At 50.1% G+C, this 232,873-nt stretch overlaps 18 protein-coding genes and 1 pseudogene across 33 annotated transcripts; 10 read left to right on the forward strand and 9 right to left on the reverse strand.

Moving 5' to 3' along the window:
* Positions 1-869: 869 nt before the first annotated feature.
* On the forward strand, positions 870-9,495 carry Get3 (guided entry of tail-anchored proteins factor 3, ATPase). Its single transcript, XM_057753683.1, has 7 exons — positions 870-1,034; positions 1,783-1,930; positions 6,877-7,025; positions 7,107-7,257; positions 7,984-8,091; positions 8,327-8,524; positions 8,946-9,495. Exons 1-7 carry the CDS (start codon positions 874-876, stop codon positions 9,075-9,077), a joined length of 1,047 nt encoding a protein of 348 aa, XP_057609666.1. The 5' UTR covers positions 870-873; the 3' UTR covers positions 9,078-9,495.
* A 5,450-nt stretch (positions 9,496-14,945) lies between these two features.
* On the forward strand, positions 14,946-19,831 carry Best2 (bestrophin 2). The gene is made up of 9 exons (XM_057754093.1): positions 14,946-15,097; positions 15,195-15,289; positions 16,168-16,401; positions 16,476-16,630; positions 16,936-17,013; positions 17,484-17,636; positions 17,715-17,795; positions 17,931-18,085; positions 19,408-19,831. Exons 1-9 carry the CDS (start codon positions 14,946-14,948, stop codon positions 19,829-19,831), a joined length of 1,527 nt encoding a protein of 508 aa, XP_057610076.1.
* A 2,928-nt stretch (positions 19,832-22,759) lies between these two features.
* Positions 22,760-38,538, reverse strand: Hook2 (hook microtubule tethering protein 2). 7 transcript variants are annotated; one of them, XM_057753512.1, is made up of 22 exons: positions 38,518-38,538; positions 37,361-37,446; positions 37,218-37,290; positions 35,270-35,320; positions 35,053-35,185; positions 34,867-34,934; positions 34,486-34,548; positions 34,086-34,166; positions 33,832-33,992; positions 33,615-33,755; positions 32,498-32,699; positions 31,554-31,664; positions 31,367-31,454; positions 27,694-27,763; positions 27,042-27,179; positions 26,879-26,966; positions 26,648-26,682; positions 24,519-24,601; positions 24,328-24,431; positions 23,400-23,510; positions 23,260-23,331; positions 22,760-23,171 (listed from the first exon to the last, which is right to left on the reverse strand). In XM_057753512.1, the coding sequence occupies exons 4-22, from the start codon at positions 35,285-35,287 to the stop codon at positions 23,022-23,024; spliced, it is 1,917 nt and encodes a 638-aa protein (XP_057609495.1). In that variant the 5' UTR covers positions 35,288-35,320; positions 37,218-37,290; positions 37,361-37,446; positions 38,518-38,538; the 3' UTR covers positions 22,760-23,021. The 7 variants fall into 7 exon arrangements, 5 of the variants coding, with proteins under 5 accessions (XP_057609495.1, XP_057609494.1, XP_057609493.1 ...); XM_057753511.1 differs by lacking the exon at positions 38,518-38,538 and adding an exon at positions 37,916-38,097 and having other exon boundaries at positions 24,328-24,428; XM_057753510.1 differs by lacking the exon at positions 38,518-38,538 and adding an exon at positions 37,916-38,096.
* Positions 38,539-49,806: 11,268 nt separating this feature from the next.
* On the forward strand, positions 49,807-51,634 carry Junb (JunB proto-oncogene, AP-1 transcription factor subunit). Its single transcript, XM_057753756.1, has one exon. The coding sequence runs from the start codon at positions 50,101-50,103 to the stop codon at positions 51,133-51,135; it is 1,035 nt and encodes a 344-aa protein (XP_057609739.1). The 5' UTR covers positions 49,807-50,100; the 3' UTR covers positions 51,136-51,634.
* Positions 51,635-54,634: 3,000 nt separating this feature from the next.
* Prdx2 (peroxiredoxin 2) lies at positions 54,635-58,854 on the reverse strand. Its single transcript, XM_057754049.1, has 6 exons — positions 58,712-58,854; positions 58,117-58,221; positions 57,875-58,028; positions 57,047-57,169; positions 56,770-56,900; positions 54,635-54,950 (listed from the first exon to the last, which is right to left on the reverse strand). The coding sequence occupies exons 2-6, from the start codon at positions 58,217-58,219 to the stop codon at positions 54,865-54,867; spliced, it is 597 nt and encodes a 198-aa protein (XP_057610032.1). The 5' UTR covers positions 58,220-58,221; positions 58,712-58,854; the 3' UTR covers positions 54,635-54,864.
* A 141-nt stretch (positions 58,855-58,995) lies between these two features.
* On the forward strand, positions 58,996-62,389 carry Thsd8 (thrombospondin type 1 domain containing 8). The gene is made up of 3 exons (XM_057754051.1): positions 58,996-59,188; positions 60,671-60,876; positions 62,262-62,389. Exons 1-2 carry the CDS (start codon positions 59,035-59,037, stop codon positions 60,868-60,870), a joined length of 354 nt encoding a protein of 117 aa, XP_057610034.1. The 5' UTR covers positions 58,996-59,034; the 3' UTR covers positions 60,871-60,876; positions 62,262-62,389.
* Positions 62,390-62,504: 115 nt separating this feature from the next.
* Rnaseh2a (ribonuclease H2 subunit A) lies at positions 62,505-70,935 on the forward strand. 3 transcript variants are annotated; one of them, XM_057754047.1, is made up of 8 exons: positions 62,505-62,642; positions 62,894-62,965; positions 63,103-63,229; positions 63,329-63,416; positions 67,969-68,106; positions 68,215-68,302; positions 70,212-70,335; positions 70,434-70,927. In XM_057754047.1, exons 2-8 carry the CDS (start codon positions 62,899-62,901, stop codon positions 70,573-70,575), a joined length of 774 nt encoding a protein of 257 aa, XP_057610030.1. In that variant the 5' UTR covers positions 62,505-62,642; positions 62,894-62,898; the 3' UTR covers positions 70,576-70,927. The 3 variants fall into 3 exon arrangements, with proteins under 3 accessions (XP_057610030.1, XP_057610029.1, XP_057610031.1); XM_057754046.1 differs by having other exon boundaries at positions 62,507-62,686; positions 70,434-70,926; XM_057754048.1 differs by lacking the exon at positions 67,969-68,106 and having other exon boundaries at positions 62,507-62,686; positions 70,434-70,935.
* A 1,296-nt stretch (positions 70,936-72,231) lies between these two features.
* Positions 72,232-76,784, reverse strand: Rtbdn (retbindin). The gene is made up of 5 exons (XM_057754204.1): positions 76,418-76,784; positions 74,950-75,109; positions 74,724-74,834; positions 73,551-73,647; positions 72,232-72,417 (listed from the first exon to the last, which is right to left on the reverse strand). The coding sequence occupies exons 1-5, from the start codon at positions 76,584-76,586 to the stop codon at positions 72,232-72,234; spliced, it is 723 nt and encodes a 240-aa protein (XP_057610187.1). The 5' UTR covers positions 76,587-76,784.
* Positions 76,785-81,411: 4,627 nt separating this feature from the next.
* Mast1 (microtubule associated serine/threonine kinase 1) lies at positions 81,412-117,818 on the forward strand. 5 transcript variants are annotated; one of them, XM_057753205.1, is made up of 27 exons: positions 81,412-81,487; positions 89,598-89,629; positions 91,332-91,420; positions 91,810-91,885; positions 95,846-95,924; positions 97,365-97,525; positions 97,668-97,743; positions 97,890-98,099; positions 100,418-100,519; positions 100,602-100,734; positions 100,801-100,868; positions 103,714-103,799; positions 103,888-104,096; positions 108,507-108,645; positions 108,748-108,880; positions 109,017-109,182; positions 109,262-109,363; positions 109,497-109,619; positions 110,818-110,927; positions 111,405-111,583; positions 111,661-111,908; positions 112,818-113,024; positions 113,229-113,458; positions 113,682-113,804; positions 113,892-114,028; positions 116,217-116,404; positions 116,482-117,818. In XM_057753205.1, the coding sequence occupies exons 1-27, from the start codon at positions 81,449-81,451 to the stop codon at positions 117,735-117,737; spliced, it is 4,701 nt and encodes a 1,566-aa protein (XP_057609188.1). In that variant the 5' UTR covers positions 81,412-81,448; the 3' UTR covers positions 117,738-117,818. The 5 variants fall into 5 exon arrangements, with proteins under 5 accessions (XP_057609188.1, XP_057609190.1, XP_057609186.1 ...); XM_057753207.1 differs by having other exon boundaries at positions 81,467-81,487; positions 89,598-89,670; XM_057753203.1 differs by lacking the exon at positions 81,412-81,487 and adding an exon at positions 89,240-89,327 and having other exon boundaries at positions 89,598-89,670.
* Positions 117,819-118,009: 191 nt separating this feature from the next.
* On the reverse strand, positions 118,010-120,958 carry Dnase2 (deoxyribonuclease 2, lysosomal). The gene is made up of 6 exons (XM_057753208.1): positions 120,699-120,958; positions 120,387-120,567; positions 120,213-120,291; positions 119,811-119,975; positions 119,528-119,725; positions 118,010-118,814 (listed from the first exon to the last, which is right to left on the reverse strand). Exons 1-6 carry the CDS (start codon positions 120,791-120,793, stop codon positions 118,468-118,470), a joined length of 1,065 nt encoding a protein of 354 aa, XP_057609191.1. The 5' UTR covers positions 120,794-120,958; the 3' UTR covers positions 118,010-118,467.
* Positions 120,959-123,425: 2,467 nt separating this feature from the next.
* Klf1 (KLF transcription factor 1) lies at positions 123,426-126,617 on the reverse strand. Its single transcript, XM_057754090.1, has 3 exons — positions 126,491-126,617; positions 125,074-125,893; positions 123,426-124,028 (listed from the first exon to the last, which is right to left on the reverse strand). Exons 1-3 carry the CDS (start codon positions 126,575-126,577, stop codon positions 123,853-123,855), a joined length of 1,083 nt encoding a protein of 360 aa, XP_057610073.1. The 5' UTR covers positions 126,578-126,617; the 3' UTR covers positions 123,426-123,852.
* A 6,871-nt stretch (positions 126,618-133,488) lies between these two features.
* On the forward strand, positions 133,489-139,756 carry Gcdh (glutaryl-CoA dehydrogenase). 2 transcript variants are annotated; one of them, XM_057754319.1, is made up of 12 exons: positions 133,489-133,535; positions 133,620-133,751; positions 133,836-133,862; positions 134,496-134,639; positions 134,785-134,847; positions 134,972-135,142; positions 136,187-136,316; positions 136,394-136,610; positions 137,062-137,165; positions 137,377-137,502; positions 137,700-137,860; positions 139,269-139,756. In XM_057754319.1, the coding sequence occupies exons 2-12, from the start codon at positions 133,649-133,651 to the stop codon at positions 139,340-139,342; spliced, it is 1,320 nt and encodes a 439-aa protein (XP_057610302.1). In that variant the 5' UTR covers positions 133,489-133,535; positions 133,620-133,648; the 3' UTR covers positions 139,343-139,756. The 2 variants fall into 2 exon arrangements, with proteins under 2 accessions (XP_057610302.1, XP_057610301.1); XM_057754318.1 differs by having other exon boundaries at positions 133,518-133,751.
* On the reverse strand, positions 139,087-157,457 carry Syce2 (synaptonemal complex central element protein 2). Its single transcript, XM_057754320.1, has 5 exons — positions 157,398-157,457; positions 156,928-157,040; positions 142,979-143,132; positions 140,247-140,435; positions 139,087-139,187 (listed from the first exon to the last, which is right to left on the reverse strand). The coding sequence occupies exons 1-5, from the start codon at positions 157,419-157,421 to the stop codon at positions 139,128-139,130; spliced, it is 540 nt and encodes a 179-aa protein (XP_057610303.1). The 5' UTR covers positions 157,422-157,457; the 3' UTR covers positions 139,087-139,127.
* Positions 157,458-162,566: 5,109 nt separating this feature from the next.
* On the reverse strand, positions 162,567-175,130 carry Farsa (phenylalanyl-tRNA synthetase subunit alpha). Its single transcript, XM_057754368.1, has 13 exons — positions 174,955-175,130; positions 171,121-171,258; positions 170,938-171,036; positions 170,726-170,844; positions 167,982-168,074; positions 167,599-167,727; positions 167,410-167,525; positions 164,392-164,476; positions 164,204-164,303; positions 163,935-164,103; positions 163,765-163,842; positions 163,503-163,617; positions 162,567-162,969 (listed from the first exon to the last, which is right to left on the reverse strand). The coding sequence occupies exons 1-13, from the start codon at positions 175,099-175,101 to the stop codon at positions 162,831-162,833; spliced, it is 1,527 nt and encodes a 508-aa protein (XP_057610351.1). The 5' UTR covers positions 175,102-175,130; the 3' UTR covers positions 162,567-162,830.
* Positions 175,131-180,107: 4,977 nt separating this feature from the next.
* On the reverse strand, positions 180,108-182,115 carry LOC130863374 (forkhead box protein H1-like; annotated as a pseudogene).
* A 3,021-nt stretch (positions 182,116-185,136) lies between these two features.
* On the forward strand, positions 185,137-189,883 carry Calr (calreticulin). The gene is made up of 9 exons (XM_057754267.1): positions 185,137-185,314; positions 185,674-185,775; positions 185,967-186,170; positions 187,111-187,205; positions 187,295-187,504; positions 187,587-187,700; positions 187,867-188,010; positions 188,948-189,040; positions 189,134-189,883. Exons 1-9 carry the CDS (start codon positions 185,224-185,226, stop codon positions 189,326-189,328), a joined length of 1,248 nt encoding a protein of 415 aa, XP_057610250.1. The 5' UTR covers positions 185,137-185,223; the 3' UTR covers positions 189,329-189,883.
* Positions 189,884-192,342: 2,459 nt separating this feature from the next.
* On the forward strand, positions 192,343-198,275 carry Rad23a (RAD23 homolog A, nucleotide excision repair protein). Of its 3 annotated transcripts, none has more exons than XM_057753610.1 (9): positions 192,343-192,512; positions 194,006-194,167; positions 194,310-194,491; positions 194,617-194,672; positions 194,812-194,939; positions 195,161-195,239; positions 195,332-195,462; positions 197,306-197,470; positions 197,905-198,275. In XM_057753610.1, the coding sequence occupies exons 1-9, from the start codon at positions 192,441-192,443 to the stop codon at positions 198,079-198,081; spliced, it is 1,152 nt and encodes a 383-aa protein (XP_057609593.1). In that variant the 5' UTR covers positions 192,343-192,440; the 3' UTR covers positions 198,082-198,275. The 3 variants fall into 3 exon arrangements, with proteins under 3 accessions (XP_057609593.1, XP_057609592.1, XP_057609594.1); XM_057753609.1 differs by having other exon boundaries at positions 197,552-198,063; XM_057753611.1 differs by having other exon boundaries at positions 197,306-197,403; positions 197,550-198,063.
* A 93-nt stretch (positions 198,276-198,368) lies between these two features.
* On the reverse strand, positions 198,369-201,891 carry Gadd45gip1 (GADD45G interacting protein 1). Its single transcript, XM_057753612.1, has 2 exons — positions 201,511-201,891; positions 198,369-199,111 (listed from the first exon to the last, which is right to left on the reverse strand). The coding sequence occupies exons 1-2, from the start codon at positions 201,858-201,860 to the stop codon at positions 198,793-198,795; spliced, it is 669 nt and encodes a 222-aa protein (XP_057609595.1). The 5' UTR covers positions 201,861-201,891; the 3' UTR covers positions 198,369-198,792.
* Positions 201,892-213,043: 11,152 nt separating this feature from the next.
* On the forward strand, positions 213,044-218,671 carry Dand5 (DAN domain BMP antagonist family member 5). Its single transcript, XM_057753613.1, has 2 exons — positions 213,044-213,352; positions 217,610-218,671. Exons 1-2 carry the CDS (start codon positions 213,044-213,046, stop codon positions 217,853-217,855), a joined length of 555 nt encoding a protein of 184 aa, XP_057609596.1. The 3' UTR covers positions 217,856-218,671.
* The last annotated feature ends 14,202 nt before the right edge of the window (positions 218,672-232,873 follow it).

Below are 232,873 nucleotides of genomic sequence, written 5' to 3' on the forward strand. Positions count from 1 at the left end.
TTCTAGTCTGAGCTGGGTTCTGCACTAAAGGATTAACAACCCTAGTATTCCTTCCCTAGAACAGGGATTGAATTCAAACAGCATTTGTTGAACTTGAAGCATGCACACACGTATACACGGAGGAGGTGGGGGAAGTAGAGCGCCAAGGGCAACAAGACTTTCAGAAAATTAAAGTTTTCTTTACAGGGACGACTGTTACAGATATCATTCCTACCCAGCTTGGGTATTCCAGGCATATAGGACAAAAGGCTGCATGCCCTGCCACAAATGCAGTCTTTTTGCCTTTTATCGACCCTCAGTCAACTAACCAGTCCGTTCGTGATTGGTTGCGACAGGAGCTGGGTGGCTCACACCAACTGAGTAACTGGCGGACAAGAAGAAGATGCTAAGGTCCTAAATAGAAAGTAATTGGGAAATGATCATCAGGAAACTGAGCCTGTAGAATCGAGCCAAGAGACACCCTTGCTCTAACTTCATTCAAAGAGCATAGACAGGATGTTTGGCTGGTTGCTAAGGAAAGAGAGAGGGGTTGACGCCTACAGGGACTTGAGCGTGACTAGTGGAAGACAAGATACAGCCAATAAAAAGAGTGCCGCAAGACTTAAGATCCAATCAGTGAAGGGCAATGCTGTGGGTCATACCAATATGTTCACAAGACAGGGGAATTCTTAGAAAACTACAGACAAAAGTTCACCAAGGTGAGCCCTCGAGGCATAAAACGGTGAAAACATAGCGTCTGTTGTCAATGTAAATGTCAATGCAGGAGGAAAATAAGTCAGGCTTCCAGCCTCCACAGGGATGTTGCAGACTTATTTCCCCTGTAGGTGTTTGGGACGTGGCGCGTCCCGCTTGGTCACGTGAGCCGGCTCCAAGATGGCGGCGGGGGTGGCCGGGTGGGGGGTTGAGGCGGAGGAGTTCGAGGATGCTCCTGATGTGGAGCCGCTGGAGCCCACGCTTAGCAATATCATCGAGCAGCGCAGCCTTAAGTGGATCTTCGTCGGGGGCAAGGGTGGCGTGGGTAAGACCACCTGCAGGTAAGGAGGCTCTAGTGGGGCCAAGAAGACGGGTGGGATGTACCACCGGACGAAGGGGAGAACGGGGACCGGCTTTTTCATCCCGAGTGGGGCAGAGCGAGCTCAGCGGGGCTCTCCGGGGATGTACTCAGCGGAAGGTACTGCAGCCTGTTGAAGATACCTCCTGAATGCAAGTCTGGTGTCCTAGTTGAATTAGCCCTCCTTGGGTCTTGTGAATTAGCGCGTGGTGTGTGCAAGAGGAGCTTTTAAATACCGCAGTCGGCTGGACAGTACCCCCCAGGAAGTTCAGAGTAGAGGGAGGGACACTAATGCAAGCTGTTATAGTATGACGAACCTTCCATTTGATGCCCAGCGCGGGAAGGAATAGAAGGGTGTGTAAAAAGCACATGATTACAGTGCCTCAGTCCATTGAGAGGTGAAGTACTTGTCCCTGAGCAAATGGAGTGAGGGAGGAAAAGCAGTCTGTGCAGGCTGGACATCTGGACTGTGCCACTGCATGCCAAAAAAGCAGAAGCAGATGCTTGAACAGGCCGAACCAGTCAACTGAACATTGCACACCAGTCCGATCCAAATAGAAAGGTCAGGTGGTGATCTCTGCAAGTATTAAGGCATGATCCCACTGGGACCCATACTTGCTCTTAAGGTCCCGCTGATCCAGGGCTCTGTGGCCCGACCTCGCATCTCCTGCTTTACCCCACTACCAAAAGCTGGCTGCTCACTCCTGTCTTCCCACCTTTCTTTCGCGCAGTTGCAGCCTGGCAGTCCAACTGTCTAAAGGACGTGAGAGTGTTCTCATCATTTCCACAGACCCAGCCCACAATATCTCAGATGCTTTTGATCAGAAGTTCTCCAAGGTGCCTACCAAGGTCAAAGGCTATGACAATCTCTTTGCTATGGTAAGTAAAGCTGGGGTCGCTCTGGCTGAACTTCCTTTTTTTTTTTTTTTTTTTTTAATTTTGTTTTAAAGACAGGTATTTTGCCCAGAGTGCATGGATGATACCCAGGCAGGCCAGAAGAGAGTATCAGATCCTCCAGGACTGGAGTTACAGTTATGAGCCAATACCTGGGTGCTGGGAATCGAGCCCAGATCCTCAGGGAGAACAGCCAGTACTCTTAACCACTGAGCTCCAACCATAAAGTCTTCTGGGAACATATACCTACCAGCAGCCACCAGACCACTCACAGTTGGCATACTCATCCCTTTGGTGTCGCTCTTTGCCTTGCGTACCCCCAGAGGGACATGTGGGAGCAGGAAGAAAGGCGGCCAAATGAAACTAAGCAAGCAAAGGGAAGGAAAAGGAGGAAGACCAACCGGCAGTGCGCAGTGTGCAGTGTTGCTGGCTGAGCAAGCAGTTTGGCTTTGAAGTTTTTTGTTTTCCGTTTTTTATAAGAAAGCTATTCTTTTAAAGATTAACTTTATTTTCCATTATATGTGCGGGGGCCAGAGGTATCAGGTCTCCGTTGAGCTGAAGTTAGAGGCCAGTATGAATTCTCACTCCTATGGGGGTACTGGAAATTGAATGAGGGTCCCCTGGAAGAGCAGTACACACTCTAAACTGCTGAGCCATCTCTCTAGCCCCATGCTCACGTTGTTGTTGTTATTATTGTGTTGTTGGGAGTGATGATGATGGTGGTGGTGCTGCTGCTGCTGCTGTTTAAGATGGAACCCAGGAGGCTGAAGAGATGGCTCAGCAGTTAGGAGCACTGGGTCTTCTTCCAGAGGTCCTGAGTTCAATTCCCAGCAACCACATGGTGGCTCACAGCTATCTGTAGTGAGGTCTGGCACCCTCTTCTGGCCTGATGGCATACATGCAGACCTAGAACACTGCATACATAATAAATGAATAAATCTTAACAACAACAACAAAAAAAAAGCCAAAATGGAGCCTAGGGCATCCAGCATGCTAGGCCAGTGCTCAGCTGCATCCCCTGCTCTCAGTTCTGAACCGGGCTGTGCCTGGTAACACGTACCTTTAATCCCAGCACTAGAGAGAGAGAGGCAAGTGGATCGCTGTGAATTTGAGACCAGCAGGGCTACATAGTAAGACCCTATCTAAAAATATAATAGTGCCTGGCCATGGTGGTGCAATCCTTTAATCCCAGCACTCGGGAGACAGAGATAGGTGGATCTTTGAGTTTGAGGCCAGCCCAGTCTACAGAGTGAGTTCAAAGACAGCCAGGGATACATAGAGAAACCCTGCCTGGGGGAAAAAAAGAAAGAAAGAAATCCATTTGGAAATTGGATTACAAAAAGGCTAGGGATTTACCCAGGTCATGTCTGTTTCTCTCTCTCTCTCTCGTTTTCTGTGTCTGTGTGTGTATGCATGCACCCATACCCATGTGCCACTATGGAAGTCAGAGGACATTTTCAGATACTGATGTTTTCTCTTCCACTTTGTTGAGACAGGGTCTCTCTTGTTTACTGCTGTATACAGTAGGCTTGGTGGCCTGAGAGTAGCTAAGGGTTCTCCATCTCTTTTTGTTTGCTTACTTGTTTGTTTGTTTGTTGTAGTTTTTCGAGACAGGGTTTCTCTGTCGCTTTGGAGCCTGTCCTGGAACTAGCCCTTGTAGACCAGGCTGGCCTCGAACTCACAAAGATCCGCTTGCCTCTGCCTCTGGAGTGCTGGGGTTAAAGGCGTGCGCCACCACCGCCCGGCGGGTTCTCCATCTCTTATCTCAACATAGCAGCCCTGGGATTATAGAATCGTGTTACCATGTCATCTTTACACGAGTTCTGGAGATCCACATTTCAGTCCCCACACTTGCACAAGTGCTTTGTCCACTGAGCCATCTTTTGTTCGTCTGTTTGTTTTACTTTTATGTGTGTGTGTGTGTGTGTGTGTTACTGTGTATGACGTGTGCATGTGTTACTGTGTATGGCCTGTGCTATTTGCGTGCAGTGCTTGGAGAGGCCTGAAGAAGACTTCTGACCCCCTGGAACTAAGGGTAGAAGTAGTTGTGAGATGCCTGGTGTGAGTGCTTCCCTGCAAGAGCAGCAGACGTTCTTAACCACTAAGACTTCTCTCCAATCCTCATTATTCTGGTTTCTTGAGATAGAGTCTCATGTGTGGCCTCAAACTTGATATGTGGCCAAGGATGACCTTAAACTTCTGATCCTGTGTCATGGTGTCATGGCACCTGCCAAAAATTGATTGGGTTTGCTTCATTTTCATTTATTTTTTTTAAAGCAATCTTTTCTCATTTTACATACCAATCCCAGTTCCCACTCCCTCCCTTCCCACTTCTCCCACCTTCCCCCACCCTACCTCCCATCCACTCCTCAGAGAGGTAAGGGTTCCCATGGGGAGTCAAAGTCTTGCACATCACTTTGAGGCAGGACGCAGGCCCTCCTCCTTTGCTTCATTTTTGCATTGCTGTTTTGTCTGCATGTATGTCTGTGCACCAACTGAATGTAGTGCCCTCGGGTCCAGACGAGGGTGTTGGATCCCCTGGAACTGGATTTACAGATGGTGGTGGACGTTCATATAGTTTTTGGGAATTGATCCTGGGTCCTCTGGAACAGCAACCAGTACTCTTTGTTTTGTTTTGTTTTGTTTTTTGAAACAGGGTTTCTCTGTAACTTTGGAGCCTGTCCTGGAACTAGCTCTTGTAAACCAGACAACCAGGCTGGCCACAAACTCACAGAGATCCACCTGCCTCTGCCTCCTGAGGGCTGGGATTAAAGGCGTGCGCCAGCCTGTACTCTTAACCTCTGAGCCATCTCTCCCGTTCCTGAGATTGCTTGTTTTTGATTTAATGAGGAAAATAGTAACTGTCTTGATGGGAACTGAGAAATGGGAACCTTACAGGAGAGAAACAGGGAGTCTTTGAGACAGAATTTCGACTATGCTGCCCAGACTAGCCTTGAACTCCTGGGCTCAGCTGGTTCTCCTGCTTCAGCCTCTAAAGCAGCTGATTCTGCAGGACCACAGTATCATGCCTGGCTTTGGAAGGGTTCGTCTGCGGAAGATGGTGGTAGAGTAGAGCATATTAGATTGTTTCTGGAACTTTCCAGAGTAGAGAAAGATATAGCATGGCAAGGATAATTCTTTTTTTTTTTTTTAAAGATTTGTTTATTTATTATGTATACATATGTATACAGTGTTCTGTCTGCATATATGCTTGCTGCTAGAAGAGGGCACCAGATCTCATTACAGATGGTTGTGAGCCACCATGTGGTTGCTGGGAATTGAACTCAGGACCTCTGGAAGAACAGTCAGTGCTCTTAACCTCTGAGCCATCTCTCGAGCCCTGCAAGGATAATTCTTAAAGGCTGAGCTCTGTCCGGCACACACAGCTGGGGCTTAGGCTCTGCCAGGGGTGGGGAATCAGAAGGCAGTGTGTGGAACTGGGATGTTCCTGGGGCAGAGCAGGTGTTAAAACAGTGGCATTTTAACTTTCCTTTTTACTTTTCTTCCCAGAAATAGAGATTGAACTCAGGACCTGATGCATACTAGGGTAGATTCACCACTAAACTCCCCAGCCCTTTTTACTTTTCCTTTGTTATTGTCATGTATGTGACTGATCGCTTCTTCTCTCTTCAGTGGATTCCAGGATAGAACTCGGGTCTTCAAGCTCGTGAAGAGAGTTTCTTTACTTGTTGAGCCGTCTCGGTTTTGTTTGTGGTTTTGATGTTGCTGGTTTCAGACCAGGTCTCACTAAGTTTACAGCCAGAATTAGCTCACTCAGTAGCATTGGCGGACCTTGCTGCTTTTCTGCCTCATTCTGCTGTGTACTGGAGATTACAAGCCTATTCCACCGGGCCCAGCCAGGGTCGTCTTTCTCTTGCAAAGGCCGGGACTTCCACAGTGAATGAGACAGGAGACATTTGAGGAGGGAATAGGGGTAGTGGGCAGAATTGTATGACTTTTCAAACATCTGTTGGAGATCTGTCATTGCAAATGGGGACAGGTACGACTGATGAGGTGTCTTTTTGTCCCCAAAGCAACAATACCAAAGAGGAGGGAAAAGTAGAGTGGGGAGCTTGTCAACAGCAAGACAGGAGAGTTGGCAGAAGCTTCTCATGTAGCCTAGGCTGGGTAAGAGAGCAGGCCAAGACTGGGGCCATATCTCAGCAATAGAGCTCCTATCTAGAGGCTGGGGCCGTGGGGTCAAATGCCCAGCTAGAAGCCACCTTTTTTTTTTTTTTTTTTTTTTTTTTTTGGTTTTTCGAGACAGGGTTTCTCTGTGGTTTTGGAGCCTGTCCTGGAACTAGCTCTTGTAGACCAGGCTGGTCTCGAACTCACAGAGATCTGCCTGCCTCTGCCTCCCGAGTGCTGGGATTAAAGGCGTGCGCCACCACCGCCCGGCCAGTGATTTGTTTCTTTAAAAAAATAAAAGAATTAGCCAGGCTTTGGTGACACACACCTTTAATCTCAGCACTCAGGAGGCAGAGGCAGGTAGATTTCTGTGAGTTTGAGGCCAGCCCAGTCTACAGAGTTAGTTCCAGGAGCCAAGGCTATATACAAAGAAACTCTATCTTGTAAAACCAAATAAATAATTAATAGAAGAATTATATTCAATGATGGCCCACATTAGAGGCATGATCTGCAAATAGTTGGAACTAGCTGTGGTTATATATTGGGAAGGCAAATTTTGGGTGGCAGACAGCTATGCAAATTTCTGCAATGGGCTTGGGTCTCAGCTTATCTTTGGGGCCTCCCCTAGTCCCAGTTTGCAATTTCTTACTTGATTGTGAAGGTTAAACCATTGATGGGACAGACCCGGGATCCTTTGTGGTTGGAGCCCTACATGGGCTTCCTCTGGCCTACACCTAGGAGTTGAGGTCCCCTCTGGGAGTCCGTCCTCGCAGCAGCCTGAGTCTGGTCCCCTCGGCCCCCAGGAGATAGACCCCAGCCTGGGTGTGGCAGAGCTCCCTGATGAGTTCTTCGAGGAAGACAACATGCTGAGCATGGGCAAGAAGATGATGCAGGAGGCCATGAGTGCCTTCCCTGGCATTGATGAGGCCATGAGCTATGCGGAGGTCATGAGGTAAGCCTGGGAGGAGTTGGTGTATTGTCTGCCTCCTCTGGGAGGGCCTTCGGTGTGAACCTGAGCCTCATCTCCCCTCAGGCTGGTGAAAGGCATGAATTTCTCAGTGGTAGTGTTCGACACAGCACCCACCGGCCACACACTCAGACTCCTGAACTTTCCCACCATCGTGGAGCGGGGCCTGGGCCGCCTCATGCAGATCAAGAACCAGATCAGCCCCTTTATCTCACAGGTCGGTGCCACACACTCCTTCTGTCAGTGTCTTCCAGGGGCCATGATCCATGTGGCAGAGCAAGAAGCATGCTTCCCCGTCTCTCCCTGTTTAGTGCACTGCCTCCCTCCACACATGGCCGCAGTGTGACCTCAAGTGAATCTTCTCGCTTGTCTGGGTCTTCCTTTCCTTCTCCATCAACTGTAATGCTCTTTCAACAGCACATCCACTAAAAAAACAAAAGGGGGGGGGCTGGAGAGATGGCTCAGTGGTTAAGAGCATTGCCTGCTCTTCCAAAGGTCCTGAGTTCAATTCCCAGCAACCACGTGGTGGCCTACAACCATCTGTAATGAGATCTGGTGCCCTCTTCTAACTATACATAATAAATAAATAATTTGGAAAAAACAAAAACAAAAACAAAACTGGAGGGTCCAAGAATGGTCCCCCAGCCTCAGATAGTGATGTTGGCTAGGTATCTACTTAGTGCCTAGCACCAATCTGTACTAAAAACCTGACAGCTCCCGTAGCTAGCACAGCAGCTCTTGGAGGTAAGGTGTGGAGATGGAAAAACCGAGAAGACAGGACGTAGGATATCTTGGCCATATTTGCTCATAAAGTAGAAGAACTAAAAATTAGACCAACCCCGTGAGTCGGCCCCAGGGCACACCTTTATTGGAGATGCTGCAGTATTCAGCAAGCCCCTCATGGGCCCAGGAAGGTGGCAAACCTGTCCCCTCATTCCCACAGATGTGCAACATGCTGGGCCTTGGGGACATGAATGCTGACCAGCTGGCCTCCAAGCTAGAAGAGACATTGCCTGTCATCCGATCCGTTAGCGAACAGTTCAAGGACCCTGTGAGTTGTGATCCAGCAGGTGGTGAGAGGTTCCTGAGGATGGGGATAGCTAGGCCCTTCCCTTGCTCTTGTCCTGTGCCCACAGAGCAGATGACCTTCATCCACGTGTCCCTTGCTCTTGTCCTGTGCCCACAGAACAGACGACCTTCATCCGCGTGTCCCTTGCTCTTGTCATGTGCCCACAGAACAGACGACCTTCATCCACGTGTCCCTTGCTCTTGTCCTGTGCCCACAGGAGCAGACGACCTTCATCTGTGTGTGTATCGCTGAGTTCTTGTCCTTGTATGAGACGGAGCGGCTGATCCAGGAGCTAGCTAAGTGCAAGATCGACACCCACAACATCATCGTCAACCAGCTTGTCTTCCCTGACCCTGAAAAACCCTGCAAGATGTGTGAGGCTCGCCACAAGATCCAGGCCAAATACCTGGACCAGGTGTGCCCACCTGCCCGGCTCCAGCCCAGCCAAGACTCCTGTATCTTTTACTCCTGTTATCTCTGAGGACTGGGCCTGCAGCTCAGTGTGTGGGGGGGGGTGAGAAGCACATGCGTGTGCACTTTGGTCTTACTGAGGATAATACATACTTGAGGCTTTTTACGTGCTTAGCAGTACTCTTCTGCAGAGCCTTGCCCCCAGTCCTGTCTGAACTCTGTGCCTCCTGATGACCCTCTTCCACTCCCGGACCTTCTGTATCCAGAGGACTAAAGCTGCTCTGGGAAGCATGACATCTAGTCCAGTCCTGGACTTGCTAGCCCCACTCACACTTAACCATATCAAGAGGCCTCTGCCTAACCTGTCTCCTCTTATAGACCTCTTCTGCCCTTAATCTCTGCTTTCTCCTCTAACCTGGTTACAGATGGAAGACCTGTATGAAGACTTTCACATTGTGAAGCTGCCACTGTTACCCCACGAGGTTCGGGGAGCCGACAAAGTCAACACTTTCTCTGCCCTGCTCCTGGAGCCCTACAAGCCCCCCAGCACCCAGTAGCACCACACCACTCGTCCCAGCTGCTGCTGTTTTCCACCCTGCTCTTTCCCCATGGGGCAGAGTTTGCACAAAGTCCCCCACAGTACGGGGGAGCCACTTAGGAGGTGGGAAGTTGGGAGGGGGTCTGTTCCCCCTGGTGGGGCCTGGGGGGGCTGCAATGCCCCCCACCTCTCCCTGCCTCACGCTCCTCAATAAAATAATCTTAAATAACTCCTTGTTAATGGAGGCATGGGTAGGTAAGCGCCTGTGTACAGCCACAGATCATACGCTGTACAAAAGTTGTCTCCCTCTCACACACGCAGGGATCCGTCTGCAGCAAACCTATGGTGATACATGTTTATGTTAGCGGTGGAAAGAGGCTGTCTTGGGAGGCCAGCCTGGTCTACAGAGCTAGTTCCAGGACAGGCTCCAAAGCCACAGAGAAACCCTGTCTCGAAAAACCAAAAAAAAACCAAAAAAAAAAAAAAAAAAAAAGGCTGTCTTGGGTAAAGAGAAGCCTGGTCTTAAAGATATCCTTTCTAGGGCTGCAAAGCCTATGGTCAAGCATCTGCACCCTTCCCTAAAAACTCAGAGTGTCCCAGGTGTGTTTGTACATAACTAACCTCAGAAGGCAGAGGCAGGCAGGGTTGCTATGAGTTCAAGGCCAGCCTGGTCTTCAAAATGAATCCCAGGTCAGCCCAGGCTATTACACAGGTAAAACCCTATCTCAACAAAAAAAGAAAAAAAAAAAAAGCAGAGGCTCGGAGTGTGGGAATCTTTAGGCCCCATGGCCAGCCCCGGGCTGGTAGGGAGCAGATTAAGCAGGCAGTGAGCCCAACACCGCCTGCTGTTTAGTTTGGGAATTAGTGGGTGCCCTGGGCAGAGGCTAGGCCTGCCAGACTGGGGATTAAAGATCTGCATACACGCCCCAAGTTCCTGCCTTCCTGGGATGCTTTCAGCCCCTCCTGGGGTGGGACTAATGAGGACTGGCAGGAGCCAGAAGATGTTAGGAGTTCCCTTAGGCTGAACCTGCTTTCAGAGGTTTCCTGAGGTTCCCCAGTACAGGCCTCCAGCTGTTTGGGCTTTAGTCTTACAGCCCTTAAATTGGTGACCTGAATTGTGGCACAAATTCTCAGACAACACACCTTTGAGGAAGTTACTTAGCAGACCGACATCCCCTGCCCTTCCCTGTACCCTCTGAACAACCAATATATTGGACACCTTGAGAAACTGGGAATAAAACATGACTTTGGGTGTTTTCAAGTTCCACAAGTGCTTGGTTTGAGGGGACAAGAAGGGGTGCTGGAAGACATTCATGACTCAGAAGTGTTCCAGGTCCACCCCAGGGTCTAGGCGTGCTGGGGAATGCATGTAAGGGGAACCCATTTATGCGTCTAGACTTGTCCTCCTACTGGACTCTGGGTGTGTGCAAGCTGGTATGGGCACGTCGTACTGGCAGATGTAAACAAACAGAGGCAGCCATAGCACAGAAGGACCACAGACTCCAAGCCCACATTGCCTGGGTCCAGATCCTGGAGATGTGGTCTGCCCTCGAGGCTAGTGGGATAACAGGAACCATCTCCCCTGCTAGCACAGGTTTTTCTCCAGTACCCTCTCAGCCCTCATTAAGAGTCACTTGCTGTTGCACTAAGAGGGCATGTGAACCAGGCAACCTGCCCTCCTGGGGGGCGGGAACTGTGTGGGAACGTGTGTGCTGGGGGAGAAGAGATGCAAGGCAGGGAGCTCAAGGACACATGCTAGGGAGTCGGGACAGTCTGTCAAAGAACAGCCTGTCCAATCTCCAGGTTCTACAGCTGGCTGTGTCACCCCGGTCCGCTGTCGTTGCTGGAGTTTATAGGCTGTGGGGCAGCTGGACAGCGGAGATATAGGTCTAAGGGTGGCCAGCCCAAGCTGGTTCCTAATTTACCCAGGTGGGGCAGACATCTGCCAGCCTGGGAACACTGTGTCCTGGCCAGATGGGCCTCCCAGTGATGCTGCACTGGACCTTCCCACTTCCGCTGCTAAGCAGGGTGATACCAAGGAACTCATGGGGGAACCTCAGAGTGCCCCCTCCCAGGTCAGACCCCTGAGCCTCTGCCCCTCTCATACCCATGTATCTGTGGACATGCTTGAAGTTGGGGGTGGCAGTGGGCGTGTTCTTTGTGCCCAGGCTGGGAGTGGCCCTCCTGTTGGTGTGTCTCTGAAGAGGGAACATCTGTCTCGAATCAGTGCCAAATGTAGGGACAAGGATTTATGTCCCTAGTTGTGTGTTCAGGGCATTGTTGAGTATGAAACCTAAGTATGTGTCTGAGTGTTTCTGTACACAGCACATAACAGCACATAAAGGAGAAAGCATTGAGACGAGACTTTTTAAATTTTAGACAGGGCCTGACTATATTACTTAGATTGTCCTTGAATGCATAGCCTCCAAAATGCTAGGATTATGGGTATATGCCACCAAGACTGCCTAAACACATTATGTTCAAACGCATTAATGTTTTAGTTGGTGAAAATATTAAGGAGAGATCCCTGTTGTCATCCCCCTGCCGTGCTAGGGTTGGAACCCAGGGCTTCACAAATGCGTGGCAAGTCTTCCATCATTAAGCCACACACACACAGTCCTTGCAAACTGGCAAACATCACCAAGGCCCTGCTCTGACCCTAGGGTTGTATCCAACTGTGTTGAGGAAGGTCCCCCACACTTCTCAGGTGACTTTGGATGTGTCTTTTACAGAGGAAAGGGAGACTTCAAACTGAATATGAAGTCTGTGGCCGTAGATGGGAAGCCGTGGGTGACTGTTCTCTCCTGAGTCCTTGTCATATGGTGAGAGCTTACAGGAAGGCCCACTTCTTCTGCCCTCCTGTAAGGCTGTTTGGAGCACCTAGTGTGGGCCCATGAGCTGAGAACTGACTGCTCCCAGGTGTCACTTGCCTTCTACCCACTTGCTCCAGTGGAAGGAAGAGTGTGGGGCTACATGTTCCTTGTGTGACGTCAGACTGGTATGTGTGTGTGTAGGTCAGAGGGCAGTTCTGTGGAACTGGTTCTCTTTATATGAGGGATTAAACTCATGTCATGCTTTTTGTTTTGTTTAGCTTGATTTGGTTTGTTTGCTTGTTTTTTGGAGGCAGGGTTTTATTGTATTGCCCAGCTGACCTAGAACTCACTCTGTAGACCAGACCGGCCTCAAACTCACAGAGATCCGCCTGCCTCTGCCTCCTGAGTGCTGAGATTAAAGGCATGCAACACCATCACCTGGCCAGGTGATGAGGTTTGTATAGCAGGTGCCTTTACCACTGAGCCATCTCTATGCACACACACACACACATACGCATATGCACTTTTTTGATAATACACACACACACACATATGATTTTTAGAGACAGGTTCTCTCTGTTTAGCCCCAGCTGTCCTGGAACTCACTCTCTAGACCACGCTGGCCCCGAACTCACAAAGATCGCCTACCCCTGTCCCCCAAGTGCTGGGATTAAAGGCGTGCACCACCACTGAGCATTATTTTTTAGACAGAATCTACCATGTAGCAAACTGAGGCTTACCCCAAGTTCACTATGTAGCCCAGGTTGGTGTCTATCTCCTCTATATGATCTTGCCTCTGCCTCCCAAAGAATGCTAAGATCATAGATATGCTCCTTTACACTTTGAGGGGAGGGGTCTGGAACTCTCTGTGTAGACCTGTATAACAGGCTGGTCTCAAACTCACATATTCTGCCTGCTTTTGCCTCTCTGGTTGCTGGGATTAAAAAGGTGAATTCTTCCTCTTTTTTTATTGCCCCTGAAGACAGGATTTCTCTGTGTAGACCAGGCTGTCCTGGAATTCACTCTGTAACCAAACTCTAGACCAGGCTGGCCTTGAACTCAAAGATCTGCCTGTCTCTGCCTCCCAAGTGCTGGGATTAAGGCATGTGCCAATACCACCAGGCTATTTAGGTTTTATTGTAAGGATGTTTTACCTGCATGTATGTACATACACTCCATGAGAAAATGCCCAAGGAGGCAAAGAGAGCATAAGAATCCCTGGAACTGGGCTGGAGAGATGGCTCAGAGGTTAAGAGCACTGTGTTCTTCCAGAGGACCCGGGTTCAATTCCCAGCACCCACATGGTAGCTCACAACTGTCTGTAACTCCAAGATCAGACAAACATGCAAGCAACACACCAATGCACATAAAATAAATTTGGAAAAAAAAAAGAATCCCTGGAACTGGTGTTACAGACAGCTGTAAACAGCAATGTGGGTGCTAGGTACCACATTCTGCAAGAGCAGTAAGTTCTTAACCCCTGAGCCGTATCTCCAGCCCTACCTTTTCAATTATGTGCTTATGCTTTTATGCCCGTGTGGGGACATGTGCATCTGAGTACAAGGTGCCCTTGGATCCCCTGGGGCTGGAGTCACTGGTGCTTGCAAGCTACCAGAGTAGGTACTGAGAACAAACTCAACAACAGCAGTATATGGTAAGCACTGAGCCATCTCTTCAGTCCCTCTTTTGGCCTTTTAAGACTCAGTCTCACTCTCTAGTTCAGGCTAGCCTAGAACTCATGACAGTCCTCCTGCTGCCATCATACCTGTCTGACCTTCAAAGTCTCTGTGTGACCCTGTGAAGGGCCACGCGGGTTAAGTAAAACTGTGTTAGGGGAAGCTGACTGTGTGCCTGGGTCTACGGTGTGGTGTGTATCTCTATGGCAGCTGGTAATCACAGGTAACCGAAGGTGACCCAATCTTGTTAGCCATTCTGTGTGTGTGTGTGTGTGTGTGTGTGTGTGAGAGAGAGAGAGAGAGAGAGAGAGAGAGAGAGAGAGAGAGAGAGAGAGAGATTCTTCTTCCCTCTCTTCCAGCTGTAGCTTCCTTCTCCCTACTAGGGAAGGAGACAAAAAGGAGCAAGAAAGTACAGGCAGACCACACACACACACACACACCACCACCACCCTACCCACTCCCGCCTCCCCTCCCTGCCCAGGAGACAAACTGACAGACCTTCTCCAAACAAAGCTCTGAGACTGCAGCTCAACTAGAGAGGATGGACCTGGGAGGGGCTGCCCATTCCCCAGTCCCTTCCTGCACAGAGTCTGGCTTCAGCCCCACCCAACACTGAAGCCACCCTCCCATTCAGTCTCCTTCCCTGTCTGTCCCTGTACTGCCACCCTCGACACAGGTGAGAAGAACCAGGCCTGGGAGAATAAAGGGCCTTGGGAAGTGGCAGGTTTTGGACAGGACTCCTGGGGGACACTGGGGAAGGCTAGGAGGACAGCAAGAAAGGAGGAGGGTCTGGGGCAGAACCGGAGGAGTCCTATCGGGAGATAGGGAGGCTGTGGAACAGACTGAGGACCTGGAGCCTTAAAGGCTCCATTCAGAGCAGTTCTGAATATGAGGGGGATATAGTAACCCCAGTCTGCAAAGGCAGATTGTAGGCTCAAGGGAATGGAGAGAGGGAACCAAGGTTAGGAGAGTGAGCAATGAGTTATGGGGGGAAGGTGTTGAAGCTCTGAAAATTTAAAAACTGAGGACTCGGGAAGTCAAGAAGGTTGAGCGCTATACAGGTGAAAGGGATGGAGGGGGCGGCGTGGGAGGCATTTCAAAAATTAACTAGATTCATCCAAGGGTTTAAGAGGTGGAAGATCTAACTAAAAATCCAAGAGGCTTGGACCAGTAGACTAGGGGAGGAGAGAGCAAGACTGACAGAAGGGAATTCGGGAGAGAGTCAGGAACCGGAGGGGGGTGGGAACTGTCCTAGCGCAGTGAGGACAGTGGGCTATGTCCGCCGGCACCTGCAACTGAAATTCCCAGGATCATCCCTTCCCAGCCTTTTCCCCTTGGCTCACAGGCTGGGGCCCAGGCTAACCCCTTCTCCACTGGCCACACTGGCCCGGCGCAGCGATGACCGTCACCTACACAGCCCGAGTGGCGAATGCCCGCTTCGGTGGCTTCTCGCAGCTGCTGCTGCTGTGGCGCGGAAGCATCTACAAGCTCCTGTGGCGAGAGCTGCTGTGTTTCCTGGGGCTCTACATGGCGCTGAGCGCCGCCTATCGGTGAGAAGACCTGGGGTGGGGTCAGGGGAGCTGTGTCCCGTGGAGGGGATTGGGAGTGGAGGAGAGACCTGTAGCCACTGCATTCCCTGTCCCGCAGCTTCTTACTGGCAGAAGAGCAGAAGCGCTACTTCGAGAAACTTGTCATGTACTGCGACCAGTACGCCAGCCTCATCCCCGTCTCCTTCGTGCTTGGTGAGGTTGCGCCCCCTGAGGGTCCTATTCGCAGGGGAAATCTGTTTTCCATCCATGCTTCTTGGAGACCCCCATTCCTACCCTTCTAAGGCGCCTCACCCAAATCGAACCCCCAGGGCTTCCCACTTCTGAATCCACACCTTGAAAATGCCCACATGGCCCCACATCCTGAGACACTGGATATCACCTAGTTAAGGGTATACTCCGAGATAACCTCACCCACAGATATCGCTAGTTGCTAGTTATGTTTGCATCAGATTAATATCCTCTAGGGACCAAATACGACTCCATTCAAATTCAGCCTGGCCCCACAGAAACCTCACGTGACCCTCTCGTCACAAGGATGGGATGACCACTCACATAAGGCCAAAACTCTTTTTATGTGTGTGTTGTTTGAGACAGGGTCATTCGCTGTGTAACCTTGACTGGCCTGACACTCATGTAACTCAGGCTCAGGACTAAACTCCTTCCTAATCAGGGTTCAGGGACTACAGGTGGCTGCTGTGGTAAATCTATCTAGATGCCCCTGGCGTACATTCCACCTCCACACACCAGTGCCCTCATCTTATTTTCAATCCAGTGATTCCCTGGGGTCAGAGGAACATGGACATGTTCCTTCATGCCCCTAACATGGACCCTAGGCTTCCACTACCATATTGGGATACAATCCCCCATCTCAGGATACCCTAGCCTGCTCCAACCTCTTGGACGTCAAGGCCGGATACCTTCTTAGACCGAATGACTCGTGTGGCCAGGGTGACCAGCCTTTTCCACATGTCTGTGATGCAAGCTCCAGATCATCCCAGTTCCATGGCTTGGGCTCCCAGATTCTTGGCCCTTGAATCCCTGCTAAGCTTCTGTCTCTGGCTTGCCCTCAGGCTTCTACGTGACGCTGGTGGTGCATCGCTGGTGGAACCAGTACTTGTGCATGCCACTGCCGGACGCACTTATGTGCGTGGTGGTCGGTACGGTGCACGGGCGCGACGATCGAGGCCGCCTCTACCGGCGCACGCTCATGCGCTACGCAGGCCTCTCCGCGGTGCTGATCCTTCGGTCCGTCAGCACAGCCGTCTTCAAGCGGTTCCCCACCATAGACCACGTGGTGGAGGCTGGTAAGTCTCTGGCCAGAGGATGGCAGGGCAAGACAGGAGAGCGGTGCGAGTAACCCCGGATCACACCCCTCCAGGATTTATGACCCGCGAGGAACGCAAGAAGTTCGAGAACTTAAACTCATCCTACAACAAGTACTGGGTGCCCTGCGTGTGGTTCTCTAACCTGGCGGCGCAGGCGCGGCGAGAGGGGCGCATCCGCGACAACAGTGCCCTTAAGCTGCTGCTGGAGGTGGGCCTGCAAGGAAGTCATTCTTTTGGAATAACAGGGAAACTATGCACTTTGGGGTGGGTCGAGGGCGGCTTGACCCCACACCTGCCACGCGTCCATACTCCAAACACCCTTATTTCCATGGGGGCAGCCCTATAGTCCATGGTACCTCCACCCAGTTGTATGTACATCACCACCAAATACCCTGTAGCTCCTGGAAACACTCGCCTAATATGTGACCCTCTCCATTCGCGTACGCATATTGCATACGTAATCTCCACATGAGTTCCATATTCAACCCCTTCATGATTCGCATCTGCCCATAGGAGCTGAATGCGTTTCGGAGCAAATGTGGGATGCTGTTTCACTACGACTGGATTAGCATACCCCTCGTCTACACCCAGGTAACTTCTCCGTGCCTCCGTTTATACTTAGCATAGGAGACGCTATTCCTCTTAAGGGAAAATGGAGATCGCTCATAATGGCACACATCTCTTCCCAGCATTCGGGAAGCTGAGGCAAGAGGACCCAGAGAACCCAGAGTTTGAAACCAGGCTAGGGGGTTGGAGAGATGGCTCAGAGGTTAAGAGCACTGACTGCCCTTCCAGAGGTCCCGAGTTCAATTCCCAGCAACCACACAACCATCTATAATGAGATCTGGTGCCCTCTTCTGGCATGCAAGCATGCATGGAAGGAATGTATTAATAAAAACAAAAAAACATAATAAAAAAAAAACAGGCTAGGTTACATAGCGAGTGTAGGGACTCAGCCATCCTGTTGTTCATTGTTGGTCCTGATATTTCCAAGACTCCCTGAGTCACATGGGTGGGGGGGGGGTCAGACGTGATCACGTTTTCATTTGCTTGGCCCCCAGGTAGTGACCATCGCTGTGTACAGCTACTTCCTTGCTTGCCTCATCGGCCGTCAATTCCTAGACCCTGCACAGGGCTACAAAGACCACACCTTGGACCTGTGCATTCCCATCTTCACCTTACTGCAGTTCTTCTTCTACGCTGGCTGGCTTAAGGTGGGTGGGGCTGGGGACCCGGAACGGAAGTGTGGGGTGTGAAAAGGTTCTCCAAGGTGCCTCTTTCTCTGTACTCAGGTAGCAGAGCAGCTCATCAACCCTTTTGGAGAGGACGACGACGACTTTGAGACCAACTTTCTTATTGACCGCAACTTCCAGGTCAGAGTCTCCTCTTGGTGGCTGGTTTCCTAAGTGGTCCCAGACTCGCCTAGGCCTCACCCTAAGCACTCTTCTTTCTTTGATCACGCACCACGAGGGCTCCACCTACCCCTCCCTGCGTGTCCACATCCTCAGGTGTCGATGCTAGCCGTGGACGAGATGTATGACGACTTGGCTATGCTGGAAAAAGATCTATACTGGGATGCGGCCGAGGCTCGCGCGCCCTACACCGCCGCCACCGCTTTCCTGCGGCAGCAGCCCTCCTTCCAGGGCTCCACCTTTGATATAGCGTGAGTTAGAGCGGTGGGCGTGGCTTAGGGCTCTGCTGGCATCGGAGGGTCTGTGGTATGAGGGGTTAATCCGGGTACTCTAGTAACCAAGCTAGGTTCTTTGACCCAGAAAGATGGCGTGAACAAAGAATCCTAGCACTCGAGAGGTGGAGCCGAGGAAATCAGGAGTTTGGCTATGTAGAAAGATCAAGTTCGGGGCTGTGACTGGGGTGCGAACTGGTAATCAGTTGGAGACTGGGGACAGATCTAAAGACTTTTAGAGACAAGGTAGAGCCAAGTATGGCTAGGTCTTTCAGAAGGACACAAAGGAGTGGGAGGAGATAGGTAAATCTCAGGTGTTTCAGACCCCCACCCCCTTTGCAGATCAAGAAAGGAAAGACCAGGAAGAGGGTAGGGTCTAGTCTACCAAGCAAGAAGTTCTTCCATCTCAAACACCGCTAAACAGACAGAGATAGGTAGGTAGGTAGGTAGGTAGGTAGGTAGGTAGGTAGGTAGGTAGGCAGGCAGATAGATGGATGGATGGATGAATGGATAGATAGATAGATAGATAGATAGATAGATAGATAGATAGATAGATAGATAGATAGATAGATAGATAGATAGATTAGATAGCCCCGGATTTGATAAAACGTATCTGTAGCCAGTCCCAGGACAGGGGAGACAGAGGCAGAGGTTCCTTTACCAAGTTTGAGGCCAGCCTGGACTGCATAGTGAATTTCAGGCCAGTGAGAGCTACACAGTGAGACTGTCAAAACAAACAGCAAACACACACATACAGAGAGAGAGAGAGAGAGAAACCACATTCCTCCTTTGGAAACTCTTCAAGAATTCCTCTCTTTTTCTTTTTTTTTTTTTTTTTTTTTTTTTTTTTGGTTTTTCGAGACAGGGTTTCTCTGTGGTTTTGGAGCCTGTCCTAGAACTAGCTCTGTAGACCAGGCTGGTCTCGAACTCACAGAGATCCGCCTGCCTCTGCCTCCCAAGTGCTGGGATTAAAGGCGTGCGCCACCACCGCCCGGCTCCTCTCTTTTTCTTAATCTACCTTCCCCCTAGTTCAAAAATAAAACAACAACAACTAAACAGAAAACTAGACGGGCGGTGGTGGCGCACGCCTTTAATCCCAGCACTCAGGAGGCAGAGACTGGTGGGTCTCTGTGAGTTTGATGCCAGCCTGGTCTACGGAGTTAGTACTAAGACAGCCAAGGCTACACAAACAAACCCTGTCCCGAAAAACAAAACAAAAACACCAAAAATCTAAAAGGAAGTAATAAATAAACCAACGCAAAGGAGCGAGGCTTCAGTACTGACCCCTGTCCATCCTGCAGGCTGGCTAAGGAGGACATGCAGTTCCAGCGGCTGGACGGCGTGGACGGCCCCCTGGGAGAGGCTCACGGGGACTTTCTGCAGCGCCTCCTGCCGCTGGGTGCGGGCTCTATGGGTCCGCTGGGGCGGCGCCTGTCGCTGTTAAGGCGTAAGAACAGCTGCGTGTCAGAGGCGTCCACGGCGGCCAGCTGCGGGTGTGCAGGCGCAGCGGATAGCACAGGGGTTGAGTGTGGTTGTGGAGAGCCATTGCTTGACCCCAGCCAGCGGGAGCCCGAGCTCGAGCCCCCCGCATGTCCTGAACCACCTGCCCCCATCCCGGGGCCGACGGCTGAACCTTTCACCACCGTACCCATTCCAGGGCCCCGGGCTCCAGCGCCGCCTTGGCTGCCCAGCCCTATTGGAGAGGAGGAAGAGAGTCCAGCTTGAGACCGTAGAACCTGGACCCCTATGGACACCCAATCCTGTACAGGGCATACTGACGACCACCAAGGTCTGCAGAAAGGCGACCTGTCCATTTTGACCAGCTATGTCTCCCAGTGGGGCTGGTGGTGTTAGGGGTCCATATTTTCACAGCTACTGTTGCTTTTTTTTTTTTTTTTTTTTTTTTTTAATCTACTCCCAGCTTCTTTTAAGTGGCTTTGCTTCCCAAACACCAGCACCTGACCAGTAACCTAGGTTGTTCCCTTCCAGGGGAACTCTGAGTGCCTACCTCGTGAATTTATGAGGATTAAAACAAAAACGAAGTGGTGTATTTAAAGCAGTTGGTTTATACTACGTGTTCAATAAATGGTTAACACTGAAGTGGTGTCTCTAACCAAATCATTTGATCATTTATAAATTTATAAGATTTGGAAATTCCTCTGGGCTTTTTTTTGGATACAGGGTATCACTGTGCACTGGCCTGTACCCCTGATAAAGACTAGGTTCTCTTGGAGCTCACACTCACCTCCCTTGCCTACCTAGTGCTGGGCTTAAAGACAACTCACACCACACCTCGCCTTCCAGACTTTTTTTTTTAAACATTTATTTTTATTTATTATGTATACAATATTCTGTGTGTACACCTGCAGGCCAGAAGAGGGCACCAGACCCCATTACAGATGGTTGTCAGCCACCATGTGGTTGCTGGGAATTGAACTCAGGACCTTTGGAAGAGCAAGCAGCGCTCTTAACCACTGAGCCATCTCTCCAGCCCCCTTCCAGACTTTCTTGACGTAGGTTTTATTCACTAGTGAGAGAGAAATGCTACCTGGTGATCAGAGCTCTCGGCAGGAAAGACAAGTCGTGGGAACAGAGCTATATATACCCCAGGCCCACTCATCACAAAGTTAGCCACTGTCAACCGTTTTCCCCTTGCTCCAAGCAAGTACCAGCAACCTCAAATTCTCTCAGCACTGCAGCCCTCTGAGTACTGTGCTGGGGGATGCAACCCAGGTCCTTTTGCATACTAGCTAAGACAGGCAAGGGCTCTGCCACTGTGCTACCCTGCCCCCAGCCCAGGCATGCCTGCTTTGTTAATTTTTTTCTTGGTTAGGCAATTATTATTATTATTATTATTTTTTTTTTTTTTGGTTTTTCGAGACAGGGTTTCTCTGTGACTTTGGAGCCTGTCCGGCAATTACTATTTTATGTGTATGAGCATTTGCTGACATGTAAGTCTGTGTACCACTTGCTTGCCTGGTTCCTCTGAGTCCAGAAGAGAATGATGGATCTGGAACTGGAGATACTGGAGATACAAACAGTTATGAAAACCTGAAACGCTCTGACCTAGTCTCCACACATGGGCGCCCCTCTTCAGCCTGGCCAGAGCCCACAGCACATCACCTAGGTAGTGACCTCGGGGCTTGTCCCTTCAGCTCACCTCCTGCATGAGCCACCAGAGGGCGCCTACAAACACCCACGTTTGTCAGAGGCTTCCTCTGAGTCTTCTAGGGCTCTTCCCTCACTGCCACGAGATCCCAAGGGCCTCCCTTTCCTCGTCGGCACTCACTTCTTCCTCACTCCGTTCCAGCCACACCAGTCTCTGCCCACCAAGCAAGCTCTCAGCTCAGGGCCTTGCACACGCCACGTTTGTGCCCCTGTCTGGCCTGGCCTTCCCTAGGTGTTTAGATGGCCACACCCTAGCCTCTGACTGGTTACATTGGTTACATGCTTGCCTAAATGATATTGCCTCCTCTAGCCAGGCCCACCGCCTTCCTGAACCTCTCTCTCTCTCTTTTTTTTTTTTTTTTTTTTTTTTTTTTTAAGAGACAGAGTCTATTATGTGGCTCTGGTTGTCCTGGAACTCAGAGATCTACCTGCCTCTGCCTCTCAAGTGCTGAGATTAAAGGTATTTACCACCGTGTCTGGCTAGAAACTCACTGTTTTTGACTAGGCTGACTGGCCAGTGTGCTCTCAAGTTTGATCTGTCCCCCAACCCCTCAAAGTGGGGATACAGGCACATGCAGCCACCATCAGAGGCTTTTGTGGTTGGTGGAGATTAAACTCAGCTCATGTATGATTAGACAGAGCAGTCTCTCCAGCTTCTTAAAACCAATAATAACAACAAAAACCCTAGCATTCTCATCTGCCATTGTGTTACTGGTCACACACACTTTATTACGATTGAAAAGCTGGAGCTGGGCAGTGGTGGCACACATTGTTAATCTTCACACAAGGGAGGCAGAGGTAGGCGGATCTCTGTGAGTTAGGCCAACCTGGTCTACAGACTGAGTTTCAGGACAGCCAGGGGGAGAAATCCTGTCTCAAAACAAAACAAAACAAACAAGCAAAAACCCCCATAAGAATGCAAGACAAGCCGGGTGGTGGTGGCACACGCCTTTAATCCCAGCACTTGGGAGGCAGGCGGATCTCTGTGAGTTCGAGACCAGCCTGGTCTACAAGAGCTAGTTCCAGGACAGGCTCCAAAACCACAGAGAAACCCTGTCTCGAAAAACCAAAAAAAAAAAAAAAGAATGCAAGACAAGAACCTGGAGAGATGGCTCAGTGGTTAAGAGCACTGGCTCCTCTTCCAGGGGACCAGGGTTCAACTCCCAGAACACATATGGTGGCTCACAACCATCCTTAACTCTAATTCCAGGGATCTGATGCCTTCTTTTGGCCTCTGTAAACAGCAAACACATACATAGTACATAAACAATAAACATACACAAGGGCAAAACACTCATACATGTAAAAAAAATGTAGGAAGGGAGGGAGGGAGGGAGGGAGGGAGGGAGGGAGGGAGGGAGGGAGGGAGGGAGGGAGGGAGGGAAGGAGGGAGGGAAAAATGCAAGACAAGACAAGGCTTTCTTAGAAACAACAGTCTGTGTCCCCAGCCCACTTTCTATTCCTTACCATGGTGCTCAGAGTCCATTCACGATAGATTTAAAATCTTTATTCTTTTCAAATATAAAATCAGGCTCTTCCCAGGTAGAACGAGAAGAAGAATCGAGGATAAGAATCACATTGCTAAAAAGGATTGGCCTGCACCCCTGCACCACCTGCTACCTGCTTCTCCCCTTCTCTCCCAGCTAAGGAGGCAAAGGTCAGAAGTCACAACCTCAGTCAAGGTCGAGGCCCCAAGCCCTCCACTTGAGCTGGAGGACTCCAGCAGGCAGCAGGAAGTTGAAGTCTGTCAGTGCTTGTCAGTGGGGCGAAGGCTCAGAGAAGCCAGGCGTCCCAGGGGTCCTCGGCGTGCATTGGTGGCAAGTCTTTGCTGTGCCAGGAAGGACTGGGCGTGGGCAGGAGCCTGTTCTTCCCCAGCCCGTTGCTCCAAGGCCATACCCTAGAGAGATGGTATGATTGACAGGGAGTAAGTGGGCCTACCTAAGCCGTGTGAGCCTGACACACCAGCCTGGAGGCAGCCCACTTACCATGCTGTACCAGGCACTGATGAGCAGCTTTTCCTCCTGCTCCCGCTGACTCCGGCTCTTCTCATAGTCCATCTGCCAGGAGAGCAAGAGTCAGGGGCATGGGTGTGCGGATGGCCGCATGGAGGCACGAGGATACCTACCTCCAGGTGCCGTATTCGCATGTTCCGCTCCCACAGCTGTTTCCTCAGGGTTTGGAGTTCCGGGGACACCCCAGTGGGTGGCCGCTGCTTGGGTTCCAGGGTCTGAATGACCTAAGGATTAGAAAAAAAATTACAGAAGAATGAGCTTGATTATAATGACAGTGACTTTTTGAAGTCCTGGGGACTGATTAGATTTAAGGCCTCACACAGACTAGGCAACATAGTTCTACCACCAGCACTATTTTGTTCTGTTTGAGACAGTGTCTCATTCAGATCAGACCTCAGCTTATGATTCTCTTGCCTCTGAGTCACAAGGTGCCACCACATCTGGATCTATTTCCTTCTGTCTGTCTGTCTGTCTATCTTATCTAGTCTGGCTGACCTCAAACTCATGGAGAGCTACCTGTCTTTGCCTCCTTAGTGCTAGGATTAAAGGAGTGTATCACTATGCCTGGCTCTTTATTTTTCATTCCACCTAATCCTGCAGAATGGTTGGGAACACAGACTTGAACCACCCAGGCCTCCTCTTTGGCTTTATGTGATATATTTACTTATTCTTTGGAATGCTAGTGACTGAACCCAGGGTCTCCTGCCTGCTAAGCAAGTGTCGTTAGTGAGCCCCTGGCTGGCAGATCACAGACAAGCACTCTATCACTTAGCAACGTTTCCAGCACCTCACTGGTAGATCTGAGACAGAAGTTCTACCACTGAACTACGGCCCACAGCTTCTTTGCAGACCCCCTTGACACACTGGAGTGCAAGGAATATGACAGTTCAGCACCATGCAGAAGCCTGGGATACGACATGGTGTGGTATAATGGGTTTGAGTGCAGAGGGCAGGGATGTATAAACTGCCAGGAGATGTGAACTGGTGGGAAGCACAAGGAGCAGGACCTGAGGCAGATAGTGGTACACCTAGCATCCTTACTGTGCGTGCCTTGTCCACATAGCGGCGGTATCGCTCCTCCATAGCCTGCAAGTCTGCATCCTTCTTCTGCAGGTTGTCCTGCAGCTCTTCAATCCGACGAGCTGCTGCAGAACAAACAAGGTCTCTAAGTTCTGTGTTGCACTCTGAGCTCCCTCTAGCCCTGGCTACTGCTGAACCCCAACTCCACTTACTATTGTTGTCAGTAGGAGGCTCCAACTTCTCAATGTATTCTCGTTTCCTCTGCAGCTCCAGATCAGCCTCATGCAGCTTCTGCCTGCGGGCATGGAAGAAGTGGATGGTCTTGGGCTGGCATCTCTGTCTGCCCATCCATCCATCCGTCTGTTCATTCGTCCATCAATTCATCCATCTGTGATGTGGGGATATAACCCAGGGCCTTGGCCATGCTAGACAAGTGCTCTGCCATTGGGCTACACCCCAGTATCTCACTGAACTCTAGACTGATACAGCAGAGACACTCCTGGCCCACTAGCTTCTCTTCCTAGTGGTATCCCAGCAAATCAGAAGCTTCATTATAACCAAGACCTCCTTGCTCTAACTATCTCCCCATCCCAAGTTGGTCTGGTCCTTGTCATCATTCATCCCTGGCCATTCTCTTCCACTTTCAACACCTCCATTTCATTCTCCACCCAGCAGCCAAGGTTGGTGGTTTTTGTTTGTTTTTTGTTTTGTTTTTGAGAATTTATTATTTGTTATGGAGGGTCTGAGTGTAAGCCACATGTGTCTGTGTACCTGAGGAACTGGAGTTACGAGTGATCGTGAGCCACATGACATGGGGACTGAATTCAAACTTGACTACTCTGGAAAACTAGCAAGTGAGCTTAACTGCTGAGCCATCTCTCCAGCCCCAGGGTGATCTCTATTTGATACTTCTGTGGCACTAACGATGGACCCCAAAAGTCTTGTGCATACTAGACCAGTGATCAGAGGCACGCTTGGCTGGGGCTTTGCTTGCAGAGCCCCACTAGGGCAAAGTGGTCTGTGCCCGTGTGCGTGTGCGCGCGACTTGCCCTTAGCTTGAGACACTAACCAGGATGGCCTTGAACTCCTGCTCTCCTCCTTCTCTCTTCTGAGTGCCTTCTGAGTGCTGGAATCACACACCACCATCTCCTACTTTTTCTTTTCTTTTTTATTTATTTATTTTGGTTTTCCGAGACAGGGTTTCTCTGTGGTTTTGGAGCCTGTCCTGGAACTAGCTCTTGTAGACCAGGCTGATCTCAAACTCACAGAGATCCGCCTGCCTCTGCCTCCCGAGTGCTGGGATTAAAGGCGTGCACCACCACCGCCCAGCTTTCTTTTCTTTTTTAAAGATTTATTTTATTTATTATGTATATGGTGTTCTGCCTGCAGGTATCCCTGCAGGCCAGAAGAGGACACCAGATCTCATTACAGATGGTTGTGAACTCAGGACCTCTGGAAGAACAGGCAATGCTCTTAACCACTGAGCCATCTCTCCAGCCCCTCCTACTTTTTCTTTTTTTTTTTTTATACTTATTTATTGAAGCCGGGCAGTGGTGGCGCACGCCTTTAATCCCAGCACTCGGGAGGCAGAGGTAGGTGGATCTCTGTGAGTTCGAGGCCATCCTGGTCTACAAGAGCTAGTTCCAGGACAGGAACCAAAAACTACGGAGAAACCCTGTCTCGAAAAATCAAAAATCAAACAAACAAACAAAAACTTATTTATTATGTTCTGTCTGCATATATGCCTGCCTGCAGGCCAGAAGAGGGCGCCAGATCTTATTACAGGTGGTGAATAACCATGTGGTTGCTGGGAATTGAACTCAGGACCTCTAGGAAGAGAGGTCAGTGCTCTTAACCGCTGAGCCATCTTTCCAGCCCCCCCCCCCTTTTTCTAAAAGAGATTCTGAGTCAGGCCTAATGGTGATGCTAGGAGGGAGGTTGAGGCAGGAGGACTACAAAGCCTTGGCCTGTCTGGGCTAAGATCACTCGCTGTTCCTGTAGGGGACCCAAGTATGGTTCCCAGCACCCAGATGGTGCCTCACAGCTGTCCTGTAACTCAAGTTCCAGGGGATGGGAGCCCTTCCGCTGAATACCATGGGCACGTGTGGTACAGACATACAGACAAAACACTCATACACATAAAATAAATACATTAAGGCAAACATAAATACATTAAGGTTCATATTTGAGAGCAAGGCCGGCTTCGGTACACGACAGCCCGACAGCCCGTCTCAAAGCAAAGACTGCACTTGACCTGAGCTGACGGGACCTCCTCACCCACAATTCTCCACACCTTAGCCCACCGGTTCCCACCCCAGGAGTGACGGCTCTCCTCACTTACAGGTGGTCTTCCAGCTTCCTCTTCAGCAGGGTGGGCTGGGGGAGAGAAGCAGCAGGGAGTAAGGGGCAGAGAACAAGATCTGAAAACCTGTGTGTTAACGATGGGGTGCCTCCCTGGGCCGGGGTACTCACAGTGGCCTTCACCAGGCATCAGGCAGCAAGGGGGTGGGGAGAGAGGAAGATTACTGGGGAGCTCTAGGGAGGGCCAGGCAGGGAGGAGGTGGGCACTCACATCCTCAGCCTTGCCCCCCTGTTCCTGCAAGGCCTTCTGTAGATCCTCCACCTGGGCTCTCAGCTCAGACAGCTGCTGCTGGTTCAGCCTAACGAGAAAGGGTGCTTAGTACTGGCACGCAGTCGCCTGTAGATCTCCCAAACAAGCTGACAAGGGCTCTTACCGGTGCTGCGTCTCCAGCCCATGGCGTGCACGGTTAGCCTCCTCCAGGTGGCGCTGCAGCTCCTCCTGTCGCTCCCGGTCCGCGGCCTCCTGCTGGCGTAGCCGCTTGTTCTCCAGCTGGAGCCTCAGGAGCGTCTCTCTGAGAACAGTGAGGAATAGGGCTGTCCTCCTAGAGGGCCCATCAGGTGAAACTCTGGGCCGATTGCTGTCTTGGAAAGAGCTCAGCCTGATTTGGGGTGGAAGTACTGAGGACCAGGCTCCAGTGACTCAGGCTCTGGGGCTGACCTGGGCACGATGGAAGGGGCTCCAAAGAGGCACTCTGGTTGGGCTGGGAAAGATTAGAACACTTGAACCCAGAAGTGGAAACAGTAAGCGCTAGGTGGGAGTGCTCAGAGCAGGGTAAAAGGAACTGAACCTAGCAAGGACTCGAGTGATACCAGGGCAGGAACCTGAGTCTCAGATCAAAGTAAGCCTAGCCAAGATGTAGGAATTTTGCAACCGGAGCAAAGTCACGTGGGCTGGACTTCATTTGTGCACTGAAAAGCCTCTGAAGGGCCTTTGAACCAGTAGAGCAGAGCAGGAACACCCAGAGAGCGGGGCTGAGGAAGAGCCTGCCCTGGATGGGTCCAGAGCCTCACGAGGCCCCAGTATACCTGAGCTCTGCCGGCAGGATCTCGGCTGCTAAGTTTTCCAGGCCAGAAGGAATGGGATCCAGCGAGAAGTCTGAAGAAAACAAAAAATCTTCAGGTTTCAGGTGCACACACGGTCTCTATTCCTGGGTTCTCTTTTCTTTTTTTGTTTTTTTTTGTTTTTCGAGACAGGGTTTCTCTGTGGTTTTGGAGCCTGTCCTGGAACTAGCTCTTGTAGACCAGGCTGGTCTCGAACTCACAGAGATCCGCCTACCTCTGCCTCCCAAGTGCTGGGATTAAAGGCGTGCGCCACCACCGCCCGGCCTGGGTTCTCTTTTCAAGGGTCATCTCTGAGGACTAAAGTACAGCCCCAGACAATCTTACCAAAAACAATCTACAGATTCAATGCAATGCCCATCAAAATCCCAGCAAAATTCTTCAAAGACCTCAAAAGAACGGTACTCAACTTCATATGGAAAAGCAAAAAACCCAGGATAGCCAAAACAATCCTGTACAATAAAAGAACTTCTGGAGGCGTCACAATCCCTGAATTCAAACTCTACTACAGAGCTACAGTACTGAAAACAGCCTGGTATTGGCATAAGAACAGACAGGAAGACCAATGGAACCGAACAGAAGACCCGGATATCAATCCACACATCTTCGAACACCTAATCTTTGACAAGGAAGCAAAAAATATCAAATGGAAAAAAAGAAAGCATATTTAATAAGTGGTGCTGGCATAACTGGATATCAACATGTAGAAGAATGAAAATAGATTGCACAAAACTCAAGTCCAGATGGATCAAAGACCTCAACATAAAGCCAGCCACACTGAACCGTATAGAAGAGAAAGTGGGACATACACTTGAATGCATTGGCACAGGGAACCACTTCCTAAATAGAACCCCAGCAACACAGACACTGAGAGAAACAATTAATAAATGGGACCTCCTGAAACTGAAAAGCTTCTGTAAAGCAAAGGACACTGATATAGATATGGATAATTTACATTGGTATAAGTTTTGCTTTGTTGATATAAATTTAAGGCTATTTTGTTATGTATATATATGTGTATATATATTTCTGATATTGATTAGGGTATTGTGATTGTGTAGTTCATGTAAAAATGTAATGTATATAGGTTGTTAATGGATAATCATCAATAATCAAGCTTGTAGTCATGTTAGTTAGATTTTCTAGATGTACATAGATATATTTTAGATAGGCATTCTTCATATCTTTCAAAGATTATAGAAGATGGCATTTTAAATGTTTTAATAACTTAGGGCTTTTCATGACAATGAGACACGTCCGCTCCTGGCAGCACCAATCTACTTCAAAAAGAAGATGGGCATTGAAGAGGATCTTTATGGAGTTTGATAGCCATTTGGGCAAGAAACTGTTCTTGCCTGGACTATTGCATAAACTGGACACAGAGAACCCACAGAGAGAGGACTGCTGAACCTGTATAAAGGTGAGATGATCTTTCGGGGTTCCTGATTCATGAAAGAGTCTGCGAGACATTCTGCAGGACACAGCAGATAGTGACTGAACTGCCTTTGAAATTTCCTGCTTCATAGAAATGTCTGCTGGAAACTATGGGCCTGTAGGCCGAAGATGGATGCCCCAACGGTACAGAGGAACTTTGGGTGACTATCCAGGCAGCGAGATGTCTCTGTGATTTCTAGAGTTTTGTAAGATGCTCACTTCTCATTTACTTAGGTAATATTATATCCTTCTGGAGTCTTTGATGGAGTTGAAGAATGGTTAGATAGTTATAGTTTTCCATTGTTATGATAAAAGATAAAATAGATGTAAATATTGTAACTGTAATTTTTACTTGATAACTTTTGTTATATGTAATTTTGCTGTTAAAGTTAAAGCCTTCCTTTTTTTGTTTAAACAGAAAAAGGGGAAATGATGGAGGAAGGTCATTGACTAATAAAGAAACTGCCTTAGCCCATTTGATTGGCCAGCCTTTAGGTGGGTAGAGTAAACAGAACAGAATGCTGGGAGGAAGAGGAAGTGAGCTCAGATGCAGGGCAGCTCCTCTCAGAGGCAGACACGATGAAGCAAGCCGCCATGTCAGACATGCTGAATCTTTCCCGGTAAGACTGGTGCTACACAGATTATTAGAGATGGGTTGATCGGGATATGAGAATTAGCCAGTAAGGGCTAGAGCTAATGGGCCAAGCAGTGTTTAAAAGAATACAGTTTGTGTGTTGTTATTTCGGGGCATAAGCTAGCCAGGCGACCAGGAGCTGGGGCAGCAGGAACACAGCCCGCAGCTCCCACTACAGGACATGGTCAACAAGACAAAACGACAGCCTACAGAATGGGAAAAGATCTTCACTAACCCCACATCAGACAGAAGTCTGATCTCCAAAATATACAAAAAACTCAAGAAATTGGACACCAAAAGATCACACAATCCAATAAAAAGAAATGGAGTACAGACCTAAACAGAGAACTCTCAACAGAGGAATCTAAAATGGCTGAAAGACACTTAAGGAAATGTTCAACATCCTTAGTCATCAGAGAAATGCAAATCAAAACTACTCTGAGATTCCATCTTACACCTGTAAGAGTGGCCAAGATCAAAAACACTGATGACAACTTATGCTGGAGAGGTTGTGGGGAAAAGGGAACACTTCTGCATTGCTGGTGGGAATGCAAGCTAGTACAACCCCTTTGGACATCAGTGTGGTGGTTTCTCAGAAAATTGGGAAACAACCTTCCTGAAGACCCAGTAATACCACTTTGGGGTATATATCCAAAGGATGCTCAATCATGCCACAAGGACATGTGCTCAACTATGTTCATAGCAGTTTTGTTTGTCATAGCCAGAACCTGGAAACAACCTAAATGTCCCTCGATCGAAGAATGGATAAGAAAAATGTGGTACATTTACACAATGGAGTACTACACAGCAGAAAAAAATAACAGCTTGAATTTTGCAGGAAAATGGATGGAGCTATAAAACATTATTTTGAGTGAGGTAACCCAGACACAGAAAGACAATTATCACATGTACTCACTCATAGGTGGTTTTTAAACATAAAGCAAAGAAAACCAGCCTACAAACCACAATCCCAGAGAACTTAGACAACAATGCAGACACTAAGAGAGATTTACATAGATATAATCTACATGGGAAGTAGAAAATAGAAAAAGACAAGATCTCCTGAGTAAATTGGGAGCATGGAGACCTTGGGGGAGAATTGGAGGGGAGGAGGGGAGAGGCAGGGAGGGGAGCAGAGAAAAATGTAGAGCTCAGGGGCTGGAGAGATGGCTCAGAGGTTAAGAGCACTGGCTGCTCTTCCAGAGGTCCTGAGTTCAATTCCCAGCAACCACATGGTGGCTCACAACCATCTGTAATTTGATCTGGTTCCCTCTTCTGGCATGCAGACAGAACACTGTATAAATAATAAATAAAATTTAAAAAAAAATGTAGAGCTCAATAAACATCAATAAAAAAAAAGAAAGTAGAAAAAGACAAGATCTTCTGAGTAAATTGGGAGCATGGGGACCTTGTGGGAGGGTTGAAGTGGGAGGGGAGAGGCAGGGAGGGGAGCAGAGAAAAATGTAGAGCTCAATAAATATCAATAAAAAATGTATAAGATTAAAAACAAAACAACAACAAGAACAAAAAAGTACAGCCCCAGACCACCACCAACCCGGATCTGAACCTCACCAGCCTGAGCCAATCCCCTAGGCTGCAGCTGTGCACAGCGGAGCTCCTCATTGGCCTCCCTCAGAGAGTCTCTCTCCGTCAACAGCCGCTACAGGGACAGAATGCACGATGCCAGTTGGATCTTGTGGGAAATGGGCTATCCCAGGACACACAGGGTAGAGGCTGGCCTGCAGGGCTGAGGCCTTACCTCCTTCTCCTTTGTCACCAGGTCACACTTTTCCTCTAGGTTTCGGCATTCAAACAGCCACTTCTCAGCCTTCATGGCCTCTTCCTGCCACTGGCCTTGCAGCTCCTGCACCTGCAGGAGTGGGCCTGAGACTCAGCGGATAAGAACACTTTCCTCTGAGCCTGACGGCCTGAGCTCAATTTCTGGAACCCACAGGGCAGAAACAGAAAACCAGCTTCTGCAAGTTGTCTTCTGAACCCTACTCACACATACATAAACTCTCACACAAAATCAGTAAAACATAGCCGGGCGGTGGTGGCACACGCCTTTAATCCCAGCACTCGGGAGGCAGAGGCAGGCGGATCTCTGTGAGTTCGGCAGAGGCAGGCGGATCTCTGTGAGTTCGAGGCCAGCCTGGTCTACAAGAGCTAGTTCCAGGATAGGCTCCAAAGCTACAGAGAAACACCGTTTCAAACAACCAAGAGAGAGAGAGAGAAAGAGAGAGAGAGAGAGAGAGAGAGAGAGAGAGAGAGAGAGAGAGAGAGAGAGAGAGAGAGAGAGAACTGGGAGTGGTGGAAGGCAGAGGCAGGTGGATCTCTGAGTTTGAGCCAGCCTGGTCTACAGAACGAGTTCCAGGAAAGCCAGGGCTACACAGAAAAACCAGGGGGAAGAGAGAGGAGTGAGGACAGCAGAGATAGGAGGGGCAGCAAAGGAGCGGCAGAAGAGGGGGTAGAATCCTTTGAGGGGGTGGAACCATAAGAGGGGGTGGGTCTAGGAGGGACCTAGTGGTGCCTAGGAGTTGGGAGGAAGAGTGTTGAGAAGAAGTGGGGCTTATAAACCCAGTCCGAGTAAGGGTGCATCTAGAGGGCGTGGCCTTGGAATACATGAGGGAGGCTGCAGAGCTGTGCTGGGAGTGGACTTTAGCGATGGGCCCAGCCGTTAAGGGATGGTGCTACCTGCCTTACCTGCCTGCGCTGAGTCTCGAGCTGCGCACGCAGGGATCCCGCACGGCGCAGCTCCTCTTCCAGCTGGCGCGTGCGTTCCGCATGGCCCGCATTCCGCTCCTCCAGCTGCCGCACCTGCCGCCTGAGCTCCTGCAGCTCACCCAGGCGGCTCCGGCAGCTGTTCAGAGTGGCCTCCAGCTGTCTTGCACGTTCGGAGGACTGTCTGAGAGAGGCATAGGAAGTGGAAATTTCAGAAGGCAGCTGGAGTGTTGGGCAGGGAAGGGTTTCAGCCTGAGGGATTGGGGTTCGAGGTGAAGGTAGTCAGGTTTGTGGTTCCGGTAGGGGTCATTACGGTAACAGGTTATAATGGAGAGGTTCTCGGGAGCGGAAGTGCACAGACATGGAAGAGCTATGGGGCAACAAGGGAGTAATAAGGACACTCTGGGGTCATGGGGGAGCTGTGAGGAGTCGTCAGAAGCAAGGTGGGATGTTCTCTGGGTGTGTTAGCATTCTAAGAGTATATAGGGTTAGAGGAGAGGTCTTTGGGGATACAGAAAGCACAGCAGGTTCACAGGGAGCTGCGATGATACATTCTTTGAGGACATCCTAGAATCCAGCGGCATGATGGGATCCAAATGGTGGGGTCTGGAAAGTATTCATAGAGGGGCTGCATTTGCCCCGGGGCTGTATTTTGCTGTCAGGTGTTGGCTAATAACACTGTAAAAACCAAGGGGGCTTCATGGATTCAGGAGGTCTCTCTAAACATAATTTTTTTAAAATATTTATTTATTTATTATATATACAATATTCTGTCTGTGTGTCTGCCTACAGGCCAGAAGAGGGCACCAGACCCCATTACAGATGGCTGTGAGCCACCATGTGGTTGCTGGGAATTGAACTCAGGACCTTTGGAAGAGCAGACAATGCTCTTAACCTCTGAGCCATCTCTCCAGCCCCCAGGAGGTCTCTCTAAAGTGGGCCCTAGTGGGTACTGTGTGGTTCAGGATGGTACATTGAGCCTAGGAGGTACGATGTATAAGTCTACTTAGCATTTGGGGGTTGGGAGTACCACAGCACTAGAGAGAAGTCTGTGCTGATGCTGCAGGTATGTGGTGGGCATTCAGGACCTGCCACCTACCGAAGCTCATCCATCTCATCCTTTAGTGCTTGTGCTTCCTGGGAGAGGCTGGTCAGCGCTTGGTTCCGTTGCTGCAGCTCAGTGACCTCCCGCTCCAGCTCCATGCAGCGCAGCCGCTCATCTTCTCGGCTGCTCTCCAGCCTGGGGTGTCAGAGGAAAGACATCAGAAGGATGCCCGGGGCCCCAGTGCCCCGGCCCCAATCCCAGCTGACCACACCTGAAGTTCTCCTCCTGCAGCTGCTCTAGCTGTGACTGCAGGAGCAACAGCTTCTTAGCAGTGAGGCCGGGGGCACTCTCTACTTCCGAGCGGCCCACCCGCTCTCGCAGGGCAGCATTCTCTTGCACCAGATTCTGTTTCTCCTCTGAAAGGAGTACAAGCTGTGGGTGGGGGAGACGGGTGAACTGGAGCATGAACCAGGTTTTATGTCGGTAGGTTTATGCAACTGGCCCTGTTCCCTCAGCCTCACCCACCTGGCGCTCCAGATCTAGGCAGTGTTGTTGAAGTTCATCACCCTCCTCCACCTCCTCACTCAGGAAATAGTATCTTCGGGACTGAGGAGACGGACAATGGGTGGGAGATGAAGGACTTGGGGATCCAGTCAGAGGGAGGGGGGAGAAAAGCTGTGATTTCCAGGGGCCCTGGGGAAGGATCAAGGAACCCCAGGATCTAAGAGTGGGCTGGGGTCCTAAGAGAATGGGAGAAGATTTTCTAATCCTTGAGATAGGGCAAGGGAAGAGGCTAAGACCAGAGAAACAGGGATGGTTGATTAAGTTTAAGGATAACAAGCCCTTTATCAGATGCTCCTGAACCAGGAGAATCTAAAGTTCAGCATTGCTGTCGGGACTACATAAGGACAAGCCTTTCCATTACCTGTGTATCAAAGTTCCCATAAGTCTCCGTTGACAGGGAATCGGGAGTGTCTTTTGTCATGAGCTGCGGAAGGGGGCACTGTGATGAGCTAGGCTGGCTGAGAGAGCCTTCAGAACACATCGGCCTAGGGACCTCTCTCCTGCCCCTCTCTGATGCTAGTTTACCCAGATAACTCCTGCTCAGAGGCTCCCTCCAGTGCAGAAAAAGGCCAATGCTTCTGAGGCTACAGGGTTCTGACTTACAGCCAACATATACTGGTCTGGAACCGCTGACTTCCGGGCAGAAGCCAGACCTTACCAAGCAGAGCAAGGGCTGTGCCCAGTTGCCCAATGTCCCCTCCCCTGACACTTCTGGACTGCCACAGGGGATGCCCTCACCCACCTCCTGAATGGCTTCCATCACTACATGTTGAACAGATTCCTCCAGTGTCATAATTCTCTGGATATACTCTGAGGACGAAGGTGGAGGTGAGAGGCTGAGTGTAGGGATGGATGGGAGAGGAAAGAGCATCCCCCCCAGGGTCCTCTGGGAGCTCTCTGGCTTCCTCCTCTCTAGCCCTCCTCATACCCTGTTTTTTCTCACAACTGATAGCACAGCCCAGTACCAACTGAAGCAGCTTGCCGAGCTCTGCGGGATCTGAGAACTCGCCAATGAGGCTCACATCTGGAAGGAGCTGTTCAGATACGGGATGTCCCAGAACCTGAGAACACAGAGGGGAGACATCAGGGCTCACAGACCAAACTGTCTCCCAGCCCAGCCCCCTAAGCCCTTGGCAGTTACTCACATCCTTCGAGTATTCCATCAAGCTCTGTAAGATCTTCTCCAGTTTCCTGACCTGGTGAGGCCAAGGAGTTATCTACACATGGAGCCTAAAGCAATGCTCCCAAATCCGTCCTCACTTCCTCCCCACACCCCGCCTCAATTTTCTTTCACTGCTTATCCCCTCGTTGCTTGGTCTTATTCTAAGTATCCTTCCCTAGGGATGACCTGCATTGCCCGTACTCAGTGTCTACCTGACCATCTTTATTCACAAGTCCCAGAACCCAATGGCTTCTTGATACCTGGCGCTACTAACGTCACCTCTCACTTGGATGCCTGTACCCATGCTTCTCATCTCCCACCTGTGTGTGTGGTGGGTAGGAGTACTGGAGATCAAACCCAGGGTCTTAGGTATGGTGGACAAGGGCTCTTCCACGGAGCCATGCTTCCTGCCCTCACTGCTGGATTCTAGGCTAGCTGTGGCCCTCTGAGCTGCATTCCCAGTCCTCATCAGTTCTTGCTGTTCACACTGCATTCATTCCTCCACAAGCAGCTAGGGGGAGCTTCTAAATGGCGGGTCCAGGCTGTGTCTTTCTTTTGCTGAAACCATTCCCTGCTTTCCATAGTACTTAAAGTAGAATACTTGCAAGTCATGGTGGCCTTTAAACACAGCACTTGGAAGGCAGAGCCAGGAGGATTTCTGAATTTGAGGCCAGCCTGGTCTAAAGAGCAAGTTCCAAGACAGCCAGGGCTACACAAAGAAACCCTGTTTCAAAAAACCAAACCAAACCAAACAAACAAACAAACGATTATGCCTCCCTGACCTGCTGGTCCCTTGGTGATCTAAGTCCTTCAGTTCTTGATCTATTCCTCTTTCTTCTGACCTCTTGGCGCTTCCTCGCGCAGCTCCCTCCCACTTTAGGCATTCTGCAATCACTGTTCCCTGTGCGCAGAAAACCTTCTCCAAGTATAACCCGGAGATAAGACCATCTCAAGAAAGCACCTACCCACCTCCTGTTGCCTTTTGTTTGTTTTTTGAATCAGGTTTCTCTCTTTGTATCTCTAGCTACCCTGGAACTCACTTTGTAGACCATACTGGCCTTGAACTCACAGAGATCGGCCTGCCTCAAGCTCCCAAGTGCTGGGATCAAAGGGATGCACTATAGCACCCACTGTTTTTTTTTTTTTTTTTTTTAAGATTTATGTTTTAAATTACTCTGTGTGTGTGTGTGTGCCCATGCCCGAAAAGGTCAGAAGTGTGAGATCCCCTGGGGCTAGAGTTACAGGGGGTTCAGAGCTGCCTGATAGCTGTACTGGGAATTGAACTCAGGTCCTCTGGAAGAGCAGTATTCATAATGGCATAAGCCATTCCTCCAGCCCAACTTTGTTTTTTGAAATGACATCTCTCGTGGCTCAGGATGGCTTCTGACTTGCTGTATAGCCACCAAGGTTGACCTTGAGTTCCTGATCCACTTGCCTTCTAAGTCCAGGGATCCCACGTGTGTCACATGTCCTGGCTACCACCTCCACTACAGCCCCCGCTACTAGAGATGGAACCCAGGACCTTGGGTAGGGTGAGAAAATTCTCTATTGTTGAGCTATCTTCCTGGCGCCCCTTTTAAAGTTTTGACACAGGAGCTCAGTAAGTTGCCCAGGCTGGAGAACTTGCCATCCTCCTGACTCAGCATACCAAAATAGCTGGGATTACAGGCATTTGCCACCATACCTCTTGGAAGTTAACATCTGTTTGTGTATGTGCTTTTTGTCCACATCACAAGAATGATGGCAAGCTTTTGTCTTACTGTGGGTGCTAGGTATAAAGAACAAAAATAGCTTGCTGATCATCCGACATCTGGCCCTTTTCCTGGAAGGTCTGCCTGTCCATTATGCAGGACATGTGTCTAACTGTCCCTTTACGATCACCTCTTAAATCCATCCTCTAGTTATTCCCTAGTCATGGGTCCACCTGTCACCTTCAGCCTCCAGCTGGGACTTGGGTCCTCTGAGATGCCCTGGAGCCATGCGTCGTTGAACCAGGAAGGGTCTCTAGGGGCGAGAAAAGTGTGATGAGCTGACTGGGGAGTCCCTCGGGATCCTCCCACTCAGCCCCACTCACATCTGATTCAGCACATGGGCTATGGCGAGTCCGCTGCTCAGGTCCTGGGGGCTGGCACAGGGGGGTGGAACTTGGAACGTCTGCAACTAAAGGGGGCCGGAAGGGGCAACAGGAAATTTCAAGATATGAAACTCTTCTTTTTGCAGACTTTGCCCCAGCCACTCAGACACCTCCAAGGGTTGGGAAGACACTAGTCTGTAGCTCCACCACGGCAACTCTGCGGGGGCGTGGCTTCTACATACCTGGGCAGGAGGGGGCGTGGCCTCATTTCACCTAGCCTGACAAACCCTGCAAGCCTAAGTCAGGGAGTTACCATGAGTCACCTGGTCCCCACTGCTGACATGTGACCAGCTCTGTGTCCCAGAGGGGCGGGGTCTCACCTGTTCTTGCCTCTCAGGCCTGCCCACGTGACAGGGGCAGGTGGTCAGGTCAGAGTCCAACGGCCCAGCAAGCCTACGACTTATTCCTCCTTCCAGCCCCAAGACAGAAGAGAAGACCAAGACAGGGCGAGAAGAGAGGACACACACCTGACCCAGCCCCGCCCCCCAGACCTACCCAGGTGAGCAGAGACCCGCATAGCTCGGCCTTGTCCACACTCATGGCTCCGGATCGAATTCGATCCGGGCCAAGGAGCCCCGGCGCGCAGCAGCAGCCTCCGGGTCCGCCACCAGCGAGAGCCCGAAGCCCAGACCTCCCGCTCGGCCTAGAGCGCCGCCCCGCTCCACCCCGCCCCCTAGGCACAGGCTCCGCCCCAAACACGTGATCGCTCCCCAAAGCGAGCTCTTGCCTCCCCGCCCCCTCGCCATCTTGGCTGCGGGACGCAGGCTGCCACTCGTCCTGCCGCTAGGTGGCAGTTTGGCCCAGCCGTGCCGACGGCAGAGGGGTGGCCTCGGCTCCTCGTGGCCTCTCCTGAGGCGGAGTGGTCCTCATGATCCTTCTAAGGCGGGTCTACCGCACCCAGTTTCAGAGGCGCACCCATGCTCTTTCCCCGAAGCTGAGAGAAAGCCTCCTGTTTGTCCGCGCTGTGATCAGAGCCTTTCTATATGAACGGAGAGAGATTAATAAAAGAGTCCTCCCCGGAGAAGTGACTCTGGAGTCCTTCAAGAAGAGACGGATGTGGTCGGGAGCAGGAAGGGTCGAGTGAAGGACGCACGCACTTGCCTAGCCTAGAGTCGCCTTCCACTGGGCTCCCTGCTCCTTCCCCGCCGCCCGCGCTTCCAGCCCTTAGAATACTTGGTGCGGCCAAAACTGCGGGTCGCCTGACAGCCACCAGGGGGCGCGCAAACCGCAGGTAAACCTTCAGGGAAAAGGGTGCGTCCACCGGTTGAGCCAGCTTAGACGATCGCAGAGGGCTCTAAAGAAAGAAATCAATTGCTAACAATAGTCTTCAGACGTCGTTTGTGGAGTGCTTACTATTTGCAATCTCTACATTAAGCTATATATTCACAGACATTTGAATGTCCTCCACGACCCTAGGAGTCAAGAGCTACTTTAATTCCCCATTTTGTTTTTTAATTTTAGACACTTTATTATTTAAAAAAATTGCAAATCACGTTTTGCAGATGAGCAAAAAAAAAAAACAAAAACAAAACGGCTACAAAGTACACCGGCTTTGACGCCTGGGGTAAAGCCCCAGACCGCGTCCTTTGACCCCTGGGTCCAATGAAAGCCCCTCCCCCGCAGGCGGGTGGGGTAATATGCTGTAATTAGAGGCTATTAGATGTACCCAGAGGGAGGTGCTGGGCCGACTCTGCTTTGGGGCGGGTTCAGGTTGGGGTGGGGGGGCGGGGCCCGATATTGAGCCGGAATCCAGCGCACTGAGCCCCGATCCAGCGACCCTGTCCCAATGGAGTGAGCCTAGTGACATCAGCCTCCCGCCCTCAATCCTACAAGAGGATTGACAGCCTACCACAGACACTCGATTACAACCCACTCAAACTCTCAGCTGCGCACACCAGAGAGCTTGGAGGCTGATTCACACTTCCACAACCCCTTCACGCCTTGTTTTCCAGACGCCAGTCTCTGGGAACCTGTGGAGAGGGATGGAGGGAACGTGCTTGGGAATGGACTGGCTTCTAATGGGCATGAGAGCTGCTGCTGGCTCCCCTAGCCCGCATCCACCATGAAGTTGATATCCCAAAGCGGAAACAAAGCTATACGATCCCCACACACACACACGCACGTGCACACGCACCATAGCCAGGAACCATGACTATGAGAACAATGTGAGGCTGACATCTGGGACACAACAATTTGGGATAAGGAGTTACAGGGACTTTGAAGTTTAGAAGAACTCTGAGAATCCAGTTATGTGTATGGCAGGGTGACTTATTGATTTATTTATTTGGCTTTCCTATTTTCTTTCTTTTTTAATTTTTTTTTTTCGAGACAGGGTTTCTCTGCTGTGTAGCTTTAGAGTCTGTCCTGGAACTCACTGTGCAGACCAGGCTGACCTCGAACTCACAGAGATCCCCACTGCCTCTGCCTCCTGAGTGCTGGGATTAAAGGTATGCGCCACCACTGTCCAGCTGGAAGGATGACTTAAATTGTTCAGTGTTGATGTGATATAGGCATCCTAGATGTTCAGGGAGTCTTAACTTAATAAAGCTGGGGAGCAAAGACCAGTGGATCTCTGAGTTCAAGGCCAGCCCGGACTCCAGAGAGAGTTCCAGGGTAGCCAGGGCTAAGCAGAGAAACCTTGTCTGGAAGAACCAGAAACAAACCAGAAAAAAAAAGAAAAGATTTTAATGTAGGTTACGGACTGAGTGAGATGGTGCCTGCCTGTAATCCCAGCACTCTGGAGGCTGAGACAAATAATTACTGTGTTAAGATCCATGACAGCAAGGGTCACATAGAGAGACCCTATCTCAAAGTAAATAAGTAAATGTGTTAACAGATAGATAAATGAAGGTACTTTGCCCTCCCCTTGGGTTAGCAAGGAGTCCCATCTTTTAGGGAGAAAAAGGAGGCTGTGATTTGGCAGCAGGGAAGACTTGCAATCTGTTTTTACAACCAAGGAGCAATGCTGTGGGTCTAAGTGCCTTTAATTCTGCAAAAAGAGCCACAAACCTTTCCTTTGGGACTGACCACATATTTAGAAGGATGCCAAGGCATTTTAGATGTAGGGAACCTCAAAGTTTGCAGAGATCTGAAGACCTCCATTTGTAGGAACCAAGAGGCCCCACTCTGCAAATTTGGATTAGTAATCTCTAGCTGGTTTGGGGATCCCATCTCCTCCTACTTGTTTCCAGGGACAGCTGGGCCCTGCCTGGGTTGTACTGCTGGGAAATGAGTGACTCAACCCCTCCCTAAGGCCACAGCTGGACCCCAGCCTATCCCCTTCAGCTTGCACATCTGGACATGGATCCAGTCATCACAGATGGCATGGAGACCCTGGGTTCTACAACCAGAGGACATCACTTCCTTCCCCTCCCCATTGGATGTGTAAAACCCTCTGAGTGCATTCTCTGTGCCATTACCATGGAAACACAGTCTTCCTGCACTCGGTCACTCCAGTTCTACAGGAGCTCCTATCCTGCTCCCATCACACCATTTTGGGTTCCTGAGTCAAGGGAGGTGTGCTCATATCTGTATAGGTGTGAGGTGGTGGGTTTATGATTGGCTTAGCCTCCACCTTTGTCTTGGGATCCTGGAGTTTGTACAACTGCATATGTGTGTATGATCTGATGACTGTCAAGAAGTTTAGGACATCAATCTCTGCATAATACACAGGTTTAAAAGATGAGTGTAGGGGCTGGAGAGATGGCTCAGCAGATAACACTTGCTCCTGCTGAGGACCCAGTTTGTTTTTTGTGGCTTCCAACCATCCATAACTCAGTACCAGAAGATTTTACATACAGGCACATACCCGGTGCACATACATGCATGTAGGCCAACACTCAAAAATATATAAAAGAAGAAACTTTAAAAAAAAAAGCTAAGAGTGGTGGGTGGAGCATACCTGTAATATCTGCACCTGGGAAGGGCAGACAAATGATCCGGAGTTCAAGGCAAGTTGGAGGTGAGTCTGGACTCTGTAAGATACTGTCTAAAAAAACACAGTAAGCTTGATGTACACCTTTAATCCAGCACTCAGAAGGAACCAAGTGGATCTCTATAAGTTCAAACTCAGCCTGGCCTACATAGTAAGACCCCCGTCTCAAAAATACAAACCAAAAATTTGGTCAACCAGCCTTGGTGGCACACACTTTTGATCCCAGCACAGGATGGCAAAGGCAGGTGGATCTCTGAGTTCAAGGGTAGGCTGACCTACTTAACAAGTTTCAGGCTACCAAGTCTCAAAACAAACAAAATTTCAGGTTTAGGGTTACGCGGGAGCCTCATTAACACCCCCTCATTTTTCTCTGCATAGTCCAAGCAGAGTCTATAAGACTGTTCTGTTCTGATTTTGTCTTCCTGTGTCTGCCAACTACAGGCTTCTCAATATGATCCTCTTTTTGGGTCAGTCTGTGATATTCTTTGTGTGAGAAATGTGTGACAATTGACGCCTCAGGTTGGCACTTGAATCTGTGTCTGTAACTGTACCCTACTGGTTGTTGTTCTTGTTCTACAACCTAGCAGAATCCATGTTTCTGAGAAACGGATTATTTTATTGGACACATTATTTGTTTCCAGCTTTTGTTTTCCTGTGATACTGTGCCCTTATCATTCTGGTTTATCATGCCCCTTTAACAGTCAAAGTATGTGCGTGCTGCCTGTGATAACTCGATGATGACATGGCTGTCTCTACCATGTGTCTCAGCCATAATTTCCATGTGAGGGGCGCTTGTAGGACAGCCCAAATCCCAGGGGCCAGAGAATGGTATACTTTGCCTCGATGGTGTGGCATATGTAAACTTCTGTGTGTGCATATGGTTATGTTCGTGTATCTGTCGCACACCTTATATGGCCGATGTGCTGAGAAACTGTGCTTCTAGATTCAAGTCCTTTTGTGACTATGTCCATGTTCGCAGGGCGGCCTGAACAGGGGTTTCTCTAGAACGCAGCAGGTGTATCCTGTGTCCCTGTGACATTGTGGGTCAGGGTTGTTTGTGACCTTGTGTGTGGATGAGGGTGTCAAAGTCACACCAGACAGCCAACTCAGCGGAGGCAGCTACATGCGCACCACTGTCGCTATCCGCAACTCTCCCTCTGGGAGGACTCCACCCCGCACTGCGGGGGCGCGTGCGTCTTTCGTGACGTTAGACACGACGGAGTTCGCTGCGTGCGTGGAGCCCGACGCGGGTCGTGCGTGCGTGCTAGTGTAAGCCGGGGGTGGGGTGGCTGTACGTGTGCGTGAGCGCGCGGGGGCAGCCGCGGGAGCGCGCGGGGCCCAGTACTGCGGAACCAGAGACTTTGGAGCAGGTGAAACTCCGAGGGGGGACTGCCGTTAACCCCTTCCTGCCCGACCTGAAACTCCGGGCCCCAGAGCCGCATAAACGGGGGCTTCCCCATCTCGCTGGGCGGGGCAGTCCCTGCTGGGAAGACCTTCCTTCAGAGAGCTGAGACCCCCCCCATTGCCATGGAAACAGCTTCCTGGATCAGCCGGGTGCTTGCTTCCTCCCGCTCTGCCCTTCCTCCCTCCGACCATGTGCTTCCCGCTCCTGATCTCAGCACCGCAGGGCTGGGGGTCAGTAGGGCCAGGGCGTGCGTGACTCAAACCAGCCCTGGGGTCCCCAGGCCGCACTCGGCCTCACTCCCCTTGCTCTGCATCGGTGACTCATGCCTCGTGGCTTTCCCTATGCATGACTCAGGCCCCTGGGGAGGGGACTTTGGGACCCCCCCCCAGACATCCAGGACTAGGAATAAAATTCTGAAGACCTCCAGTGAGGGGTTACCCCTCAGGAGACAGGAGACCGCGTCCCTTTTCATTGGCCATTGCTAAAGTCATTGGGGGCACTTCCCCCATCCCTCAATTAACAGAGCTTCCCCCGGCCTGTCTCCGGGAACCCAGTGCCCCCGCCCACCAGCCCACAGGAAGTTTTGGCAGAACCTATCGTGGCAATGAAACGGTTAAAATCGTTTTCTTATTCATTTCATCCAGGGGCTTTTTTGACTCAGAGCAAGCGGGTACCCCCTTGAAAGCTTGGTCTCACGGGGACTGGGGCTCCTTCTACACCCCACAGACACCCTGCTTAGAGCGGGAAGGTGGCTGCTTAGCTGACTGTGGGTCTTGTGAAGCAGCAGCTGCGTACAGAGTTCGATTCGGTTCAAATCCTGTCTCTTCCCTCGCTCGTTTCCCATCTGAAAATGATGCCCAACTCGTTGAGGACTTGTCTTGATTAGATGAATAATAGATGGGACGCTTCGAATTCAGAGTTGGACACAAGAGGTAGGGAGGGGTGTCTCAGACCTGGGTGTCCAGGTGCCCAGCAGAAAACACCTACTTCATGCTCCACCCACGCACTCTGAGGCCACGGGGTTCATTTTGTCCACCCCTGCCCCGGGCTGGCACCCAGGAAGTGAGAGGCGGGGCAGGAATGAGGCGGAACCTGTTGGGTTAGTCCCTTCCCCGCCCCCCACCCTCATTCTCATGCCCTGACAAGGACCCCCCTCCACGATAAAGCCCCACCCCCGCCACCCTGGACGCCTGGGTCCTGACCTGCGGGTGGCCGGAAACAACGTCTCGGGAACATCCTGTGGACAGCTAGCTGGACAGACAAGAGGGTCAGCCCCTCCCAGGGCAGGGCAGACATAGACAGGGGCAAAATAAACATGGCCCAGGGTGGCTAGACTGCGGGGGAGGGGTGAAGTGGGGGTGCTCTGCAAGAATGTACACAAATACACGGTCACCCTGAGAGAGCCAGTCCAGAGGAACAAACCTCTGTGCCCAGGCCACTAAGACATCTAGTCAGAGACACACAGACGGGGAAAGCAGACATCCATCTGGTTAAGACACCCAGCAGTGGTCCATACAGTGACAGCCAAGTCAAGAACAAGGACTCTGGAGATGTACTTAGTCGTAGAGGGGAGAGACAGAACTCACAAAGGCAACCACAGATCAAAAGCAGACAGAGCGGCTGGGATGTAGCTCAGTGGTCTAGTAAGCATGAGGCAGTGGATTCAATTTCCAGAATTTCAAACAAAGCTCATAGTCAGGATAGGTGTGACCCAGATAAACCAGCTCTGCACGCAGGCTGGATATCAGCACACAAAAGTGCACATTTGTGGTTTGACATTCCCAGAAAGGACAGAAGCGAATCAAGAGCCTCTAGGCCACATGCACAAGCAGTATTATTACTATACAGAAACAGGAGCGACAAACATTTCTATAGACAGATGTGCAGAGGCGGCGTCACGGTCACCTACATACCATGTCAAAGTGCCCCAGGCACCTACCAACATAATTGTGGCACATACATTTGAAGATGAAGACTTACAATCATTTTGAGGTTTTTTTTTTGTTTGTTTTGTTTTTTGAGACAGGGTCTCACTGTGCCCAGGTTAGCCTGGAATTTTAATTCATTTTGTAGACCTAGAAATCACAGAGATCCACCTCTGACATCTGAGTGCTGGGATTGAGGTCTGTGCTACCATGTCTAGCTACAGTCAGTCACCTCTTAATGGCCCTAACCAACAGAAAACAGAAGGGTACAGATGGTCACATTCTCAGATGCAGTCTGGACAGACAATACCTAGTGAGAGGGGCAGAAGCAGACCACAGCCCAGCATTCATGAACACACGAGCATGGAGACACCCTGACAGAGCTGTGGCTGGTGACACAGACTGCTCATGAACCACACAGGGCTCATGCTGTCTCACATACACATACAAGCAGCCACAGACCACATAACACACACACAAAACATACAGACCAACTAGGCTTCTCTCTTTCCTCTTTCTCTCTCATAGACACACATAGACCACAAAAACCAGACACAAAATGTGTCCCCCTTTCCCCCCTGCCCATTTGGAATATATGTTTGGCCATGGCTGGTCTACATGTATGGGGGAGGGGCCAGCAGTTCCGGGCTATCCACGTAAATACAGAGACATATATACATAAAGACACTTCACACACATAAGGCAAGACATGTACCTTGCACATACAAGCCAGATACAAATATGTTAGCCACATGTATGCCCAGAATTGAGTCACATATTGTCCACCCAATGGAATGTGCTCACACACACACACACACACACACACACACGAGCGCGTGCACACCTCACCCTCTCCACATAAAGCAGAACTGAGTTCTCACAAACAAGCCCACACCCCCTGCAGGGTTGGACCAGCACACAGGCAGAAGCCCTGAGCAGGCCTCATGCACTCTCACAGGCCCTAACAGGCCAACCACACTTGCACCCCCCTCACACACCCTTTGCTGAGGTTCTGTGGGGCCCAGAGATCCTGGAACTTCCTCTCCCAACATCACCCCTACTTCCCTGCTGTTCTCCCGCTTCCCCTGTCAGGCAGGATTGGCTTTCTACTGATACCTCTCTTGAAGTGGACACCTTGGAGCTCAGGCCCCCAAGTCTTTGGCAGCCGTGTGGGAAACTCCCTCTGGGCCCAGTTGAATCAGTGTGAGGATAGAGCCTGTTTCCAAGAAAACCCAGCAACTTCCTCTCCAGATGAGGGGCAATGGACCCCTAAAACCGCAGAATAGGGGAGGGAGGTGGCTGGCAGCCTTCCAAGATGAAGACCTCTGGGATTGATTCTTAGCTTCTTCTGGCCCAGCCACCAGTCCACACCCAGGGGCAGGGACAGGAGACGGGGAGCTGTGACTTGTGGGCTCCCGCCCCAGCCTGCCCACTGGCTGACTCACAGGCAGCCCCCAGCCCAGTTTCCTGGTGGCAGTGCTGGCACTGGTCAGTGGGGCCAGGGAGGAGAACGGTCACCAAACTATTTATAAGAAGGAGAAGTCCCTGGTGCCAAGGCCAAAAGCCCCAGAGAGACCGTGGGTGGGTGGGGGTGAACTTCCTCCTTATCCTGAGAGGTAGCCCCTGGTCCCAGGTCCTGGGATAGGGGCAAACCTGGCAAGGAAAAGCCAGTCTGGTGCTGACCTGTAGCCCAGGCAGTGTGGGGGAGGGGCCGTCTTCACACCCTCCACACTGGACAGGCCTGGCGCCAGCAGGGCGACTTGAGGAGGTGGTGCCCAGGCCACAAGAGTGAGAATGGTAGGGGCCTGGAACCGGCTGTACCAGCTTGGCCAGCCCTGCCCTCCCTGGTTGGCCTCTTCCCCAGCCCCTGCTCAAACACCCAGACAGAAAGTGTGAAGGAAGACCCCACGCTGGCAGAGTGGCCACTATCACCTTTCTGTAACAAACTCTACTTCTCCCACTGAGGAAAAAAGATAGGCCCTTTGCAAAACGCACACTAGAATGCTGTATGTTGCTGGTTCTCCATAAATGCCTATCTACAACATAGTAGTGTTCAGGAGGTAGCCAGCTGATTCCATAGACTGTATACCAATTCTAGTCCTTCTAGCTCTGAGACAATTATTAAAGGTCCTTCATTTCCTTTGCTTCAATTTCTCATATGTTAAATGGAAACTCATACAGCATGCAATTGCCTGGATCATTGGAAGTAGCCAATGACCAACTTTATGTAAGCCACTTTAGAACTGTGTCTGGTCCATGGTAAGAACCATATAAGTGTTAGCTATTAAAATAATAATTACTATTTCTCAGACAGTCTGTCTGCCTGTCTCAAGTATCTCCCAGTCTCCATGTCTGCAGAAGACTAACCTGGCCCCATCTGTCTCTCTGGGTGTCTCTCCTTGTTCTGCCTCCTTGCCCCCAGCCACCCACTCTTGTCTTCCCTTTGGACCCTCTTTGGGCAGGCCTGGCCTCTCTCCAGGACTTCCCTTTGGCCTAGCCAGCTTCAGCTGTGGCATGGGTGAGTCAGTGTGGCCTCCTGGCCAGTGGGACAGGCAGGTTGGCTTCCCAACATGTTGCCCTCCGTCTTGCCCTGCCCCCAAAGGCTGCGGCCAGCACCCCCTCGGGCCAGGCCACATGTCAGCTGCAGTTATTAGCATGGGCAGGAGACACAGGCCTGGCAGCATGCCCGCAGACTCAGCGGCTTCTGGAATCTCCCTTGAGACTGTGGTGGGGGGAGGGGAGCTGTTCAAGCGAGGGCAAGATGGGAGGGAGCACTTAAGGGTCACAAGGATCTTTCAAAGACTGGGATGTCCCCAGCTCCTTCCTCTCCAATGTCCCTGCTCTGCTGGACTTCCCCCCTTCCCCCCTCACAGCTGTTTCTCTTTTGCCTCTTTCAATTTCCTTCTCTGTCCCACACTAGGTGATCTCTGAGTCTATTAGCCCCTGTCCCTAAGCTTCTCTCTAAAGAAGCCTCCTCTGTCTTCCCAGAGAGACCTGAGTCTGGGAAAGAGGAAGCGATGGAACTCTCACCCATTCTTCTGGTGACTCCCATACTACTTGGAAGTTCCACCTGTCTAACTGGAAACCTTGTTATTTAAACCTCCACCTTGCCCTTCCTGGAGAAGGGGCTATGAGTTCTCCCATTTTCTCCCTGCGACTTGAGTGGAAAGGTCCCTAGATGAGGGAGCCGGCTTAGTAAGGCAGGGCCCTTCTTTTAGGTACCTCACTCACTCCCAACTGAAATGGACGTAGGTAAGAGGAGTATTCAGACTTCAAAGACATAGGGTGGGGAGAGGGGACCCTAGACCTTCTGGCAGAAGGGAAGGGCACATACCCAGGGGAGGAGGCAGCCCTGTACCAGCCTGCCCAGGCGCCGGGGATGCCTAAAGGCTTCATCCCGCCCCCTCCGCGCCCTGGCGGGCCGGGGGCAAAGTCCGACCCAGGACCACGGGCAGGCGGGGACCTGCCAGGCTGCGTCCGACCCAATCGGGCGGGACAGGACTCAGCCCCAGAGCTGCTCCGCGGGGCTGGGTCAGGCCGCCGGGGGGCCCCCGGGGGTGGCGGTCGAGGCTGGTCCGGACTAGCCGTCCGGGGGCCCGGGCGCGCCCTGGGACCTGGCAGCTACCCTGGGTTCCTGGCTCCTAGCTCCCCGCCCCAAGACTGCACTGGTTCCACCTCTTCCTGTGCCCTAATATGGATCTTGGGGAGAAATTCAGGGGGGTTACCCCGCCCCCAATCCAATTTGCGGACTCCGGCCTGTTGCCTTGGTGATGGAGGCCCCGCTCCCAGGCTGCATCCCCCCTCCAGAGGGTCAATGGAACAGTCCTCGGGCTGCCAGGCTTAGTAGTCGCCGGAGACTGCAGGCTGAACCATTACTAGATGGGGGAGAACAGACAGTGACTGGAGGCGTTTGTAGCTGGGCTGTGACTTCTCGGGGTCGCTTGCCCGGGTTCCTCTTCTCAGGAGCAGAATTGGCAGGGCCCAGGGCAGGGCGCACCGTCCTGTAGGCTCAGAATGACGAGACAGGGCCGGGCTCTTTCCCCCTCGGGGCTGTTGCCACACTTCCTGCCTCGGCTCTCTTTCCTTAGCCTGTTTCTAAGGAAGGGAGTGGGGTTGGGCGACCGCGCCCCAGCTATCCCGCCCCGTCGGCTCTCCAAAAGCTGACAGGGTATCGGGCGAGCCCGGGGTGACTAAGGGAGGGCTTTGGGCTTAGGGTCCAGGCTATACAGGTGCCCAGGGACCACCCACGAGGTACTGCCCTATTCGTACAAGTCCCTTGTCTCTGGGATCCCCCGAGTCATCTTCTCGGGGCAGATCTTAGATACCCTACTGTCATCGACTTTAGAGCTCGGAAGTCGTGCCCTGACCCATCTAACTCTCCATCAGAATTGTGCAAGTGGCCACAATAGCCCCAATCTTTGGTGGCCACGTTCCCATCCTCCACCTCTTCTATTACCTCAGTGTATGCAGGACCCTTGCTCACTTTCTGCATTTCTACAATGCCTTCCCATTTCCTCTTATAGGAGAATCTTCAGACTCATCTATGGCCTCTAGAACCCCTCCCTACTCATTTCTTGCACAATAGGTACCCGAGCCCCGCTTCCTTACCCCTTCCTCCCACCTGTGACAATTCCAGTCCTTCAAGCCTTTTGTACCTGGGACCTCCAGTTAATCCCTGGGCTAAATGTTAACAAATTCCTTCCGATCTGTGCCTTCCCTGCTTGCTGGGGTCTTCTAGAGTATTGTCAGTTCTCAAGCTACGGGTACCCTGGGTCCCTCGAGACTTTACCGGGTGTCTCCGAGGTCCCCCTTCCTCACTTGCTGCGCACCAAGCTCTCATATTCACCTAGGTTTACTCCCGCAGTCCTAACCGCTGTGTGCCTCAGCCCCTCAACATCCCCTGGCTGGAGTGTCTCCATCCCTACAGCCCCTCCCCCTGCAGCCGCGCAGAGCCACCCGGCTCGTGGCCGCTGTTTACAAGGACACGCGCTTCCTGACAGTGACGCGAGCCGCCTCCTCCCCTTCCCCACGCTCTAGGAGGGGGCCGCGGGGGCCCGGCTCCCGCGTCGGCCAATCAGAGCGCACTTCCGTGGCTGACAAACTCAGTATAAAAGCTTGGGGCTGGGGCAGCGCGGTGGGGACCTTGAGGGTGGCCGGGCCAGTTTTGGATCCTGCGGGGAGCGGGGAACCGAAGGAAGCGACGCCGAGGGAGCGGGCACACCACGGAAGGAGAGACGAGGTCCGAAAACCCGGCAGCGCTTTTACGCACGGCTGCCAACTGGCTGCTGCCGACCGTCTCCAGTTCCCGAGGACGCGCGACCGGACACCGGGTCCCGCCGCAGCCGAGGACAGCTCGCCGCTCGCCGCAGCGAGGCCCGGGGCGGCCCTTCAGGGGGACCTTTCCCAGACCGCCCGGATGTGCACGAAAATGGAACAGCCTTTCTATCACGACGACTCATACGCAGCGGCGGGATACGGTCGAACCCCTGGCAGTCTGTCTCTACACGACTACAAACTCCTGAAACCAACCTTGGCGCTCAACCTGGCGGATCCCTATCGGGGTCTCAAGGGCCCTGGAGCGCGCGGCCCGGGCCCAGAGGGCAGTGGGGCAGGCAGCTACTTTTCGGGTCAGGGATCAGACACAGGCGCGTCTCTGAAGCTCGCCTCCACGGAACTGGAGCGTTTGATCGTCCCCAACAGCAACGGCGTGATCACGACGACGCCCACGCCTCCGGGACAGTACTTTTACCCCCGTGGGGGTGGCAGCGGTGGAGGTACAGGGGGCGGCGTCACCGAGGAGCAGGAGGGCTTCGCGGACGGCTTTGTCAAAGCCCTGGACGACCTGCACAAGATGAACCACGTGACGCCCCCCAACGTGTCCCTGGGCGCCAGCGGGGGTCCCCAGGCCGGGCCAGGGGGCGTCTACGCTGGTCCGGAGCCGCCTCCCGTCTACACCAACCTCAGCAGTTACTCCCCAGCCTCTGCATCCTCTGGAGGCGCCGGGGCCGCTGTCGGGACTGGGAGCTCGTACCCGACGGCCACCATCAGCTACCTCCCACATGCACCACCCTTTGCGGGCGGCCACCCGGCGCAGCTGGGCTTGGGTCGCGGCACCTCCGCCTTTAAAGAGGAACCGCAGACCGTCCCAGAGGCACGCAGCCGCGACGCCACGCCACCGGTGTCCCCCATCAACATGGAAGACCAGGAGCGCATCAAAGTGGAGCGAAAGCGGCTGCGGAACAGGCTGGCGGCCACCAAGTGCCGGAAGCGGAAGCTGGAGCGCATCGCGCGCCTGGAGGACAAGGTGAAGACGCTGAAGGCTGAGAACGCGGGGCTGTCGAGTACTGCGGGCCTCCTACGGGAGCAAGTGGCCCAGCTCAAGCAGAAGGTCATGACCCACGTCAGCAACGGCTGCCAGCTGCTGCTGGGGGTCAAAGGACACGCCTTCTGAGCGCCTCCCTCGCTCCTCACGGACACCCCCAGCCCAGAAGGCTGGGCGCCCGCCCCCCACTGGGGTGAGGGGGGCAGGCGATGGGCATCCGCCCGGAGGCCTGGGGCGCCGCACACACACTGGACTCTGGCTCGCCCGCCTGCGCCCAGTCCCTTCCACCTCGACGTTTACATGCCTTCCCCCCCTCCCCGCTGTCAACGTATTTTGTATGTCTTTTTTTTTTCTGGGAAGAGACCGAATTCATATTGAATATAATATATTTGTGTATTTAATAGGGAGGGAGAAGGGGGCTATCGCGGCGGAGCTGGCCCCGCCGCCTGGTACTCAGCCTGCCGGGACACTAGGGAGGGACCTCCGCCCCCTGCCCTCCCCCTCTGCACAGTACTGTGGAGAAGAAACACGCACTTCGTGTCTAAGAGTCTATTTTAAGATGTGTTTGTGTGTGTGTTTGACTTTTTATTGAATCTATTTAAGTAAAAAAAAAATTTGTCTTTATTAATTCCTGTGGTCTTCTTTTTTCCAAGCCGGGCGGGTGGAGGGAGAACGGGCTGCCCCCAGCCGTTGGCTTTTGGAGCTCGCTCCTCTCGGGTATCCCAGGGCCCAGTCCAAGCATCCAGACCTCCCATCCACTGAGCGCTGGCACCCGACGCGGGGCAGGCAGGCAGTGGCAGGGAAGAAGCCGCCCTGGACAAAACGCGGAATGTGTACGCGCGCCCCGCCCAGCGCCGGGGCTTTCCCCGCTGACGCTCCGGAAGCGCTGCCCATATATGGGCCTATTCTGCTCAGTGACGCCAGCGCGGTCTCCGGGCAGATTCCGGGAATCCCCTCCCCCAGCTCTGCCGGGCAGGGCCGCGGCGCCGGGAAGGGGGCCGGGATTTTCCCGGGCAGGCGGCTCTCTGGGTGCGGAAAGCCCCAGGCCCGGGTCCAGGGCGCCCGCGGCGGGAGGGCTACGCTCTCCTGGGCACAGGGAGCCACCCGAGCGGCTCTCAACAGGCTGGCGCCGGAGTACCGCCGCGCCCACGCCCCCTCCGTCGGATCTGACCCTGGCGGAGCCCAGCTGCAGCCTCGGTGTTGCAGACGCCGTCAGGGCAACTCCCGCCAGGAAGGGCGGCGCCCGCCTGCCAGTGTCCCCTCCCGTGTGCCAGGCCAGAAGCTGGCGACTGCCAGGTCTGGTCCTGTCGGGGCAGTTGTTTGGGCCGCTGGGCCCTGAAGTCAAAGCTGCTGGTTGCTAGTGGGATCTCGCTGGCCTTGAAGCTGGAAGACCCCAGGGCAAAAAAGAAAACCATAGTACTCGGGTGGAGCCGAGGAATAATTAAGTAGTAGAGTGGATGGGCTTTAAGTCAGTCTAGGCTACATAGTAAGGCGGACCTCTGAGTTCGAGGCAAGCTTGGTCTAAGGAGTGTACTCCATGACAGCCAGGGCTACACAGAGAAACCCGGCCTCACCTCCCACCCCCAACAAAACAGCACAACAACAAAACTGCGACCCCAACCAAACAAAACCCTCAGAGACAGCTTGGACCACACTATAGATAGGAAAAAGAAGAGAGAGACAGAGAGAGAGAGGAGATACGGAGTAGATGGGAAGAAATGGCTCAGCGGGTAAAGATGCTTGCCCCCAAGCCTGAGTACTTGAGTGTGATCCCTGGGTCCTGGAGGAAGAAGCACTCACCTTCACATACTTTCAGCACAAATGAGCACACACGCGCGCACACACACACACTTTTTATTTTTATTTTTTTATTTTTTTTTTGGAGACAGGGTTTCTCTGTGGTTTTGGAGCCTGTCCTGGAACTAGCTCTTGTAGACCAGGCTGGTCTCGAACTCACAGAGATCCGCTTGCCTCTGCCTCCCGAGTGCTGGGATTAAAGGCGTGCGCCACCACCGCCCGGCTACACACACACTTTTTAAAGGAAGAAAAAAGAAGGGCTAAAGAGATGGCTCAGCAGTTAAAGGCATGAACCACTGCTATTCCAGAGCATACACTGCACTCCCCTTAGGCGTCTCACGAACCCCTATAAGGAGCTCCAGGGGATGCAATGCCCTCTTCCGGCCTCCACAGGCACTGCACTCTTCTAAGCAAAAAACCCACATGTACAGAGCTAGTTCCAAGACAGCCAAAAAATCCCTGTCTCGAAAAACCAATAAAATAAAATAAAAGTGAGGACAGACATGATTTGAAAAATGGTGATGAGAGTTAGGAAGAGGAACATCAGCTCAACGTGTACCTGCTGGGGCAGGGGAGGCAGGCTGACCTATGAATGTAATGCATTGTTATCTCTGCAACAGATTTGGCAGTGTAGGGCCCGAGCAAAGCCTGGGACACAGGGATGGCATGCGAATACTGTGGCCCAAACAAGACTACCTGAAGAAGGCACACGAAATGGGAAATCACAGTGTGGTGGATGAACTCAAAGGAGACCCAAGCAGGAGCTTTGAGGGGACATTAGATTCCAGGGAATAGCTGAGTGTGGGGCTCTGTGGTAGAGTGTGTACACGTCCTTTAAGAGGCCTTGGACACCATCCCTAGCATGGGTGGAGAAAGGGAAAAACAGTTCCAAAGGGGGGAGGTTATGAATGACTTCCAAAGTGAGATGAAGGCACTTCAGCTCAGGCTGAAGGAATCATAATTTGATGACTCTCGTGTCAAAACATAAATAAAAACAACCAGATTGTCTGTGGAATGAAAGTGGAACTCAGAATGGCAAAGCTGTTTCAGTGCACACAGCTGAATGGAACCTCTGAAACACCATCTCCCATCTAACCCTCCTCAGCCTTTGACCTCAGGAAGCAAATGCTCTTTCCTGCGACTCCCACCGTTGGCTTTCTCAGGACCTTGGTCTCACTCGCTTGCCCAAAATATTACATGGAAATGGGACTGAGCCTGGACTTCACCTACTGGAACTCACGTGGTGATCTGATTCTATTCCCATCCAATGAGGAGACCCAGTGACGATCGCAGTTGTTAAATAGCACTTTCCGGCTAATGGCAAGATGCCGGCACCAGTCTACAGAGACAGGATCCAGAAGTAAGATGCCCACGTCTGTTTTGGTTGTTTAGAGCAAGAAGTGCTCTTAACGGCTTAAACCATCTCCTCTCCAGCCCTATTATTGGTTTTTTCCTTTTTTTTTTTTTTTTTTTTGAGGCAGGGTTTTTCTGTAGCTTTGGAGCCTGTCCTGTAACTACCTCTTGTAGAACAAGCTGGTCTCGAACGCACAGAGATCCGGCTGCCTCTGCCTCCTGAGTGCTAGAATTAAAGGTGGTGCGCCACCACCGCCCGATCCGGTTTTTTTTTGTTTGTTTTGTTTTGTTTTTTTTCTTTTAAGACAGATCTCACTAGTCTCTCCACTCTCAGGTCACGGGGTAATGGAGTACCGAGCAGTGAATGTGGTAATGCCTCCACCTTGTGGTGAAGAGGAGTAATTGCAGAGCCACTTGTACAGGCCAGAGTGTAAAGATGGGGTTGGAGTCAAATGCTAGAGAATACAGCAACACAGTCTTCCACCATCCCTAATACTTTATTGGTTTTCTATAGACCTGTGCCCAGTTGGGTGGGTTCAGGGCAGGGGGTCGCTATTCACCAGATTCCAGGTGGGGAATGAGAAAGCCTTGGCCCAGCCTCCAGCCCCTACACAGACCGTGGAGGAGGATCTAGTCTTTTCTGGGCCAGCACAGGACATCCAGGTGGGGCGAGATCCAAGAACTCAGGATCACTGATGTTTGGCCATCTTAGTTGTGTTTGGAGAAGTATTCCTTGCTGTCATCCACATTGGGCTTGATGGTGTCACTGCCGGGCTTCCAGCCAGCAGGACAGACTAGAAAAACACACAAGGATGAGGCTCAGCACTACCCCCAAGGTCAGGAACAAGTAGGCCATGCAAGAGCCTAGGCCGCACCGCACGGAAGAGGCTGGGAGCTAAGGGCCAGGGTTCCAAACTGCAAGAGAGACGGTTTCCTGGGAGAAACTTTTCTGTTCTATTGTTTTGTTTGTCCGGTTTTTTTTTTTTTTTTTTTTTTGGCCTCGACCCCAGCCTGACTGCTGGGATCACAGATGTGTATCACCACACTAAGCTGCAAATTCTTTTTATTTTATCTGCTGATGTATCGGCATTTGAGCCCTGGGCTTTTTGTAAACCAGGGCACTACATCTAGGTGTAACTGTCTTTTTTCTTAAAAAGGGGGCCTCTGTCTGGTCTTCAACTCTCTCCATAGATCAGGCTGGCCTCAGGCATGCAGGGATCCTCCTCCTCTGCCGCCCCAGGGTTTGGGCTGTATCACCACACTGAGCCTTTTGATTTTAAAACTGTCTCAGTCTGTAGCCCAAGCTGGCCCCCTGCTTAACCTGCCAAGTGCTGAGATTATAGGCCTGTCTCCACACTCCTCCCCTTCAACTCAATCAGCCTTAACCTCCCCAAACTTTGTACCTGTGGTCAGCTGCCCCTTCCATATGACAGGGTGCTGATTGGACTGCGGGTATAGCTCGGCGGAAGAGCACTGTCTAGTATGTTTGAAGCTTTGATCACTAGCAAGAGATCATGTGTGCTGGTCTACACAGCTAGCTCCAGGCCAACAGCAATGCATACTGAGACCTTTTCATGTGTGTGTGTGTGTGTGTGTGTGTACTCTAACACGACTAAGATTAACTTGGGACACTTTTAAAATACTTTTTTTTTTTTGACTTTTTGAGGTAGGTTCTCATGGAGTTTGGGCTGGCCTTGAATTAACTCGGTAACTGAAGATGACCCTCAATCTGACCTTTCTCCCTTGGCTTCGAGTGCTGGGATTACGGGCATACACCACACACCCAGCTTTATCGTGACACAGGGACTGAACTCAGGGCTTTGTGAATGCCAGGCAAGAACTCAACCAAGTCCAATTCCCAGCTTGAAAGCCTGTCAATGCTCTATTTTTTTACCTTTTCGTTTTGGTTGTTTAAGAAAAGGCCTCGAGCCGGGCGGTGGTGGCGCACGCCTTTAATCCCAGCACTCGGGAGGCAGAGGCAGGCGGATCTCTGTGAGTTCGAGACCAGCCTGGTCTACAAGAGCTAGTTCCAGGACAGGCTCCAAAACCACAGAGAAACCCTGTCTCGAAAAACCAAAAAAAAAAAAAAAAGAAAAAAAAAAGAAAAGGCCTCATTCTATATCATGGGCTAGCTTTAATCCTGCCTCGGACTTCCTGCCAAGTGTGGGGATGGCAGGCTCGACCCAGCACACCCAGCTCAAATACCTCCAGCCAGCTCCCAGCTCTTCAGCTTTGTCTACTATGTATACGAATCGCCACCCCATCCTAGACACCCCCCCGCAGGCAGAGAACTGAATTTTGTGTGGGGCTTTAAAAAAAATAATCTAGAGTTTGTTTTGCCTGTGTACATGTTTGTGCCTGCTATAGGAGAGGGACAGGAGAGAGGGTCAGATCCCGAGACCGGAATTACAGATGTTTATGAGCTACCACGTGGGTGCTGGGAATCCAACCCTGGTCCTCTGGGAAAGCAGCCAGTGTTCCAGCCATCTCTCCAGCCCTTGTGTGGGGCTATGACATCCACCCCATAAAGCTGCTAGGGCAGACAGCTCGTGTCTCCAAGCTGGGCAGAGCTGAGGACCGAGGAGGGCCTCCCCATTGCGGACACTCACTCACCTTCCCCGTGCTCATCTGTATACTGAAAGGCCTGGACTAGGCGAAGAGCCTCATCCACAGAGCGTCCCACCGGTAGGTCATTGACTGTGATTTGACGCAGGACACCCTTGGCATCGATGATAAAGAGGCCCCTGAAGACATGAGGGCCTACAGTGAGGAGACTGGAGCACCCCACTGCCAGGGCCAGGGAACGAAACACACACACCCCATTAGCCACAGTGGTCCCTTTAGCATTGAGATGGGGACTCCTGGAGCTGGGCTGAGGTCCCCGCTGTACCTGTAGGCAATGCCCTCATCAGTTTTTAACACGCCATAGTTCTGGGACAAGCTTCTAGTCACATCAGCAAGCAGGGGGATGTTCAGGGGGCCCAAGCCTCCCTCCTTCCGTGGAGTGTTGATCCTGCGGGTGAGAGAGTCAGGGTTGGAGCCTTAAGATGTCCAGCACAGCAGAATTCTCCCCCGTGGGCCTCTAGTGTGATAAGGGCTGAGTGGGGGTACTGGAAGCAGGAGATAAAGGATTTAAAAATGGCTGGGGCGCTCCACCCACCCCACCCTGGTGGAGGCAGCACAGCTGGGAAGAGATGGCCCCAGATAAAGCTTCATCTTCAAGTAGCTTCACTGTGGGCTCCCGTAACTTGCAGTGGAGACACCACATCAGAATTCCCATTGCCCAACAGCAGGGAAAGAGCTCAATAGGAGGGTACTTGCTTTGCAGCAATGAGACCTTGAACTGACTCCTAGTTTTGAAAAAGGGAGGGAGGGAGGGAGGGAGGGAGGGAGGGAGGGAGGGAGGGAGGGAGGGAGGGAGGGAGGGGAGTTCCCACCATCATCCAGCTCTGGTCTTTCTATCAACCCATCCTCTTGAGAACTAGAGTTTCCCATTTCATGAAATAGGGCAAAGCAGTTTGTCTCCTGAGAACTAAGCCACAAGGCCTCTGCATCCTCCACCTCCCAACTAGGTGCCAAACGCTAATTACCGTCATCATTGTAAGGGCTTGGGTGTAATTGTTTCCATTCTTTAGAAGATGAAGGTGGAAGGCAGTTTATCCCCATAGTTTGGGCTTTCCTACATCTCTGCACCCGCTCCCCCGCGCAGTTCCCATACCACGCCAGGTGGGTGAACTGAGAGTCCACAGACACTCCGAGCACCTCGCAACCCAGCTTTCGAAAGTCCTCAGCGTGGTTGCTAAAAGCGATGATCTCCGTGGGGCACACGAAAGTGAAGTCCAGCGGGTAGAAAAAGAGGACCACGTACTTCCCTAGGGAAGAGGAGACCGGAAGAAAAGTTAGTTCAAGTCCCTTTCATATTACCCTATCCTCACCTGGTTCCCCTCCGGGCAGCTTCACCTCTGTAGTCCGAAAGCTTGACTTCCTTGAAGGCGCCATCCACCACCGCGGTGGCAGTGAAATCAGGGGCCGGCTTTCCGATGCAGGCGTTGCCGGATGCCATGACTGAAAGAAGAGACCCACAACGCAAGGCTGGTCAGCGCCGCAAAAGACCCTTTGTCTGGCTTTCCCAAGGTCACTCTTGGGGCTGAGCCCAGACACTGAGTCCGAGATGTGGAAACAGCAGTACTCATATTCACCCTCCCAGAACAAGGTCTGCAAGGACTCAGGAGACCCGCCCCCCCACCCCCCAAACAGGGCCCAAGTGATGGGGTCACCGCTGCCACCTGAGTCAGCCCAAGCACGGGAGAAGGGCCGTGAGCTCTTAGTTTCAGAACGGGATGGCGAGCCCGTGAGCTCGGCGCTACGGCCTGCAAGCCAGGGCTCCAGCCTTGAGTCTGCCTCCACCCCCCATCCCACCACCCCCACCCCTGCAAAGACAAAGGCGGCCACCATAGAGCAAGAAAAACAAAGACCGTCAGCAAGAAGGTAGTAATAGACCCAGAACCGCACCAATGGGGCGCCTCCTATTCGTGTGCACTCTGGGTTTCCATACCTGCGTGGGCAAGATCCGGACACGCGGAAGACCAGACACGACAGGACACAGAAAATAGATCTCAGAGCCAAATGAGTCCTACTAGGCCCTAGAGCTTTTTATGCGCGGCCCAAACCACATGAAGCAGGACAGGGGGAGGTGGGCGGGACAGCTCCGCAGTCGGATCCACTGCGCCTGCAGAGGGGGAGCGTGAGGACCGGTTCACGCGCTTGCACAAGGGAGATGGGTGGGGTGTGCCCTTGCGGACGCCGGGATGGTCTGTGCTGTGGGCTCCGCGCGGTCCCGAGCCGCCGGGGCGCGTTGGGGTCGGTTGGAGTCCGGGCATGGCCCGGAGCCGGAGCCGACTGGCTCTACTACTCCCTCATCTAATGCTTCTGGGACTGGTGTCCTCTACTCAGATCGACCCGGACTACCAGTATTTTGGCCAGCAGGGCACAAGTGATACCTGGGAGCTGCTGAGGTTGCAGCGAAAAAAGGGTAAACTTGAAGATGGTGGGAGTGACAGTTTCGAAAGGTGCCCCCAAAAGCCTCACTTAGCCAACTGGCTACACACAGCCCCTCCTGTGCCAACTCTGCCCAGCTCAGCACAGGCCTGCCCTCTGGGACTGGCCGCTTTTCTCTGAGTGTGTTGGTTTCTCATTTGTGGGTTGTTTTTTATTTGTTTCGTTTCACTATACTGAAAATTTTACCCAGTAGCTTCCTTGGTGGTCTGATAAATGTAATAGACACTGCCTGTCGGGAGCAGGGCACCAGGAGACAATAAACAACCTATAAACACGGTGCTAGGAAGGGTGGAGACGGAGATGGAAACTGGCCCAGTCAGCCTGAGATGTCAGCGAAGGTGTGGTGAGGATGGTAGCAACCCATTCAGCCAGAATGACTGGCAGGGTCAAAATTACAGAGATTGGGCGACAGTGTCCCAGGAAGAGGGAACAAAAGCAAAGGCCAAAGGCCTCAGGGGGGGTGGGAAAAGCTGGGAGTCAGTTGGCAAAGATCTGTTGAGGAAGGGTATGAGGCACCAGGCTGAGTTCATCTCCACACGCGGAAGTATCAGTAAGGAGTGGTGATAAGGCTTGGTATTGTGCTGGTAGCTCAGATGGAGCAGCCCTTGGCCCAGCCAGCAAGTCCCGTTCCTTCCCCAACACTTCAGAATCCACTACCCTATAGCACTACACACCTGCAATCCTAACTTTCGGAACTGGAGTCAGGGGATCTGACGTTCAGAGTCATCTTTGGCTACCAAGGGAATTGGAGGCCAACTTGGAGTACATGAGAACTCTGGCAAGAAAGGAAGGAAAGGAGGGAGGAAAGGAGGAAGGAAGGAAGGGAGAGAGGGAGGGAGGGAGGGATAAAAAAAGAGTCCTGTAAAAGTGTAGGTTGGGGGAGGAGGTAGAACACTTGACCAGAGTGTGTGAGTCCTGGATTAAATCTTACCCTTATCTTTAGCACAACACTGAAAAAAAAAGAAAAAGAAAAAGAAAAAGAAAAAAAAAAACTGTAGCTGCTCCTGAGCATAAAAACTACTTTGTTGCTACAAGTTAGCCAGGCAGGCAGGCAGGCAGGCAGCAGCAGGGGATTTAAATACGCTCACTGAGTCATTTATTTCATCTTCTGTTAGCCCTGCCTGTCAGGAGGCTGGGCGCCTGCTGGGTTGGCCCAGTGAAATCCCTTAGGACAAGAGTCAACTTTGTTTGTCAGGTGTGAAGGAGAACAGAGTGTCCGTACTCCCGGCTGAGCAGGCTGGCACAGATTGGGGGTATCATTTGCAGCTGTGGGCAGTTCACGTGTGTCAGCCTGACAGGTGGCTTGCTCTCCTAGCTCTCACCACCACACAGAGGCAGTAAAGTCTCCGAACGCCAGCTGCCATTAGGTTCCTTATCTCTGTCCCTCCCTGGACAAGTCAACTGTGTGGAGGCTAATTTCCCCAACTGGGTTTTCATGTCCACCTTCCTTCTCCAGTAGTGGAAGATTCCGTCCTAGGCCCGTGGGGAGAGTGGCGTTGTTTCTGCGATCTGGGCAAACAGGAGCGCAGCCGTCAGGTGCAGGGCACAGCGCCGGTCCCTGTGTTCATGGACCGGGAGAACCTGGTACAGTTGAGGCCCTGCCGGCAACGGGATTGTTCGTCTTGCAAACCGGTGGACTGCGACTGGAGGATCTGAGCAGAGGTGAGCAGTTGGGGAGGCACAGAGAAGCCAGAGACCCAGAGGACCCAGGAGTAGGCGGGGAGAGAAGTGAGGTAGGGCTGGTGTGAGATGAGCACTTGGGCCCAAAGTCTGAGGCTTTAGGCTGGTGGGGGAGCAGGCAGCTGACTTTGAACACAGGAGTCTTTCTGATAGCCAGGGGGAAGGTGGAAAATGTGGGTGGGGGCAAACCTTGGTGGTGCACAACTGTGATTCAGGTGCCCAAGACCGAAGCAGCAGGATAAAGAGTTCAAGATCAACCTGGGCTACATAGATAGCAAGGGCAGGCCATTTATAGATACAGGAAACCTTGTCTTCAAAACAAAATGAGAAAAGGAAAGGGCTGAAGAGAGGAAGGTGGCACCAGAGAGGCACGTGATAGAGGAACCGGAACTCAGAGGATGGACCATGACTTTGGTGAGAAACAAGATTCCATACAAAAGGACACGGGTCCCACTGAGGAAGGGAACAATAGAGGAGTGTGATTGAATTAGCAGAGAGGTCTGGGAGATGTGGGCTTCTTTAAATTAGGGAAGAGCAGGAGAAGGGGGGAGGGGTGGGGGCAGGGAAGGGAGAAAGAAGCCTGCATGGTGTGTGCAAACCTTAAATGGGAATCTGCCCGGGCCTGGAATCTATAATAGTGGTAGAGAAGGCTTTGCTTCGGTGAGTTGTATTATGGGACAGGTCCTGGAGGCAGCAGGGTCCTTGAGAACTATTAACACAGGGGTTTTGGGAAATCAGAGTCGGAAGGCCTGAGCCCTGTTGAATCTGGGACACCTGTACTAGGAGCATAGATGATGTGGAGAACGTGGAGTGTGTTGGCTCTGAGGAGGCAGAGGCAGGTGTATCTCTGTGAGTTCAAGGCCAGCCAGGGAGACAAGTGAGTTGCTGGGGAAAAAAAAAAAAAAAAAAAAAAAAAAACTAGGACCCAGTGAGGCCAAGACTCCAAGACTGCAATGATATTTGATCTTTTGTCATTCTGTTAGGTTTATTCTTCTTTCAGACAAGGTTTCTCTGTGTAGCCATGGCTGTTCTGGAACTCGCTCTGCAGACCAGGCTGGCCTCAAACCCAAAGATCCACCTGCCTCTACCTTCGAGTGCTGGAATTAAAGGCGTGCACCATCACCGCCCGGCTGATATTAGATCTATTACGTCTCAAAAAAAGTCCGCTGAATGTGGGGTGGTAACCTCATCATCCTGAAGGTAGAGAGGAGGCATTATGAGTAGAAGGTGATCCCAGGCCACGTAGTGACTCCAGGGGAGGCAACCTGGGCTTCATAAGAAACTGTCTCAAACAAACAAGAAACCGCAAAAAAAAAACAGTCAAGTGAACTGCATCTTAATTTCCTCTTTATTTCTCTTTACATCAGTCACTGAGGGCCTGGTTCCAACAGCAACGGGGCGGAGCTTGCAAAGTGACCCCGCCCACCCCCGACTACAAACCGCGCCCTTAGTGGTAGCTCTCGCGGACTACAATTCTCAGAAGAGAGCACAGCAGCGGCGACAGCGACGCGCGCGTCGACGACCACGCCGACGGGTGCGTCGGAGGCGGGTCCTGCACGTCGATTGGTCGGAATCGAGAGCGGCAGCTGGACTTGCGGAAAACGCGCGCTGGGACCTGCGCCTGCAATATTGTTTTCTGCAGCTTTTGGCTGTGGCTGAGGCGGCATGGATCTCAGCGAGCTGGAAAGAGACAATACGGGCCGCTGTCGCCTGAGCTCTCCTGTACCCGCCGTGTGCCGCAAGGAGCCGTGCGTCCTGGGCGTGGATGAAGCGGGCCGGGGCCCGGTGCTTGGTGCGCCCCCAGGGCCGCAGGCCGGGAGGCGCGTTGTGAAAGGGGTGTGGATTGCAGGGACGTGGGAGTGGGGATCGAGCACGGCCTTGAGACCCAGGAGTGATAGTGGGATGTCCTTGGGTCGTGGTGGTGATGGAACAAGGCAGGCGGCTTTTAGGTGTTCACTGGTTGGTACCCCGCTCTCAGAAATCTGACTTTCCTCCCAAGGCCCCATGGTCTACGCCATCTGTTACTGCCCGCTGTCCCGCCTGACAGATCTTGAAGGCCTCAAAGTGGCAGGTGAGCCTGTGCTGAATGTCTGCATTTGGGGTTCCGGGGTATGTGCAGGGGCGCAGGTGAGATGGAGGGGGGAAGCAGGAACTGAAAGACCCAGCGAGCCGCTCCCCCCCCCCCTTTTTTTTCCTTTAACTTCTCAGATTCAAAGACCTTGACAGAGAACGAGCGGGAGAGGCTCTTTGCGAAAATGGAGGAGGATGGAGACTTTGTGGGATGGGCTTTGGACATTCTGTCTCCAAACCTGATCTCTACCAGCATGCTTGGGCGGTAAGGGGCCCCTGCGTGGGTAGGGGAAGAGCAACCAACACAGGTTGGCTGGGTTCTGCATCTGGGATGGTGTCGGCTAAGCTCTGTCCCTTACCACAGGGTCAAGTACAACCTCAACTCCCTGTCCCATGATACAGCTGCCGGGCTGATACAGTATGCGCTGGATCAGGGTGTGAATGTCACCCAGGTGAGCTGTTGGGTCACAGCCCTTTGGTGACCTTCTGGTGAAAGGGGCTTTAAAAAAATTGAAGCCGAGCCGGGCGATGGTGGCGCACGCCTTTAATCCCAGCACTTGGGAGGCAGAGGCAGGAGGATCTCTGTGAGTTCGAGACCAGCCTGGTCTACAAGAGCTAGTTCCAGGACAGGCTCCAAAACCACAGAGAAACCCTGTCTCGAAAAACCAAAAAAAAAAAAAAAAAAAAAAAAAAAAAAATTGAAGCCGGGGATGTAGTTGCTAGACTGTTTGCCTAGCGTGCATGAAGTCCCAGCTTCCATCCCAGCATCGCTTAAAATCAGAGTTGTAGCACTGAGGAAGTGGAGGTAGGAGTATCAAGATTTTAAGACCAGCCACCCTTAGCTCCAGAGTGAGTTGGTGTCAGCTTGTACCACCTGGAACCCTGTTTTGTTTTTTGTTTGTTTGTTGTTTGTTTTAAATCATAAGGCTGGACATAGCGGAGGAGAATTGTGACTTCAGGGCATACATGGAGACCCTCCTTGGCTTGAGTTGGTACATGCCTGTTGCAGAGGCGTGAGTGTGAAAAGTCATGGTGGCACTCAGGAGGCAGAGGCAGGCCGATCTCTGAGTTCCAGGACAGCCATCCATAGTGAGACCCTGTCTAAAACCTTCCTTTGGCTCCATAGCCCCCAGTGTAAAGCCAGGCATGGTGACACAAACCTGTCACCCGATGCCAGGATGAAGGAAGATGTTGGGGTCTTGCTGGCTAGCCAGTCTAGGTGAATTGGGGAGCTCCAGGTCTAGTGAGAGACCTTGCCTCAAAATAAATAAGTATATAATAAATAGGCAAACAAACAAATAAATAAAAATGTACACGTTCATTCAGGTGGAAGCCAGAGGTCACAGTCAGGGATTTTCCTCAGTTCTTCAAAAGTCACCCTAGAGCCAGGCTATAGTAAACAGTTGGAGTGCTGCTGTGCACCTTTAGTCCCAGCACTCGAGAGGCAGAGTCAAGTGGATGTCTGTGAGTTTGAGACCAGCTTGGTCTACAGACTGAGTTCCAAGATATCCAAGGCTACACAGAGAAGCCCTGTCTCAAAAAAAAAAAGAGAGAGAGAGAGAGAGAAAAGTTTCTGGGGCTCTTCCAGAGGACCTGGGTTGGAGTCCCAGCAAGCACAGGGTGGCTACGATACAAACATTCTAACTCCAGTTCCAGGCAGCCTATGCCCTCGTCTGGCCTCCTCAAGCAACACACCCATACACATGAACTTTTTTACTTTATGTGCATTGGCTCCCCTGGAACTGGAGTTACAGACAGTTGGGAGCCACCATGTGGGTGCTGGGAATTGAACCCAGGTCCTCCAGGAGAGCAGTCAGTGCTCCTAACCACACTGAGCCATCTCTCCAGCCCCAACATATAACATTTTAAAAAAGAAATTAAAGTACATATTAGTTATTTAAACAGAAAGGAATTAGGGGCTGTTGAGATGGCTTAGTAGGGAGGCTTGCGTCCCAGCCTGACCTGAGTTTGATTTTCCGTATGGTAGAAGAGCTGATTCCCAGCGTTATTCTGTGATCTCGATGCAGTGGGAGTTCATTCCCTCCAACATAATAAATGTCGAAAAATTTATTTTAAATATTTATTCATATATGGGTGTTTTGCCTGCATGTATGTCTGTATACTACATAAGGGCCTGATGCCCACAGAGGTCAGAAGAAGATGTGGGATCCCCTGGAATTAGAAACAGTTGTGAGCCACTATCTGAGCGCTGGCAGCTGAGCCTGGGTCATCTAGAGAAGTGTTCTTAACTTCTGAGCCATTTCTCTAGTCCTATTAAAATAAGAAAAAAAGTAATTTTTAAAAATCAGTTGGATACAACCTGGCTTAGTAGTTCTATCTTTAATTCCCAGGTTCTTTTTTTGTTTGTTTGTTTGTTTGTTTGTTTTTTCAGAATTCGTGTTTGTTGGTTTTTTATTTTTTTTATGGTTTATTTAACTTTATTTTATGTGCATTGGTGTGAAGATGTCAGATCCCCTGGAACTGGATTTTCAGACAGTTATGAGCTGCCATGTGGGTGCTGGGAATTCAACTGGGTCCTCTTAACCACTGAGCCATCTCTCCAGCCTGGTTTTTTGTTTTCTCGAGACAGGGTTTCTGTAGCTTTGGAGCCTGTCCTGGAACTAGCTCTTGTAGACCAGGCTGGTCTCGAACTCACACAGATGGGTTTTCTTCTTTTTGTTTATTTTTGTTGTTGTTGTTGGTTTAGTTTTTGCTTCTGAGAAAGGGCCTGGCTGGCCTTGAACTCACAGAGATTTACCTGCCTCTGCCTCTCCAAGGGCTGGGACTAAAGGGGCACACCACCACCCTGTAGCCTGGCTATACAGGGCTTTTGAAGAATTGAGGAAAAGTGCTGACTGTGACTTCCAGCTTTCTCCTGAATGTTCACGCACCCATCACCTGGCACGCTGAGGTACACATGCACCGTTGTACATGCATACACACGATGGATGGAAGGGAAATGAGGGTCAGCATTGCAGGTGAGCAGTAGCGCTGTGCCGAGCATGCTCAAGCACCTGGGCCTACCCTCCAGCATCAGGGTGGTTCAGTGCATAAGAACCCCTGGCAATCTGAGTTCAATCCTCATGAGGGAGAACTGACTTCTTCAATGTCTTCTGACTTCCACAGGCTGGCATGTGTGTGTGCACACACATACTACAAAAAGTGAATAAGATTTCCTTCAGGAAAAGTTTAGTTGGCAAATTCAGCATTAGAACCAGATTTTATTTTGATTATTCCTGCCCTAAATATATGCCCCAACCTCCCTATCCTAAGTCCCCAATGGTCCAGAGTGAATCCACAGTTCCACTTGTACCAGCTTCTGTCCTGTGTCAGGGTCCACCCTATACCTGAGAATCCATCTCATCCAGTTTTCTCAGTGAGCCCACTTTTAGATGGCCCCCTCTGCCCTGCTTTTTGCAAAGCAGACAGTCTCAGTGAAATGTAGGTGTTTTGTTTTTTTTTTAATTTAATGAACTTAAAAGATTATGTGTATGGCTGTTTGCATGTATGTATGTATGTATGTATGCATGTCACATGCATGTTTGGTCCCCATTGGATGTCAGAAGAAGGTATCAGATCTCCTGCAATTAGAGTTACAAATAGTTTTGAGCCACCATGTGGCTGTTGGAACTGAAGCCAGGTCCCCTGAGAATAGCAAGTGCTCTTGACTACTGAGCCATCTTTCTAACCCCTTTTTGTTTTTGAGGGATATGTAGCTCAGCATGTCCTCCAACTCTATATGCAGTTATCCCTTCAGCTTCTGATCTCTACCTCCGTCTTCCAAGTGCTGGGAGGACAGGCCTATGCCACCAAAGCTAGGAATGTGGTTCTGGGGATGGAACGGAGGCTTTGAGCGTTTTAGGCAAACACTCTACCTACTGAGCCATATCCCCAGCCCAAACGCAAGGATTCTAATGTAGGGTATTTGCAGCCTTGTCCTCAGCCTCTAGAGTAACGGTGCGCACTAAGTGCTCAAGCCTGTCGCATGCTTAGGGAAAGTATATCTTGTTTTAAGTCAGTGGTTCTCAACCTGTGGGTTGCAATCCCTTTGAGGGGTCGTTTATCAGATGTCCTACGTATCAGACATTTACATTACAATTCATAACAGCAAAAGTACAGTTAGAAAGTAGCAACAAAATAACTTTATGGTTGGGGTCCCCACATGAGGAACTGTGTTTTTGTTTTTTGTTTTTTTTTTTTAAATATTTGTTTATTTTGTATACAATGTTCTGTCTGTGTAATATGCCTGCAGGCCAGAAGAGGGCACCAGACCCCATTACAGATGGTTGTGAGCCACCATGTGGTTGCTGGGAATTGAACTCAGGACCTTTGGAAGAGCAGGCAATGCTCTCAACCTCTGAGCCATCTCTGCAGCCCCCGGAACTGTGTTAAAGGAAGATTGAGACCAGTGTTTTAGACAGTGCTGTGGGTGGGGCGGAAAGAGCTGCTCATGTAGTGAGACGCAGTCCTATGATTGAGCTGTCCTTAACCCTGATAAATAATTTTTTTAAAAAATTGTGTGGCTGGCCGGGTGGTGGTGGCGCACACCTTTAATCCCAACATTTGGGAGCCAGAGGCAGGCAGATCTCTATGAGTTCAAAGTCAACCTAGTCTACAGAGTGAGTTCCAGGACAGGCTCCAAAGCTACAGCGAAACCCTCCCTTGAAAAAGAAAAAAAATTGTGGGGCTGGAAAGATGGCTCAACAGTTGAGAGAACTTGTTGCTCTTACAGTTCTCAGTTCAGTTCTTTAGCTCTCAGTGACTAAAACTGTAACTACAGCTCCGAGGGATCTGACACCCTCTTCTGGCCTCTGCAGGCACCAGGCGAACCCACGCACAGACGCACATGCAGACAGAACACCCGTACACCATACGATGAACAACGCTGGGCTGGCAGCTTAGTGCTAGGAAGTGGGTTTGGTCCTCACAGAGCAGGAGACTACATGGTTTACAGTTGTCTTTCCTGCTATCGGCTAGATGACTGCGTTTCTGTCACTGTGGCAGGTATTTGTGGACACCGTGGGAATGCCAGAGACATACCAGGCTCGACTGCAACAACGCTTTCCAGGGATAGAGGTGACAGTCAAGGCCAAGGCAGACTCCCTGTTCCCTGTGGTCAGTGCTGCCAGCATCTTTGCCAAGGTTAGCATCCTGCTGGCCAAGGCCCATTCCCAGCATCTCCCCTGTGTAGGGACAGGCACGACTCCCGTGAGGAAGGAGACACTAAACTACTTCCTGTCTTGCCTGCAGGTGGCTCGAGACCAGGCCGTGAAGAACTGGCAGTTTGTGGAGAGTTTGCAGGATCTGGACTCTGACTATGGCTCAGGGTATCCCAATGGTGAGCTGAGGGTCTCTTTTCATTACGTTTTAAAAACTCTTTTATAATACTCTGGAGGCAGAGGCAGGAGGATCTCTGAGTTTGAGGCCATCCTGGTCTACATAGTAAGCTTCACAACAGCTAGGGCTATATAAAGACCCTGTCTCAAAAGGCAAAACAAAATTCTGTTTTATATGTATGGGTGGTTTGCCAGCATAGATATCTGTGTGCCATGTGCATGTCTGATGCCTGCAAAACACATGGTGCACATATGTAAAATAAAAGGAAATATTTTCAAAAAATCAAAATGAGGTCTGGAGAGATGGTTCAGTAGCTAAGAGTACTTGGCTGCTCTTGCTGAGGATGAGAATTCAGTTCCCAGTACCCACAATGGGCAACTCATAACTGTAACTTCAGCTCTAGGGAAGCCAATGGCCTCCAAGGGCACATGCATTCATATACACAGAGACACACATACATACACTTTAAAATAAACATTAAGCCTGGCGGTGGTGGCACAAGCCTTTTATATCAGCACTCAGGAAGCAGAGACAGGCTGATCTCTGTGAGTTTGAGGTCACCCTGGTCTATAGAGTGAGTTCCAGAACAGCCAGGACTACAAAGAGAAACCCTGTCTGAAAAACCAGAAAGATGGGGCTGGAGAGATGGCTCAGCGGTTAAGAGCATTGCCTGCTCTTCCAAAGGTCCTGAGTTCAATTCCCAGCAACCACATGGTGGCTCACAACCATCTGTAATGGGGTCTGGTGCCCTCTTCTGGCCTGCAGGCATACATGTAGACAGAATATTGTATACATAATAAATAAATTTAAAAAAAAAAAAAAAAAAAGAAAAACCAGAAAGATTAAAAAAATAAATAAATAAAAGAAAATTGGGCGGTGGTACACACCTTTGATCCCAGCACTCAGGAGGCAGAGGCAGGTGGATCTGTGTGAGTTTGCAGTCATCCTGGGCTACATAGAGAAACCCTGTCTTGAAGAACCAAAGCAAGCAAACAAAAGCAAATGGAAGGAGTTGAGCACGGACTCATTTCATACTCTTTCCATTATGAGACTCCAGTCTCCTCCACTATGGACAGGAATACTTGCACACCCGCTCCCCAAACACGAGCGCAGACGTGGGCTGCTGCGAGGATTCGGCAACTTGAGGCTGGTTTATACCTCAGTGGCGGAATATGTGCTCATCGTGGACAAGGCCTTGAGTTCCACCCCACAACAAAATTTTAAGAAAGGAAAGGTTAAGCTAGACACAGTAGTACTTTCTTTTTTTTTTTTTTTTTAAGATTTATTTATTTATTATGTATATAACATTCCTTCCATGTATGCCTGCAGGCCAGAAGAGGGCACCAGACCTCATTACAGATGGTTGTGAGCCACCATGTGGTTGCTGGGAATTGAACTCAGGACCTTTGGAAGAGCAGGCAGTGCTCTTAACCGCTGAGCCATCTCTCCAGCCCCACAGTAGTACTTTCTTATCCTTGAAACAGGAGCAGGAGAATCACAAATTTGGGGCTAACCTGGGCAGCATAGCAAGACCTTGTCCCAACCAAAAAAAAAAAAGCAATGCAATTTGCAATTTGATGACTGTTACCCTTGTGTTTTAGAGAGTTGTCTCAGAAATACTCCCAAAACTTCTTAAGCACTGATAAGACGCAGAATGGAGTTTGTAGACAGCCCACACCTGCATGGGACAGAAAGGAACTTAAGATAGAGGGGTGTCTTGGTACTCAAAAAAGCCAAAGACATACGCCCTTAATCCCAGCATTCTGGAGACAGAGGCAGGCGGGTGACCAGCCAGTGGTCTACAGAGTGAAATTCTGTCTTAACAACAAAGTAAAAAAGCTGAGGATGAAGGTGGCACATGACTGTCACCTGCCACTCAGGTGCAGTCACCATTGCTTCTTTCTCCCTAGATCCCAAGACGAAAGCCTGGTTGAGGAAACACGTGGACCCGGTGTTTGGCTTCCCCCAGTTTGTCCGGTTCAGCTGGAGCACAGCCCAGGCCATCCTGGAAAAGGAGGCAGAAAGTGTCACGTGGTTCGTGTCCTGAGTGTGCTGGGGGGGCAGGAGAGGGAGGGAGGCCATGTTTGTTCTGCTCCTTGGGAAGTGGCCAGTGTCATTCCTTTTCCCCACAGGGAGGACTCGGCCGCTGAGGAAGATCCTGAGCAACCAGGAAAGATCACATCCTACTTCAGCCAGGGACCTCAGACCTGCCGCCCGCAGCTCCCCCACAGATACTTCCAGGAGCGAGGCCTGGAGGCAGCCAGCAGCCTCTAGGAGTAAATGTGTGTACCTACCCCTAGGAATGAAAGCTCTTCACAAAGTAAACGCTGTGCTTTGTGGCTAAGGGTTGGCAGCTGACTCTTTAAACAGAATAGGTGTTTATAGATTGGTACAGTTTGATGATTTTTTAAAAGCAAAGTGTCACTGTCTAGCCCTAGTTTGCTGGAACTCACTCTGTAGACCAGGCTGGCCTTGAGCTCACTGAGATCCACCTGCCCCTGCCTCCCAAGTGTTGGGATTAAAGGTGTGCGCCACCACCCAGCAATAAGGCTGTCCTTGAACTCAACAGTCATTCATCAGCTTCTGCCTCTGGAGTGCTTGGGAGTACAGGTGTGTGCTACCGTGCTTGGCCCCATTTTAAATTTTTGTCTTGTTTTTCAAGACAGGATTTCTCTATGTAGCCCAGACTGTCCTGGAACTCAATTTGTAAACTAGGCTGGCCTTAAACTCACAGAAGTCTGCCTTTCTATTTTCTCCTGAGTGATGGAAATAAAGGTGTTGCTAGGCAGTGGCAACGCGTGCCTTTAATCCCAGCACTCGGGAGACAGAGACAGGTGAATCTCTGTGAGTTCGAGGCCAGCCTGGTCTACAGAGCAAGATCCAGGACAGCCAGATCTCTCCAGGGGGTGGGGTGGGGGAAATATACATATCTGTGTGTGTGTGTGTGTGTGTGAGAGAGAGAGAGAGAGAGAGAGAGAGAGAGAGAGAGAGAGAGAGAGAGAGAGAGAGAGAGAGAGAGAGAGAGTTGCATGTAGATATGTCTCTGCACCACATCCGTGCAATACTCAATGAAGTCAGAAGAGGGCACCAAATCACCTGCAGCTGGAGTTAGAGACAGTTTTGAGCCACCTTGTGGGTATTGGGAATGAGGTCCTCTGCAGGAGAGCCGGTGCTGTTACTGGCAGGCTGTCTCTGAGTTCTCTATTACCTTTCTTGCTGTTGTGGTGGCGCACGCCTTTAATCCCAGCATTTGGGAGTCAGAGGTAGGCACACCTCCGACTAAGTCCAGGTCAGGCAAGGCTACGTGAAACCCTGACTTGAAGCAGAAATTGTTTATTTATTTGGGGGAAAGGCACATGAGTGCCCCCACAGATGTGGAGGTCAGAGGACAGCTTGCAAGAATTGGTTCTTTTTGTTGTTGTTTTTGTTTTTTTGTTTTGAGACAGGGTTTCTCTGTAGCTTTTGGTGCCTGTCCTGGAACTAGCTCTTGCAGACCAGGCTGGCCTCGAACTCACAGAATTCTGCCTACCTCTGCCTCCCAAGTGCTGGGATTAAAGGCGTGCGCCACCACTGCCTGGCAAGAATTGGTTCTTTTACTACTGTGTGAGTTCTGGGGATAGAATGTAGGTCATCAGTTGGCCTGCTGGGCCATTTTCCTGGTCTCTCTCTCTTTCCTCTCCTCCCCCCCTTCCTCCTCCCCTATGAGATTATCTTTTTTCTTTCTTTTTTCTTTTTGCAGTTCTTCCCAACTACTTCTCCAAGTAGCAATCACATCGTATAACGTGGTCTAGGCAGTAACTTTATTCTGGGAAAGAGAGCAAAATAAGTGAGCGGTGAGCCATTTCTAGGCTAATGGGTAGAAAAAGTCTGTCTAGGCAACCCCAGGGCGTGGTTTGGGGGGAGAGGGAGGGGTGTGACTCTAGGTGGCTCCTACTCAGGGCTGTCACCGCTGCCGCTACCACTGCCACTGCCTGCAGCATTCAAGATCCAGGTGCGAGAGCGGCGGGCCCGTGGAGAGGGGGTGGAGACATTGAGACAGTGGCGTGAACCAGGAGCTGCCACCTGTAGTATGTGGCCCAGAACTGTGCGACACAGGTCTTCAGCATTGGCGAAGGTCTAGGAGAAAAGGTGGGGTCAGGGTTAAAGAAGGTGGAACCTGCGTTGCTGGGACAGGTCTTCTGGTCCAGGGTGTGATCTGGGCAATGGTCTTCCTCTGAGGGACTGGTCAGTCTCTGGCAGGGCCAGAACCAGGGGAGGGGTCACAGGTTTCTTGGGCCTGCTGAGAACCCAGAGCAAAGACTAACGTGGAAGGAGAGTCTGGAGTCAGTGGGCTCCTGGGCACTGTGCACACGTCCCACGCGGAGGCTGGGACGGTGGAAGAGTGGAGCATGAACCTATGGGCTAGGTATGTAAGGTGGGTAAGCTAGGGCGAAGCACTTTAGAGAGATGGCTCAGCCAGTAAGAGAATTGGCTGCTCTTGCAGAGATCCCAGGTTAGTTTTCCAGCACCTACGTGGTAGTTTACAACCATAATTCCAATTCTAGGGACTCCGCACTGTGTGAGGACGTCCTCCTGGCACATAGGTATACACATGCATGCAGGCAAAACACTCATACACAGAATAAAAGTTAAGTCTTTAAAGCCGGACGGTGGTGGCGCACGCCTTTAATCCCAGCACTCGGGAGGCAGAGGCAGGCGGATCTCTGTGAGTTCGAGGCCAGCCTGGTCTACAAGAGCTAGTTCCAGGACAGGAACCAAAAGCTACGGAGAAACCCTGTCTCGAAAAATCAAAAAAAAAAAAAAAGTTAAGTCTTTAAAGATTATCCGGCTGTGCTAGCCCACACTTTTAAAGGGATTGAGAGTACTGGAGCAACAGGCAGGTGCATCTTGTCAGCCTGGTCTAAGTCGTGAGTTTCAGGATAACAAGAGCTATGTAGAAAGTCCCTATCAAGGGCTGGAGAGATGGCTCAGTGGTTAAGAGCATTGCCTGCTCTTCCAAAGGTCCTGAGTTCAATTCCCAGCAACCACATGGTGGCTCACAACCATCTGTAATGGAGTCTGGTGCCCTCTTCTGGCCGGCAGGCATACACACAGACAGAACACTGTATACATAATAAATAAGTAAAATATTTTTTTAAAAAAAAGTCCCTATCAAGTACCTAATTAGTTAAAAGACCTCAGGTGTTGGAGCACGTCAGCACTCCAGACCACAGTCTGAATCCCATCCCTCCCTTCACTCTGGTCCTCACCTGCCCATAGGTGCGGCAACTGGCCTCACAGCCCCTCTTCCCAGAGGGCTGCAGCCAAGTCGGGCCACAGGTAAAATCTGCCTTGCAGGTAGTGAGCCTGGGTATGTGAGAAGAGAAGATGGGTTAGGGTTTTGGAGCCAATTGGTTTGCCCTGCTCTCTGACCAACGGCCTCACCTCTCAGGCTCCATTCCTTCAAAAGACCAACCCAGCCTTTGCAGGGTCCATACCCCAGGCTTATTTATTCATAGACAGGGCCTGAAGCTGATCTAGAAGCAATTGTCGTCTCAGGATGACCTTGAATTCCTGACCCTCTTTCCCAAGCACTGGTATTAGAGGCCACCAGTACCATCACAGTATCCATTCCCTTTTAAAAAGTATTTAACTGGGCTGGAGAGATGGTTCAGTGGTTAAGAGCATTGCCTGCTCTTCCAGAGGTCCTGAGTTCAATTCCTGGCAACCACATGGTGGCTCACAACCATCTGTAATGAGTTCTGGTGCCCTCTTCTGGCCTACATACAGACAGAATATTGTATACATAATAAATATTTTTTAAAAAAAGTATTTAACTTAATATAGGGTTTCTCAGTGTAGCCCTGGCTGCCCTGGAACTAACTCTGAAGACCAGGCTGGCCTGGAACTCAGAAATCCTCCTGCCTCTGCTTCGTGAGTGCTGGAGCTAAAGGCATGTGCCACCATCACCCAACTTAAAATTACTTTTAAATATTATGTGTGTACACGCTAGTGCCGGTGCCAGGGGGGGTTCCAAAGAGGACGTCAGATACCCTGGAGCTGGAATTACAAGCAACTGTGAGCCTGACATAGGTATTGGGACCTGAACCTGGGTCCTCTGAAAAAGCAGTAAGCGCTCTTAACGGCTGAGCCATCTCATCTCTCCAGCCCAGAGAACCTGTTTGTGAGCCGCTCCTTGCATTCCTCTTTTAGCTCCTCTAAGGGTCAAAAACTTGAATCTTTTGACACTTCCTGGTACTCCAGAGCCACGGCTTCATGCTGTCTTAAATGCTAGGTCATTCTTTTACCTTGGCATCTACCTAGATCTACCCTTTCTACCTCCGGTACACACTAGGTCTCTAGACCGACCCTGACTCTGTAGGGGCTAAGGCCCTCCGCCTTGATCATACTGTTGGGCACGCCCCTGTCCCCGCCTCCCTTACCAAATCTGGCAGAGCTCTGGGCAGAGAGGCTGCTCTCGGTGTCCTCCAAGCAGCAGCGGATGGAAGCGATTGCGGAGGGTACGTTGAAGGCGTCCCAAGAAGAATTCACATCTGGACGTGGGAGAGAACAGGCAGGGCACAATCCTCAGGGGAAATTAAGTTTGAGCCCAGGTGCGGGCAAATAGGGCGAAGAACAGAGGGACAGGCTAGTGGGTGCAGTACTCACTCTGGGCTTGGCACACCGCAGCTCTCTAGAGGGACCCCTGGGCTTGATGCCTCTGGCCCGTCTATCTCTGAGGTACAGCAAGGTTCTGGAACTGATGATGTCTGTGAACCAGGATCTTGGATCCTCGGGTAAGACTGTGGGGCCGAGGACTGAGGGTGCCCTGACAACAGGAATTTTATCAGCCACCCCAAAGAGAAGAACCTTAAGATTTCTCTTGAGTTGAACGAAATGGCATGGATCTACAATCCCAGACACTTGGAGACTGAAGCAGAGGGAATCTCAAGTTTAAGAGCAGTCTAGGCAACTTAGATCCTGGGTGAGAAGAAGAATAAATGGGACTAGGCTATGGTCTGGTGGCATAAAGCTTGCCTAGCGTGTGAAAGGCACCAGGTTCTGAGAAATGTGGCTTCAAGCAGTTAGAACCGCGTGTCGCTCATAATCAGGTTATATCTGTAGCATAGTGTGTATGTGCTTCATTTCCACAACACATGTATGTTAGTTCTATGATTTATCCATGTTCTTATTTACTGGGGGTTGGTGCAGTGCAGAAAATCCTTGCCTTAAGCAATTCCTTCTCTCTCTCTTTTAACCCCCACTTTAGACCTGGTCCTCTAAACCTTTCCTTTGGATTCCACAGCCAATCTGTGGTCTGCTACTTATTTGAGGCAGTTTGTCTTCCATTTCTCCATGAAAATGTTGTTACATTTATTGAAAAACAAGTGTTTGATTTTGGTCATCCCATGCTTAAGCTCTCTGTGGTCTAACAGGGTCATGAGAAGACCTTTGTCTTTTGAACACCATCACACTCAGGGCTGCTTCTGGGATGTCAGTAGGCGTTGTGGAGAATGAGAAAGGTAGTCCTTCTGAGACAAATTCTGAAAACAGTCGTCTCCCTCGAGGCGGATCTAGGACACTCCCATGTTAGGCATACATGCTATCATTGAGCTATATCTTCAGCATTATTGATACTAATTTCTAGAATTGTATTTGTTGTGTGTGGAGGTCAGGGCAAGTTGCAGGCATTGATTCTCTCTTCACCGGATGGGTTCCAGGGACCTAACAGGTTGTTGAGCTTGGTGGCAGTCATTTCTACCCACTGAGCCCTCTCGTCAGCCCTATGCATTTATTTTGAGATAGAGTTTCATGTGGTTCAGCCTGGCCTTCCAACTCCCTATGTAGCTGGCCTTGAAATCCTAATCCTCCTACATCCACCTTCTGTGGGCTGGGATTACAGGTGGGCATCACAGTGCCTAACTCTCTACCCAGGTCAACTGACTGGCTCAAGGTCACAGCACCGAGGTGTGGATTTGAAATTGAACTAAGCAGCCCGATACCCAGAGACTGGAGTGTTAACCAGTGTTCTTCATCACTAACCCTGGCTGCCCACCCTCATCGCTACCCTAAACCCCTCTTACAAGGAAGCTCAGAGTGGGGTTTCTCTGGGTTAGGGCTTACATAAGATGCTCACCTGCTAGGTGCAGCTGGTTTGTGCCCACACTGGCTGGCAGCCCAGGGTGTCCCCAGAACATAACTTGCAGTGGGTGGCTCCCTCCACAGGCCACCAAGAAGATCCATGCCAGCATCAGTCGCAGGGCCCAGTCCAGGCTGCTGGGTTGAAGGTGGCCTTTGTGGGCCATGTCCACTGAGACAAGTCAGCTGGTATGGAGGGGTGAGGTGTCACTGTCCTGGAGGTTCAGCTCGGCGCTGGTGAGCGGACACCAGAAATGGGTGCCAGGAAGCACAGAGAATGGGCAATACTAGAGGAGTCAGGCAAAGGCCAGGCTCTCAGAACCCTAGGGGAGTTTCACGGAGGAGCCGCTCCCAGCAGACACATTCCTTCCACTCATTCTTTCTGACCCATGTACCACCCCCAGCTTAAACCACACATGCAAGCAATCTCTCATCCTCTTTGCCCTCTGCTACTAACTTCCTTCAGAGGAGCAGGATCACCCCAGTTCTTCCAAGCCCCTCTTCCATTCAAGACTTCCTCTCTCTCTCCAGCCCTGCCCTCCTCACTACTCTCACGGTCACCTTCTCTGGATCCACAATCGGCTTAGGAGCTTCCACCCTGGGCTGAACCTTTAGTATCAGCCCGACTCTGGCGGGGCTGGGGTTCTGCCACTAGGCACTACAAGCTTCTGGACAGAGGAAGGCAAGAGTATGGGAGACAAGATTCCCACCTCCCTACCCACTCCCTGGCACTCACCTTTAGCTGGCTGGCGTATAGGGACTGTTGAGACACCTCAGAACCACTGAACAAGGCCGGCGAACAGTGGCAACTGTAAGGGGTGCGGTTTGGTTCAGGGGCGGGGCTTTCCAAAGTCCCACCCCCACAGCCACAAAACACGTGCTCTTGGGACTGGTGCATTTATATCTACAAGCTTGCCCTGTGTTAAACTCGGGATTTAAGATCCTGTCTGTCTGTCTGTCTGACTCTGAGTGTATGTGTGTGTAGTGTGTAGGTAATCCTGTCTCTGTCTCTTTGTTGTGAGAGGATGTCTCTTGAGTTTGTGATTTCATGTGCGTGCTGGCTGGTACAGGCTGCTGTACCTTTCTCCAGTTATTGCAATGTGTGTCCTTTAGCATTCTGTCCATTAATTCAAGATATTTGTTTATTTATTTTGCTTTTTTGAGACAAGGTTCTGTGTAACTTTGGCTATTCTGGAACTTGCTCTGTAGACCTTAAGTTCACAGAAATCTGCCCACCTCTGCCTCCCAAGTGTTAGGGTTAAAGGTGTGCACCACCACACCTGCCCAATAGATGTTTATTAAACACACACTCTGAAAAGCTGGGCAGGGTGGCCCACCTTTAATCCCAACACTGGGGAGGCAGAGGCAGGAGGATTGGTCTACAGAACGAGTTCTAGGACAGCCATGGCAGAATTCCTGCCTCAAAAACAAACACACAAAGCAACTCGGTACTGATTTCTGGGGTGCACTTATACAAGATATGACAATCTGTCTTCACAGAATTGACTTGACTCAAGATGAAGAACCAGGTGGGGGAAACAGCGCTGGAGAAGGGGGTGTGCTTGGCTCTCATGCACCTGTGTGCGAGCTGCTGGGAGAAGTGTGTATCTGTGTTAGGTGGGAACTGAGCTGCTGGGAGGAGTGTGTATCTGTGTTAGGTGGGAACTGAGCTGCTGGGAGGAGTGTGTATCTGTGTTAGGTGGGAGCTGCTGAGAGGAGTGTGTATCTGTGTTAGGTGGGAACTGAGCTGCTGGGAGGAGTGTGTATCTGTGTTAGGTGGGAGCTGCTGGGAGGAGTGTGTATCTGTGTGTTAGGTGGGAACTGGGAGCTGCTGGGAGGAGTGTGTATCTGTGTGTTAGGTGGGAACTGTGCACCATAGAGCATCCTTGGGTTTTGGAGTTGTGCGTGTTGGGTTTGTAATTCTTTTTTTTTTTTTGAGTGTGCTTGCATTTGATAATTGTCTGTATGTCTGTTTTTCCTAAATATATGCTTGTATGATTGCAGTGTGAGTTTTTAAAAGTTATCTTTTTAAAAAGATTTATTTTATGTACATGAGTGTTTTATCTGCATGTATGCCTTTATACAAGAAGAAGGCATCAAATCCCACCATAGATGATTGTGATCCACCATGTTGTTGCTGGGAGATGAACTCCAGACCTCTGGAAGAGCAATCAGTGTTCTTAGCTGCTGAGCCATCTCGCCAGCCTGAGTGAGTGTGTGTGTGCTTGTTTATGCACATTATGTGTGTCTATCGGATATTTGCAAATATTTACATATGTTGTGTGTGATTCTCTTTGCTAGTTATGTGTGTGTAGTTTTCTTTTTTATATTTTACTACTTTAAATCAGGTGTGTGTGTGTCTGTCTGTCTGTCTGTCTCTGTGGATATGAGTGCAGTTGCCCTGTGAGATCATAGTCTCCTGGAGCTAGAGTTACAGGCAGCAGTGAGCTGCCTGACATGGGTGCTGGGAACTGAACTTGGGTCCTCTGCATGGGTGTTATGTTCTCTAAACCACTGAGTAATCTCCCCAATCCATTATGCACACTTTTGGAGACTAGGTGGGTCTCTATTTGAGGAGTAGGTACACATTATGTGTGAATACTTGTTCGTGTCTGTGTTAGAAGAGTGTGTATGTGTAAGGATATGCAGTGTTTGTGAATGTATTTGTAGAATATGTGTGTACACAACAGTGTGTGTGTGCAGAGCGCTGTTTCTGCTTTTACTCATATGTCATATGCATGCTTTTAGAGATATCCATCCATCCTTATAGAATATGTACAGCACCATCAGAAATGTGTCTTCCTGGGGCTGGAGAGATGGCTCAGCGGTTAAGAGCATTGCCTGCTCTTCCAAAGGTCCTGAGTTCAATTCCCAGCAACCACATGGTGGCTCACAACCATCTGTAGTGAGGTCTGGTGGCCTCTTCTGGGCTTCAGGCATACACATAGGAAGAATACTGTATACATAATAAATAAATAAATATAAAAAAAGAGAAATGTGTCTTCCTCCTATCTCACAGTGGGGCAGGCATTTTAAAGACTTACTTTAATTATTTAATAAAGGTAATTATTTAATTATTTTAGTGTGCATTGGGTTCGGGGTATGTGTGCACTTTACTGAAGCTGCCTGGGGAGGTCAGATGTCTCTGATCCCCTAGAGCTGAGGGTACATGCTGTTGTCAACTACCCAGTGTGGGTCTGGGAGCCAAGCTCTGTTTCTCTGCCAGAGCACCAATCACTCTTCTTTTAGTGTAGATTATTTCATGCATATAGGTATTTTTTTTGACTGCATGTGTATGTGCATCATGCTTGTGCCTGGTACCTACAGAGGCCAAACGAAGATATCAGATCCCCTGGAATAGGAGTTATGAACAGTTGTGAGCCCAAAGGCAGGGATGTAGTTTGGTCTCTTTTCATTGCTGAACTCCCATATTGCCAAATTTTGTACTTTCTCACCGAACATGCTCAGTGGATGTTGAGTAAGGAAATTAGTGAATTAATGCCTCCCTAGGGAAGGATATCCCTATGTAGCCCAGGCTAGACTGGAACTTCTACTTCTCTATCTTTCTATGGGCAACAGTGACATCACAGAGGTCCCAGGAACCAACTGTTACAAGAAACAGCTTTTGTCTGGGATGGACCAACGTGGTTGGGAGTCATTTCTATCGTGTTTGTGGGGTTTGCCTCCCTCAAGATCCTGTGCACACGCATGCCCTCATCGCCTTCACGGAGCTCATATTTCAGCACCGTGGACAGGAGCACGAAGCCAGCACCAGGGACAGCTTTCTAGACCGGGAACAAGAGAAAAATTACAAGTCGTGGATAGACAAATATAAGCAACAGACTCATTGAGGTGGTTACGCTGACAAACTGAGACAGAAAGACGCAGGCAACAATAACACGGGCAAAGGTGCAGAAACGAGGGCCAACCACCAAGAACACACTGACCCAGCCCTCGTCTCCCCTCCGTTGTCCGGCGGAGGTCACTCTAGTTCAGAGGACCTCCCCTCCAAGACCTTGGGTCAGCTACGGGATGCCACCCTAGGAAAGCCCTTCCCGCTCTGTCTAGGGTTCAGGTGATGTCCTCTCCAACGCTGGGAAGCATAGTCAACTGGAGCGGAGTAAGGATCACTCCATCTTCCCCCTCCCCAGCTACCAGCTAATCGCTCTTATAAATATATCCTGACCTGGCCTAACTCCTTAATCCTGACCATGAGGCAAAGACTCTGGAGGGGCTGCAGGACTTAAGGGGCTCTGTCCTGTGTCAGGCAAAGGAAGGCGGTCTGAGTTGAGTGTATATACACATTTTTCTGAGGGGGGAAACTCCCATGAGAACCAGCCTCTTGACTGAACACGTGACTCTGGAAGAATGCATCTGTGGAGATCTGAGGATGTCCTGGGGTGGAGACAATTTCACACAGAGAAGAGAATATGCCTTCGAGTGGTCCCATTGTGTGTGTGTGGGGGGGATATTCGCTCCAGGGTCCCCAAATATACCACCAATGGGATCTTTGAAGAAATGCCTCTTCAGGAAGGGGGAAATTGAGATGAAGCGTCACCTCTCAAACACTATCTCTAATAGGAGTGATTTTCAGAGTGAAGGGATAGCTCTTCATGGCAGATCACATCCTTGTGGGAATGTGTCACCTGTGGGGGGCCGCTAGTCGCACCGGGAATTCGTCTGTTGAGAATAGCTCCCTTGGGGATCTTTCTTGGGTTGGAGGGTCTGTGCAAGAGAATGTCTTGATAGGGTCTCTCGCCAGCATGCCTCCCTTAGGGACATCTGGAGGCTCCACCCACCCAACCCTGCTCGCCCCACCACCACCAGCGCGGGCAGCGGTGGCCGAAACCGGGCTCCAGCTCCCAGACGCAGTGACGGCGCCGGGCCCGCCCCGCTTCGCTCCGCCCTCCGCCCCCCCTCCCTCACCGGCCGCCGCCGCGGTCCCCGAGGCTTCTCTCTTCCTCCCTCCTCCCTCCTCCTGCTGCCGCCACCTCCCTCCTCCCTCCCCCGGACCGAAGTCGCCGCCGCCATGGACGATTCGGGCCTGATCCGCCGCCGGAGGCTGCAGGTACGCTGCAGCCCGGGCTCCAAGGAGGGGATGGGGTCGGTGCCCTGGGGCGGGGCCGAGCAGAACGCAGGAGAACTTGCGCCCGGGTCGGCCCTGGCGACCCTTCGTACTGCTAGAGGATGCTCTGGGCTAGGAGTGCCGTGGCCGCGCGTCCTGGCAGCGCGGACCCCGCCCCTCAGGCGTTGCCCGTGTATCCCGGAGGCTACTGGAGGGGCTGCATCCTAGCGCGCCCCCTCGTGGATGGCCTGGGCTGCATCTGGCCCCACCGGAGTCGGAGGCAGCGGGGTTGCCCAAATTGGACAGTCTGGGGGTGAAGGTGCGGCAAGTAAAGTTATTGCCCCAGGGTTCGAGCCCCTCGGGGTTACCAGCGCTTCAGCAGCTGTAAACATGTTTGTTCGTCAGCCTCCCACCTCACCACCCCAGAGCCCTTCCTAGGCTTGCAAATCTGAGTCCTCCATTCACCTGTCTGGCCACTAGGACTCTTCCTACTGCCCTAATTGGACAGGCACCTAGACAGCCTTCCCACTTTTCATTCCACCCCCTCCACTACAATACTCCCACCACACACACACATACACACACCCGCCCGCGATCCTTAAGTCCAGCCCAGCTTGTGGGTGGGCGGGAGCGATTTTTAGCTCCTTGCAGTCAGTCTTCGAAGATGCTGATCGGTAGGCTGCGCAGGCGCAGGAGGCGTGAGTCCAGTGCACAGAGTGGGATATTGAGGGTTTTTGGAGTGAGGGAAAGCTGAAACAAATCCTCAGGCAGGTAGGGAGTTTGAGGCTGAAACTGTCCTCTGAGATTTGGCTTGTCCTTCTGAGTTTATAAACTAACCTCATAGGGAAAAAGATCAAGGCTCAACGCCTAGGACTACCTAGAAGCTGGTCCTTCTGAGCCTCCTTGGAGGTCAGTCCCTGATTGTGCTCCAGAATTTGGACTGAATCAGTTGTGAGCCCAGGCTCTTGTCCAATTGTAGGCTCCCTTAATGCATCATTTCCAAGATCAAGACCACGGAGAGGTGAGCAATCAGTAAGGGCAGGGGGGAAAATGAGACTCGGTAGGAAAGACATCCCAGGAGGCTGGAACAGCCTGATTGGAAAGCTAATTTGCTTTCAGAGTCTCAAAGCCTGGGCTTCTCGACGTCTTCCTCACTTTCCCTCCTGCTCCCAGGGTAGATCAGGAGTGTGAGCCTTGAGTACGACAGGGTGTTGCGGCAAAGCCAGAGGAAGTACTACAGCGGCTAAGCCGGTCCAAGGCACCCGCTCCTCGCAGAAGGATGGAAGTGGGCGGGCCCTGAATGGGGTGTGTCCCGGTCCTTCGAACCGGCGCCGAATCCCATTGGCTCAACGCCACGCGGGACTTTGTCTCTGACGCAAGCCTCCGCCCCCAACCCCTATATTACCGCTGCTCATCCACTCAGTTCAGGACATGCAAGGAATTCCTGCTCTCTCGAATGCGGCCACTGAAATGCCTGGGTCCACTCACTCGCATCGGTTCCACCGCTAAGCAAATATCCCGCCATCCCTCAGCTCCAGAGTCGCCTGTGTGCAGTTAGGATACTAAACACGAGGAGCACAGCACCCTGCCGGGAGAAGCAGAACTGCTCTGCAGTTGGAGTAGGGGAGTGGGAGGTGGCGTTTGTCTAACATGACTCCAAGGCTCTACATTTCTCTTCTTTCTTTATTTTTATCTAATTTTAAAAAACTGTGTTGAGATAGCATCTCACTGTGTAGCCTGGAACTTGTTATACAGACCAGGCTGACCTCGAACTCACAAAGATTCCCCTGCCTCTGCCTCCCGAATACAGAGAGGATCTAAATTTCTGTGGCTCTGGTTGGTCCCTTTTCTTCACTCTGGGACGTTTATGGGGAGCTTGCAGATGAGGTCCATTCTGAGGACTTTTTTCTGTGGTATTTAAAGATTCTTTAAGGCTTATCACCTATGCTTCATTACAAAGGTCTGGAGACCTTGGCTCCATGACTAAAAAATCGGGGTATTACTTTTGCTAGGTCCATTAAAGCTGCTTAGCTTGTGAACCGGGAGACCAATTCACCCCAAACCTGCCATTACAAGAGAGAAAATCTAGCCTGGCTTTCTGGTCACTGTGGCTCCCCAGGGCAGTGTTCTTTGACCCTGCTCTGTCTGAATGCCCTTTGCACATGGAAGTGGTAGGATCCTCTGGGGCATTCTCTGCTGTGTGCCATGTCTATCAATAACTCTTATTCTGACTTATTGCTTTAACATTTTTATTTTTAATTAAAAATTTGTATTACTAGCCGGGCGATGGTGGCGCACGCCTTTAATCCCAGCACTCGGGAGGCAGAGGCAGGCGGATCTCTGTGAGTTCGAGACCAGCCTGGTCTACAGAGCTAGTTCCAGGACAGGCTCCAAAGCCACAGAGAAACCCTGTCTCGAAAAACCAAAAAAAAAAAAAAAAAAAATTTGTATTACTAATTTTGAAATTCATGTGTAAGGACATTTTGCCTGCATGTATGTCTGTGTACTACCAGTAGCCAGGGATCATAGAGGCCAGAAGAAGGCATTAGATCCCCTGTAACTGGAATTTCAGATAGCTGTGAACTGCCATGTAGGTACTGGGAATCAAATATGGGTCCTCTGCAAGAACAAGTGCTCTAACTGCTGAGCTTTTTCTCCAACCTGTATCTATCTATCTATCTATCTATCTATCTATCTATCTATCTATCTATCTATCTATCTACCTCTCTCTCTCTCTCTCTCTGTGTGTGTGTGTGTGTGTGTGTGTGAATGTATGTATGTAGGTGAGCATGTGTCACAGTTTGTAGGAGGAGTTCTTTCCACTCACTACATGGGTCCTGTGGCTGGAACTCAGGGAACTAGGCTCATGAGAAAACACACTTAAGAGCTGAGCATCTCTTCTGCCCTGCACTTACTGCTTGCTGAGCATACACCAAGTGCCAGGTACCACCCTAAAATGCTAAAACCTGCATCACCAAACAGACTCTACTAGGAGACAGGGGTACTTTGGGAAGGTCATTTGCCAAGGTCACAAAAGGCAAGTTTGGGATTTTGAAGCCAGGTTTTTATCTCTGAGAGACCATAGAGAGGGTTATGATGTACTTGTTTTTGTTGTTTTTGCACATGTATGTATGTGGTGTGCATGTATGTGTGTGTGAGTACACACGTGTGTGCACATGTGTGTGGAGGCTGGAGGTTAATACCTGCTGTCTTTCTCCAGTCCTCTCTTTATTTACTGATGCAGGTTCTCTAGATGACCTCAGAGCTTGCTAACATGGGCTGGTCTCGCTAGTCAGTCTGCCCTGGGGGTCCCTTATCTCCACCCCATCCCAGCACTGGGATTGCTGGGGAGCCCTCATGCCCATCTAGCATTTGGGTAGGTGTTGAGGACTAGAATTTGGTTCTTGTTTTATTTTGTTTTGTTTTTAAGACTTTATTTATTTTTATCTATTGAGTAGGGTGTTCCTATGTAGACCAGGCTGGCCTTGAATCTGCCTGTCTACTCTCTTCCTCTCAAGTGCTGAGATCAAAGTTGCACGCCACCGTGCCCTGCAAGAAGTATTTTATTCTTAAAGATCTGTCTTAATCATGTGTATGTGTGTGGGTAGTTGCACATGAATACAAGTGCCCACAGAGGTCAGATGTACTAAATACCCCAGAGCCTGGGTTACAGGCTGTGAGCCACCTGATGTGGTTGCCGGGAACTGAATCCAGGTCCTCAGGGAGAGCAGTATGTGCTCTCAACCACTGAGCCATCTCTCCAACCCTGGAATTCTGGTTCTTAAACTTGTTTATTACAGTCTTTATCCACTGGAATGTCACCTTTTTTCTCCTTCAAAAGATCCACTGAAGCAAGGCATGCTAGCTTGCATCTACAACCTCAGCACCCGGGAAGTGGAGACAGAAGTTCAAGGACAGCATAGGCTACAGGAGACCTTGTTTCAAAACAAAACAACTCTCCTCACCTGTATTGCTAGCCAACCTACTTGACCTCAGCCTGTGAAACACTGTGTGAGATGATGGTTACAATGTAACGACTTTTCCTCCTTTTCGTTTGTGTTTTGTTTTGGTTTTTGTTTTTTAACAGGATTTCTCTGTGTACCCCTGGCTGTGCTGGAACTTGTTCTGTAGAGTAGGCTAGCCTCAAAGTCAGAGATTCCCTTGCCTCCGCCTCTCAAGTGCTAGGACTAAAGTGTGTGCCATCACCACCTGGCCCTCCTTTTCAATTTCTAAAGATTTATTTTTATAATAAATTTTTAAAAAATTTTAAAATTATTTATATTTTATGTCTGAGTGCTCTGCGAATACACTTACATGCCAGAAGAGGGCATCAGTTCCTATTCTAGATGGTTGTGAGCCATGTTGTAGGCAGACTTTTCATGTAAGTATTCATGCTTAATCATTAGCTTAGGCTTGTTACTAACTAGCTCTTACAATTTAAATTAACCTATATTTTTTTTTTATCTAAGTTCTACCATGTGGTCCATGGCTTGTTATCTCATTTTATTTCGTTTTTGTTTGTTTTGTTTAGTTTTTGCTTTTGTTTTGTTTTGTTTGGTTTGGTTTGGTTTTCAAGACAGGGTTTCTCTGTGTAACAGTCCTGGCTGTACTAGAACTCACTTGGTAGACCAGACTGGCCTCAAACTCACAGAGAATCACCCATCTCTGCCTCCCAGGTGCTGGGATTAAAGGTGTAGACTACTAAGTCCCGGCTTGTCGCCTCATTTTCTAAAAGTCCAGCTTCCTCTGTGTCTGGCTCCCAACTCTGGAGACTCCCAGTGTCCTCCTAGTCTGCCTTTCTCACCCAGTCCCTTTCTGCCTAGTTATAAGTCAGTCAGCTCTTTTTTGACCAATGAGGATTATACATATTTACCGTATACAAAGATTGTTCTGTACCAACCACATACATACCATGTGGTTGCTAGGAATTGAACTCAGGACCTCTGAAAGAGCAGCCAGTGCTCTTAGCTCCTGAGCCATCTCTCCAGCCTTATTCCCTCATTTCTTTTCTTTTCTTTTTTTTTTCTTTTTCTTTTCTTTTTTTTTTTTTTTTGAGACAGGGTTTCTCTGTGTAGCCCTGGCTGTCCTGAAACTCTATAGATCAGTGTGGCCTAGCCTGGAACTCAGAGATCCACCTGATTCTGCCTACTGATTGCTGGGATTAAAATATATATATATTGGGGCTGGAGAGAAGGCTCAGTGGTTAAGAGCATTGCCTGCTCTTCCAAAGGTCCTGAGTTCAATTCCCGCCAACCACATGGTGGCTCACAACCATCTGTAATGAGGTCTGGTGCCCTCTTCTGGCCTGCAGACATACATACAGACAGAATAAAGTATACATAATAAATAAATAAATATTTAAAAAATATATATATTTGTGTGTGCATGTATATATATAATTTTTAAATTAAAGAGCTTTTGGCTCCTCTCAAAGTCCCATTTACTATGCTACCCCAACTCTGCGAGCAGGCCTTGAGTGGGGCAGAGCTGTCGGGTCGTAAGAATCATTCATTTCTTCATTTATGCTGAGACACCTAAGTTCTATATTATGTCCAGGCCTTCATCCTTGCAGTCCCCTAGACGCTCTCTCCACAGTTCCTCTATGGCGGCCCCTTCCTTCCTTTTTAAATTTCAATGTGTGTGTGTGTATGTGTGTGTGTGTGTACGCGTGTGTGTGTGTGTGCGCGCGCATGTGTATGTGTGGTGGGTACCTGTCCTGAATGAACATGTGGTACATGTGGAGATCAGAGAATAACTTCTGTAAGTCATTTCTCTTCTTCTACCATGTGGGTCCCAGGGACCAAACTCATGCTCATGTTCTCAGGTTTGGTAGCCTGACCCACTTTTCTTTTTATTTTATTTATTTATTTATTTATTTATTTATTTATTTATTTATTTATTTTTGAGTCAGGATCTCTGTATGTAGTCTTGAACTCACTATGTAGCCAAGGGTAATGATAAACTCTGTTTTTATTTATGTGCATGTGTGTCTTGTCCATGTGTATGCCTGTACACGATGTGTGTGCAGCACCCACCGAGACCAGAAAATAGTAGCACCATTTCCCCTGGGACTGCAATTACAGACATTTGTATGCGCCATGTGAGTCCTTTGCAAGAGCAACAAAGTTTTTGTTTTTAAGATTTATTTATTTATTATGTATACAACATTCCTTCCATGTATGCTTGCATGCCAGAAGAGGGCACCAGATCTCATTACGGATGGCTGTGAGCCACCATGTGGTTGCTGGGAATTGAACTCAGGACCTCTGGAAGAGTAGTCAGTGCTCTTTTTTTAAAAAATATTTATTTATTTATTATGTATACAATATTCTGTCTGTGTGTATCCCTGCAGGCCAGAAGAGGGCACCAGACCCCATTACAAATGATTGTGAGCCACCATGTTGTTGCTAAGAATTGAACTCAGGACATTTGGAAGAGCAGGCAATGCTCTTAACCTCTGAGCCATCTCTCCAGCCCAGTAGTCAGTGCTCTTAACCTATGAGCCATCTCTCCAGCTCCCAACAAAGTGTTTTTAAGCACTGAGCCATCTCTACTATATTATTACTTCCATATTACTCTTATGAAGGTGTAAGTCACAAACAATCCCACACCAGTTTGGAATTATGATTAATAGGGTGGTATTTATTTAAAGGGGAAAAAACTTACAGATCACCGTCCCAGACAACAGCCCTCTGCGCAATCGGGAAGGAGTGTAGTCGCCCAAAGAGGAGCTGGAAGCAAAAGAGAGAGCTAGGAGGGAAGTGGCCGCTTTTTTAAAGAGAGAGACCACGCCCCAATGGGCTGGTATCTCAGCGGCTATTGGCTGAAGGAGTGGAAGGACCTCCAGGACCTCCCACAACACTCTTTTTTTTTTTTTTTTGGTTTTTCGAGACAGGGTTTCTCTGTGGTTTTGGAGCCTGTCCTGGAACTAACTCTTATAGACCAGGCTGGTCTCGAACTCACAGAGATCCGCCTGCCTCTGCCTCCCGAGTGCTGGGATTAAAGGCGTGCGCCACCATCGCCAGGCTAACACTCTTATTTAATATCTGTGGGTTATTATTTTAAACGACATCTATTATCTTGTTATGGAGTTCAGGACAGTCTCGACTGCAAGAACTTCCTGCCTCAGCCTTCTGTGTAGCTAGAATAACCAGCAATTGCTTCTAAAGGCCTTTTCCCAAAGGCCAGACATTCATTTCTCTTATTAACTGCCATGTTCCCAGTGTCCAGCATTAAGACCTGATGTTCAAGAAATGTGTGTATTTATTTACCGAGACAGGGTCTCACTGTATAGCTCTGGTTGGCCTGGAACAAGATGTGTAGACCAGTCAAATTCAGAGAGATTCTCTTGCTTCTACTCCCCGGGTGCTGAATTAAAGGTGTGTATCTCCACCAGCAGGAGGAAATATTCCTGGGGAGAGAAACTTTGCAATTATTTGTGGATGTCAGTGTCAGCTTTCTTTTGGAGTGGGTTCTCTCCTTCCACAGTCTGGGTCTTAGGATTCCATGTCAAGTGATCAAGCTTATTAGCCTCTGGGTCTTCAAAAAATATTTTTCATGACTGAGGGTATAGCTCACGTGGGAAAGTGCACCAAGGCCTGGGTTTGATACTCAGTACCATATACAGGGTGTGGTGGAGCATGCCTGTATTCCGGTGCTGAGGAGGTGTAGCCGCAGGATCAGAAGATCAGCTACACAGCAAGTTCAAGACCAGCTTGGACTACATGAGACCCTATCCAGAACAAAGAACAATGTTTTACAAATATTGTCATGGTGGCTCACAACTGTGATCTGAGCACTTTGGACGTGAGGCAGTGGGATCTCTGGTTGGAGGACAGCCTGGGTGAGTTCCGAGCCATCCTGAGCTACAGTGAGATCCTGTCTTGTCAGAAAGCAAGCAAAACTTTATTCGCATGAACATGCTTTCAGATGTCCAATTGGGTCTATTTCTTGTGCACTTGACCCTGTTTTGGCCACCGGGAATCAGGAGAAAGGCAAGGGTGACATGGCCGTGCTGATGACGCTCTTGCTCCTTAGGTGAACGGAGCTGCAATTTGGGCAGTGGCCATATGTCCACGCTGACCTCCATCCTTTTTACCCCTTTTTCTTCCAGAAGGATTTGCCCCTGCCCCGGAAAAGCAGCAGGTGAGCCTTGGGGGAAAGATGCACCGGCATGCTACCCCCAGGTAGGGGCACCAGGCGTGCACGCGGGCGGGGCCTCGCGCCGCGACACCCCGCAGCGCCCCCTCGCGACTGGCCGCAGCAGCAGGGCCCTCCCCTCCCCCGCCCTCCCCTGGCCGCCGCTGCGGCTCCAGCCTCCGCCCAGGCACTCGCTCGCCGCGCTGCCGCTGCCGCTGCCGCACCTGCCACCATGTCGCCGCCGCCGGGTCATGTCTGACTCTCTCTGGACCGCGCTTTCCAATTTCTCGATGCCCTCCTTCCCCGGCGGCAGCATGTTCCGCCGCACCAAGAGGTAGACCCTCCACCCCGAGACCCTATCCAGGTCTTCCCGGTGAAGCCGCCCCGCCGGCTGCTGCAGCAGGGCGGGGCCGGGATGCTGCTCGCTGTCCAGCTGCGCCAGAGGTGTCCGCTGTGCCCTCCCGCAGGGGATGGGGTTGAACGCGGGCGGTGCGGGCCGTGCTGCTGTAGAGACTAGAAAGGCCTGGGCTGGGGACAGGGGTCGTGCCGGCGGGGGGTTGCAGCGCCTTTGTTTGCAGACGTGGTGGGCTCAGGCGGCCCGGTGGGGTAGGGTACCGCGGGGAGGGGGGGCTTGGCACCCTCAGAACAATAGCCGCAGCCTGGCCTCCCCCCGCCCCCATCCGCGTGCTCTTGGACAAGCTAATATGCTCAGTCACTGCGGCTGAGAGGGAAGGGGCTAGAGCGACTGGGGGCTTCTCTTCTGCAGCTGCTGGGAGGAAGGGGGGGTCGCTATCACTGCATGGACCCTCCCAAGTCGAACACAGCCTCACACTGAAAATAGTAACACGGCGTCACACAGAGCATGACCACACACACACACAACCCTAGTGGCTCCCATACACTCACTGGGAGGCACCACATGTACCCAGCCACAGGTCAAAGCTATGGAAAATAGGGTCACCTCCGGTGTCACACACAGACACACACACACTGTGCTCGCCTAGTAAAATGCTACATGCGAGACCACCCACCAAAAACGACCCGTTTTCAAAATGACACATCCACGCACCTAACCCTGTCACAACAGCTGTGTCAGATTGACACCAGGATAAACACAGGGACTTCTGCAGAGGCAAGGACACACACAGTCACATAGCACGTATCCATGTGGTACACCGTTGCATGCTTGGAGGTGCCCAGTGTCACAGGGTGTTAAATTCACACACAGGGATGGGAACACACCGTGGTGGACACACACAGCCAGTGTACCTCGTGCTGATTGCCCTGGTGACAATTGCACACCTGCAGCGGAAGTCATGCACCATGCAGGAATCACACAGTCGTGTACACGCTGTGTTTCTCACTGCACCACACACAGAGAAAGATGTGTTGTCACCGAGATAGCATACATGACACACCAGTGTGGGTCTCAGACCGTGGATGCCACATGTGTCTATAGACTGGGAATGTTATGGGCATCTCAAGGACACGGACATTCAGGATGGACCAGTAGGTGTCACCATGGCTGTCAGGCCATAATTGACACAGACCTCACAGAGCTGCACACGAGTCGCACTCTACTCTGGAAGTGTCGCACACTGGCTGCGGCATGGAAGAGAAGTGAGGATCTGAACCGGAAGAGTGACTTCGTGGGCTCACACTCAAGGGTCTGGGGCCTCTCTTGATCCCTGCTCTCCCTCCCTGGCAGTTGCCGCACCAGTAACCGGAAAAGCCTCATCCTGACAAGCACTTCGCCGACCCTGCCGCGACCCCACTCCCCGCTGCCAGGCCACTTAGGTGAGACAAAGATGCAGCCTGGGTACGTGAGGATTTAGACCATAGGAGGCGGGGCCAAAGATGGGGCGTGGCCATTCCTTATGGGCGGGGCCATTCTGGATTGATGGAGTGGGTTGCACCCAGTTTAGAGGAAGCTGGGTTGGACATTGTAGAAGCAGAAAGGAGGAGCCAGAGCTGAAGGGCGGAGCCGTCTTAGAGGAGACCGAATAAACAGACACCTGGGTGAGTTCAGTGAATCGAGACCCCCCCCCAAAATGTTGAGAGAGGCGGGGCCACTGCAAAAGGGGTGTGGTTGACCATACATGCACGGGCCTACATAGAAGGGTGAGTTGTCCCTAGCAACTTATTTTGGTGATCAAAAGACCCTAAAGCCCTCCTTTCTCCTGCAGGTAGCAGTCCCCTGGACAGTCCCCGCAACTTCTCTCCCAATACCCCTGCCCACTTCTCGTTCGCTTCCTCCCGAAGGTGAGTCCCTCCCCTGAGGGCCCCAGAACTCCGTACTATCCTCCCCATCCACCGTCTGGGCCACCATCTGTTCTTGTCCTAATTGCACCCGAGTAGCCTCTGGGGACCAGTGGAAGGGCCTCAATGTTCTACTAGAATTCAAGGTGGAGCTTATAAAAAGGTGGAACCAATCAGTGATCCAGAATGGAGAGGAGGGGTCCTCCTTTGTAGTGGAGGGAAACTGCTGTACTCTGGGGCCCCAGAATCGGCCTCCTCCAAGCCTTGTGCGCTTGGCCGAGCGTTTCCATAGCAACAGAACAGGGCTGTCAAGATGAGGTGCGCAAGCGCACATTACACAGAGCCCATCTATGGCCTCAGTGCCTCCAGCGGGAGGGGAGGGTGGTTAAGGCATTTTCTCAACCTTCCAAAACGTAAGATATTACATTTGCCTCCAAGGTTCTCGGTGGATTTAAATGAATCTTCTTGGGGACCATAATGAAAAGTGGGGAGGGCCAAAGACTTCCTGCTTGTTGCGGAGAGACTTAGAGTCATTGGAATCTTTGGGCCAGGAGTGGAAGTTGGGGCGCCTTTTCTTTAGCTATATTCATGGTTATGAACCTGAAAGGACATATGGGATGAAGGACACTTCATTTCTGACCTTGGCGTGATGAGGGGAGGGTGAGGCGGGGAAGATAAGGATAGGGATCATTGCAAAGACTGATGGAGGCTGTAGGAGAGATATGGGGACAGAGAATGGCTTCCTGGACAGGGCGGGGAGCCCCTTTCAACAGTAGTAGAACTTAGCTGAAGGAACTGGGAACCAAGCACGACTCTGGGTTTGTTCTGTGTAGAAAGAGGCCAGAGCCCACCCTATTAGAGTGTGTGTCTATAGTACTGGCCATCCGAGTGCCAGTGTGGGCTTATGCAAGCGTGAATGCATTCGAATGTAAATCTATGTGTACTGTAGGTTTGTAAACGCATTCTAAAGGAGGACACCCCCACCTCTGTATCTCTGCGGCAGCGGTGTGGGATGTGTGTGTGAGTGTCTGAGGGAGCTTGTGCCCGTGTGCATCAGTGCATGGGTGCCAGTGTGCCTGGGTGAGCTTGTGGTCCTGCTGAGTGGGAATGGATGCGAGTGTGTCTGTGACAGAGTGTATATGTGACACAGGAGTTCTGGCCCGTGTGCATCAATGGGTGTGGGCATCAGTGTGACTAGTTGAGAGTGTAGCTGTGTGGGTGTCTGACTGTCTGACAGTGAATGAAAGTCTCGACTGTGTAGCTGCATGGAGACGAAACCACGGAATGTGTGAGTCAGTATGCAACTCTACGTGTGTCAGTGTGAGCCCGGCTCCCTTGTGTATATCGCTATGTCAGTGTGTGTCTGCTTTGGCATGTGATTGTGCATTAGTGTGTGAGTACGGTGTTTGGGTTCATGGACGGGGCTATGCACGCTCACAACTGCCTTTAACAAGGAGATGGGTGTGGGACTGAGAGCTGGAATTTACTCTTTTCTTTTTAGTGTTTCGAGACAGGGTCTCCCCATGTAGCCCTGGCTGTCCTGGAACTCACTCTGTAGACCAGGCTGGCCTCAAACTCACAAAGATCCACCTGTCTCTGCCTCCTGAGTGCCAGGGCATGTGCCACTATCACCTGGCTGAAAGTTGAAATTTTCTTTCTGTTTTTCTTTCTTTTTGAAGGCAGGGTTTCTCTGTGTAGCCCTGGCTGTCCTGGAAATTGCTAGAAGACAGGCTGGCCTTGAGAGTTGAAATTTTTAAAAATATTTTAAAATTTTATTTATTGTTTATGTGTGTGTACCACTTGAGTGCCTGATGCCCTCTGAGGTCCAAAGAGGGCACCAGGTCTCCTGGAACTGGAGTTGTAGGACCATGGAGTCACTTTTTGGATGCTGGGAACTGAACCCAGGTCCTCTGCAGGAGCAACCAGTACAGTACTCTTTTTTTTTTTTTAGATTTATTTATTTATTATGTATACAACATTCCTTCCATGTATGCCAGCGGGCCAGAAGAGGGCACCAGATCCCATTACAGATGGCTGTGAGCCACCATGTGACTGCTGGGAATTGAACTCAGGACCTCTGGAGGAGCAGTCAGTGCTCTTAACCTTTGAGCCATCTCTCCAGCCCCCCAGTACAGTACTCTTAACTGCTGCCCCACCCAGTCTCAACAGTCTGAATTTTTGTATGGGTTTTGTTTGGGAAAGGGTCTCATATAGCTTAAGGTGGCTACAACTTGTCCCTGTACCCAAGGATGATACTGACCTCTGCTGCTAAGACTCTCCTATGTCTTGAGCAGCTGTTTTTGCACGTTTGCCAGCAAATCCACTCCCTCTTTTGAGATGGGATCTTACTGCCGTAGCCCTGTTTGACCTAAGTGGTTTTGTAGACCAAACTGGCCTTGAACTCACAGAGACCCACTTGCCTCTGTCACCCAAGTGCTGGGACTAAAAGTGAGCACAGTCATTACCAGCCTTGACTTTTTTCTTTACATATATTCCTTTCTGTACATGTGTCATACACTCTCGTGTGTGTGAATGTGTGGTGGTGCTCATGGGGAGGACAGACAACGGTCAGGACTCGGTCTGCTGTAACTACCATGGGTTCCAAAAACCAAACTCAGGTCACCAGGCTTTCAAAACAAGCCCATTTCCCTACTGAACCATCTCACTGGCCCTTATTTTGTTTTATTTAATTTTTAAGACATATATTTTGTTTATATAATTGCCTGTATGTATATGCATCACGCCTGCAAGCTTCAGAAGAAGGATTCAGGGGCTGAAGAGATGGCCCAGCCGTTAAGAGCATTGCCTGCTCTTCCAAAGGTCCTGAGTTCAATTCCCGGCAACCACATGGTGGCTCACAACCATCTGTAATGAGGTCCGGTGCCCTCTTCTGGCCTGCAGGCATACATGCAGACAGAATATTGTATACATAATAAATAAATAAATAAATAAATAAATAAATAAATAAATAAGTTCCTTCCCGAGTCCCTGGAACTGTGAGCCAACAATGTATGTGCTGAGCACTGGACCTGGGTCCTTTGCAAGATCAAGTGCTGTTTTGTTTTGTTTTGAGACAGGGTTTCTCTGTAATCCTGGCTGTCCTTAAGCTCACTCGGTAGTCCAGGCTGACCTCAAATGCTTTGATCCTCCAGCCTCCACCTTCTGAGTGTTAGGATTGTCATCACGTACCAGTCTACTGGTCTTAGTCTGTGAACTCGACCAAAGTAGACACAAGAACATGAGAGGTTGTAGTTATACTATGAGAGTGACTGTGTGAACAAGCGTGTATAGACCCAAGTTACTGTATCACTGGGTCTGTTAGAGGGTGGGTGCTCTTTGTCTGAGAAGATGCCCAGGGGTCTTCTCTGAGAGATTTCTTGTGGGAGTTCCCTGAAGTTAGATAGTGGGGTTCCAGGGTGTGATTTATTCATCGTAGCTTCTTTTTATTGTACTGTTATCATTTTTTGGGTGCAGGAGATTAAACCCAAGATCTTGCACATTCTAAGAAAGCTCTCTACTGCTGAGCCACATTCTTAGCTTCCTTTGGATGGGCTTTTCCAATCCTTCTGTGCCCAATCTGGGGGGCCTTTTGTTTTGTTTTGTTGTTTTTTGAGACAGGGTTTCTCCGTGTAACAGCTTTAGCTGTCCTGGAACTAGACCAGGCTGGCCTCGAACTCACAGAGATCCGCTTACTTGTGCCTGGGATTAAAGTCTTGTGCCACCACACCCTGCTGGGGGGTTGGGTATTTTGGTATGGTGATAGTACCTAACAAGGAAGGATTCTAGGAAAGTCCCAAAGATAGGGGTTCTTCCTCCACGACCATGGCGCCTGGCTTAAATATGCCATCTTTCCATGAAAGCCTCAGGTATCTGAGGCTCCCCATCCCCCATCCCCATGCTGGTTCTCACTCCAGGAGTGAGAGGACCCCTGGCAGGACTCAGAGCAGCTTGTTTGGGTTCCAGGGCGGATGGACGCCGCTGGTCACTTGCCTCGCTCCCTTCCTCTGGCTATGGCACCAACACACCCAGCTCAACTGTTTCAGTGAGTATATGGGGGGAGACGGATGGGAGGGTGGGGACCCAGCTCAACTGTTTCAGTGAGTATATGGGGGGAGACGGATGGGAGGGTGGGGACTGAAGTGACCACATGAAGACCAGCAGTCCCGGACGGACTGAGAGGCTGGGCTCCACTGCCCTTCGTGAGTGTCCATTTGTCCATCCACTAGAGGTGACGTCTTTCCCCCAGAGCCTCATCTCTGCTCTCACTGCATTTTCCCAGGAACCTACTCATTTCTTGTTATCCATGATGTGCCCAAGTGTCTTTACCTGGCCAAAGTCAGGCCACCATGGCTTCTACCTAGAGTCCATTTGCTTGCACATTGAACACTCAAATCTCTCTCCTTCAATGCCCTTCGGAGACACAGCTCTGATTCTCTTACTCCCCCACTGCTGTGAGGTTTAACAAACGTTGATACGTGATCACATGACTTGGCTAGGGATATAAAGCGAGGCTTCCTGGAAGAAGTGATTGACACCAGGACAAAGGATCAGCTTGAATGGGAAGGGGTTGGGGTGAGATGCTCAGGAGGCCAGCAGTATAGATCAACCCCTGAAGGCCTCAGGAAACAAGGCACAGCAACAAGTTGAGGGTCCCTGTGTCATGTAGCTGGCTATGGTGGCATGGGCCTGCGATCCCAGCTGGAGAGTCTGAGACAGGAACATCAGGAGCTCAAGGCCAGCCTGAGCTAAATAAGACGGGGGGGGGGGGGGGGGGGGGGAGGGGAGAGAGAGAGAAGAAAGAAACAAATTGCAGAGGAACTTAGCTGTATTGGTAGAGTGTTTGCCTTTCATGCCTGGGTGCTGGGGCTTGATCCCCAGTACCACAAAAGGAAGGAAGGAAGGAAGGAAGGAAGGAAGGAAGGAAGGAAGGAAGGAAGGAAGGAAGGAAGGAAGGAAGGAAGGAGAGATGGAGGGAGAGAGAGGGAGGGCGAGAAGGAGGGAGGGAGAGAAAGGGAAGAAAGGAAGGAGAAAGAAAGCTAACCATGCAGCCAAGACTTGGAGCAGACAGAGCAAGTGCTTCACAGAGAAATGGCCCAAGCTTGGAAAACTGCTAACGCCAAGGCCCTGGGGCAGAAGCATGTGCAAGGATCACCAGGACCAGCAGGGGTGGAACAGAGCAGGCAAGGGGGAGGGTAGGAAGAGATGATGGCAAGGAGACAAGGCCTGGAGGGCAGGATCTTGTGGTCTAGTGGGAGGCCTTGAGAGTACACTGTGATATGCTAGGCGCCGTGGATGGTTCCGCATTCCCCCCACCCCCCGCGCCCATCCACTTGGTGTTTTGGGATAGGGTCTCACTCAGTGAAACCGAGGCTGGCCTCAAACTCTGAAGCGCTGGGATCACAGAAGGGAGCCCCAGACCAGGGTCGAATGCTGGGTTGCTCCAGTGCCGGCTCTGACTCCCCACTCTCTCCTACTACTCTAGTCCTCCTGCTCCTCCCAGGAGCGCCTTCATCAACTCCCCTACCAGCCCACGGTGGACGAGTTGCACTTTCTGTCCAAACATTTCGGCAGCACCGAGAGCATCACGGACGAGGATGGTGGCCGCCGCTCCCCCGCCGTGCGGCCCCGCTCTCGGAGTCTCAGGTGCGCTGGCACCTGAGAGGGATGGGGTTTTGGTGCACGACCAAGAATCTTCGGCCCTGGGAAAATAGAGCGAAGCGCGCGGGGGTTTGGGGAGTCAGCACAAAGACAGGGTGCTGGACAGACGGGACTTCTTTTCCTGCAGTCCCGGCCGCTCCCCCTCCTCCTACGACAACGAAATCGTGATGATGAACCACGTGTACAAGGAGCGGTTCCCAAAGGTGAGACCCCCACCCCCACCCCACGACCATCACTAGCTCGCGGGCGCACCTGGGATCCGCGCGCCCCCTAGCGGTCGGAGCGCGCGGCGCAGGCTCCGGTGACCACAGCCTCCAAACTCTCCCTGCATCCTTGTACCGCTGCTCAGGCCACCGCGCAAATGGAAGAGAAGCTGCGGGACTTCGCCCGCGCCTACGAACCTGACAGCGTGCTGCCGCTGGCCGACGGCGTGCTCAGCTTCATCCACCACCAGATCATTGAACTGGCTCGAGACTGCCTTACCAAGTCCCGCGATGGGCTCATCACCACGGTCTACTTCTACGAACTGCAGGAAAATCTGGAGAAGCTGCTTCAGGATGTGAGTGTCAAGGGCTTCAGACCCTGTCCACGAGCCGGCAGGTCCTGCCCAGTTCTTCCACCCGCGAAGTGCGCAGAGCCAGGAGAGCAGCGGGAGGCTGGGAGGTGGTTCCCACTCTAGGTCCGATGGAGGAGCTGGAATTTATTTTCTTAGCGGCCTTTAGTTGTTTAAGCAATTGTCACCTTCTCCTATGGCCTAGACCCTCCCCTCTTACCTCTCACTGGGAATTGAACCCCACGACCCAGTGGTCCAGAATAATCGAGACAAGTGCTCTATGACTGAGCTGCATTTCCAGCCCCCATTCGTTTGTTTCCCTTTTCTTTTTGTTCAAGACAGGGTATCGAGTAATGCAGGCGGGCCCCCAACTTGCTATGTAGCCGAGGGTGGCCTTGAACCCCAGAACCTCCAACTTCCACCTCTTGAGTGCTGGGATTACAGTTTTATGCCACCACTTCCCATTTATGAGACGCTGGGATGCATCCCAGGGCCTTTGCATGCTAGGGGACCACTCTACCAACTAAGATATATCTCTAGTTTGCACTAAGTTGCCCACTAACTGGCCTTCAAATCACTGCATAACCCATGCAGGCCTTGAACTTGCTATCTTCCTGTCTCAGCTTCCTGGGGTCACGGACCTGCAGCCCCACACCCAGACTGTGTGTAATTTCTAACTCTGCACACACAGCACATTCTGTATATTTTTCCTTGTCTTCTTTCTTGGTTTCCCTACTCCAATGTTGGGCACCAGGTTCAATACAGAGTTCCTGGTGTCTGGCTCACAGTAGATGCTCAACAAATATTACATACGTGTCTCTGAGGGCATGACTCTTTGACAAAGGGTTCGCTTAACTTGTATTAGCCCCAGGTTCTGTCCCTTGCACCACACACACGCACACACACACCATTCGGTGAACCTACTGTGGCCTCACACGCCTGTCAATCAGCACTAGGGAAGCTTAGGTAAGAGCATCTCAAGTGGGGGCTGGAGAGATGGCTTAGTGGTTAAGAGCACTGCCTGATCTTCCAGAGGTCCTGAGTTCAATTCCCAGCAACCACATGATGGCTCACAACCATCTGTAATAAGATCTGGTGCCCTCATCTGGCCTGCAGGAAGAACACTGTATAGATAATAAATAAACCTCCAGGCCAGCCTGCCCTCCATAGCAGACCTTGCCTATGAATTAATTAATGAATTAGTGGGTATATGAATAACAGCAAACGAGACAGTATCCCATCCAAGTCAGGGATCGTGGAGGGCACTTATGAGCCCTTCTTCTGTGCCGGGACATGGCTGGCACTGAAGACAAGTATCCCAGCCTTTCTGCGGTGCCAGTTCAGGAACCATGGAAACAGGTCAAGGATCATGGTATCAGCTGACCTTTAGGGGTAGGAGGGAAACAAAAGAGTGACTGAATGCTCTCTGGGGCTGTGACATGGGAATTGGGACAAGAATAATAAGTGGACAGCTTCTGTGGAAAGAGCCAGAAGGAGTGTGCCCTGAACGGAGGAAGCAGTAGGCTTGTGTTAGACCTGTCTCCAGTGCTTGCTCTGCGGCTCCCATGCCATTTAACCTTGTGTCCAGCAGGAGTTGAGGAGGGCGAGTTGCTCACTCCTTTCCTTTTTTTTTATTTTGTTTTTAAAGATGTGTTTTTGTATTTTCTGCATATGGGTGTTTTGCCTACATGTATGTTTGTGCATGAGTATGTATGTGCATTGCCCACGGAAGCCACAATCCCTTGGAACCGGAATTACAGAAGGTTGTTGGTGCTGTGGGGGTACAGGGGATTAAACCTGGCTTCTCTGCAAGAGTAGCCACTGCTCTTAACTGTGGGGCCACCTCCAGCACCTCATTTTAATTTTAAATTTGTGTGTGTGTGTGTGTGTGTGTGTGTGTGTTGAGGATAAAGCCCAGGTAAGCAGGCCCTCCTCTCCCACTGACCCACATCTGGAGTTCCAAGATGTCTGCCCCACTCACTTTAATAAACGTAGCCTTGGAAGAATGGTAGGGCTGGTAACCCCCTTGAGCCCACAGTAGGAGGCAGCCCTACTCCCAAAAGATGTCCTCTGGCCTCCACGTGTGGCACACACCATGGTACACACATTCCTACATCCTTGTACATCACACATACACAAATAATAGCCATCCCTTTGGACAGGTCTCTCTTGCTGTGTAGAGCAGAGCTGGGCTCGCACCCCCAGCTCTCTTCTGGAAACGGGACAGTAACAGCATTGCGGGCTCTGTGCAGCCCCAGAGCCTGGGGAGCCGGGTCTGAGAAGGCGGCCTGGAGGAGTACTTGACCTCACTTCCTCCGCTGCAGGCCTACGAACGCTCTGAGAGCCTGGAGGTGGCCTTCGTCACTCAGCTCGTGAAGAAACTGCTCATCATCATCTCTCGCCCTGCAAGGCTTCTAGAGTGCCTGGTGAGGGGCTGCTGGAGGGCTGTGGGGGATGGGGTGGCCCTCGGCGGGCACAGCAAGCTAAGCCCATCCATCCCTGCCCCAGGAATTCAACCCGGAAGAGTTCTACCACCTGCTGGAGGCAGCCGAGGGACACGCCAAGGAGGGCCACCTGGTCAAAACTGACATCCCCCGCTACATCATCCGACAGTTGGGCCTCACCCGGGACCCCTTTCCAGGTGTGCAAGGGGCCTGAGGGGGCGGGCCGAGCAGTGGGGCAGCCGCTCACACCCACCTCATTCTAGATGTGGTCCGCCTGGAGGAGCAGGACAGCGGGGGCTCCAACACGCCCGAGCAAGACGACACGTCCGAGGTGAGCTGCAGCCAGCGCTTGGCACTGGGCAGGCCAGGGGCGGCGGGCGGCCTTGGTCTCACACTCTGTGTCTCAATTTCCCCATCTGTGCCATAGTTCTTTCTCCACGTGGTAGCGCGGAGCCCAGAGCCTTGTGTGCGTGCTCTGCTGCTGAACTCCATGTTCAGACTTCTTGTTGTTTCAGCATTGATTTTTTTATCATTATTATTATTTGCATGTGTGTGCTCATCTATGTGTGGGTGCACGTGGGTGGGTGTGTCATCAGATCCCCTGGAACTAGATTAATAGGCAGTTGTAAGCTACTTGGCATAGGTACAAAGAGCCAAACTCAGGTTCTCTGAAAGAGTAGCAAGCACTTGGATTGGCTGAGCCATCCTTTCAGGGCATGTGAGTGTGTGTGTGTGAGTGTGTGCGTGCGCACGCGCGTACATGTGTACAGGTGGAAACCAGAGATGGTATTTGGTATCTTCATCACTCAGTCTCCGCCTTGTTCTTTGAAATAAGGTGTCTCATTGAACGTAAAGCTCACCAGTCAACTAGGCTGGCTCTCCAGTGAACTCCACACATCGGCTCCTCCACCCTGCCCAGTGTTGGGGTTACACATGGGCACCATTGCCAACTCAGATGATTGCGGGGAACTGAACTCGAGCCCTCATACTTGCACGGCAGGCACTTCATGGACTTGAGCTATTGCCTCAGACCCAAGACCTCAGATTTTAAAAATAGGGTCCCACTATTTCGCCCAGGCTGGCCTAGAACTCATGAGTATACTGTTGCTCAGCCTCCCAGGTGCTGCTGGACTATGCCACCTTTTTTTTTTTTTTTTTTTGAGACAGGATTTCTCTGTGTGTCACAGTCCTGGCTACCCTGGAACTCACTTTGTAGACCAGGTTGATCTTGAACTCACTAAGATCCACCTGCCTCTGCCTCCTGAGTGCTAGGATTTAAGACATGCACAACCATTACCCAGCTAGTTTGCCGGGTTTTGTTTGTTTGTTGGTTGGTTGGTTTTTTTCGAGACAGGGTTTCTCTGAGGTTTTGAAGCCTGTCCTGGAACTAGCTCTTGTAGACCAGGTTGGTCTCGAACTCACAGAGATCCGCCTGCCTCTGCCTCCTGAGTGCTGGGATTAAAGGCGTGCGCCACCACCACCCGGCTAGTTTGCCGATTTTTAAAAATTGAGATTTGCCAGGTGGTGGTGTAGCACACCTTCAGTTCCAGTACTCAGAAGGCAGAGGCAGGAGGATCCATGTGAGTTAGAGGCCAGTCTGGTCTACAAAGCAAGTTCCAGGACAGTCAGGAAATCATAGAGAAATCTTGTCTCAGCAAACCAAAAAAAAAAAAAAAAAGGAAGAAAGAAAGAAAGAGAAAAAGAGAGAAAGGAAAAAAATTAAGGGTAGGTATGGTAGCACTTGCCTTTAATTCCAGCACTTGGGAGGTAGAGGCAGGTGGGTTCCCTGGTTCACATAGTGAGTTCCAGGACAGCCAGGACTTGTATAGAGAGACCCTGTCTCAAACAAACAAAGCCCCCAAGTTAAAAGCAAATAAATAACTAAAATGCTTGGGATGTGGGGACTAGCTCCAGAGAGCTAGCTTAAAGGTTCAGCACAGAATGTTTGGGGCTGGAGAGATAGCTCAGTGGCTGAGAGCACCAACTGCTCTTCCAGAGGACCCAGGTTCAAGTCCCAGCACCCACATGGCGGCAGCTCACACCTGTCTGTAACTCCAGTTCCAGGGCTTCTGACATTCACTCAGACACACATTCAGGCAAAACACCAATGAACATAAAATAAAATAAATTATATATTTGAAAAAAGAGCAGAACACCTCTGCTCTTGCAGAGAAACTGAGTTCAATTTTCAACACTCTCATTGGGTGGCTCAAAACCATCCGTAACTCACATATAAAAACAAATCTTTACAAATATTGAGGTGGGTTGTTGCTATGTTGCCTAGACTAGCCTCAGACTCCTGGGCTCAAGTGAACCTTCTGATTCAGTTTCCCCAGTATTTGGGACTACAGATGTTTGCAAAATCGCAGAAGTCACCAACTGAACCACCTTTTCTGTTTGCTATTGATTTTGGTTGTGCTAGGAATCAAGGGACCTCTAGCCCCTCTGTAAACATTGTAGCATGTTAGCACTACTGTCCAGCTATGAGTCTAGCTAGCTACAGCTTCTCTCTCCACTGCCAAAAAGAATCCTCTGACATACTGAGTGCCACTCAGTTCCCTCCCGCAGATCCCAGGGGCACTGGTTTATCTCCACCTCTGGATTTGCTCAGTACCTCTTCCTCTGTTATTTGAGACAAGGTCTCTGATGTAGCTAGGAGTAACCTGGAATTCGTTATGTAGCCTTCAGCTTCTGTGCCTCCTGTCTCGACTTCCCAAGTGAGGAGCTCACAGGTGTGTGCCACCACACCTAGCAGTCCCTTAGGTTTTTTGTTTGTTTGTTTGTTTTTGTTTTTTTACCATGAGGGGTTACATGCCACAGCAGGGGACACGTTTTGGGAATTTGCTTTCTTCTTTTGTCCTGTGGGTCCTGGAGATGGGACTCAGGTTGTCAGACTTGGTGGCAAGTCCCTTAACCCATCGAGCCATCCTTCCAGCTCCCAACTTCTAGCAACATTTTATCTATGTGTGTGCTATTCTGATTAGCCACTTTGTAGGTTTTCTGCCTTTCCTAATAGCCAAGTTAGGAATATTTCACCAGAGAAAGTTCAGGTTCAGGTGGTACCTTTGTTGCTTTCTCATTGTGCAGACTGGATAAAGGGTTTATTCATCCCTTCTGTTCCTCAGTTTCCCCATGTGTAAAGGGTGATGACGATGGTTTTGCACTTTGCCCTGCAGGGTCGCAGCAGCACCTCAAAGGCCAAGAAACCACCTGGAGAGAGTGACTTTGACACTATCAAACTCATAAGCAATGGTGCCTACGGGTGAGCCACCCGGGGCTCTGGCGGGGGAGGGTGGCGGAGGCCGGGTGTCTCGGAGGTGATGGCCGGTCCTCGCTCCCTTCCCCCGCAGGGCCGTCTACCTGGTGCGGCACCGGGATACACGGCAGCGCTTTGCCATGAAGAAGATCAACAAACAGAACCTGATCCTACGCAACCAGATCCAGCAGGCGTTTGTGGAGCGCGACATCCTCACGTTTGCGGAGAACCCTTTTGTGGTCGGCATGTTCTGCTCCTTTGAGACCCGACGCCACCTTTGTATGGTCATGGAGTATGTAGAAGGTGCGGCCACCTTTGGGGCATCTCTGCGCCAGCCAACGCGGCTGGGCCACTTTCTAGACTCAGGGTCACCCCTTAGATCATATGCTTGTTTTCCCAACTGTTTGCTATCCTGTTCTTGATCTGTCTGCCCATTGTGCCCATTGTTTATTTGATATTATTTTTGTTTTGAAACAGGGTCTCAATATGTAGCCTAGGCTGACCTCTAACTTTGTTTTTCCTTCTTCTTCCTTCTGAATACTGGGGCTCATTATGCTATTTATTTGTTTAGGAGTGAGTTGGGGGGTACAGGCTTAGCTTCTTTGAATTCTATTGGTATGTAAATACACCCCTCAATTTGCATTCCATATCCATCTTTTCATCAATTCATTTATTTTCACCCATTCAATGGAGCACCTGTTATTTTGTTTCTTGGGTTGTTTTGTTGTTGTTGTTGTTGTTTTGGGTTTTTTGTTTGTTTGTTTTTGAGTTGTATTCTCATTTTTGTTTCTTGGCTTTTTGTTTTGTTTTTTGTTTTTTTGAGACAGGGTTTCTCTGTAGCTTTGGAGCCTGTCCTGGAACTAGCTCTTGTAGACCAGGCTGGCTTCGAACTCACAGAGATCCACCTGCCTCTTCCTCTCAAGTGCTGGGATTAAAGGCGTGCACCACTACCGTCCAGCTTTGTTTCTTGTTTTTAAGATTTTATTTATTTATTATGTATAGTGTCCTGTGTTCTGCCTGCATGTATGCCTGGACCCAGAAGAGGGCACCAGAGATCATTATAGACAGTTGTGATCGCATCCATCCAATTCCTTCCTTCCTTCCTTCCTTCCTTCCTTCCTTCCTTCCTTCCTTCCTTCCTTCCTTTCTTCCTTCCTTCCTTCCTTCCTTCTTTTCCTCCCTCCCTCCCTCCCTCCCTCCCTCCCTCCCTTCCTTTCTTCCTTCCTTCCTTCCTTCCTTCCTGTCTTTTTTTCTGAAATAGTCTTCAGAGTGTAGCTGATACTGACCTGGAACTCCCTGCTCCATCTTCCTCAGCCCCCAGGTAGCTGGGCCTAGGAGTGCAGCATCCCCCAGCCTTCGGGTAGCTGGGCCTAGGGGTGCAGCATCCCCCAGCATCCGGGTAGCTGGGACTAGAGGGGTGGAGCATCACCTAGACTCTGGGTAGCTGGGACTAGAGGGGTGCAGCATCCCCCAGCATCCGGGTATCTGGGAGTAGAGGGGTGCAGCATCCCCCAAACTCCAGGTAGCTGGGACTAGTGGGGTGCAGCATCCCCCTGACTCCGGGTAGCTGGGAGTAGAGGGGTGCAGCATCACCCATTCACTCCTTTCACTTTTCACATGTTTGTCCCTCTCCAATTCTACTTTTTTGGGGGGTTCTGCTCAGGCACACTCCTAACCCCTTATTGGGGGATTCTAGGCACTGACTCTCCCTCTGGGCAATGTCCACAGCCCTTCATAGGTAGAGGAAGTTCTAGGCCAGCTTCAGCTATGATTTAGTTAATAATAAATATTATTGTAAATAAAATACCATAAATAAACTAAATAATTACAGTATTAACTAACTAAAGCTCATACTTTACATCATCATTCTTGCTTTATATTTTACACTTATTTTCCATTTTTCTCCATTTCTGAGGACATTGGAGTTTGAACCCAGGACCCTGTGTGTGCTTGGTTTCAGACCCAGCCATTCATCTGTCTTTTCCTATATTATGTAATAAAGAAATATATCAGCTCACTTGATGGAAAGGTCTGTGCCCCCTTTAGGAGTGGCTGTATCCAGGTGCTCTTACCAAGCCATTGGCCATCACACAGCCCTGCTTTCTAATGTGCACGTCCCCTCCTGATGTACCCAACTGTAGCAAGGCTGCCACTCAGCAAATTCCATGCTATGGCCAACGTCTGTGCAAAAGAACATAAACCTTGAAGAGAATAAACCTGCTGCATATTGACCTAGGTACCCTGCCCTGAGTGGCAGCTCCCCTGTAAGAGAAAGGGAGAATGGCTATCAGGCAACTGAAATACTGATATTCGAGCAGGGATGTCATTAAATAGTAAAACACCTGTCTAGAAGCCACCGTTAGGGGCTGGGAGTGCGACTCAGGAGTGGAATGGTTGCTGAGCATGGGCAAGGCTCTGGGTCCCACCTGCATCCTGACTAATAACATGTGGGTCACACTCCTCCTGGGTAGAGGCCAGGAGCCTACATTTAAAAACCCCTGACCCGGAGTGGGTTTCCCTCCATTGGGTTTGTGTGGCCCTCCAGTCCCGCCTTCCTGCCTTCCACCTAAGCAGCCACACCTGCTCTTCTTCCTTAAATGAAAGAACTGTCAGCTCTGAGTAACTTGTAGGTGACAGAGGTAATTCCGTTTTCCCAGAATGCTGACTGAGAAATACAGAGGGAACAGAGTGGGGTGGGGCAGTCACCCTCCTGCTGCTGCTCTTCCTAGGGAAGGAAAGGCTCTGCCATCAGGGAGGGCGGTGTCCCAGTCACTGATCTGGGTACCAGTGTGAGTGCTGGTTTGAGAAATCATTCCAGAATGTGCTTCTCCTTCTCTTCCCTGCCCACCTTACCTCAAGTTTTTTGTTTTTTGTATTCTGACAAACTTCTTTTTTTCACTTTTTTATTGATATTTATTGAGCTCTACATTTTTCTCTGCTCCCCTCCATGCCTCTCCCCTCCCTCTTCAACCCTCCCCCAAGGTCCCCATGCTCCCAATTTACTCAGGAGATCTTGTCTTTTTCTACTTTCTGCTTCCCATGTAGATTATATCTATGTAAGTCTCTCTTAGTGTCCGCAATGTTTAAATTCTCCGGGACTGTGGTTTGTAGGTTGGATTTCTTTGCTTTATGCTTAAAAACCACTTATGAGTGAGTACATGTGATAATTGTCTTTCTGTGTCTGGGTTACCTCACTCAAAATGATGTTTTATAGCTCCATCCATTTTCCTGCAAAATTTAAGCTGTCGTTCTTTTTTTCTGCTGTGTAGTACTCCATTGTGTAAATGTACCACATTTTCCTTATCCATTCTTTGATTGAGGGGTATTTAGGTTGTTTCCAGGTTCTGGCTATGACAAACAAAGCTGCTATGGACATAGTTGAGCACATGTCCTTGTGGCATGGTTGAACATCCTTTGGATATATACCCAAAAGTGGTATTACTGGGTCTTGAAGGTTGTTTCCTAATTTTCTGAGAAATCGCCACACTGACATCCAAAGGGGTTGTACAAGCTTGCATTCCCACCAGCAATGCAGAAGTGTTTCCTTTACCCCACAACCTCTCCAGCATAAGTTGTCATCAGTGTTTTTGATCTTGGCCACTCTTACAGGTGTAAGATGGAATCTCAGAGTTGTTTTGATTTGCATTTCTCTGATGACTAAGGATGCTGAACATTTCCTTAAGTGTCTTTCAGCCATTTTAGATTCCTCTGTTGAGAGTTCTCTGTTTAGGTCTGTACTCTATTTTTTTTATTGGATTATGTGTTCTTTTGGTGTCCAATTTCTTGAGTTTTTTGTATATTTTGGAGATCAGACCTCTGTCTGATGTGGGGTTAGTGAAGATCTTTTCCCATTCTGTAGGCTGTCGTTTTGTCTTGTTGACCATGTCCTTTGCTTTACAGAAGCTTTTCAGTTTCAGGAAGTTTAGGAAGTGGTTCCCTGTGCCAATGCGTTCAAGTGCACATCCCACTTTCTCTTCTATAAGGTTCAGTGTGGCTGACTTTATGTTGAGGCCTTTGATCCATTTGGACTTGAGTTTTGTACATGGTGATAGATATGGGTCTATTTTCATTCTTCTACATGTTAATATCCAGTTATGCCAGCACCACTTGTTAAATATGCTTTATTTTTTCAATTTGATATTTTTTGCTTCTTTATCAAAGATCAGGTGTTCTAATATTATGAATTGATATCAGGGTCTTCTGTTCGGTTCCATTGGTCCTCCTGTCTGTTCTTATGCCAATACCAGGTTGTTTTCAGTACTGTAGCTCTGTAGGAGAGTTTTAAGTCAGGGATTGTGATGCCTCCAGAAGTTCTTTTATTGTATAGGACTTACTTCAAGTTTAATAAATATGGTTAGACTTTTCTTACTATGAAAAAAAAAAACTCTGACCCTCAAGGTTCAATTCTCAAGAGGTCTAGTCATGCTGTCTTTGATTCCAAACAAAACTCACAATCATCAGCTTCCTGTCTGAGTCAGACCTGAGTCAGAGTCCTTATGTAGAAAGTGGGCTGGTCATACCAATGCCAGAGGATGGCTCATAGCAGGAGGTGAGCCTAGGAGAGTGCAGCTCCTTCTGAGACTGGCTTTATCCTTAGACCTCAGTTTTCCCCTTCTGCAAATGGGTACAATGGAAGTAGAGACATGGTGCATGCTGTGTGCTTGGTTTTGGGTGCAGGGTGACCCCTCTTTGAATCCCTTCCCTGACTCTCAGGTGGCGACTGTGCCACTCTCCTGAAGAACATTGGAGCGCTGCCCGTGGAGATGGCTCGGATGTATTTTGCAGAAACGGTTCTGGCTCTTGAGTACTTACATAATTATGGCATTGTGCACCGTGACCTCAAACCAGACAAGTGAGTCTTGACTTTATTCTAACCCTGTCCTGTTCTTTGGAAGACGCAGGGGTGAAGGGAAAGGGCTCACTTTTGAAACCTGCTTATGTCCTGTGCCTGCAGCCTCCTCATCACCTCCATGGGTCACATCAAACTCACGGACTTTGGCCTCTCCAAGATGGGACTCATGAGTCTTACCACCAACTTATATGAAGGCCACATTGAGAAGGATGCCCGGGAGTTCCTGGACAAACAGGTGTGTGGCGGGCATGGGGGTCACCAAGGGTGGAGTGACCTGGAAGGACCTCAGGGGCCCAGGGCCTGGTGGGGGGCACAGCTCTCCCTTGAGGCCACTTCTGTGGCCAGGGCACAGGCTGACCGCCTGCCCCCAGGTGTGTGGGACCCCAGAGTACATCGCGCCCGAGGTCATTCTGCGCCAGGGCTACGGCAAGCCAGTGGATTGGTGGGCCATGGGGATCATTCTCTACGAGTTCCTGGTAGGCTGTGTGCCTTTCTTCGGGGATACCCCAGAAGAGCTCTTTGGACAGGTCATCAGTGGTACGTGCCTCCTAGGTGGGTAGGTGGGACTGGGGAAAGATGGGCAGGCTGGGCCACTCAACTTCCCTTTGCTTTGCAGATGACATACTGTGGCCTGAAGGGGATGAGGCCCTGCCCACAGACGCCCAGCTTTTAATATCCAGCCTCCTGCAGACCAACCCCCTGGTGCGACTAGGGGCAGGTAAGAGGCCTTCTACACAGTCAGCTGAGCTTGGGAAGCAGGACTGGTCCAGCTGAGGCCTGCGGTGGAAGGTGGCCTGAAGGGCTGGGTGGCTGGGTGGCCAGGCAGGCTGTCAGGGGTCTCCTGCCCGCAGGTGGGGCTTTTGAAGTGAAGCAGCACAGTTTCTTCCGAGACCTCGACTGGACGGGGCTGCTGCGGCAGAAGGCAGAATTCATTCCCCACCTAGAGTCAGAAGATGACACCAGCTACTTTGACAGTGAGTTGGGGGTAGGGAAAGACACAAAGCCAGATCTGAGCAGAGAATGGGATCCAAGAGGGCTGGGACAGGGCCTCTCTGAGGGTGTGTCAGGATAAAAAGGCTGAAGCTGCTCCAGCCTTTCTGTGTCACAGAGTTCAGGGACAGCCTGGGCGACTTGGTGAGACCCCATTTTAAGATAGAAAGTGAATCTGGGGGGCTGGAGAGATGGCTCAGCGGTTAAGAGCATTGCCTGCTCTTCCAAAGGTCCTGAGTTCAATTCCCAGCAACCACATGGTGGCTCACAACCATCTGTAATGAGATCTGGTGCCCTCTTCTGGCCTGCAGGCATACACACATACAGAACATTGTATACATAATAAATAAATAAATATCTTTTTAAAGAAAGAAAGAAAGAAAGAAAGAAAGAAAGAAAGAAAGAAAGAAAGAAAGAAAGAAAGTGAATCTGGACATTGTGGCAAATGTCTGTTATCCCAGCACTTGGGAAGCCGGACTACCTCGAGTTCAAGGTGATCCTCAACCTACCTCTCGGGTTCAAGGCTACCTTGGCTACAGTAAACCGTTTTGAAGTTGGGCATGGTGGCATGCAGCTTTAATCTCAGCACTTGGCAGGCAAATGTAGGTAGATCTCTGTGAGTTCCAGGCTAGCCAGCCATGGCTACTAATGAGACCCTCTCAGAGGGTAGTGGTGGGGCTGGAGAGATGGCTCAGCAGTTATTCCCAGCACCCAATTCACAGCCAGCGGTAACTTTAGGCCTAAGGGGATCCAGCATTCATTTCTGACCGTCATGGGCACCAGACATGGGTGTGGCACCGTGACATACATGCAGGAAAACACTCAGACACATTAAAACAAAACAAAAGTGAAAAAAAGCTGGGAAGAAGGTTCTAGGGTTCAGAGTCCTTGCTACCCGTGTGGAGGACACAGGTTCTGTTTCCAATACCCCATGCAGGAGGGTGGGGATTGGCGGATGGCAGGGGATGCTCAGAAACATCTGTAACCCAGTAGGCAAGATCTATAGTATCCTGAGGTGCAGGGTGCTGTAAATGCAGATCTGGTAGTTTGACCTCCTCCAGACAGAGAGATTTGGAGAATGGGGGTGGGGGGAGGCGTCTAGGGGAGGAACCTGGAGCAAATTGGAGGGGACATGGTGAGGACAAAGTCTGGCTGGGCTCTGAGGAGGCGGCGGTTCTCCAGCCCGCTCGGACAGGTATCACCATGTGAACTCCTACGACGAGGACGACACCACCGAGGAGGAGCCCGTGGAGATCCGCCAGTTCTCCTCCTGTTCTCCGCGTTTCAGCAAGGTGCGCTGAGCCGGGCTGGGCTGGAAGGCCTGTGGGCACCAGGGTCGCAGGCACTCAGGGTTCTCAGTTTGGAAAGCTGAAGAAGGGGTGGGAGCTAGGGAGTGGAGAAACCTTATTAGGGTGGAGGGTGAGGCTCTACAGGGCAAACCTTTGCCACTGGGCTGACCTGAGGATGACCGCGGGGGCGGGGCAACGCCATGCAAGGTCCAACCAGTACTAAGCAACTGGAGAGATGCCCGGCCCAGCCTGGTGCCCAACGGACAGGAGCTGTGGAAGGTAGAGAGCACAGCCGTCAGGGAGCTGGACCGGAAGGGTCTAGAACAGGCAGGCTTGACTTTGAGGGTTCTGGAGGGCAGAACTGCAGGGAATTGTAGAATTGAGCAGACGGCGCCCAGGGAGGACAGAGCGCGGTTGCAGAAAAACTCACTGGATGTTGCGTGAAGACGGACTCAGCATCTCCCACTTCTTGGCTCTTAGGTGTACAGCAGTATGGAGCAGCTGTCGCAGCACGAGCCCAAGACCCCTGTATCAGCATCAAGCGCCAGCAAGCGGGACCCAAGCGCCAAGGGCCCAGAGGAGAAGGTGGCCGGAAAGCGGGAGGGACTGGGTGGCCTGACTCTGCGTGAGAAGACCTGGAGAGGGGGTTCCCCGGAGATGTAAGCAGGGCTATAGAGGGGCTCCAGGGCGGGGCCGAATGGGAGTGTCCCTTCTGATCTGGCCACCCTCTGTGCAGTAAGCGCTTCTCAGCGTCTGAAGCAAGTTTCCTGGAGGGGGAGGCCAGCCCCCCGCTGGGAGCGCGCAGACGTTTCTCGGCGCTGCTGGAGCCCAGCCGCTTCAGTGCCCCTCAGGAGGACGAAGATGAGGCTCGACTCCGCAGGCCTCCTCGGCCCAGCTCCGATCCCTCTAGCTCACTGGATACACGCCTCCCCAAAGAGGCCGCTCAAGGAGAGGGGATTTCTACTCCTGGAGACCCGGAGGCCTGTGAGTGCCTTCTCTAGTTCCCCAGGGACCATCTAGTGAGCATCCAATGACTGTACATGGTACAGTGTATGCAAGATCCCACACACTGGACATGCACCTGCCTGAGGGTATTACCACTGAGAGAGCTTACCAGGGTCGGTGAGGCTCAGTGGGGTGCCTGGGACTATGGCCTAAGACCCAGAATTTAGACCACACAAAAAACTACAGCTACAAAACAAAGCTACAGAGAAACCCTGTCTCCAACAACAACAACAACAAAAAAGCTGGGCATTGGTGGGCAAGCCTTTAATCCCAGCACTTCGGAGGCAGGTGAATCTCTGTGAGTTCGATGCCAGCCTGGTCTACAAGAGCTAGTTCCAGGACAGGCTCCAAAGCTACAGAGAAACCCTGTCTCAGAAAACCAAACCAAAACAAAACAAAACAAAAAACAAAAACAAAAAAAAGAAGTGTAGTTTGGAAGAGCTGGTAATTCTACCACTGAGGTTGGGATGAGGCGAGTTGGGGTTGCTAGCTGAATTTCCTTTTATAAAGACCACTCGGGGGCTGGAGACATATAGTTCAGTGGTTAAGAGCACTTGCTGCTCTTTCAGAGAACTCAGGTCCAGTTCCCAGGATCTGAACTATAGGGATCGCTCACAACCGTTCATAGTTTCAGTTCCAGGGAGGCAGGTGATCTCTGAGTTCAAGGCCAGTCTGGTCCACACAGTGAGTTCTAGAATAGGCAGGGCTACATACTGAGACCCTTTCTCAAAACCAACCAACAAACAAATAAAAACACTATCCCAGGCTGGGGCTGCTGTCTGGGGCCAGAGGCTGTACCACAGGGTCTGTGGCTGTTCTGTGCAGTGTACGGAACAGGAAGAGTACGTGAAAAGCCCCTCACCTGATAGCTCTTGCTCTCTCTTGCAGCTGAGCGCTCACACGCAGGTGACCTGTGCCCACCCTCCAAGGAGGGAGACCCATCAGGTCCCAGGGCCACCAATGACCTGGTTTTGCGAAGGGCCAGGCACCAGCAGATGTCTGGAGATCTTGCTGTGGAGAAACGACCTTCTCGAACTGGGGGCAAAGTTATCAAGTCAGCCTCGGCTACTGCCTTGTCCGTCATGATTCCTGCAGGTGAAGCTGGGCCCCACCCACCAGGAAAGGGGCTCCCTGCAGTGGTGATTGGCAGGTGCACCTGCCCTGTCTGTGGCCCTTTGCTGTCAGGACAGAGCAATGAAGAACCCGCTATGGGGCTTTGACTTGGAAGGCGTGAACGACAGACACGGGGTGGCACTGTGAGGTTTGTCCTGACCTCTGACCATTGTTTTGTGTCTGCAGTGGATCCACACGGAGGCTCACCCCTTGCTAGTCCCATGTCCCCTCGATCTCTCTCCTCCAATCCATCGTCACGGGACTCTTCACCTAGCCGGGACTACTCACCTGCTGTCAGCGGACTCCGTTCCCCCATCACCATCCAACGCTCAGGCAAGAAATACGGGTTCACGCTGCGTGCCATTCGTGTCTACATGGGCGACTCAGATGTCTACAGTGTCCACCATATTGTGTGGGTGAGTCTCACGGGCTGGGGAATGGGGGGACACAATGCTTAGGGGGAAAGGCAGGATAGTCTAGGTGAGACTTCTCTCTCTCTCTTAGTTCTCTAATCTCAGTTTCTTCATCTGTGCAATGGGGAGAATAATGACTATTTCATAAAGAGCCTGAGCAAATATTGTGGAGCTTTCTTCCTTTTCCACCCCTTAATCATGCCCCGGTGGGTTTTCCCACTTACAGCACGTGGAGGAAGGGGGCCCAGCACAGGAGGCAGGGCTCTGTGCTGGGGACCTCATCACGCACGTGAACGGTGAGCCTGTGCATGGCATGGTGCATCCCGAGGTGGTGGAGCTGATCCTGAAGGTGAGTGGAAAGGAAAGGCTTCCACGGAGGGAGGGTGGAACAGGACCCAGCAGCCTCTAACCAATGGGTCTCCCTCCCTTCTCCCAGAGCGGCAACAAAGTAGCTGTGACCACCACACCCTTTGAAAACACCTCCATCCGCATTGGGCCTGCCAGGCGCAGCAGTTACAAGGCCAAAATGGCTCGTCGGAACAAGAGGCCTTCTGCTAAAGATGGCCAAGAGAGGTGGGCGGGACCATAAGTAGTTTATTCTCCTAACAATGGGTGGTGCGGGAGATGCTAGGAACAGAAGGGAAAGGGTGGTGGGTAGGAAGGGAAGGGAAGTAAAGACTGCCAATCAAACCCAGGCTGGGAAAGTAAGGGGAGCCCGGGAAGGAAACTATTTAAAATAAAAGCAATGTGGATTAGCCCTTGATCAGGTTAGACCTGTTTCAACAGGATTTGAGAGGGGCTGAGATAAAAGATTACTACTGGCTGGGCAAGGTGGTGCAGGCCTTTAATTCCAGCAGTCCCCAATTCCCAAGGTTCAAAGACAGTGTGGTGGCAGAGACAGGCTGATCTCTGAGTTCAAGGCTAGCCTGGTCTTGTTCAGGACATATGTAGAGAGATGCTGTCTCAAAAACAAAACAAAACACAAACACTATTTCCAGGACAGCTAGAACTGTTGCACAGAGAAAGCCTGTATTGAAAAACAGAAACAGCCGGGCGATGGTGGCGCACGCCTTTAATCCCAGCACTCGGGAGGCAGAGGCAGGCGGATCTCTGTGAGTTCGAGACCAGCCTGGTCTACAAGAGTTGGTTCCAGGACAGGCTCCAAAGTCACAGAGAAACCCTGTCTTGAAAAACCAAAAAAGAAAAGAAAAACAAAAACAAACAAACAAAGCCCAAAACAACAACAACAACAATAAGACTGAGCCACCTGGAATACAGTTAAGCAGATCATCTGGTGGGGGCACCCCTGTAATTCCAGCTCTTGGGAGGCTGAGGCAAGAGGACCTCTGGATATTAAAGGCCAGTTTGAGCCTATATAGGATGGGAAGAAAAGAAAGGAAATGCAATCAAGCATTATTTAGTGATGGAAGTGTCATGACAAATGCATCTTTACTTCCTCACTTTCAGGATTTCCTTCCGTGAATATCAGCTCACCTGGGAGGTCACTAGGCCAGATAGTCATGTAGGACTAACACGGTGTGGGATTTGCAAATGTGGTTATATTATGGGGCATGGCTGTAAGTTCTTCTCTTATACATTGGAAGGGCTAAGGGAAAGGGTGGGACCAGGAGTACTGGTGTGTGTGTGTGCATGCGTGCGTGTGTGTGTGTGCGCGCGCACATGTGCTTGCCCTATGGATTGAACCCAGGTCTTCATCCCACAGAGTCACCTCCCCAGATCCAAGAGAAAAGTTTGTTTATTTAAATTTTAAAAGGATTTATTTTATTTTATTTTTTATAAAGGATTTATTTTAATTATGCATAGTGTGTGTCTGTGAATATGAGTGCATATGAATATGAGTGAGTACGTTTTGGCCTATGGAGGCCAAAGCAGGGCATGGGTCAGATTCCCCTGGAAGCTGGGGTGACAGGCATTCTGAGCTAGCTGTCCAACAGAGGCGCCCAGGTTCTCTGCAAGGGCGATATACCCTCTTAACCACTGAGCCATCGCTCAGCCCCAAGAGAACAGTTTTGTTTTGCTTTAGATCTTGTTTCCTTGCATCAACGTTTTGATTGCTTCTGTTGATATGTATCACGTGTGTCCCTCGTGCCTAAAGAGGCCAGAAGAGGGCGCCAGACTCCCTGGAACGAGAGTTCCAGGTGGTTGTCAGATGCCATGTGGGTGCTGGGATTCCAACCTTGGTCCTCTGGAAGAACAGCCACTGTTCTTAACTGCTGAGTCATCTCTCCAGCTACAAAGAGAACAATTTTGACAGCTGGCCGTAGTGGCACACGCCTTTAATCCCAGTGCTCAAGAGGCAGGCAGATCTCTGTGAGTTGGAAGCCAGCCTAGTCTGCATAGTTTCAGGACAACCAGAACTATATAGTGACCCTGTCTAAGAAAGAGGTGGGGGGAGCAGTTTTGATCAGTAAGTTTAGTCAGGACCTAAGTGAGGATTTCAGTGAAGGAAGAAAACCAATAGGGTAAGAGAGTTGAGTGCAAGGGGCGTGACTAAAATATGTGGGCGGGCCCAGAACAGGGAGTTTGTTTGGAAGGGATTTCTGGCTTGGATTGCAAGTGGTCAGAAAACAGTAGGCATGACCAACCAGGATCAAACCAAGAGTTCTGCTTCGATAGATGGGATGTAGGGAAAGGGGAGAGCTAGGAAGGGGTAGGCGGTTACTGGGCTGCCATCCAGAAGCGGGAAAACCCAGAGTTCCAGAGTTGAGGAGAGCTGAGCCTTTGGTATTTATTCCCCCAGCAAGAAGCGCAGCTCCCTCTTCCGGAAGATCACAAAACAGTCAAACCTGCTGCACACTAGCCGATCGCTGTCCTCACTGAACCGGTCCTTGTCGTCCAGCGACAGTCTTCCCGGTTCGCCCACGCACGGACTACCAGCACGCTCGCCCACGCACAGCTATCGCTCCACGCCTGACTCCGCGTACCTAGGTAGGTTCTGCGCCTGCGCGGGGTAGGGGACGGGGCACTGCAGTGCTCAGCCGGCTTGCACCTTCTCTGGCCTGCAGGCGCCTCATCACAGAGTAGCTCCCCAGCTTCCAGCACGCCTAACTCCCCCGCGTCATCGGCGTCGCACCACATCCGGCCCAGCACCCTGCACGGGCTTTCACCGAAGCTACACCGTCAGTACCGCTCTGCACGCTGTAAATCGGCCGGCAACATCCCGCTGTCGCCACTGGCGCACACGCCGTCTCCGACGCAGGCGTCGCCGCCGCCACTGCCAGGCCACACGGTGGGCAGCTCGCACACCACGCAGAGCTTCCCTGCCAAATTGCACTCCTCACCGCCTGTTGTGCGGCCGCGCCCCAAGAGTGCAGAGCCGCCGCGCTCGCCGCTGCTCAAGCGGGTGCAGTCAGCGGAGAAGCTGGGGGCTTCGCTGGGCTCAGACAAGAAAGGCGCACTGCGCAAACACAGCCTCGAAGTGGGTCACCCGGATTTCCGCAAGGACTTCCACGGTGAGCTGGCGCTACATAGCCTCGCCGAGTCCGATGGTGAGACGCCTCCCATCGAGGGTCCTGGAACGACCCGGCAGGTCGCCGTGCGACGCCTGGGCCGCCAGGAATCGCCCTTGAGTTTGGGCACGGACCCGTTGCTACCGGAGGGTGCCCCGAGGCCGATGGCGTCAAGCAAAGAGGAGTCCCCTGGAGGCGCAGAGGCTTGCACCCCGCCTCGCGCGACAACCCCCGGGAGCCGGACCCTGGAGCGTGACTCGGGCTGCACGAGGCACCAGAGCGTGCAGACTGAGGATGGCCCAGGTGGGGTGGCCAGGGCCTTGGCCAAGGCGGCGCTAAGCCCGGTGCAGGAACATGAGACAGGCCGGCGCTGTAGCTCTGGCGAGGCAGGCCCACCCCCGGTGCCCATTGTTGTAGAGCCTGCCCGGTCAGGGGTCAAGACCCAGACAGCCCAGCCTCTGGGCACAGACTCCAAGGGATTTAAAGAACCTGTAGCCCAGGTGCCTTCAGTGCCTGAAGCGCCAAGGGGCCGGGAGCGCTGGGTGCTCGAGGAAGTGGAAGAGCGGACCACACTAAGCGGACCTCGCTCCAAGCCCGCTTCCCCTAAGCTCTCTCCCGACCCCCAGACTCCAGCCCTTCTCCCAACAAAGAATGTGTCCCGCAGTGCAGTTCCTCCAGTCCCACCTGCTTCCCTTGTGGTCCCAGGCACCAAGCCTGAAACAGGGTTGAACTCCCGGTGTCCTGCCGAAGCCGTGACTTCCGCAGGCCTGACCAAAACTGGGGCACCCAGCCCCGCACCTCTAGGCCCATAGCGGGGCAGGCCTTTGACCCTGTGCTGTACAGATGCCTGTATACATATGTACACATATAAATAAAGTGCCCGTGCTGCCTGAGCTTTCTGGGGTTCACTTTCCTCTCGGGACAAGTAGTGGCTCCTGTGCTTGGTAGAAGTGGGAAGGTAGTTGTCGGCTGAGCCTTCCTGAGTCCCATCCACTGCCAGTTGCTCACATGAAAACAGCTTGGGTGGTCCCACCACTGTGTCCTAGGATCCGTCTGAAGAGAAAGGTAACAGCCTCATGTACAGAATTCCTTTTATTACAGCGTCTAGAGAATGTGTTGTGATGCCCATATTACAGATTAGTAGACAGTCAAAGGGGTTAAGGCACGACTAAGTATCCAGTTAGGAAGATGCTGGACTGGTATTCAGACTCATAGTCAGGGCAGAGGGTGGAGTTCAGCAGTATGGTGCTTATGTAGGTGCATATGTACCGTGTGGCAGGCTCCAGGGTTCAACCCACCAAAACCAACCCCCCAAAACAAATTCAAGTCCAAACTAGTCCCTTTTTTGGGGGTGTGGGGGTTTCAAGACATACTCTCTCTGTGTAGCCCTGGATGTCCTGGAACTCACTTTGTAGACCAGGCTGGCCTCGAACACAGAGATCTGTCTGCCTCTACCTTCTCAGTGCTGGGATTAAAGGTGAGCGCCACCATGCCCAGCTAGTCCCTGACTCTTACTCAGTCTTTGCTCTATTGGGCTCCTGGTCAGCTGTTCTCTTCACAGGGCTTGCAGGCCTTCACCAGGGACTGGAAGGCCTTCCAAAAGGAAGGCAGTTGGGTACAGAGTGTGCCCCCACCTCGGTGCATCTCTCCATTGTTTCTGTTCATGTCACCCACACAGGCCCAAGGCCCTTGAGGGGCCACGCACCATTTGGAGTGATCTTCTGTGGCACTGAAGGTTGGTCCAGATGGGCCAGAGAAGCCCGTCTGATCCACGTCAAGAATCTGGTGCATCCCAGAGCAGTTGGAAGGCAGGGTGCCTCGAGAATTTGGCCAGAATTGGACCTGTAGGTCGCTGTTGAGGGCTGCTGCCAACCAGCCAGAGTACAGGTCTGCAGGCAAAGGAAGGGGGAGAGGAGGGCGGCTGTTAGAGTCCTCAGGCCAGTGTCTTTCTAGGGGCTCAACTGCCTAATTCTGGAGTGACATGGACCTTAACAGCCCTTACCAACAAGCCAGGTCACATCTGCAATCCCAAGGCTCTGAAAATTGGAACAAGAGGATCTCAGGTGGTCTAGCCTGCAATGTACAGTGAGACCTTACCTCAAAAACAAAAGGATAGGCTGGGCATGGTGGCCCAAACCTTTAAAATCAGCACTCAGGAGGCAGAGGCAGGTGGATCTCTGTGCGTTCCAGACCACTCAGGGATATACATTGAGACCCTATCTCCAAAACAAAAACAAAAACAAAACAAGAACAAGGTAGTCCTTGTCAAAGGACCTACGCCATTTCACAACCCTCTTAGGGAAAGCATCAATATTCTAAATTTTCAGATGAGCAAACAGGCTCAGGTCATATCATATACCGCACATCCAGAACCAACACTTGAACCTAGGTCTGCTGGCCGATCTCGAGCTCCTATCTCTGCTGCCATGGTGCTGGGATTACACAGATAGGTGCCGTCTGTCCAGCTGGCCTGTTGAATGTTTACTACTCAGGGCTGCTACTGTAATATGACTCGCAGAGACATCTGGCTCTAAATGTGCCCTGCCCTCAGGCTTGGGGCTGTCAAAGAAAGTGCTCTTTACCCCTCAACACCAGGACTCACCATCTCCAAATTTTCCAGCCTTGGCAAAGCTCTGAAAGGTGGCCCCAGCTTGTGACGTGAGTGTTGCACTATTGTTCCAGGGCTCATGGAGGACATGGTAACCCTTGATCACCTTCTGTAGGTCAGGTAATTTCTGGGCAAAGATGCCTTCCAGCTTGTAGTCATAGACCAGGGGATAGGTATAGGTTAGCTGCCTGGCTGGAAGACAAGGCCATGGGAAAAAACGTGAGACTGGTTACGCCAAGTAGTTTGAGAATTACCACACCTCAATGATTCCACTCACCAATCTCGAGAAACTGGGAGAAGGGGAAGGACACGCAGAGTAGGGTCTGGCCATAGGTTTGAGCGTTAGGAGGCCAGCTGTATGCACCAGAGGACACAGGGGGTGGGAAGCGCGGAACACTGTGGATCAGCCAGAAGCCCCCTTCTTGGTCCAGGAGCACAACACCTAAAGCACAAGAAGGAGGTCAGAGAAGCTGCTGGAAGTAGGCCCCTCGAGCCAGCTCATCTGCAACCAGTTACACGGTCTCGGAGGGCTGGAGTCTTAGGTACAGACAGGAAACTCAGACCAACGGTTGGATGGGGCAGATCCCCACCACCACCACGCTTCATGTAGGTCACAGATTTGTTTGGGAAAATTTCAAGAAATTCAGGGCGGCTCCAAGACCACCAGCCCAAGCCTCACCCTTTGTATGGCCACGGCTGGAAGAGTCCGGAGCTGAGCTGGGATTAGGAGGCTGGTCGTTGTAGAGTAGGAAGGCCAGCTGGAAGAATGCATAGAGACCACGTAACTATCCCCCCACTTCCCCGTGGGACCCGCCACAGTAATCCAGCCCCGGTTCCCACAGCACTCGGTCACCTGGCTGGAGTTGTCTCGGTACAACGGCAGCAGGCTACGGCCCACGGCTCCCTCCGAGTTGTTGATGTACCCCACACCGTCGCGCCAACCATCGGAGCTCTGATCCATGTATTTGTACTTCAAACCCTTCCATGAATTAGCCCCAGACCCGCTGTCCGCTGGCAGCTTGTAGACCACGAACCTGAAGGTCAGGGAAGACAGGCGGGGGAGTGAAGGGATCTGAGGTTTCGCCGAAAAGCGCCTCAATCCCAGTGCCCGCGCCGGTGCCCACGCAGCCTAAGGGGACAGTCGGGCAGGCAGCTCCTTGCTCACCAGTCCACAGGCTGCCCGGAGTCTCCATAGCAGCTCAGGGCTTCGGCAGGGACCCACAGCAGCGCGGCCAGCAGCAGCGAGCTCGGCGCTGCCATGAGGCGGCAGCGGCGGAATCTGTGAAAAGACCCAGGAGGGCCGGGTCACGGGGTCCAGACTCACTTCCCCCTAAAGCCAGCTGAGACCTGGCTGGGGGTTCCGCAAGGGTGAAGGCGACGCCTACAAGGCCCCGAGCACCGAGGCGGGCCTTCCTCTGGCGTGGTCCCTCCCGCGGACCCCGCCCCCTCCAGGGCCCACCCCGCCCTCCAGTTTCTGGCGACTCAGCCGCGGGTAGGCGCCACCCTTGGACACACCCCGCCCTTAGGCATTGTCTGTCACATGATTCTTCTAAGGCTCTCCAATTTCTGATTTTTTTTTTTACCCCATTACCGCTCTATAACTCAGGCACATTTTGGAGGAGGTATTTTTTTTTTTTTTTTGCCAGCATGTATGTATGTCTGTGTATCATTTGGGTGCCTAAGCAGACTCAATTTTTCTTTCCCTTTCTTTTTTTTTTTTAAATTTTTATTTATGGTTTGTTTGAGACAAGATCTCACTGTGTAGCTCACAGAGATCTGCCTCTGAAAAACTGTTTTAAAAGCATGCACCAATCACCCTGGCTTTTTTTTCCCTGACAGTTTTCTGATTCCTTCTCTGACCTCTTAACACCGTGGTTGACCCTTGCATTCCTGACCTTCCTGCCTCTACCACCCAAGAGCTCAAATCACAGAGTCGCTCAACCACATTGTATATATGTGGAGGCCAGGACAATTTGTGGGAGTTTCCCCTTCCACCGTATGGGGCTTGGGGAATTGAGCTTGACAGTAGACACCTTTACAGGCTGAGTCTTCTTATTGGTTATTATTTTTTTGAGCCAGGGTCTCATTGTAAGCTCAGGCTGCCCTGGAATTCTCAACCCTTGCTCAGCCTCCTGAGTGAGGGCTGAGGTTATAAATATGAGCCATCCTTCCAACTTCTTAAATATTAGCTATGTGCATCTGCTTGTGCCCTCGTGAGTTTTGCATATCACGTTCAGGGTGGGTAGATGTCCAGAGGTGTTAGACCCCTGGAGCTGGACTAACAGGTAGTCATAAGCACTCTTTGGGTGCTGGGTATGAATTCAGGGCTCCTAGAAGAGCAGTAGGTGCTTGCGACCACTGAGGCATATCTCCACCCTTGCCCCTTTCACTCTGTAGCCAAGGGTAACTAACTTCTAACTTACCACCTCCCTGTCTCACCCTCGAGAGTGCTGAGATTCCCAGTGTGAATGGGTCACCACACCCCGCTGGCTCACCCTTGCTTACTTAGACACTTTGCTTGCTTTGTTTGTTTGTTTTTTTGAGACAGGGTCAAGATGGGGTTTCTCTGTGTGGCTCTGGCTGTCCTGGCTGGCCACTCTGTAGACCAGGATGGCCTCAAACTCACAGAGATCCGCCTGCCTCTACCTCCTGAGTATTGGTATTGAAGGTGTGCGCCACCATACCCGGTTTGGCGCATGGCCTTCTGCATCCTCTCTGTGTCTGTTCTGCAAGTTTTCTGGCCCTCCTTGTAACACTGACCAGGAGTCACTTTGGGTTGTGGCGAGGCAGGAATGCAGGGATTGTTGAGCACTCTGCCATAGCCTGTAGCACCATAGTCCTCGCTGGTCTGGAACTCACTACAGCTGAAGAAATCCACCTGCCTCCTGAATGCTCGGCCTAAAGGCCTGCAGCACCATGCTTCTCCCCCTTCCCCCCACCTTTTTTTAAAGACAGAGTCTCTATATTATGTAGCCCTGGTTGTCCTAGAACTCACTCTGTAGACCAGACTGGCCTTCAACTCAGAGATTCACCCAGCTCTGCCTCCCAAGTACTGGGTTTAAAGGCATGTACCTCCATGTCCAGCTTTTTGCTTTTGTTTTTATTTTTGAGACCTGAAGACAAAACGAAACGAGTAAATGACAAGATCTCTGAGTTCAAAGTCAGCCTGGTCTTCACAGTGAGTTCCAGCCAGAGCTATACAGAGAAACCCTGTGTCAGAAAGAGAGAAAGACAGAGCACTCAGGAGGCAGAGGCAGGATGATAAGATGATCTCTATGAGTTTGATGCCAACTTGGTCTGCAGAGTTTCAGGCCAACTAGGGCTACATAGTAAGATCATATCTTTTTTTTTTTTAAATATTTATTTATTTATTTATTATGTATACAATATTCTGTCTGTGTGTATGTCTGCAGGCCAGAAGAGGGCACCAGACCTCTTTACAGATGGCTGTGAGCCACCATGTGGTTGCTAGGAATTGAACTCAGGACCTCTGGAAGAGCAGGCAATGCTCTTAACCACTGAGCCATCTCTCCAGCCCCAGTAAGATCATATCTTAAGAAAAAAAAGGGAGCCGTGTGATGGTGGCACACACCTTTAATCCCAGCACTCGGGAGGCAGAGGCAGGCGGATCTCTGTCAGTTCGAGACCAGCCTGGTCTACAGAGCTAGTTCCAGGACAGGCTCCAAAGCCACAGAGAAACCCTGTCTCGAAAAACAAAACAAAACAAAAAAAAAAAAAAGGGAGATAGGGAGGAGGCAGATGACAGTTGTCAATGTCTCTGGGTTGACAACAGGTGATCTTGATGTAGAAGGGCTATGAAGGCTGCACTGCTGGGGGGGAGGTGTCATCAGAAGCGAATGTGTTTTAGACGATGTAGGAAGTGGGTGTAGAAAAGTCTCTCACCTGCTGGGGGCTCAATGCTCCTAATTTCCAGGCCCATGTTACAGTGAGGCTGACACCGGTTTTATACAGGAGAATTTAATAATACTAACAACAATCCCAGATGATAGACCGTGTGAAGGCCCCTTCTAGACTCTGGGAACTCTCACCCCACTCCACAAGACTCAGGGTCACTCCTGCACTGGTAAGGGTCCATCTGAGTTTATTTATTGGTGGTCTGTATTGCTGGGTCTGTGGGGCCATCAGATGTTTATGTGTGTCTCCCTGGGGACATGTGAGGATTCTGTTGAAGGCTCCTTTGCATTGTCTATGGGTCAGTTCTTGACCTGGGTAGGTCTGTAGGGTTATAAGTCCAATATTGGCCCATCCTTTGGAAGACCATCCTTGGATCCACTCTTGGGTCTGTGCAGGACCGAAGCTCAGAGGTGACGCTTCATATGCAAAGCTAGGTGGTCAGAGCGCGAAAAGGCACGTGGGCAGAGTCCGCAGCAGAAGGGTCGCTGGCCAGTGTGCTTCCGGTAGTGGCGCGTCAGTTCGTCAGAGCGAGCGAACCTCCAGCCGCAGCCATCCCAAGAGCAGGCATAAGGCTTCTCTCCTGAAGGATGGGGAGTTGTGAGTACCATGGTCCAAACCATCCAGCTCTGATTTGCATATTTGATGAGGTGGAGTCAGGTCTTAGGTTTATTCATCTAGCCCGCACAGTATAAAGAAGGGCGCACAGCCCTGCCCTCTGTGAGCCTGACCCTTTCCTGGACCTGCAGCTGCGATCCTGGGGTTTTCTCTTTTCCAGGCATCTACCCCACTTCCTTTGTTTTAGTCCCCTGCCTGAGACCTTATGTGGCTGCACCTTCGTTCTTTGTTCTCAGTGTTCCAGCTATCTTACGCCCTGGCAGAGCCTCCCGCTGATGTTCAGTCAAGGCCCTGTCTCCAGTGATTCCCCTCTTCCCATATACACCTGGCGCGTGGGCCTGCCGTGCTCGGGAGGTCCACAGCTGTCTTACAATCCTGGTATGACCTGGTTTCTCTTCCTATCCTGTCTTCCAGCGTTTCCTTCTCTTTTTCCAGCCCGCCTTATGTCTGGGACTGATTCTGCCTCCGGATCCCAGACGCTTCCAACCGGAGCATGCACATGAATATTGGCCATACCCTGAGTTCTGTTATTCCAAGCTTGTACCCTCCCCGGGTCGCCCCTCTAGTTCCTCCCCTCTGGCTACTCTCATCCTGCATTCTGCTCCTCCGCCCATCTCTAAAGCAGGTCTTACACATCAGCTTCTAACCCCGAAGTCCCCAAAATGTTCCCCAGGTCCTCTGTTTACACCCATTTACTTATCTGTCTATCTATTTATTTTTGAGATAGGATTTCACTATGAACCCCTAGCTTCTGGAATTCGCTATAATAGACCAGGTTAGTCTAGAAGTCACTGATACCCACCTGCCTCTGCCTCCTGACTTCCGGGGTTCGCCCACCCACATTTGGGTCTGGAATTGCCCCAAAAGACTTTAGCCAGAGAATCAGGATCCCGCTTCAGGCCTCTAGCTCTGGGGTCGCCTTTAGCCACGCCTCTGCCCACCCTCTGGTCCCACCCTTCGCTCCGTTTCCGGCTCCCGGCTCTGCCCCCACCACTCGGCTCCGCCCTTACCTGTGTGCGTGCGCAGGTGCGCCTTCAGATGCGAGCTTTTGGTGTAGCTCTTTCCGCAGCCCTGGTGCCCGCAGGTGTGTGCCGCTTGCCTCTTTCGTGCCAAAGCTCGCCGGCTGCGCTTGGGCGGCGCGGCTCCCGGGGACAGGCCTGCGTCTCCCGCGAGCGCGGTGGCCCCGAGTTCTGTGCCCACCGCCCCGGGCCCCAGACAATTCAGGAAGGAAGGGGGCGCGGTGGGGCCGGCAGAAGGCGCCGTGAGCCCGCGAAAGAGCTGAAAATGCCCTTGGTACTGTGGCGCGGGGTACAGCGCAGGGTACCCTGACAGCAGCCCGTAGGGGGTGCTGGGAGCCGTGGGCACCCCGAGCCCGGCCCGCGGGAAGAAACCGCCTGCCGAGCCCGCTCGCGAATCGGAGAATACAGGCTGCGCCTTGGGCACAGATCCCGGGGCCAGGTCAGGGCCCACGAAAGGCTCAGGGGCTGGGGCTCGCGGGGCGGAGTGCGCCCAGCCCGTGTGCTCCTCGGAGCCCAAAGACCCGGCCACCAACCCCTGGCCACCTGCATAGGCGCCCAGAGCCTCGGGCGGCGCGTACTGTGCCAACGGAGCCCCGCTGGGCACCAGAGCACAGGTCCTGGGAGTGCCTGGCGGCTCGGGACCTGGGAAGTTGGTAAGGAAAAGATCCGGATCCCAGGCACAGGTCACGTCCCTCTCATCGTCCTCGTCCTCTCCGGGAGGGGGCTGCGATTTCAGACTCACGTGAAGGGATGGCCCCGTCAGATCCGGGGGACCCGGGCCCAAATCCTGTGTCTCCTCGGGGCGCCACCACTGCGGGAGGGAGCGTACTGCTTGAATGGTGGGCACCCAGTACCTGGCCCTGATGCAGTCCCGGCTGCAAACACCGTTGGGGCAGGTTGGTCAAGGGGTTTGCGTACCTATCGCTTCCCCCACACTGTTCCCCTAACCCCCATCTCAGCTCCAGACAAGTCCATTAGGTCTGGCTAGAGACAGATAAGACACTTACCGAGAACAGCATTCAGGATGGGGGAAGGGGTCGCAGAGTTCAAAATGGGAGGCTAAGGGGCAGTCTTGACTCTTTCCCCTGGCCCTTCCCTGCCTTTTCACTTCTTCCAACAAGGGTAACATATCAAAGCCTGGGAATCCCAGGAAACCTTTATCTGGGGACTTTGTCTGAGGATAGCCTCTTAAGGCGGTGAGCTCAGAACTCAGCTTCCTGTTACAGAAACAGGCCTCACCTTTCTCTCAGATCCTTAGAACAGTACCCCAAGCCAGGCTCACCCCCCCCCCACTCCAAGAAAAAACCCTGAACAGAGAAGGATACTAAAGTAAGATAAAAGCCCGACCCCCAAGCACTATGCCCTAGGTCACAGCAAGACCACCTGCCCCCGCCCCCACTGGCCCCACCTTGAGGAAGTCCTCTTGGGTGTCCAGGAACTGGCCCAGCGTGGCGAGTGTACTGATGGAGGACAAGGCAGTCTCAGCTGCGGCCATGACTGGCTGATGTCCACCCTGGGCCTCAGGCCTACGTCTCCCTCTTCTGCCTCATGAGCTATGAGGTTTGGAGGGCTCCTTGGAGGGCTCCTTCTGTCCTCGTCTGATTGGCTGTCTTCCCTGATAAGACACAAGCAAGGCAGGGGGGTGGTAGCGATATGTGTGTTACTTTCAAGGGAACAGAGACCTCACCTTGGCCTGCTTGGGAACGGGTCCCTGAAAACCAATTCTGTATGTAAACTAAGTCAGAAGTCAAGGGATAGGGGCTCCAAAGTTTGGGGGTTCAGGTAAAGACCTGATTCCCACTTACCCTCCTCACCTCCCCCAGAGAAATGAGAGGCTTCCCTGGTCTGGGCACAAGTTTCCTTGGAGAAGGGGTAGACCAGGAAGGATAGATTTCTTGGGAAAGGACTTTGGGACCCTTTGACCTCCAACTGGGTTACTGTACCCCTCTATCCTCCCCAACAAACAGCACCAACGGTGGTGCTAATGGCGGGACTTGGCACCAGCTCTCTTTCAAGCTTTATCAGACAAACCAGATGTTTTAAGCTGCTATCAGGTAGGGGGCCCAGAACAGCCATAGCTCTATCCCTCCTTGAGCAGAAGGGCTGGGGGTTGGGGCCACAAATTATCTTGACTTTGAATTGCCTGAGTTGTGTTGGGGTCTGAGCCATTTAGCAAGAGGGAGCCCTTCAAATCAGTCCAAGCTTGGAGACTGAGGACCTTCACTGGAAACTCTATGGAGCTGACAGGAATGCTATAAACCCTGCAGTGTGGGTCCTCTGGGTGGGATAGGGCCATGAGATGGAAGCACAGCCGGTGAGCCATCAAGAGACCCCAACCCTGACTGGGCCCAGCCCCCCATGGTAAAGAGCCTGCAATTCTCATCCTCCATTCTGGTGCCACGGGAGTCAGGATAGGGAAATGGAGCGTCACTTATACCATACGGTCTCACATGCACCGTCCTTGCTTGGTATCCACAGGGAACATCAGATCCACTGTAGAAAATGGCACCTAGCCAGGCATGGTGGTGCACGCCTTTAATCCAGCACTCGGGATGCAGAGGCAGGCTGATATATGTGAGTTTGAAACCGTCCTGGTCTACAGAGCTAGTACCAGGACAGCCAAGGCTACACAAAGAAACCCCATCTCAAAAAACCAATAATAGCCGGGCGGTGGTGGCGCACGCCTTTAATCCCAGCACTCGGGAGGCAGAGGCAGGCGGATCTCTGTGAGTTCGAGACCAGCCTGGTCTACAAGAGCTAGTTCCAGGACAGGCTCCAAAACCACAGAGAAACCCTGTCTCGAAAAAAAACAAAAACAAAACAAAAAAAAAATCAAAAAACCAATAATAGCAAATAAAAACAAACATGTTCACTGAGTCTACATACACCCATTTATAGGCTTTAGTAATATTGTTTTTTGAAACAGGCTTCACATGTCCCAAGGTCTCTCTGCTGTGGTACCTGATACTTGGTGCATGACATCTATTATCATCCTCAAACTTGGGCCTTGGGACATTCCTTCAGAGGGAGAGAACTCCGCCGTCAGGCAGACTGGGGTGGACAGGAAGAGTTCACATAACAAAGTGCATTGTGTAGCCAGGTTGGCCTAGAACTCGTGATCCTGCCTGAGCCTCCTGACTGCCCATTTACATGGGTAAGTGCTGCCACACCCTGCTTTCCCATATACCTGTTAGTCACCTGCAGACTAATTACACTACCTAATGCACTGTCAGTGTTAGATAAATAGATAAGTGTTGTTGTGTTGGTGTGGGTTTGGCCTAGCAATTTGGGATACAGTCAGGTGAGCCTGCAGGCAGAATTCATAATGACAGTGGTGGTTGGTGAGGTAGCCACACAGCTATGCAGTTCCACTTACGCTCTGGTCACACCAAGCAGACTCGTGAGAATTCTCAAATGTGATGTCTTTAGAATTATTAAAGTCACACCTTCCCATCAAACACAGAGATAGCCTCAGGTACAAAAATAAACATGAGGGCCGGGCGATGGTGGCGCAACGCCTTTAATCCCAGCACTTGGGAGGCAGAGGCAGGCGGATCTCTGTGAGTTCGAGACCAGCCTGGTCTACAGAGCTAGTTCCAGGACAGGCTCCAAAGCCACAGAGAAACCCTGTCTTGAAAAACCAAAAAAAAAAAAAAAAAAAAAAAAAAGAAAGAAAAAAGTTTGCCAGGTGGTGGTGGCGCACGCCTTTAATCCCAGCACTAGGGAGGCAGAGGCAGGCAGATCTCTGTGAGTTCGAGGCCAGCCTGATCTACAAAGGGAGTTCCAGGACAGGCTTCAAAGCTACAGAGAAACCCTGCCTCGAAAAACCAAAATAAATAAATAAATAAATAAATAAATAAAATAAACATGAGGGTTTCAGATATGGTTCAGTTAATAGAATGGTTGCTGGCTGTGGAATATTCTTTTACACTGTAAATATATGTCCCTGTGATTGGTTTATTTTATTTATTTATTTGAGAAAGGGTTTCTCTGTGTAGCTTTGGAGCCTGTCCTGGAACTTGCTCTGTCTGTAGATCAGTCTGGCCTCAAACTCACAGAGATCCACCTATCTCTTGTCTCCTGAGTGTTGAGATTAAAGGTGTGCACCATCACCACCTAGCATGATTGTTTTATTAAAGAAAATGCTGGGAAAAAGAAGGGCGGAGTATGGAGTTGCTAGCAGACACAGAGAGAAGCAAGATGGACATACTGCACTGAGAAAAGGTATCAAGCAACATAGCAAAGCATAAATAAAAATATGGGTTAACATAAATGTAAAAGTTAGCTAATAATGAGCCTGTGCTATTGGCCAGGCATTTATAATTAATATTAAGCCTCTGTTGTTGATTTGGGAGCTACTGGCAACATAGAAACTTCCACCTGTAGCTGGCAACAATGAAGCCCTGGGTTCTATCCTCAGGACTGAATAAATTGAGCAAGTAATCCTAGCACACAGGAGATGGCTGCAGGAGATTCAGAAGTTCAAGATCATCCTCAGCTACATAATGAGTTCAAGGCTAGCCTGGAATATATGAGACTCTTTCTCAAAAACAAACAATGGGCCAGCCATTCCCCCTCCAGGTCTATATCCCAGAGAATCAATAACAAGTCTTCAAGCAAACGCTCATGCACCAGCGTTCACAGCAGCACCAAAGGAAGAGATGGTCTGAATGTCTGTGGACAGGCGGGTGGTGGTGAAGAATGCTCCCCGTACAGGGAGGAGTGCCCAATAATAGCACAGAATGAAGTGTTGATGCATATAGCTGGGCAGTCCTTGCTGGGCAAACATAAAAACCTAAGTTTTACTAGGTGAAGATTTATGACCCGTAGGGGGCTAGCCAGATCCCGTCTTAGTCAGTGTTTATTGCTGAAGAGACGCCATGACCGAGGCAACTCCTTCAGAAGAAAGCCTTTAACTGAGGGCTGGTTTACAGCTTCAGAGGCCTGGTCCGTTATCATCACAGTGGGAAGCATGGCGGCATGCAGGCAGGAGCTGGTGCGGTAGCTGAGAGCTGCCTCCTGATCCATAGGGTAAGACAGAGACTCTGGCTTGGCATGGGCTTTTGAAACCTCAAAGGCCACTCCCAGGGACACCTCCTCCAGAAGCCACACTTCCTAATCCTTACAATTCTTTCGAATATTGCCACTCCCTCGTGACTAGGCATCCGAATATATGAACCTGTCGGGTCCATTCTTATCCAAACCACCACAGTACCTTTGATAGGGTAAAGTTTTCTTTCTTTTTTTAAAAATTTATTATCATGTATAAAATGTTCTCCCTGTATGTATGCCTGCCCGCCAGAAGAAGGCACCAGATCTCATAGATGGTTGTGAGCCACCATGTGGTTGTTGGGAATCGAACTCAGGACCTCTGGAAGAGCAGCCAGTGCTCTAACCTCTGAGCCATCTCTCCAGCCCCTAGGGTAAACTTTTCTTAGGAACCCCAGTGCACAGTCAGCTTCACAGGAACTAAGGAGTAGAAGAGGCCAAGAGCTGCAGAATAAGGAAGGTAAACAAATGAAATACAGTCTCAGAACACCCAGGGTAACGATGAGATGTCTGTGGTATGGGGCTTAGAAGTGTTTGTTTCGTTGTTAAGGGTGAGAAGGGCCCAGGAAAGGGAGAGTCCGGGGAACACTGGGCCCCAGGCATCTGGGGATCCGTAAACCAGTGCTCCTGATCAGACACATTCCACTCTGCCAAGAGACCCAATGTAGCAGAGCTCCTGCCAGGGCCACGGCTCAGCAGTGGACTGCTAGTCCAGGGTCTATCAGTGAAGAGGGCCCGAGACCACGGCTCCTCCCAGAAGCACAAGCAGGGTGTGGGAGAAGTGCTCAGAGGAGAGGTGTCGACTAGAAGCTTGGCCTGGGAGTTAGGAAGCCTGGATCCAGCTGTGGTACCTGCTTGACACCTGGCCATAGAGGTCCACACAGCGGCAAGGCCCACTTGTTTTCTGCCATTGCTTTCTCAGTTGTCAGTGGAGTTGATGGCAGATGTGTAACTCAGAGACGGGGTGTGATGGTTAACGTCTCGTTTAACATCTAGACATACTATGCCTGAGGGACCAAAAAGCAAAAATATGCCTCTAACATGTTAGGCTCTAACTTGTATGTGCCCTAGCCATAGCCATCCACTTCCCCTTTTCCCAGACATTAAAGTCTATTCTTTTTTGTTTGTTTTTTTGTTTTCCAAGACAGGATTTCTCTCTGTAGCCTTGGCTGTCCTAGAGCTCACCCTGTAGACCAGGCTGGCCTTAAACTCACAGAGATCCGCCTGCCTCTGCCTCCTGAGTATTGGGATTAAAGGCGTGCGCCACCACCACCTAGCAAAGACTGTTTTTAAATCGACGGATCTTGGTTGTTCTACCAAGATAGTAGGTTATAAGACTAACTGCTGTTTCTGCTTTTGTAATCAAACTTGCTCACTCTGCTAAAATAGATGACTAGGGCAACTGTAAGAAACATGTTAAAACTAGAGCCTGTTGGGGGGCCGGAGAGATGGCTCAGTGGTTAAGAGCATTGCCTGCTCTTCCAAAGGTCCTGAGTTCAATTCCCGGCAACCACATGGTGGCTCACAACCATCTGTAATGAGGTCTGGTGCCCTCTTTTGGCCTGCAGACATTCGCACAGACAGAATATTGTATAAATAATAAATAAATAAATATTTTAAAAAATAAGATTAGAGCCTGTCAACTTGTAGGCAGAATACATAAAATCTTGTGGTTTTGCACTTAGAAGCCTTGGGGCTGATGTGGCTAGGGGCTGCATCTTGGGAGCACTCTTGGCCAACAGTACCTAAACACAAAGGCTCTTATTAAAATTTATTTATGGTCACGGTGAACTTCTGAGTAACCCTAGACCTATAATAGAGGCTCCGTGTCAAAGGGGCCTGCCTGAGAGGTTGTTTCACTGTACAGGTGCTTGTCACCAAGCCTAAAGACATGAAGATCTCCAGGGCACACAGTGCAAGGAGAGAACCAACTCTAAACTGTCCTGTCGTCCTTCACCCTTCTCCACATGGGGAGCTGTGGCACACTCTAGGCACTCGGTAAGTAATTCTCTCCATCCCTCTCTCCCTCCCTCTCTCCCTCCCTTCCTCCCTCCCTCCCTTTTTGCAATTCTGAGTTTTCTCTCTCTCCTTTACTGGGCAACTCTCTCACTAGACACACTTTCTCTCATACACACACAATGAATAGATAAATGTAATTAAAACTTGGCACGCAAGTGAGGTCACACACACTCTGGGAAAAAAGACACATTTTTTTGTTTTGTTTTTTACTGATTTTTATTGAGCTCTACATTTTTCTCTGCTCCCCTCCCTGCCTCTCCCCTCCCCTTTAACCCTCTTCCAAGGTTCCCATGCTCCCAATTTACTCAGGAGATCTTATAAAAGACACACTTGTAAAGATAACCGTCACAGGTCACCCACACACAGTTAAGAAAGGGGACATGGCCAATTCTATCACAAGAGAGAAATACAACCCCACAGAGCATGTTACAGGAAAGACCACATGCCACCGTCAGACACTGAGGGCTGAGAGGATGATCAGAATTGCAGGCCCTGAGGAGAAAATCACTTTGGGTCTGGGCAATTGCACATGGGTTTCTACAGCATTTATAGTTGTAGCATTATTGCAAAGCCATTTTCATTGGTGGCGTAAACTACTAAGAGCCAATAAAGGGCCGATGTAAGTTTACAAAGGGAAACCCTCTCCGTGTTCAGAGTCGAGCACCTTTTAGAAGCAGACACTGGATGGATGGCTAGCGCATTCTCCTCTCCTTCCGAAGGACGCTGTAGGTGGCTGCTTTGACGGGATAAACAATTATCATTTTTTCAGTAGCGATTTTACATTTACATTCCCCCTTTTTTCTATTCTTCATCTTCTGTTCAAAACAGAGCAACTCCAATAGAAATAATATCCAAGACATCCAGTAATATTCTAGATCATTTCTACACAAACACACAGCAAGTAGAACCACACCTATACAGGTACACAGGCAGTATTCACAGAAATACGGTTACTCTGACACACAAGATCTCGCCCACCTACAGAGAACACACAAAGTAACAAGTCGGGGTAGACAGGCGGGCAGGTTGCGCTGGGATCATCCAATAGCGGCCCACTTTTCTTTCCACCGCACTCCGTTTGCGGATTTCTCAAGTTTCAGTCCCCAGGCTTCCTTATTGAACATTGGGATCCCACCCCTCAGGCCCTTAGCAACTGGATAACCTGGGTGGGCGGAGCAGGAATACAGTTGGCCAATTGGGTTTGTACACTCGTTTTCCGCCCCTTTCAGGGTCGTATTCTTAAAGGGGACAACTTTCCTGCGCCGAGAAGAGCCAGCCTGCAAAGCGGCTGAAGCCCTGTCCCTTTTAAAAGGCAGAGCCACGGAGGGGGGTGGTGTTCTGGAAGGAACCAATGAGCAACCATTAGGCCGAGGTCAAGCGTGCAGGTCCGGAGCACAGTCTGCTTGAACCTGGTAAGAAGGGTACCGGGTTGGACAAGGCTGAGCTCCTCTGACACCCGGCTTTTCCAGGTGGCGGTCGCTGTGCACTCGCCGGCTTCATGGCTTTGAGAGGAGTCTCAGTCACCGCGCGGCTACTGAGTCGCTGGTCCGGCCTGCACTTCCCACGTGTCCCGCGTACGTGGAGTTCGGCGGCACACACTGGTCAGTGCAGGGACCTGGGATGGGGTTGGCGGGGAGACAGAAGGACACTTTCTCAGTGTGATTTTTCTCTCCCTGTGTTTGCAGAGAAGACACAGAGCCCATCGGTCAAATGTAAGAACCTCCTTTCGGGGCTGGAGAGATGACTCAGAGGTTAAGAGCACCGACTTAGTGTTCTAAGTCCTTCCAGAGGTCCTAAGTTCAATTCATGGTGGCTTACAACTATCTGTAATGAGATCTGGCGTCCTCTTATGGCCTGCACGCACACATGCAGACCTGTATACATAAGTAAATCTTGAAAAAGGAAAGAAAAAAGAACCTCCTTTCCCACTAACCCCTATCCAGCTGCTGCCTTGACCTTTGGTGGTCTCTGTGATTGCAAGGGAAGGGAGGCTGGGTTGTGCCCAGGGTCAGAAGTGCTACTGGGCTAGAGAAGGGTTATGTTTATCAGACTGTTTTGAAACCAGCATTCACCTGGAGCGAGATAGGGAGAATGGGTGCAGTTTAGAAATCTGGAAGAGGGCCGGGCCGTGGTGACGCACGACGCACGCCCTTAATCCCAGCACTGGAGAAGCAGAGGCAGGTGAATCTTTGTGAGCTCTAGGCCTGCCTGGTCTAAAGAATGCGTTCAAGGACAGCCAGGGCTACACGGTTCTAGAAATCCTATCTCGAAAAAATTAGAAGTAAATAAGAAATCTGGAAGAGATAGCAGGGGTCTGGCTGACTCGAACCCCATGCCCTCCCCAGCCTCTCGTCCTGGGTTCGACTGGAGGGACCCACTGGTGCTGGAGGAACAGCTGACCGCCGATGAGAAACTCATCAGGGACACGTTCCGCAACTACTGCCAGGAGCGACTTATGCCTCGAATTCTGCTGGCCAATCGGAATGAAGGTGCCCTGGTGGAGGGTGGGCACCTTGGGCTCCTCAACCACGCAGGATTTGTACCTGCTGTAGTGCACACACGCTAGCTCTGTCCCTGGAGTCAGGGACTCTATCAAGCTGAGAAGGCACTTGACTCTCGCACCCATCTCTGCAGTTTTTCACCGGGATATCGTGTATGAGATGGGAGAGCTGGGCGTGCTGGGACCCACCATCAAAGGTAAGGGCATTTCTGTGTATACTCTACAGTCCTTACTCCCAACATTCCACCCCGGCCCCCTGCCTGGTCCCAGCTGGGCTGAACTTTGGTCTTCTTTGATCTACCTGATCCTCTTCCACGCCAGGGTATGGCTGTGCTGGAGTCTCATCAGTGGCCTATGGGCTCCTGACCCGAGAGCTGGAGAGGGTGGACAGCGGCTACAGGTCAATGATGAGTGTTCAGTCCTCCCTCGTCATGCACCCCATCTATACCTACGGGAGCGAGGAGCAGCGGCAGAAGTATCTGCCCCGGCTGGGTAAGCAACTGCTGCCTGGTGGAGGGAAGTCAGCCTGGTCTGGAATGCAGATCCCAGTGTCCCCACAGCCTGGCTTCTTTCCTTCAGACCACCTGTGCCCTTGCCAGGCCTGACGGCTCAGGTTCCTTATCCCGTGACATCTTTTTCAGCCTTCTCCTCCTCACCTCCCCTTTGACTTCACCCGTGGTCATCATTGTCTCCTCTTGAATTTGTTTTCTGGTCCCCTCATTCCAGTCCAAAGCGAAAGTCTGAACTGCTAGCCAGGTCCATGCAGCCTGTGAGCAAGCCCAAGACCTTCCCTCTACTTCTCTGGTCACTCCGGTTTTATTTGTAGATAGGGTCTCACTATGTAACCCTGTTTGGCCTGAAGCTTTGTAGACCAGGCTGGCCTCAAACTAAGAGGTCTACTTTCTTTTTTTTTTTTTTTTTTTTTTTTTTTGAGACAGGGTTTCTCTGTGGTTTTGGAGCCTGTCCTGGAACTAGCTCTTGTAGACCAGGCTGGTCTCGAACTAACAGAGATCCGCCTGCCTCTGCCTCCCGAGTGCTGGGATTAAAGGCGTGCGCCACCACCGCCCGGCCGAGGTCTACTTTCTTTAGTCTCCTGAGGGAGAGAGAAGAGCTAGGATTAAAGGCATACATGACCATGCGCATCCCTCTGGTCACTCTTGACTGCTCAGCTACTAGGGATTCTCCAAATAACCGTTACCTTGGTGACTACTCTTCCTCAGGCTGTGTGTGGTGACACAGACCGCTAATCCTAGCACTTCAGAGGCAGATGGATCTCTGTTCTAGGACAGCCAGGACTACATAGCGAGACCTTCTCAAAAACAAAACGAAGAAACAAGAAAAACTTTCCTCTTCCGCTAAACCTTAGTCCCCTTCAAGACACTCTTGCCAACCCCTTCCTTCCTTGCCTCTCTCACATTATGACAGTGTGATTATGGCCTGGACCACTTCCTCAGCTCAGAGTGCAATGATGGCAGGATCTGTCTCTATCAGACGAATGAGGCCTGGTAGCCTTATGACCCTGTCTTCTGCTTGCAGCCAAGGGTGAACTTCTGGGCTGCTTTGGGCTTACAGAGCCCAACCATGGGAGTGACCCAGGTGGCATGGAGACCAGAGCTCAACACAATCCATCAAACCAGAGCTACACTCTCAATGGGACCAAGACCTGGTGAGGGCCCCAGGTGGAAGTGGGTGACACAGTGTGGGGATAGCAGCCAGATCCCTCTGTAACTTTCTGGTCCCCAGGATCACCAACTCACCAGTGGCTGACCTGTTCATAGTATGGGCTCGGTGTGAGGATAACTGTATCCGGGGCTTTCTGCTGGAGAAGGGAATGCGGGGCCTCTCAGCCCCTAGGATTGAGGGAAAGTTCTCCTTACGAGCCTCGTCTACTGGTATGATCATCATGGAGAACGTGGAGGTGCCCAAGGAGAATGTGCTCCCTAATGTGTCCAGCCTGGCGGTATGTGGTAGACACCTTGGGTACTGGTGGGGGTTACCTGCTTTCTCACCTTTTTAAGTGGAGAGCAAATATAATGGTCCTTATGCAAATGGAGCATTGCAGAGTTTGTGGTGCTCCCTGTTCATGGATGTGCTAATTGTACCTCTTGGCTCTGCCCAAGATATATATGGGCCCTGGGCCACTTTCTACACTGCTTGTCTGAGCAGCTTCCTGTCTCCTGCCAGCTTTATGCATACTGAGCACTGAGGTCAGGCCCCATGCTGTACAGGACTACGTGCATATAGAATGGAAAGGCACTGAACAAGGCTTGCTGCATCCCAGTTTTGATGTACATACCCTATGTGATTTAAATGCAGATTCCCTTGTTTGGGACATTTGGAAGATGGATTTTCTTTCATAGTTGGTTCTTCCCAGACCTTCAGCTGATTGAGACCTCTTGTCGATCTTATAGGGTCCTTTTGGCTGCCTTAACACTGCCCGATATGGCATCACGTGGGGTGTGTTGGGAGCTGCTGAGTTCTGTTTGCACACAGCCCGGCAATACGCCCTGGACAGGTGTGTGGAGGTGCTATAACACCTGAGGGGTGTGGAGGGTCTTGGAGTTCACCTTGTTCCCCAAAAGTGACTTCCCCAGCACCCAGGTTTCTCTGTTCTGAGCTGGCTCAGGACATCCTGAGCAATTAAAATGTTGAGCCAATAGCAGGGTCATCATAAATTGGGAAGCCTCTTGAACTATACAGGCCCTCATTTGACCTTGCTGTTCTAGGATCCAGTTTGGCGTCCCCTTGGCTAGGAACCAGCTGGTTCAGAAGAAGCTGGCAGACATGCTCACCGAGATCACACTGGGCCTCCACGCTTGTTTGCAGCTTGGCCGTTTAAAGGATCAGGACAAGTAGGGATTATACTCTATGATTGAATCCTGGGCCCTTTCTGTGGTCCTTCCCAGCTGATAGCCCCAGGGACACAAGCTTCTTTCTTGGTTTAGATGGCTTAGATCATGGACAGCCTTGCCAGTTGGACATATGCTCCATCTGTTGGGTGTGACCAGTGCATGAGACCCAATGTTTATAACATATGTGCCACTCCCAGGGCTACCCCAGAAATGGTTTCCCTGCTGAAGAGAAATAACTGTGGGAAAGCCCTGGACATTGCCCGCCAGGCACGAGACATCCTGGGAGGAAATGGGATTTCTGATGAGTACCATGTCATCCGGCATGCAATGAATCTGGAGGCCGTGAACACTTATGAAGGTCAGAGCTGGACCCTGGGCTTGGGGAAGAGGGTGTCACAGTGGCCTGGGGGAGGGAGACAGCAGTAAGGAGCCAGAATAGCACAGCTCCATCCTCTAGCTGTCACCAAGTGACTATCAAGTCCTACCCTCCTATCCCTTACCTAGAGTTACTTCACAGATGTTGTGGGAGTAAATATATATGGGAGTGACTGCATGACTTCAGAGGTCCCAGTGAGCACCTGAAATGCTCCTGGCCCTTGCTCTCATCGTGGCACAGGGCATGGAAAGAGACACAGTCCTAGAACCAAAGTGCCAAGAGATGGCATGGTTCCTGGTGGTGGGTGTGAGGAAGAGAACAGCACACTGTAATTCTATCACAACTTTGTTCAGAGAAAAAGTTGTTTGTAGACTATGGGAGTCTTGTACCCATGGCTTAGGACAAACGTGGGAAAAGATTGAAAAATGGTATTGGGGACAGGGGAAGAAGGGCTGTAAGAATGTTGTCATAAAAACATAAGAACCTGAGTTTAAATCCAGAGCCCTTATAAAGCCAGCACAGTAGCATGTGTCTATAACCCAGTGCTCTTAGGTAAAATGGGAAAGTGAGGCACAAATCCCTGGAAGTTCTTAGACCAGTCAGCCTGGGTACACATAGTGAACAACAAGCCCGTCTCAAAGCCCGACACCTGAGGCTGCCCACTGGCCTCCAGATGTGTCATGGCATGTGCACCTACACTCACGTATTTCTCACCAGTATTTAAAAGGAAGGAGTACAATCCAGTGTGACCCGTGCACAATGGGACACTAGCTTCATGGGCAGAGAGGCTTCTAGACAGAAAAAGCAGAATGTATGGAATATTTTCACTGCCTCAATAATTGAGGGTTTGAACCAAGGGAAAGTCGCAGTCTTCAGTGTTTATCTGAGGCTACTGGATGAAACATTCCAGCAACAGTGAGAGGGAGAAGTGGGTGAGATCCTACAATGTGAGCATGATTTGAGATGGGTCAAACTGGGCTTTTGAAAGTAAATGGGATCATTTAACTGTGTAAAAATGGAACTATTGGTTTCTGCTGCTGTCCCTAAAGATGGGGTGGAGCAAAGGACCATCCATGTTTTTGCACAGATGATCAGTTTTCCCAATTCTGGAAAAAAGTAGGCCAGGGTAGAAATCAAACATTTAAACATTTAATGAAGTGTAGGTGTGTACAGAACTGTAAAAAAAAAAAAAAAAAAAAAACACACAGTATGGCTCAGTAGGCTCTGTGTCTTCTCTTGATGGCTGTCATTAGGACGGGAGCTTCTTACTGCAGTCAGCATTCACCATCTGCTCTTCTAAAGTGGGGACCTAGGGCAGCACAAGACATGACTTTAAAGGTCATTTATGAGCTGAAGATTACAAACAAGTTCTAACATTCATCTCACACAGGTACACATGACATTCACGCTCTGATCCTTGGGAGAGCAATTACTGGGATTCAGGCATTCACAGTTGGCAAGTGAACACACTTCAACGGAGAAACGCTTGGCTAGACCCTGGCAGCACCACACACTGCTCTGAGTCTGCTCAAGAAGTGGTGGACGGATCCAGCTTTTATGGTAGAAAGTGAGACACTGGTTTGAGACTATGGAAATTTCCTTCTGAGAGATGTTCAGATATGTTCTACAAAAAGAAGAAACAATTCTCTGTAGCCTTTTAAAAATGAGATTCCATCTACCTTGTTTTCAGCTTCTAACTGGGGGAGGAGAGAAAGACAAGCCAGTAAGTGAAGCAGAGCAGACCTTGTGAAAAGGTGCTCTAGAGTTTACAATGTGCCTTCCTTCCTGCCTCCATCCCAGGGGCAATACCTTCTGTGTTCAACACTGAGCAGATAAGAGGAAAATAAAGAGCCTGTGCCTCACTCATTGGGGTTGGTCTGGGTTTACTGGTAACCACAGAGAGGTCATTTGGGGAGCGTCGCATAGGAGGGATGAGCATGCCTGAGGTTGTCTTTCTGGAATAGCTCATAGACTTTGAGCTAGACAAGTCTCTGACTGGTAGGGGCACTTTGTACTTTCTTTCATGATACAGCTAACTAATTACACAATAACATGGATAACAGTGATTTCTCAGTCCAGACTATGTGACTTGGGACCCCCAGAAGGTGACAGAGCACCAAGGGCTTTTGGAGCAACTGTAACCCTGTGGGCTAGGACTGGCAGTATAGGGCTTAGTAACAGTCCTGTTTCCTAGAGTTAGGGTGGCTATCAGTGGCGGAGCACTTGTCTGGCACGTGCAAATCCATATGCCCCGGATGTCATTCCCAGCAATGCAGGGAAAAAGGAAAAGGTCTGGTTCCTGTTCATATGTACTCTCAGCTGAGTCATTCCAGGTCTCTTTCCTCACAGGATACCTCTGAACTCTTACCTCAGACTGGACACATAGGTCCTTGTATACAGTTTCCACAGTTTGGCAGACTTGTTTGAGCTCCATTTCTAGAAGGCTGATCTTTGTCATCTTCTGAGTGAATTCTTGGAGTCTTTCCTGAATGATCTTGCTGTGGTTGCTGTACACCTGGTACATCCTCTCCTCCAATTTCTCTGTCAGATCTGAGACCTTTTACAGAGTAACAAAGAATTGTACTCACTGTAGGCAAATTTTGCTTTTATTTATTAAAACAAGATATAGGGCTGGAGAGATGGCTCAGCGGTTAAGAGCATTGCCTGCTCTTCCAAAGGTCCTGAGTTCAATTCCCAGCAACCACATGGTGGCTCACAACCATCTGAAATGAGATCTGAGGCCCTCTTCTGGCCTACAGGCATACACAGAATATTGTATACATATTAAATAAATATTAAAAAAAAAAAAAGATATAGCCGGGCGGTGGTGGCACACGCCTTTAATCCCAGCACTCGGGAGGCAGAGGCAGGCGGATCTCTGTGACTTCGAGACCAGCCTGGTCTACAAGAGCTAGTTCCAGGACAGGCTCCAAAGCTACAGAGAAACCCTGTCTCGAAAAACCAAAAATAAAAAAAATAAATGTGTGTTCAGTTGGTTTGTCATCTTAAATTTAGGAATGATTAAAAATCAACAGGTGGGCTGGAGAGATGGATCAGAGATTAAGAGCACTGGCTGTTCTTCCAGAGGTCCTGAGTTCAATTCCCAGCAACCACATGGTTGCTCACAACCATTTATAATGAGATCTGTAGACATACATGCAGGCACAACATTACAACATTGTACACATAATAAATAAATAAAACTTTTTTAAAAAATCAAGAAGAAAAGTTAAATCTGTAGGAAATCAGGTATAGTGGTACAAATCTGTTATCCCAGCCCTTGGGTATAGGCAGGAGGGAGGGTCTCCTGGGGCTATACATTGAGTTCCAGGTCATCTAGAGTTACATAGCAAGATCCTGCCTCAAAACCCCAAAATAAAATGTACAGAAAGACATGCATTGGTTCTATGCAAACACTACCTCATTTGAATGAGAGACCTGAACACCATCTGTGAAGACTGGCATCCATGGAGTTCTGGAACCAATCCTCTTTCTGATACTAAGAAAAGACTATCTGTATTTAAAATAGAAAAGGTGTGACTGAGAGCCCAGGACCAGTGCAGTTCATGGTCTGCTAGCTGTGCATTCTCAAGCAGCCTCAGGCACAGCCATTGATACTGCATTCCAGCAAGCACAGCTCAAGGGATGAGCTCCATGTGTGCTGTAGAGCCAACAATCTCATCCCAGACCATGGGTAAGATAGCGCAAGCTACAACCAGGCCTGCTGGAACAGGTCTGTAATCCTAGCTACTGAGAAAGCCAAGGCAGGAGCACGACAAATTCAAGGCCTGGACTATAGAGTGAGTTCAAAGCCAACAGGTAAGTGACACCCTGCTTCAAAATAAAAAGGCCCAGTATTAGAATACTTATCTAGAATGCTTAAGACTCTAATTGAGTTGGATAGATCTAGGTTCCTGAGTCTGGTTCCCTTATGTCATTTACCATTATATTTTTAAAGATGGGTATTTTGCCTGCTTGTCTGTAATATGCATGCCTAGCGACTGGAGGTCAAAAGAGAACATCTGATCTACTGGAACTGGAGTTCCAGGCAGTTGTTACCTGACATGGGTGCTAGGAGTCAAACTCAGTCCTCTGGAAGAGCAGTAAGTGGTCTTAACTGCTGAGCCATTTTGAGCCCCAATTTTTTGTTGTTGTTTAATTTTTTTGAGGCAGACTCTCATTATGTAGCACAACTGGCATGAAACTCATTATGTATGTTGGTCAGTGGATTGCGCACACCTTTAATTCCAGTACTTAGGAGGCAGAGGCAGGTAGACCTCTGAGTTCGAGGCCAGTCTGGTCTACAGAGTGAGTTCCAGAACAGCTAAGGCTATACAGTGAACCCGTTTCAAAAAACTTGGAAGGAAGGAGAGGAAGGGAGGAAAGGAAGGAAAGAAAAAGAAAGAGGAGAGAGAGAAACTCACTATATAGACCAGGCTGGTCTTGAATGCACAGAGATTTGCCTGTCTCGCTTCCTAAGTACTGGGATTAAAGGCAGAGCTACCATACCTGGTTTTACCACTTTAGAAATTGCTTATGTGGCTGGGCGGCAGTGGTGCACACTTTTTTTTTTTTTAAATATTTATTTATTATGTATACAATATTCTGTCTGTCTGCATGTATTCCTGCAGGCCAGAAGAGGGCACCAGACCTCATTACAGATGGCTGTGAGCCACCATGTGGTTGCCGGGAATTGAACTCAGGACCTTTGGAAGAGCAGGTGATGCTCTTAACCACTGAGCCATCTCTCCAGCCCAGTGGTGCACACTTTTAATCCAAGTCAGAGGCAGGCAAATCTCAGTGAGTTCGAGGTCAGTCAGGACTGTTATACGCTGTCTTGAAAACGAAAAAATAATTGTGTGTAAATAGGTATCAAACCAATAGCTGTTTTCAGGTTAGACAAATGCTCTACCACTAAACAACACACTCATCCCAAATCATTCATTTCTGAGCCTTAGTTTTCTCATTTATGATATGGGCCCAATCTATTGAGTGTTCTAGAATAAAATGAGAACTGTGTGCAGAGCATCTTGCAGGGTCCCTGGAACCCAACAGATGTCAGACCATAGGTTCTTCCTTCCCTTTGAGAGATTCTGTCACCTTCATCTTGAGGTTGTCCCTGAAGTTGGTCATGAGTGCATGGTCCTTCTGCCTGCTCTCATTGATGTTTTCAATCAGCTCCTGGGCTTTCTTCTTCAGGATTTCAATGCTAGACTCCAGGGAGGAGAAGGGTCCTGGCAGCTGGTAGTTGGCACTGAAGTGAAGATATAAGGGTTAAACTCTGACTTCTGAAAGCACTGAAAGTATCATGTTCTTCTAAAAGTGGCTGATCTGAGTTGGAGCTCAGTGGTAGAATATGTGCTTATCACAATTGAGTACCATACACACACGCTCATGGGGGCCAGGGAGAAGCTGTACGGTATGAGTGAGGAAGGTGTGGACTGCTGCCTTTGTGGGTGACACTCAACAATTTCCCTATTTCATTTGTACCTTGAGACACGGGGCAGCCTCCCAACCCTTGAATAACCTAGATGAACTAGGGTGTAAGTCTAACCTGCCTGCAGTTCCAGAACACAATCTGTGCAGCCCAAAGCCACTGCTCATGTCTGTATGTATATTACGCTGGCTTCTATGAAGTGAGTACTATGGTAGTTTCCATAAGAACCAACCCCCTGGGGGTTGCTTATATGTTGACTATTTGGTCCCTAGTTGGTGAAACTGTTTGGGGAGGATTAGGAGGCATGGCCTTGGAGGAGGTGTGTCATTGGAGTTTGAGGTTTCCAAAGACCAGCACCATTCCCAGTATGCCATCTTTGCTTCCTGTTTGTGGATTGAGATGTGAACTCTCAGCTGCTGCTACAGGCAACATGCCTGCCTGCCACCATGTATAACCTCTGTGGCTCTACACTACTGTCCTTGTCACGTATGATCAGAACCTCAGAGGACTGTGCACTGGTTGCCTCTGTACTCTAGCATGCAGTTGTCCACAGCCCGTTTTTTTTAGATTTATTTATTTGTTATGTATACAACATTCCTTCCATGTATGCCTGCATGCCAGAAGAAGGCACGAGATCTCATTCTAGATGGCTGTGAGCCACCATGTGGTTGCTGGGAATTGAACTCAGGACCTCTGGAAGAACAGTCAGTGCTCTTAACCTCTGAGCCATCTCTCCAGCCCGTCCATAGCCCATTTTGTTATTGGTTTCCAGACAATGCCTCATTCTTTAGCCCAGGCTAGTTTCAAACTCAAGGCAACACACATGCCTCAACCTTTCAAGTGCTGGGATTACAGACATGAGTCACTATGCATAACTTCACTCTCTGTTGAATGAATAAAGGACACTGTTGTGGAGTATTATTTTAAGGTGTGTTACATTTCTTCCTACTGCTTTTGTTTATCATGCAAAAACATGTTCCATTTGTTTGATTAAATAAAATTAACATGTGGTCAGGAGGTTAAGTCAGTAACTAGCTGACAGGAAGTGGTAGAGAGGAAACCAGGTATAGCGAGTGATTTTTTTTTTGGTTTTTTTTTTTTTTTTTTTTTTTGGTTTTTTGAGACAGGGTTTCTCTGTGGTTTTGGAGCCTGTCCTGGAACTAGCTCTTGTAGACCAGGCTGGTCTTGAACTCACAGAGATCCGCCTGCCTCTGCCTCCCAAGTGCTGGGATTAAAGGCGTGCGCCACCACCGCCCAGCTATAGCGAGTGTTCTTAAGTGGGATCCGAGCAGGTCTCGTGGGTTTTTCAGATGTGAGCAAGAGGAAAGGGTGAGCTACTTGCAGTTCAGCCTCTCTGAGCTAGCAGAATTTCACCCCAACCTTTGAATCCTGAGTTCTATAGAGGAGTAGAGATGTAGATAAAGTTTCCCTTTGAGAGAGCCCAGTGTATGAAGGAACAGAGTTCCCACCCACTGTGACCCTTGTGGCCAAACTATCGCTGCTGAGTTGCAGTTGCTGATTAGGATAGCAACTGCTTAAGGGGCAGCCACAGGATTGGGTTAAAAAACAACAGAACATCCACTGACCTATTATCCCACCTCCATACAGAGACTCAGGTTTATTGTCTTCCAATGTGTTTACTATAGGACTGCTCTAGAAAGGCAGAAACACTACATACAGAAAGCATGGGGACTAGGAGGCCGGTCCCTGAACATTTCTAGAAAATGATTTTTGGGGTGGAACAGATGTATAAGGAGTCTCTGACCTCTGAGGCTTCAACCAGTCATCTTTCCAAGTCTGAGCAGGGTGGAGATTCACTCAAATCCTTGGGTGGCTTGGATGTTTTCGAAGGACAGCTATGCTCTCCTTGCATGAGCCTAGGCCTGGGGAACAGGCTCAAGATGCCCAGTCTTGGCTTCCCCAGCTGTTTCCCTCCAGTATAGCTTCAGACAGAGACTATGCCCTCAAAGCTTGCTGGCGACCACAGCTCCTCTTACCTGGTATACCCTCCCCAAAAAACTACTGTCTCTCCACAACCAAATGCTTTCTCTTTTTCCATATTCCATGTTCCAGTTTTTGTTTTTGTCAACTTGACACAGGCTGGGGTCATCTAAGAAGAGGGAACCTCAACTGAAAAAGTGTTTCCATTAGATAGGCCTGTAGACAAGTCTGTGTGGGCATTTTCCTGATTAATGATTGATGTGAGGTGATCCATAATTTGGTCCTGGCTTGTATGAGAAAGTAGGCTAAACTGGGTGGTGGTAGCGCATGCCTTTAATCCTAGCATTCTGGAGGCAGAGGCAGGTGGATCTCTGTGAGTTCAAGGCCAGCCTGGTCTACAGAGTGAGTTCCAGGACAGCCCAGGCTACACAGAGAAATTCTGTATCGAGGAGGGAAAAAAAAAATAAATAGAAAAAGAAAAAAGTAGTCTGAGCAAACCATGGAGAACAAGCCAGTAAGCAGTGTTTCTCATGGCCTCTGCTTTAGTTCCTTCCCTGCTTGAATTCTTGGTTTGGCTTTCCTCAATGGTGGATTGTGATTAGAATGTATAATTGACACAAACCCTTTCCTCCCCAATTTGCTTTGGTGATGGTGTTTTATCACAACAATAGAAAGCAAACTAGGACTGCACTACCTCTGGAGAGAAGAATGGCCCTGGAAACACTGTAGCCCTCAGGGCCACTTACCATCCTACCTATGTTTGCTCATGACAAAATAAAGCATAATAAGATAAAACAAAACCCATCACACAGACAAGGCAAACCAAAAGAAGGAAAAGAGCCCAAGAACCAGAGACTCACTCATTCATAGTCAGGAGTCCCATAAAAACACTAAACTGAAAGCCATAATAGATATGCAAAGAACCTGGTGCACCAGCAGCAGCCAAAGAATGGGAAAAGATAGTCACCAACTCCACTTCTGATAGAGGACTAATATCCAAAATACATAAAGAACTCAAGAAACCAGACATCAAAATAACAAAAATAAACAAAAACTAGCAACCAATAACCCAACTTTAAAATGGGTACAGATTTAAACAGAGAATTCTCAATAGAGAAAACTCAAATGGCTGAAAATCAGTCAGAGAAATGCTGACAACCTTAGCCATCAGGGAAATGTAAATCAAAACTACTTTGAAATTTCATCATATGCCTGTCCATGGCTAAGATCAATAAAACAAATGACAGCTCATGCTAGTGGGAGTCAAATTTGTACAGTCACTATGGAAATCAATGTGGCTGATTCTCTCAGAAAGATGGAAATCGATCTACCTCCAGATTCACCTATACTACTCTTGAGCATATACCCAAGGATGCCTCACCCTACCACAAGGACACCTGCTCAACCATGTTCATTGCTGCTCTATTTACAACAGCTAGAAATTGGAAACAATGTAGGTGGTCCCTCAACAGAATGTATAATTATTATTTTATATGCATGTATGTATGTATGTATGTATACCAGATTCGTGCCTCGTGCCCACAGAAGACACAAGAGGGCATCAGATTCTCTAGAACTGGGATTACAACTGCCATGTGGAGGGGCTGGAGAGATGGCTCAGAGGTTAAGAGCATTGCCTGCTCTTCCAGAGGTCCTGAGTTCAATTCCCAGCAACCACATGGTGGCTCACAACCATCTGTAATGAGATCTGGCGCCCTCTTCTGGCGTGTGGACATACATGGAGGCAGAATGTTGTATACACAATAAATAAATAAATCTTTAAAAAAAAAAAAAAAAAAAAAAAAACAACTGCCATGTGGATGTTGAGAAGAACAAAAGCCCAGTCAGCTCTCTAGTCCCTCCTCTTATATCTTTAGCCTGTTTGGGTTGACTTTTTTCTTTCTCCTTGGCATGTGCTACTTCAAATCTCTTCTATCTTTAAACTGTCTCTTTCTGTGTATCTCCTACTATGTCACAGGCTACCCTCATTCAGCCAGTATGTAGAAAGAGCTACTTACACTGCTAATTTGTATTTTCTTTTTTTTTTAAATATTTATTTATTTATTTATTTTAATATTTATTTATTTGTTATGTATACAATATTCTATCTGTGTATATGTCTGCAGCCCAGAAGAGGGCACCAGACTTCACTACAGATGGTTGTGAGCAGACAGACAGAATATTGTATACATAATAAATAAATAAATATTAAAAAAGAAGACAAATATTTACATTATGATTCATAACAGTAGCAAAGTTTTAGTTATAAAGTAGCAATGAAAATAATTTTATGGTTGGAGTTACCACAACATGAGGAAATGTATTCAAAGGTTGCATCATTAGGAAGGTTGAGAACCACTGCTCTAGAAAGAACTACCTGGCCTTAGTGTACACATCACTTACAGTGTTAACATCTTTGTCTATAATCCAGCCAACTCCAGACTCCAGGAGGACTGAGACCTTGCAGAATTCATCTTCTCTATCCCCATGTGCAGCCAAAAAGTGATTATTTTGTTTTTCAACACAGGGTTTCTCTGTGTAGCCCTGGTTGTCCTGGAACTCATTCTGTAAACCAGGCTGGCCTCGAACTTACAAAGATCCACCTGCCTCTTCCACCCAAGTGCTGGGATTAAAGGCGTGTACCTCACTACTGAGCCCAAATTAATGATTCTTTTTTTTTTTTTTTTTTTTTGTCTTTTTCGAGACAGGGTTTCTCTGTGGTTTTGGAGCCTCAAATTAATGATTTTTTTTTTTTTTTTTTTTTTTTTTTGGTTTTTCGAGACAGGGTTTCTCTGTGGCTTTGGAGCCTGTCCTGGAACTGGTTCTTGTAGACCAGGCTGGTCTCGAACTCACAGAGATCCGCCTGCCTCTGCCTCCCAAGTGCTGGGATTAAAGGCGTGCGCCACCACCGCCCGGCAAATTAATGATTCTTAAACTGAGTGTGGTAGTACATTTAATACCAGCACTTGGGAAACAAAGGCAGGTGAATCTCTCCAAGTTCAAGGACAGGCTGGTCTATATAGAGAACCTGTCTCAACAAACAGACAAAAATAATGATTCCTGAGGGCTTTCATCACCACCCATACTTTGGTTACCCCAAAATTTATTCCCTGCCCATGTCCCTCTTCAACCTCCTAAAAGTGTCTCCTCCCAGACCTCTCAGCAAGGCTATCCCAAAGGCATTCAAGCTTCATCTTTGTCCACCAATTAACATCTCTCTTTTTCTCCCTACACAAGATCCCATCCTCCCTCCTCTTAGTAAATGATAAAGCCACCTGATCCCAACACTAAAACTTTAACAGTCTGCCTAGAGATGGGTTTCTCTGACCCTCCAGGTCCTATCTAGAAATCTTCTAGTTTCTACCTTTCAAAATTTCCCCCAATCTATTATCCTTTGCAGTATTGTGGTTTTCATTTCTCACCTGGATCATTGTGACTTTCCAAACCAAAATCTGACCTCCTAACCCTGTGTGACAGCCTAAAAAAGACCCCCCAGGGCCATATGGTCAAATCTAAATTCCTTATACAGCAGGCAAGGCTTTCCAGGGCATGGGCCTGCACCCTTTCCAGCCTTACTGTTTTGTTTTCTATGTAGGGTGGGCCCCAGGCTCTGTAAATGCTAGCTAAGTGCTCTATCACTGAGCCATACCCTCTACCCTAGCAATCTGACCCTTTCACAAAAAATTTCCCCAAACCCACCAGCCTTTATCCAGAACCACTTCCCTTTCTGCTTCTGCCAAAGTAAGACCTAAGCTTCCCCTCCTTTCTTGGTCATGACTCTTAGATTATGTTTTTTGTGTTCAGGGTGGGAACGACAATTCTCTTCTGTGCTTTTCGCACTTCAAAGACTTCACTATGTGCTGAATTCCTGAATGTTCTCCTGACAGAGCTACTCTAAGATCCCTGCTCTCATTCCTTCTTACACCCAGCTTCCCTTGACTCATCCTCTTCTGGACCAGCTCAGGATTTCAAAATTAGACTCATCTTGCAAGATGTTTCTTTTTTGTGTAATTCTCTGCAACCTGACTGAACTCCTAATGGCTGCAAGATGCTCTACTACAATACTCAAGAGTTGAGGTGAAAAATCACTTGAATTAAACCAATTCAGATTTTGTGGTGGGACAAATGCCTGCATCGGATATGAGAGCATATTTTTATTTTTCCAAACCCATCTTTTATGGATTTCAGCTTTTCCATTTCATTTTCTTAATACTCAGCAGCTGCATATTAATCAAGATGCTAATGAATCATTGGCTTCCCTGGGTCTGTACTCACCAATTAGCTTTAATAAACAAAATGTGTGGTGTCCTCTCTGTAGGCTTCCTCAGTTCCTGAGCTGACTTCTGTGGCAGAACCCTGGACTGAGGCCAGGGATGGAAAAGAGCCCAATACAGTTATGGGGCTTGCTTGGCCTGCGTGGAGCCTAGGATGGGGGGCCTTTAAGTGTATCAATGCACCCATCTATTATGTCTGTCCTTCTAAGAAGACCCTAATCAGTTCCAAGAATTAGAAGAGTTCCCAAGCTGGCAGGGGGCCCAGGAAACGGGTCTCAGCATAGAGACCATCTGTTCGCTCCAGGTAAATCTATGATTGGCAGGCGTATGAGCCAGAGCTACCCACTGATGGGGCCTTCTTTCCATGGCCTCTCACAGATAACACAAATAAATAAGCCACCAGCCACTTATGACCATCTTGGGGGACAGTCCCAGGAGAGGGACCCACAGAATCTGGCACTCAGGAAAAGTGATGTTTTGCTGAAGTCCTGCCAGGAAGGGGGAAGGTTTGAGTGGAAGCTGATGAGCCAGTTCCTCACCTACCTCCCCTCCAGAAACGTGTTAATATTTCAATCATGTTGCTGCGTGTTGGCTGCTGAGTCCATTAACTGGTCCCTGTGATGATTTTCATCCATCTGGTTTCTGGCTCCTGTAGAAGTCCTTCAAGTTTGTAAACGCTTTCTTTGCTTGTGCCTCTTCACCTCAGAGATTCTGGTCTAAGTGTGCTATTTGCAGTACGTTTATCAAATAAATGATTCATTCATATCTGCTTGTTTTCTAGTTTCTGACTAATAGCACTAATTCCACCCTGTGGTCTGCCTTCTCATTGAGAAACAGGGGAGAAAAGGGAGAGCTGTCTTTCTCTGGGTCCTCGGCTCTGGCCTCAAGTGAGCTCATTCAGTTCACAACTGTCATCACAGCAGCCTCTCCCACAGCATCCTAGCAGTCCCTGATATCACACCACTTTGAGTTCCAGCTCAGAGATCCCAGTTTTGATTTCTTACCTTAGCTGTACATAATCATGAAAATGTCCCCTGCTCTCCCATACACCTCAAAAAATAAAAAGGGGAGGGGAGGCCGGGCGGTGGTGGCGCACGCCTTTAATCCCAGCACTCGGGAGGCAGAGGCAGGCGGATCTCTGGGAATTCGAGGCCAGCCTGGTCTACAAGAGCTAGTTCCAGGACAGGCTCCAAAGCTACAGAGAAACCCTGTCTCGAAAAATAAAAAAAAAAAAAAAAAAAAAAAAGGGGGGGGAGGGGAATGTAAAATAGAATTTAAGTTCTTGCCTCTGTTCTAGAAGCTAGCACCTGTGGGAAACCATGCCAACAGATAGCAGGGATGTCCTGGTGAGCACTGAGCTACTACTGGCTCTCTGAGGAATGGGGGAAAACCCTGATTTGAAGTTTGCCAAATGCCACTGTGCAAATATTCCCACTATAGCAAATATCAAGCTTCCAACATAAACTTGCCAACTTGGGAAGGGATATATAGAATAAGCTCTTGCAAGCCAGTAGGAGCCAGTTCGAATATACTTCCTCCTGCCTATTCCCTAAGGGCTTTTCCCCAACCTCCCCTGCTAAATGGCACCCCAGACAGAACCCCCAACCTGATCCATATCCACACACGTCCTTCAAACCATTCTCTACTTAGTAGTCACGGCATTTCTTTCTTATTTGTTTGTTTGTTTGTTTTGAGGCAGTCTCACTATGTAGCCTCGGCTGTCCTTGAACTCAGAGATCTGCCTACCTCTGCCTCTGGAGTGCTGGGATTAAAGTTGTGTACCACATCCAACCATCATCTCTTTATAACAGGAACCTGAGTATGCCACTTCTCTGGCCCAACAGTTCCTACTAAATATAAGTACCTTTCTTCTAGTACCCATTAAGGTACCTAAATCTGTGGACACTCATATACACACCTTCTGTAAAACGGTGTAATGCTTGAACAGCCTACACATATCCTTCTGTTGCAAACCAGGTGTGGTGGTGCATGGGAGGTGGAAGCTACAGCACCAGTTCAGGACAATTTCAGCTCTGTATCAAGTTCAAGGTTAGCCTGGACTACATAATAGACTTTCAAAAGGACAAACAAGCCTAATAAGGAGTCAGTGAGATGACCCCATAGGTAAAGGCCACTACTAATCAAGCTAAGAGACCTAAATTCAATCCCAGGAACCCAGATAAAGATGGAAGGAGAGAAATGTAATAAATCTGTTGGGTGGCCTGGCAATTTGGAACCTGACTATAAAGGAGACTATATATACTGCATCCCCATAAAAATTTCTATATGGATGTTCATAGCACTAGTACATATAATAGTCAAACATCTATTTGTCTATTGATAACAAAATATGACAGATTCATAGTATGTAATTTCATTTTGCACAAGGAGGACCGAAGTTCTGATAAAAGCTAAAGGTATAAATGACATACCAAGTGAAGAAAGTTAGACACAAAGGAGCGCATGGCATATGACTCCATGCAAATGAAATGTCCATAATAGACACTATATGGAGACAGAAAGCAGATTAGTAGTTCCAGGAGATAGGAAAGAGGCAAGGAGATATGAGGTTTCTTTTTTAGAATGATGAAAATGTTTCGAAGCTGATTAATGATTGTATGGCTCTATGAATGTATTAAAAACTATTAAATCACACACTTCCACAGGTGAGTTGCATGGCATATCACAGGATGAGCATCCTCAATTCTAAATTCCAAAATTCAGGGCAGGCATGGTAGTGAATACCTTTAATCCCAGCCCTGAGGAGGAAGAGGTAGGCTGGTGTAAGAGGTTTTTCTGTCTATGTGTTGCTTTCATTGGCTGAATAAAGAAACTGCCTTGGCCTTTTGATAGGGCAGCACTTAGATAGGCGAAGTAGAACTGAATACTGGGAAGAAGGGCAGAGAGAGCCACCATGGAGCTGCCAGGTCAGACATGCTGAATCTTTCCCGGTAAGCCACAATCTCGTGGTGATACACAGATTAATAGAAATGAGAGAGCTAATGGGCCAGGCAGTGTTTAAATGAATACAGTTTCTGTGTGATTATCTTGGGTGTAAGCTAACAGGGCAGCTGGGATCAAAAGCAGGGCCCTTTCCCTTCAACAGTAGGCTGATTTGAGTTCAAGACCAGCCTAGTCTGCATTGTGAGTTCTAGGATGCCAGGGTTGCATGTTGAGACTTTGCCTTAACAAAATAACCCCCAAATCCAAAACTCTACAATGCACAGAAAGATTCAGATAAGCAGATGGCACATGCCTATACTCCTAGCACTTGGGAGGCTGACACGGAAAGACCTTGAGTTCTAGGACAGCTGAGTTGTACAGCAAGACCCTGCCTTAAAAAAACAAGGGCTGGGTGTGGAGAGTGGATGAAGTCCTGAGTGGATGTGCATTGTTGATATGAACATAGCGTATCAAGAACTTCAATGCCTTAGATTCCTAGAAACAGCAAAATCTTCCCATGGTCTAGGTCAGATGTTGACAGTGTCTGTACAAAGTATAAACCACAGTTTGGTTTTTTTTCCTCCTAAATGTTTACAACCTGAGACCTCCCTACAGAGACACATACTGAAATTAGCACAATCTGCCTCCTCAATTGGTATATATATATATATATATATATATATATATATATATATATATATATAAATATGCACACACACTCATACATATTTATATAAATAAATACACTGAGTTTTGGGGCTGCTGCTAGGGTGCCTCCATCAGAGCACATAGTCCACCCAATCCCAGCTTTTCTGTACACGTGTCTGTCCTTTCTTCATTCCTTTGTCACACCAGTCAGGGTCAAGTTCAAAGTGCTATAGTTTTAACAACTGGAAATGTACACTCAGTGACAGGGTGCTTATTTACCATGCATAAGACACTGGGTTCTGTCAGGCGATGGTGACACAAGCCTTTAATATCAGCACTCGAGAGGCAGAGGCAGGCGGATCTCTGTGAGTTCAAGGCCAACCTGGTCTACAAGAGCTAGTTCCAGGACAGACTCCAAAGCCAGAGAAACCCTGTCTCAAAAAAATAAATAAACAAATAAATAAATAAATAAATACCCCCCCAAAAAAAACAGAAAGAAAAGAAAGAACTGAGAAATTGGCCCTCACTGAAATTAAAAACTTAAAAGCCAAGTGTAGTTTATAGCTGTCTTATTCATAACTACCAAAATTTAGACGCAATCAAGATATCCTTCAAAAGTGAACTGAATATATACTGGGACATATCCACACAAAGGACATTTTGAAGCACTAAAAACAAGTTAAAAAAAGACAACCAAATGAGTTGTGATGCCACCAAAAGCAACGAGCTATCACAACTCCATATTGCTAAGTCCCTAGAAACCGAAAGTGCTGGCTTAGTCATTGTTGCAATGCCCATCATCTAAACCCTCAATGAATATCTGGTTGAATAAAAGTGCATGGGAAAAACTTTTATTTTGATTTTTTGAGACAGGGGTTCTCTGTGTAATAGTCCTGGCTATGCTGGAATTTTCTTTGTAGACCTGACTGGGCTCGAACTCTCGGAGATCCACTTATCTTTGCCTCCCACGTGCTGGGATTAAAGGTTTCCGCGACTACCACCCAGTTGGGAAAAACATTTTGTTGTTGTTGTTTTTTTGGTTTTTCTTTTTTTTTTTTTTTTTTTTTTTGGTTTTTCGAGACAGGGTTTCTCTGTGGTTTTGGAGCCTGTCTTGGAACTAGCTCTTGTAGACCAGGCTGGCCTCGAACTCCCAGAGATCCGCCTGCCTCTGCCTCCCGAGTGCTGGGATTAAAGGCGTGCGCCACCACAGCCCGGCTGGGGAAAACATTTTTTAAGTTATTCTTGACACTTTCTTTCTTTCACTCCAGAATCTAATCCATTATTGATTTTCAGATCTATCCTCTTAAATATTTCCTGAACCTGACATATCTCACTATTTCCATACTACCACAGACCAAACTATACACGTTGCACTTGGGATTATTCCCATTGCCTCCACACTCCTGTCCTTCATGTCACAGCAGCTAGGGGGAGCCTTTTACTACTTTCTGTCAAAGAGAACAAACTTCTCTAAAAGGCTAGATAGTAAAAAAAAAACAAAACAAAAAAACTTTTTTTTAAAAGATAGTCTCATGATGTAGCCCTGGCTGGCTTGGAACTCAAAAAGATCCACTGGCCTCTGCCTCCCTAAAACTTTTAAAAATATTTTTTATGGTTTATTTAACATTATTTTTATGTGCATTGGTGTGAAGGTGTCAGATTCCCTGCAACTGGATCTTCAGACAGTTGTGAGCTGCCACGTGGGTGCTGGGAATTGATCCTGGGTCCTCTAGAAGAGCAGTCAGTGCTCTTAACCACTGAGCCATCTCTCCAGCCCCTCCCTAAAACTTTTTTTTTTTTTTTTTGGTTTTTCAAGACAGGGTTTCTCTGTGGTTTTGGAGCCTGTCCTGGAACTAGCTCTTGTAGACCAGGCTGGTCTCGAACTCACAGAGATCCGCCTGCCTCTGTCTCCCAAGTGCTGGGATTAAAGGCGTGCGCCACCAACGCCCGGCTAAAACCTTTTCTTTTAATATTTATTTATTTATTATGTATACAATATTCTGTCTGTGTGTATGCCTGCAGGCCAGAAGAGGGCACCATGAGCCACCATGTGGTTGCTGGGAATTGAACTCAGAACCTTTGGAAGAGCAGGCAATGCTCTTAACCTCTGAGCCTTCTCTCCATCCCCCTCCCTAAAACTTTTTAATATAAAGTAGTCAAATGGAGCTGGGTGATGGTGGCGTGTGCCTTTAATCCCAGCACTCAGGAGGCAGAAACAAGCGGATCTCTGTGAGCTCGAGGCTAGCCTGGTCTACAAGAGCTGGTTCCAGGACAGGCTCCAAAACCACAGAGAAACCCTGTCTCAAAAAAACAAAAACAACAACAACAATAACAAAAGTAGTCAAATGGTGTTGGTCCTCCCATTCTTAAACCTCTGAGAAGTATCTAAAGTCTGACTACAAAGCTAGGGATGGAACTCAGTTGGTAGAGTGCTTGCTTAACATACACAAAGTCCAGGGTTTAACCCCAAGCACTGTATAAGCAGGTGTGTGGCAGTATAAACTATAATTGTAATAGTTGGGAGATGGAGGGCAGGAGGATTCAATTCAAGGTCACCCTAGATACACGGTTAGTTTGAGGCCAGCCTGGGATATGTAAGAACCCACTGAAGGAAGGAAAGCAAAAGAAGGTAGGGAGAGGAGAGGTCTAATTGTATCTCTTATATCTCCCTCTTAACCTGTACGGTTCAATAATCTCTGCATGCCTATACTCCAGCTGCTCCTCTGCCTGGAGCAGGGTCTTCCTTACCCAGTGGCTTACTCCTCATCACCTCCAGGAACTCTGCTATGACCTTGAGGGTGAATCAGTCACCGTTACTGTCTCGTATTTTTCCCTCACACCACGTAGCATCTGGACTGCCACCTAGCTGGCACTCCATATCCATAGGCTCTCATCCATGGATTCAAACCACAAGTCAAATTTAGAAAAGGTTCCGGGGATGGGGCGCTTGCTTGCATTTTGGAAAAAATATTCATTTTGATTTTTATTGAGAATATTGTGTATCACCAGTGTGTGGTGACGCACACCTTTAATCCCAGCACTCAGAGGCAGGCAGATTCCTGTGAGTCCGAGGACAACCTGGTCCGCATATTGAGGTCCAGGCCAGGCAAGCCTACATAAGGAGACCGCTTTGAGAGAGAGCTGCAGAAATGGATGCTCAGCAATTAAGAGCACTTCTTGCTCTTGCCGAGGACTCACATGGTGGTTTACAACCATCCAGAACTTCAGTTCCAGAGGATCTGACATATGACATACCCTTCGACCTGCGTAGGCATTAGGCATGCGCAGGGTGTATACACACACACACACACACACACACACACAGCTAAAACACTCACCCAATCAAATCTAAAACACAAACAAACAAAACAAAACAAACAGACAAACCCTAAAGTCTACAGAAGCAGGGCCGTGAATGACATGGTTCATGAAACAGGCATTTGCTGCTAAACCTAAAGACCAATTTCATCCCAGAACCACAAGGTCCAACAGGTTCTGACTTCCACATGTTCACCATCTCACAAACATACAAAATAAATATTAAAACAACAACAACAAACGGCACGAGAGAGCATGAGTCTGAGGATGAGGCTGCTACGCAGTGTGAGAGAGGGGCTGGAGCGCCTGTAGCTCGGACTGGGGGAGCGGGATGGGGGGGGAATCCTGAAACTAAACCTCGTGGGTACGGAAAGGATGACAACGTGTCGCCAGCACCCTGGACCGTGCTGGGCACCCGGAAGGTGTTACGTCACCGTGGAACAAGACCTCGTAGAATGACCCGCGTGAACCAAGACGGGGGCCCCCACCTGGCTGCCGCGGCGCTAGCCTCTTCCTCGTGGTTCTCGTTCTGCTGATGCTCCCCGCTCTCCACAACCGCCTGGGGCTCCTGGTCATTTAGGTCCACGGGAGGCACCTCCACCTGCGAGCACAGGAGGCTCTGAGAGGCGGCGTGGGCGGGCGCCCCCACCCGCGCGTCTGGTCCTCACAGGGGATCCCTGTGGCGCGCTAGAGCTTCGGGCTGACAGCGAGCGAGCGACGCGCTCCTCGTGCCCTCCCCAGCCCGGTCCACACAGCGAGGGGCCTTGGCGCGGCGCCGGTACCGCACCGCCTCTCCTCCATCAAGACCAGCCGTTCCGTCAGTCAGAAAACCTCGCCTCGCGGGGGAGGAGGCGGACACAACAGTAGGGAACGGCCCCCGGCTTCAGGTCGGCGGGGGAAGAGCCGGATCCCGCCCGCCCTTTGCCCCGCCCGCCGCCCACGGAAGGGAAAACAGCACCTCACGTACGCCCTGGCGCTCCATTTCGTCTTTTCCCGCCTCGGAGCTCCCGCCCTCTGCTACGCCTTCGTCCTCTGCGCACGCTCCGCCCTCCGCACGCCCCGTCTTCTGCTACGCCCCGCCCTCTGCACACGCTCCGCCTTCTGAGCATGCGGGTCTTCTGAGCATGCCCGCCCTCTGCACGCCTTTGCTTTGCCACGCCCCCGCCTCCTGCTACGCCCCGCCCTCTACATGCCCCGCCCTCCGCACGCCCCGTCTTCTGCTACGCCCCGCCCTCTGCACACGCTCCGCCTTCTGAGCATGTGGGTCTTCTGAGCATGCCCGCCCTCGGCACGCCTTTGCTTTGCCGCGCCCCCGCCTCCTGCTACGCCCCGCCCTCTACATGCCCCGCCCTCCGCACGCCCCGTCTTATGCTACGCCCCGCCGTCTGCAGACGCCCCACTCTCTGCTACATCCCACCTTCTGCAAGCGCCCCGCCCTCTGCACGCCCCTGTCGTCTGAGCACGCCCGCCCTCTGCTACGCCCCGCCCTCCGCATGCTGGTCTTCTGAGCACGCCCCGCCTTCTGCTACATCCCGCCTTTTGCGCACGCCCCGCCCCTCCCCGCATAGAAGCGCTCCCTGGCCCCGCCCCCCAAGTTTACACTAGGCCGCGCATGTGGTCAGGCGCCGGTGGAGTTATGCTGGTCTAGCGCCCACCGGCGACTCTGTGCGTCTATGGTCGCAGAGCGTATTTGCAGGACTCGAGGGTCACCTGTGGCACTCAGATTATAGAGTTTGACGAACTCATACTGTACATCGGCGTTCGGCCCCTGTTTACAATTTTTTTAAAAAAATACTTATTTGCCGTGCGGTGGTGGCGCACGCCTTTAATCCCAGCACTCGGGAGGCAGAGGCAGGCGGATCTCTGTGAGTTCGAGACCAGCCTGGTCTACAAGAGCTAGTTCCAGGACAGGCTCCAAAACCACAGAGAAACCCTGTCTCGAAAAATAAAAAAATATTTATTATGTATACAATATTCTGACTGTGTGCACGTCTGCAGGCCAGAAGAGGGCACCAGACCTCATTACAGATGGTTGTGAGCCACCATGTGGTTGTCGGGAATTGAACTCAGGACCTTTGGAAGAGCAGGCAATGTTCTTAGCCTCTGAGCCGTCTCTCCAGCCCTGTTCTATAATTCTTTTTTCAAATTCTTCTGAAACAGGGTCTGACTATGTCCTGGCCTAGGACTCTGTGTAAACCAGGCTGTCACTGAACACAGAGATCAGCGTGCATCTGCTTCCAGAGTGGTAGAATTAAAGGCAGGCACCCCCACGGCTAGTGATAACCTGCGACATTTATTTATTCATTCATTTGTTCATTTATTTTTTTGTGAAGAAAGGTTTCTGTGTGACCCTGGCTGTCCTGGAATTCACTTTGTAGACCAGGCTGGACTCGATCTCAGAGATCCGCCTACCTCTACCTCCTGAGTGCTGGAATTAAAAGCGTCCACCACCACTCCAGGCTGTAATTTTTTTTTTTTTTTTTTTTTTTTTTGGTTTTTCGAGACAGGGTTTCTCTGTGGTTTTGGAGCCTGTCCTGGAACTAGCTCTTGTAGACCAGGCTGGTCTCGAACTCACAGAGATCCGCCTACCTCTGCCTCCCGAGTGCTGGGATTAAAGGCGTGCGCCACCACCGCCCGGCCAGGCTGTAATTTTTTAAAATAAATTTATTTTAATTTTATATGCATTGGTGCTTTGCCTGCACGTGTGTCTGTCAGATCTCCTGGACCTGGAGTCACAGACAACTGTGAGCTGCCATGTGGGTGGCGGGAATTGAACTCACGTGATCTTTTTTTTTTTTTTATTTTTTTTTGGTTTTTCGAGACAGCGTTTCTCTGTGGCTTTGGAGCCTGTCCTGGAACTAGCTCTGTAGACCAGGTTGGTCTCGAACTCACAGAGATCCGCCTGACTCTGCTTCCCGAGTGCTGGGATTAAAGGCATGCACCACCATCGCCCGGCTGAATTTTTATACATTTAACCTACTTGTGTGTGCACATGTGCTAACTCTGACTTCCCCACTGGGAGGAAGTTCAGCCTGGAGGAGTCCACTACTTCCTTCCACTTTGTAGGTCACTGGGATGGAAGACTTTGCAAGTGCCTTTACCCACTCTGCCATCTGGAGGTAATCTCTTTTGTCTTTAAATGTTTTTTAATATAGTTTATGTGTTCATACACATAAAATATTTTGCCACTAAGCTATCTCTACAACTTCTTTTTTTTTTTTTTTTGGTTTTTCGAGACAGGGTTTCTCTGTGGTTTTGGAGCCTGTCCTGGAACTCACTCTGTAGACCAGGCTGGTCTCGAACTCACAGAGATCCGCCTGCCTCTGCCTCCCAAGTGCTGAGATTAAAGGCATGCGCCACCATGCCCGGCTTTTTTTTTTTTTTTTTTTTTTTTTTTTTGATGCCACATTACCTAGCAGCTTGAGTGCTGGTGAGGAACAGAAGAATGGGGTCAGGTAGAGTTCTCTAGAGCTATGGATGCGGATTGGAACCTCGGTTTTTTATTATGTACAGCACAAGGGCTAGTTTTTGCAGGAGGTATCTGTGGATGATACATCTGGAGAGGAAGCCAAAGTTGCTAATCTTTACACACATTAATTACCCATAAACAGTCATACTGAGGCTCTGGAGGAGGATCTGCCATTCCTCTAGGGCCTGGCCCATATAGGTAATGGCTTTGGAAGTTTTCAATGGGTCAATCAGTCTTGGACTCCTCCATGCCAACATCAAAATACAAGTCAGAACTGTACTCACTCAGGGCTTCCTCTACCCCCTTAATTTTTCTTCTTTTTCTTTTTAGTTTTTTCAAGACAGAGTCTTACCGTGTAGTCCTGTTTATCCTGGAACTCATTCTGTAGACCAGGCTGGCTTTGAATTCACAGAGACACACCTGCTTCTGCCCTCTGAGTGCTGGGATTAAAGGCCTGTGTCACTACTGCTCCCTACATTTTCAAATAAGGTATTGTGTAGCTCAGGCTGGCATGGAACTCAACATGCATCTAGGAATGCCTGTAACCCAGCTTTTGGGGGCTGAGGTAGGAGGATCTCCAATTTCAGGCCAACCTGAACAAAATGGGCTGACACAGACTCAAGAAAAAACCCAATCTAAAAGACTGAGGCTAGGAACAGTTAACATGTCTGTGGTCCCTGCTATTTGGATAACTGAAGCAAAATTACTTGGGCCCAGGAGCCGGGGCCAGTCTGGGCAACACAGAAGCCCTGTCTCAAAAAAGGGAGCTAAACCTGAGGATATAGTTGAGTTAGAGCATTTGTCTATAACATACACACCCTGGGTTTGATCACCAACACAGCACACACAAATAGGTAATAGACTGGAATGGATGCACGCGAAGGCCCGGAGACTGTCCACGTAAGGGAGGCATGAAGGAAAGCCCCAGTCACACTGTATAACTCTGAGTCAAGCTGTCGTAACTACACACCAAACTAGGACATATCTTGACACCTACATTCTGTGGAAAATGACTATGAATCTGGATTTTTACCAGGTAGGCAATGGAAAAACTGGTACTCTCCTTTATTTTTGGGAGTCAGGGTTTCTGTGTGTAGCCCTGGCTGTCCTGGAACCAGCTCTGTCTATCAGGCTGGCCTCAGAAATCTACCTGCCTCTATATTCCGAGTGCAGGAATTAAAGGCATATACTACCACATGGCTAAAAAACTGGCACTCTCAAAACACATCCCCGTTTATTACTGCTGTGATAAAAATCTAAAATAACGCCGGGCGGTGGTGGCGCACGCCTTTAATCCCAGCACTTGGGAGGCAGAGGCAGGCGGATCTCTGTGAGTTCGAGACCAGCCTGGTCTACAAGAGCTAGTTCCAGGACAGGCTCCAAAACCACAGAGAAACCCTGTCTCGAAAAACCAAAAAAAACAAAAAAAAATCTAAAATAACACTGTTGTAAAAGTTACAAGAATAAACATCTGACAGATCCTAAAATTTATTGACAGGAGGCAATAAACTTAAGTGTTGTCAGGCAGTGGCGGTGCACACGTTCAATCCAAAGCTTGGGAGGCAGAAGCAGGCAAATCTAAGTTCGAGGCCAGCCTTGTTTACTGGGCTAATTTCAGGACAGCTGAGGCTACACAAAGAAACCCTGTCTTGAAAAAAAGAAAGGAAGGAAGGAGGAAAGAAAGAAATCTAAGTGTTGTAACATGCGTCTATAATTTCAGTACTTGGGAGGCTGAGGCGGAAGAATCTTAAATTTGAGGCAAGCCTGGGCTATAGTGATAACCTATGTAGATCAGGCTGGCATCAAACTCAGAAATCTGCCTGCCTCTGCCTCCTGACGGCTGGGATAAAAGTTGTGCACTGCTACCACCACTCGGTCTAAAAAATTAAGACATATATGCAGACAAAACGACCATAAACATAAAAAACAAACAAACAGGCAGGCCCAGAAAAGCAGGTTAAAGTGCAGGTGCATGAAGCTTTATGCAACCCTTTCCTCAGAGTTCATGAATCTCTTTTTTCATTCAACAGTCTAAGTATGTGGCCTAGGCTGGCCTCAAACTCATGATGCCCCTGCTTCAGCTGCTCCCATGCTGGGAGACTTGATCATTAGGGGGAAATCTAAGAGCAGCTTCTCACCCCACAGCCTTGCTCCTACCAGGCATGGGAATGCTGGCTTTAGGCCATCACCCACTAAAGTGTCCTTTCATCAAGGAGTTTCAGTTAGACGAGGACTGGGCACCAGTGACTCGTAAATGCCAGGGGCGAGGGGCTGGCTCAGGAGTTAAGTGCTTGCTGTGTAGGAGTTCAATCCACATAAAAAATAAGGGATGTGCATTTATAATCCCAGAGCTGGAGTGATGGAGGCAGGAAGGTCCCTGGAGCTTCCCTGTCACACAGGACATGGACAGTGTTCCTAAGGATGATACCCAAGGTTGTTTTCCACATACACCTGAAGAGACAGACACAACATTATTAAAAATAAATGTTGAATGGAACCACGGACCTGCCTGGGCTGCCTGGGACCTTCTAGAATCTCAGACCATGGAGGATCCAAAACCCTGACTCCCAAACCAACATACCAGGAACTGTCACCCAGTTTTCTCCCACCAAGCAAGGCAAGGCCCACAAGTCACCTAATGAAATGAACAACAAAGAATCCTAACAAAAGGCACCGCAGGAGAGAAAGTGCCTATTTTATTAGACAACAGCTGACCCGCAGGGCCCAAATCCACCCTTACAAGAACACTACACGCACCACCAAAGGCCAGCACAAGAAACCTGCTTCCTGCACTCAGGACCCTGCCCCTGGGTGGGTGAGGCAGAGGGAGTGAGCTAGCCTCACAGAGGCTTCATAAATACTAGCGAGGTCACCGCTGGGGGATGCACAGGGACTGGACAGAGCTCTCTGGGGCAGCCTATATCACGCAGCCTCCTGTGTCTGTGGAGACCTGGGCTCGATATCCAGGCGGCACACAGGGCTGTCATATACCATCTGCAGATTCACTTTGTGGCCCACCAGCTCTCGGATGTTGTTGATGCCATACTTGATCATCGTCGGGCTGAGAAGGAACAGTTCAACACTGAGTCAGATTAGGCTGTCTTTTGCTCCTCAGAGGCTCCCATCTTTTTTCGGAAGGATAAGTCTTTCCTCCCTATGGTGAAAAGGATGTACCATGGGCCCAGTCACTCCCGAGCTCATCTTACCTCCCACTCCCCACTCTGCTGGCACACCCCATGCTGAATCTAGACTCCGAGGCTTTGCACAAGCTATGCCTTCTGCCTGGTATACCTTGCGAGCAAACTTCACTGCTTTCTGGGCCTCCGTGAAGCCTAGACCAACTAGTCTCCTCAGTCCTGCTTTATCCTCTCTATGGCACCTCCTGCCATCAACATGGCCTTTTGAGTTTCCTTATTGGCCATGTTAGTTGCCCTTCCTTTTCCACTAGGATCCAGGCTGCACGATATTGAGAAAATACGCTGTGGTGTTCACAGCTCAGGGCCGGCACACAACTGGGCGTTCCTGTTAAAGAACTGCCAGAGGTATGAACAAGTGAATGACAGGGTCATCCCAAGCTCCAGCCTGGGCACTTACCGCTCCAGGGAGAGACCCCAAGCAATAACAGACACATTCTCGGGGAGCCCCATGGGCAGGAGCATCTCAGGGCGGAAGACCCCAGAGTTGCCAACTTCTACCCACTTCTTTAGGCCTGTGGGGATAAAGGGGAGATCAGAGAGTGCATGTGGGTGATTGTGTGCAGAGGACGGGAAGATAGGTTAGGAGCTTAGGAAGGAGGGGACCCAGGTCAAATGTGAGGCCCTCAGACCCTCCCCACATTCGCTTTCCCACCCCTGACCTTGGTGGTAGCTGAACACTTCCATGCTGGGCTCTGTGTAGGGGTTGTAGGCTGGTTTGAAGCGCAGCTGGGTGATTCCTGTAGGGGATGGCCAAGGCAGGCTGATGACCCAAGAGGCACCCTCTCAGGGACCCCAAACACTTCCTGTCTCGAGTGGCTTGCCTGCTCACCCAGCTTGGTGAAGAACTCCTTCAGCACACCCATGAGGTGGCCCAGGGTCAGTCCATGGTCGGCTACTACACCCTCTATCTGGTGGAACTCAGCCAAGTGGGTGGCGTCCAGCGTCTCATTCCGGAACACACGATCAATGGAGAAGTACTTGGCTGGTGTGAAGGGTTTCTGGGGAGAAGGGGTGACAGCCAGATGAGGCCTGATCCTGGCACGGGTCAGAAGGTCTAGGACAGTACCAACGACCCACCCTGCGCAGGCCACGTTGTACCTTCTGGGCTAAGCAGTAGAGGGCACGGGCACTGGCTGATGTGGTGTGAGTGCGAAGCAGGTTTTTCCGGGCCTCTTCTAGCTTCCAGTTATACTTGTAGCTTCAAAAGAAAAAGCAAGAGTCTGCCCTGCGGTCCTGGAACCCCAGCCTCCTGCTCCTCCTCAGCCCAAGTGCTGCTTCTGCCTCACCCCTGTGAGCCATAGCCACCCTGGGAGTGGGTCCGTTTCACCCGCTGAACATAGTCCATTGGGAGCTGCAGGGCCTCGGCGGGATCTGGGTAGGACAGAGACATGCGGTCAGTCAATGAGCATCTCAGAAGCTACTGCACGTCATCAGGCATGTCTCCACGGTAGCTCCGGTGCCCCAACAGCCGGAGGAACCTGGTACTCCTAAGATGACATTGTGATCCAGAACCCCTAGTTCCCCACGCTTTCCTCTTCACTGTGAAGTAGCCCGAGTTTCCCTCTGGCTCTGACCCGTTACCTCCTGCTCTGGTGCCCTCCCATCCTACTTGGCCATGGCCTGCAGCTCCAGGGTCACCAACTGACATGTCGGCCTCAGAGCCTTGCACGGGCTACAGCTTCAAGCTAGAGGGTTCACACCATTCTCTCCCTTACTTCTTTGTCTTTGTTGAGGACTTTTTTAAAAACTGGGACTCACTGCAGCTCTGGTGGGCCTGGAACTCTCCCTGTAGAGCAGGCTGGCCTTGAACTCAGAGATTCACCTGTCTCTGCCTCCAGAATGCTGGGATTAAACATGTGTGTGCTACCACCCCAGCCTTGCTTAGGACTGAAATGGCGCACAGCCTGCCTGGCCCTGCAGGCACACACTAGTATCTGCACACAGCCTGCCTGGCCCTGCAGGCACACACTAATATCTGCACACAGCCTGCCTGGCCCTGCAGGCACACACTAGTATCTGCACACAGCCTGCCTGGCCCTGCAGGCACACACTAATATCTGCACACAGCCTGCCTGGCCCTGCAGGCACACACTAGTATCTGCAGTGGTTTCTCACTTCCTGCCCCACCACACAGATTCCTCAGGATACCTAGTCAGGAAGTGGATCTCCCTGGGGCCAGGGACTTCGGCCCTACTCAGGGCCGACTCAGCTGATCAGCAGCAATGCTGCCATTCAGGAGGGTCTTCAGAGAGGCCTTGCTCAAGAAATATGTGATTTTCCCCCCAATGCTTCCTAGAACCCAGGGCCTTCCTCAGGTTTGGCAAGTGCTCTAACACTAAGATGTACCCCCCCAGAAGCAAATAAACAAAACAAGTTTCTCTCCTTTTTGGGAATGTAGAATTTCCCCTGCTCAGCATGCTGAGTGCTGGTGACAGGGAAGAGCCACCACACCCAGCTCACGCATGTGAGTTCCTTGGGAATATTCACACCATAGCTTTGGTGCTTGGATAAGTCTTTAGCATGTACCAGCTGTGTTGCCCTAGGCAAGTGATGTGCTTTCTTTGGTTCAGTTTCCTCAACTGTAAATGAGGGGCTAACAGTACCACTTCCTGTAGTTGGAAGGTTTACAACAATGGAGTAGAAGATAAGTTTTGGGTACCAGAACAACAGCAAGATCACTGCTACTAAATTGGCGATGGTCACCTAGGGAGCTCATCTGTGACCTCCTAGGGGAGATCACCACTGTGAGAAGCCACTCACATAACGCTAAAAGGGCTGGCCTGTAATCAGTGACAGAGAACTGCCAGCATCCAGGAGACCCTGCTTCCATCCCTAGCAGCAGCAGCAGCAGCATACACACAGAGGAAACAAATAATTGGTCATGATGGGCACACTGACAATTCCATCATGCTGGAGGCTGAGGCAGAAGGACAGAGACTGAGATCAGTCATGGTTACATAGTGACTTACGGGCCAGCCTAGACTAGAGTAGGACCCTGTCTCCAAACAAAACAATCCACATTAGTAAGGCAAGATGGTCTTAGCACTTAAGAAGCTGAGGCAGAGGCCGGGCGGTGGTGGCGCACGCCTTTAATCCCAGCACTTGGGAGGCAGAGGCAGGCGGATCTCTGTGAGTTCAAGACCAGCCTGGTCTACAGAGCTAGTTCCAGGACAGGCTCCAAAGCCATAGAGAAACCCTGTCTCGAAAAACAAAACAAAAAAAAAAAAGAAGAAGCTGAGGCAGGAGGACTGACATGAGTTCAAAGCCAGCCTCGACTACAGTGGAAGACAAACTGAGAAAAACAACAATAACCAAAAAGAAAGGAAGGGAGGGAGGGAGGGAGGGGATGGACATTTCTAGAACTAAGGACAATATGCTTCTATTTAAAGGTTTATTTTTATTTTTCAATTATGTATATGCCCGTGTGTCTATGTCTAGGTTTATGCACATGATATTGGGCGCCTGAGGAGCTCAGAAGGTATCAGATTGCTTGGGCTGGAGTTGGAGGTTGTGAGCTTCCAACACAGATGCTGGGAACTAAACTAGGGCCCTCTGCAAAAGCAGCAAGTGCTCTTCACTGCTCAGCTTTTTCTCCAGCTCACATACATGCCTCAGTTTAGTGAAGAGGATTCTGATTCCAAACAAACCCGAGAATTCACATGGTGGTGAGAAAGGGGAGGCGACAGGCAGAGACAAATAGAACCCAGGTTCTTGTATGTACTAACCACGTACTAAATTGATGACAAACTGATGAGCCACACCCCAGTCCTTAAGTGGCATTAAAAATCTGGGACATGCTAGGCATGGTGGCACAAGCCATTAGTCCAAACACTAGGAAGGCAGAAACAGGTGTATCTTTGTGAGTCTGAGGCCAGCCTGGTCTGCATAGTGAGTTCCAGACAGCCAGTGAAGTTCTGAATAAAATACCGCCATGAATTGTGGCATATACCTTTAAGCCCAGCCTTAGCAAGGCACAGGCAGGGGAACTCCTGTGAGTTCCAGCCTAGCCTCATCCACATGAGCTCCAGGCTAGCCAAGGCTACTTAGTGAAACCCTCTCTTAAACCAAAACACAAAAACCAACTCTGGGTGGCTAGTACAGGTACAACACAGGCAACGGCCTCAAGGCAGGCAGCAGCCTGGCATCTTCAGAAAGCAGAGACTAGGCACAATGGAGAGAAATTACTAGAGGATGGAACCGGCTGCCAGGGCCTTGCTGACTACAATAAGGTCAGATTTCATTTTAGGAAATGAGATACCTCTTCCCTAAAGCTTCCCCCAGACCCTGGCTCCCAGGGCACCGACCTTTCAGGAAGAAGGTGTCGTGTTGGTCCCGTGCTGGGTGCTGCTGAGGCTGGAAGAGGGCATCAAAGTTCCAGAAGGAGCTCTCAATGAAGTTGTCCGTAGGCATCTCAGTGAACCTGCAGGAGACACAGACTGACTGTCCTGCCTGTGCCAGCAGCTGCCACACCCCACCCCAGGCCCTGTGCTCACCCCATCTCCAAGAAGATCTGTCGGAACTGGGAGCGGACCTTGAGCAAAGGGTGCAGGTGGCCACTGTCTGGGAGCACACCTTGGGCAGAGAAGTTATAGGGTTTGAAAGGCCGGTCCCTCCAGGAGCCACTGTGGGGAAAGACAGGATACAAAGCTATGAGAAGGGGCCAGGCGATGGTGGCGCACGCCTTTAATCCCAGCACTCGGGAGGCAGAGGCAAGCGGATCTCTGTGAGTTCGAGACCAGCCTGGTCTACAAGAGCTAGTTCCAGGACAGGTACCAAAACCACAGAGAAACCCTGTCTCGGGGAAAAAAAAAAAAAGTTATGAGAAGGGCTGCCCAACCCTCCCCACAGCCTCTACCCTAGGGTCTCCTTATCCTACCTGGAGATCATCTCTGGGCTCAGCTCTGCCTCCTGCTTGGACACACTTGTGCTGAAGGCCTTGCCCTTGCTCACCCAGTAGGTTTTCAGAATCCTGTGAACAGAGAAGAGAAGGGAGGGACATTGCTGTCACTTCGAGAGCCTTCCCTCCATCTGCCACTGAATGTTAATCCCAGAACATTGAGTCACTCTGGTTTTAGGTTGTTAGTTCTTGTTTTAAAGGACTCCACGTATTCCAGGCTATACAGTCAAGAATGACCTTAACCTCCGGCTTCCACTGCCTATATTCTAGAACTGCAGGCCCACGACACACTGGGTTTATGTGGTGCTAAGGATCAACTAGGGCTTAGTGCACACTAATCAACCAAGCTACATCCCAGAACCTGCTCTACTTACTCACGCCTTTGTTTATTCTAGAAGGTAATGTTACACAGTAAAGGCTGAGATTAAAGGCGTTAGGCATTGTATTCCACAGAGTGTCCTTATTTACTTTAAAAAACAAAAACAAAACAAACAAAAAAACCACAGGGTCACGATAGAGCACTGACTGACTTGGAACTCCTGTGTAGACTAGGCTGGTCTTAAACTCACAGAGGTCCAACTGTCTCTGCTTCCTGTGCTGGGACTAAAGGCGTGACCATGTCCAGCTGCTTTTTTTCTCTGTGGTGGTAGACATCAACCCTGGGGCCTTGGACCTGCCAGGCAATTATTCTACAACTGAGCTACATTACCAGTTTTGTTTTTAATTTACGTGTACTGTGTGTCCTCATGTTTATGTTTATGTATGTTGTGTATGGTGCCTGCTGAGGCCACAAGAAGGTATCACATCTTGGGGCTGTTCCTAGCACAGGTCATGGAGCTAGAGAGACAGGCAGTTGTGAGCTGCCCAACATGGGAAGTAGATATCTAAGCAGGTCCCCTAGATGAGCAGCCAGTGCTGTTCATTCTGGGCAATCTCTTCAGTCCCTCCAGCTTTTTTAAAGTGCACACACCACAGTTTATGTGTGAAGATCAGAAGACAATGTCAGAAATCAGTTCTTTCCTTCTACCATGTGGGTCCCAGGGATGGAACTCAAGTTTGAATGTAATTGTCCTCCATAATCTCATAAGAAGTGGCATTATTAGGAGGTGTGGCTTTGTTGGAGGAAGTATGTTATTGTTGGGGAAGGCTTTGAAGTTTTCTTTTGGTTTTTCGAGACAGGATTTCTCTATAGCTTTCGAGACTGTCCTGAAACTCACTCTTGTAGACCAGGCTGGCCTCGAACTCACAGAGATCCACCTGCCTCTGCCTCCCTTAAAGGTGTGAACCACCACCGCCCGGTTAGCTTTTTTTTTTTAATTTAATTTTATTTTTTATTTTTATTTGTATTGGTGTTTTGCCTGCATGTATATCTATCTGAGGGTGTCAGATCTTGGAGTTACCGACAGCTGTTAACTGCCATGTGGGTGGTAGGAATTGAACCTGGGTCCTCTGGAAGAGCAGTCAGCACTCTTAACCACAGAGCCATCTCTACAGCCCCCGGCTGGCTTTTCTATGCTTAGAATACTGCCTAGCGCCTCAGCTGACTTCCTGTTGCCTGCAAGATGTAGGACTCTCAGCTACTCCTCCAGCACATCTGCCTGCACACCGCCATGCTCCCCACTGTGATGATGACGGACTGAACCTCTGAAACTGTAAGTGAGCCACCCCAATTAAATGTTTTCTTTAAAAGAGATGCTGAGATGATGATGTCTCTTCACAACAAAAGAACCTCTAAGACCAGGCTTGTGCTGGTGACAGTATCTTTGCCCACTGAACTATTTTGTTGGCCTTCTTTTTTCCTCCTCGTTGATTAGGTGTTCTATGAAGCCCAGGCTGGCATCGAATGCCCATACTTCCCTTGTCCATTCTGCTGTGTCTACTGTCTTGAAACTGTCATTTGAAATTTTCTCATGCAGCCACTACCTACCTGGTCATGCATTTATTCGCTGTATAAAAAACACTAAGAATCTAATTTGTGCCAGGGTCCATTCAAGTAGTGATGCATACAGAGGGGCATGATGCTATTAGCAAAGTATTGAGAGTTTATTTTGGATCAGGATCTGTTACTTCACAACCCTACGAGAAGGATTTACAAGTAAGGAAGGTGAGGCTGGGGAAGGTCACGTGAGTTGGCCAAGCCATAAACTTTAGCTAACGAAATACAGGGCCTAGACTTCCATTGGGTAGCCCTACAACCCTGGGCTCTAAGAGGTTCTACGAGGCAGGCTTCACTGTGTGGGCCAGACCGGAACTCTCCTGTCTCCCTGCACAAGTATGCAGCATCAAATCTGGCTCAGTGCGGCCATCTTAAGTGATGCATGAGCAGGAATGTAATTGGCTGGCTGCCTGGAATGTACACATTTCTCAGCAGCAGGTGCAGCAAGAGCAAAGGCCCAAGGGCTGCCTGAGCCCAGTACACACTCAAAGCCCTGCAGAGGGCTAGGTCCATGCCTCTAACTCAGCACTAGGGAGGTAGAAACAGGCAGAAACTTCTGTAAATTTGAGGTTAGCCTGAGCTACATAGTTAACATCAGGCTAGCCAGGGCTACACAGAAGGACCCTGTCTCAAAATCAAGGAACCAAAGAACTAAACGACAGTAACAAAACCCTGTAAAAACGGGGCCTGGTGACTAACAGCAGCAGCAACTGGATATGGGCTAGGCAGCCCCTCCACCCTCACGGCACCACATGAGCCAAAGGGCTTAGGCTTTGCAGTCACTCACACTTCGGTCAGCAGCTTCCTCTTCCGGAGCTCATTCCTCTCCTTCTCAGCTAGCTTCTCAGCCTGGCCTGCCTGGACCAGCTGCAACCGCTTCTGGACCTCATCCTCTATACTGTCCACCTGCCAGAAGACAAAGGGAATGAGGGCTGGCGTCTGCCCCACCCACCCTTCCGTCTGCCTCCAGCCTGCTGGCCATCTGCACACAGGACTCACCACTTGGAACACCCGGGGCCCATCAGCTGCACTCTTGTCCACTCGGATCCACTTGTTGGACATGGCCTTGCTGAAGCCCACCTTGCCAGTGGGGTGTCGCTAGAGAAGTGGGACTGTGATGAGTGCTGTATACCAGAGCCACCTGCATCCCATCCCCTCCCTGGACCCCAGCCCTGGCCCTACCATTAGCTCACTCTGCACCAGGCCCTCAAGAGGGATGCTTCTAAACACACGGGCCTCGTGGCTGCCCTCCCGAGCAATCTCCTCACCCTCAGCAGTCAGCTCCCAGCACTTGGTGGAACGAAGCTCAGCCTCAATAACCTGCAAGGAAATGAATGGCACATGTACATGTGGTCAAAACCACCAGCTCTACAGCATTGAGCCTGAGGCTCAGACAACCCAGAGCTGGAGAGATGCCTCAGCAGTCAAGAGTACATACTGCTCTTATACCACACAGAGTGGCTCACCTCTAACTCCTAGTTCCTGGGATCTGACTTCTCCAGCTCCCTGGAGCATGTTCACTCACCTATACATACACACGCACGCACGCGCACACACACACACTCACACGCAAATAAATAAAATAAATCAAGGCCATTTGTGATGGCCTTTAATTGCACTTTTTTTTTAATATTTATTTATTTATTATGCATACAATATTCTGTCCGTGTGTATGTCTACAGACCAGAAGAGGGCACCAGACCTCATGACAGATGGTTGTGAGCCACCATGTGGTTGCCGGGAATTGAACTCAGGCCCTTTGGAAGAGTACGCAATGCTCTTAACCACTGAGCCATCTCTCCAGCCCCTTTAATTGCACTTTTAATTGCATCCATGCAAGCAGAGACCTGCTGCTTATGTGAAGCCTTGGTTTCCTAGGGAGAATCCAGCCATTTAGCGGTGGTGGCTGTGACTGTCGTACATATTCACACCTCTGCTGCACTGGAGGAGCAGCAGACAAGTCTCCAGTCCACTAGCTTCTCAGGCTCCTTAATTTCCTTCTGGAACTTGGACAATCCACTGTCATCTTCCTCCTTCTGCCCCTGACCTGACTCCTATATCAAGTATGAACAGATGTTCTTTTTCCCCTTCTTCTTCTTATGGTTTTTCACTCACTCACTCACTCACTCACTCACTCACTCACTCACTCACTCACTCACTCATTTCCGGGGCAGGTTTTACTATGTAGCCCCGGATAGCCTAGCCTAGACCTCACTCTATAGATCTAGTCTTGAACTCACAGACATCTACCTGCCTCTGCTTAAGAATACTGAGGTTAAAGACCTGAGCCACCCCACACACCCAACACCTTAACTTTCTTTTAAAAGTTATTAATGAGCCGGGCGGTGGTGGCGCACGCCTTTAATCCCAGCACTCGGGAGGCAGAGGCAGGCGGATCTCTGTGAGTTCGAGACCAGCCTGGTCTACAAGAGCTAGTTCCAGGACAGGCTCCAAAACCACAGAGAAACCCTGTCTCGAAAAACCAAAAAAAAAAAATAAAATAAAAAAATAAAAGTTATTAATGAGCTGGGCGGTGGTGGCGCACGCCTTTAATCCCAGCACTCGGGAGGCAGAGGCAGGTGGATCTCTTTGAGTTCGAGGCCAGCCTGGTCTACAAGAGCCAGGACAGGAACCAAAAGCTACGGAGAAACCCTGTCTTGAAAAATTAAAAAAAAAAAAAAAAAGTTATTAGTGTGTGTGTGTGTGTTTGTGGAGTCAGGTGACAGCTTTTAGTTCTTGCCTTATACTTTGTTAAGGGAGTCTCTCTCTCTCTCCCCTCTCCTGGGGGGGGGGAGTGTTTTTTTGAGACAGGGTTTCTCTGTGTACCCCTGATGTTTTGGAACTCGCTCTGTAAACCAGGCTGGCCTTGAACTCAGAGATTCACCTGCCTCTGCCTCGCGAGTGCTGGGGGGATTAAAGGTGTGCACCACCACCTGGTGAAGGAGGGTCTCTTACTCTTTGCTGTGCTGCACACTCTCAGATCGCTAGGCCAAGAGCTTCCTGGCAATTCTCCTGTCTCTGCCTTGCTTAACGAGGGGTGGTGGGATTACAGGTGTGCAAGGGCTGAACTTAGGCTGCCAGGCTAATATGGCAAGAGCCTTTACCCAACGAGCCGTATCCCTGGCCCCTACCCTGTAACCCTGATCTGACCTCAACACTGGGGACCCTGGAACTGTAGTATGTACGAGTGACACTGGTAAGTCACCTAACTACACTGAACATCATCTGTCTTCTCTGCAAGACCTAAAAACAATGTCATTATCCTGAGATTATGGCGAGGACTACAGAACACAGCTGAGACCACAGAACTTGTGCTCAACAAACACACAGCCCAGAACTCGGCCTCATGGATCTTGCTTCCTGAGTGATCCACAAGCCCTTCACTTCAGCACAGTCCGCTTGCTGATGCTGGAAGGACGGGCTTCCTCCCTGCTCCTCCTGCTCCTCTACCTTGCCCTAAACCTCAAGTCACCTGCCTCCCCACACGAAATTCCATGCCAGTCAGCTTGGGGACCTGCCAGTCTCAGTCCTCAGCACCCCACCCTAGCCCTCACTTTTTTTTTTTTTTTTTTGGTTTTTCGAGACAGGGTTTCTCTGTGGTTTTGGAGCCTGTCCTGGAACTAGCTCTTGTAGACCAGGCTGGCCTCGAACTCACAGAGATCCGCCTGCCTATGCCTCCCGAGTGCTGGGATTAAAGGCATGCGCCACCACCGCCCGGCCCCTAGCCCTCACTTTTGCCTGGCAGTCCTTCCCAAAGATTATACAAAGAATACAATCTTGCTGGCCTCAACTCCACTATGCTTGTGAGGTAAAGACAGACAAATCAGGCTGTGCGCGGTGGATAAAAACCTGTAATCTCGCCAGGCAGTGGTGGCGCAAGCCTTTAATCCCAGCACTCGGGAGGCAGAGGCAGGCAGATCTCTGTGAGTTCGAGACCAGCCTGGTCTACAAGAGCTAGTTCCAGGACAGGCTCCAAAACCACAGAGAAACCTTGTCTCAAAAAACCAAAAAAAAAAAAAAAAAAAAACCTGTAATCTCAGCTGTTTGAGAACCTCAGGCAAAAGGCCAGAATGATCCCATTATATGGTGAGTTCAAGGCCAGCCTAGACAACTGACAGGCTGTTTCAATGTATCCCAGCACTGAGAAGCAGAGGCAGGTAGGTCTCTGTGAGTGAGTTCAAGGCCAGCCTTATCTACATAGTGGGCTACAGGATAGCCGGGGCTAAGTAGAGAGACCCTGTCTGTAAAACAAAAATAAAAACCCACAAAAGAAAGTTAAAAAGTAAAAAGTGGACTTGAGCGGTGCTTCAGTGGTTAAGAGGAATAAATAGCTCTTACAGAGGAACCAGCACCTACATGGAAGCTCACAATCTTAAGAGGAAATCAACACCCTCTTCTGGCCTCCTCCTCAAGCAGGTACACATATATAAACATAAAACCAATAAACAATTCTTTAAAAAACACAAACAACCAAACAAAAACAGTCATGCATTGAAGGTGTGACCCTTTGATCTCAGCCCTCTGTAATTGGAGGCCAGCCTGGTCCAGAGATCAATTTACAGCACAGCCTAGAGCTTAATCTCGATGGTACAGCTTTGCCTAGCGCACAAGGAGGCCCTAATATGGAGATGAATGGGGATGAGGGACCCTACAAGGCCCTACAATTCTGCTGCGATGGTCACTGCGTCCTGTAATCCCGATAACGATGTCCTGAGTGTCATCGTTTTCCGCCACCGGATCAGATTCAGGTATCACGAGGTCAACAGTCACAGCTGGTTTTCTGAGCCCCCACATCACTCGGGTCATCTGCACCTCCCCATCAGACTGCAACCCCTTTAGGGGCAGCGATCTCGTCCTGTACACCCTTACAAGCTCCTTGCTTTCGCCTTAATAGGCATTGGTTCCAGACTTCCACCTGCTCAGCCCACGGCGCACCTATATGCAGTTTCCCCTAACCAGCCATAATGGGGCACAGATGGAAAAGCGAGGCGGCCCAGCGGCACGCGCCGAGCTCACCTCACCCAGAGCCTGCAGGCTCTTCACGGCGCCCACCACCACTTGGTGCTCCACGCCCAGCTGCGTAGCCAACTCCGCGCTGTCCAGGCCGCCATCAGCTGCCTCCAGCCGCCGCAGCAACAGCTCCAACACTGGATTGTCTGCCATGGTGGCTCCCAGTGTGCAGGCCGCCGGGAGGACCGAGGAACCGGAACCGGAACACGAGAGTGCGTGAGTCGCCATTTTTAATGTGGCGCACAGTGCGATTTGGGGGCAGGCCGTGGCCATCTTAAGTGTGGCAATTTACCTCAAATGAGCCTAAGGGAGTCAGAATGCTTTATGTAGTTTCTCCCCAGCAGCCTTTAGTTAAATAGTGAGGTAAATTTGATAACTTGAAAGTCAAAAGTAGTTTCTCTTGATTTTTTTTTTTTCTGTTTGTTTTATAGCTTGAGAGAGCCCTTAGCTAACAGGGCTAGCCTTGAACTCCTTATCTCCTCCCTACATCTCCCAAGCGCTTGGGTTACGGAGAAACACTACAAGACCTGACTGAGAACAATTCTATTGATTCACTTCCAATACCCCGTAATTTTCATGCGGCCACTACCAGCAGACTCAGCTCACTGCCACCCTCCTAGAATTCTCTCTGGCCCAGAGATAAAGCACTGGGTGGTGGGCTTCACTCAGGGTTATTCTGCTGAAGGTTTTAGATTTATTTACTTTATATATGTGTATTTTTCCTGTATATATGTCCGTGCATCACAAACATGCATGGTGCCCTCAGAGGGCAGAAGAGGTCATCAGATCACTTGGCACTGGAGTTTTAGATGGTTGTAGATTCTGAGAATTGAACCATGGTCCTCTTGAAGAGACTTAACAGCTGAGCCATCTTTCCTACTCCCAACTCTGCTGATGTTAACTACTCTTTTAAAATGCCAAAGGAAGGGCTGGAGAGGGTTAAGAACACTGGCTGCTTTTCCAGAGGTCCTGAGTTCACTTTCAGCAACCACAGGGTGGCTCACAGCCATCTGTAATGAGATCTTGTGTCCCCTTCTGGCCTGCAGCAACATGCAGGCAGAACACTGTATACATAATAATTAAGTCATTTTTTTTTAATGTCAAAGTAAATCTGGGTAGGGACCATACCCATTTAGGGAAGAGGGGTTCACCTAGGAACAGCCACAGATACAGAGTATGCTGACCTGCATGGAATACTTGAGGTTTTTAAGGTTCTCCCCTAAATTCACAATGTAATTACTATCTAAATCTTCCACTTCACAGGAGGAAAAAATAAGGCAAAAATGACAACCTGATCAAAACAATAATATATAATTGATGTTTCTTTAAAACTATGGGTCTCATCCATATGGGGTCTTATAACTCAATGTGGGGTTACCAAAAAACTGCCAAAAGCACTAATAGGTTTCTGAATATCCAGTGACCAAGTAACTCACAATCAAAGGCAGTGACTCCAAGGTGTCTCAGCCGGTACGTGGCCATGTTGAGCCATGATTCTTGCTTGCTTGCTTTTGTCTTTTTGGCAGGGACCATGGCGCACAAGTGGAGGTCAGAGGACAACTTTTGGGATTCAATTAACTCCTTCCACCCTGAGGTATAACTTGGTTCTTCAAGGTCTTCCTTCCTTCCTTCCTTCCTTCCTTCCTTCCTTCCTTTCTTTCTTTCTTTTGCTTTTGTTTTTCAAGACAGGATTTTCACGCTGCAGACCAGGCTGGTCTCGAACTCACAGAGATCCACCTGGCTCTTTCTCCCAAGCTCTGATAAACACAAGTGCCACCACTGCTCAGCAAAAACAAAAAATTTTAACATTTCCCTATCATTCTCCAGTGCATAGCAAATTAGTGTACCTTTGTTTACACTGTGTTAGAAGTCTTGGTTTTAATCAAAATTGCTCTTTGGGGAGCCGGGCGGTGGTGGCGCACGCTTTTAATCCCAGCACTCGGGAGGCAGAGGCAGGCGGATCTCTGTGAGTTCGAGACCAACCTGGTCTACAAGAGCTAGTTCCAGGACAGGCTCCAAAACCACAGAGAAACCCTATCTCGAAAAACCAAAAAAAAAAAAAAAAAAATTGCTCTTTGGGGGCTGGGTAGATGGATGAGAGAGTGAGAGGGCCCAGGTTCAGTTTCCAGAGCTCACATGGTGGCTCACAACCATCTGTAACTCCAGTTTCTGGGGATCCGATGCTCTCAGAGGTCAGAAGATGAAAACAAAGACTACACTTTTGTTTCCTGGCCACGAGACCCGAATAATCACACAAAACTATATTAATTACAACACTGTTGACCAGTGGCCCAGGTGTATTCCTAGTTAGCTCTTACATCAAAATCAATCTAATTAGGTCGATGACAACGAGAAAATAGGTAAAATGGGAAGCCTCTGTGTAACAGGCTTTCTTGAGCCACCAGTCCCCAAATCATGACACAGGGGCTTATTATCACGGCCTTTTTAGGACTGTTTTTACTAACTCATAAATTAACCCATTTATATTGATCTACATGCTGTCATGTGACTCGTGACTTTTCCTTCTCCTCCTGTATGCCCTGCTTCCTCTCCATCTCCTCAGGCATCCTCCCTATGCCTAGATTCATCTCTTCTTTTCTCTCTGCCTATCACTTCCTGCCTAGTTGTTGGCCATCCAGTTCTTTACTAAACCAATCAGAAGGCTCCTTGGCAATGACACATCTTCACAGTGTATAAAAAGTTTATTCCACAACACCTCTGTAGCAGGCTTTCTTGAAACACCAGCCTCCAAATCATGAAATGGAGACTTATTAATTATGAAAGCTCAGATTTATTTTATGCTTGTTTTGTTAGTCTTATAACTCTATTTAACCCGTTTCTCTTCAGCTACGTTTTGCCTTGGGGCTTTTTACCTTTCATTCTGTGTGTCCTACTTTCCTGCTTTGTCCATGGCGGCTGCTTGGCTAGGCTGCCCCAGGCATCTCACTCTTTCTCCCTCATTGTCCTCCAGCCTAGATTCCTCCTCCTACTCATGCTCTCTGTCCGCCAGCCCTACCTATCCCTCCTCTGTTTAGCTATTGACTATTATTAGCTAATATTGTAATATTAGGTATTCAACTTTTTATTAGATCAATCAGGTGTCTTAGGCAGGCCAGGTAAAACAGCAACACATCTTTCCCTAGTTAAACAAATGCAGCATAAACAAAATAACATGTATTTTAAAAGTTTGGCAGTTGCTTTCCTTTGTATCCTGCTTGTCCAGTTTGAACAGTATACTGTCAGCATTGAGGCAAGGGCAGTTTCTTGCCCAAATAGCTAGCTTTGCCACATTGAAAGCAAACTCCATATGGAGGTTCTTCAATGCCTATCATTCTTTTGTGAAGTAGATTGGTGCTGCCAGGAACTCACATGTTTCACTGTCGTGAAAAACCTTAGGTTATTAAACATATTAAATGCCATATTCTGTAGGTCTCTGAAGTATTTGAAGATCACCTATCTAAAGTATATGTCTAGTCTTGAAAATATAACATAACTACAAGTTTGATTATTATATATGACTAACTACTAGCCTGTATTTCTTAATTATACATTACATTTTAAAATGAGCTGCATAAGCTCAATATCCCAGACAAGAGTAGAAACATACATACAGTATAACAGAAATAACTTTAAATTTGTAACAATGTAGGCAGATTATATACCAAAATCCATACCAATATACAATATTTGAGGATAACAGTTGTCTTTTTATCCTGTATTTTTATATCCCCTCTAAACTATGACGAACATCCCTAACTCACCAAATGACTAAAAACTACCCCCCCACCTCTTGAGAATGTGCACATTTTGCTCTCTAGACTGCTTCCTGTTGTCTGGGGGTGGCAGTGTCTCCAGGGGACCCTGAGAAAATTGAAGTAATGGTCATGTCTGGGGAAAACTAGTTGTAACATTTGTTGTCCAGTTTCAGAGCTGTTCCCATGCAGAGGGATCAGCATATGCATATACGTCCCCTCTCTTGTAGTTTTCCTTGGTTTATTTCTTTCTGTCTGTAATCAGGATTTTCAGGGGGGTCTTCCCTGATCAAACCTGATCTCTACTAACCTTGAAGGAATCCATTGCCTTTCCTGTGGAAACAAAAGTATAACCTCTCTCTCAACACAACACATTTTCTGAATTCCATTTTAAAGACATCCCCAATGCATGTAGGCTGGTTTGATTCAGCAGTCTCTTTTACAAACCAGTGTCTTTCAGCAGTTCTCATTTGCTCATTGGCATTCAAAAAATCCAAAGTCGACACAACACCACACACAATCCAGACTCCCTGTGTGTTTCCCATCTTTGCATGGCTTATTCGTTTGTATTACTTTACTCTCTTTAAAGACTTTATTATTTTAAACTATTTTTTTCCTATGACTGGCTATGCCTATTTTCTTTTCTTTCTTAAGCCTATGCACATTTTTAAACACACTACAAACTTTTTAGAGGTTTTTCTTTTTTTCCCAATCTGGACCTGTCTTTACTGTGTGTATCTAGACTTTTCTGTCCACATGAGCCAAACCTTAAACTGCTAAGAAGCAGCTAGGCCCTCCACTGGGCTCTGGCAGCTGGCTTTACCCCTTCCTCTGGTCTATGAGAGCCACCAAGCCTTAAGCCCATTTAAGCATTTAACTGCAAAGGTCTCTCATTTTATTTATTTATTTAATCTTGTAAAATCCTTTACTGTTAATCTGTCCCCTACTTCCACCACCACCCCAAATCATATAGGGCCCAGATTTCATTTCCTAACCCTTTCCCCAAAAGGTGCTACCTCCTACCCAGGCAGCTGAAGGGCAGGGCAAGACTTCAGACTGGACCCACTTTTGGCTTGCCCTCCCCCAGCCTGGACCCAGGAAGGTGCAGTGACAGAGGGATGGCTAGATGGATGGCATGAGAGGGTGGGATAAAGAGAAGATGCCCCACCCTAGGCTGAGTGCTGTTTCTCCAGATTCCGTCCCTATGTGTGGCATGATTGGCCAGACCTGTCATGTCTAGCAGAGGCAAAAACCTTTCTGGAGTAGCCCAATTAAAGTTGTGGGTTTTCAGCAAGGCTGTGCCTGATGTTTTAAAGCTATTGCTGTGGACATGCTCCTAGTTCTGGTGTTCATCAAGATGGCACCCAGGGGTAGAAGGGAGAGGCAGCCCTTGCCTGCCTTGAACTATTACAGGCTGTACCAGGAGAGCAGCCAGTCAGGGGCAGGAGCAGTCAGGTCCCAAGGGTGACTGGCTCACACATCATAGATGCTCTTGTTGGGTGGTACTCCCTGGAAGAGGGAATCTAGATCACAGAGCAGGTCTGGGGACCATTGGGATTCAGTACCTACACTCCAGTAGGCTGGGCTGGTTGAAGACGGGCACTGGGGACAAGAGGTGGGAGGTAGTGTGGCCAAGGGCACTACTACATTGGGAGTGTAGATGGGCAAGTAAGAAGTGGGTAGCTGTCCCCAAAGGGAAGCTCTGCACCCCTTGCTGGACATTCCCATGGGATCTTGGGAACCCTGAAGTAAGTGGACTGGCCAGGTGCCTTGCTCTGGGGAAAGAGGAGAAGGCCTGATGACTTTCCCTTGGGAAGTCTCCCCCTCTATTCTTGTGGGCCCAGGAAGGGAGCAGAGGGGCCACAGAGGCTTCTCAGTGGAGTTACTGGGCATAATACACATTTCTTCTTCCCCCTTCTATCTGGTATCTGCCCAAGCTGAACTGCTCTGTCCAGCTAGCCCAGGCTGCTGGGGCCATGTTGATCCTTTCCAGGGGTCCGCTAGCAGGGACTGGGTGCTGAAACCATCCCTGGATGGTGGTGGGGGACTGGGCGGCTGGTAAGGCCGGCCATGGAGCAAGTATGGGCTCAGGTCCTTGACGAAAGCTCTGTGTGTGTCCTGGGTCTGTCATCGTCGGCACAGAACCTCTGCTGGGATCAGACTCACACCCCTATGGCCCAGAATGCCCTTGCCGGGGGCTTTGCAGTGTCCTTGGACACCTTAGGAATCACCAGTTAAAGGAAAGGTTGTGGTAGAAGTCCTTCCAGCCTTCGTAGTCGTCCCTGAAGAAGAGGAGCACTGCCTGGACCTGATGGATGATCTGAGCCAGCTTCAGCCTGCGGAAAGGGGTGCTGCCTGAATTACCAGGGTAATCATGGCCAAGTAGGTGTGGGGGGGCTTGTCATGATGCAGGTATCTCTTCTTCCTCCTTGGGGGAGAGACTGCCTTTGAAGGCCTCAGACATCACTGGCAAGGAAGGCAGCCCTGTGCTCAAAGGTCTGTCTTTGTAGCCCTGATTGTCCTGGAACTCACTATGTAGGCCAGGGTGGCCTGGAACTCACAGAGATCTGCCTGCCTCTGCCTCCTGAGCTGGGAATAAAGGCGTGTGCCACAACCACTCGACTCGGTAACAGTAATTTAAGTGTGGACCATGCTTTGGACTTTTTTGCTAGTGTAGGAACGGAACCCAGAACCTCATGCTTTCTAGGCAAGGGCTCAATCACTGCAGTACATCCCCAGTTCTGAGCCACGCTCATACGAAATGTTCACCAACATTGTTTGAGCCTTTTACATATCAGTTCTAGTATTCCCCAATTCCAACCGTCCAGCGAAGTCCTGCATTCAGAATTCATCAGTTTAGGCCCCTCTCTCCTTAGTTCAAAATAACTTCCATTTTCCTATAAGGCTTATGCTAATTTCTTTCTTTTGTGACAGGGTCTCACTATGTAACGATGGCTTACCTAGGTCTCACTATGTAGACCACCAGGCTGGCCTGGAACTCTCAGAGGTCCACTAGAGTCATTGGCATCCCAGTGCTGGGACTGAAGGTCTGCTACCATACCTGGTTTTTCTTTTTTTTTTTTAAAAAAAGATTTATTTATTTATTATGTTTACAACATTCTGCCTCGATGTATGCCCGCACACCAGAGGAGGGCACCAGATCTCAGTACAGATGGTTGTAAGCCACCATGTGGTTGCTGGGAATTGAACTCAGGACCTCTGGAAGAGCAGCCAGTGCTCTTAACCTCTGAGCCATCTCTCCAGCTCCATACCTGGTTTTTCTTAATTAAAAAAAAAAGTAAAAAAGTTAATATAGTTTCTGTGTACCAGAGCACATGTATTGCGGTCACAGGACAACTTTAAGGACTCTGTTCTTGCCTTCTACCATACCTGACACAGGCTCTCTCTTGTTCATTTTTTAAACATTTTGCAGTGTTCTGCATGCATGTATGCCTGCAGGCCAGAAGAGGGCACCAGATCTCATTACGGATGGTTGTGAGCCACCATGTGGTTGCTGGGAATTGAACTCAGGACCTCTGGGAGAGCAACCAGTGCTCTTAACCTCTGAACCATCTCTCTGGCCCAGTCTCTCTTGTTCTTTTTTACTGTTGGTGGTTCTTGTCTCTACCTCCCATCCTGCTGGAGTAGAGCTGGGTTTACAGATGTGCATTGCCACATTTGACTTTTGTTTTTTTTGGTTTTTTTTTTTTTTTTTTTTTTTTTGGTTTTTTTTTCGAGGCAGGGTTTCTTTGTAGCTTTGGAGCCTGTCCTGGAACTCCCTTTGTAGACCAGGCTGGCCTCGAACTCACAGAGATCCGCCTGCCTCTGCCTCCCGAGTGCTGGGATTAAAGGCGTGCGCCACCACCGCCCGGCCCTTGACTTTTTAAGAACTATAATTTCACTTTATTCGTAGAGGTTCTTTGCCTGCATGTGTATCTCCTGCATGTGTGTCTCTGTACCATTTGCATGCTTGGTGCCCACAGGAGAGGGCTTTAAATCCCCTGGAGCTGGAGATATGGATGGCTGTGAGCCTTCGTGTTGGTTCTGGGGATGGAACTGGGCTCATTTGGAAGAACAACCAGTGCTCTTAACCACTAAGTCATCTCTCAAGCCCCCATATCCAGTTTCTGGTGTGGTTTCTGGGATTGAACGTGGGTTCTTAAGCTTTTTTGGTTAGCACTACGCCATATCCCTGGTTCTTCTTTTATTTCTTTTAAAATATTTTCTTGTTTATTTCACTATGTAACCCGGCTCGCGACCTTAAACTCATAGAGATCTACCTGCCTCTGTCTCCTGAAATATGCTTTTCCTGTGTGTGTGTGGATGTCTACAGAGGCCAGAGGCCTTGGATCCACTGGAGCCAAGGTTGTGCACCATCTGACATGGTTGCTGAGAACTGAACTTGGGGGCCTCTGGAAAGCAGCAAGTGCTCCAAAACCACCTTCCAGTCCCCGATTTCACTGTGTTGAGGCACCAGGTCTTCTGTGATCCCTACTGACCTCCAACTCACTATGCAGCTGAGAATGGCCCTGAAGTTTTGATCCTTCAACCTCTTGAGTGCTAGGACAGTAGGCATACACCATTCCATCCTGTTTATTCGGTGCTGAGGAGGAACCCCAGGGCATCATGTATGGTAAGCACTCTGCCGACTGAGATACATCCACAGCCCCACTTATTTTCTGTATGTGTGCATGTAGAGCTCTGGCTGGTCTGGAGCCTGACTCCCTTCTGCTCGGTCAGCCTCCTAAGCGCTGGGATTATAGCTGTGCAATTGAGGGTCGTATGGGCTACATAGCGTGACTGTCAAAACTTGCTGAGGTAAGGATGTATCTCAACCCCTAGAGGGAATGCACAAGTCCCTGGGTTCCATTCTAAGCAACAACACATTAACCACAAAGCATATGTGTTAGTGGCCCAGGACAGGAAGGAGAGCCAATCACAGGTCTGTCAAGATCTCTCCCAACTTGGATATCCTCCAGAGGGACCTAGACCAACACTACTCAGTTCTGTGCACTGCCTGGGGGCGGAGCTCCAACTTCTTGACCTCCAGTGTCATTCACCTCTGAATTCCTCTCGCTGAGGAGGAAGCACTCCATTTTTTTTTTTTTTTTTTTTTTTTGATTTTTCGACACAGGGTTTCTCTGTGGTTTTGGAGCCTGTCCTGGAACTAGCTCTTGTAGACCAGGCTGGTCTCGAACTCACAGAGATCCGCCTGCCTCTGCCTCCCGAGTGCTGGGATTAAAGGCGTGCGCCACCACCGCCCGGCTAGCACTCCATTTTTTGTAAGGATTTCCTGGGCCCAGCCCGTAGTCTGTCCCAGCGTTCCCATTTCCTCAATTTGGAAACACCTCCCATCCCCCCCCCCCCACCTAGCAGCAGGCAGGGAGCTGGCCACAGTCACTTGACTTGATTGAGTCAGGACTCAAGATCCAAGGGTCCTGCTTATCGGATGCCTAGGACTCTATCGCCATTGCCATCTGTGTCCTTTTTTCCCTCCTCAAACGGCACCCCTTCCCCTCTGCCTATAGCCGTTTAATTGCAAAAGCCAAGTCGTTTGTGGGAGACCACAAAGCAGTGACCCCTTTCATTTCCCAGCTCTGGGTAAAAAAAGATAATAACCGTACCTCTCACCCGAAAAAACACGCTTACGGCCACACCCCTCTGAGACCTCTGAGTTTCCTGCCCTCATAACCGTGGATAGGCCTAAAAGGTTTAAAAGCATTTCTGCCTGATAACTCAGGGTCACCCATCGTGGCCTCTGTTATTTCAGAGCGGCAAAGCGACTTGCATCATGCCACACAGTAGTCTGACAGGCTGCTAGGGCACTACGGGACAGAAGGAGGAGAAAGCTGGCACTTTCTCTAGTGGCGTGAGCAGCTGGGACACTAGAATGCAGCGAAACCCCAGGATACTGGCACTTGCCCTTATCCTGAACAGGAAAAGCGCTCCATCGGGTGGGCGTTCCCTAAGCGCAGGACGGATAGAAAGTGGCGAGGAAACCCTCCTTCGTCCCTCTGTGCAGAGAGGGTGGAAAATGGTCGAATTTGAGCCCGGGTCTTGGTCCCTCACGGTTAACACCTGGGCTCGCTCGCGCGAATTCTTTAAACGATTCGAAGGAAAGCCAGGGACTCGCACCAGCAAGGGCGGGGCTGGGCCGAGGCCCGGTCACATGACCGGACCCGAGTGGGCTCGGGGCCCCCACCCCACCGGGGGGCGTCCCCCACAACGCGTGGTCGACCCTCATTGGCCTATGGTGCGACCAATAGAAATCGGCCATCTGGGATCCCAGCGTTCCGAGCCACAGCCTAACCTGCTGAGCCGACTAGGACGCAATGAGAAGGGACAGCTGTGGGTCTGAACCAGTCAAAAGGGCCGAGGGGCGGGCTCAGCGGCCGGGTCAGGTTGGTGTGAGAGGTGGGTGCATATAAATCGGAGCCGCGGCGGCAGCGTCCGTCAGTACCGCAGAGCCGCTGCCCGACGATCGTTTTAAAGGGCCCGTGCGCCGCCGCCCCCTCGGCCCGCCATGCTCCTTTCGGTGCCGCTCCTGCTCAGCCTCCTCGGCTTGGCGGCCGCAGAGCCTGCCATCTATTTCAAAGAGCAGTTCTTGGACGGAGGTAAGGTCTGGGCCCGCCTCGAGGCTGCCTCAGCGGCGGCTGGGCCCCGGAGCCCATGGCTGCCTCGCCGTGTGTAAATGTAATTACGGTTCAGAGGGCCAACACTGTGGCCCCGGGGGACTAGAGCCGCGGGCGGTTCCTGTTGTGCGTCCTTGGGGGCCGTGGAAGGCACAGCAGTTTCCCGCGCCCGGAGTTAGGGTTCGTCCGAGGACCTGAAGCCGGCTCGAGGTGTCAAGTTCGAGGTTGGGATGGGAATCCCCCTCCCCGCCCCCACCTGCTGGTGACTTCTGACAGACGTTGGGTATGGGGGCGGGGGTCAGCAGGCCGGCTGATCTGACTCTGTGCCGCCCCCCCACCAGATGACTGGACCAACCGCTGGGTCGAATCCAAACACAAGTCCGATTTTGGCAAATTTGTCCTCAGTTCTGGCAAATTCTACGGGGACCAGGAGAAAGATAAAGGTAAGAGGCAGGGAGTGGGTGTTCAGATTGAAGGCGATTTCCTGGAGGAAGCTGTAGTCAGCGCTCAGAGCTTGGGCATTTCCCAGGAACCCGGGAGCCAAGGACAGGTGGGGGAAGGAAGGGGAGGTCATCAGTGCCCTTCGAGGGCTAGGGTACTCGGGGTCCGCCTGAACGACACTCCCATCCCACAGGGCTGCAGACAAGCCAAGATGCCCGATTTTACGCGCTGTCTGCTAGATTCGAACCCTTCAGCAACAAGGGCCAGACACTGGTGGTCCAGTTCACGGTGAAGCATGAGCAGAATATCGACTGTGGGGGCGGTTACGTGAAGCTGTTTCCTGGTAGTTTGGACCAGAAGGACATGCACGGAGACTCGGAATACAACATCATGTTTGGTGAGGGGAGAGGGCAGCCAGTGCGGTCCTCTGCCTGTTGGACAGTGGGTGTAGACTGACCCCTTTATACTCAGAAAACTGGTTTTCACAGCCATAGAAAGCATATGAATGAGGATCTTTTTTTCCTGAAGGGATAACTGAAGGGTTAATCTATTTTAGTTGTAGATTTTTGTTGTTCATTTGTATGATTATTTCTAGATGTTTCCAAATCTTAGAAATGAAGCCGATGACTTAATCTAAATCCCTGGAGACCCTTTTGAGTGCATTCATATTTATGCATGTATGTCTGGGCACCCTAGTGTGAAGGTCGGAGGGCAACTTCAAAAGTCTCTTCTGGCATTTGAAATCAGGCTGTCAGGCTTAGTGGAAATCACTGATTTACCTCTAAGCCGCCTTGCCGGTCTTAGAATGGTAATCTTTTCAGATTTGTCCTGAGTGTTAAGAATCAGGTCTTTGATCCTAGTCTTTAATCCTAGTCTTGGGTGTAGCGAAGGCAGGTGCATCTTTGTGGGATCCAAGACGGGGATATGTAAAGAGAAGCTGTCTCAGAAAAAGAAAATAGAATCGGGTCTTTATTCCTGGCTAGGTATACTGGTGCACACATGTGATTCCAGCATTTAGACCGCTGAGGTAGATTAATAGTTTAAGGCCAGCGTGAGTTATTTGTAACCGTGTCCTCTGTCAGAAACAAAATGGACTGGAGAGATGATTCAGTGGTTCCAGAGAACACAGGTTCAGCTCCCAGTACTCAAATGGTAGCTTCGGGATCCTTTATCTTGGTGGGTGGCAGGTGTCCAGTTCCTGGTTCTGACCTCTGAGGCTCCTGCATAAGCATGGTGCGCATACATGCACGTGGAAGTTATAAGTAGGCGAGGCTAGGTCTTTAACAGAGAGGGCTAGAGCTGCCTTAGTAAGCAGCCTGTGTTTGCTGCTTGTGTAGGTCCAGACATCTGCGGTCCTGGCACCAAGAAGGTTCATGTCATCTTTAACTACAAGGGCAAGAATGTGCTGATCAACAAGGACATCCGGTGTAAGGTGTGCTGGGGTAGTCATTTAAGTGGCTGTCGTGGGAGGCCCAGGCAGTAGCCTGGTGGGAAGGGCTACTCACCACCTTCCCTCTTCAGGATGATGAATTCACACACCTGTACACGCTGATTGTGCGGCCAGACAACACGTATGAGGTGAAAATCGACAACAGCCAGGTGGAGTCGGGCTCCTTGGAGGATGATTGGGACTTTCTGCCACCCAAGAAGATAAAGGATCCTAATGCTGCCAAGCCAGAAGACTGGGATGAACGAGCCAAGATTGATGACCCCACAGATTCTAAACCTGAGGTTGGTGCTCGGACAGTGGCTCTTCCGCCATCATAGAGTAGAGGACACCTGGGCCCACTCTGACCTCCATGTGTATTCCTAGGACTGGGACAAGCCTGAGCACATCCCTGACCCTGATGCTAAGAAGCCTGAGGACTGGGATGAAGAGATGGATGGGGAGTGGGAACCACCAGTAATTCAGAATCCTGAGTACAAGGTAAGCTTGAGTGGTGGGCGTGGCTCACTGGTCGGATGCTTGCCTGTGCACTGTAATTAATATTGCACTGCAGAAACAAAACAAGACGGGCGTTGGGGTTCTCTGCAGGGCTGTTGCTTGAATTGAAGAATATGTCCACCTGTATTCACCTGGTTCTCCTCTGCAGGGCGAGTGGAAGCCGCGTCAGATTGATAACCCAGATTACAAGGGTACTTGGATACACCCGGAAATCGACAACCCTGAATATTCCCCGGATGCCAACATCTATGCCTATGATAGTTTTGGTGTCCTGGGCCTTGATCTCTGGCAGGTGAGACACAGGAAGACAAAGGTTGTTGGCAAAGCTCACGTGGTAGGATCAGACTGGTAGTTCTGGAGGAAGACCCACCTCAAAGTGTCAGACTCCAAAGCACTGCATTTTATGAGGCGTTTCTTGTGATGCCTTTTTCTTCATAGCACAGGAGAAAGTTGGGGTTTGGAGACAGGGATGGGTTGGGTTTCCAGATAGGGTTTCTCTGTGTGGCCCCAGCTGTACTGGAACTCGCTCTGTAGAGTAGGCTGGCTTCAAACTTAGATCTGTCTGCCTTTGCCTTCCAAGTGCTGGGATTAAAGGTTTGCGCTTACCACCACCTTGGTAAGAAAGTTGGTCTTATTTTTACTAATAGGTTTTATTTTGTATTTATGTGGGTGCACATACAGAGGTCAGGAAAGCTAGAAGGTGATTCTCTTCATCGTGTGTGTCCATCCTAGGAATCGAACTCTATAGCAACTGCCTTTATTAGCTGACACCTCACAGGAGGTGTCTGGCCCCACTGAGCACCTAAGTCAGCAGTGCAGGTCACTAGGGCAGAGGTTTATGTTCTAAAAGCATGGCTTTTGAACTGCAGTATCCCCTTTTTTGTTTTGAGGCAGGGTGGTCTTGGTATGTATCCTTGGGTGTCTTGGAGTTCACCACGTAGCGCAGTCTGGCCTGGAGTTCTTTCTTCCTTGCCTTGCCACTGCACCAACATACCTGCCATGCCCCCTCTCCCACCACCATCCCCCTTTCTTGGCAGCATTTCACTATGTAGCACTTGGCTGGCTTGGAACTCTATAAGGAGTCTAGCCTCTACCTCCTCAGTGCTAGGATTAGAGGCATGTCCTACCACACATTTTGCTGCCTCACATGGTAGAAATAGAACAGCCCTGTTGAGAGCCAGGGCTGTCAGAAGTCACTGTTGACCATCTGTCTTTTCATTCTTCCCCAGGTCAAGTCTGGCACAATCTTTGACAACTTTCTCATCACCAATGATGAGGCCTATGCAGAGGAATTTGGCAATGAGACATGGGGTGTCACCAAGGTTGGCTGGGGTTCCTGTGTTACTAGGGGTCAGCTGCGGGGACTGGGAGGCAGGTGAGAGCCAGGTACTAAAAGGTGTGGTCCGTCCCCACAGGCTGCAGAAAAGCAGATGAAGGACAAGCAGGATGAAGAACAGAGGCTGAAGGAAGAAGAGGAGGACAAGAAGCGCAAAGAGGAGGAAGAGGCTGAGGACAAAGAGGATGAGGATGACAGAGATGAAGATGAAGATGATGAGGATGAGAAGGAGGAAGATGAGGATGCCACTGCCCAGGCCAAGGATGAGCTGTAGAGGCCATACCACCTGCCTCCAGGGCTGGACTGAGGCCTGAACACCCCGCTGCAGAGCTGGCTGCTCCCAATAATGTCTCTATGAGACTCAGGAACTTTTCATTTTTTTCCAGGCAGGTTCAGATCTGGGGTGGATTCTGATTTTGTTCCCTGCCTCCTCCCCCGCCCCCCCTTTTTTTTTACTGGTGTTTGTCATAATTCTCCTTCAGCCCTCAACTCCTGGCTTCTCGTTTTGAATCAACATCTTTTTTCTTCTGTCCCTTTCTCTCCAACCCCTGGTCACTACCCTCCACCTCCAGAAAAATGGGTGTGGAGGAAAAAGTCCTAGGCTTGAGATTGCATCTGCTCTCCTTCCTGGATCTCAGGAGGGCAGGAGAAAAGGGGGTGGTGTCTCCCCTGCCCCCAGCACTGAGGAAGAATGGGGGTCTTCTCATCCCCTTTCTCCCTTGCCCCCAGGACTGGGCCGCTTGTGGGGCAGCCAGTTCTAGCGCAGCTCACACTGAGAGTGTAAGAACTACAAACAAAATTTCTATTAAATTAAGTTTTGTGTCTTCCCTACCGTGTTTCCTTCTCTGGGAGGATGTACGTCAGGGAACCAAGTGGCTTTTCAGGGTGCAGGTGGCTCAGGCTTGAGCTATTGGAGTTGGCTGGATCCCACAAAATGACATTGGTGCATATATATCTGTATCATGTAATCTCAAGCAGGAGATCAGCTGTCAGATTTGATTTTGTTTTCTAGACAGGATTCCTCCGTGTAGCTTTGGAGCCTGTCCTGGAACTCATTCTGTAGACCAGGCTGGCCTCGAACTCACAGAGATCTGCCTGCCTCTGCTTGCCAAGTGCCAGGATTAAAGAAAGACGTGTGCCACCACTGACCGCTAGCCAACAAGTTTTGATATCTGAAGTCCTAGTAAGTCCCTTGTCCTGGCAGCAGATGTGTGATGAACAGACTGATTGCTGACTGAGCTTAGTGACTGCTGGGCAGGCACTCGAACCTTAACCATCTATTGTTAAGAACGGGCTGGAGCTGGGCATGGTGGCGCGTACCTTTAATCCCAGCACTTGGGAGGCAGAGACAGGCGAATCTCTTTGAGTTTGAGGCCAGCCTGGTCTACAAGAGCTAGTTCCAGTACAGCCAGGGCTACACAAAGAACCCTGTCTCAAAGAGTAAGCTGGATCTCTTAGTCCACTTTTTGATACTGCTACATAGGATAGATAGTTGAGCAGTTTCAAACCTCGCATTATTGGAGTGAATCCTGGTAAGTCATAGTCAAGGAACTAAATTCAGAGAGTGACTGGTTTAGACCAAGGGCCTATGTTTCTAGGACTGAGCTGATAGAAAGGGGTTGGTTATGTTCAGTTGGAGATGGCTTACCAAGCATGCTCTGGGTGCCTGCCTACCCCAAGGGGAAGAGGGACTGAAAGGATTGGGGTCCCCACTGTTGGGTCACAGGCTTGCCATTTAAAGGTGGAAGGTGGACAGGGGGCCTGTGATCTTAGAAACTGATCTTGCCTTGCCAATTTTGAAGGAGTCTGCACTCAGGTGACTGGAGAGAGGCAGGCCTTTGGGAACTGCCTGGTCACTGGTGTGGTGAGAAGCATTTGGCAAAGCAAGCTCCGCAGTGAGCAGTGAGTGGTCAGTTCTGCTTGGGAGGATGTTGATGCTTGTGTTCTCTTTATGAGAGCCTTGGCCTAGCTTTACTTCAACCCCTTAAATCACCTTTGATGTGCTGCCCCCCTTCCAAGGCTGATGTTTTTACCCCCTTATAGTTATGTGATGGTGACTTAAGGCTTGTTGAAATACCCCTTACCTCCCAGAAAAACGTGGGTGCAAGCAAGGGAAATCTATGGAGGGGAGAATTGTATTTAACATAAAGGAGCCTTGGAAAATGTTAAATATTTTTGAGGTGTTGAATGGATTGCCAGTCATTGAAATATCACAAAGAGGTAGGGCACCCATGAACTAGACTTTGTTCTAAAAATGAATAAGATAGCCCTTGGAAATGGAGCCTCATGATACCCAGTTTCTTATATTTGGTTATCAGCCTAGTCATTGACAGTTGAGGGGTGGTGGTGCTCGCCTTTAATCCCAGAGGCAGGCGGATTTCTGAGTTCGAGGCCAGCCTGGTCTACAAGAGCTAGTTCCGGGACAGGCTCCAAAGCTACAGAGAAACCCTGATTCGAAAAAATTTTTTAAAAAAAGTTATATGACGCCTTTAATCCTAGCACTCGGGAGGCAGAGGCAGGCGGATCTCTATGAGTTCGAGACCAGCCTGGTCTACAGAGCTAGTTCCAGGACAGGCTCCAAAGCCATAGAGAAACCCTGTCTCGAAAAACCAAAAAAAAAGCCGGGCGGTGGTGGCGCACGCCTTTAATCCCAGTACTCGGGAGGCAGAGGCAGGTGGATCTCTGTGAGTTCAAGGCCAGCCTGGTCTACAAGAGCCAGGACAGGAACCAAAAGCTACGGAGAAACCCTGTCTCAAAAAATCCAAAAAAAAAAAAAAAAAAAAAGAAACCAAAAAAAAGCCGGGCGGTGGTGGCGCACGCCTTTAATCCCAGCACTCGGGAGGCAGAGGCAGGCGGATCTCTGTGAGTTCGAGACCAGCCTGGTCTACAAGAGCTAGTTCCAGGACAGGCTCCAAAAACCACAGAGAAACCCTGTCTTGAAAAACCAAAAAAAAAAGTTATATGAGATTTGTGGTAACTTCATTTGCTTTCTGCTAAATTAGTTTGATCAGATCTGAATTAGGGCAACTAAACCTAAAGCAAAAACCATAAAAACTGGTAGTGAGTGGAAGCTGGTGCTTTAGAAGCCATTTTGCGGGCATATGACATCACTATTGACAAACATGACATCATCCAGACAACGTGATGTTTGCCCGGCTAAAGCGCAAAGCTGAATTGTTTGCGCATGCCTAAGGAAGGGAAGTGCTACCACGCATGCTCTAGAGGTTGAGGCGGGTTCACAGAAGGGTCACATAGCTCATATGCGCGCGCTTCTCACTTGCCCCGGAAGCACTTGGAGCACGGCGCAGCTGGGCGCTAAGATGGCGGCGGCGTGAGTTGCATGTTATACGAGGATCCCGGGGCTGCCGCATTGCTCCGGCCCCGCCATGGCCGTCATCATCACACTTAAAACGTTGCAGCAGCAGACCTTCAAGATACGCATGGAGCCTGAGGAGACGGTGCGGGCCGGAGCCCGGGTGGCGGGAGCGACCGGGTGCCGGGGTGGGTGGGGGCAGGGAGGCCTGGAACCAACGGGAGGGGCGGGGAGGACGTGCGGCCGGGCCCTGCTGCCCTCCCCCAGCGGCCCGACCTCCTCGGATCCCCCCGATCGGCCCTGCCCTGCCCCGGCAGCTCGGGCGCCATTCCCTGCCTGGACCCAGGACGAGTCCCCAGGCCCGCTCCGGTGTCAGCTGCCGGCTCCGCGTCCCAGCCTGCAAGCTGCTCGGGTGGCCCAGTTTGGCATCAGTGGCCAAGAGGTGCCAACTGGTGACGACAATGTTGATGATAATAAATGGTCTTAATCTTAATAGTTTTGGTGGTCCGTGTTTGTTGGCCGTTTATTCTTTCCCAGTGTCATCTTACTGAATCTGCAAAATAGCATTGTCCCTCGGGGATTGCTGGCTTTCTCCGTTTGACAACCTCAGAGTTAAGGAACTTTGCCATGGTCACAGCAATGGCACAGACAGTGTTAAAATTTTTTCTGTTTCATGTAACAGACAGCAGCCTAAACATGCTGCATGAACTTTTGTTTGCTTTTGCTTTTTGAGAGTGGGGTCTTGCAATTCAGTGTGACTTTGAACTTTTTTGGCCTCAAGTGATCTGTATTGACTTAGCCTCCCAAGTAGGGGATACTACTGGGGCCACCTCCCCTGAACCTTCAAATATACTATAACGCTACTGGTACACCCTAGGTGAAGTCTAGGCATTGTGGTCACGTCTATGATCTCTGAACACTAAGGCCAAGATGGGGTTTGTTTTGAGTTCCAGTCCAGTCTGAGCTACTTAGTTCTAGGCCAGCCTGGAGTACAGAATAAGAAAGACCATTATAAAAATGGAAGGGAAAAGGATGTCTCAGTAGTTACAGAACAGAGGCCAGTGGTGAGTCTACCCTTTCGTTTCCGTATTACTGTTTCCCTTCTCAACCACACGGCATCTGAAATACAAATTCGCTTTTCTTCTCACATCAGTGTCTTCACATGAGAACAGTGACTGACTTGTGTTTTGTTCTGTTCCACAGGCCCTTTAAAACGGTTTGGGGATGGAGCTCTGGTAGAGCATTTAGTATATACCGGCCCTGGGGTCCATCCCTAAGCCACCACCATCACACCTACGTGTGAACATACACACAGACACGCTGAGCAGCTTCAGTGTCTGGCCTATAACAGATTGCTGTCAGCTGACCAGAATGAATCTTGTATGATTGAGAGCAAAGCTTTTTCCCTAGAGTAAAAGGGTCAGGAAAGGAGTCTTTGTTATATTTGAGACAGCCTCGTTATGTAGCTCTGGCTAGCCTGGAACTCAGTCTCTCCCCAGTGTTGGGGTTAAATGTGTGCACCACCATGCCTAGACTTCACTGAGGGTATCTGAGTGCTGGTGCTACTTGTGACCACACACACACACACACACACACACACTATTAGTCTTGTTTATAATACCTTACTCCTTATTCCAGGTGAAGGTGCTGAAGGAAAAGATAGAAGCTGAGAAGGGTAGAGAAGCTTTTCCTGTGGCCGGACAGAAGCTCATCTATGCTGGCAAGATCTTGAGTGACGATGTCCCCATCAAGGAATACCATATAGATGAGAAGAACTTTGTGGTTGTCATGGTGACCAAGGTGGGTAGATTAGCTGGGATGCTGGCAAAGAGCTTGTGTGTCCAGGAGAGATTAGCCACAGGCAGGGTGGGGCTGTGATGGGGCAGGATGTTGAGGCTTGATAGGGATGCTGCTGCCTGATCCCTTCTTCTTCTTGTCACAGACCAAGACTGGCCAGGGGACTCCAGCACCCCCAGAGGTGTCACCTACTGCTGCCTCGGAATCCTCCACACCTTTCCCTCCGGCCCCGGCATCAGGGATGTCCCATCCTCCACCTCCCAGCAGCGAGGACAAGAGCCCATCAGAAGATTCAGCCACCACAACATCTCCAGAATCCATTTCTGGGTAAGGAAGGGACAGTAGCCTTACTTGTGCCCTGTCTTCTGCACCTTCCAGTGTGGTCCCATGCACTTGCGGGGAGGGCAAGCCACCAGAAGCCCGGGTCCGATTTCTCTCTCTTGAATTTGCAGCTCTGTTCCTTCTTCAGGTAGCAGCGGGCGAGAGGAAGACGCAGCTTCCACATTAGGTGGGTGGGTGGTCCTCAGGGCAGAGGTGACTGGGGGCCCCAGCCATCAGCCTTTGACAGCCTTGTCTGGGTATGGGAGGGTCTGGGAGCTGCCCTTCTGTGCTCCTGGTGACCCCCGGCCCTGCTGCTCCCTCCACAGTGACTGGCTCTGAGTATGAGACGATGCTGACCGAGATCATGTCCATGGGCTACGAGCGGGAACGGGTTGTGGCCGCGCTGAGGGCCAGCTACAACAACCCCCACAGAGCTGTGGAGTACTTGCTCACGGTGGGTGAGGGAGTCTCCAGGTCTCGGAACCTCAACAGGAATGGAAGTAGAACCTCCCCATAGGCTCTTGGGTGCTCATGTTGCCACTGGAGACTTTCCAAAGAGGCCGGACAGAGAGCATGGAGGGCGGGGATGAGGCCTTCCTGTCTCCTGTCAGGCTGATAATTTGGGAGGGGGAAGTGGCTCTGTTGGAGAGAACTAAAGAGCAGGATCCCTGACAGGGAATTCCCGGAAGCCCCGAGCCTGAGCATGGTTCTGTCCAGGAGAGCCAGGTACCAGAACAGCCGGCCACAGAAACAGGTGAGCAGGATGAACAGTGTGCATGTGGGCATCTACAGTCTAGCTCAGGAGCCCTGCAGGGGTCTCAACACACCTCTTCCTGCCACTAACAGTGGAGAACCCCCTGGAGTTCCTGCGGGACCAGCCCCAGTTCCAGAATATGCGGCAAGTGATTCAGCAGAACCCAGCGCTACTCCCTGCACTGCTCCAGCAGCTGGGCCAGGAGAACCCTCAGCTCTTGCAGGTGCTGTCCAGGGCGAGGGAACTGAGATGCCTTTTCTAGTTCTTTACGGGAACACCCAGGGATATAGCTTTGCTCTGAGAAAGCAGAACTAGCACAGGTCCAGTCTCTTGCTGTCTGATGACCTACAAGGTCGTGTGTAATTGGACTTCAATGAGGTACGGATGCTGTTGACGTCCCCCTGCAGAAGAGGTCAGGCCCAGAGCACCAGAGCAGCCTGCCTGCCGCCTGCCATACATCTGGGTCCTAGACTCTGGCCACACTATTTTTTGTTTGTTTGTTTGTTTTGTTTTTCAAACAGGGTTTTGTTTTTTTTTTGGTTTTTCGAGACAGGGTTTCTCTGTGGTTTTGGAGCCTGTCCTGGAACTAGCTCTGTAGACCAGGCTGGTCTCGAACTCACAGAGATCCGCCTGCCTCTGCCTCCCAAGTGCTGGGATTAAAGGCGTGCGCCACCACCGCCCGGCTCTCAAACAGGGTTTCTCTGTAGCTTTGGAGCCTGTTCTGAAACTCACTCTGTAGCTCTGTAGACCAGGCTGGCCTCGAACTCTAGAGATCCACCTGTCTCTGCCTCCCCAGTGCTGGGCTTAAAGGTGTGTGCCACCACCGACTTCTTGAGTTCTTGCTGTACCGTAGCTCCTCTCCCTGCTTCTCAGTCTTGTCTTTTTCCTGATCTGACCTGAACCTGTGTCATCACACCAGAACCCCTGGACCGCTCTCGGCTGAACTATGAGAGGACTTCCTGGCCCTCTGAGTTCTCAGGCCCGCTTGTTTGTTTCTGCCCTGAGCCTCGGACAGCCTCCTGGGGACTGTCTGCTTCTACCCCAGTGGCAGCCACTTTGCCCATCCAGTGTCCTGTTTCTTTCTCTCGTGTCTCCTCATTCTACACAGTGCCCCTGGTGACTGTCCACCAAGAGGCTAAATTGTCAGATGTCTGCAGAAACAAAGGGTTGCATCAGAAACTTTAGATTTCCAATGACAGTGTATTTAACAGACTCAGGCTGAGCGTGGTAGTGTAGTCCAGCACTTAGACTGAGGTAGGAGGATCACTGGACTTGAAGTCAGCTCCTTGAAATAGTGAGATCATCTCAAAAAAGAAAGAAAAAAGATAAAGGTTGCATAGTCTGAGAGTGTGACTCAGTAGTGGAGTGTTGGTGCTTAGCAGCTTGAGGCCTGGGTCCACTCGCAATTTGACAGAGAGGCACCCAAGCTGCACCCCCCTGTCTTCCCAGACTCTGTGCTGCTCGTGCCACAGAGCTCCTCTGGGACTTGCCATCCCTCTAGATCCGCCCAGGGCATTTTCACTTGGTGCTTGTTTTAGCCAGAGGCAAGCTCCCCTCTTCTGCGAGACAGTTGATCCCTCCCAAAAGGCCTCAATAACTTAACTAGCATATCCGCAGCTACTTGGTTTGAACTTGTTTTTTATTTAGTCTCACTATATAGTTTAGGCTGGCTTCAAACTCATGGTGATCCTCTTGCTTCAGCCTCCCGAGGGCTGGGATTACAGGTATGAACCATCATGCCTAGCTTTGGTACATTTACTTCTTTGTTTTATTGAGACATTTAATTGAGACACTACATAGCCCTGGCTAGCTTCAAATTCCTCTGTAGACCAGGCTGGCCTCAAACTCAGATCCTCCTGCCTCTGCCTCCCAAGTGCCAGGATTAAAGGTGTATGCCACCATGCCTATCTCCCCAGCTTGGCACCTTAGCCCTACCTTGACAGTTTATTTCTATGATTCCATGACTGTTGGCCAGAGTAGGCACCTTCAGAGTGTTTGACAGTGTGTGTAAGCAGAGCTGTGATGGGACCTGGGCATACTGTGGATTGTCACCCTTCTCCTCACAGCAAATTAGCCGTCACCAGGAGCAGTTCATCCAGATGTTGAATGAGCCCCCAGGGGAGCTGCCGGACGTCTCTGATGTAGAGGGCGAGGTTGGTGCCATAGGGGAGGAGGCCCCACAGATGAACTATATCCAGGTGACGCCGCAGGAGAAGGAAGCTATAGAAAGGGTAAGAGGCCTGGCTGAAGAGCCACTCATGGTGGGCAGCCCCATACCTCCCTCCTTCTTACTCCTGCCCATCTTCCCACAGCTGAAGGCACTGGGCTTCCCAGAGAGCCTGGTGATCCAGGCTTACTTCGCGTGTGAAAAAAATGAGAACTTGGCTGCCAACTTCCTCCTGAGTCAGAACTTTGATGATGAGTGACGCTGGGAGGCTGGAGTGCCCCCACCCCACTCCACAAAAGTTTTATAAAAGAGAAAGTATATATATATACACACACATATATATTCATGTTTATTTAAGAGGAAGAAAAAATCAAAAACCATTTAAAGAAAAAGAAAAACCACCACCTAGCCCAGATTCCCACCTTCCTGAAGTGGCCCCTATTCCCATCTCAGTCCGACAAGACCTGGGCCAGACAGCTGTCCCCATCCTCTTAACAGAGCCCAGCCTGCTCAAAGTTGCTGGCAAGACCAGGAGGTGACAGATGGGCCCCTCTTGGCCTCTGTCCCAGCTCCCTGCAGCCAGATGGAGAGGCGCCTGCCTGCTTCCCCATCCCTGAAGCATCCCCAAGGACAACCCACCTCCTCCTCCATGATGAGGGGAAGCTGGAACCCTAAACTTTTATCCTCCATTGGAGTGGCCCAAATCTTTCCATCTGGAGTGAGTTCATTAGAAGCCCAAGGCCTTCTCCCCAGTCTGGCCTTGGCCTCCAGCCTGGAGAAGGAGGTAACATCAATTCTGAAGGCCAAGGCTACCCCTGCCCCAGGACAGAACCACATCTCTGATAAAGGTTTTGAAGTGAATAAAGTTTTAAAAGTGAGCCCTAATAATGGTGCCTGCCTACTGGAGCTTCTCACAGCAGCCTATGAATCTGTGAGCTAGCTGGGGCACAGGTGACGTGGCATGCCGAGCCGTGGGGAAGACGCCTGTGAGCCTCACAGATGGGGGCCCCAGCATCTCTTCCCTCTGGAAACTTGGGCCCCTGCCCCAGCTCAGCCCTAGAAGGGCTGCTGCTCCTTCTATCACGCAGTCTGTTTGGCTGTACTCCCCCCGGTAATTGGCTAATTACTGGAGATTAATGTTGGTAAACAGAAGCCTCCTTCTCCACCGCCATCTGCTCCTTCATTATTTGCCCATCCATTCCCCTTTCTGTGTCCCTGAAGCCCCAGTTCATGGCACGGCCTAGCATCCAGGTGTGAACACAGCCCAGTGGAGCATTCTCCCACCCCAGGTGTTGTGGAATGAGCCGGGGGCCCAGGAAGTCACAACTTGAGGGAGAATGTGTAGAACAGAGCTGTCAGCAGCAGGCTTTATTGGGAAAGGGGCTTTCAGGAACTGGGCTCCCCAGACACTTCTGGGTCCTGGGCTTCGGCAGAGGCCATAGCAGCAGCTCGTGCCTCCTTCTTCTGCCGCTGTTTCTCCTCCTTGAGGCGCTTGCGCTGCTGCTTGTCTAGGTCCTGTAACAGTTCCTGGAAGCGGGCACTCCTTGGGTCCACGTGGTAACCCAGGCGCTCCTGGGCCTCAGCCTGTAGCCGGGCCCTCCGCTCCTTATCAGCCTGAGCTTTCTCCCAGCGTTCCCGCTTCTGCCGTCGCCAGTTCTCAATCATCTGTGGCATCTTGGCCATGCACTCTGAGATGTGCTGCTCCCTGCAGAGGAAAGCAGGCAGTAAGGGGCAGACCAAGTCGACCCTGGATTCCACCTACCTGTCTACTAGACCATCCTCCTGCCCGTGGCATGGCTGTGTCTGCCAGGTCCAAATTCAGGTACAGAAACAACTAGATGAATGTTTTCTTCCAGCCCTGTGGATTTCTTAGTTACACTCATATCTCAGTCTTAAGACAGTAAAACTGAAAGAATCAAGCCTTAAAACAGGAAAGGACTATCCATCCAGCTAGGGTGGGACAGACGGGGAACCAGCGCTGTTGTACACGGCAGCGTGACTCTGGACAGCTGACCTGGCTTCTCCAGGCCTGTTTCATCTGGACAAAGGGCGATCTTGTCCTTTCAAAGTTGAGAGGACAGGTTAAATACCAGGAACACATTTCACTTGCCTTGGACTCTGCACCAGAAGTGGCATCATCCAGATGTCTATGACTTCCTCCATTTCCCCCGCAGATCTGATCGCGCACATGCTCCTCCTTTGCTGACGTCTGCCCTGGACTTCGGGGCCCAGCACCATTCTCATCTCCACTACCCAGCATACTGACCCAGTGCCTCAGGGCATACTTTAGGCATTTTAAAAAATTTATTTATTATGCATACAGTATTCTTTCTGCATGTATGCCTACAGGCCAGAAGAGGGCGCCAGATCTCATAACACCATGTAGTTGCTGGGACTTGAACTCAGAACCTTCGGAAGGGCAGGCAGTGCTCTTAACCGCTGAGCCATCTTTCTCCAGCCCCTAAGCATTTTTTTTTAATTAATTTCCTTTTTTTTTTTTTTTTTTTTTTTTGAGACAGGGTTTCTCTGTGCAGTCCTGGCTGCCCTGGACCTCACTCTGTAGTATAGAGGCTGACCTTGATCTCACCTGCCCCTGCCTCCTGAGTGTTGGGATTAAAGGCCTGTACTGCCACCGGCCTGAAATTTTTTTCAAAGATAGGGTCTTACTATGTAGATGAGGCGATTTACCCTGCCTCTGGCTCCAGATGGCTAAGATTACAGGTGTGCTTTCCTCATGCCCTGTTTACTTATGCTAAAGGATCTCACTGATAGGTGTGAGGGCTGTCCTGCCTCTGAACCATGCCTTCTCCAAAGTTAGTCATGTGTCACTAGGCTTGGCTCAACCTCAGGACCTTTGCACCACCTGTTCCCCCCTTCTGGGAACTCGAGATTTTCCCAGTAACTCTAACTGGTTATAAGGGACTTTCTTTCTTTCTTTTTTTTTTTTTTTTTTTTCTTTTTTTTTTTTTTGGTTTTTCAAGACAGGGTTTCTCTGTGGCTTTGGAGCCTATCCTGGAACTAGTTCTGTAGACCAGGCTGGTCTCGAACTCACAGAGATCCGCCTGACTCTGCCTCCCGAGTGCTGGGATTAAAGGCGTGCGCCACCATCGCCCGGCCTATAAGGGACTTTCTTAAACATACAAGGGCTAGCAAACTCATGTGTTCTCCTGCATGCCTGCCCACCCCCCCTTTTTTGAGACAGTCTCTCTGTGTAGCCTTGGCTATTCTGGAACTCATTCTAAACCAGGCTGGCCTCGAACTCACTGAGATCCACCTGCCTCTTCTCCCCGAATGCTGGCGTTAAGGGCGTGCACTACTACTGCTTGGCCCCAGCATGCACTTTTTTCCCCCAAGACAATATTTCTCAGAGCCTGTCCTGGAACTAGCTCTTGTAGACCAGGCTGGTCTCGAACTCAGAGATCCACCTGCCTCTGTCTCTGGAGTGCTGGGCTTGCACTGTCATCGCCGGGCTCCAGCATGCACTCTTAACCGTGTTTTGTCCTTCTGAGGGCCCCTTGTCATGTGAAATTCTTGTCTGTTTTGTTTCCCATTGTGTGGATCCTCAGATTCTTGCACAGAATGTTAGTAAAGATAAAACAGTTGAGGCTGGGCCTGGTACAGGCCTGTAATCTCAGACACACGGAAAGTAAAGGTAGATGGATTCTAGATTCGGTGCCAGTCTGGAAACATAACGAGTTATGGTTAACAGTGAGACCTTATGTATATATAAGGCGGGCTAGTGATACAGTTCAGTAGTAAAGGAAGGGGGAAAGTAACACAAGAACTGCAGCTGAGTGACTACAAGAATTTACCTAGCAGTTGGGGGGAGGCGGGGTTGGTTTGGTTTTTCAAGACAGGGTTTCTCTGTAGCTTTGGAGCCTTTCTGGAACTGGCGCTGTAGACAGGCTGGCCTCGAACTCACAGAGATCCACCTGTCTCTGTCTCCCAACTGCTGGGATTAAAGGCGTGCACCACCACCGCCCGGCCAGAAGTTTTGTTTTTCAGCCTGGTTAACATGTTAGCCCTACACCACAAGGACTCCGCATGCCTCCAACGGAGGATTCGTGGTTTCGGGGCCGTGGGTTACCTGCCCCCATAACGCACCTGGCACGACGCTTTGCCTCCTGGGCCTGCTGCTGCGTGCGCAGCGACTCTTGCATGGTCGCTAAACTCGGGTACCATTCTCGCTCCTCCGCCTCCAACTCGCGCAGCTGCTCCGGGGACGGCCACAGGGAGGCGGGGGCCACCCCGGACTTAGCGCCGTACCGCGCGAACTGCTTGGCCGCGTATCGCGGCCCTAGTTGCCATCGTGGGCTCAGCAGGTTCTCCGGGTCTGGCCAATGGGGCCCGGGGCGGCGGCGCGGGGGTGGCGGCGCACGGTAGTTACAGGACCTGGGCCCCACAGCCACGGAGAACCGCAGGAGACGGCACGCCTGCATGGCGGACGCCGCCATCTTGGCTGTGGGTCCTCGCGGGCGGCGGGCTGGCTAGAGCGCTGCCTGCGCGGCGGAAACCTCGGGGGCCTCAGGTAAGGGAGCCAAGGAAATAGACTGGAAGACTGTAATCGGTGCTGTAGAGGTGCACATTTAATGCGGAAGGCGGTAGTTTGTTAATATATATGACCAGGCGTGGCCATATATTATAAAATATAACATTGAACCCAGCACTCAGGAGGGAGAGGCAGGAGGATATCTGTGAGTTCGAGGCCAGGCTGGTCTATAGAGCTAGTTCCAGGACAGACTCCAAAGCTGTAGAGAAACCTTGTCTCAATACAAAACAAGAGCAAAACTGGCATTCTAGTAATATTTAAAATAATATATTTAAACTAACATTTTAATTTTTAGTTTTGAAATCTTGTTTTAATTATTTCCATTTTATTTTATATTTTATTTCCCCCACATATGCCTTTTTATCACACTAATGTATTAAATATTTCCATCTTAGTATCTAGGTTCATGTTGCCTTTTAAGTCTTTTTGTTTGTTTGTTTGTGTAAGCATTGCAGCTCAGATAGAAAGGGATCCTGGCAGTCGGGAGCCAAGGAATGCCAAGTATTACGGCTTGGATGGAAAAGTATTCTGGCAATTGGGAAGCAAGCACAGGTGATCACAGCAGGCAGAGCAGGTTACAGCCCTGCCCCAGGGAAAGGTTTCCCCAATCTAACAGCTCTGCGCCTCCGTCAGGAGAGGGTTCCCCAGCGAAGTTGTTACAGATCTGCTCTGGTCCCCCCGTGTAACAACTGTGCCTAGCGGAAACCCGAGTGGAAGTGGGGGAGTATAGTCCTGCTCTGCTGCGGGCAAAAGTTGTTACTTCTCTCGTGCGCTCCACTCCTGTAAAGGAAGGTCTCACCCAAGCATCGTTCAAGAGGGAAGAGTCCTGGAGAGTGGCTGCCTCTGCCAGGGTCGAGAAGACAGCAGCAAACTCAGCGGGTACAAAGCTTATGTAGGGCTTCTTAGAGGCAGAGTTTTTCCAGGGAGAAGATTTTCAGGCTGGGAATTGGTCAGATTTCAGTCCCTTGAGCTCAGATTGGCTAGATCTCTGCTCAGGGATTGGTTTGTTTTCTGCTTAGTTGATTAGGGGTAGATTTGGCTTTGGTTTCAGAGTGTTTCTTTCACTGGCCCTTTTTAGCCTTTTGGCTCTAATTTCAGGGCCAGGACATATTTCTTTCACTGGCACTGATTCTATGGCCAAAATGTGTTTCTTTAGCTGTGGTTTCAGGGTCAGGGTGTGTTTCTTTGGCTGGCCCTTCCCCATACAGTTTGTTTTTCGAGACCTGGTTTCTCTGTGTAGCCCTACCTGTCCTGAAATTTGGTCTACAGGTAGACCAGGCTAACCTCGAACTCAGAGATTCTCCTGTCTCTGCCTCCTGCGTGCTGGGACTAAAGGAGTATGTCGCCACTGTCCGGCACATTCTAAATCTTTTTTTTTTTTTAATTACTTTATGTGTGTGTGCCTGCGCGACCAAATGAATCCTCCGGAGCTGGCCTTCCAGGCAGTTGTCAAGGTGCTTGGGTACAGGGAACTGAACTCAAGTCCTCTGGAAGATCAGGAAGATGCTTTTCTGAGTCATTTCTCCAGCTTCTCGCATTACATCTTGTTTGCTCTTGTGTCTTTTGAGTATTACTATGTAGTGCTGGCTGGCCTGGAACTCACTGTGGACTAGGCTGGCCTCAGACCCACAGAATTCTGCCTGCTTCTGCCTCAGCAGTGCTGAAATGAAAGACCTGAGCTTCCCCCCACCCCATGTCCATTTGCCTTATATCTTAAACATTTAAGATCTACTCTATAGGATTTTAATTCTGTGACTCGGTTGAAGGTGTGCTTGCCTAGCACACAACGCCCTGGCATTTATCCTTGCACTGTCTGAGCGATACATAGTGGTGCAAGCCTGTTAATCCCGACACTGGAGAGGTAGAGGCAAGAGGATCAGATTCAGGGTCATCCGGGGCTACATAGCTTCGTATTTCCCACCCTTCCCCTTCCATTTTCTAAGTCTCACGTAGCTCAGCCTAGGCTTGGATTCCTATCTGTCCAGTGCTAGGATTACAGGCTTCATTGTATCTAGCAAGATTGACTTTAGGACTAAGGTTTTTTCTTCTTTGCTTTTTGGATTTTTTTTAGATAATGTATCCCATGTTGGCTTCAGGTTTGCCATATATGTGAGGCTGGTTTTAAACTCTTGGTCTTCCTGCCTCTGCCTTTCAAGTTCTGAGAGTTAGAAGCATGTAATACCATTCCTGTTTAAAATTTTATTTTAAACATTTTGAATGCCTTTACTCTTTTAAATTTAGTTTTAAAAAATATTTATGACTATAAATATTGTGAATGTATTCATGTGTGCTTAGAAGTCTACTGAGGCCAGAAGAGAGTATTCAGTCCCTTGGAACTGGAGTTACAGGCAGTTGTGAGCTGCCCAGTGTTGCTGGGAACTGAACTCAGATCTTCTGGAAGAGCAGGAAGCACTCTTAACCTCTGTCTTGAGCTTTATTGTGCACATGGGATTGAGTTAATTATCACCAGAGGAAAACTTTTTTCCAAATTGTGCTGTACTTATGCCTAAAATAAACTGTTTGGTGCCAGACTCCTGATTTAAGCCAGCACTAGCTAGCTACTAAGTCCTGTTGAGCCTCACTCAGGCTGTTACTCTGTTGGCCCTAGTGTTTGCAGAGACCCCCACATGTATGTGTGAGCCTGTGTGTGTTTGGATGTGGATGGGTGCCCTCAGAGGCCAGAAGAGGGAGTTCCAGGACAGATAGGGCTGTTACATGGTGAAGTTCTGTCTCAAAAAACCAAAAAAAAAAAAAAAATACAGGGTTTCAAGATAGGTATTTTGGTGCACACCTTTAACCCCAGCACTCGGGAGGCAGAGGCAGGCGGATCTCTTAAATTTGAAGCTAGCCAAGGTTATGTATATATCTAAAACCTGTGTTGTCAAAACAACAACAAAAATAGGGTTTCAAATAGCCCAGGCTGACTGACTAAGTAGCTAAAATTAACCTTGAATGTCTTGTCTTTCTACCTCCACCTCCCAGCTGCTCGGATTTGTGCTGCCAAATCCCAGCTCTTCTTTTTTTTTAACTTGTGTGTTGAGACAGAAGAGGGGACAGAAAGTTGGGACATGCTAGGCAAATATTCTACCACTGATCTAGATTGTCAGACCTACCTTGTGTGTGCTGTGGATTTGTCTGTATGCGTATATGTTCATCTAGATTGTCAGACCTGCAGTGTGTGTATGCTGCGGATTTGTCTGTGTGCACACATGTTCATATCTGAGCATGTGGAGGTCAGAGGTCAACTTCGGGAATCATCCCTCAGGCACCATCACCTCAGTTTTGGAGATGGGGTCTCTGGTCGGCCAGGAACGCACTATAGGTTAGACTGTCTTAGCCTTCCCAGTGTTGGGATTACAAGCATGAATTATCATACCCACCTTTTTTGTTTGTTTTTAAAGTAATCTTAAAGATTCTTTTTAAATTTATGTGTGTGTGTGTTTGCTCACATGAGCGTTTGCATGCCAAGTTCATGCAGTACCCGCAGAGGCCAGAAGAGTGCGTCAGATCTCCTGGGACTGGAGTTCAGTTGTTTGTGAACTATATGGGTGTTGGGAACTGAACTTAGATTCTCTGCAATAGCTGTAACTGTTCTCAACCTCTGAGCAATCTCTCATATATATCGAACGATTGATCGATAGATAGATGATAGAAAGGTAGGTAGATAGATAGATAGATGATAGGTAGATAGATGATAGGTAGGTAGGTAGATAGATGATAAGTAGGTAGGTAGATAGATGATAGGTAGGTAGGTAGATAGATAGATAGATAGATAGATAGATAGATAGATAGATAGATAGATAGACAGACAGACAGATCATGAATCTACTGATACCTTAATTATCATCTGTGGTCACACAGCCCTGCAGTCAACACCCTACTGGTCACTCAGGCCTTGGCCTGGAAGGCCTTCAGGTCCTGCAGCCATGATATATAGGTTTAAACTAAGTATCTTTTTTTCTATTTACCAACAAAGACTCAGAAGTCAGATGTGGGGTGACAACCTGCTAGATCAGAGAAGCCGAGGAGCAACCAGCTGACCTTACCCTTTGACTGGAGACCCAGATATTTTATGTCAGTTGTGGCTATTGTGAAGGGCAATGTTTCTCTGATTTCTTTCTCAGCCCATTTATCATCTGTATAAAGGAGGGCCACTGATTTTTTTTTTCCAAGTTAATCTTGTATCCTGCTACATTATTGAAGGTGTTTATGAGTTGTAGAAGTTCCTTGGTAGAATTTTTCGGGTCGCTTATGTTAACTACCATATCATCAGCAAACAGTGAGAGTTTGACTTCTTTTCCGATTTGTATCCCCTTGATCTCCTTTTGTTATCTTATTGCTCTAGCTAGAACCCCAAGAACTATATTGAATAGATATGGAGAGAGTGGACAACCTTGCCAAGACAACTCTTACTTTAAAAAAAAGCACATAATTGGGGACTTGCTTACAGTTTCAGTGGGTTCGTCCATTATCATCATGGTAGGAAGCATGGGTGGGAACGGTAACTGAAAGATACATCCTGATCTTTTCAGTTTCTTCCACATGCCAGGTAGATGCAGGACTGAGGGCTTTGCTGTCACATCCCCAAGAGGCGTGAATGTGACCGAAGTCACACATACCCACGCTGAGAAGACTAGAGCTCAGAAGCAAGGCCTCTCTACCTCCACAGCCTTGTGCCATAACATTTTTATTAAAAAATTTCTGATAAAAAAAAGCCAGGTAGTGGTTGTGGTGCATGCCTTTTATCCCAGCAAAATCGAGAGTCAGAGGCAAGTGGATCTCTAAGTTCATGGCCAGCCTGGTTTACAGAGTGAGTTCCAGGGCTACCCAGAGAAACCCCATCTCAAAATACAAGCAAGCAAGCAAACAAACAAACAGTTCTGAGCCTGCAGAAATAGCTCATCAGTTAAGAACACGGACTGCTCTTCCAGAGGGCCCTTATGTGGTTCCCAGCACCCACATGGCAGCTCACAACTGTCTATTACTCCAGTCTCAGGGATCCTCTGCCCTCTGCTGGCCTCTGCTGGCCTCTGCTGGCACTGTACACACATGGTGCACAGTCAATGCATGCAGACAAACGACCCATATATGTAAAATAAAAGTGAATAAATCTTAAAATACTTTGGGGAAGATGAGATGGTCAATTAAGCCACTTCCTGCCCCCTGAGTTCAAATGCCCGGGCACATAACGAGAGGAGAAAGAGTACTGTATGTTGACCTCTGACCTCCACCTGTGCGCCTCTGAACAACACAAGCCCATACACACATAATAAACAATAAGTAGATAAGCGTAATTAAAATATTTAATTCCTTTGACTGGAATGCCTGACTTTTTCCTCCTCCCTCCCTCCCTCCCTCCCTCCCTCCCTCCCTCCCTCCCTCCCTCCCTCCCTCCCTCCCTCCCTCCCTCCGTCCCTCCTTTCCTCCCTCCCTCCCTCCCTTCCTTTCTCTCATCTATTTATTTGTTTATTGAGGCTGGGATTAAAGACCTGAGACACCACTGCCAGGCTACCCCTGACTATTTCTGTTTGTTTTTATTTATGTTTTACTTGAGAATTTTTTAAGTGGGGTTGGAGAGATGGCTCAGCGGTTAAGAACGTTGCCTGCTCTTCCAGAGGGCCCCAGTTCAATTGCCAGCAACCACATGGTAGGTAGCTCACAACCATTTGTAATGAGATCTGGCGCCCTCTTCTGGCCTTCAAGCGTTCATGCAGATAGAACACTATACAAAATCTTTAAAAAAAAATTTTGTGTGTATGAGTATTTTGTCAGCATGTATGTGTGTATAACATATTGTACTTGGTGCCTGCAGGTGACACTGTACACCTGAAAGTGGTTATAGAGAGTTGTGGCCTCCATGTAGGTACTAGGAATTAAACCCAGGTCTTCTGGAAGAGCAGCAAGTGCCCTCAACCAGAGTCATCTCTCCAGCCTTGTGTGTGTGCAGTTTTTATGGAGTTATGTGTGTTCATGAATGTGCAGGTGCATGTAGAGGCAAAGTTATTTTGTTTTTATTTTTTGGGCTTTTTTGTGTTTTGTTTTTGTTTTTCAAGACACGGTTTCTCTGCAGCTTTTGTAGCCTGTCCTGGAACTAGCTCTGTAGACCAGGCTGGCCTCTAACTCACAGAGATCCGCCTGCCTCTGCCTCCCAAGTGCTGGGATTAAAGGCGTGCGCCACCACCACCTGGCTTACATTATTTTTTAGACTTGCTTATTTTCTGTGTATGAGTGCTTTGCCTGTATGTATGTATGTATGTATGTATGTATATATGTACATTGTGTGTGTACCTGGTGCCTGCAAGGTCAGAAGAGGGCATAGGAGTCCCTGGCACTGGAGTTAAGGATGGTTTGGAGCTGCACCACCACACCTGACTTCTTCCATTTTATTTTTGAGGTCAGGTCTCTCACTGAACCTAGAGCTCCCAAATTGTCTAAACTGGCTGGCATGCAACTCCAGACTTGTGATTGGAACACTTTACTGACTGAGCCACCTCCCCAGTGTGTGTGTACAAAGTCTTGAGAACTATAGCCCATGCTAGCCTCATACTTGAAATCTCCCTGCCTCAGCCACCAGAGTGTTGTTATTACAGACCTATACCACAATATCTAGGAAAAAATACTAGATTTTCTTTTTTTCCTTTTTATTCGCTTTTTCTTTCTTCCCTACTTTGCTTTTTGACAAAATCTTACTATGTAGCTCCAGACTCAAAAAGATCCACCAGCCTCTGCCTCCTGAATGCCAGCGTTAAAGGTGACTGCAACCACGTCTAGCAAATACATGATTTTTAAATTAAAGAAAAAAGCTCCCGTGAACCCTCCTTTCCATAGTAGTATAGCAGGAGATAAACTTAGAATAGATAAAACTCATCTCATTGATTTCTTGAATAGTAATTCTTCCAGTGATTCGGTGAGGGAGACACACAAGACAGAAATAAACAGACGGGCTACAGAGGCAGCTAATCGGTTAGGGACGTGCGGTGCGTTTCCAGAGTTCGGTCTCCGCACCCATGTAGAGAGTCTCATAGTCGTGTACAATTCCAGCTCCAGGGGTCCAATGGCCTTTCCTGGCCTCCTGGCCTTCGAGGGTGCCTGCATGCATGTGCAAAAAATAAAAATAAATCTTCAACAATTGTTGTAACCTCAGTCTTGTTGTTGTGGGAGGCTTGTGCTGGAGCAGTGGGTGTATTTAGGGCTACAGCCATTTTGTTTTTGTTGACTGTCTGTGTCACGTCTGTAAACGTGCTCATACAGCGTGTTGGCTTAGTGTCCTTTAAAACGTGAGTACACACCTTCTGGGAAGAGCTGTGCCCTTTTTGAACTATAATAGCTTGACCTTTGACCCAGCCAGTGCGGAAAAGAGGCAGTCACCACCTGAGCTAGAATAAAAAAAATAAAAGTAGATAAATAAATAAAATAATAAAATAAAATTTAGAAAGTGCATGTCCTGTCTCTGTTTGCTTCTTCTGAATGGAACCCTGTTGGAGAAGAGTAATTTTGCCTTGTCCACATTTCCAAAATAGAAAAAAAAGTTTGCCAGGCGGTGGTGGCGCACGCCTTTAATCCCAGCACTTGGGAGGCAGAGGCAGGCGGATCTCTGTGAGTTCGAGACCAGCCTGGTCTACAAGAGCTAGTTCCAGGACAGGCTCCAAAGCCACAGAGAAACCCTGTCTCGAAAAACCAAAAAAAAAAAAAAAAAAAAGAACAAAACGAAAAAAAAAGTTTGCTCTTGGGCCGCTGTGGTGGTGCACACCTGTGATCGCAGCACTGAGGGAGGCAAAGGCTTGAGGCAAACCTGGTCCTACATATCAAGTTCCATGCCAGCCAAGGCTACAAAGTGAGACCATCTCAAAATGAATAAATCAGTTAAAATTAAATGGGAAAATATGTACACTATGAAAATTACTGTCTTTTTGTTTTAGACTGGGTTTCTCTTTGTAGCCGTGGCTGTCCTGGAACTCTGTAGACCATGCTCACCTCAGACTCACAGAGATCCACTTGCCTCTGCCTCCCGAATGCTGGGATTATGGGCTACACCACTACTGTACTTAAAACTATTCCATTTATTTCCTCTGTGTGCCCACAACCCCCAGTGCACATGGGCGGTCAGAAGAGAACTTGGGGGACTTATTTATCTCTTCTCACCATGTGTATGTTGGGCACCGACCTCAGGTCATCAGGCTTAGTGGCGTGTCTTGACTTCCTGAGCCACATCGGGGACATTCCCTATGGTGGTGCTGTGTCAGGGGTGTGTTTGCCCTTTTATCTTCGCTAAGCTGAGTGCCTGTAATAGTTGACGTGAAAATCAAGGGGTGAGCAGTGTGGCTCCGCCGAGCCTGACAACTTGAGTTTGATCCCCAGAGTTCACACGGTGGAAGGTGATCTATAACTCTTGTTCCAGCGGATGTCATGACTCTGCCTCTTAGGGCACCGGGCAGGTACATGGCTCACAAACATGAATGAAGGCAAATAGTAACACACATTAAAATAAACTTTTTTTTTCTTTTTTCTTTTTTTGGATTTTCGAGACAGGGTTTCTCCGTAGCTTTTGGTTCTTGTCCTGGAACTAGCTCTTGTAGACCAGGCTGGCCTTGAACTCACAGAGATCCGCCTGCCTCTGCCTCCCAAGTGCTGGGATTAAAGGCGTGTGCCACCACCACCGGCTTAAAATAAACTTTTGAAAGTTGAAAAATTCATCAGGTATGAGTCTGTACGTGTGTGTGTGGGTGTGCTCGCCACACGAATCTGTACGAGGACCACTTTGTGGGGTCAGTGCATTCTTTCCAGGGATGGAACTCAGGTTGTGCTAGGTTTGCATGGCAAGCACACCTACCCACTGAGACATCTCCTTGGCTGAGAGTACTATCATTCGTTCTTTTTTGGGGGGAGGAGGGGTTCGAGACAGGGTTTCTCTGTATATATTTGGAACCTGTTCTGGTATTTACTCTGTAGATCATGCTGGCCTCGAACTCACAGAGATCCACCTGTCTCTGACTCCTGAGTGCTGGGATTGAAGGCGTGCGCCAACCACCGTTCAGCTCTATTATTTGTTCTTTAAAGCAAGAATTCACCAAGTGGTGATGCACATCTTTAATCCCAGCACTCAGGAGGCAGAAGCAGGTGGATCTCTGTGAGTTCGAGGCCAGCCTGGTCTACATAATGGGTTCTAGGACAGCCAGGACTACATAATGAAACCCGTCTAAAAAAAACTAAAAAGCAAAATTAAATTGAAATAAAATGTCACAGCATTTGCAGAGAGCCTATGGTAAGTCACCTCTAGATAACCTTGTAAGGCTTGGTGTGCCCAGTATTGTGTGTAAACAGTGGTATGGTTTAGATAGCCGTAGCCTGCCTGGTGCTATAGTCCTCAGACTGGGGATGGTTGACTCCTTGCATTCACAATCTGTGGGTACAGAAGACCGGTTGCATAGCCGTAACCCTGCGAAGTTTGGAAACAGCTGTGAAACTCTGGCTAGAATGAGAAGAGAGAAGGATGAGTAGGCGAGGGTGAGAAGATGATGGGATCTCCCGGGCAGGATTTGCTGGGACTTGGGAAGGTCTTTAGACTGCTCCAGGAGGTAGCCTCGAGAAGCGAGCGAGAAAGTGGGAGGTTGAGGTGAGTGCCCTCATCCAGCCTTCATCATCGTGGAGAAGTGGGGTGGGAGTGAGAAGTGGACTCCGCTGCAAACCAGACTCGCTGTGGCACGAGGCTAGGTGCGGAGATGGAGAAAGGGTCAAGGCCGCCGCGACGCGGGGCGCTTCAGTCTAGGCAAGAAGGAACTGGCCTTGGACAGCAGAAAGGACGGCTGGGTGAGGAGAGTCGGCTGAGCCGCCTGGGGAGGCTGTGTCCGGGCGTGGCGGCCACGCAGTCCCGCAGTCCCGGGAGCGGTCGCCAGATGGCGAGCGCGCCGCGGGAAAGACCCGGGCCGCGGCTTCTCACGCTCTTGCCGCCTGGCCTTGCCCCTCCTCACCTGGGTGTGAGAAACATACCTCCGAGGTGCTAGGGCTGGACCCCCCAGGCGCCTCGAGGGCCCCAAAGCCTGGGGTGCAATCTCACATCCTTTGTGTACTTCCCACCGCTCTGTTCCCATCCCCTGTATCAGCATCTCGGGTCTCTGCAAAAGTGTCACCTTCGGGGGGGGGGGGGGTCTTCCCTGACCACCCTGGGATCAAAACCCCTACCTTAACCCCTCTAAAGCTCATTCTATTTATCTTTTTTTCTTTTGAAATAAGATCACTCTTTAGCCCAGGCTGCCCTTAGACTCCGGACCACCCCCCCCCCCCCCCCCCGCCTCAGTCTCGTACGTGCTGGGATGTCAGACCTGAGAGTTGTGACCCATACATGTCATCTCTGCGCTCAGGAGAATGAGGTGGAGGAAGCAGGAGATTGTGGCCAGTCTGGGCAGAAGGCAATCCTGTTCCAACCCTCCCACCCAACGAGACAGCAGTGGTAGTCACATTAGTTCGTTATGGGCACAGGAGTGTTGCAGGGCTCCCTGCTTGACATTCACAGGGTTCAGAGCAGGAAGAAAAGAGCATGACGGGCACATGAGACTACTGTGCACCAACACCCGTTTTCAGGTCTGTCCGAGTCCTCAGTTTCAGGTCTGTCCGAGTCCTCAGTACAACCTCTGAGGTAGACTGTTGCTGCACCGTATTACAGAAGAGGAAGCTGAAGGCCAGAGTGGTGGTCGGCCTCGCCTGAGGGTGCACAGCCAAGAAACCGTCAGGGTAGAGCAGAAAACGGAAAGTCCTGCAGAAGGGTGTGATGTCACTAGTGGATAAATGGAGTTCTCAGGACTCTTAAGCCTCTGTCCCCTAGACCTACCTTCCTTGGTTCTCATGGTCCCCATGGAGCAGGCTCAGCCCCCACTGGGACTCCCAGCAGGCTGGGAGGAGCTGTGGGATTGGCCAGGTCAACTTGCCTTCCTTCCCTGCTGGGAGCTCCCAGAACCACCTCTGGGCTGCCCAGGAGGGAGCAGTGGTAAAAGCAGATCTCTGAGGGCCCAGGCTCACACTCTAGACAGCAGGGTCCATTGCCCACGACCCTGAGCCCACTCCACGACAGGCGCAAGACCGCACAGCTAAATGATGCTTCGTAGCCAGTTAACGATGCTGCTGGGTCTTCTCAGTGGGGCGTGGCTACCCACAGGCTCAGGGAGGCCTGGGGCCCCATCCGCTCCTGCTCAGGCCTGGGCTGCTGCCAATCAGAGCTGGACTCTGGACCCTCTGGTACCAGCCTCTGCCCTGGGTAGCTGGAAGGCCTTCCTGGGCCTGCAAGACAAACGGCAAGGGACAGGTGGGCTGCAGGGAGGACACAGAGTGCCGTCTGGTGTGTCTTTGCCCCTGGCCCCCCAGGAAGTGCTCCAGGAGACTTGTAAGACTGTGGCCTTTATTCAGGTGAGTTGGTGGTGATGGTGCCTGTGGTGGTGGCAGTGGTGGGCACTCTCTGCATCGCACGGAGCACAGATTATGTGGCCTCAGGCAGATTCGCAATCAAGTCTCAAGTCCTGAGTCTTCCATTTAAATGCCGCGGACTTCAGGTTCCTTCATTTTCATCTCTTTCAAGTCTATTTTCTTTTCCTCCTCTACATTTTTTTTTTTTTGAGACATGGACTCCAGTAGCCCAGGCTGACCTCTCCGTAGCTAAGCCGTCTGAAGATCCCACTCCTGACTTCACCTCATGCGTGCTGACATACAGGCACGTGCACACCTCTAGTTATGGGACCCAGGGCTTCACGCATTTGAGGCAAGCTGTGCCGACTGAGCCACATCTCCAGCTGCTGAATCTGTCCACGCTTAGCAGCCAGGAAGAGGCTGTGGACAAATGCATGTCCCTTGTCCCCTCTTGTCCCCTCCAAACCCGCGTGGCTCTCACTTTTCTCTGAACAAAAGCCCGGGTTCTCAGAGCCCACAAGGTTCTATATTCTTTGACCTCCCTGATTTTGGCTACTCCTGCTCTCTTCCTTCCCTTCTGACATGAGAGAGAGAGAGAGAGAGAGAGAGAGAGAGAGAGAGAGAGAGAGAGAGAGAGAGAGAGAGGAGAGACACAGAGAGAGACAGAGACAGAGAGACAGAGAGAGAGGAGAGAGAGAGACAGAGAGAGGAGAGAGAGGAGAGACAGAGAGAGAGAGAGAGAGAGGAGAGACAGAGAGAGAGAGAGTTTTACTGTTTTGCTATGCGTTGCAGACTGCCCTCTAGCTCAGTGGCCCTTCTCCTGGGTTCATGGGTGTGAGTCACCATCTTGGAGCAGAGGTGTTGCTTTTGTTGTTGTTGTTTTAGCCAGAGTCTTATGTAGCTTGGGGCTGGTTTTAAGCTTCCGTCTTCCTCCCTCTGCCTCCTGAATGCCGGGAGTACAGGTGTGCACCGCAGCCAGTTTGTGTGGTGTTGGAGGTAGAACCCAGGACCTCCAAGATGCTAGGTAGGTGCTCTACCTATTGAGCTACATTCACATTCCAGGGCAGAGGTTGTGTAATTTTGTCCTTTCCAATATTCCTGTCCCCGAGAGGGCCAGGCACACAGCGGGCACTCTGTGTCTGCTGGGTGAAGGAATGAGGCTCATGCCTCTCTGGGCTGTGGAGCAGCTAAACAAGAAATGATCTCATGTCTGCACTCAGTTGGTCCAGAAGAGCTTTGGGAATTCTTAATCTGTGCTGAGTTCAGCTCTTGCTTCTTTGTTGGTGTCTGCGGCTTGTCTTCTCTGCTCTTTCCTCACTCCTCTTTAACAGAGGTAACAATCCCAGGTTCCTTCAGGGTGCTCTGGCCGTGCTCAATAGGGAGCCAATTCCCCAAACCCCCTGGCTTGGTATTTGTCAAACCTTGGAATTCAGGAGATCCAGAGTGATCTGTTTTGCCTCAAACCTTTTTTTTTTTTTTGCCTTTCAAGATAGTTCCCACTAAATAGTCCAGGCTGGTCTGGAACTTCTGCTCCCCTGCTTCAGAGTCCTGGCGTCACCATGCCCACTCCACATCCCGCGTCTGCTGCCTATCAGCTGATAACTGCGCCTGGCAGAACAGAACTCAGCTTCGAGTCTAGCTCACTGCTGAGCCCAGGGCTCTGCCTGCCCCGCTGCAGCTATGTGGTCTCTGGCAGCTCCAAGCCTCAGTTCCCTCATTTGGAAATGGACATATTATCATTGGCCTCAGCGTCACAGGGAAGACAGAACATCGTTTGGGTTTAGCAGCGGCCAGCATGGGTGTCAGAGATTGCTTCTTTTTCTTCCAGTGCTGGGAGTGGAACCCAGGGAGCTGGGCATGTAGGATGGAGCACTTGGGTAAGAAGTTCAAGGTCAGCCTCTACTAAATAGTGAGTTTGAGGCCAGCCTGGGCTACATGAGACCTATCTCAATAACAAATGCCAACGAAAAAAACTTGTTTTAAAGGTTTCAAATATCTAGCCCAGTCTGGTCTACAGAGCAAGTTCCAGGGCATGTTCCAAACCCTGTCTTGAAAAAACAAAACAAAACACAAAACAAAGTAAAAGGGTTTCAAGTAGTTCCTTCTTTTCCTTTTTAAACTTTTATTTTTGTGTGTGTGTGTTTTGAGACAGGGTTTCTCTGTAGCTTTGGTGCCCGTCCCGGAACTAGCTCTTGTAGACCAGGCTGGACTCGAACTCCCAGAGATCCGCCTGCCTCTGCCTCCCGAGTGCTGGGATTAAAGGTGTGCGCCACCACCGCCCGGCCCTTTTTAAACTTTTTTTAAAGATTTATTTATTTATTATGTATACAACGTTCCTTCCATGTATGCTTGCATGCCAGAACAGGGCACCAGATCTTATTATAGATGGCTGTGAGCCACCATGTGGTTGCTGGGAATTGAACGCAGGACCTCTGGAAGAGCAGTCAGTGCTCTTAACCTCTGAGCCATCTCGCCAACCTCCTCCTTCTTAAAATTTTAAATTTTTTTCTGTATTATGCTGAGCATGACGATGCTCACCTTTAATTCCAGCCCATGGGAAGCAGAAGCAGGTGGTTCTCTGGGATTTTCAGGCCTGGTCTACACAGCAAGTTCCTAGCTAGCTAGGGTTACATAGCAAGATCCTGTCTCAAAAAATATAATTACACTTATTTTGTGAGTACATGTGTATGTGTGTTTGCATGGGGTTCCATGACCCAAGTGTGGAGGGCAGAGGACAGCTCGTGAGAATTGATTCCCTTCATTGTGTGGGTCACAGGAATTGAATTCAGGTCATCAGATTTGACGGTAAGTGCCTTTGCCTACTGAGTTATCTTGCTGACCCCTGCGTGTGTGTGTGTGTTTAGATAGTGTTTCAGAGGGGGAGAAATGGTTCAGCGGGTAAAGGCACTTGTCAGCAAGCCTATCTGAATCTGACTCCTGGGACCCACCCATTGGAAAGAAAGAGCTGGTCCACGATCTGGCTTTGACTTCTACAAGGTCACCATGGTATATAAACCGTACCACCCCTGCTCTTGACAAAATAAATTTAATTTTAAACAATAAAAAAGATAAGGCTTCACGCTATATCCCAGGCTGGCATAGAACTCGCTGTGCAGTCAGGGTTGGTCTCAGACTCATGGCAATCCTCCTTCAGCCTTCCAAGTGCTTGGATTACAGGACCACCATACCCCACTTGATTAGAGAATATTTTAATGTGTATGATTTGCCTAGTGTTAGTGTGTTACACCAGTGTGTAAAGCGTGATGATGGTGTCAGGCCCCTAGGACTGGAGTGATTGTGAGTCACCCACATGTGGGAACAGAACAACCAGTGCTCCTGGCTGGCGAGTCCTCTCTAGCCGCCCCCCTTGACTTTCATTTTTCTCTGGTGCTGGGAATGGAACCCAAGCCTTGTGCATGTTAGGTGGGTGCTCCACCCCGAGCTCCACCCCCAGTTCTGTTTGTCTGTTTTCACACAGGGTCTCAGTAAGTTTCCCAAATGAGCCTCGCTCTTGAGATCCCCAGTCTACAATGTCTACATCACCAGGCCCAGCTCTCCAGTTTAATCTGGGTGATTTTGTATGTGAGTGTGTGTGAAGGTGCACACGTGTGTCAAGGACAGAGGTTGATGTCAGTGCCCTGAACTGTTCCTTTTACATTTATTTTTTAAATGAGTGTTTTGCCCACACACATATCTGTGTGCTACATGCATGCTTGGTGCCCAGAAGAGGGTGTTACATCTTTTGAGAAGTTGTGAGTTGCCGTGTGGGTGCTGGGAATTGAACTCAGGTCTTCTAGAGGAGTAATTGGTGCTCTTAATCACTGAGTCACCTCTCCAGCTCCCTCATGCCCTATCTGACAAGCACTCTCACTGAACCAGAAGCTCGTCAATTCAGCTGTGCTGGGCTGGTCCCTAAGCCCTGCCAGGGCTGTCTTCAGTTCCCAGGGCTGACATTACAGGCATGAGTCCCATTTTATGTGGGTGCTGGGGATCTGAACTCGGGTCTTCATGCTGGGACCACATCATTTTACTGTCTCTTCCCAGTCCTGGATTTGGAAGATTTTATCCAAGAAAGAGTCTTGGAAAGGTTGAATAACTTGCTGCAGGCCACACAGCCAAAAGGAGAATTCAGAATTGAAATCCAAGTCACCTGCCATCAGCAGCCGCATCTTTATTTTGGGGTAGAAGTGGATGGCAATTATACTCATCCCTCCGGCCTTGGACTGCGCAGGGCTGACTGTCCCCTGTGTCTGCTTGCAGGTGCTCTCCAGGCCTGGCTGCACAGCTGGCAGGGTCCTTAATCATCTCTGTTTCGGCCACTGTTCCTCCTTCTACATCCCAAGCTCGGATCCCACCCCGGTGGTCCTCTGCAACAGCTGTATGCCAGCTCAGAAGCGCTGGACGTCGGTGGGGCTGTGGTGTGGAGTTGGCCACGCCGCCTCCCCTCGGCGAGTGAGGATGTCGGTGGCCGTGGTGCAGAGGTGCCAGTGCCGGCCGAAGCTGTGAGCTGAGCATCGTGGAAGACTGCACAGGACAAGAACCTCAGAAAGACGCAGAGATGCAGTGGAAAGACGTGACCTGAATGATGTAGATCAGGTCAAGAGAGCAGGGTTAGGACAGACGGACAGACCCACAAGGTTCTCATCTTGCTCCTGGAACACGAGACATGGTCCCCCAGTCATGGGTTTAGACTGCCAATAGTCATAGCATGTGGGGCTGGGGTGTAACTCAGCGGGAAAAGCCTTGCCTACCATGCACGGCACGAAGCCCTGGGTTCCATTCTTAGCTGGGGATATGTGGAGAGAAAAGGTGAAAATTCCTGTGAGGGAGGAAATATTCCTTCCATAAGCACTAACTCACGTCATCCTCAAGAATCACTCCTCAGCAGTCCCGCAGGGGAGGATTTCACCATAGGTCATTTTGCAGATGAGGAAACCGATGCCACTGAGGCATTGTTACTTTTTTGGGGGTGGTGGTGATCGAGACACAGGCCTGCACACGCGCAGCACAGCTTCCCGTTTAGCCCCTGCCCCAGCCTGGGGTGCCGCTGTTGACCACGAGGTGGCACTGCGTCTCTCTGTCCGGGCCGGACTCTCCTGCTAGGATGACAGCACCACCCAAACCCGGACACTCAGCAAAGATGACCCCGTTCTAGGGACACCAGAAAAACAGCAGCAGCAACAACAAAAAACCATGGCAGCAAGCGGGAAGCAGCTGCTTGGAAAACCTGGCCCCAACCAGAGGCGACCCCGAGTGAGCGCAGCTGCCTCTCTCAGTGACAGTGGCTGGGGTTTCCCTTATTGCCCCACCCGAGTCCCCGTAGCAGCCCCACGCCCAGCCTGGCATTCCACGGGAATCATAAAGGTTGGCCAAGTCCAGCTGTGCGTGCGTCTCTCTGACTAGGGTTTCCTGAGTAGGGGGCTCCCTCCTTAGCTAGGGGGCAGGGTGTGCGGCAGCCAGGCGGCCTAGCTCTGGGCGGCTGGAACCAGGGCTCTGGCAGATGGGCCCGTTTGGCAGAGACTCAGAGACATGTGGCAGCATTGCCTCCAAATGCCCCCACCCCCAGTGCAGGGTGGAGGGAACTGGTCAAGCGCCCCCCCCCCCCGGCCCTTCTTCCTGCCTCAGGAAGGAAGGCTCCAGGTGAGGGGAACAGGAGGGCCCCCCACAAGGAAACAGATGGGACAACATGGGTTGGGAGCTGTGACCCCTGACCTCACAGGCCCGAACAGAGGGGTGGGAACCTGCCTGACTGCCAGCTCCCAAGAGCATCCTAGACGGAGTGTCATGGAGAGCCCTGGGGGTGGGGGGCACCCTCCTGCCTGTCCCTAGAGCTTGGTGGCAAACCTCATGCAGCGTCTGAGCTGGCAGCTCAGCCCTGGCACCCCTTCTCTGGCGGGCACAAGATGCCTGCATCCCTCCACCTCAGCTGTGCCCACCTCCTGCCAGCCTGGAGAGCCAGCTGGGAACCTTGGTGCCAGGGGGGGGCTAGAGTCACTGCGCCCTCCCAGGCAGTGCCAGTCGGCCCCCGCTGCTGCCCCCCAGGCCCAGTAATGGGTGGGTAATGAGTGCTGGGGGAGCGGGGGGAGGGGCGGGGAGGCAGGTGCCACAGGCTCTGGCACCGGGGGCCGCTAATCAGGTTTGCCAACACCATCTGTCATCATGCGAGCATCTGGGGCTCAAGGTGACCCTGTCACCCTCAGTTACAATTATGAGTTTGGCATCTGTATTAAAGCCCGCCAGCCGGCCAGGCAGGGGAGGACTGGGGTGGGTAAGGGGGTGCACGGTGAGCCCCGTCCCTGGGGTCTGGTTCCCAGGAGTTGTGTAGCTGCCAAGACATGAAGCTTATCTGCACTGTGTATGTGTGTGTGCTCACACAATATGTGTATACACACGCCCATCCCTGCCTCCTTAGCTGTTCTCCCCTAGTGTGTCGGGGCACAGGACTGGGGATGGCAGGGTTTGTTTTTGAGTGGTGGTTGTGTGTCTGAGGGTTTGGTAAGGTGGGGGAGGGGAATGGCATGCGACACTGTGTGGGTGCCCAGGTAAGCGGGTATGCCTGAAGGGGAGTGGAAACTCAATTTGGTTTTGGATGATGGTGTGTTAGGGTGTTGGTGCTTGGAGTGTGTGTGTCTGTGGGTGTGTACCAGAGGACATGTATGCGGTAGCTCTTACAGTTATAGACTGTGTGTGTTGGGGGTGTGAATCTGTCTGTGAGATGCAGTCAGAGAGAGAGAGAGAGAGAGAGAGAGAGAGAGAGAGAGAGAGAGAGAGAGAGAGAGAGAGAGAGAAACAGCCGCAGCTGGCAGAGGCTGTGGACATCCACCCTTGATTCTCTCCTGCCCCCTCAGTCTGTTCCTGCTCTCTACAGCCCAGCTCTGATCCAGAGAGTTCTGACAAAGACCCAGGACTCCACATATTACAGGCCTGTTTTTGGTTTCTCTGTTCTTGGAACTGTATTCTCAGTTCAAGATTCCAGTTCTGAACAATGGAATTGAGACTTCCCCCTCCCCCAAGACAGGGTTTCTCTGTGTAACAACAGACCTGGCTGTTCTGAAACTCACTCTGTAGACCAGGCTGGTCTCAGACTCATAGAGATCCTCCTGCCTCTACCTCCGGAGTGCTGAGATCAAAGGCGTGTGCCACCACTGCCTGAAAATTCTAGACTTTTGGATTCTAGAAAATGGATCTGGGTTTTAGATTCTGGGTCCTGAATTCTTGGATCTGGTTTTCTACATCTCAGAACTATTGGCATCTAGAGTCTTCTTCTTTCTGATACTGGAGACAGAACCTTGGACACACTAGGTAAAAGCTCTACCGCCCATACCCGTCCCCAGAATTTCACTGGAGGATTCTAAGCAGGTGCTCTGCGGCTCAACCACGTCCCTGAGCCCCAGAACCTAGACTGTGGTTATGAATTCTAGGACATAGATTACGTGGTCTGAGTTCTGGATCTGGGCTCTTACCTCTGTGTGCTCATCCTGGACCTATCTCTGCCTGGAGTTCCATAATTAAGCCTTCAATCACAACCCCGAAAGATCACTGTAGAGATGAAATTTGACCACCAGGGGCCGCCCTTGGTCTAGATTTGGGATAGACTGACCTAGCTGTGGGGCCGCAAAGACTGGCGTGACCCAACTTTTGGAGGGAGACTGGGAGTAACTTTCTTATTCTCCTCCTACACTCCAAACCCGGACGTGAGGACCCATGGTCTGCAGTTCCCACTGCTCAAATCTGGATAGTGAGCCTAGTGCCCCCACAGTCCTACAAAAGCGTCTCTTGGACAGGTCGTAGGGTGTTGAAGAACATCTGAAAAGGAGATGGGTGGCCCCGTGACAGCAGTCCCTGTAACCTGTAAAGGTGTGCAATTTTTTTTTTTTGAGACGGAATATCTTCTATGTATCCCTGGCTGTCTTTGAACTCACTCTTTAGACTCGGCTGGCCTTGAACTCACAGAGATCTGCCTGCTTCTGCCTCCAGAGTGCTGGAATTAAAGATGTGTGCCACCATGCCTTGGAATACCAATGTGTTCTCTGTGTCTCCGAGGTATTAATCTGACGTGTGGTAGAGTTCTTTTCATATGTCATATGTGCCCATGATTATGTCAAGAGGTGGCCATGGGTGTTCCGTAAGCACTGTAAGGACGAATACCTGGGGAAAGGTGTTCTGGAGTCAGAAGCAGTGCCAGGAAGGCCATGTTCTATATGAACGATGCCTTAGTAACAGGACAAGGTGGACATTCTGGGATTGTCCAGTTGAGTCAGTGGAGAGGGAACAACGCAGTGAGGACTAGAAACTTGAAGCAGGGCTCAGGGATGACTCTCTAGGCCTCTCTTGGGACATTCCCTGTGCCTAGATACATCTGGCTCTTTGTCAACCCATGAGCAGATCCACTAGCCTCTCTGAACCCAGATTCCTCTAACTTGTGGTCTCATCCCTGCCTCATCCTACAGCCAGGCACATCAAGGAGCACCGTGAAGCCCTTGTGTCTGGGTGCTGTCCTTCATCTTCTTGCTGGCCCTGCTTTTGTTTGGTCTCCCTCCAGCCTTCCTCCTCTGTGTATCTCTCTCTCCAGGAAGTCACTCTCATCTCCCCATCTCTTCCTCTTGGATTCTAAACGTTACTTTCTCCATCCATGTCTCTCTCCCACTTGCCCCTTTCTCTAGCACACGCATGTGCTGTGTGTGTGCGCACGCGAGCGTGTGCGCGTGCACACACACGTGTATGGAGGCCAGAGGTTGACCTCAGTTGTCTTCCTCAAGAGTCTCCACACGTTTCCTTCTCAGACTGGGTGTCACTATGTAGCCTTGTTTAGCCTGAAACTCTTCATGTTGACCAGGCTGGCCTGGAATTCACACAACTCTGCCTGCCTGTGCTGGGACTAAAGGTGCTCACCACCACACCCAGCTCCCCGCCTTATTTTTTCAGCATAGGGTCTTCTGCTGAATCTGGAAGGCTAGCTGGCCAGCCTCCCCTGTTTCCACCTGCCTCTGCCTTCCCAGGCTTCCAGACCTGTGCTCCCATACATGCCTGGTTTTGTACATGGGTGCTAAGGAGCAGAACTCAGGCCCTCATGATTGCTCTTTACCAACGGAGCCACCTCCTCAGCTCCTCCTCCCTGCGTCACCCCTTCCCAGCCCGAGACAGGGTCTCGCCATGTAACTGATGTTAGCCTAGAACTCTTGAGCCTCGGCTACCCCTGTAGGATTTACACGCGTGTGTCACTGTGTTGGTCTGTCCCCTTTCTCTTCCTTATAAGACCTATTTCTTCCACTCCGCCTTCTCTTTCCATGTCTCCCAGCCCTAAATCTTTTATGTCTCTGTCCACCTCTTCCTTCCTATCTTTATCTCCGCATTTCTCCCTCTATCACTGTCTCTCCATATTCGTTCCACTCCATCTCTGGTGTCTTTCCTCCTCTCCATCTCTGCCAGCCCGGGTGGGTCCGGGTGGGTCCGGGACAGCCCAACCGGGGCGCCGCTGTGAACAATGCGGCATTCAGGAGGCCGGCCGGCGCCATGGCAACGCGCCCGCCCCGCCCTCCCCGCGCGCGGGCCGCGCGTGCCAAGAGGGTGCCATGGTTACATCAGGCGCGTGCCCACCCCGCGCGCCACCGCGGCCCCGCACGCTCTTGCAGGACTGGGCCAGAAGGGGGCGCCCGGTCGTAGCCTCTGCCTGGAGTCAGGAGGGGCTTCCATCTTCAAAGTCCCTTGACCCTCAGTGCCCTAGACTTCCCACCTATAAAGTTCAAGTTCAGGGTGGGGGAGGGGAGAGAGAGAAGTGGGAGAAGGAAGGAGAGTGGGGGAGAGGGAGGGAAGGAGAGAGGGAAAGATTGTAGGGTTCTGGGAGATACTTCTATATTTGTGCTTTTGTATTTGATGGTTGGTGAACTGTATGCATACTTGTGCAAATTTGTTCCAATTTGTGCAAATGCTCGGATGACTGTGTGTTTTACAAGAGGTCACTCCGGAGGACACTTGGTGGAAGGAGAACACATTTCCACAAGTTCTCTGATCTCCACAGACTTGTGACCACAAGTAAATGCCTACACATGTTTGTACGCAGAAATAATAAGTGTAACAAGATATAAAAAGGTACAGTGGTGCATGCCTTTAATCCCAGCACACAGGAGGCAGAGGCAGGAGGATCTCAGTGAGTTCGAGGTCAGCCTGGCCTACAAAGCAAGTTTCAGGACAGCCAGAGCTGCTACACAGAGAAACCCTGTCTTGAAAAATAAATAAATAAACAAATAAAAAGTTGAGTGAGGTAGTTAAGGTACAGTGCTTGCTTAGTGGGCTTGAGGCCTTGGGTTCTCTGTCAGCACCACACGGAAAGCTGGTGGTTGTTATTTTTGGGTCGCTCTGCTCATAACTTAGGAAATGCATGTGTGTGTGCATGTGTATGTGTATGTGCATGTGTGTGTGCATGTGTGTGTGTGTGTGTGTGTAGCATTTCTGCCTGTGATGGTGAGTGCTGCTGATGTCATGGTGTGCCCGCGTGTTTATGCTCATGTGACTGGGTGCCCATGTGGCATGGTTGTGTATGTGGAGTGCTACTGTGTTCACGTTGCCTACTGCTATGCTTGGTGTGTCCTGATGGGTAAATCAGGTGTGATTCGGAGTTTGGATGTCTGGGGTCTGTGTTCTCACACCCTTAACTCATATATATGTAGGTGTGGGTTCCAAGGACTACAGAGTTCTGGCAGAGCCCCCCTCACCTGAGGGCCCCCTGGCACAGAAGGGGATGCCCAGCTGCTAGGGACCTTGGACTCCCTACAGGTTCGGGAGAGCCCCAGCTGATGAATATTCATGAAGGGGGGGCTGGCACCTCCTGACAACAGCTGTGCCTCTGTTAGTGGCTCCCTACTCTGTTAGCTCCCAGTAGAAGGCAGACAGGATTTCAGCCTGTCTGTCCCAGTCTCCAAGACTCAGGTCTGGGGAGTCCTGAGGACAATCACAGGCCGGCGGTGTCAGCCTGTTAACAAACATCCCAACAAGCTAGGAGGCTGTCTAAACGTTGTGACAGACTGTGGGAAGGGAGATTGTTGTAAGAGAGGATGTCCTTGTAGCTGTGGTGTGACATCATCACCCTATTTCATTGTAGCTCTGTCCAGACTGTGGGTACGGTGTGACGCTGGGTGAAATGGACAGCTGTCACTCACAACAGGACTGGACACTGTGGCCTGTAACTCACTGTGACCGCAAGGCTCTATCGTGTCATCGGGGCCACCTTGATCTGAGGACAGCTGTGTGCCTCGCCCTGGGAGTGCAGAGACTGGACCTGCTCCTCGCTCAGACAGCTGCAGGGACGTGCAGACTGAGTGTGTCGGGGTGACATTGATACAGTCTGGGGTCAGATTGTCAGGGCAACCGAGAGGATGGGTGAGATTGTGGGGCTGATCACACATCACTGGAGTTGTCCAGTGGTATTTCTGTATGTGATAGTGTGGCTGAGGGGATGGCAGGCAGTGTAGCTGTGAAGGCAACACCGTGGTAGTGACTGTAGCTGTGTACAGTTGACAGTATGACAGCGGTTGTACTTGAAAGCATGTACCAGAAGGCTATGTCTGCCCAGATCCTACACAAGGGACTGAGGGCATTCCTTTAGGGCAGACAAACTAGGGGTTCACACTGACATTTCCTGAGACATGGACATAGGCTGGGCCATAGGATTTCTTTGTTTCCTTTTCCCCCTGGCTGGTTTGGGGAGAAGCATCTAGAAGCAACAAAGATGGAGTATGATTCCAGCTGTTGGTAGTTGGTCCCAGAGGCCTCACTCGGATCCAACATACGCGGCTCAGTCAGTGTGGCCTTACCTCCTCTGGACATCTCACACTCTGGCCCAATTGAGTGTTGCTGCTGGCTGCCCCAGAGGCAACACAGAGGCCCTATTCAGGACCAGGGACCAGGTTACCAGGGTGGGCGGGTCTCCGGCCAGCTACAAATGAAACATTTCCCTAACCCTATGTGACCAGTGGCTCCAGGAGGTGCTGGCCAGGTTGTAGCGTATTCAAGTATGGGTGTGTCTGTTGTACCCTGGGAAGCTGTGCTGGTAGGGTGTGGGTCTCCTCCTGTGATTCGGGGATGTTTGTGTCTGTGCGTGTACCCAGAAATGATGCTCTTGTGTGTTCTCTTTGTATGTGTGGGTGTGTGTTCGTGTGGGTATATTGTGTGCCCCTACATATGGAGGGCAGAGATCGACTTTGTTCCTTAGGTGTTGTGCACTTGGATTTTGTTTTTTTACAGTTATTTATTGTGTGCGAGCGTATGTCTGTGGCTGGGTACATGTGTCATGGCATGTGTGTGGGAGTCAGAAGACAACTTGTAGGAGGTGGCTTTCTCCTTCCGTAGTGTGGTTCCAAGGATTGGATTCAGGTTGTTAAGTACCTTTACTCACTGACCCATCTTGTTGGGCTTTTCTTTCTTTCTTTCTTTTCTTTCTTTCTTTCTTTCTTTCTTTCTTTCTTTCTTTCTTTCTTTCTTTCTTTCTTTCGTTTTTTTCAAGACAGGGTTTCTCTGTGGTTTTGGAGCCTGTCCTGGAACTAGCTCTTGTAGACCAGGCTGGTCTCGAACTCACAAAGATCTGCCTGCCTCTGCCTCCCAAGTGCTGGGATTAAAGGCGTGCGCCACCACTGCCCGGCTGGGCCTTTCTTTTAAATAATTATATCTACTTATTTTGTGAGGGGAGAGAATGTGCTTGGCATAGCACACATGTAGAGATGGTGCCACATGCCTTTAACTAATGAGCCATCTTGCTGCCCCCTTTTTTCCTTCCTTCCTTCCTTCCTTCCTTCCTTCCTTCCTTCCTTCCTTCCTTCCTTCCTCCCTCCCTCTTTCTTTCTTTCCTTCTTTCCTTCCTTCCTCTTTCTTTCCTTCCTTCTTCCTCCCTCCCTCTTTCTTTCCTTCCTCCTTTCTTTCTTCTTTCTTTCTTTCTTTCTTTCTTTCTTTCTTTCTTTCTTTCTTTCTTTCATTCTTTCCTCCCTCCCTCCCTCCTTCCTTCCTTCCAGATTTATTAATTTGTATGAGTGTTTTGCTTGCATGTATCTATGCACACCATGTACATGCCTGGTGCCTTCAGGGGTCAGAAGAAGCACCAGATCCCTGGAACTGGAGTTTTGGATGGCTGTGAGCTACCATGTGGGTGCTGGGAAACAAGCCCGGGTCCTTTGCAAGAGCAACAAGTGTTCTTAACATCGAGCCGTCTCTCTAGTCCACTCTTTGTTTTCTGAGAGGCCTGGACTTTGCCAGGTAGACTAAGCTGGCCTGGCCAGTGAGCCTCAGGGACCTGCCTGTCTTGTCTCCCGCTGCTAGGGTTACAAGTGTGCACCACCGTGTTCAGCTTTTTTATGTGGATTCTGGGGATTCAACTCAGTTCCTCATGCTTGCTTTACCAAATGACTTCTCTGCAGGTATCACCTACCTCCACTTTGTTTGTTTGTTTTGTTTTTCAAGACAGAGCTTCTCCATGTATCTCTGGCTGGTACTGGAACTCACTCTAGACCAGGCTGGCCTCACTTAGAGATCTGCTTGTCTCTGCCTCCTGAATGCTGGGATTAAAAGTGTGCACCACCACTCAGCTCCCAAGTCCGCTCTAATTTTAAAGATATGCTCTCCCTAGGCTATTCAGTCTGGCCTCAAATTCCTTCCTCCATCACTCAGTCTTCTGGGTATTGGGGTTACAGACACATGCCTCTATGTCTGATGACCATCATGGTGTATGTGCATGTGCGTGTGTTTAACTTTTTTAGACTTTTTTTTTTTGGTTTTCTGAGACAAGGTTTCTTTACATAACATTTCTAGCTGTCCTGAAACTCACTCTGTAGACCAGACTGACTTCAGACTCACAGAAATCTGCCTGTCTCTGCCTCCCGAATGCTGGGATTAAAGGCATGTGCCACCATCTCCTGACTTTTTAAAACTTTAGTCTAACCTTAAATTCAATATCCTCAGACCAGATGAGGTGGCACACACCTTTAACTCCAGCATTCAGGAGGCGGAGGCAGGCAGATCTTGGTGAATTCAAGGCCAGGGTGATCTACACAGCAAGTTCCAGGACGGCTAGAGCTACATAGTGAGACCCTATCCCAAACAAAACAACACAAAGGAACTCAGGATCCTCCTGGCGAGAGCTGGGATTATAGATGTGTACCTCTGTGCCTGATTCTTGTGTGGTTCTAGTCCATCTTGCCTTGAGACCGTGTTTCATGTAGCCGAGTCTGGCCTCAAATCTGCAATATAGCCAAGAATGACCTTGAACTTCTGATTCTCCTGATTTAGACAAGGGCCACCGCATCCAATGTATGAGGCACTGGGGATTAAACCTAGGACTTACATCTGTCATACACTGCCATCCCGCCCCCCCCCCTTTGCTTTTATTTTCATGTGTGTCTTGTGTGTGCAGTACCCACAGGGGCCAGAAGAGGGCATGGGATTCATTTGAACTGGTGGAAAATGAGGTTGTAAACTGTGTGATGTGGGGGCCAGGAACTCAGGTCCTTTGGAAGAGCAGCAGCACTCTTAACTGCTGAGCAATCTCCAGGCCGTTTTTTTTTTTTTTTTTTAATTTTATTTACTCATGTGTATATATGTGTGCTTGCATGTGTGGAGGTCAGAGGATAAGTTGCCAGAGTCGGCCGGTCTCAGGGATGTAACTCAGGTCATCAGGTTTGATGGCAAGCAGTTTTACCCACGGTACCATCTTGCTGGGTCTTGTGCAGTCCAAGGAGGATTCAAGTTAATTATGTAGTGGAGGATGATCTTGAATTCCTGATCCCCCAGCCTCCACTTGTATGCTACTTGGTCTGAAATAAGCTCCATGCCTGTTTTATGTGGTGCTGGGAATGGAACCTAGGGCTTCATGCATGCTAACCAAGCCCTTTACCAACTGACCTGTGTCCCATCTGACTATGCCTGCGCATTTCCGTGGTCCCGTGTGTGTGACAGTGAGATTCCAGACCGGCCAACACCACGGCCTTCAGCTACACCTTGGAAGTGGGGAACCATGATTCCTCCTACTTGGCCACAACTCAAAGAAGTGAGCTCGGCTGCAGTCCCTCAGGGACCTGCCAGGCTGGGCATAGGATCAGATTGTGAAGAGGGAACCCCTATATTTCAAGGAGGAACTGGAGCACCCCTTTCTCTTTGCCTGGCGGCACCCACAGTTGAGATTCTTGCTTACCTTCTGTGCTGGGTGTGTGCCTACTTTCCCAAGAGCCCCCTCCCCCGCTGCCAAGCAGCTCTGGAGCCCAGTATTGCCCAGCTCCACCTTCCGTGGCCCAGGATGTGGCTGATGAAGCCCAGATGTTTAAGCCCTCCCTCCCCCACTGCTGCCGGCATCCTGGCAGGCAATGCCATGAGCTTGCTTCTCACTCTCCAGCACCTGCATTGGAAGAACACACCTGCTGCCAGCTGTAGCCAGGTGGGCAGCTGGCAAGGAGGAATGTGGGGGATTCCAGCTGTGACACCCCAGCTGTGCCCAACCCCCTGGTAGTGCCCCCTCCTTCTCAATTTCTTCAGGGCCAGGTGTGCCCTCAGATCTGGGCTCTGGGAGACAAGAAGGCTGGGCTACTCTGCTTCCCTGAGAGAAACACCCTCTAGCAGCTGCCAGCTGTGAAGGCTCAGAACATGGTGACACTGTCCCTGTGTATGTGTGGGGATGCACTCAGTATCAAAGACGGGGTCTGAGTGTGGGTAAGATGAGTACAAATGTTGTGAATAGAAGGGCTGGTTATGTGGGCATAGATGGACACCGTGAGTGTGTGAACGTAAGGAAAAGCATGCATATGTGAACACAGGGAGGTGTTACGGTGTGAGTTCCAGTGCATGGGTGGAAATAGGGATGCTGTGTATGAAGAGAATGGAAGGATGGACTGTGTGCGTGAGGATGGAAGAGTGTGAGTGTGTATGTGTGCATACACTATGGATGTCGTGTCTAGATGGAAAGGTGGATGTTACGGTGTGTATGTAAGGTTTTGTGTGTAAATGGAATGGACTGTGTGTATCTGTGAAAGTGGGAAAGTGTAGGCATAGATGTTGTGGGGGTGTGTAAGGCTGTAGCATGGCTGCGTGTGTGAGTGGAAGCTGGGAGCTTTGTGAGAGCACAAAACGGGCGTGTGCAAATGAAGACGAGAGTGTGTAGTGCAAGTGGAAGGGTGTGTGAATGAAGGGCTAATGTGTGGCGTATATGTATGGGAGTTGTGCGGGGGGTGTGAAAGGCTGCTGTGCAGTGAGTGTTTGAAGAGCTCATGTTATTGTGTGTGTGTACACAGGGTTGATATTGTCTAGTGTAAGAGTAGCATTGACGGTGTGTCATGTGTATCTGAAGGGTCGATGTGCACGTGTGTTTGTATGATGGGTTCATGTTGTCTAGTATATGTGTTTCCAGAGCTGATATTGTGCAGTATGTGTGTGTAAAGGATTGATGTTGTCTGGTGTGTGTGAGGGGTTGACAGTGTTGTATGTGTGTGTATGAAGGGTTGATGCTGTCTGGTTTGTGTGTGTGTGTGTGTGTGTGTGTGAGGGGTTGATAGTATCGTGTGTTATATGTGTGTATATGAAAGATTGATGTTGTGCATGTATATAATGCCTATGTTTTCAGGGTTGATGTTCAGTTGAGGGGGTTGATATCGTCTTATGTGTTGTGTGTGTGTGAAGGGTTGATGTGCACATGTACTTGTGACAGGGTTGATGTTGTTTAGCGTATGCGAGGTTAATGTGTTGTGTGTGAAGTGTTGATGTTGCTTAGTAAGTTTGGCAAGTGTTGATGTGTGGTGTGTGTGCAGAGTTCATGTGATTTATTGTGTGCCTGTGAAAGGTTAATATTGTGTAATGTGTGTGAACGGTTGCTATTGTGTTTTATGTGCATGCAGGGCTGTTGTCTGCTGTGTGTGAAGGACAAGTTGACTCCCCCACCATCAAATAGAGCCCTACATCTCTGTCTCTCTCACAGCAGTACAGGTCCTGGGTCCCCTCAGTCCTGGCCCCTCCTGGTCCATCTGTCAGACAGCACAGCCTCTCTGGGGCCCCCATTCTAGAGCCATCCTTCTCTCTCTCTCTTTAGTTCCCAGACCCCCTCTTCCTTCCGCAGTCCCTCCCAGACCCTAGTTCTCACTGCACCCCCTAGCCTCATATAGCCCCTTCACTTTCAGCCCCCCTCTTGCCTTGGAGCCCCTCCCCCTCCTCTGTGGCAGCCCTGAAACTTTAACCGGGTGTTAAAAGTTTCTGTTTACGAGAAGCCCTTGAATTTTTAAGGACATATCAATTCCCTCCCTCTGCCAGGCCCTGCATCCTTGCCTCGCTGGTCTGGCAGCCATCGTGAGTGCAGGGGCAGGCCCGGATCAACGGACCCAAGCAGGAACGACAGGCACACTACATTCCTAGATGGCTTCAGGCACAGAGACCCTGCTTCGGGACACACGGGTACACATATCCACCTAGTAACACAGATGAATAAAGGCTGATGTCTTTAGGCAAGCATATTCACCACAGACAGACTGTCCTTCCCTTGTGAATGCATATGTGTGTTTATGTATATGAATATATGCACACTATTTTGGCTTTTGAGATAGGGTCTCATATAGCCTCCAGCTTGATGTGTAGACAAGAATAACCTTGAACTTTGTCTCCAAAGTGTTGGGATGATCAATGTGTGCCACCACCACTGACTTATATAGTCCTGGGGATTGAAGCCAGGGCTTTATGCTAGGAGAGCACTTTATCAACCACATCTCAGTCCTGTATGCTTTTCACACACATAGACACAGAAGTACAAGTATGTCCTCCTTGGCGCGTGCGCACACACACACCCCACAGCTATACACACGGACACACACGGAAACATGCCTGACACACAGTGACCGTATACATGGTTATGGGCTGTGTAGACAGGATGACCTTGAGTTTGAACATGTGGATATAGTCATGCTGACATGGGCTAACACATAGGCACATACCTGACAAAGAAAAATATCTAATACCTGGTACACACATATATACTCAGACTGAGTCCAGCATGTTAGCATGGTCTGAAACCCACACTGACGTGATCTTATATACATTTACAGGAGTGGGCTGACACACACAGACACCCATCCCTGGCCCACTCTGGTACACTCAGGCCTTCTCCACGGAGGGAAACATACACAGAAAGCCTGCTCCCACGCAGCCCCTCAGGGACTCTTGGATACTCACCCTCTGGTCATGCACACTCTGGGACATACAGGGAAGCCCTGTCACAGATATCCAAGGGGGCCTCACTGACATGTTTGATCACTGCTGACACACTCATCCAGGTGTCCTGTGGCCTCACCTGCTGTCACACTAAGATTCCCATCAATGACCGGTGCTCCCTGTCCCGTTATGTCCCAGTGCGTGGCGTAAGGAGTGGAAGGCACCTTTGCTGACTCACAGACACCTCCTGAGTACAGCCACACCTATGTCACTACTCAGAATACACTGAGCACACAAAACTGGCCTTGCTCAAACCCACACCAGACATCCCAGGCTCATCTCCGAATGACCAATCTCAGAGGTTCTGGGACAAGGGGCATAGCATTCAGGGACGTTTATATGTGCACATTCTCATGCCTGCTAGCCCCTACACACCCACCCACGCACACCTGGGCACCTAAACCACCCCCGACAGACAATGCATTGCTGAGAATTGCCACAGCTTCTTGGCCCAGGAGGCCAACAAGGTGCTGGCTGCACCTGGCAGTAGGAAGGAGCTCTGTCTTGACAGGAGCTGCCTGGGGACTGCAGGCAAAGTCTCCCCACCCAGCCTGGGGTCACCCAAGGGTTCTCTGTGCCCTGCTCCAGGGTTTCCAGGACCTACCTATCCCTCTTAACCCCTTCATCCTTTCTCCTTCTGTTGTTTGCGGTTTTTGGTTTTTGAAACAGGGTCTCACTATACAGGCCAAGCCAACCTCAAACTATGTAATCTGGGGGAGGGGGGAGGCTACAGTACACTCATGATCTTTCTGTTGTAGCTTCTGCATGCAGGGATTACAGACATGTGCCAACCCACCCACCTCATTCCCATCTGCAGTGGAAGTGGGGAGTCCTGGGCCTGCCACAGGAGCTGGAGCACAACCACAATACAGATAATGCTCCTAAGTCCCAGGACACGTGCAAAGGTATGGGAGACATGTGAAGTGTGTGTGTGTGTGTGTGTGTGTGTGTAAGAGAGAGAGAGAGAGAGAGAGAGAGAGAGAGAGAGAGGGATTTGGAAGAGTCTCTAAGGTTTGGTTATCAGGATTATAGATCAGTGTGCCCTAGGGCTGGGCACCACAACGTGTGATGTGTGTGCCCCTGTACAGCGACACTTTGTGTCCTTTGTATGGGAGTTGCAATGTGTTAGTGCATCCTTTTTATCAGTGTCATCCCGTGTCTGGGTGGACTGTCACAGCTGCCCGCCAAGATATTTTGGCTTGGCTGTGTGTTGGTGTGTCATTGTGTGTCTGGAGTGTGACAAGGTATGGTTGTGTGATCATACGTGTATCAGTCCGCAGGAACATGTGTGGCACGTGTATG

Source organism: Chionomys nivalis, chromosome 21 (assembly GCF_950005125.1).
Source record: "Chionomys nivalis chromosome 21, mChiNiv1.1, whole genome shotgun sequence".
In the NCBI taxonomy this organism is placed as follows: Eukaryota; Metazoa; Chordata; class Mammalia; order Rodentia; family Cricetidae; genus Chionomys; species Chionomys nivalis.

Excerpts from the sequence above, each read along its gene's own strand:
- Get3 (XM_057753683.1), top strand. The coding sequence starts at position 874 with ATGGCGGCGGGGGTGGCCGGGTGGGGGGTTGAGGCGGAGGAGTTCGAG. Across the intron at positions 8,092-8,326 it reads GCGAACAGTTCAAGGACCCT|GAGCAGACGACCTTCATCTG; the intron begins GTGAGTTGTGAT and ends CTGTGCCCACAG. Across the intron at positions 8,525-8,945 it reads AGGCCAAATACCTGGACCAG|ATGGAAGACCTGTATGAAGA; the intron begins GTGTGCCCACCT and ends ACCTGGTTACAG.
- Best2 (XM_057754093.1), top strand. The coding sequence starts at position 14,946 with ATGACCGTCACCTACACAGCCCGAGTGGCGAATGCCCGCTTCGGTGGC. Across the intron at positions 16,631-16,935 it reads CCCTTAAGCTGCTGCTGGAG|GAGCTGAATGCGTTTCGGAG; the intron begins GTGGGCCTGCAA and ends ATCTGCCCATAG. Across the intron at positions 17,014-17,483 it reads TACCCCTCGTCTACACCCAG|GTAGTGACCATCGCTGTGTA; the intron begins GTAACTTCTCCG and ends CTTGGCCCCCAG.
- Hook2 (XM_057753510.1), bottom strand. The coding sequence starts at position 37,960 with ATGAGTGTGGACAAGGCCGAGCTATGCGGGTCTCTGCTCACCTGG. Across the intron at positions 34,167-34,485 it reads ATGGGAACTTTGATACACAG|TCCCGAAGATACTATTTCCT; the intron begins GTAATGGAAAGG and ends CCGTCTCCTCAG. Across the intron at positions 27,764-31,366 it reads TAGGGGATTGGCTCAGGCTG|ACTTCTCGCTGGATCCCATT; the intron begins GTGAGGTTCAGA and ends TGTTTTCTTCAG.
- Junb (XM_057753756.1), top strand. The coding sequence starts at position 50,101 with ATGTGCACGAAAATGGAACAGCCTTTCTATCACGACGACTCATACGCA.
- Prdx2 (XM_057754049.1), bottom strand. The coding sequence starts at position 58,219 with ATGGCATCCGGCAACGCCTGCATCGGAAAGCCGGCCCCTGATTTCACT. Across the intron at positions 58,029-58,116 it reads CAAGCTTTCGGACTACAGAG|GGAAGTACGTGGTCCTCTTT; the intron begins GTGAAGCTGCCC and ends CCTCTTCCCTAG. Across the intron at positions 57,170-57,874 it reads CAGTTCACCCACCTGGCGTG|GATCAACACTCCACGGAAGG; the intron begins GTATGGGAACTG and ends TCTCACCCGCAG.
- Thsd8 (XM_057754051.1), top strand. The coding sequence starts at position 59,035 with ATGGCCCGGAGCCGGAGCCGACTGGCTCTACTACTCCCTCATCTAATG. Across the intron at positions 59,189-60,670 it reads GAGGTTGCAGCGAAAAAAGG|TAGTGGAAGATTCCGTCCTA; the intron begins GTAAACTTGAAG and ends TTCCTTCTCCAG.
- Rnaseh2a (XM_057754046.1), top strand. The coding sequence starts at position 62,560 with ATGGATCTCAGCGAGCTGGAAAGAGACAATACGGGCCGCTGTCGCCTG. Across the intron at positions 62,966-63,102 it reads TGAAGGCCTCAAAGTGGCAG|ATTCAAAGACCTTGACAGAG; the intron begins GTGAGCCTGTGC and ends TTAACTTCTCAG. Across the intron at positions 68,303-70,211 it reads TGGCTCAGGGTATCCCAATG|ATCCCAAGACGAAAGCCTGG; the intron begins GTGAGCTGAGGG and ends CTTTCTCCCTAG.
- Rtbdn (XM_057754204.1), bottom strand. The coding sequence starts at position 76,586 with ATGGCCCACAAAGGCCACCTTCAACCCAGCAGCCTGGACTGGGCCCTG. Across the intron at positions 75,110-76,417 it reads AAACCAGCTGCACCTAGCAG|GGCACCCTCAGTCCTCGGCC; the intron begins GTGAGCATCTTA and ends TCCTGTTGTCAG. Across the intron at positions 74,835-74,949 it reads TGCGGTGTGCCAAGCCCAGA|ATGTGAATTCTTCTTGGGAC; the intron begins GTGAGTACTGCA and ends TCCCACGTCCAG.
- Mast1 (XM_057753203.1), top strand. The coding sequence starts at position 89,255 with ATGGTGGCTCACAACTGTGATCTGAGCACTTTGGACGTGAGGCAGTGG. Across the intron at positions 97,744-97,889 it reads ACAAGGAGCGGTTCCCAAAG|GCCACCGCGCAAATGGAAGA; the intron begins GTGAGACCCCCA and ends ACCGCTGCTCAG. Across the intron at positions 109,364-109,496 it reads CCTGGTGCGACTAGGGGCAG|GTGGGGCTTTTGAAGTGAAG; the intron begins GTAAGAGGCCTT and ends TCCTGCCCGCAG.
- Dnase2 (XM_057753208.1), bottom strand. The coding sequence starts at position 120,793 with ATGGCAGCGCCGAGCTCGCTGCTGCTGGCCGCGCTGCTGTGGGTCCCT. Across the intron at positions 120,568-120,698 it reads TCCGGGCAGCCTGTGGACTG|GTTCGTGGTCTACAAGCTGC; the intron begins GTGAGCAAGGAG and ends CCTGACCTTCAG. Across the intron at positions 119,976-120,212 it reads CAGCCGTGGCCATACAAAGG|GTGTTGTGCTCCTGGACCAA; the intron begins GTGAGGCTTGGG and ends CTTGTGCTTTAG.
- Klf1 (XM_057754090.1), bottom strand. The coding sequence starts at position 126,577 with ATGGCCGCAGCTGAGACTGCCTTGTCCTCCATCAGTACACTCGCCACG. Across the intron at positions 125,894-126,490 it reads CCCAAGAGGACTTCCTCAAG|TGGTGGCGCCCCGAGGAGAC; the intron begins GTGGGGCCAGTG and ends TCCCTCCCGCAG. Across the intron at positions 124,029-125,073 it reads GCACCTGCGCACGCACACAG|GAGAGAAGCCTTATGCCTGC; the intron begins GTAAGGGCGGAG and ends CCCATCCTTCAG.
- Gcdh (XM_057754319.1), top strand. The coding sequence starts at position 133,649 with ATGGCTTTGAGAGGAGTCTCAGTCACCGCGCGGCTACTGAGTCGCTGG. Across the intron at positions 136,611-137,061 it reads CTAATGTGTCCAGCCTGGCG|GGTCCTTTTGGCTGCCTTAA; the intron begins GTATGTGGTAGA and ends TCGATCTTATAG. Across the intron at positions 137,166-137,376 it reads CGGCAATACGCCCTGGACAG|GATCCAGTTTGGCGTCCCCT; the intron begins GTGTGTGGAGGT and ends TTGCTGTTCTAG.
- Syce2 (XM_057754320.1), bottom strand. The coding sequence starts at position 157,421 with ATGGAGCGCCAGGGCGTACGTGAG. Across the intron at positions 140,436-142,978 it reads GGGACAACCTCAAGATGAAG|GTCTCAGATCTGACAGAGAA; the intron begins GTGACAGAATCT and ends ACTCTGTAAAAG. Across the intron at positions 139,188-140,246 it reads ACCTATGTGTCCAGTCTGAG|GTCCCCACTTTAGAAGAGCA; the intron begins GTAAGAGTTCAG and ends GTGCTGCCCTAG.
- Farsa (XM_057754368.1), bottom strand. The coding sequence starts at position 175,101 with ATGGCAGACAATCCAGTGTTGGAGCTGTTGCTGCGGCGGCTGGAGGCA. Across the intron at positions 168,075-170,725 it reads AGGAAGCTGCTGACCGAAGT|GATTCTGAAAACCTACTGGG; the intron begins GTGAGTGACTGC and ends CTCTGTTCACAG. Across the intron at positions 163,618-163,764 it reads AGTGTTCAGCTACCACCAAG|GCCTAAAGAAGTGGGTAGAA; the intron begins GTCAGGGGTGGG and ends TTATCCCCACAG.
- Calr (XM_057754267.1), top strand. The coding sequence starts at position 185,224 with ATGCTCCTTTCGGTGCCGCTCCTGCTCAGCCTCCTCGGCTTGGCGGCC. Across the intron at positions 187,701-187,866 it reads TTCAGAATCCTGAGTACAAG|GGCGAGTGGAAGCCGCGTCA; the intron begins GTAAGCTTGAGT and ends TCTCCTCTGCAG. Across the intron at positions 188,011-188,947 it reads TGGGCCTTGATCTCTGGCAG|GTCAAGTCTGGCACAATCTT; the intron begins GTGAGACACAGG and ends ATTCTTCCCCAG.
- Rad23a (XM_057753610.1), top strand. The coding sequence starts at position 192,441 with ATGGCCGTCATCATCACACTTAAAACGTTGCAGCAGCAGACCTTCAAG. Across the intron at positions 194,673-194,811 it reads AGACGCAGCTTCCACATTAG|TGACTGGCTCTGAGTATGAG; the intron begins GTGGGTGGGTGG and ends CTCCCTCCACAG. Across the intron at positions 197,471-197,904 it reads AGAAGGAAGCTATAGAAAGG|AGCCCAGCCTGCTCAAAGTT; the intron begins GTAAGAGGCCTG and ends TCCTCTTAACAG.
- Gadd45gip1 (XM_057753612.1), bottom strand. The coding sequence starts at position 201,860 with ATGGCGGCGTCCGCCATGCAGGCGTGCCGTCTCCTGCGGTTCTCCGTG. Across the intron at positions 199,112-201,510 it reads GAGGCAAAGCGTCGTGCCAG|GGAGCAGCACATCTCAGAGT; the intron begins GTGCGTTATGGG and ends TTTCCTCTGCAG.
- Dand5 (XM_057753613.1), top strand. The coding sequence starts at position 213,044 with ATGCTTCGTAGCCAGTTAACGATGCTGCTGGGTCTTCTCAGTGGGGCG. Across the intron at positions 213,353-217,609 it reads AGACTGTGGCCTTTATTCAG|GTGCTCTCCAGGCCTGGCTG; the intron begins GTGAGTTGGTGG and ends GTCTGCTTGCAG.